Here is a 288,358-nt window from a genome sequence, read left to right as displayed (position 1 = left end):
CACTCAGACTTATAAAACTAGAGTGGACTTGACAATGTATGTGCACTCAGACTTATAAAACTAGAGTGGACTTTGACAGTGTATGTGTACTCAGACTTATAAAACTAGAGTGGACTTGACAATGTATGTGTACTCAGACTTATAAAACTAGAGTGGACTTGACAATGTATTTGTTTGCGAATTTGAAAACCTAGAGTGGAACTTGACAATGTATGTGTTTGCAAAGTTGAAAAACTAGAGTGGGCTTTCACAATTGATGATTTGACTCTGCTACCTTGACTGGACTTGAGCGATTTGTGTATGTACCTTTGCACAGTGTTTGAATAATACTCCATTCAGAAACGTTAAAACTTCTGCAGGTATGATTCTGTTGAAGCTTAAAATCAGGGATGTAAATACTTTCTTTATCAAATGTATGTTTTATTGTAACAGTGCATAGTTCTTCTGTTCTTCAAATGGTAGGGGTCAAATCTTCACTAAGAAATGCATAGCTCTGACCTTGAGATCTTCAAATGTTTGATTATTTGCACATCTTAGTCACATTCAGATCAACCAAATCTATTTATACCACACCATTTCATTGCAAATTTGCCTTCTGTTCTAGGGAGTGGCAGCACTGATCCCCTGGAGACACTTGCAGCCATCACTCTTCTGGAGATGGGATATCCACGAGACACAGTCCGCAACTCCATTCTCATCCTCCGTAGACAGAAAGGTTAGAATATATGTTTCCTGCGGGACATGAAATTGCATGAATCCCAGCCAAAAAAGGTTTTCTCTCTAATATGAGGAAGTGTGTGAAAATCACACACTGATAATTTTCTGTGTGCCTAAAGAAGCCCAGTACCATTGGTTGCACTCTACATTTTCGTACTTTGGATAAGATTTTCAAAGAAAGAAAATTTTCCAAGGTTTTTGTTACTGGTTATCCTGGTTATTTAGCTGTTTACTCCAAGATGACACCTTTTGACGCCAACCCCTTTACTGCATGGTCACTCCTTTTGACACCTTTCATGACAAATTCTATTAAGATACCCAGTACTACCAAAATGAAGACTGTTTATGCATTATCACATATACGGCTTCAAGAATGAATCTATAAAATTTCTCAAAAATGACGATTTTCTATATTTAAATAGCATTTACTCACCAATTGCAATACTATTCAGCACAAAATATATACAGATGAAGTCCTTGAATATTCTTCTATTTTTAGAAACAAGGAAAAACCATTACTCGCATGGCATGGCAAATTTCGATCAACTCCAGTAAACGAAAGTACTTGTTTATTGTGTTAAAATTTAGGATTTGCTTGTAAAGAGATGAGTTTCATTAATTTTAAATCTTTATTTAATGTCAAACATCATTTTTAAATCACTGAAGTTAATTTTTTTAAAATTTCACAGGAAAGTTGATACACGATAGCAAGGTCTTCATTCATGACTTAAGGGAGTCCCGCATTTCGTAAATTGAAAACCATTATAATTGTGAAATATACTAAATATTGCACATCAGTACTGATTTCGTGTTCGAGTGCCACCAACCCCTAAACCCATCTTGTTTAATAAAACCTGTTTTAATCAGCAGTATAATTATTGCCCCCAAGAACACATTTCTAGTTGCTTCTGTGAATGAAAGTCAGGGTTTCTGACCATGAAAAGTCTTGAATTTTGCAAATATTGATGAAAATCGGGGAAAAATCCAGGAATTTTCTGCCACCACATAACACTGAAATAATCACGTAATTGAGTCGTAACTAAACTGATCGTGAGTTAAATTTATTGAGTTCTAACCAGAATATTCGGAAGGTGCAGTATGGATCATTTGGGTGCTTGCAATAAACATGTATGCTGAGTCAGTCCAAACACTCGGTGAAATAGATTTGTCTAGTGGACTTTTATTTTCAAAGTCAACTCGATATCCGTATCTTTCCTGACATGGAAGGTATGAAAACCAGTCTAACATCACAAGAGGCCAACATGATGGTGGCAAAGTGTAGCCACTTACGGGATGGCCTGGTGAACTTTAAACATTGTTAGATTGAGTGATACATGCATGAAATTGATATGAAAATTACTTATTTTCTCAGAAATTGTGAGTATTAAAATTGTTATGTCTTTAATCTGCTAAAAGTCAAGATAAAACTACAGCGTTGATGAAATGTGACCTAGTACTCGTGATGTGCATTGCTAGTTGCATGAGTACACAAATCTAACAACCCACATTTTCAAATGTTGTAGAATGTGTATATATATATATATATATATATATATATATATATATATATATATATATATATATATATATATATATATATTAAATGTAAGTTGTATACTGGTTGTAATAAAAATACAAAAATGAAAGAACATAAAATTTTCCATATTTATATATTCCAAGAGCATACTTCTGGAGTTTTGTTGTATCGTGTGACTACCACATTGACATGTGCTCTCTGCTTGATAAATCACTGGCCAGATTGCTGGTTTTTACAAAAAGTATCTGACTTTCATTTAACATAATTGAATTTCTGTACAACAACATTAAAAAGGAGTTTGTTATTGATATCATGTGATTATTGGAATTCTGATGTCATCGTTTGAGATTTGTGAAGTCATGTGACTAGTAGTGCAGAAGGTGAGTACTGGATCAAGTTTCATCTATGCCTTAGTTTTGTCTAGTCTGTTAGCGGATTAAAGACATAACAATTATAACACTTGCCATTTCTAAGAAAATAAATCGTTTTCCTATCGATTTCATGCAGTTATATGTCGATATGACATAAGTTTAAATTTTCTAGACCCACTGGGTCCTCGTCTGTTGGTTACAGTGATTTGTCTGGAAGTGAAAACAATTTTTATATATTGTTACCACATGGTGGTGGCAAATTCCAAATTTTCTATATGCAATTGCAATGACCCCACACCCCAACCTAAATATCCAAATATGAAAAATGGGGTTGAATATTCAGAAGAAACCACAGTTAGAAGATGGACAGCTATTCGTTTATACCAAATTTGTAGTCCAAATTGTTGAATCTCGGAGCTGAAATGTGAAATTATTATCCCTTGTATTATATATTAAAAAACTATACAAGCCCCTTTATCGATACAGGTTTGGCGACTGGTTTAACGAATTACAAAACAAGTTGATTTTACAGAAAATTCAGTCATTGTTTATAGAGTAGTATATTATTTTGAAGGTCTTTGTCAAAATTTAAATCAACCCTTTTGAAAATGTTTTTTAAATGATGGATATTTAATCGATCATCTTAAGGAGATTAGGTTCTTTGAAAAATATTGTTTGGGATCTTTTTGGCACAGATAAATTCACAGTTAACTCTTTTTGTTGCAAGACAAGGTTCTAATTATTCGCATTTATAAAATTTTTTTATACATTAACAGGAAATGTTTACTTTCTATAAGATGCTCTCTCTCTCTCTCTCTCTCTCTCTCCATATATATATATATAGCTTTAGAATTCCTTAGAATTAAAGGTTTGAAAGGAAACAACTAATTTGTGTTCATTATGTTGTTCCCACTTAGCAATATAGTGCAGGTCAGCAAAATAAAGTTAGAACTTTTATTCTGTACATTGAAATGACTACCTGCCAATTTACAGAAATATAATCAAACTTGTTTCATGTGATACATTTTGTGGATTTGTGCATGATTATCTTTTCTGGCTTAGATGTTTTGGAGAGTCTTGGAGGAGAACCATCTTTAGATATAAAAAATGCATGTTTTATAATATAATATGTTCTTTAATTCCATTCAGTAATGGTCATATGTGAACCTTGAAAAAATTAATTTCATCTTGGAATTGACCTGGAAATTTACCTTTAGAAAGGCGTGTAACTATGGCAAGTGTAGAATGGTGGGTTTTGAAAATTTCATCATAGAAAATTCATAGAAGTATACAACTAAGCTAATATCATACTTTTTCATTTTTTCATTAATGTGGGATACAGAGAAGGGATAAATTAAATTCATATTGGTGTCTAAATAACTTGTTCGACAACAACATTGATCATAGTACATGAGATAAAAATATAGTGAGGTATATATGACACAACACTTAAATTTCAGTTTCATGATTTTAACAGCAAATGTGTCTGATTTTAAATGTACAAAATACAGTGCATGTAATATAATAAAATACATAATACAGAATATAATTTTTAAAAATCCAATTAGGGAGGCTTGAGAATTGAAAAATACATTAGACTTGTTTGTGTAGTCAAGAGATATCGTTTTGGCAGCAGGCATAACATAATGTTGTCAGTAAATTTAAATTTTAGTGAAAGGGGAAAGATTAAAGTAATGATTTTCTATCTGTCACAGGCACTAAAAGGTACATACAACCTGGTATCAATTTAAATAGAGTAAGGCAATTACAATAATTTATACACCCATTATTTGGCTTCATTTTATATAGTTATTTTTGTTCGTGGTTATTTCAAGATACATGTATCATTATTATATCCTATTTATTCAAGCTTTACTTTGCAGAATTTATAATACTTTTTACCTCAGCAAGCCTGCTTTCTGTGAAATGTAATTTGTGGGAAAATTTTGCACATTTGTTAAATGCCTATTTCAAGGCATCCAATTATGCATTTTTTGTCATCCTTTTCAAAGATGGGACAAGTTAGCAAAATTAGTGGCACAGTTACAAACTGAATGCATTTCATATGGCTATTAAATTAGTTAAATATGTTCCACACCTTTTTGGCTGTAAAGATTTCAGAGACCTATGACTGATGGTCTCCAGATAAGATATTCTTCATCTTAATTACTGTTCATCTGATTGAAAATTATTTACTGGTGTTGATACATTGATACGTGTGTCAGTATTGATAGTATTCATCCTTTTTATTATTTACTCATAATAAAATGGTCATCGATTCCCAAAAAGCCAAACATCTTGTATGCCAGATTAATTGTATGATAACTGCATGTGTTATTTTAAATCATCAATGACTGTACCGTCTTTGATACTTTCTTTAGTTATGATTGGTGTGATTCAGAAATTGATCTTTAGAACTATTTATTGATTTGTGAAGATTCTTTTGGGGGATGGGTTTGCACTGTTTATTTGAAATCATCAGGAGAACCAACAGTATAGAGGGATTTCATCAGGATTTTAACACTCAAGGGGAATTCCAAACTAGCATTTTCATTATATGATAAGGTGGGGGGGGTAGATTTTAAGGAGTGGAGATTTTTTAATAAGAGAACAGTATCAAAGAAGTATGTTTCATATGTCTGCATCTGTCAACCATATGTATATACATATATAATGTCCACACAAATCTAACAAGAATAAAATCAGGTTCTCTGTTTCATAGTATGCCAGCTGCAGATCAGGAAATTTGAGATTGCCTGTTGAACCAACATGCTGGATCCTGATCTGCATGCGCTTATCTTGGTCAGTAGAGTTCACGGGATGCACATTATATACTGTTGAAGTTGCTGGCATCTCATCCATAGAGCAGGTGGAAGGGGAATTGGAGCTTGAGAGAAAAAAGGAACCAAAATTCCAAGAGAAGTGGTTGAGTGCCTACAACTGGTTAAGGAAATAACCAAAAGGAGGAATGTTATGTGTTTCATGTCTTTAATATAAGAAAGATAAACTATTTACCAACAAAATTGGTTGTACAAATTTTCGAACATCATATTTTAGATGGCATATGGAATTGTCAGGTCATATCCAAGCGATTAGGGAAAGTATTATGCAGAAAGAATTCCTGTCAGCAGCAGTAAATGCAGTTTAATAAATGGTGAAAAAAGTGATGCTGTCGTTTGTGCCACACAAACAGCATATTCTATTGCCTCTGAGAGCCTGCCAGTTGCAAAATATTCTAGTTTGTCTGAATTGCAGAAATGGAATGGATGTGAAACTGTACAGTCCTTAAGATCAGGGGATGAATCTTGCAATACAGGGAAAGAATTCATTGATGCCTTTGCAAATTTAATCATGACAGCTCTCTTACAATAGATCAAAGCAGTGACATTATCGATTAAAAGCTTGTCATATATGCAAAAGTGGTTAGTGATGATTTCAATGCACTAACTCCTTTTCCTTGGAAACATGCATGCAAATGAAGTATGTGTGACAGCAAATGTTTTCTTCAGTTAGCTGGAGAATTCTTTGAAGAAAAGAGGTGCATGTTTTAATATATTAGGGCTTGGCAGTGATAGGGCCTCCATTATGACTGGCCAAAAATACTGGTTTTGCAATCAGTTCAAAGAAAAGAATCCACATCTTGTGTCATTACACTTGATGGCGCATAGGTTAAACATGTTCTTCAAGGGCTGCAGAAGAAGCAACTTAAATGAAACCCTTAAAGATGGTTCGAAGTAATTGTTCAGGTATTTTAAGTTTTTCTTCAAGTGGAACTGAACTGAAACAAATTCAAAATGTACTGGAGATGAATAAATATTCTATGAAAGAAGTACTTGAAATTCGTTAGATGGCATTCTATTCTACAGTGCATTATATGCAGTTTACAATTCATGGAAGACCTACCCCAAGGGTAATGATCCAGTTTGTGTGTGTGTGTTTTTTTTTTGAAAGTAACCAGGTGTAAAGTATAAGTAGCCAGGTAAATCACCTGGCTCCTAGCTGTTAAGGAAAACCTTGGTTTTTGCATAACTTGAACCTGTATTACTGTCATAATATAATGTTATGTTTTGCATAACTTGAACCTGTATTACTGTCATAATATAATGTTATGAAAAGCTTTGGTAATGCTGTAAGAAAACACTTGCTGAATGACTATTTTGTTTGCGTTTGTGATGCTTTGTCATTATAACGCTGCAGGATCACTTAATTGTATTGCCATCATCCTATACAGATAGATTGGGCTGCAGTTGATATGACAGGTGGTTGTTAATGGGAGGTGAAAATTGTGGGTAGTACTGCATCATAAACTAATGAGATGCACAGTGTTTTTACTAATGTAAATGACAGCAGCTTTGCAGAATAACCATAAGAAAGTCAAGTACATTTTTACTTGGAATGAACAGAGATCAGTGATATATTGTATGGTTACTGTAATGTAATGATCTCCCTCACATTATCAGGTGCTGAAATCACTGCACAGGAAGTCCTTGATTTCATCTGGAAAGAGGAAGACATTGAGCGGCAGCGACAAGAAGAAGAAGCAAGCCGACCCCGTCGTCCTGGTGATCCGCAACCACCAGCACTACCTACTTTAATGGAGCGTCTTAACTTAGGTGGATCACCTGCAGTTACCCAGACTATTGTGATGCAGTCAGCATCAATTACTACTACAACATCTTCACTCACAACAGCTGCCATGACAGTGACATCAGATACCATGGCAAACAGTTCTACATTAGTGAGTATTTCTGCTGCCATATCCCCCTCTCTATCTCTCTCTCTCTCTCTCTCAGCCAAAGATATTATTGACTGTATTATTTATGTACACTGCCATTGAGTTCATTGCTTAAGTCATGAATTAAAACTGAAATTACGAGAGTGACATTTGGGATTTTTAATTTTGCCCGAGTTTATCTCCTTATAATAGAATTTGGAGCACTGATGATTTGCCCATATTGATTCTTTCAGAGATGATTATTGCTTTGAATCAAGACTTGGAGAATATCAATTTTGGAGGGTGCCTCATTTTTATATAAACATATAAGAAAGTAGATTATTGTTTTATATCAGTGTTGGTGGGGCATGTGTGATTTTTTATGGCAGTTTAGTTGCCTAAGAAGCTGTTGTTGCAGACCGAATCAAACTGATACAGGAGACACCTGATTTACACCAATTTCATTTATTTGCTTTCATTTTAATGTTATTTATAAAGAAGAAATAGCATTCAGATTGCACCACTCTGCTTGTTTTTACGCCATCACTGGTGCCATCTGTTGTTTCTCATGCTCATGTACGTTCATTTACTATATACTTTCAATTTATGTCAGTACCACAGGAATGCATTTATAGCGTAATTCAAGTGCCACCTCAACATGTCTTTTTTTTTTGTGTACAATAAATAAGGCTTATCTACTGGCATGCATATTTACAAGACTTACATCAATTATCTGCAGGCATGCATATTTAGAAGACTGTTGCATCAATTATATGCAGGTCTGCATATTTACAAGACTGTTACATCAATTATATGCAGGCATGCATATTTACAAGACTGTTACATCAATTATCTGCAGGCATGCATATTTACAAGACTGTTGCATCAATTATATGCAGGTCTGCATATTTACAAGACTGTTACATCACTTATCTGCAGGCATGCATATTTACAAGACTGTTACATCAATTATCTGCAGGCATGCATATTTACAAGACTGTTACATCAATTATCTGCAGGCATGCATATTTACAAGACTGTTGTATCAATTATATGCAGGTCTGCATATTTACAAGACTGTTACATCACTTATCTGCAGGCATGCATATTTACAAGACTGTTACATCAATTATCTGCAGGCATGCATATTTACAAGACTGTTACATCAATTATCTGCAGGCATGCATCCAGTGCCTTACCAATTGTACACTGACGACACCCAAATTTACAAATCTAGCCACCCAACTGAAGTTGATGCTACCATCCAAGGTGTAGAGAGGCGCATTTCTGATGTGAAATCATGGATGACGTGTAACAAGCTGCAGATAAATGATGATAAAACTGAGGCCATTCTGATCACAACACAAAGACTTTCTCATTTACATCCTTTACCTCAAACAATAAATATCAGCAACACCAACTTAAATTCACACAGTCAGTACGAAACGTAGGTGTTACTCTGGACAGTACTCTCACATTGCACCAACATGTCATGAACATATGCAAGGCTGCATATCTTGAGCTGAGATGCATCAGCTCAATTTGCAAATATCTTTCAGGTGCTGCCACTAAAACATTTGTGTGTTCATTGGTAATTTCAAGACGGGACTATTGTAACTCAATTCTGTCTGATTTATCTCAATATCTACTCCAGAAACTTCGAAAAGTTCAAAACACAGCTGCTCAGATCATCCTTAGAGTACCACGATAAGAGCACACCTCCCCGCAGCTCTGTACCCTACACTGGCTATCCATTCGATCCAGAATCAAACACAAAATTTGTTCTCTGTGCTACATTTCACTGACGGACTCCAGTCCAACATACCTATTCAACCTCACCCATGTGTACACACCAGCAAGATACTTACACTCATCTTCTGACAATCGTATAATTATACTCATTATTCCCACTATGAAAACGAAGTCATATGGACAATGTTCTTTTGCATGCCAGGACCCAGCAACATGGAATGAATTGCCCACTGAACTTAGACACAAAGACACAGTGATCAAATTCAAGAGTGCTCTTAACTCTCACTTATTTTGACTGCAAGAACAAACTTATAAAACCTAATAATGTTTCCTACCTTAAATATTTTCAGCATGTTTTTTATATTTTCAAATTTCATGGTGTTTGTTTTTTGTAATCATGTCATTATTTTTTTATTATGTTATAGGTGTTGTCTAATGTTGTAAAGCGCTTAGAGCTTCTAAAGATTAGGCCCTATACAAAGTCCTCATTATTATTATTATTATTATGCATATTTACAAGACTATTACATCAATTATCTGCAGGCATGCATATTTACAAGACTGTGTTATATCAGTTGCAATCTGCAATTTCCAAACTTTCTTTGTTTCTTGGTTTTTTATTGTTTTAAAGCCACAAGACTGCATTGGGGAAACTTGCAGGGGGAAAATATCACCAACTTTATGTATCTGTGACTTGAGTCAGCTTACTAGTCTTTAAAGAATCTGTGGATGTATGAGCATGCTGTTGAGAGGATTCTCTTTATTCATGTAATAAACAATACTGGGCAGTCTTGGGCAGAAAATGACTTTATCACTTGAGTGTGTGCATGTGTTTTGGATTTTTATTGTAGCTGTAACAATTGTTAAGTCATATTGTTATAATGTCTGCAGTGTGACAGTTTATAGTGATGTCTAGCACTGTGGCATCATGCAATAGACATGTAATATTATGTCCAACCCAGTCACATCATCCTGATACCAGGCCAACCAGTCCTAACACTAACCTCTTAATGCTGAGCACCAAGTGAGGCAGCTGTTAGTACCATTTGTATAAGTCTTTAGTTTGACTTGGTTGGGGTTTGATCCCATGACCTCCCACATCTGAGTTGGATGCCTAAACCAATTAGGCTTCCAGAGTGGTCTTTATCATTTGAAATTCTTTTTGTTAATGTTGACTGAAGTTAGTAGGACAGCATTTGATCAGCAGAGACAACTTATCCTATGACTGTTTCCAATACAGAAGAGTTTTGTCCCTTGTACAGCCTCCTAAACTACTTGGACTTGGTGCAGTAGCTGAAGTAAAATTATGGTAGCCTGATGAATGACTAGAAGTTCATCCGATTGAGAGTTGAAGTCTAAGAAAGTGTGATATTTGAAGAGAAATATATGCATTCATTCATCACGTGTACATTTTATAGAATGGAATAGGTGTGATACAAGGAGAAAATTATTCTCATCCCAATGATCACAATTTGAAGTAGTAAAAGTGTGATATCTGAAGAGAAAATAGACTCAATCAATGGCCCCACATAAATTATAAGGCATTATGTGATGAGAAAATATCACCAATGATCACCCAAACAAAAGTTGTATAACAGCAATGTATCCCAATATTAAGGCGAATTCATTGACGTTTATACAACTGAAAATTGCCAACAAATCTTTCCAGAGGATGGGAACTTAGTGCTGAATATATAACTATTTCAAACTCATGAAAATGGTTTCTAGATGAAATACAGAAGTAAAGAAATTACTAATGTTACAATAATATGAAAAGTTGAAGTTATAAATTTAAATACCAAAATTAGTGTATTAGTTATATGTATCTTAGATGTTGTTAAGTAGTGAAATTGTTAATGTAATAAATATAATTCCAGACTAAAAACTACAAAAATAACAGTAGTAACTGAAAGATAAACTTAAGTAGAAAGCCATGTCCAACTATATTGACTTGTAAGCCTAGCTGTTACATGCTTCTTTACATACCCAAAGAATATGAGTGTCAGACACTCTATAGTCTTGTTGCTTGTGCACTGGCTGGCTGGCTGGCTACTGATTCAAACTTTCCTGGGCCTTAAATACTATGTAGCTGGAAAACCAATATGAAAAGTGTTGGATATTGTAGAACTATAAAGAATAATATTTTACAATTAATCAAATATATTTGGTGAAATTAATTTCAGGGGAAAATACTTTCCTGAAAATTTATCCAAAATCCATTGCTGAACTACAGGTTGGTAACTCATATCGCCTTCCATACAAGTGTACTATACTGGACCTATTCTGCACGTGCTCATTAAGCTATAAATAGCAATGACTGAACTACAAAGTCTGCATGCAGTCGTGTATCAAATGAAACCAAGTATTTTCTATAAGAAGAGGTGACTTATATTAAATATCCTTTTTGGTAACCAAAAATCATCTTCAGTCCTTAGAACTTATCCCGATCATGTCAAACTTGCAAATGCATCCTTTGAAATTGTCATTAGGTTACATGTACAGGTACGCATTGTTTGTAATCCACTGATAGTTCCAGCAACCCTTATTAGTCTTGACTGTAACTTTTTTCTTCCTATCAGAAAAATCGGCATGCAAAAAAAACATTTGTACTTAGTGTAGTAATCGTGGTGATCTTGTATGTCAAAGTTTACACTGCATGATGAACTGTCATCAGTTACAGTAGAGACTAGATAAATTCCATCTGTTACAGCTTTTAGGCTGATCATATACCTTTTTGTATTGATTAAGTGTTTATTTCCTCAATGCTTGCTTTATTTGGGTGTTTTCTGTGTTCTTTTGTTAAATTTGAAGGGTTTTTGCACCTTGCTTACCCAGCAGTGCTAAAGTAAATTATAATCTCTGTCATAGTTCCAGTGGTTGGATGAGTATCACAAAGTTTGTTTGAGTTCCTGAATTTTGTACTTTGTGTGTTTTTCACACTTTCAGAGCTTTACATGTCACAGGGTGTATGTGAGTGTTGACACAGGAAGGCCCTGTGTCACGTGTCATGTGCCCCACCTTCCTATCGAGCACTGATAGTTACACATAGAAAGATGTTCCACTATTTGCAGCACCCAAGTTTCTCCTACTTTTCCTACTTGTTTGGTCAGACTCCCTATTGTTCCCTACTTTTTTTCCCAAATTACCCAGCAATTCTGACTTTTATCAGTTTTCTGTTGAAAGTATAAATAGCCATTGCAACACAAATCATGTATCGTCTCTGTCATGTGGAGCATGGTATTTAAGGTTGATATGCTTGTTTTGGTGATTACACCATGAATTTGGTCCATGTGATGTAAAAATGAGCATGACAGAAACTATACATTAATTAAAACTAAAAGGAATACCTAGATTACATCATCATAATTATGAATAGGTACAAGTATTTAATTAAGTACCACTAAAACAAGCATTCAGGTTTTTGTTTTGCTTCTTAAACATCAGTAAAAGTTTTACATGATTGCACATGCACAGATGTCTTTGCACCATTGTGATAACATATTTAAACCATAATATTATTAGTGAGTAACCTCAACTTTACAAATACATATTTAAGGGGACAATTCAAAACTGAATGTAAAAGAATCTTTTGGTCTTCATCAATTTTGGTGAAGCTTATTTGAAGTCTGATGGTGAGAATGTATGCCGTCACTACCAAAAAGGGCACACACAGCTTAGAACATAGAATCAACCTCTACTAAAGTGACAGTATTTGAGTAAGGGCATGCTATTGTTCAGGATTGCAAAGGTAAATAAAGTACAGTTTTTATCTTTTATCAGGAATTTACATCAATTTCATACTGTTTTCTTTATAAAACAATCATTTTTTTCCCCTCCTTTTTGCCTGCTCTTTATAAAACAGTAGCTCTATTTTATCCCTACTTTTTCAAAAAGTGTTGTTGGAAGACTGGTGTCTGAGTTGTCTCTTCACAGCTCAATCGTGGGACTTCATAGAAAGTTATGCAGAGGAAAGAAAAAGGGTCCCTCTTTTCCTAATCACAGGATGACCCCATCCCCCACCCCATTCCCTGGAGGGGGCTGGATCTCTTCCTGTTTTTGCAGGCAACTCCCCATGAGGGACAGGAATGTACTGTGACCTTGGAGGTTCAGAGTTTGCCCAAAGGTCAAGGATTCCATACACTTGTTATGAAGCTGTTGGTGCCTGTGAGGAATCAGTCTTTGGTAGGGAAAATACCTGAGAGTGTGTAGCCCCACCCAGTTATTGACAATTAAACATCCTGTCAAGGATGGTGACCAGGTGACAGATGGGTGAACCACACCTTTCGGAGAGGAAAGAGCAGCAATCGCGCTTCGATATATTTAAAATGGGCTGTCTGTCAGATCTCCAATCACCAGGCATCAAGCACTGGTTGCATCCCCTCAACCCTATGTTACCTTTAATCCCTGTTGGTGTGAGGTGTAGTCACCTAGTTAGGGATGTGACTTGGACACACCATCACCCATTCCCTGTGTTACTGTTTAATCCCAGCAGGATGTGGGGACCCTACTGACTGGGAAGTAATGTCTTCCTTAACCTCCATGATGTCATGAATGTTGCTGCCTTGGTTTGAAGGTATGGCAGACATGATATTTGATGGACTTGCTGTGTTGTATATGGTCGTGTCCTGCAAAAAGATGGGTAAAAGTACCAGTCTCCAAGATGGTCAAGAAGCTATGACCAGTCTCATTCACATAGGAGGACAGCTAACAGTGTAAGTCCTATCATCTCTCATCAGCAGTTAGAGAATGATGGAAACCTCAGTTCATTGTCTTCCTCAGTGGCGAGAGATATACAGAAAGTAGAGTCCTGTCTCAGCTCAGTACAATGATGGCCTCCCCATCATGGTGTACTTGAATAAGTTCTTAGAGGAACTGGTGTAACAGTTCCTCTCCCTCCATTGGTGTTGCCTGCTGCTTGCCACCTGTTGGGTCTGATGTTGGAGTAGGGGGAAGTTGAGATATTGGATCAGGTGGTGAAGAAGGGGTGATCTGTGCCTCCAGCTACTAAATTCAATCTCCAGCATTCTCCAGCTTGGCCCATCTTTCCACTGGACTCTTGGGTGACCAGTGGGGATAATGTATGGGTCCTAGACTTACCTCCTGGTATAAACCTTGGAGGCCTTGGAGCTTTAGGCCTGCACCCCTGAGACAATTGCCTCACATGCTGATCTCCTTTGATGCCATTCAGTATTTTAAAGGAGGAATTGTGGTCTCCAGTTTTGCTTCTGTGCTTGCTGGAGACAGTGCTCAGGGAGTTGATTGGTCTAAGGTGCATGCCTTAGTTATCTCTGACATGTCCCCCTGATCATGTGGAGTAAGAGTCTCAGTTCAGCCAATGTGAGTATGTTAGAAAGTGTGCCAATAGCTTCATGAGGGTTGATGGTTCTTCCCAAGATTTTCCCAAGTTCTTCCTGGACTAAATGTACTGGCCACCATGTATAGCCTGTCATGTGCTGAAAAATGGTGTTAAAGACCTCTTGATAACTGGGACCCTCCTTGTGGATTTTTCAAAGAGCAAGAAAAGTCAGTATCTTCCAAAGCTGGAAAAGAAAGATTAAGTAATCTGAGAAACACCGTCTCTTCACCAACAAATTGCCTTTGTGTCTCTTCTTAGTAGATGCTCCAAAACCATTTGGTGTGGTGATTATAGAGTTACAGTGCGATGCAGTATTAATACATGTGCTAAAATGTTGTCTTGAAAAGCTTCTTAAAAACGACTCTTTTCAAGTTTGTGAGGCCTTCTACTATGCTTTATTAGTTTGAAGTTAAGCACCATCAGAAAGAGGATAAAGATCCTTTGATTGGAAAGCCTGCAACAGACTCTTGCTAGAAAAGATAAAATCCACCTGGGAAAACAGAGGGTGCAAGACTTTTATGATGGGGCAAGGTTGTTTTTTTTAAACATCAGCAAAATACAAGTTGCCCCTTAAAGATGGTATATTAAAGAATGCTGAATATATATTGTAAACATGCATTGCTGGTGTTTAGAATTGTTTTACAACATATTTATGCCCATCATTTGCAAGCTGTATCTTAGTTTTGGTGGTGGTGTCCCTCAAAAATGTTTTCTTGGGTTAGGCATGTCAAATAAACAAGTCATGGTGAATCATGGGATCAGCACTTTTATTACCCCTGTCCATATGTCCATTTACTTCTTGGTTAGATTTTGCAGTTAGGTCATTTCAGGCAGTGGTGAGGAACCATGAACATTTTGTCAGTCCATATTAAAAAAATCTTTGGTTGATTCTGTCCGCAAGGAGGTAAAATAATTATATTGTACCTCTGCTACACAGGGAGCTGCAAGCGTAACGTCCATGTCCACCTCGGCCTCCAGACCAAAACAGAATTCCCGTGCATCAGACCAAGAACAGAAGCAAGATGAGGGCCAAGGATATAAAACTAATGTTGGAGGAGCTGGAAATAAGAGAGGAGGATCAATGACAAGAGATGGTTAGACTTCAAGCCACTTTAAAAACACATTGTGATGATTTTTGTTGTCCCACCTTTGTAGCCATATTGAGATATAAGTTTCACTTTTCTGTTATCAATTGTCAACATCATGCCTTCTAGCTATTCCTGACTTTCATAAAATATCTATTTTATTATCACTATATTTTTCCATATGTTTCCTGACTCACTATTATCTCTTGCAGAAATGGAAAGTTTAAGGCAGGGATGTGGCACACAAATCAGTGTGCCAGAATTGCACAGGAGTATGTCACTAGCAGTTTACTTTTAACCCACTTTTGGCACACAGACTACTACATTATACTTGTAACCCACTTCTGGCACACAGACTACCACATTGTACTTGTAACCCACTTTTGGCTGGCACACAGACTACCACATTGTACTTGTAACCCACTTTTGGCACACAGACTACCACAGTATACTTGTAACCCACTTTGGCATACAGACTCTTGTTGCCTGAAGTTGCCAGAAATTGGCAGCTATTTGCCGTAATTGTGCCAGAAAATACTTTTGGTCCTATTTGTATAACATTTTATGCCAAAACCAAAACTTAACCTGACAGGTTAACCAAGTAAATGCCACAAATGTGCCAGAATAAAATCATACAGAAATATATGTTCCAAAAACATACCACACCAATATCATTGATTTGTTAGAGTTTATTTCATTGGAATTATAGTCTCAAGGTTTGGTGTTGGTCAAAACTAACTTGGCATCCAAAAGAAAAAATTGCAAAATAAAACTTTTCAAGGCAGATAGAGAACATTCATTGCTTTGAGGCTGATGATTTATTGTTTTACTAGAAGGACCAGAAGAGCTTATGGGATGGTCTGTTGACATAAGTTTGCTGTTGCTACTTTTCCTAAGCTACTTGGAGGATTGCCATGAAACTTTTCACACGTTCATCTCATGGTCTAGTTCAGAGGTGGGCAAACTTTCCAGTGCAAGTGCCGCATACGCAAATTTACACCTTGTCGCGGGCCGCATAGTTCGTTAAGTAAAAAAATTAATATTTGAAATAGCATAAACAAAAGGTTTTTCTAAATAACATCATAATTAATTTTCAGTTGTTAATATGTTGTTAATATTTGAAAACTTAAAACTAAACTTCAAAAGAAGCACATTTATTTGATAAACAGAGTAACATAAACAGAGTCAGTGCTAATGATGACTTGTTCCTAGGCCGCATGAAAACCCTTGGCTGGCCGCATGCGGCCCATGGGCCGTAGTTTTCCCACCTCTTGTCTAGTTGGTCATAAATGAAAATGTTGCTACTCAGAATCTGATATGGCTGCCACAACAGCCACCTTCAAAACTCGTGCTGCTACTTCTGAGTGGATGGTCATATCATTATGGGTATTTCAGTATAAAAAAAAACTTCCTATGATGTCTGATTGGTCCTAAAATGAAAATGGTGCTATGTGGTAACAATCTGTGAGAGGCACATGATTTTTGTTCATGTTTCTAGTGGTCATCGAAATTGGGTCATATGTCAAATAACAAGTATGAGGATTGGTCATGGTGAATCATGGAATCAGCCTTTTTGTTGCCCTTTTCCACCTGTCCATTCACATCTTGGTTAAAAAAAAAAATATATAAACAGTATACCAGTCTGATAACCACTATGGCCACTATTGCAGCCATCTTGACAGTCTTATTATCATTACTCCTGAGTTAAAAATCATATTGACATGGGATTTGCATAGACTTCTTATAATGTCTTGTTGGTCATAAAGAAAATGGTTCAGCTGAGGCATCCAGTATGGTCACGGCAGTGGCCATCTTTGAAACATTTTTATTGCTACTTCTTCAGAATGGATGATGATATCAACATGAGGGTTTCACTGAAAGACTTCTTATTATGTCAAGCTGGTCCTAAATGAAAATTGTGCTAATCTGACATCATGTATAACCACCAAAGTAGCCAGCCTGACAGTCTTTTATTGTTTCAATTCCTTGACAGAAATTCATAATGGCACTTACGATGAATTGTTGGTCCCAAATGAAAATATTTCTGCACAGAAAACCAATATGGCCAGCAGTGACTGTCTAGAAAATCTTGTTATAGCTACTCCACCTGAATGGATGGTCATATTAACATGGGGATTTAGCAGCAAGACTTCTTTTATATCTGGTTTGTTTAAATGGAAATGGCACCAGTCTGATATCTAATTTGGCCACCATTGCAACCATTTTGGTAATCTTGTTATTGCTATTCTTCCTCGGTGGAAAGTCATATAAAGATGGGGTGTTCACCAGATGTCTTATAATGTCTAGTTGATCCTGAAAGAAAATATTCTGCTCAGATAGTCAACATGACCAACAGTAGCCATCATGAAAAAAAATCATGTTATCACAGTTCCATCTAAATAGATGATCATATCAACATGAGGTTTTTACTAAAAGACTTCTTATGATGTCTAGTTGGTGGATATCCAGCATGACCACCAAAGCAGCCTTCTTAAAAATCCTGTTATTATTACACCTTCAGAACAGAAAGCCATATTTGTATAGGATTTTCACTGGAAGACTTCTTGCGTCTAGTTGGTCTTGAGTAAAAATTGTACAAAACTGATATCCAATATGGCCACTACAGTTGCCATCTTGAAAATATTGTTACTACTCATCCTTAAAGGAAATTCATATCAACATTGATTTTTCACTTCTTGTGGTGTCTAGTTTGTCCTAAATGAAGAAGGTGCTGATCTGATACACATTGTGGCCACCACGGTAACGAATTTGAATATCAGTAATTGCTGTTGTTGTTGTTGTGGGGTTTAACGCCATTTTTCAGCACACGATAGGCTATACATGGTGGCCAGTATTAATGGTGGAGGAAGAACCCGGGAAAACCCCGGAAAGAACCACTGACCCACGAGAAGCTACTGGCAAGCTTTCTCACATACCCACGTTGGCTGAATTCTAGACTCGAACCGATGCAGATAGAAGTGAGATGGCAGTGATCCATAACGGAGAGCCCTTTAGACCACTCGGGACCCCCAGTAATTGCTACTTCTCCTCAATGGAATGATAGGGCTTTCACAAGAAGACTTCAATGGGCCTTTCCTAGAATTTGGTTGGTTAGAATTATGACTGTGAAGGCTTCAGTAAGCCATGTACAAGTTCCAGTATTGATGTCAGCAAGACTGATTTTGATAATTTATCAAATTTGGATGATTTAGTGCTACATGTGGGTTTTCTTGAGAAAGCTGCCAGTAGCTTCTTGTGGGTCTGTGGTTTTTGCCATCGTTTTCCAGAGTTCTTCCTCCACTAATTATACAAGCTGCCATGTATAGCCTGTCTTGCGCTGAGAAATGGTGCTAAACCCAAAACAATAACAACACTGCTCTTAATTTTGGAGGCAAGCTTAAATGCATGGCATCATTTAGGTAAAAATATGTTGTGTTCATAGCACACTGTACTTAGTGGTATTGGTAGATATATAGCGACAGCCTAAAAGCAAAAGTTGCATTGAGGTATATGGTTAACAGATAAGCTGAAATATATTTTTTGTACAAAATTTGGATATAGTCCTATTGATTGTGATATTTGAAAATCTCAATTTACAAACCAGAGCTGGAAAAGATTGCCATGATGATGATATTTGGTGAGTTGCCTTGATTCCAGGTTCACAGTTGTTTTCTATGCTGAGAGTAAATAGACCCAAACTTCAAATAAAGAAACTGGCACCTTTTGTGTTCCACCAACATTTGCTTGTGACTTCTCTCATCTAATTTCCAATCAGATTTTTATCATATTTGTTTTGTAAGCTTATATCATCAAGACCTCGGATAAGGTCAGTTATGAGTGGCATCCGTGTGTTTTAATGAGGTGATCTTGCATATGATTGGCTCAGCTTGTGAACACTCAAGAGGTTTTATTTCTGAATAGATTTTACTGATCAGAGCTTCTATTATCCATGCCTTGGATGAGTTCTATTATGAGTGCCATCCACATTTGTTGATGAGATGCTCTTGCATCCGATTGGCTGATCTTTTAAACACTCTAAGGCAATATTTCTGGTCAATGTCTGGTCAGATTTGGTTTGTAAGCTTATATCACCAAGATGTTAGGAGTTCGATTATGAGGAATATCCACACCATTACTAAAGTCATCTTTTATCAGACTGGCAGAGTTTATGGACACTCCAGAAGTCATATTTCTGATAAGGTCTTGATTAGATTTGGTGTGTAAATTTGAATCATGAAGATCTTTGGTGATTTTTATGATGAGAGAATCCATGTATATTAATCATGTGAACTTGCATCAGATTGGCAGTGCTCATGAGCACTCAGTAGGCCATATTTCTTATCAGATTTGGTACATAAGCTTTATATCATCAAGATCTCATACAAGTTTGAGTGTGAGTGCCATCCATGCCTATCAATGAGGTGATCTTGCATCTTACTGGCTGATGAACACTTGGAGGTCATATTTTTTTACAAAATTAGTTATACAAGGTTATATCATCAGTGTCTTTTAGATGTCAATACAGCATCTTATCTGTCATCTTGCTGAGTTATTACAGTAAGAAAAAGGTCAATTTAAAGTTAAAACTAAACCAGAAGTTTGCCAGAAAGTAGCCATGACCCAACTACTTTTATGCAGTAATGTGCCACATGTCTGCCAAAACTGTACCAGAAGTTTGCCAGAACTGTTTGCTGCAACCTTTCTACAAAGAGTTAGCAGGAAAACAAATTCGCATACAAAATTTTGGGAAATATAGACTGCAGGTGTGCTAGAGGCTTGATTTTTGTTGTTAATAGATATCCCTATATGTTTGACAGCAAATGGCATACCAGTCTATTTTCATCATGATGGATACATTCAACACATAAGTGTTAGGTCCTTTTGTTTCATTTTTTATCATTCCCAATTTGTTATTATTTCCCTTTATTTGCCCCATATATTTTTAGGCCCATTACCCTATAAAATACCTATATATTTGTAAAATATGGCTGGAAGGCCTGCAATATTAAAGCATTGCACTGAAGCTTTTGCAAGGCAGATGGTTGGAGGGGAGATACATTGTTGCATGAAAGTGCATGAGACAGCATGTTCCATCCAGCATTTGCTCTATCTGATACTAGGACATGAAAGATGTCAGAGGTTTGTTCAGAGTCAGTTCTGTAGTGTCTTTCAGTTCAGTTTGCTGTGAAGTGTCTTGCTTTGATTCAGTTGCTGCTGCTTTGCTTTGATTCAGTCAGTTGCCTGGTGTCTTGCTTTGTTTCAGTCAGTTGCCTGGTGTCTTGCTCTAATTTAGACAGTTGTCTAGTGTCTTGCTTTGATTCAGTTAGTTGTATAGTGTCTTGATTTGATTCAGTTGTCTACTGTCTTGTTTTAATCCATTTAGTTGTCTAGTGTCTTGCTTTGTTTCAGTTAGTTGTCTAGTATCATGCTTTGATTCAGTTAGTTGTCCAGTGTCTTGCTTTGATTCAGGTGTCTAGTGTCTTGCTTTAATTTAGTTGACTATTGGCTTGCATTGATCCAAAGTAGGATAATTAAAATTGCAATACGTTATGCTTATTATAAGGTTCACATTTATTAGTGTAATGTCTTACAATAATCTTTTGTACTGTAATATACCACACTGACATAAATTGTAATGTGACATAACTTACAGCAATGTCAATGAGTAGCACAAAGTTCTTGTGAGCATGTGACACACAGAATATCTAAATAACATTGAATAAATACAATAAATCATTGCTGTGAGGATCATGTAGCATATAATATAATTAACACTGTTTCATTAATTTCATATCTTGTAATTAATATATGTAAAAAAAAATTCTGTTGTGGAATGCATTTTTATTTACTGTAATTAACCTAAATATTCTGACACGATAATTTCTGGACACTATGCGATAAGTTCCAGTTGTACAAAACAATGTCTTAACACCGGTACATTTTTTTAAGCCAGCGAGTAATATAATATTGAAATTAGAACTTAAACTAAAGAATGTTTTTCCTTACTCAACAACAGGTGTTTCAATAAATGACTGTTGGACTGTGAAACTGCTTTGGTTATCCATATTATTGCCTGGATTAACTGAAGATGTTGCCAGTATGCAGCAGTAAAAACAGCTGACACGCTTCACAACTCGTGAATTCTCTAAATTATACAGAGATGGCAACATCTCGGATTTGATCAAGCAGCTTCAAGAATTAGTCCATCCTTCCAAGAAAAATCCAAGCTTTGATCAAAATGTGAAAAAATCTGATATTTCTGCCATTCAGAAATGTGTGGAAGTGTTCGGCCTTTTCTTAACCATCAAGCAGATGTCCTTTCTTCATAATGTGTCCACCATTTTGGAAAAAATCATCCATTGAGAGCAAACAGAAAGCCATCAATTCTGTTGGTTGAATTTTGAATTTTTGTTGGTTACAATTATATGTAGCTTTTGGTTAGCCTTTATTTTGTTTTCTTCCCCTGTTTGAGTCTAGCAGACACCAGTTGGCCATGAACTGTTGGATTTTTCAAAAATGGGTGGGATTTGTAATCAAGACAAAAAAGAAGAAAGCATGAACAGAAATTTTGTGAGAAGTTCGCTGAAGATTTTCATGGCACAACAAAATCTAGACTTGATGATGAGTTTGCATTTTGCACTTGGTGTAGAACAGACATTAATTGCGGTGGACAAACAAATTATGAGAAACATGTGAAAATGTCAAAGCACATAGCTATACACTTTCTTCAGACAATCATGGCAGTGGCTCTATTCCTTGCACCAAATTCTTTCAGAGCTGGAAATGATGTCAGTAATAAATGTAGAAATGCAGTCATGATGAAGCCAGGCATATGTTTTACATGATGGTTGCAGATTTGGTTATTGCCAAGAAATACAGTTGTATCAGAACAAAAACCAGTGCAGTTATTAAAGTCTTGGCAAAGGAGGGTGTGGTTTGTTTGGCCAGGTGTTTTCATGATGATCCTTCTAGCATTTGAGCAGATGGCATTACAGATTTGAGTGACATAAAGCTGTCATATATACATTTGTAAAAGAGATAGCATTTCCTGCTGATGGTATGTCATGTGTGCTTGTGACACTACTGTTGGATTTGTTCTTATGAGGGTAAGTAAAAAAGAAATTTTAAAACATGCATTTCCAATACAGATTTGTATCCATCCCCAAAATATAAAAGAATTGTGCCAGATTTTTTCATTTTCCAAAAGTCTCTACTCTTGGCTTTGTTCTCTTCATTCTATGCATTCAGCCACTCTCGTTTTCCATTGCATCACCGTCCGGTGTCTCATTAATTGTATGCTGATGACACTCAAATATATCAGTTTAGCTGCCCAACTGAAGTTGAGGCCACCATCCAAGGCATAGAGAGGTGCAATTCCAGTGTGAAGTCATGGATGACTTGTAACAAGTTGCAGATGAATGTTGATAAATCTGAAGCCATCCTGATCCAGAATCAGAGACAAAATATGTTGACTATGCTACATTGCAATGACTAGCTAGAATCCATTATACCTGTCTGACATCACCTATGTGTATACACCATCAGGAAACTTAATGCTCCTCTTCCAATACTTGCATTATCATTATTCCCACTGTCATACGGACAACATTTATTTGCATACCAGGGCCCAGCTGTGTGGAATGAATTGCCCATTGATCTTAGACACAGGAACACTGTGATTTCATTCAAGAGCACTTTTAAAACTCATCTATTTCCACTAGACTTTACTTTCTTAATTATTGTCAACATGTTTTTGTTTTTTAATTTCATGGTGTTTATTTTTGTAATCTTCTTGCTGTGTATGTATTTCAGTGTTATCTAATATTGCAAAGCACTTTGAGCTTCTAAAGATTAGGTGTTGTACTAAGTCCACATTATGATTAATATTATTATAATCTGGATCATGTTTATAGACAAGTTTACAGTGATGATTCTCACTTGTTGGGGTTTATAAGTTTATTTTTTAATTCCTTGCTAAATAGATTAAGCAACATATCTTCTGAGGTTAATGAACTTTCACAGAGTTTAAGTAAATTAAAATAGGTACAGCCAGTTCACATTTGTTGCCAATGGTATTTCGTATACATGATTAATCGACTGATATAGCTTTACAAACAAAAAAAACCACACAAAAAATTTAACCAGAAATCTTTATTTGTAAAAGTAATCACTGAAACATTGTCATAAAGTGTTTTTATTTATTTATTGGAAAGCAATGATAGAATGCAACCATGTATACCTAGAGCAGTTCTATCATTGAACTTGGGTGTGTTTTTAGGCAAGGCACTTGACTCTTATTGCTTTAGCACTAAATAACCTACTTGTGTTGCTGTGCCTTAAAATTCCAAACCAAATTGAACTTTCTGGGTTCATCAATACACAATCCTGGAATAAAGACAAAATATTTTTGGAAAATTTATAATTTTCGTTAATTCACAAATCATTTTGACAGAGAAAAGTAATTATTTCTAAATGTCCGGATATTCACTGCAGGACAAAGAAGATTTTATGTGATCCTTAGGCAGAAAAGCAGGTGACTGTGTATCTGTTTCCATTGACCCATCCTTTATTCTGCCCATCCATGGCCAATATTTTCTATTTTCATAACACTTTCTATTCTGCTCAACAAGTTTACAGATTTTTTAGATTAAGGGACAAAACTTTGTATATTTATGCATCATCATTAAAAACTGTCTTGTATGCCACATTGTGGGTACTATCTTCAAGGTCAAAATTGTCTTGTATGCCACATTGTGGGTACTATCTTCAGGGTCAAAGTTTAGCTCATATGTATTGTTTCCATAACTCTTTACTGTCTGCTGTATAATTTTTGAGCTGTTTGAGATTAAGGAATGAAACTTAACATTTAGATATCGCTAGAATGTGTTGCATACCAGATTGAGGGTGTTATCTTAATGGTCAAGGTTAGGTTCAGTATTGTACAAATTCACCACACTTCCCCTTTCTTGCTATAATTAGCTCAAGACCAGAACACCTTAATGGGATATCCTTTTTCTAAATTCTATCAGCTGAACTACTGTGACTCCATTGGTCTAGTTGGTCCTAAATGAAAATGGTGCTGCTCAGACATCCAATATGGCCACCACATCAGCCATCTTGAAGACCTTTTCATCATTACACCTCCAGAATGGAGAGACATATTAGTGTGAGATTTTCACAAAAACACGGGACATTTAGTTAGCTTAATTGAACATGGTGTTGGTCTGTCTTTCAGTATGGCCACCACTGGAACCATCTTGAAAATCTTGTTATTGATACTTCTGCTGAATGGAAAGTCATATTTGCATGGGGTTTTCATCAGAAGTCTTGTAACCAAAAATAGCAATACTCTTACAACAACTGATATGGCTGCCACAGACACTACCCTGAAAGTCTTGCTGCTCTAGAATATTAGAGGGGGTTTCCACACTAAGCAGTTAAAAACAATACATTTTCTTATTTTGAATTCTTGGAAATTGTTTTCAAACAGTAGTATCAGACCCGTTGACTCTTGCTTATACTAAAAATTGACTAGTTTTCATAGAATATCAATTTTTGTCTGGTTCGTGAATGTTACAAGCCAAGAATTTGAAGTCCCAACAAACTGGTTCTTTAGTGGATGGAAAGGATTCCCTTCTCAAATCCACCAATTTATGTATGATTGAAAATGTCTTTTTTGCAAAGCCACAAATATTTGTTCCCACAAAAATAAATTAATTACAGTATTATATAATTTTGTGAAAAAAATGGCAAAAAGAGGAAAATGGCATCATGCGTGTTTGCTTGTGACTTGGGCCTTGGTCTTTGAGGTGCTTGGGAGTATGTATGAGAGAGAGAAAGACATTCTCATTCCCTTCTCATTCATTTGCAAAATGTTTAGAATGTTCGTGTTCTTCTCATTCATTTGCTAAATGATTTACATTCATTCCTCAGGGGTGTCATTAGAGGCCAGGGACCAGGGAATTTCCCTCTACTGGTTTGACTCTTGTCCCTGTCAGCTCTAATGGTAACTGCTGCTTTTGGTTGGACCTCAAAGGTCCCTTCCTACTTTCATCAAATCACTTCCATCTTATTAAAATGAATAATAACACTTCTAATGTTTGCTACGATATTTATAGATAGAATATGTGAACTGTTTTTCAAAGAAAGTTGTCTGAATTTGTGTACATTGTTATTTGGATTCTAAGCATGCTTTTCAGTATTGGGTAAGGGAAATAATGAGATTATAATCATGCATTTCAGTATTGGGTAAGGGAAATAATGAGATTATAATCATGCTTTCCAGTATTGGGTAAGGGAAATAATGAGATTCTAATCATGCCTTTCAGTATTGGGTAAGGGAAATAATGGGATTCTAATCATGCTTTTCAGTATTGGGTAAGGGAAATAATTGGATTCTAATCATGCTTTCCAATATTGGGTAAGGGAAATAATGAGATTCTAATCATGCCTTTCAGTATTGGGTAAAGGAGATAATGGGATTCTAATCATGCTTTTCAGTATTGGGTAAGGGAAATAATGGGATTCTAATCATGCTTTCCAGTATTGGGTAAGGGAAATAATGGGATTCTAATCATGCCTTTCAATATTGGGAAAAGAAATAATGGGATTTTAATCATGCCTTTCAGTACTGGGTAAGGGAAATAATGGGATTCTAATCATGCTTTCCAGTATTGGGTAAGGGAAATAATGGGATTATAATGATGCTTTTCAGTATTGGGTAAAGGAGATAATGGGATTTGATGAGGAGTATTTATACTGAGGAAAACTATAGGATATACTTCATTTTAGAGGGCTAATTATTATATGCTCCTATTTTGTGTAAGAACACAGTTGCAGTGAAGAACTCTTTTGCATTTTCTCATCAGGAGCATCAGAAACCAATGTGAATGCAGACAGCCATGCACAAAATCATGAGCTGTCCAAGCAAGAAAAGCAGAGACCTATTGGGGCTGTTGGTGGTCACCCAGAGGAACCAGGCTCCAATGCTCGTGCCATTGCTGAAGCCATTGAAGATGAAGAATTTCACTCCTTAGACTCTGAAGAGATAGAAAATAAAGGTAATTCATATTCCTAATGTTGAGAAAGTTCTCATTCTGTTTATTCATGTGCAGAAAGTTTAGAAAGTTCATGTTCTGTTTATTCATTTGCCAAATGTTTAGAATTCTTGTTCTTCTCATTCATTTGCAAAATGATTAGAATTCTTGTTCTTCTCATACATTTGCTAAACAATTAGACAGTTCATGTGCTGTTTATTCATGTACTGAATGTTTAGAAAGATCTTGTCCTCAAGATCTTGGACAAGTTCAATAATGAGTGAGATCTATGCATGTTAATGAGGTGATATTGCACTTGTTACCACTCTGGAGCTTATTATCAACTGAATTTAGATTGTATTTTTCTCACTTTTGGTAAGTAAGCTTTGATCAGAATGGTCTTAGGGTCTATAACATATGAGACATGTGCATATGAATGGAGTATCTTGCATCTGTTTGGTTAAACTTGTTTCTTTTCTAGAGGGAGGCCTTGGGTAGCCAAATGGTCGAAAGTGTTTGCTTTTACCAATCACTGCCATCTCACCTCCATGTGGGTTCGAGTTCCAGCTTGGCCTATGTGAGAAAGCTTGCCAGCAGCTTCCCATAGGTCAGTGGTTCTTCCCAGAGTTTTTCTGTGTTCTTCCTCCAGCAGTTATACTGGCCACCATGTATAACCTATTATGTGCCGATAAATGGCATTAAACCCACATCAGCAACAGCTTCTGTGGAGGCTATATTTCTTATCCTGGTAAATGGGTGTATGTCATCAAGATCTTGGATGAGTTTTATTGGGATGCATAAGGTTTATGCCTTTAACTTTGGCAAGAAAAAAATTTCAGATTGGAAGAAATAGGTAAAATCAATAAGATCTAGAGGTTGGAAGATTGTTCAAATCTTGGGTTATGTTCTTACAAAATTACAAAGGCCTGCTTAGTGTAATGGTCAATGGTTATATTACGTTAGCAAGGTGAGTAATATCAGGACCACTTGGCTTATTACTTTGGATTAATGTCAGTTATGAAAAGTAGGCTACAGTGACAGACCTAAGCATATGGTATAAATGGTATTCATTGTAAAAAGAATCTCGGGGAAATGATTCGTAAATAGTACAGGTTTTATGTAAATATAGTTCTGTTTCTAAAATGAAAACTTCTTCACCTAGCCAAATATTTCAGTTCTGCTGTTATTAACTTAGCACTCTTCCTGTGATAATGGCAGTAGGCAGAGTGAAGTCACAAAAAACAGTTTTTATGGATGTTATTCATTTACTTGCATTTTTGTCAGCTGATTTGTTTATTTCATCATTACAAGTTCTGTAGGTGTTACATATTACAAAAGTAATTTCCATTCCCCATATCTTGATTTCTAGCAGTTATGTTTCTAATGTGGTGTTTTATATTTTACCAAAAAAAATGTGAAGATGTCTAAACATTGCACATTTGCATCATACCATACAAATTTGTAGTCAGAATTGATCATTGCTATTTTCCTGGAATTTCCGGTTTTAAGCTTGTCACAATTTTTATTAAGCCTACCTTTCATGAAGCTCAGCAGCATTCATTCTGGTGTTTGTATGCATATCCGTACATGTGTGTCCATCCCTTCCCTTGATTAGGTTCAATATTCAAAGCTTTTTAGATTAAGCTAATGTTGAAGTTTTTTATGTTAAGCAGTGCTATGGTTCTGAGCTCTACTGGCCATTGACCAGGTGAGCTGATGAGATGGTCTTCAGTTGTCTGTCCTTCCATGTTAATCTCCTGATCTGTCCTGGGTTTGCCTCTTGGTTCTGTCACATGTATACTAAATAGAAAGTCATACTGACAAGAGGTCAGGTTTTATCCTAAATGAAAATGGAGTAGGTCTGATATCTAATATGGACACTACAGTGACCATCTTGAAAATCGTGTTATCAGTATTTTTCCAGAATGAATGATGTCTTGCTGATTATAAATGAATATGATGTCTATCTGATCTCCATTATGTCCACCACAATTGCCCACCACAATTGCCATCTTAAAAATCATACTGTCACTGCTCCTAGATAGCTGGTCATATCCACATTGTGCTTTCCCCATAAAACGTCTTTTGCTGTATGGTTATCCATTAGATATTTTATATGGCTGCTGTGGCAGCTGGAGTTGGGTATCATGAAAAAGTTTGTGCCATGGTATTTTTTAACATGCTGTGATACATATCAGTCATAATGGGGACCTACAATTTTAATTTTCTTTGTCAGGGTTATGGAATTATTTTTAAGAGATCTAGCTCGGATAGCTTAAAAAGTATTTTGCTCTGGTTTATAACAAAAATATCACCATGCTATATACTATATTCATTATATTATTTGAAGAACAACAAATTTCTTGATAAAAAGAAAATTATCTTTGCTCCCCAAAAAGTCATTGCCCTCTCCACTATAAAATGAATTGGTCAGTACCATGTAGTAGATGAATTTGCTATGTGTAAATTAATTATTATACAAGTTATTACCTAAACTCTGTAAGTTAGAGTGGAATTATTACACTTGCACTATAGCTGGCACATTGTATAAGACATTGTGCTGACATCAGAGAGCTTGTTGATGGAAATGGGAAGTGTTGACACCGAGGCCCGCAATTTACTAGCTACACTGTTGATGGAATAGACAGGTTATCTTTGATGTGGATGACTAAGGGCCACTAAGCATAAAGCACACTAACTAAATAAACAAGAAAATATATAATGAATTAGAAAGATTACTTAAAGTTGAAACAAAACATTTGCTGTCTTGAAAGTCTTTGGATGATTCATGGTCCTACAAAGTAATACATGTCCTGAACACGTTAACATAGGTTAGTAAATAACTAAACAAATGATTTTTTTAAATTCTTTCTTGTTTTAATCTGAATGTTTTCTAAAAGTTGGATTTGGCCCAAAACTCTTTCACAAATATCCCACTCCGCCACCATCTTTGCATATATTAAAGGTTCATAAATGCAATCATATTTATAATATTCAACATTTAATTTGTAACAAAAACAACCATTTTGTAAAAAAAAATTGAATTACATTATGAGAAATGAAACTGTGCTTTTAACATCAATACATTAGTAAAATAAATTACTGGGGAATTTCTGTACATTTATTTCTGGTAGAAACTATCAAGTACTGGTGTAGTGAAAGAGTACCATGGTACCACCAGAAAAGAGGTGGAAACTATAAAAGTACCATGGTACCACAAGAAAAGATACGGTAAGCTAGTATACCAGTAATACTGCAAACTTCTAATGGCAGCTAAGTTAAAAATCTTATTTTTGTTACCCATTCATAATGGAAAGTCATAAATGAAATGGGATTTTCATCAGTCAAGTTCTTAAAGTATCTCGTTTGTTTTAAATTAAAATGGCTCTCAAGATGGGCATCATAGTGGCAATCTTGAAAATATCTCAGCTCCTTACAAATGGATGGTTATATCAAGATGGCATTTTCACCAGTATGAAACCTAATTGGTCCTAAACGAAGGTGGTACCAATCGTACATCTAGTATAGCTGGTAAAATGGATGTCTTGGAAATCTTGCTGTCACTAATTCACCTGAATGGATGGTCCTCTTGACGTGGTTTTAAATGTAAGACTCCTGTGATGTCTACTTGGTCCTAAATGAAAATTGTGCCAATCTAATATCCTATATGTCCATTACAGCAGCTAATTTGAAACTCTTGTTATTGCTGAAGAATATCTGAGATGGTTTCAACCTCAGCAGTTAAGAGTAAGAAATGGTCTTATCTTAAATTCCTGGAATTTTGTGTGCCCAGTAGAGCTTCAGTCCCTTTGAGGGCCACTTCATTAGATTAAGTTCAATTTCAGATGTTCAAGATTGAGCTCAGTGTTACATTTTTTTTATTATGGTAAATTTTATAGGCTTTTACTTTCTAGATGAATAAAAGTTGGGCTCAACAAAAAGTGGGTCTCTTGTTTTTCAGACCCAGTAGAGTTGGAAGAGGAAAATAAAAGATTGAAGGAGCAAACAACATGTAAAATCTGCATGGAGAATCCAGTCAGAGTAATTTTTATTCCATGTGGTCATTTAGTCTGTTGTGAGAAATGTGCACCTGCCTTCCGAAAATGTCCAATATGCCGCAAACGAATTCAGCAAGCTATCAAAACATTTGTATAACTCGACAGAAATTTTTAATGTACAATGACAATCCAGGCAGTTTGTGATGCGGTTGTACCTTTAGAAAATAACAGGAAATTTTAATTTGAATAAAAAAATTAAATTTTTTCTTTGAAGCATTTGATACACTTTCACAACAATTATCATATAGTTTTAGTTTTGTTAGATATCATCACACACACACACACATACACACACACACACGCACACACACATATAAACCATACAAACATGACACCAGGTTTCTGTTTAAAATCCATTGGACAGTTCTAGCCTCCACCTCAAATTGAGTGGTCTTATCTTTGCATGCCTAAGAGACCAACCATCACATTCTTGAGAAGGCTGAATTTTTTTCAAACCAGGATATTTCTCTTCTACACCTTCCGATAAAATGAAATGGTCCTTCACAAAGATAACGGATAGTACTTTTGTTCTTCCCAGAAGAGATTGTCAAATTTTTCTCAGCAAAGGAAATGATCGTTCTGCATCTTCGTTGCTCTGAGAGAGTATCAAACATGCAGTGATCTAACCAATTGGAATGTTCAAATTTTTTATTTATATTTGGGTTAAAGTGCTGCATTCATTGTGTGTGGTGTTACTGTGCTGACAGATGTCATACACTGCAGGGTAACTAATGTTGATATGGTACAGATTGGTACACAGAAATGTAAAACTTTGGAGAAGAATAATTTAAAAGAAATGAAGAACTGGAGAGAATGAGTATCTATTAAGGAGAGGTAATGAAAAAGCTAGCATAATTAGAGTAGCACAACAGATTGGTGACTGTATAAAGAGAGGTATGGTAACATGTCTAAAGCAACACAGTAACTGCAGACTGTAAGACAAAATAGTGGAATGACAACCATTTGACAGCACTTGAAGCCAATTCCAGAAGAAATAACCAAAACTTGGAGATGAATACATCGAAGAGTGACGTTGATCAAATAAACAATGGAACAGGTACAACATAAGTTCAGCTTCGAAATTAACAATGAACATATTAAAAATTGTGAAGAGATTAAAATGCTAATTAATGATTATAACACAAAATATGACTGATAGAATTGCAAAAGAAGAATGATTTAACTGAAACAACCAAAATGTTAGAGCAGGGGTCACAAACTCAGACCACCCTGAGGGCTGCAAGTGGGCATTTTTGATGGCCTAAGGTCCGCACCACCTTGTTATCTCTTATGACATCTTGTGATGCCAATCATTTGAGACCCCTGGGTTAGAGGATAGCCAGAGCAAAATAAGTAATAATAAAAGTGAGATAAGGTCAATGAAAATAGTATGATTTACCTATTGCTATTTAATTTTCTTTGAAAAATCTGAATATTAAATGACAAGACTCTACCAACTCACAAAAATTAGATTTTACCTCCAATAGAAAAATCAAACGTGTGAAAGAACATACTGATCAACATTGGATAAAAAGAAAGTGAGGTAAAAGATAATGTTTATTTAGAGGAAAGGATCATATTAGGAAAGAATTAATGATGTGGAAGAAAGTTGTGCTAAAAAAATTTGCAGTCAAAACTGAAGCAGATAAAAATACTCTTGCTTAATATGGTAGCACTGATACAGCTTAAATTAAAGTTAATGAAAAATGACATTAAAAACTAAATTAACACAGAAAAGTTTATAAAGAGTCTTGAATTTAATGCTACAATTAAAAAACAAAAATTATAACAAATATGAATTAATAGGGTTGGGAAATCTAATTTGTGTATGAATGTAATGCTTTGTGAATTTCACATAATGTCATGTAAGGAGTATCCAGATGGAATCAGATTTGATACGAGAACGATATAGTTATGATACTATAAAATAGGTAATAATGGTTTAGTAACATTATTGTGTGAGTAATAATATAGTAACAATAAAGTATGAGTTAAAATATAGTAATGATCTTAAAATTAGTAATGATATTGAGTGATAATGATAGAGTAATGATTTAATTTGCATATAAATTTGAATCCAATTTTAAAAGTGCAGTAAAAGAAGGGATTGTTAGATAATTTAAAACTGATTTAAATTGGAATTTTGAACAATTATTATTAACTTGGATATTAAATAAACCTTGTATACAATTTTTCAATGACATTTACAATATGTTACAGATATGCAACTTTCTGTCTAGAAAAAGATCTTGAAATTATAGACTAAAGAAAAAGAAAACAGTAGTAGCTGGTGTACCACTGTGAAATAAATTGAAGGTACAGTAGCTAAAACTTACAGGAATAACTACCCACATAAATCCGATGAAAGAATTACTTTTGATGAAGTTCAGAATAATTCAAAATAACAATGTTACAAATAAAGTATACATATTAAATGCTAGTCTACCCAAGTCAAAGGTTGAGTGAACAATGTATGGCTGCTAAGCACTTCATTCATTTGGATGATGCATTCAGGCTTCCACTCACCCAGGTGTCTACTTCTTCTAACCCTTTTGTTTCTCCTGATAATTCCCATAACACAGAAAATAATGTAAATCTTAAGCCTCGTCTTAAGCCTGACTACTTGTTCATTCCACATGTGCTGATGTCAATATGTTTATTGCAAAAAGGATTTTATTGGTTTTTAACTCAATAAATGGCAATGGCTGAATGCAAAATGTATAAATCCTTCAAGAATCTCAAAGCAGCAAAAACTAAGTATCACATACAATCCTAGTAAGGCTTGTATGCATACAAATTCTAAGTGTTCAATCTATAATTCATTTGTTTGGCTTTTGTGTACTTGTTTTTGTAATGCACTAACGAGGTTCTTAATTTTCTTTCCATACTCTTCCTGGGTCCATTATACTCTAATAAATCTGTTCCCAAACTGTGTTGATGCTGATGGATGGGACGGGTTTGCAGGTCTTTTACATTTTCCACTCTTCTGTTAATCAGCCATTTTTATTTTTCAGTAGAAATTACAATTATTACTATGTGATTTCTACCCCACCTGCTACACAGAGATGATGTTGCCATTCTTTTTGGTCATGTTGACTTTCTATTGCAGTTTTTACCTTAGTAGTTTCAAATAAGGCAGCCTCTGCCTCTAAAGCATTTTCTGATTTATTTAACAGTTGATTGATTGATCAGGGTAAAACGTATCTCTTTATACATGACTTCAGCTTTATACATGACTTTATACATGACTTCAGCTTATATGTTAGTAAATTAAATGAGTTAATTGGCTTTAACTATTAATAAAAATGCATAATGTTACAGACCTTGCTACTTTAAACAGGAAAACAGATAATAATTTCTAAATTAACTTATAAAATATTGATAATGCTGGTATATTCATTGCATTATCTAACATTGGGGTAGGGGCGAACCATTTAGGTTGAATGCTTGTGAAAGACAACCATATCCTATGGAAACGATGTTCTTTTTAAGTTGAATGACAACATCTTTATGATGTACAATGATTTGTACTTGCCTGTACAGATTGGGATAACAAGGTATAAATGTGTGCATGTGATTTGGAATTTTAATGTAGCTTTAAAAAAAAATTCAGTCATTAAGCTATAAAGTATGCAGTGTGGCAGTTTATAGTGATATCTAGCACTGGGGCATCATGCCACACATATGTTGTATCATGTCCCTTCCAGTCACATTATCCTGATACCAGGCTGACCAGTCCTAACACTAACTTCTTAATGCTGAGCACCAAGCAAGGCAGATGCAAGTACCATTTTTTTTTACAAGTCTTTGGTATGATTTTGCTGGGGTTCAAACCTGTCACCTCCCATGTCTGAGGAGGATACTCTAAAGCCACCAAAGTGGTCCAAGGTATAAGTAATTAATGAAATATTAAGTTGTAAACAGAGACTGGTAATATGCAAAATAGTGAAACTATACTGTTTGTTTTGTATGAAAGCCATGTTTAGAGTACTATAACACCAGGGATGTCATTCGGGGGGAGGGGGCAGGTGGGCATTCTCCCCCTCCCGAATTTGCAAGTGCTGTAAAATGTAAAATTGCTGTTGCCTATATACAAAAATTAACAAGCCCGTCAAGTTTTGCCACCCCCACCCCGCCCCCGGCCCGAAAAAAGTTGAAATGATGTCCCTGTATAACACTCCAAGATACTAGAATTGAGACTTACATTGGCGAAACGCAGTGAAGTACAGTAAAAGGAAAACATCTGTTTAAAAGCAGTAATACAATGTCTGTCACTAGTACTTGCTTATTTCTTACCCTGTCTGAAACTCATAATTCCAACCTCCCATTATATAGAACATTCCGGAACAGCCAGTTGGACTAATGTAATTAGTTCATGCTGGATACATTTCTTTTCCTTAGATGCTTGCAAATTGTGAAAACATTTTCAATTCGCTTGCAGAAATTGCCTTTGTTTTCATGTTTAAAGAAGTGTTTCTGCAGATTGTTCTAATTTTCAGTTTTACTTGAGTGGTTATCCTCTCAGTCCTTGTAAAGTTTGATTGTGATATTAGCTCTCTTTTTAGTTATGTTGACTTTATTATGCCATGTTAAATTAGCAGTGCTCTTGTATAGTCTATCCCTTTCCCTTACCCATTGTTTAGGTGTTTCCACATGAGTTGTAGTTCCTGAATTTTATTTAAATGCTTATTTTGGTAGTACTCAGTTATAATTTTTGCACTGGGTAAGTATCACTACCCAACTGTAATCTGAATTCCTTTGTTCATTAATTGTGGAACTGAATAATTAATAAAGACATACTTAGGCAGTAAGCTTAATAGTTGCATTGTTACGACTCGTTGGTCAACTGCTCCGGTGGCCTAGTGGTTAGAGTGTCTGCCTCGGATGTGGGAGGTCATGGGTCCGATCCCCAGGCGAGTCATACCAGAGACTTACAAAAATGATACTAATAGCTGCCTCGATTGGCGCTCAGCATTAAGAGGTTACTGTTAGGACTGGTCGGCCATGTGTCAGGATAATGTGACTGGGTGGGACATCATGCTACATGTCTGTGGCATGATGCCCCAGTGCTAGACATCACTATAAGCTGTCACACTGCAGACATCGTAGCGATATGACTGAAAAATTGTTAAAGCTACGTTAAAAATCCAAATCACACTCACACAACTCATTGGTGACAAACTAGGTAACAGAAAGATGCAAACCTGATAAGTTTTGTCAAACCTAACAAATAATTTAATTCTCTAAGTTAAAAAATTGAAAATTTAAGAGGAACTTACAGTATTTTGAATTAAATCTAAAATAAACCTATAAAATTCTGCACAAGTCCATAAGAATGGAGTGTTCCAAATAAATTCCAGACCCACGAATGTACTGGTCTGCCGACAGTCTTGATGTAATAATACAGCATTGTCTAGAACACCTTTGAATAAATTCACAATGATCTCAGAGTAACATTTTAGTCTAATGAGCACTTTGTAATTCCAGTGAATAATCCAAACAAATGTTTCCCCTCAAATGACATCTAAACACAATATTAAACACTTCTCCAGACTTACATTAAAGCAAGAACATAGGAAATAAGAATGAAATAATTGTCCAGCTCTTCCTACTTGTAAACATTCATTTAGCCCTAAAATGCAATTTTGTTTTGCAAATACAATACCCCATGTCATATAAGAACTGACATGACTGACCCATCCAATGGGAAATAACAATTCTTCTAAGAACGGACCTGACCACACTGGCCAGTGAGAAAGCTTGTCAGCAGGTTCAACATATAGGTTGAAATTAACTGGTAAGTACCTGTTTATAGTTCAGTATATTTAAAATAGAACCTACACCCATGCACAATAAAATTACCAATATATCTTGTTTATAAATGATCACTAAAATGCATGCTCATGAACAAAACTTACATAGAATATAGATACAGTCATGTACCAAAGGTTGCACAGAATATAGTTATGTAACACTTCCCCTAATACAGAGAAAGATTTATATAATAAGGCTTTCTTTTACATGTTAAACACACATATAATGATTTTTAAAAAAGTACACATGAAGATGTCTTGTGTCTATGTATTCTTACATCAAACTTCATCTCAGCAATTTTTTATTTTTGTTTTTCATTTTGGTGATGAAAGTAAGGGGGTTGCGATAACTGAATATAATGATCAGAGCTTGTATTGAATTAATATACTTAAAAGTCTGTAAAACCAAAATTAAAGCCAAGCATTCCTTGATAATTTCTCATGCTTATTTAATTTTTAAAGAGAGCACACTGGATGATCCACACAATTTTTGCCTTCTTGAATTAATAAATCGGCAACCCTTGCATCAGCAGACTTTTTAAATGATTGGTTGAAGTGTGGAGCCAAATGAACTGTGCACTGTTTAGTATTGCCTTTAAATTATTGAATGCCTCCTGACATTTGTCAGACCAACAGAACTTGGTTTCCTTCGACAAATTGGTCAGGGGTTAGCAATTGTGGAAAAAATTCAAGCAAAATTTCCAATAATATCCAGCCATTCCCAAAATCTGCATCAGCTGCATTTTTATTGATAGGCACTGGGAATTCAGAGATGGCTTTAACTTTGACTTCTACAGGTTTAACTTGAGCATGTCCCACAGTATGTCCTAAAATGTAATACAAGCTCAGCAAAAGTCACGTTTACTGAAATAATTGTTAGATTTGCCTCACTCATTCAAACAAAGTATTTCTGGATAATTCTCAGGTGATCTTTCCAGGTGTCACTGTATATTATTGCATCATGATATATGTATCACAGCCATCTATACCAGATGCTACTATGTTCAATAAATGCTGGAATGTTGAATAAGAATTTTTCATACCAAATGGTATAATTTTATTTTGTTAGAGTCCGTATGAAGTTGCAATGGCCAAAATTTCTTGTGCTCTCTGTATAAGTGGAATTTGTGAAAATCCTTTTAGCAGATCACAGCTGGTGACATAGTTTGCATTTCCAATTATGTCAGTACAGTCATCGATTCTTGTATTGGAAATGAATCTGGATTGGTGAAACTGTTCACTTTCCTATAATCAGTACACATGGAAATCATCTGGTTTTGGCACTAGAATACATGGTGAGCTCCAGTTATTTTTACTTGGTTCAATAAAATCATTCTCCAACAAATATTTAGTTTCCTTTTTCTAAAACATTTCTGCTTGAAATGATTCATCCTGTAAAGATACTGTTTCAAGTTGTAAAATCTTCAATTTCAACATCATAGATTTTTTCAGGTTGGAACATCTGGAAACAAGTGCTCATATTCACACAAGAGCTGTCTTAATGTATTCTTTTTGTGTGGCTGTAGATTGGAAAAGTTTCTGGTCCAGATTGCTCAGTATATCTAAATTCTGAAGACTGGTTACACCAAAGTCACTCACTACAAACTGATTGCATGCCTTTGGTTAAATTCTCAATGTGTGGGACAGGTACAACTAAATTTATTGATTAATGGGGTTTTCTCTATCAATCTACTCATTTAACTTGTATGTGGTAAAGCTGTTTCGGTTTACACCTGCCAAGAATGTTAATGGTAGAATTTATGTCGTTTTCATTTTAACTTTATAAGGACCATAATATTTAGCCTGAAGAGGATTGTGAGGTATAGGCAAGAGACCGAGAACTTTATCACCAGATTGAAAAGTTCTTTGTAGTTTTGTCATAACTTAATTTCATTTTTGACTGGCTAGAGTTAAGATTGTTTGTTGCTACTACTTTACAAACCTTTGACAGCTTATATTTAAAATCAGAGAAATAAGAAGATTAATCTCTGAATCTTATTTTGAAAGAAGTTTCCTTTTCAACAAGAACGGTCATGGAAAGTTTGTCCAAAAACTAAGTTCAGAAGGACTAAAACTTAAAGATTCTTGAACTGATTCCTTAACAGCAATCAATAGCAAATGAACAACCTTGTACCAATCTTTTCTATTATCAAAATAATATGGCCGAATCATATTCTTCAAAATTCTGATGAAATTTTCCAGTGCGTCTTGACATTCAGGGTGATATGCAGAAGATTTAAATTGTCGGATTCCTAATTCATACATAACTCATTGGCAAATTCCAGACATAAATTTTGACCCTTGATCAGATTGGACAGTTTTAGGAAGGCCAAAAAGTGTTCAAAAATACTTTATCAAAGCTTTTACTATGGTTTTAGTCTTTGTATCCCTACAAAGGAATTGCCTCTGGAAACCTTGTCAGTGCTCAGTTGGTCAACAAGTACTGGCTGCCTGATTTGGTCTTCGGTAAACACAATCTGTCATTATTCTACTAAATGGTTTGTCAAAGGCAGGAAAAGGTTGCAGATGAGCCTTATGTATCTTCTGATCGAGTTTCTTGCCATTTGACGAGTGTGACAAGATATACAGTATTTAGAAACATCGCTTTTAAATTTCGGCTAATAAAAACTATTTAAGATCTTGTGATAGCCTTATTCCCTCCAAAATGACAAGCCAAGCAAGTGCCATTGGCTAGACTAAGAATTTCCTGTCTATACGACTTGGGAACAATAATTTGATAGCTCACTGACCACTCATCACTAGCAGGTATCTTAGGTGGTCTCCATTTTCTTGTAAGGACCCCTTTTTTACAAAATAAAAAATTGGGACCAGTGTGGCTTCAGTTGTGCTAATAGGTCTCTGAAACAAAAAGGAGATCTCTGTCTTTATCTTATTTGACAATAAGTAATTGTTCTTTGTCACCCTGATTAGAATTGAGAGAATGAGTAGCAAGAAAGAGGATCACTTTGATCAATACCTTTCGATTGATCAGTACTAGGACTAAACATGAATTCATCATAATACTGAACAATAAATGTATTGGCTCAAGAAATAAATTGCTGATCAACATCATTCTTAAGAGCTCTTTTTGCCATAGCTCAAGTAACTGTACAAGCAGTGTTAAATCAGTGATTTCGTTTTCTGTAGGATCTACTTTGTTATACAAACAAAGCTTGTCAGTTACAAGTTGATTATCCACAACCTTATCTCCTGCTAAGTCAGTGCCTAGCAATAAACGAACACCCTCGATGAGCAAAGAAGATACTGCTAAACTTTAACAGATCCTAAAACTGAGTCTGATGATAAATTTACACAATGGAGATGAACATTAACATTGCCCCACTCTAGATCCTGAGTAAGAACACTTTCAAAAGAAGACTTCTCAAATAAAGGCAAAGTACCTGATGATAAAAGACCAGGAGAAGCTCTCGTGTCCCTTAATATTTTAATAGGGATAGGATTGGCAGAATCGCTAATAAGTGATATAGAACCTTTGGACATAAATGGTTCTTAATTATCCATAATAAAATTAGACTGGGGTTTGATTGAGTCAAGACTGTGACCTTGACCTCTTAGAAAGATCAGTTGGAATAGCTTTATCATTCTTCTTGTGCTTATTTTTAACTTTGTGACAATCAGAGATAACGTGTCCTATTTTCTTGCAATAATTACACATAGAAAGAGATAAGGGTTTCTTATCAGTCTTTGCGCGAGACTGAAATTCTTTCTTACTAAACCTTTGCTGAGAGGAAAACTTACTGACAAACGAAATTGTGTGAATCAATGAATAATCGTCAGCTGTACTGGCAGCATTTTCCAAAGTTCGACCTTTTGCTCATAAAGATGGGTCTTAACATCACTACGGATGCAATTCTTGAACTCGTCCAATAATACGAGTTGCCTAAGGTTATAATCTTTATCAAAGACTATTCATTCGCCAAAATGCTCGCTTACCCATTTTACCTTGGGATAGAAGTCTCAGTAACAGGGAATTTGCATTAAGGTTCTGGTTAGCTTTTCATTGACTTGTATTGACTAAGTGACCTCTTAATAGATCATACGTGAAGCTAAAACAGTTCATTCCATTACATGCTTGTTCACCCTTTCGACCTTGTGGACAAATCACTTTGATGCTGCAATATTTGTTAAGAGTTGTTGCCATTTTTTGTATTGTATCTCATTGCAGGTTATGACAATCTTGTTAGCGTAGTTAGTTTCACAGTTTATAATGGATTGTCACGAAACTCGTAAATATTATGAATATCACCTGAAAATGCACGTCATTAAATCACTTTGCTGCTGCAATATCTTTTAAAACTTTGTTGCACTTTTTGTTTTGTAGCTTATTGCAGTTTATGCACAATCTCACTAGTGCACCTAGTCGCTCAGTTTTTAATCGATTGCCAGGAAATTTGGTGAATAATATGGTTATCAACAAAGCGCTTTGCAATTTATGTTAGAATTGTGTCCTTTTTTGTCATATAGCTTGACGAAGTGTGACACAGTCTTGTTAGTACACATATTATGCTCATCACCTGACGATGCACATATCGGCAAGTCATTTTGCTTTCGCAATATTTGTTTGTCATTGTCGTTTATGCCCTGCAGCTGAATGAAGCACAAGACAGAATTGTAAGAACACAACATAACCGTAACACTAAGCTTGTGGTATGACCCTGGATTATCATTCTTGTCAACAATTGTTTGTTACCACTCTGAAGTCCATATTTCTGATCCAGTTTGAATCAGATTTGGAATATGAATTAATATCACCAACATCTCGGGCGAATTTGGTAATGAATGAGATCCATGCTTATTAATGAGTTGATCTTGTGCCTGATTGGCTAACGTTATTTCCACTCAGGTGTCCATATTTTTGATCTGATTTTATTCAGACTTGGAATACGTGCTTATATAGTTAAGGTTTCTGATGAGTTCAATATTGAGCAAAATCCATAAATATTGGCTGAGCTTTTCATCATTCTGCAAGCCATATTGCTGATCCAATTTTGATGAAATTTGCAATGCTTGCATAAGATGTTGGTTGGATTTGATAATCAGTGACATCCACATATGTTTATGATATAGTATTGCAGCTGATTGGCTGAGCTTGTTAGTTATATTTGTGATTTAAGTTTTATCAAACCTGAAATATCATCACGATCTTATTAGGTGAGCTCCATTCATATTAATGAGGTAATATTACATGTGATAGCTGACCTTGTGGGGACATGTTGATGCGTTATGGCTAAGATTTATTCCGCACGGTAATTTTCTCGACATCCCTTTTTGAAAAAGCCCAAAGGGATCTCATCCTCTCTAGGATTTTAATTTCTGTTTTTAATATTCATTGGCCATTTTGTTTTGTGTTTTGGTTTGTGAAACTAGATTCAACTGAAAGCTAATACATAATAATTTTGAACTGTTAAAGACAAATTGTATTGAAGAATTACACAGTATCAAAATTTCCCATCTATAGACTTTTTATCTTATTCAATTACAGTTCTACCTCATTCTGAAAGTAATACAAAACTTCATTGTTTCTTCTGCAAAATCTCTAATCACTTAAGTCTATTATTATATATCTCAAACTTTTCTCCATTTTTATTTTTTTATTTTTTGTTATCAGTCCTTTAAATTCCTTTTTTTTATAGCTGGAAGATGTATTAAATGTCAGTCTCATTTTCATTTTCATTTATGAGTCTTTGGTTTTGGTGAATCAATAAACGGCTCCATGTGTTATACTGCTATTATTTTGCCATTTCTTTTACAATACCAGCTTAATTTCATCATTTTTACATACATCTTACACCATGTTTACATGCATTTTGTATCAGTGGTACTTAGTGTTTATTTCGTTTTTATGTTTGATCATTTGATATGTCAATATTGCACTTATAACGTCTAATAGTAATAATATGTATTGCCGCTAGTCCAACAAAAGATCGCGAGTTCATCACAATTTTTTATTTCTTTTTTACTTTATTTTTATATTTAAACTTTCTTTTTTTACTTCCGTCCTAGGATGTGCAATTAAGCTAGTATAGATATATAGCGATATTTACCATGATCCTTGATCAGCATTCTCTGATAAATGTCCTTCATACTTTCTAGGTTAAAGTTGTAAACGGATACACATTGTACGGAAAAATAGATAAAAATGCCATTGTAACGATAAAGAATAAAATAAAACAAGTATATGCTCTGTGCCAAAGTTTTAAAAAACAGTACAATACTGTAATAAGTTTTGGGGTATGCGTCATTTGTATATAGTTCCTCATTTTAAGGTTTAGATTTTCTGATTACATGTTTGAATTAGGAAGTCTGTGTTGTGGAAATAGTCTTCAGCCCGAATAATTAACCACTTGCTAGGGGCAAACGTCAGCGTGTTTATGAGATTTCATGATGACATGGTTTGATTTCGTGGTGAGTTCAGTCCAGAGCCCTATAAGTGTCCCTAGTAGCCAAGTAGTCCCTATTAAAATCTAATTGTGTGGATTGATTATGTGACTCCATGTGCAGTATTTGTTATGGGGACTGGTAAATTGTACAATGGAATCAATGAGATGGACTGTCCGTCATCTGAAGACGCCATTTATTGTTGCTATGATGGTAAATATGGTGTAGAGTTACAGAAGAAATGAAGCTTAAAATCACGGTTTGACTGACCTTGGGTAGCGTAGGGAAAGTAGTTTCCTGTATTTGGTGTTTGAGTTGTATATTTTCACGGCGTGAAATACTGGCGCTACGTTACGGAAATAAAGCAAACTGAAAAACCAATAAATGTATTATCTTGCAAAATAAAATTGCAAAAAATACATTGCACTAATATATGCAATACTTACGGGGATGGTCATAACAATATCGAAATTCTCAGCAGGTTTCACTGCATTGAGTATGCATGCAGCCATTGAAAGCTGTGATCTAAGGTAGACAACCCGCTATTTCTGCAGCTACAACTTGTGCATCACAGTCTCGTGAAGGTTATATTACTACCATCGCTTGTATGGTAGGAATTCATATCATCTTTTACCTTATTTCATTCATTTGCAGACACTCTTGTCAAGTGTTGTCCGTAAAGAGTAATATGTCCATTTTAATTTCCCGCCGTAGATTTCCTAAATTACCATAATTGCCATAAGCAAAAGCCTGCTGATGTCCTTTATGTCCACGATAATCTCCTGTTTGTGAGTTTTAAGGCGTAGTCAGCCAAAATAACGAAGTCCTTGCTACATCAAAATGTATAAAAATTTCATTCAAAGGTAATGATTCAGGTGGTTGGTTAATTAGTTCCAAAACGTGAAAGCTATGTGTCTTTCTGAAAAACACTCTGAGACTGCCGACCCAGGGAGGCCTGGGCAGGTATCGAAACCACCCTCTCCGACGTTCTCCCAACTGAGCTACCGCGGCCCTCAAGACTTGGTACATACATACATACATACATATAGAGAATCACTGAATTTATTTTTATACGCCAGCCATAGCGCGAAATGCATTATGTTATGAATCTTATGATGTTCTTTCAAACGTTTGTCACCAATGTGACCGTAACAATATCTAGAGTTCTCAATCATTTACAGTTCTGAAAGTTTGTGAAAGGCCTGAACTTGAGGTAGAGAAGAAGCGTGTCTATTCAGGCCCGGCCCTAGGATGTGCAGGGCCCAAGGCAGCATGCGGGGCCCGAGGCAGCAAGCGATGAGCGCGGGACCCCAAGCAAAACAACTGCATTGGAGTTAGCGCGGGGCCCAAGGTGGTTGCCTCGTTCGCCTTGCCCTAGGGCTGGGCCTGTATCTATTTCAGGACACAATGATTAAAGGTCAAAGTCAATGTGACTTAAAGAGACAAGCAAACAAAAAAAATATTTAAGAACAAAAACATTAGTTTTACGTTACATACATGAACATTATGGATGGCTTGCACGTGGAGTACGGAAGAAGCATGTCTATTTCAAGGTCAAAGGGTCGAATGTCATTATCACTGTAACTGATAAAAGACATATTATTTTTGCATTGTTTTGCACAGTTCGTTAGTCCGGATACCTTCACCAAATGCTTAGGGCTTATGGGACAATAATTTATGGTCATTGAGGTCAAAGATCTCCATATTCAATTATACCGTAGTAGTAAAGGGGGGCACCCTACGGACAATGGGAATTAGCATTAAAAACACCCCTGGGGCACTCTACGGACAATGGAAATTTAACATGGCGAAAAATCGTGGGTCACTCTACGGACAAGGGGAATTTAACATGGGAATAAATCGTGGGTCACTCTACGGACAAGGGGAATTTAACATGGCAATAAATCGTGGGTCACTCTACGGACAAGGGGAATTTAACATGGGATTTTTTTTAAAATTTAAAAAAAATTTTTTTTAAAAAAAGGGGTAGGCAATGGAAAGGCTATCTCTTTTCGAGAAATATGGCTGGCCCTGAAAAGGGCCTTTGGGTTTTATGTTAATGTATTCATTAACATAAATGGCACCGCATTGGTCTTCTTCTTGTCCTTAGGCTGCGTCTTACTGTTGGTCCGTACATCAGCACTCTTTTCAGGCATCCTTGTCTTTCGACGTAGATCCTACGTATCCACAGGCTGGTGTTTGTCCTGTGGACAACGGTCCACTTCGATCGGACATACATGAGCAAGTCTGTCCGAAACATCATGGAAGACACAAGGGTGGATGACTCAACTGTAGTCCACATCTTGAAGCGACGAGAACAGGTGAATCAATGCATTGAACGGCGCTTATTTATAGGCGGAGGAAGGATTGAAACGGATTGAGTTCATTTACCAATCCGAACACGCGTTACAGAATTCAGTCAGCTCGCATCCAATCCGAAGAGAGCAGTCTGTGACGTCACGTAGTCAATATAGATTCGCTAGCGCTTGTGTGCAGTCAATCTATGCGACAGTGATTCAACATGACGGAAACTCAGAAAACGATCCAGTGGGGTGCACCAGCAGGGGAGACTGCCCAAGGGAACCCGGACTTACTTTCAGAAGAGGTGAATTGGGATTTTGTGGATTTTCTCTCCTCGCAAGAATTTGTTCCGGAACCTTCGTTACTTTCTTCATTACCGCAAGTGGAGAATTTTAGACAGAGACAGAAAGAAGAATTGGAGAAATTTATACAACGACAAAAGGAAGCGGAACAGGCTTTTCTCCTACAGCAACAGCAACAAGAAGAAGAGGTAAGAAAAAAACAACAGCAACAACAGCAAGAAGAAGTAGCAGCAAAGAAACAAGAGGGTGAAAATCAAACGGTCACGGTACTGTTGGACATTTTAGCGGAGTTAAGAAGTCTGAAACAAATGTATCAGACTTCTTTATCACGACCGAAGAGAATACGACCTTCCCGAGCCAAACATGTCAACCCTGTGACTAAGCCTACCGTACCACCCTTAGTGATTTCAACCCAATCATTATCATCATCAACATTACGCAGTCCAGAAGTAGGCCTTGGCCGTGGCAAAGGCTTAAGGCAGTTAAAATTGATTGCTTAAACTCACCCCTACACCATGAAGAAAAAAGGTCCTTTTCAGGGCCACCCACATTTCTCGAAAAGAAATACAATTTCAATTTGCCAATAACTCAAAAAAAACTCACCCATGTTACCCTTTTAGTACGTGTCTGTGTATGAGTGCGTGAGTGTAGCTTCTTATTTTAAAATCACAACTCAAAGACACTTACCTTATATCATTCATTTATTCTTTTCTCCATTTTTTACAATCCAATTCACAATTTTTAACACAACACTTTAATAAAAAGTTCATTAATTTCTTCTTTTCTCCTTTTTTAGTCTCTCTGTTTTTTGAATTTCTTCACCGTCACACTCTTTTCCTCTTTTTCCTCCTCGCTTTCTTCCCTTCTTCTTTTTTTCTCCTGTTTCTTTTTCTTCACCTGTCTTCTTTCTTCCTCAGAAGAATCCCTCTCTTCCTCAGAAGAATCCCTCTCTTCCTCTGAAGAATCCCTCTCTTCTTCTGAAGAATTCCTCTTTTCTTCTGACTCCTCTTGTTTCTTTTTTGGGCAATCTGGAGACCAATGTCCTTTTTCTTTACAATAATAACAGGTATCTTGACTTTTGTCTTTTTTATCCCCTGTTTTTTTTCTTTTTTGACGGTCTGGACACTCTGAAGACCAATGCCCTTTCTTCTGACAGATATAGCAAGTATCTTGACTTTTATCTCTAAAGGAAGGAGAGTAGTCCGTAGGCTGGTCTGAAGAGAATTTTCTAATGACCCCTCGCAAAGCTCTGACGAAACGTTTCATCTGGTTAGTCTCTTCCATCGTTGTGCTCGGCTTGAGAGTGAAATGAATAGTGAAAGGACAAGACACACACCCTTTTATATACGCCGGTCTGCTATGACTATAAAGTAGTTTATGGTGTTTGAACTTGAGTCATTTGACTTTTTGCTTTCAAGATGAAACGATCCCATTCATTCGAGAAGAAAGAAGAAGAAAGTAAGAGGCAGAAACGTGATCTATCGCCTCGTACCAGGGCTGAAATCTTGGCACAAATTCATGCCAGTGATTTTGAAGAGGACATGAGTGAACTAGAATCCGAACCCTCTAAACCAAGTTCATCACCCTTAGTTAACCCTGAAAATTACTATTCCATTCGAGAGACGGAAAAGCGCTCCTCTAGAAAATTTAGAACCACGGCTTACAAATACACGGTGAAGTTTAAAGATTTCAAGGCTGAAGTGCCGTTAGAGAAAGCAGAAGTGTTCATCACTGAGGTGTGGGATTCTTTGCTCACTGCACTCAAGCGACAATGTCAACCCAAAGAAGACGATCGCTTGAGACTTTCCATACAACACGACGGTTTGAAATCCCCTGTTTGGATCGAGTTTAGCACCCCTGCAGAATTAACTGCTTCCAAAGTCATGGACAAGATTCAACACGTACAACAATCTAATGATCAGTTTGACATCACCGATGGTAAAGCCACACTGGACATGACCCACGTCTCTCCTCCTCAAGGGACTGGACGCAAAAAGATGTTATTGGTGGACGACCTTCGCAACACCAAAACAAGTCTCGTCCGAATTAAGAACCTTCATGACCAGATGTGTTTAGCCCGTGCCATCGTGGTGGGACGAACCTATGCCAACAAGAACGACACGGTAGAATGGAAAAGAACCTGGGACACTATTCAACGTTCCGACCGAGCCAAACAACGAAACGAAGCAGAACTCCTGTTACAACAAGCTGGCCTGTCCAAAGACGCACCCTGTGGCATTCCTGAGATGCAAAAATTGCAAGATACCCTAGCTCCACGCTACACCTTGAAAGTGCACCCTCAAGAAGTGCGCGGACCTCTGTTGTTTCGAGGCCAAGACTTTAAGGACGGAAAATACATTCACCTTTATCATCACGATGAACATTTCGATACCATTACCAGTATCACCGGATTCCTGAAATACAGTTATTACTGTGAGAAATGTGACCATGGTTATAACAATCGAGAGCAACACAAGCATTGTGGATCGAAATGCACAGGATGTTTGGCCTCTTCACCCTGTCTGAGCGAAGAACCAGTGCCTTGTTCAACTTGTCTGCGCACGTTTGTCAGCCCTACCTGTTACCAACAACATCTGAAAACGCAAGGTTCACAGAAGAAATGCGCTTGTCAACTGCTGAGATTGTGCTCTACGTGTGAACAAGTCATACGTACCAATAATACCAAGGCACACGTATGTTCAGGAAAGAAAAAATGTCACATTTGTCACCACATCGTGGACTTGGAACACCAATGTTACGTGCAAAAATACCAACCCCCACCAGAGAAAGAGGACGGTCACAAGAAGAAAGGCAATTTCATCTTTTTCGATTTCGAATGCATGCAAGAAACCGGCATTCACATTCCTAATTTCTGCGTGGCTCATCGAGCGTGCGAGAAGTGCATTCAAGAACCTATCTTCAGTCATTGCCCTCACTGCAGCAAGATACCCGGAGGGCGTGAAAAAATCTTTCGGGGACCAAACACGTTAGCCGATTTTGCCCAATGGGTCTTAGACCCCGTCGACAAGACGTGGAGCCAAGAGGACATCGAACGTTACGGAGATTGTCATCGTCATGCCACGGTGATGGCTCACAATTTCTCCGGATACGATGGACAGTTTCTTTTGAGGTACTATACGGAACAAGGCACCGAGTGTCCTAAAGTGACTTTGAACGGAGCCAAAATCATTTTCATGCAAGTGGGACAAGTACAGTTTAAAGATTCGATCAGCTATTTGGCCATGCCTTTGAGTCGAATGCCTAAAACGTTTGGAATGACAGAAATGGCTAAAGGGTACTTTCCACACTTTTTCAATACGGAAGCCAATCAACACGCCGTTCTACCCCATTTACCTGAGGCTCACTATTACGACGCGACAACATGCGTACCGAACAACGAGAAGCTTTCTACGCTTGGTATCAGGCTCACGCCTCTGACCCCTTCGACTTTCAGGAAGAAATGTTAAAGTATTGTCGTTCCGACGTGGACATTTTACGGCGTTGCTGTGGAAAATTTCGAGAACTGTTCATGGAACACGGAGGGGTCGATCCTTTGAAAGAAGCTTGCACCATTGCCAAAGCGTGTTCCTTAGTGTATCGACAACGATTCATGCCTCAAAACACCGTGGCTGTCATCAGTTCTCAAACGACCCACTTTGTCAAACGTCAATACTCGGTCAAAGCCCTACGTTGGTTACATTACTTGTGCGACAAGGAAGACAAGTGGATTCAGCATGCCCGCAACGGAGGAGGCGAAAAGACCATCGGAACGTATTCGGTCGATGGTTGGGACTTAGAAAACCCCAAGATCGTGTACGAGTTTAACGGTTGCTTATTTCACGGATGTCCCGTCTGTTACCCTGACCGTGACACTAAAAATCAGTTTTTGCAACGAACCATGGAAGACTTGTACCAGGACACTTGTCAGCGACGCCTAAAGTTAGAACAGCAAGGATACCAAGTGGTGGAAATGTGGGAACACGAGTACGATCACCGTATGAAAACCGATCCCGAGTTTAAACGCCTCGTGGAAAGTTACCAGTTCATGGACCCGCTGAACCCGAGGGATAGTTTGTACGGAGGAAGGACCAATGCCACCTGTTTGCTGTACCAAGCCGACGAAGAGAAAGGAGAAGAAATCAAATACTTGGACGTGTGTTCGCTGTATCCCTACGTGTGTAAATATTGTCGCTTTCCTGTAGGGCACCCGCAATTGCTGACGGAACACATCGACCTGAAAAACATTCGACAATACGAAGGCTTGATCAAGTGCAAAGTTTTGCCTCCCACGAACCTATACCATCCCGTCTTACCTCACCATTGTCAAGGCAAACTGATGTTTCCCTTGTGCCGTACTTGTGCCGAAACGTGCAACCAAGACCAGCCTTGTCATCACAGCCAGGAAGAACGGGCATTGACGGGAACCTGGGTCAGCGTAGAATTGTTCAAAGCTCTGGACATGGGATACCAACTGTTAGAAGTGTACGAAATTTGCCACTTTCCCAAGACACAACAGTACCGCAAGGGTGACCCCACGCAGAAAGGCATTTTCGCCGACTACGTGGATGCCTTTTTGAAACTGAAGCAAGAAGCCAGCGGCTATCCTTCCTGGTGTCACACTCCCGAAGACCAAATACAATTCAAAGAGAAATATTACGAACAAGAAGGCATCACTTTAGACCACATCGACAAAAACGAAGGCAGGCGATCGTTTGCCAAAGTGATGTTAAATTGCTTGTGGGGTAAAATGGCACAACGACCGTGTTTACCCAAGACGGAATATTTGACAGAACCTTCCCGCTACTTCCAGATGATTCACGACAAAACCAAATACATGAAACACGTGGACGTCGTTCGAGAGAATTTGATCTTGGTCAATTACGAAGAAGATCTGGACTTTGTACAAGACGACCCTTTTGGAAATGTCATCATTGCGGCTTACGTGACAGCCCATGCTCGCTTAAAATTGTACGAAGCTTTAGAACTGTTAGAAGAACGCGTCCTGTACTTTGACACGGACAGTTGCATTTACATCCATCACCCGATTCAACATCACCCTAACATCGAAGGAGACCGTTTAGGAGCCTGGACAGACGAGCATCCCGACGACAAGATTCTAAGTTTCGTCAGTGGCGGTCCCAAAAATTACGGCTACGAATACCGGGACAAACAAGGAGAAGTGCACACGACGTGCAAAGTGAAAGGACTGACTCTGAATCATCGTACCAGTCGAGTGGTCAACTTTGGGGTATTGAAAGAAGCCTTGCAATCCGGAGAGGATGGAAACTTTAAAGTGACCACCTATCAACCGAACAAGATTGTACGTTTACCTACTCACCACATCGTCAGTCGACCCTTGGAAAAAGTCTATCAAATTGTATACCAGAAGCGAGTGCGACTTCCCAATCATTTCACCTTACCGTATGGACATGTTGGTATAAAACATTGGTTGTAAGAGGATAGTTACGAGAAAGATGACTTCGCCACAGCAAGAATCGAGTGAGAAACCCGATGAGAACTCCAAGTTCAAGCCCTACCATTTTCCAGTCTTCTTACCTGACTATTGTGATTGTGCCCGTCGATTGGACACGTTTCAGAAATGGCCTACGGATAGGGAAGGATTACCTTCTTCGCATGTTTTAGCTAGAACAGGATTTGTCTACTTGGGACCTGAGTCAGGATTGGGATACGAGGTACAGTGTTTTGCTTGCGGACTGAAGTTACGAATGGATCTATGTATCTATAAAGATTCAGCTATTCTGGAACATACTCGATGGTCTCCGCACTGCCCTTACCTTTCTATGGCCTTTCCACCCATCACACTACGGTACAATGTTGACGGTACCTTAGAGACGGTACCTTCCAGAACAAGACATAAAAAAGGAAAGATGTACAAGCTGGAGACTGCATTGAGACTAGTATAAAAAGGGGGCTATGGTCAAGATCGATAGTTCATTGTGACTACCAAGACCGAGCAAACAAGATGAATACTTTGAAAGAGGCATCGTTCCAGTTTGGGGATTGTAAAAAAGTTGTATCTTCCTCTAGTGTGACTAATATTGGATGGATAAGACCCAGGCATTGCGACGGAAAATGTCCGGAAGGAAACTGCGATTGTCCATGTGGTTACCATTGTAATTGCGTAACGGAGTTTGCAGACGAGTGCGATTGTGAGCCTTGCGATGGATACGATGTTGTACCTTGTGACCTGAGCGATGCCGTAAAGCATCATGGGAACTTTGTTCTCACTGCCCCTATCATGGAAAGTGATGCTGTGCGTGTCAAACCTGAGGGATGCGAAAGCGATGCCGCTCGTCCTCTTAGACATTTTACCGGGTTTAAAGGGGAATGTTCACCTTCACGTCTACCCCCCTACGGATGTCATCCAGCCCTGAGCAAACTCCTGTTCCTGTCACCCAACCCTCATCGAAACGAACCTGTGAAAAACGAATATTCGTTTCCTGTGCGTTTGTCGGAATACTGCGACTTTGAAAATCGTCTTCAATCGTTCAAAGGAAAATGGCCAAAGTATCTGGGAGGACCGACCCCCGAAGAATTAGCCAGAGCCGGATTTTTCTACTTGGGCGAAGGAGATAAAGTCAGGTGCTTCAGTTGCGATGTGACACTTCACCACTGGGAACCGCAAGATTCGGCCTACGTAGAACATGCTCGATGGTCACCGAATTGTCATTACTTACCCTTAGTGGGACCGAGACATTGAAGTAACTTTTTACCATAATAATCTGTTCATGGATACTTTACAAGAGAACATTCGTGCTTTGCCTGTGGAGTTGAGAGAACGCATTTACCGAGAGCTGGTCAAAATACAAGTGAAACGTAAAGAACAATTGCATCCGTTACGTCACCGGTGTTTGAACCACTGGTACCTGAAGGCTATACAAGGATTGATTCAATTGAAAGTGTTCCATCGGACAGACATTGATCAACGATCCTCTAGTTTTAAAAAGGATTGGTTTGGTATGGACGATTCTACCTACATCATTGTAAACGTACTGCATCGAATTCCAGAGGAAGAGTTAACGAATTACCAACATCTTGAACACAATGTCAACTTAGTGAAAGAGGAAACTTCTGAACGAATTGTAATGTGTAGATTAGTGACTCAACGATTTAAATTCGACACTGAAGTGAAACCATATTTGTGCAAAGAGTACATTTCTTGTGTCAGACCAAAGAGGATTTAGTATGACCTATTCATGGATACTTTGCTAGAGAACATTCGTGCTTTGCCTGTGGAGTTGAGAGAACGCATTTACCGAGAGCTGGTGAAAATACAAGTGAAACGTAAAGAACAATTGCATCCGTTACGTCACCAGATCTTTAACCACTGGTACCTGAATGGTATAAGAGAACTGATTCGTCAGAAATTGTTTCAGTGGTCAGACCTTGTTCAACACTTTGAGTTAGTGAATGATCGAAATGTTCATTATTTTGGTTACTTCGAGATTCACCTACAGCAATACATTGAGGAAGACAAGTTAAAGGATTATCAACATATTTTACGTGGAATCTACTTAGAGGAAGAGGAAACTTCTAAACGAACTCTGAAGTTTCGGTTACAGTATGCAAGATTTAGATTCCCTACTGGAGAACGAAGATCTCTGGCTAGAAAGTACGTGTATTGTTTCCGAAACAAAGAGACTTTAAAAACAGGCTGCCATGCCACGACTTATGTCACATGTCATCCAACAGATTCCGTGGAAGGAACTCAATGACCATATTCAAACCGTGGATCATTACCATCGATTATTACAAGAACTGTATCCATTCAATTTGGGACGACAAGTGGTGTGTGTCTTAGTGACTTGTTTTTTGGGATTTCGTTCACCAGCCGATTCTTTGTGGACTCTTTACGATCAGTACTTACCACCTCCATGGCCTTAAATGGTCACGAAAAACTCCTTTTGCTCAAAGCCTTGCGTTTTCATCTGGATACTTCTCGACCTCTACGGGAAAAAAAGATTCGTCAACTTTTAGCTACCCAAGACGTGTATGACGATGTGTGTGTAGCTTGTGACTTACATCCCCATTGGACAGATGTCCGTGCCTGGAAAGAATGGGATTTTGAGGCTTGGACCCAAGAAGTGGCCCAGTATGCACGAGAGTTGTTCAAGGAAAAAAGTTACTTTTCAACCCGTGTTAGTGACGGTGCCAGAAGAACCCGTCACCCAGGACAGGACTGTCGTGGACAGACCTGAAAGACCCTTTCGGGAGGACACTTGTGTGACCTTACCCCCTGTTGAACTGGTTAGAACATTACCCAAAACATGTGGTTGTTGTACAGACACTTGTGTTTATTCCACGTTCATCGTTATCATGTGCCTTTTATCCTTGTACTTAAGCCTTTGGCTTTTATGTATTTTTGTCTTTCGTATTCATGTTTGAAAGAAAACATTCAATAAACGTGTTCTGAAAAAGTATATAAACTCTTGTCTTGTTTGTTTTCGTGTCACAAGTGACATTTCTCACACCATGGCTACCTCTGCTGTCTCTGCTCCCTCTTCCTCTACTGTCAAAGTCATCGACGAACACTTAGATCGTGCCAGTTGGGAGGCTTTGTATCTTCGCCATCCCTTTAACATGCTCATTGCTGGACCTAGCGGTTCAGGCAAAACCGAATTCGTCAAACGTTTGATCGAACATAAACATCATTTGATCGATCGGCCACCTCAACGGATCGTGTGGTGTTACAAAGAGTGGCAATCGGCGTACAGCCTCTTGCGAGAAAGTCAAGGCGATTCCATCGTGTTTGTGGAAGGCATTCCTAAAGAAGACGACGGCATCGTCTCTGACTCCCGTCTAACCCATTTGGTCATTTTCGACGACATGTTAGGAGAAGACGAAGAAGAAATTAAATTGTGGTTCACGCGCAAAGGGCATCACCGTAATGCCAGTGTCGTTTACATCACCCAAAATTTGTTTCAACAAAGTAAAGCCCATCGCACCATCAGTCTCAATGCGCATTACGTGGTCTTGTTTAAAAGCCCTCGAGATAAATCGCAAGTGCAAGTCTTAGCCAAACAGTTAGGAACGCCTTGGCTGACTCAGGCGTACGACGATGCCACTCAAACGCCACACGCCTATTTACTCGTCGATTTGAAACCTACGACCCCCGAGGATTTGCGATTTCGTACCCACTTGTTTCACCACTGGTGCCAAGACGGAGGGCCTGTCCTGTACACGTCTCCGTCCTCGACTTCATTTCACTCCCCATGAAAAAAATCTATAAAAACCTCAGACCCTTTTTCGTCTGTCTCACACAGTGTGAACATGACGTCCCTTCAGTCGCATCTTCCCGTCAAATTGATTCGTGCCTTGTATGGCATCAGTCGAGAAAAAGATCCACAAACACGAGCCCGTGTCTTAGAAGCTAGTCTCAAAGAAGTCTTACGATGGTTCACGGTGACGGCACGTCAATTACTCCAAGGAATCATTCAGATTCCTCATCAGACCCAACGCTTTTTCGATCGAAACAAAGTCGCTTTGGTCCAACTGGCCGATCCCCGCATCGACACTCAAACCAAAAAACAAATCATTTTGAAACCTGGAGGGAGCGGTACTCTAGGAGGGGTCATCATTCGCTCACTCTTAAGATGGGATCCTAATGCCCCCAAAGTTATCCCCAAGACAAAAGTTCAACGAAGCCCCAAGAAGAAAAAGAAAAAGACCAGGTCCCCAAGAAGAATAACTTCTCCAGTGGCAGGACCCTCCTCTTACCAGACACCACCCCGGAAAAAGAAAAGAAGCCCCAAGAAAAAGAAACAGAGAAAAAGTCCCCAGAAAAAGAAAAGTCCACAGAAGAAGAAAACTAGTCGCAAGAGAGGCACTTCGGCCAGGACGCAACCTTACACTCGCAAGCCACGACCTGCCACAGCGTCTCCGGCAGCCTCACGTTTGTCCACTTCTCCGTTGATGTCACCAGGAACTGAAGAGTACTTGGAGACGTTGATCACACCAAGAACTTCTCCGTTGATGACCCCCAAAAGAACTTCCCCAGTGGCAGGACCTTCCAATTTAGCGGCAGTGGCTGCTGCTCACAAAGTACCTTCTCCCAAAATCAAAGTCCATGAAAGATCGGGCATGTTACAAAGTTTACTGGATTTGTCCAAGCAAGAACTGGCTCGATTTAGTCCGTTACGTACCCCTGCACGACGTGTCATGCCTGTCCTCAAACTGATAAAACGTAAAGACAATCAGTGGCGACGCGTTCCAGTATAAAAAAGGCCTGTGACCGAGTAGGGTATCAGTGTTTTTAGGTGCTCCTAAAGACTCAAAGATGTCACCCTCCAGAAAACCCCAAGGAAAGAAAAGAAAAGGACTACCACCACGTTTAGCCAAACATGGGGACCTGTTATCTGTCCTGTCCAAAGCTTCTCCACCCCTACGAAAAAAACTCATTCAAACGGCCTCCAAAGAGGTCATCGATACCGTGTGCGAATGTTGTTTGAACGTTTTGAAAGGCACGATCCCTTTGTCCAAACACCAGAAACAATGCTTAGGCAAACATCGTCACGTTCTTCGGAAAATGGTTCAAAAGAAAATTCCCATTCGTCAAAAAAAGAAGATGTTGGTCCAACGTGGAGGCATTTTACCTCTCTTGTTAGGCCCCATACTGAAAGGAGTCTTGGGAACCATGTTGGGAGGACTGATGGGAGCAAGATAAAAAGGCCTTCGGAAGTCCCAAGATCTCAGAATCGACCGCTGACAACCCCATGGAAGGACGAAAACTAGCTTTAGTGCCTTACAAACGATGGATGGAATACCATCGGTGGCAAGAACAACGCACCCCGCATTTACCTCCCAATCCCAATTTGAGCGAGATGTCCCAGTTACAACACGAATTGCAATCCTTGATGGATCGCCAAGATTTGTCCGAAACAGAAAAATCGCAAAAGTACGGTCAACTCTTGCAAAGACTGCAACTCTTTCACCAGAAAGCTTTAGACGAAACAGCTTTACCCACTCTAAAAGATTTTAAGACCTTGATGAAAAGTCCAGCACCATCATCACCATTACCCCCACCACCACTACCATCCCCAAGGGTCACCAGAGATGCTACCCCACAAAGACCTGAGGAAGAAGAGATGCGCGAAGTGTTTCAAACACCGTCAGCAGCTCCCATTTCGAGTAAGATTGCAGCATCCTTGTTGACCCCGTCCCCCACACCCCAACGAGAAGAAATGAAAGCTTGGGTTAAAAAGATGATGTCCACGCCTCCTTCGACAGAAGTGAAAAAGAAAGAAGGGAAACCAGAAGCGAAAAAAGAAAAGAAAACCAAAGCCATTCCATTGCCACCTCCACCACCACCACTACCTTCTACTTCTACTCCCGTAGCCCATCGGACACGTAAATCCGTTTCCAAACCACCCTTTCGACCCACCCAAAGTAGCATCACCGAAGAGTGGGTGACTTATTAAGACACCAATCAACACAAAAAAATGGAAAAAGTCTTAGCCAGCATTTACTACGATCCCTCGCATCCTGCAGGTTACGCAGGAGTTCAAAAATTGTATCGTGCTGCCAAAACGCGACTGAAAAGTCTCCGTTTACCTCAAGTGCAACGATGGTTACAAGAACAAGCTACCTACACTTTACACAAACCCATTCGACGCAAGTTTGCCAGAAGTCGTACCCGAGTGGAAGGCATCGATCATCAATGGCAAGCCGATTTAGCCGATGTCTCTCATTTGGCCAGCTACAATCGTGGTTACAAATATTTGTTTTGTGTCATCGACGTCTTTTCCAAATTTGCCTGGGTCGTGCCCTTGACTTCCAAATCGAGCAGCGAGTTAGTGCGAGCCCTGCAACGGGTGTTGAAACAAAGCGGTCGTCGCCCTCTTCGATGGCAAACGGACAAAGGCACCGAATTTCTGAACCAAGCTTTCCAAAAAGAATTAAAGAAACGTGACATTCATTTTTTTACCACCGAGAATCCCGAAACCAAAGCCAGCATCGTGGAACGTTTTCAACGCACTTTGAAAGAACGCATGTGGAAATATTTTACGCATCACCACACTCTGAAGTACATCGACATCTTACCGCACCTGGTGCAAGCGTACAACCAATCTTACCATCGAAGCATCGGACGTGCCCCGCAAGACGTGACTCCCGACAACGAAGTGCTGGTGTTTGAGCGCCTGTTCGGTACGTCCCCGACGAGGGCTGTCCCCAAGAAAAGTGGAGAGTTGACCGTAGGAGATTGGGTGCGCATTGGCAAAACCAAACGCACTTTCGACAAAGGTTACTTACCTAACTGGACGACCGAATTGTTTCGCGTCACTGGACGAGTACATGGCCGTCATCCTGCCGTCTATAAATTGGAAGACATGAACGGAGAAGTACTCAAAGGAACGTTTTATTTGCCCGAGTTACAACGTGTCACCAAAAAAGAAGACGACGTGTACGACATCGAAAGCATTCTCGAACGCAGAACCCGTAAAGTTGGCAAACGACGTGTCAAAGAAGTCAAAGTACGTTGGAAAGGATATCCACCCAGTTTCGATTCTTGGATCGACGCTTCGCAAGTCATCGACTATAAAAAGAAGAAGTGACCATCATGCCCTTTCACACATCAGACGCAGCTACGTCGACCACTCCTTCTTCCCCTAGTTCTTCTGTGCAAGATTTACAAAAACAACCCTTGTGGGTGTGGTGTGGAGAACGTGTGCCTAAAACGCAAATCGTCTTTTTCTGCCAAATCTTCGTGGTGTATTGTGTCATCGGGGCAGCCATCGCCAATTTGAGTTTGCAACAAGGAGACAAACAATTGTGGACCATTTTATTGAGCAGTTGCATCGGTTACCTGCTTCCCAATCCCTCCCTGAAATTCTCCTCAAACGGGAACGTTGTGTCCAGTGCCAGTCACCACTCCAACAACCACAACCAGAACCCCATTTTGGGCGGAGACACGCCTCTGACATCCAGTAATATCCCCTCGGACAGCCACAGAACTCTGGAATTATGAGTCACCAAAACCAATTTTACTTAACCTTACCCAGTGACAGTTCCATGGAGGTGTTTCCCAACAACACGTTGTGCTGTTACACGGCCAAATTACCTCAAGCCATCCAGTTAGATCACGAAGCCCATTGGGAAGTGGCTTTAGTAGAAATGATTCACCCGACCCAAGTCCACAATATCACTGCCCAGCAAAATTGGTTTAAGGTGGAAGTTCATGACCAACAATTGCAAGTGGAGTTGGATAAGATTGGCACATCTACCAATAAAACCTATGATGACAAAACTAAAACGACCACCTACAACTTGTTCATTCTCCCAGGCTATTATTTCAGTGGTCATCATTTGGTCAGCGCCATAGCCTCCAGGTTTAATGGCGTGTTCCATAAAGCTTTGAGTAATGTCCAAAAAAGTGTCACCCTGGAATACCACAAAATAGCTCGTCGCTTTCTGATGAAATTTTCTGAGGGGTCCAAAAAATTCATGTCTTTCTTATTTTGTCCTGAATTGTTTGACATATTGGGCGGTGACACGGAGATGAGAATGACCATGATGAAGAAAAACGAATTGCCAGTCATTTCCGACAACGATATTTTTGCGAGGTATTTTCGTTTCCCGGTAGAACTGAACCAAGGACTGAATTTGATCTTTGTGTATTCCGATGTGGTGGAATACAACGTGGTGGGACACACCTCCGTGCCGTTACTGCGTGTCATTCCTTTCAAAGTGGATTCTGCCACAAACGCTGACGAGGAAGGTGGAAACACTTATCACGTTCACCGCGAATTTGTCCATCCTCACTATTTGCCGGTCAGCAAGTCGTATTTGGACACGGTCAACATTACTATAAAAGGAGATTTGGGACAAAATATTCCATTCACCAAAGGAAAAGTCACGGTGAAACTCCATTTTCGAAAACGGTTCTCTCACGACTCGTAAGTCATGTATCCAGTGTACCAAGGGGTGGCTCGACAGCGAGGACACGGTTTAGGAGACATGTTAAAATCGGCCTTTCGTTCGGTGGCCCCGGTGTTGAAACCGATGGTAACACGAGGATTGCACGCCTTGAAAGATGCGGCACTGACACAAGGCAAAGAATTTCTCCAAAATGTCATCATCGACAAACAAAACCCTAAAGAAGCCTTCATGAGGGCAGGCAAAAATGTCTTGCTGCAAACGGGTAAAGACATTTTAGGCCGACGAGACACACCTATAAATGCCCTGCACGCTACCGAATCAGGCATTCAGCAAGGACAAGGCAGAAAGAGACGACGACGAAGAAAACACCCTTTCACCAGACTTCAAGCGAGAAAGGCCAAGAAAAGAAGAACCGTTCGAGACTTAGACGTTTTCGATTATTGAGGAAGAACAAAAAAATGATGCACCGAGAGTCTTGTGCTTGTTCCAAGACGGAACTGGATCTGTTTGCCATGCCCCCCACCATGATGACCATGCAAGAATCCCAATGGGTGGAATTTCTTCCTATCTCCTCATTGACCGATTCCGCTCCCATCGAGTTTGAAATCAAAGGACAGCCCGAAGATTACATCGATCTGAATAGCAGTTACCTGTATTTGAAAGTGAAAGTGTTGGAACCACCCAACACTGACCTAGGCGATGATGATGTAGTAGCTCCCGTCAATAATTTCATGCATTCCTTGTTCAGTGAAGTGGACTTGTACTTGAATAACAAACTGGTCAGCAGCAGCATGGATACTTACCCTTATCGAGCCTACCTGGAAAATCTCTTGACGTATGGAAAAGAAGCCAAGAACACTCATCTGGATGCTTGCGTGGTATGGAAACCTGACCAAGCGAATAGGTTCAACAGCATTACAGTTGCTGGGGATGCTCAAAATTTATCGGGATTTATAGAACGACGAAAGAAAATTCGTCTAAGTCGTAGTTTAGAACTGATGGATCGCTTGCATTTGGACATGTGGTTGCAAGAAAAGTATTTGCTGAACGGGGTGGATATCCGCTTGAGACTGAATCGTAGCAGTGTCGCTTTCCTTTTGATGGCTGCTGAAAATTCCACTTACAAAACCAAAATCGAAGAAGCCAGACTCTACGTGCGTCGCGTAGAAGTGTTACCTAAAGTAGGTAACGACATCAGTCAAACATTGAGCAGAACAACCGCCAAGTATCCAATCCGACGCGTGGAAGTGAAAACCTTCACCATTCCTGCTGGACAGCGATCCATGATCCAAGATCATCTATTCCAAGGACAGTTACCCAAACGTTTGATTGTTGGTATCGTCAAGAATTCAGCCTTCAACGGAGCCTACCACGAAAATCCTTTCAACTTTCATCATTACAATGTATCCAAGATCGAAGTCAGTCGCGATGGCAAGGCCTTGTGTACCCGACCTTTCGAGCCGAAGTTTGTTGACAAGAATTACTTGAGATCGTACTTGTCCCTGTACGAAGCCACCGGACAGTTAGGGACCAACACCAGTCATGGTATTTCGTACGACGATTATCCAGAAGGCTATGCTTTGTGGGCGTTTGATTTCACTCCAGACCAAGGCAGCGACGAGGGACATTTCCACCCTATAAAATCTGGCCAGATTCGTGTGGAAATTCAGTTTGCGAGTGTACTGGAAGCAGGGAACACAGTGAACGTCATCCTGTATGCAGAATTCGATAATACGATAGAAATCAACAGTTTGAGAGAAGTCATTCTAGATTACTAGAAGTCATGGAAGACTGTTATCCCTCTTTACCTAGTGGAGAAACTTTGGACGTGAAATGTGAGGAGACTGTGGAAGAAGAAGTGATCATAATGAAGTCGAGATGGCCAGAACAAGAAGCCCATTTAGTCTGCTGTTTTGCCAAACACTTGGTTGACAAAATGACGGAATTGATCAAGAAAAATTGCTATGGATGTCAAAACGATCATCCCAGTCAAATTCAACACGATAAATGCCTGATGTTAAGTCAAGAAGAAAAATTGGACGAGTATCTGGACGAAGCTTGGAGTCTCATCTCGAACAAAGACGTGTTGCACCAGTGGTATAAAGACTTGCGTGAACATTCTTGTCCACCATTAACCACTCAAGAGATCCATCGTATCGAAGCTCTCCTGAATCAGAGTGAGGAAACAGAACGAATAACCGTTTATTCGTCAGACATTTTCAAGCAAAAAGTCAGGATCGAATTGACGACTTATTATTACCTGTGAAGAAGAAAAACACACAAACACAAATGGATACCTGGGAACTTTATTACCTTTTGAACCACAGTTCGTATACGGCTTCTTGGAATCCCGTCGTCTGTGCTAAAGATGAACTCCCTCATCGCAAACCTAAAGACCATCAAGCTTACGTGATCAACACGGATGACAGTCATCTCCCAGGAACCCACTGGGTAGCCGTTTACTTTCCTCAAGAAGGCTGTGTGGAATATTTCGATTCGTACGGATTGCCCCCTTTGGAAGACGATATCATCGACTTTATGAGAAGAAATGCTCAGACCACCCGATTCAATAACGTGAAATTACAAGGCACAGATTCCTTGGTGTGTGGACAGTACTGTGTGTATTTTCTGCATCATCGCAGCCTGGGCTATTCCTTAGAACATTTAGTGACTCATTTTGATGCTCGTTCTTCTGCTAGAAACGATGTGAAAGTAGATCGATGGTTTTGTGACCAGTATGCTTATCTTTTGTCTCAAGCTAGGAAACGTAGTGTCCATCAATGGCCTAATGATTTCCAACAGTGGAAATCACAATTTCATTCACAACGTTGTCAGCCTTGTTTAAAGTAGATTGTATTTGAAGAAAAAATGTTTGTGATTTGAAAAAAAATTGTTTGATGTTATAGTGTTGGATTATTGTTAAAAATGTTGTTGTTTAGTGTTAAGTGATTTTTGAATAAAAAAATGTTGTGTTTAGAAAAAAATGCCTTTTTCGTTTGTTTAGCTAGAAGAATGTTGGATTGATGCTCTTTCATTTCTTACTATCCCTCTCATGAACGTTGCGGCTCGAAAACCGTGTGGGGGATGTTTTCCTTCACGTCCGCGCTTTAACTTTAAGAACCAGGTTGTTCCCAGTCTAGCCATCCATTGTCGACTCATCCTCCTAAGAAGATGTGCTCCAAACTAGCTAAGCTCAACGAAGCCTACGTGAATTTGCATAGGGTCAGACACAGTCTGATACCGAAGCCAGAAGAAATAGAGAATGTGAGAATGTTAAAAATCACTGAAGACCTGATAGAAGAGCTCTTCAGAGAAGAAATGAACAGGGAGAAAGAAGAATGGACAGAGAAGTACAGACTTCAGAGACAGCAGCAACAGCAGCAACAACAGCAACAGCAGCAGCAGCAACCTGAAGCTGACAGAGGCTTTGTGGATTGTCGTATCGACACCAAAGAATTCTTCTTCTCTTTCCGAAGAAGCAGACCTATCGCCAGAAAGTCTATCCTCAGAGGACATCGCATTCTTAGAAACTAAAAAGAATGCCATAACAAACAAAAAAACAAAAAAACAGCCCTTTTCAGGGCTACCCAATACTCTAGAAAAGAAATAACGATCGATTTGCCAATGTGTGAAGGTAGAGTAGTGTGAAAATAAACACTAACTCTTTCTTAAAAATTTTGAGGGTATGAGTTTGTGTGATTGTGTTTGTAAGTGATAAAGTAGGTTGGTGTGGATAGTAGATTAAAATGATGTTTGTTTTTTTGGGCTGTTTGAGGTGTATATTTGGGGTTAGATTGGATTGCTTTGCGTATGTGGATAGTCTATTGAAGTGATGGGTAGCATAAAAAAGTGAGCGAGTGTTTCTTTTAGGTCCGCGCGTTGTTGTTTTTTTTTGGTCATGATCTAGGTAAGATGAATTTTATGTTATTAGGGGGATGTTTTCCTTCACGTCCGCGCTTTCAGTATAAATTGAAACTCGTTCGGCAGTCCAGCTACCCTTGTTGATTGATCAACACAGCCAGAAAAATGACTAGCAGAATAGTGAAACTGTTAGAACTCCAGATGTACCTGGAATATGCCAGGCGGATAGTAAACGAACTATCAGCGGAGGCTATAGTAGAAGAAGCAAGAATAAAGAAGGAAGAAGAGGAGAAAAGACAGAGGGAAGAGGAGGAAAAGAAAAGAGAAGAGATGATGTCGTTTAATATTCCTGAAACAGAGGATTGGGGTGCTGAAGCGAATCATCCTCCCTCTGCGCTCCCCAGAAGAAAGGTGAAAGAAGACTGGGGAAGAAGATGCGTGTGCGGCGCCAGGCCAGGAAGGTGCAACCATTAGATAGGTGCATCTGGAGTTTAAAAAAAACAGCCCTTTTCAGGGCTACCCAATAGTCTAGAAAAGAAATAACGATAGATTTGCCAATGTGTGTAGGTAGAGTAGTGTGTATATAAACACTAACTCTTTTTTAAGATAGTGTGAGGGTATGAGTTTGTGTGTTTGTGTGTTTGTGTTTGTAAGAGCTAAGGTATGTTTGTGTGAATAGTAGATTATGGGTTTCTTAGCGTATGTGAAGAGTAAAGTTAGGGTTTTATTACATGAAATGAGAAATTAGGGGGATGTTTTCCTTCACGTCCGCGCGTTGTTGGGTCATGATCTAGGTAAGATCAATTTTATGTTTTTAGGGGATGTTTTCCTTCACGTTCGCGCTTTGAGTATAAAACTAACAGTGTTGGCCATTGGAACCCATTCTACGGAATAAGCAAACAAGAAGATGCCAGCAGCTTCAGCTTTATACAACGATCTTATGGGAAGTTGGTATTGGATGGTAGATGGATTGAGTGTAGTAGAAAGGGTTGAACAGGAATGGAGGTATGCAGTGACAAAAGACTTCGTCTCAAGACAAGTAACCAGCCTCCACTTATCCGTAAATATTGTAAAAGAAATGATACAGGATGAGGAGAAGAGAATCAGAGGTTTAATTAACCCACCGTATGTCAAAGTGGGTAAGTTAAAAGAAGCGATAGATCATGTGACGAGTGCAAGGTGCTTTCTAGAAGACATCGTAGAATGGACAGATTGGTGTTTCGCGAAGTGGGGGTTAGAAAAACTTAAGAAAGCTGAAGAACTAATGAGGAATGTGCTGACCGAAGAGGTCAAGAAGATCAAAGAAAAGTGGTTAAAGGAAAGAAAAGAAGAAGAAAATAGAAAAAAAAGGGATGAATTCGAAAAACTGAACACAAACTGGATGAAAATCCAAGAGAAGTTCCGGGCCATGGGCCACCCGGACTGGTTGCCGGAAACAGAAAAGAAAAAGAAGAAAGGAATGATGGACAAAATAAGAGGATGGTGGAAGAAGTTAAGAAGTTAAAAGAAGAAGAAAAAACCCAAAGGCCCTTTTCAGGGCCCCCATATTTCTCGAAAAGAGATAGCCTTTTGAATTGCCTACCCCTTTTTTAAAAAAAAATTTTTTTAAATTTAAAAAAAAATCCCATGTTAAATTCCCCTTGTCCGTAGAGTGACCCACGATTTATTGCCATGTTAAATTCCCCTTGTCCGTAGAGTGACCCACGATTTATTCCCATGTTAAATTCCCCTTGTCCGTAGAGTGACCCACGATTTTTCGCCATGTTAAATTTCCATTGTCCGTAGAGTGCCCCAGGGATGTTTTTAATGCTAATTCCCATTGTCCGTAGGGTGCCCCCCTTTACTACTTACCGTACTATTACCTTTCTAAAGAGCTATTAAGCACGGGGAGGGAATATACTACGTTGTAGACGTTACTCTTTTTAATCTTGGGCATGTTACCAGAAAATTAAGGGCTATACAAACATTGATCCAGTTGTGATGACCCTTAAAAGTTCCATGAATTTAAGTACTAAAATGTCTTGGAAAACCTTGACATTAATACACATTATTGATTTCTAGGCCAACCAACTCACTGTTGACAGATGTGTTCTGGAATGTTCGGCTCTCTGCGTTGGAATTGATCCAGAAAATGTGACGTATGAACAAAAGGAAGAGTAAATTTCATGACCCTGATTTAGGAAGATTAGAAGAAACTATTTAATATTTACTGATGGCAGAAAGAGGAAGGCATAAGGAAAAAGAAGAAAGAAATCGTAATATATATTCTCGTTCTTATGGCACTGTGAGTCAGATTTATTCTTAGTGCTCTTACGAAATATGCTAATGATCTCTGTGTATCGTCCGTTTCGAGACAGGTAAGCTACAATTTTAGGTATCTACTTCTGTTCTTCCGTGTACTATTTCATCTCTTTTAGTTGTTTTTTCGTTCGTAAAACAATGCTTTTAGTCTGTCTTAGTGTACTCACGCATGAAATATTTAAAGTAATCACAGATATTTCTTTGACAGGCGTGTGTTTGGAAATAAAGGGCACTCGTCTCTAATGATTAAATATCAGGATGATTTCCTTCAAATTGTGATTGCTTTTAGGAAAATGTAGCACCAAAAGGCGGCGTTTATGATATTTTGTTTACGTTATAAGTACAGGAGACGCGATACATTCTGCTTGGCAATCGATTAAGTGTACAAAAATAAGTGTTCTCAAATCATTCTCATAAGTCGGATTTGCAAATATTTTGATGCATAACACCAATTTGAAGGTAACTAATTTGATTATTGTTAAGTAAATGGATAAAAGAAGTGTTCACAAATCCTTGAGTTGTGAATATTAAAAAATCATTAAAACAGTCTAGCCGTAACTGTAACTCTCTCTCTCTCTCTCTCTCTCAGAAATGTAGCTATTTCCAAAATCTTTTCCACCCATCCTTTTATCTATCTCTACAGAGGAATATTCAATGTTAAAATCCCAAATATTTCCTTAGATCCCCATCGGGTCATACTTACAGAGCATTATTTAATATTGAATTCCCCTATATTCCCATAGTTCTACACTTAATATTACATTCCTATTGATCCGCATGGGGTAATACTTAATCTTTAATTCCTGTTGATCTTCATAATGTCCTACTTATTGTTAACTTCAAATTGATCCCGACAGGGTTATACACAATGTTGAATTTCACTAGATTCCTATAGGGTCATACTTATTGCTACATCCAAATTGATCTCCATACGGTTATACCTAATCTTAAATTCCCACTGATCCCCATATGGTCAGACATAATGTAAAATTCCCATTAAGTGATCTCCAAAATTTCAAATTTCATATTAAATTCCTATTGATCACCATAGGATCATGCCTTATCTTAAATTCGCTTGATCCCCATAATGTCATACTTAATATTAAATTCATATTTAACAAGTAGGGTCATATTCCCATAGATCCCAAAAGGGTAATATTTAATGTTAAATTCCTCCAGACTCCCATAGGTTAAAAGACTATTCATCACCATAAAGACATACTTAATGTTAAAGTCCTACTGATGCCCATAAGGTCAGATGTATTGTAAAATTTCCATAGATCCCCATAGGGTAACACTCGTAGGGTCATATGTATGGTTAAATTCCCCTAAATTCTTTTTGGATCATATTTAATGTGAAATTTTTATTGTTCCCCATATGGTCACACTTAATGTTAAGTTTCCAAAAATCTTTAAAGGGTCATATTTCATGTCAAATTGGTTTAGATTCCTACATGGTCATAAATAATGTTAATTTTCTATCGATTCAAATTGGATCGTTTAAGGTCAAATTCTTCGGGATTCCCATCGGGGCATACCGAATCTTACTCTTTCATTAACCCTTAAAGGGTCGTACTTAATGTTAAGTTCATATTGATCATCATATGGTCAGACTGAACGTTAAATTCCCATCGGCCACCACATTCATACTTGCGGGGTCATATTTAATGTTAATTTCCACTAGATTATCGTAGGATACTATTAAATGTTAAATTACCATCGGTCCCCAAAGTCTAACATTTCATGTTGCATTTTTATATATCCCCATAGGGTCATACTTATTAGGGTCATTGTTAATGTTTAATTCCCATAGATTCCCAAAGGTTTCTATACAGTGTTGCATTTCCGTTGGTAACTAAAGGGACCTACTTAATGTTAAATTCCCCTTGATCCCCACAGGGTCATATTTAGTGTAAGCATCCCATAAATCAATATAAAATCATACCAATAGTTAAGTTCCTATATTCCAAAATACCACAGTTAGTGTTAAATTCCCATTGATCCCCACAGGGGTATACTTAACGTTACATTCCCATTTACCGCCATAGGCTGATACTTAATGGTAAATTCTGATCCTCATTCCACCAAACCTTATGTTAAATTCCGATAGATCCCCATAGTGTGATACTTGCTCTTAAATTCTCACTGATCCCCAAAGGGTCATCTTTAATGTTAAATTTCCATAGATCCAAATTGCGGCATCATCGCTCGACGGAGTGGTTCAGGAAAGAATTTTAATCGTATTTCCCGACATGAATATCACTCCCGTCATAGTTCCCCCTTACGTGGATAATGTAGTGTTTCCAAACGAGTTGAGTTGGAAATACGAGATCACTTGAGTATTATCGGTGATCGGCCACATGGTGGGAAGTCCGTATAATTTTTTGTCCTTGCACATGCGTGGTTCTGTACAAACTAATTTGACAATCATTGATATCCACCAAAAGTATTAATTCGAGTTGTTCACCCGATATCCTTGAACCGTAATTAGTGAGTAATTTTCACATGTCCTCTTTATCGATCCAGATGGAACGATCTGAAATTACAAAGTGATAAACCACGGTCGCTCTCGTGTACACTTCCACACGCCTAGGATTCTGAGAAGTGGTTCCAGAAGTCGAAGAGGACATCATCATATCGTTTGTGACCTGCCCTTCCACGGAAAACGTTCAAGTGACAGTGACTTTTCCACTCACAGTTCCACCCATTTGACTGTATTTTCCAGCTAAGGGAACCTCGAGATCGGATGTCGTCACTGGTTGAGAAGATTCAGCAGCCGCCAAAAGAAGTCTTTCCACCCATGTTGAGATTTCCTGTCATCCTTCCACCGGCCAACGCTAATTTGGTCTGCGTGAGTAGGTTCATAAGGAAGCAGAATGCAGCATTAGCGAGACTGTAACGGCTCATATTGAGATTACCCTGCATGGAATCCCCAGAGCGGTTCACTTTTTGCGAAACAACTCCTGACGAAGATAGACGAGGCCAAGAAGACGTACGATGCCAAGCAAGATCATTTGCTGAACACGCTCATATCGACTCAACAACATCATCAGCGATTGCTGCAGGAGCTGGTGCAGCCTAGGAAAGCTGAGTCTCCAGAAAGTGATGTTACCGCGATGATGAAACGAGCCGAAGCTGAACTAAAACAAAAGACCAGAAAGGAAAAGGCCAAACTGGGGAAACTCAAGCGGGAAGAAAAAGGTACGAGAGAACATTTAGCAGAGATGAGACGAGAACTGGGACCAGGAGACAGAGTACAAGAGGAGAAAGTGATTTGAAAAAGAGAACAAGAAAAAAATTCTCCTGTATGAGCTTGAAAACGAAAACGAAGCTTATGAACTTCTAGTGAATAGGATTCAATTTAGAAATCGACCTCAAAAACCATATCCAGAATGGCTCGAAAAGTTATGGTTCTTTTGCTATGATGAAAATTGACGAAGCTGAAAGGAGGCGTATGATGAGTCTCGTCAGCAAGATTGGACAGTACAATAAATCACATAAGGAGAAGGAAAAACTCAGAAAAAGGCTTACCAGACAGAAACAAGAACCCCAGTCTTTTACACGCCATCCATTTACTTAGGATTACTCTTCTCTGATAAAGAGCAAGCGCCGGCATACAAAGCCCCTGAAACAAATGCTTGAGGAAAATCCAGTTTTAAAAAAAAAGCCAACGAAAGAGCAGATCGAAAAATTTGCAGAAGCGGAAAGAAAGAAGTACTACCAAGAGATGATGGCTACTCACCCTAAGCCTCACAACAATGAGATGAATGAGCAGTGGAGAAAAGAGGCAGAACAGCTGAATCATGCTCAACAGATGATGAGAGCAATTTGTAGCGAGGAGATACTGAAAATACGTTGTAAAAAAGATAACGAGAGGCAGCAAGAATCTTAAATACATGGGGAAGAGAAAATGCCAGAGACTCTAATAAAAGAACTTCGTCGAGGAAAAGGTGTCCGCTACTACCACAATCCAACTGAAATCCGTCTCGAGTCTCAAATTGCTGATCGCTTCTAAACAAGAGGGTAATGTCGGCGTGGAGTTCGATAACCAGATAGTGAGTTGTCAATAATCTTCTGGATCAGAACCTGGTTTAGAAGCAATACGTTTACATAAAAAAACGCTGTTTTCCGACATGGCTTCCTCTGTCACTGCCACGGTGAGCTATAATCATCCGTTGAAATTAGACCAGTGGTCGTAGTACGGACTCGCGTTGATCTCCGCCGAAATATGGAACAGCTTCTTTAACGTTACCACAAACAAAATTCGATTTCGAATTTGGCCTCAGCTCAACGACAAACGACCACGATATGTCCAGGCGGGTACAACATCACCGACATCGCCACACAAATCTCACGACTGATCACCGACAACGGACGCCTCTGCCAACACCAAAATCGAGACCAATTGCTCCACGCTATGAACGAGGATCACGATGTCGGTGGGATTTGACATCTCTCAGTCGATCGGATCCATTCTGGGTTTAAGCGCGAGGACTGTCTTAGATTAAAATGGAGTACACGAAGGAGATCTTTCCGTCAACATCACCGATGTGAACAGCATTCTCATCAACTGCTCGATTGTTCAGGGATCTTTGCCCTCGGTTGACTCAGCTTCGAACATGATTTATTCCATGTCGATTAACGTTCTCCCAGACTCACTCATGCAGATTTGTCATGATCTTTTCATTTACTATCCCATCCTGAACACGTACGAGATCTCGGAAATCACCATGTGGCTCGCCGATCAGTCCGGAAATGACGTCGATACTAAGCAGGAAATAATCACCTATTACCCGCATGTGCGGAGAAAAGTCGTATGACGCAAGGTCTGATAACGGAAGACGACATAAATGTGTCAGATCTTCATAGACGTCCCAAAAAATGTTCACAGATACAATAACTGCAATGAGACGAGTACAACAACGTAAAATCGTAGGTGGATTTGTATCCACGCTGTTTTCTTCAGTGCAAGCAGCACTTCCAGGCATTGCCTCCAGAGCAGCTCCAATTTGCCGTTAAACCAGCCGAAGCGGAAGCCACCGGATCAGCCTCATTCGCTGAAACGTCCGTGAGACAAACGTATGCCCACTCTTTGCGAGCTACACTGTTGCAGTCGACTGAGTCATCGCCTGAAATGACAACCCATTTGTCCTGGCATGTTAAAGAGGCTCTTCAGAAAACCGCAGTAGTCCTCAGCGATCGATCCGAAATAATTCTACAGGACCTGGAGAGAAAGATCGGTGTACAATGTACATCCTCTCTTGGTGCTATCGTGTCAGGTTATGGATTAAAAAGATTATGGTATTTTTATAACACTATTATAGCATAGCTTCATGTATTTTAGGTTTGCTCCGATTACGTCCGACTCAACGATGACACTCCTGTGGATGACTCATGACCGAATACGAGTACATCGAGTACCAGGACACGAACATAACTAACCTCAACGCGAACACGCATCGTAAAATAGATACGTATGATGAAGATATGTACTGGCTGCCCCATAAGATCTTTCTGGAAGGCCGAGAAAAAAATATTGCGAGTGCACAATGGTTTTGCTTACGATGATCTATCGCTGATCACGCTCCAACACAATGGATGGTCGTTATTCAAGTCAATGCAGTACCAGCTGAACAACCAGACCGTGGAAGAAATTAATGGCTACTTACCCCAAGCCATCACGATACTGAATTTGGTCTTCGAGGTGATGTTGTCAATATGTACCACTGTATTATTCACTAGGAAGTACTCTGTAGTCGCGTCATGAAATCTGACAACGTAATGAAATATGTTTTCACTGCTATTAACTTCATCTGTTCCAGAGGCCCTAATCATCGTCAATTTAGATCCTTTCTAGAAAGAGATTCAAGCTGATTACCAAGATGTTCCTTATCACACAAAGTCCGATTGTTGAGCAGAAGAAAGGTTTTGAAAAGATTTGTTGAACTGCGTTCAGAAATTCGCGAGTTTCTAACTACGAAGGGTAAAGAAACAGCTGTGTTTGACGATACGACATGGCTGTCTGACTTGGCCTTTCTTACAGATATCACAGGTCATTTAAATAATGTCAATCAACGCCTCCAAAGTAAAGATCACTTTATCTTTGACATGTTTCAAGATCTGCAAGCTTTTCAATTAAAACTACAACTCTTTCAGTCACATCTGCAGTCTGGGAATCTTATTCATTTTGAGACATGCTTAATTTTCCAAGTGGAGTACCAGTGTGATTTTTCGGGATAGCATGAGTCTTGTGAAACCTTAAAGAATGAATTTAATAATAGGTTTCAAGACTTTAAAGAAAAGAGAGATTTGTTTAATTTCATGTCTGATCCCTTTCCATGTACAGTGGAAGTCATTCCTGCTGAATATCAGTTGGAGGTAATCGACCTTCAGTGTTCAGCTGAACTGAAAATGGCCTTTAAGAAAAATAACATTTTAACATTTTTCAGGAATCTTTGTCCACATAGGTATGGCATAATTAAGGACTTGACTTAACAGTTGTTTTCGCTGTTTGGAAGTATATATTTATGTGAGCAAACACTCTCAATCATGAACCTCAATAAGAATAAACAGAGATCAAACTTGACTGATAGGAGCCTCAGTTCCATTTTGCAACAACTGAATTACAACCAAACATTGATAAAATAGTTCAAAACATTCAGTCACAACCATCGCATTAGATTAGGTGCAAACAACAAATGAGGAATTATACGTTGGACTTGAGCTTAGTAAGTAAAAACTGACTCTTGAGTTTTCGCTTTTTACCTGTAAAACATTTTTTTTTATAAAACCTTCATGTCAAGCACTAGTTTATTACAACATTTATTAACGTTAATTTCGTTTACCAAATCGCTGTTTTATAGAACATGTAGCGTCGTGTTTGTGGCCCTCGCGTGGTCTTAGAAAACGCAATCTGGCCCTTGGCCGAAAAAGGTTGTGTACCTCTGGCATAATGACAATTAAATCATTAGGTCAACTCATACACTCACATCTTAATATTCCACACACGCTTGTTTTATAATAAAGGCTACAACCCACCCAAAAGTTGAATATCTTAGTTCTGACTGGATAACGGTGGTCTCTTTGAAAACTGTCTGGGGTAGTATCACTGACATGTTATAATGTCGGGTTTTCCGGTTTCTAAGCCAAAGCAGACCGCTGATGACAATGGCTGATTGCAAAAGAGAGTTTCTCACCACCGAGGCAAGGTTCTTTGAATTAACCGCGAACACGACTGTGAAGCAATGGCTAAGTCACGAACAGGTAGTTTCTTTGTTTCAGAATCGGTCTAAAGTCGTAATATTATATAACAAGTATTGACATCACCCGAAGTACATTCAATTAAGAATTCTATCAGAAGACATTTATAAACATGAGGCAGGAATTATTAGCAAATTTTCTCACACGACATGCCATCCCCATAGGGTCATACTTGAAGTTTAATTCCCATAGAAGCCAAGAGGTTCATATTTATAGGGTCGTATGAAATTTTGTATTACCCTTGATTGCCATTGGGTGATAATTAAGGTTAAATGCCTACTGAGTTCCACAGGGTTATGTCTAATGTTACAGGGGCCAAGATTCTGATACGGTCAGTTCTGAGACATATTCCCATAATTCCCAGTGATCTCGAAGGGTTATACTTAATGTTAATTAGCCACCGATCCCAATAGGGTTATATTTATTATTCAATTCCCTTATATCACAGTAGAGACATTCTTAGAGGGTCATATTTAATGTTGAATTACGCTATATTCCCACAAGAGCATACTTAATGCGATATTTCCATAGGGTCAGAACAACAGCGTAAACTTAAATGTTAAATACCCCAGTATTCACATGTGGTATAATAAATAAGAAATTCCCATAGAAACCCATAGGGTCATTTTATAGGATTATATCTGGTGTCAAATCCACTTAGATTCCCTTAGGGTCATACGTATTTTTAAATTAACATTCATCAAATAGAATCAGCCTAAATGTGACATTCACATTGAGCCCTCAAGAGTCAAACTTAGTGTTCGATTCCTTTTGACCCCATGGTGTCATCCTAAATATTAAATTTCACATTGATCCCCAAACGGTCAAACTTAATGTTACATTTTTCATCGATCCCCATAACATTATACTTGTGGAGTCATATTTAATGCTAAATTCCCCTATATTCGTATAGGGTCATACTTAATGCTAAGTCCTATTGATCGCCATAGGGTCATACCCAACGTTAAATTATATATGATCCCCATAAAGACATATTTAATGTCAAATTCCCAATGAGTCCCATACGGCCAGATCACCACGGGGTCATATTTAAGGTGAAATTCCCATTGATCTGCATTGGGTCATCGTTGATGCTAGATTTCTATTGATCCCTATAGGATCATATTTAACTTTAATTTCCCATTTATCATTTTTAATGTCATATTCTCCTCGATTCCCATAGCGTCAAACATAATGTCAAATTCGTTTTTATTCACATAGTGTCGTGTCTAATATCGTGCTAGCCGTGATACCCATGAGTCACACTTTGTGTTAGGTTCCAATTGATGCCCATAGGTTTAGACTTTTTGTTATTGTTACAACAGATTTCTACAGGATCATTCTCAATGTTAACGTCGCAGTGATCCCAATAGGGTCATGCTTAATGTGGAATGTACAAAGATCCCAATAGTGTCATACTTGTGGGGTAATATTTAATGTTAATTTACACTAGATTCCCACTGAGTCATATTTAGTGCTGAAGTCCAATTGATCATTGTGGGGTCATCCTTAAAGTAAAATTCAATTCGATACCCATATAGACGAATTTAAAGTTAAACTCCCACAGATTACCACAGGGTCATGTTTAATGTTACATTCTCACTGATCCTCATCGGATCAAACGTATAAGGTCATATATGACGTTAAATTGCCCGAGATTCCAATAGGGTAACACTTCACGTTAAATTTCATTGATTCCATTTAGGTCATGTCTAATATCAGCTTCGTCGAGATTTCGATTGGGTCAGTACTGAATCTTACATTCCCACCATCTCCATAGAGTTCCAAAGAGTCATAATTAATACCCACTGGTCCCAATAGGGCTAGTCTTATAGGGTTATTGCAGTACAGTCTCATAGGGTCATACTTTATTTGTGGCAGTATGCAAGATCCAGAGTTCCACAATAAACAACTCCCAAGATGTGGTAGGATACTGATCTTTCTTCAAATGATACGGCTCATCGTCAGTAACCCATCTAATTGTGACTGCCTTGTTTGCAATGAGACGGATATCATTTATATAATTAAGCAACATGCTTGCCATAAGAGCGGGCCTCTCTAAAAACAAACTAAATGTCCACAAGGAATGCTTAAGTCCAGGTGTAAAGAGAAGTAATAAACGCGGTGGTGTTTTTTCCACCACAAAGCAACCTGATTTTAGAACAACCTCACTCAAACTTCCTTGCAATGTTTGATTTATTTCCCGTGTAGATTTTAGCATTAGAGCAAGAACAGTAAAAACAATTTTAAATGCATTGATACGTGACACCCCAACGAAGCAAAGAGACTATTAGTTATTGAGCATCAAGTACAGATATAATGTCAACTTGGCTAGGAGAATGAAAATGTTGTGGACAGAGGAAAAGACTTTAATGAGAAAATTGAGAATTATTTTTGCATGTCCGTAACAGAAAGCACCACCAGCCCCACCACAGTTCTAGTTTCCTGCATGAGCTGACCCCTTAAAATTGGGGACCTCCACTACCCGGCACTGAGTCCTCTCCCCCAATATTACCTATATTTTTTCCTTGGTTCCAAGGTATGTCATAGCTAAGGGTAGTTATTCTCTTCCTATATAATCGAGAAGGGATTTTGGATTACACCTCCCAAAAAATTAGATCGAAGGGTTAAGTCCGCTCCCTCCCCATGAGCGGTCACTAGATTTCCCAAATCCCATTTTAACCTTTTTCTTGCGAGATGGAGATCATGAATTATATTATTGCCTTGCCTTGAGAGCTCGGTCAGGATGACGATGCCATTTTAATTAAGGAGGACTCGGATGAGTCTCTAGAAGAGAAGATTGCGGCTGGTCCTTCCCTTCCTTAAGGGTCCCTTCCTTCGTCCCCCACCAATGTTGCATATGAAGTATAAGGAAGAAGTCTGAACCTTCCTCAGACATGTGTCCAAAGCATTTGGGCACTATCATTTTCTCCAGTTGGGAGAATCTTTCTGAGACCCATTCTCGTTTATACTTACATGCTACTATTGCACTGCATCCATTTTCGGGTCGCCGAGTTCGATACGGCTAAGGCACCAGACTGGGATCGTGTTCTATTCTCGGTGCCCCTTACATTACTAGTTGGAAGAGGAACTACTAAGTTTGGAAAGGGTTCTTAGCGCCCCAGAAAAGGGTAGCAATGCAACAGTAACAGGTAAGTATTGCATAATTAAAATAGGTGTCCCGTAAATAAATGAATAAATAAATAAATCAATATTTACAAAGAAAGATTGTTACAGAACTTGGAAACGTAACTGACGATTTTGAAAATAAAAGATAGTAATTGTTAGTGATTGAAATTTAGTATTAGACCTAGATCAAGATGTTGCAAACAAAAGCAAACAAAAAGCATTATGTGCAAGTCAACAACTGAAAACTGTCGTTATCTGATTGATAATAACAATATTTATCTTTAGAGAAACCGTCTTTAAGGTGAAAGGTTCTATACATTCAGAGGAAGCAAATCCTAAACAGCCAGAAAAATTGGACTATTTTCTTGATATCTGGTAATCCAATACATTACCTCAGGGACGCATTAATGTGATAGAATGTAAACGTGATCATTCTGAAATTGTTTTAAAACTTAAATTACATGAAAAGGAAAGGATTAGATGTTAAAAGAAATGTAATAATTGGAGTTTAAGAGACAAATAACACATCAGCCAAGTCAAAACAACCATAAAACATGTGATTATTACATATAGACAGCTAGATGATAATAAAAACGACGTAGTTACTTACTGATTCAATTTCGTTTAAAGATCTAAAACTAATATTGATGATTTGCTATTTCTGGAAACTTATTTTGTTTTTCACACCACTAAGAGTTGACGCGATACAAACTAGAGTAAATAGGAAAACAATATCATTATTGGTGGAGGGGCAATGCAGTATGGGTACAAATGGAATTATGGAACGGTCTGGGTACAACGTGAAATATCATGTTAAAAATGTCCATAGTAATAACATGATGGGACTGAATGGATAGAAGTGGAAACGTAATGTTAAAAATTTCAATAGTAATATGACCGGACTGTCTGTGTACAAAGGGGAACTGTAATGTTGAAATTGGTTAATATATATATATATATATATATATATATATATATATATATATATATATATATATATAGGAGTAACATGATGCGATTGTCTTGATACAAATTAAAATGTAATGTTAAAACTACACGTACTACTTAATACGCCGTTTCGACTGACCAGTACCCAGCCGTCTAGTAACCAGTATCCACACGTTTATTACTAACGAAATGAGTTGGGATAAACACACACGCTATACACACAAATACCTTTATATATGATCACACAAAGTGTAGGATGCAAAGTAAGGGGAATTCAATAGAAGTGAAATCACTCATAAACAAAACTAAAATTTCCCATATTACCTCTATCTGCTTTAATTCCAAACTATCTCCTTAAAAAACAAAAGTTGCACTCTACCACCCTAATAATCCCCAAAATCATATCATTAAAAGTTTAAGAGATAAAAGGGTAAGAATCTGTAAACAAAATACACTCAAACATGCTTAAATTCTATCATGATGGAGCTAAGGAGAGAAAATGGTAGGAGCGCTAACACATATATTTGCTATAACCCCTGAAAAGAGCAGGAACTCTCCCTCTCCCTGCCCCCCCCCCCTCTCTCTCTCTCTCTCTCTCGCAGTCATACACATCAGTCACACACATATAACAGGTACACACAACACATATCCATGAAAAGGGTCACAAGCATAAATATAAACATGCTTATGTACCGTCAAACGCAATAGACAATAATGGAATTGGGATTTAAGTTTCAATTGTGAAAGATAAAACATGGATAAAGATATATACACACATAAAGCATACAATACTATGGTAATGTTTGAATTGTATCCTTTTTCTAATAAACCTTTCTAACATATACAACACGACTTAGCTGTTCTTGGATGCAAGTTCCTCCACACAGCTGGCCATTACACGAAGACTCTGGTCGGACACCTTTACATTTGCGCATATACTCTTGTCTTGATACAAATTAAAATGTAATGTTAAAACTATATATATATATATATATATATATATATATATATATATATATATATATATATATATATATATATATATATAGTTAAAACACTCGAAAATAGTCTATGAAAATCGTTTAGCGAAACCTAAGAGAGAGAAGCCTCCATGAGTACATCGATGGCCACTACTGAGACGCCAGCAGCGGCAGCAGTCACTATTACCTCTACAGCGGCAGGATGATGACTTTAACGTAAACAAAGTTTAAGACAGCTACATCCTATGTTGTCAAGTCAATAAAGTCTTATTCAAAATCGGAGAGTCCATTCCAGGACCACCCATATATCTAGTTAAAAGAGATAACACTCAAGCGATTTCCAAATGAAACAAAAACGAAATTCCATTGCTTAAATAGGATAGGAGAAAGTAGATGCAGAAAAAAAAAAACATTTTATGTATACATGTTATCACTGTCAGTAAAAAGGACACTGGTCTTCAGAGCTTTCATCATCCAAACAAGAAAATAAAGGGCGAAAGTTCAGAAACAAAAGAAGAAACTGAACAATAAAATATTGGAAGAAATTGGAAGAAAGACAACCAAAAGAAATAGCAGAAGAAACATTTCCTATGAGAACACTAACATATACTAAAAGGAGAAAGGTTTGGGCTTTTGTGATATTTTTTAAATATATCCATATCTTGACCTCTGATAGTATTGATAAGATAATCAACACCAAACATATGTCCCGAATAAATGAAAATAGAACAACTAGAAGCTATCTTCGCTACAAGCCCACTCTCCAAACCGTTTTGATTTTCAAAAAATATGTTTAAATATCCTCAATCCGTTGTGAACGTTTTACTACGTTGTTATGGAAATTTCGACGCTTATTTATGGATCACGAAATAAACGATTACTTGAAGGAAATGTCTCGAATTGACAAAACGTGTGTATTAGTTCATGAGAACAAAACTAACCACTTTAATCCTATCAATCAATCAAGACTTTGCGTTGGTTACATTATTTGTGTCAAATTCAAGACAAGTGGTTAAAACATGCTAGAAACGGAGAAAAGTCGATCGGATTGTATTCTATATATGGTTGGGATTTCGAAAATCCACAAATAGCTTACTAATTTTGAGGGATGTTTATTTCATAGATGTCCCACCTGCTATCCTGATCGAGGCCTGAAATATCTTTCTGTAGAATCCAGCATGGATGAGTTGTACGCCGAAAGTTACCAGTGACGCCAGAGTTTAGAAAGCCAAGGATACCAAGTGGTAAAACTGCAGGAACAATCACGACTGAGATTTCAAAGCAGATCTAAAATTTCGTCACATCGTTGAAGACTACCATGTGGCGAACAATGATCCGCTGAATTTACCCAACAGTTTGATTGGACGAATTTCAAAGAGAACAAATCTGATATAACGACGTGTGTTCATTGTATCCTTGGGTGTGTAAATATACTCTATTTCCTAATGGTCACCCTGAACATTTGACAGCATATCGACGTGTAATACATTCGCCAATACGAAACGTTTGGTCAAAAATATATTCTTCCACCAACGAACATCTACCATCACATCATCATTGCCACGAAAACCTGAAGCATGTAATCAGCACCAACCATGTCGCCACGTAGACGAAGAACGCGTCCTGACATGAACGCATGTGAATTTCCAGTTGGTTGATGTTCTCGATCTGGGATGCAAAATTGTTAAAAATGCATGATATTGAGAACTTTCCTATCATATAATAATACCAACTGGACGAGGACAAAAGTCCATGGATTTGTTCAGACTACGTCAACACGTTTTTGAGCGTGAAACAATAAGCCAGCGAATAATTATTTCTGATGCAACACTCCATAAGAGAAACATCAATTAAAACAACGGTATCAAACCTTAGATGACATCCTCCTGGAATACAGAGAACAGAACCAAAGAAGACGATAATTTGCTAAAGCTATGCATAATTGTTTCTGTGCTAATCTGGCCTAGCATCCGACATTCCTGAAGACCGATTACTTTAGTACGTCCAAATCAATTCGTGCAGCTCATTGGCGAATCAAGAAATCTCATTTAACACGTAGAAATCAATCGTGAAGGTTTGATCTGGGTAAATTACAAAAGTCACGTATTTGTTCGGCACAGACACTAGTGTTGCTTACTTCCAATGTCCATTTAAAACTGGACTTGGTATTGAAACCTTTAGGAGTTCTCGTCCATTAATTTTAGACCGATGGTTGCATGAACATCGATCGACCTACAGACTAACATCCATGCATCAAAGACTAATGTTTGGAACATGGATCGACGAACATCCGAAGAACCATTTACCTTGTTGTTTGTCGAGACTTCAAGTTTATGGGTACCAGTACCGACATAAAAAGGAGAACTTCAGTGAAAGGACTGACACTAAATTATCTATCCAGTTAAGTGGTGAATTTTAACGTAATTAAAGAATCCTAAAAACCAGATCAAGGTCAAGATTCCACGTCGAAATTGTCAGATGATCAATTAGTCAGTTGACATTTGGAAAAAGTGTATCAGATTGTCTACGGGAAACAACTGTGACTTCCCGATCACAACACCGGGTGCGGTCTTCCAGAAAAAGCGCTCTAAGAAAGGTTATTGTGACCAGAGACTTCAACCGAGAATGATGAATTTCACACTGAAGCTGTGTAATGGCGGCAACGATACCAGATTCAATGAAGTCGATTGCGTTGCTGTGCCATGCGACCACTGATGCTGAATATTGCGACTTGAGCGATGCAGCGCGACCTTGCCTTTCTTCTAAGGAAGGATATGCCGACCGTGTATCCATCTATATATCTAATACATATACTCACAAATCACTCTGGTTGCAGTATGTTCATCGAGAATCACAAATCATAGACAAATACACGTTTCCCGTGGTTGTATGGGGCTAGGGTAATTTTCCAGTCGATTCCAGATGTTAAAGGTAAAATGGCCAAAGATCTTGATGTCCCCAAGTCAAAAGTTTTAGCGAGTGCAGGATTTATCTCATTGGGACGAGGGGGCCAAATAGTGTTTCAGTTGTGGTGTGAAGATTCATTTGGACCTGATAGATTCAGATTCCGTTGATCAGGTTAAAAATGGTATATTTGCTAACACTATCTCTTATTGGTCCGTTCACCAATGGCAACACGGTATCGTAAGAGTACAGGCTCTCTATATGAAAAAAATATGTAAGTTCAAAGACAGAGATATCATTGTGAACATATTCTCCCAACGAGGACGATGAATTTCAGACAGAAACAATGTGATGGATCTATTGATTCCACGTTCATTGACGACAAGTCCGATGCTGTTTCTTGCAACAGAAGTGATGTTGTACCTGCGATATTAGCGATGCACCACGACTTTGCCGCTCTACTATTGAAAATTATGAGTTCGTATGCCCATCTATGGGTGTCACCAAGCACTCACAAACTACATAGATACCACACCCCCATTAAGATTCCCAAATCAAAGAAGAATCCACGTTTTCTGTGACGTTGCCTGGCTATTGTGATGTTGACTGTCAACTATAGACTTTCAGAGGGAAATGGACTAAAGATCTAGAAGGACATATTATCGAAACTGTAGCGAGAGCAGTATATGTCTACTTGGGAAAAGGAGATCATACATTGTTTCAGTTGTAGTTCGAAACTTAGCGAATGGGAGTATAACGATTCAGCTTACACTGAACATTCCAGATGGTCTCTGTGCTGTCACTCTCTTCCCTTGGTGGGTCCAATCCCGTGGACACGTTAGAAAAGAAACATTTATCCCTGAGCAGCAAGAACGCATTTACAGTGATTAAATACATATTCAGGTGAAACTCAAAGAACAATTGCATCCGAACTGACATAGATCGTATCTGAATGCAATACAGCTATTGATTTCTGATAAAATGTTCAAAAGGTCAGAAGCTGATAAACTGTATACATGTTACAAGACCTTCCACGCCACGACTTTTGTCATCAGTGTTACATCGAATTCCGTGGGAGGATATCAACGACACCGTTCAAGACTCAGTGGATTGCCAACTACTTAAAAACGAAAACCACATTATTGGACAGGACGCTATTATAACCTTGAATTTTGGACGTGTTTTGTTAGGGTTCGTGACTGAGTTTCTAGCGTGTTGAATAGTGGTTCGATTACGGATGAAAACGACTTCTCTACCTCCGTGTGAAGAAACCGTTCATTACACTTATCTGGTATTCATACAGAGCAATAATTATGCATATCTAGTTGAATAAACTAACAGGTCTACGGCTGAAGAATTATGTGACTGGAAACGGCTTAAAGTCAAGAGTTGGGAACTTGAGATAGCTGATAATGCCAAAGATCGTTTATGAATTTAATGGATGCTTTTTTCACGGATGCCCGACAGTTACACTCAACGTGACACAAAACGAATTCTTACAGTGTACCATGGAAGAATTGTACTAGAACCCTTACCAAAGTCGCCTAAAGTTAGAGCAAGAGGCATACCAAGCACTAGTACGATCGACATTTGAAAACCAATCCCACATTTAGACGCATCGTAGAATGTTACAACCATGTAGACCCTCTATACCCACGCGACAGTTTATACAGAGGACAAAGGAATGCCATATACTTGCTGCACCACGCAGACAAAGAAGAAAAGAGAAGAAATACAATACCTGGCCATGTCTTCCTTGGGTGTGTAAAATATTATCACTTTCAATCAGGGTATTCACAATTGCTGACGGAATACATAAAGGTGAAAAACGTTAATCAGTATGAAGGCTTGATCAAATGCAAAGCCTTGCATCTCACCGACTTGTACCATTCCGTCTTACCCTATCACTGTCAAGTAAAATTGGTATTTCCGTTGCGCCGTACCTGTAACCAACTCAACATGTCATCAACCAGGAAGAACGAACTTTGATAGGAACGTGGGTCAGCTTGGAATTGTTTCATGCTTTGGAACTTGGATATCAACAGTTAGAAGTGTACTACATTTACCATTTTCCCACGACATAAAAGTACCAAAAGAACGACGACACCCAGAAAGGCATTATCTCACACGAGGTCGATGCCTTTTTCAAACTCAAACAAGAAGCAAGCGGCTGTCCTTCCTGGTCCCAGACTCCCGAAGACCAATAAAATTCGAAGAGGAGTACCGTTCCAAGGAAGGCATCACTTTTACACCACATGGAAAAAACGAAAGTAAAACGCTTGCTTGCCAAAGTCATGTTGAATTGCCGGTAGGGAAAAATGGCACAACGTCCGTGTTTACCGAAGACAGCGTACTTGGCAGAGACCTCTCGCAACGACGACATGATTTACGATAAAACAAAATATATGCAACATGTGGATGTAGTTCGTGAAGACTGAATCCTGGTGAATTACAAAGAAGAACCGAGTTTGTACTGGTCGAATCTGGAAATGTCATCATTGTGACCTACGTGACAGCTCACGCTCGCTTAAAATTGTGCGAAGCCTTACACCAGTTAGGAGATCGAGTCCTGTACTTTGACACGGACAGTTGCGTCTACATTGATCGTCATGATTATCCTCACCCAACCATCGAAGAAGACCGTTTAGGGGCATGGATCACCCCGAGAAAAGACCCTGAGTTTGAGTTTTGCTAGCGGAAGTACTAAAATTACGGCTACCGATACCGAACCAAACGACGTGTATTTCACACCAACTGCAACGTTAAAGGATTGACGCTGAATCGTCAAATGAGTCAGCCGGTGAATATTGGTGTGATGAAAGAAGCTTTGCAATCTGGGGAGGATTAACAATTTAGCCACTCATTGTCGTCCTCCTTGCCTCATTTGTGATTTTCATAGTCCACGTAATACAGTGCGCCTACTACTGATCTCATCCAAACAAATCAGAATCTGACCGCCACCTCAGCGACATGCACCCTTCAAATAAGAGTATACGTTGCCTGTCACTTCGCCTGGTTAATGAGACTTTGAAAATCGAGTCTATACATTCAAGGGAAAGTGGTCTAAATATCTGGGATAACCTACACCATATCTAAAGGAAGTTTGGATCGGACTTGCAAGATTAAAATCTCGATTGTGAGTGTAGAGCGTTTGTGGCAAGAGGAAAGTAAAGGAAGCGAAGAACGTAATTAGATTTCTCTAGACCGTTTACATTAGAAGATTTCGTTGTCATTCTTGAGAGGTACCCTCATCGACAGTGGCCAGGAATTATCCTCTACATCGAGGTCTTCAAGTCTGCTACAAGAATGTGAATAACTAAGGATTTTCAAAAGTTGCCTAACATCGGTATGAAAGCTTACCACCATGTCACAACCTTTATCAATAGCGTTGCAACAGACTCTGTGGAAGGAAGCCATTGACGATACTCACACCTTGTCTGATTACCCTAACCAATTAAAAGAACTGTTTCCTTTTAATTTTGGTCGCCATGTGGTGTGTTTGTTAGTGACTTCGTTCTGGGGCTTTCAAATGCCAGCAGAGTCTTTGCTAACTATTTACGATCAGTTCCTGCTAAGACATCATGACCACTACACCTTTAAATGTCCACGACAGACTCATTCTGTTAAAAGCGTTTCCCTTTCATATCGATACTTCTCTACCTGTATGTGAAGAAAAGATTGATGAATCTTTCTTGAGATTGGATGCTTACTAAGATGTGCGTGTAGCTTGTGACCTAGGCCTCAAATGGAAATATCTGCGTGACTTAAAAAGTGTTGGCTTCGATACTAGGACGGAAAAAGTGACTGACTATGCCAATTACTTGTGTTAATGACTTAAAACTTCAAGTGGACAATGTGACTTGATTGCAGCACTTTGATCCTTTTGATTTGCATTTTAGCGATGTACTTAACCGTTTGACCCTTATGTGTTTTTGTATATCAGGTCAAGTTTCAACTTTGCATAAACGTCTATGAAAAGTATAAAATCTCTTGTCTCACCTATGTCATTCTCAAAATTCTGAACACCTTTGCTATGACTAAAGCTTTCTCCTCTACCTCTTCCATTGCTCTTAAAGTCGTTGATGAAAAGTTAGATCGTTGAAATTGGAAGGCACTGTATCTTCGCCATGCCTTTAACATGTTGATTGTTGGACCTGGTGGTTCAGGCTAAACCGAATTTGTCAAACGTTTGATAGATCACACAACCCATTTGATCAATCGTTTATCCCAAATCATCATGTGGTGTTACCAAGAGTGGTAACCGGCTTATAACCTCCTTCAAGAACGTCAAGAGAATCCATCGTCTTTGTGGAAGGCATTCCTCGCGAAGACGACGGGATCGTGTCTGACACGAGTCAAACACATCGCGTCATCTTCGACTTGACAGAAGAAGACAAAGAAGGCATCAAACTTCCACGCAAAGGGCATCATCGCAATGCCAGTATCAGTTACATCACCCAATTTTGTTTTCCAACAAAGTAAAGCCCATCGTAACATCAGTCTCAATGCCCACTAAGTGCACTTGTTAAAATGCTCCAGAGATAAATTTCAAGTGCAAGTGTAGGCCAAACAGTAAGGAATTCTTTGACTGACTTATGTTTTTGATGATACCACTCCAACACCTCACGCCTATTTATTAGTCGATTTAAAACCCACCACACCTGATTTTCACGACTTCGCACCCATTTGTTTCACGACTGGTACCAAGAAGAAGGGCCAGTCATTTATGCTTCCCCTATTTTGAAAATCATAAAGTGACCTTGTCAAAACTGGCAGATCTCAGATTCGACCCTCAACCCAAAAATCAAATAAATTTGAAACCTGGAGGATGCGGGTCACTAGGAGATATCATCATTCATTCCCTCTTAAAATGGGATCCAACTGCCACAATAGACACACACAAGAAATAAAAAAATCCTTCACGCCAAAGACATCCAAAGAAGAAGAAGAGTGGCACGACCAGGTCACCACCACCACCACCACCACCCAAAAAAATAAAAGTAAAAAAGGCCCCAAAGAAAAGGAAAAGTCCCAAGAAAACAGCTTCTAGCCGAAAGAGAAGCAGTACTGCTTGGACACAAATCTACTCCCCAAACCACAACCCTCGGTGACAGTGTCTCCAGGAGCATCTTCTACTTTGCCGTTGCTTGTGCTGCCAGCCAAACCCGATTTAAAACGCGTCTTTCCCAATTTGATGTAAAAATAGAAACCCTTTTCTAAAGAACCTTCTACAGCGGCGACAACACTGTCTTCTTTAGCGGCAGCTGCGTGCGCTAAAAAGTATACTCACCTCACGACTAAGTTCAAGAGAGATCGGGAATGTTACAACGTTTATTTGATTTATCCAAGCAAGAATTGTCACGATTTAGTCCATTGCAAACGCCTCAACGGCGAGTGATTACCATCATGAAGATGATACGAGATACCGACAATCAGGGGAGGCGAGTTCAGGATAAAAACGACGTGTGTTAGGCGATTCGATTCAGTGGGGTGGGAGTTGCTCCTGAAAGACTAAAGATGTCAACTCAAAGAATTGCACACCATCGCTTTTAACCCAAAAAAGGAAAATGAAAGGGAATATCTCCTCGTTTGGCCAAACATTGTGACGTGTTGACGGTACTAACGAACGCCCATCCACACATGCGAAAACTCATTCAAAACGCCCACCCACCCACCCAACACCCACTCCCCCCACAAAAAAACATTGATACCGTATATGAATGTAGTTTGAATGTCTTAAAAGGAATGGCATCTGGTCCAAGCACCAGAAAGAACACTTAGGAAAACATTGGAACGTTCTTCGCCAAATGATCAAAATGAAGAAAACAAAAACTATCAGTAAAAAAGTATGTTGGTGCAAAGTGGAGAAATTCTACCCATGCTGATAGGACCCTTGCTCAAACAATTGGTTGCTCGTTTGTTTGGGGTCAAGAAATAAGGAGGAGGAAGAAGATAAAAAGGAACCATTTTCTGGAAACGTGTTATAGTTGTATTTCGGAAAGCTGACTCTAGAGAACTAAGAACAACAGACCCTTTAATTACCTCCCAATCCTAATCTGACCGATATGTCACAGTTACAACAAGAATGACAATCATTGATGGGTCTCACCGATTTGTAAGAAACGGAAAAATCAAAACGGCACGGTCAAATCTTGCAACGTCTTCAGCTCTTTCACCAGAAAGCGATAGACGAAACAGATAAACCAACTCTGAAAGATTTCAAGACCATGATAAAAAGCCAAGCATTACAATCACCCATACACCAAACTAGACGAAGACACACGGATGCAGCAAGAAGACGAGGCACGAGAGCTCTTTCAAACACCGTAAACTACCATCTCTAGTATGATTGCAGCGTCCTTGTTGACCTCTTGTATCGCTTCCAAAAGAAAAGAACTCAAAGCTTGGGTTAAAAAGATGATGTCGACTCCAGAAGTCCAAAGAAAGTGAAACCAGAAGTGAAAACAGAAAGCATGAAAAAGTGATCCGTTTGCCAACAGACAAAGGCACCGAGTTTCTGAACCAAGCGTTACAAAAAGAATTGAAGAAAAGAATCATTTTTTTTTCACTACCGAGAATTCCACATTGAAAACCAGCATCGCAGAACGTTTTCAACGCACTTTAACAAAACACGTGTGGAAATATTTTACGCATCAAACCTTCAAGTACATTGCATTTGGTCAAAGTTTACAATCAATCGTACCATCAGAGCATCGGTTGCGTTCCCGAAGAAGTGAACCCTGACAAGGAAGTAACCGTGTTTGAGCGCTTTTTTGGAACGTACCCTACTACCTCCCAAGAAACGTGCTTGTTAACGACGAGATATTGGGTTTGCATTGGAAAAACAAACCACACAAAGGCTATTTAACGAACTATACCATCGAATTGTTTCGTGCCACTGGACGATCGCGTTGTCGCCATCCTAGCCATCAATAAATTGAAAGACATAAACGGCGAAGTGTTAAAAGGAGCTTTCTACTTGTCCAAGTTACGACGAGTGACCAAAAAAAGAAGTGTACAACATCACAATCGTTATCTATCGAAGAACCCGTAAAGTTGGCAAACGTGGAGTCAAAGTAGTGAAAATGCGCTGGAAGGGATATCCCCCAAATTTTGACTCTGTTGGATCTACGCTTCGCAAGTCATGGCTATAAAAAGAAGTGATCATCACGCCGTTCAGTACAGCAGTGACCGCTCTTTCTCATAGTTATTGTCTTCAACATCTACAAAAATAGCCCCTGTGGTTGTGGTGTGGAAAACGTGTGCCTAAAACACAATTCTTCTTTTTCTGCCAAATCTTTCTGGTGTACATGCACCTTCACAATCACCGTGGGACATTATTTTAATGCTCAATATTTGGTCCAAACGATTGTTTGCATGTTCGACGAACAGCTTAGCAAAGCTTTGAACAAACATAACAAACTTGTCAAGATCGAGTACCATAAAAATTTCTCTCGTCGGGACAAGTATATTGCTGATGGTATAATCCTTGCCATTATTTTTATTCCGACTTCTATGATATTTTGGGTGGAATCAATATTTAGGCCGTCAAGAACGACATCAACAGCAACAAGGAACTCTTTAATTAATTTTTATACCCTATCAAACTAAACGCAGGAATGAACTTGATGTTTGTGTATTTAGATGTGGTGGGGTATAACGTAGTGGGAAACACAGCCGGGTCATTACTGAGAGTCATTCCTTTCAAAGTGTATTATGCCGTCACGGCTTACGAGGAAGCGGAAACACGTATCACCTTCACAGTGAATTTGTACATACTCACTATTTGCCTGTCATTAAGTCGTGTTTCGACACTGTCGATATTTTTATAAAATAGAATCTGGGACAAAAATATTTTTTCTCGAAAGGAAAAGTTACGGTGAAACTACATTTTCGAAAAAGATTCTCTAGCGACCGAAAAAGTGACTCCTGACATGTATCTTGTGTACCGCAGAGTCGCTCGACAACGACGACATGATTTAAGAGATATGCTCAGATCTGCTTTTCATTCTGTGGACCCGTCTTTGACACGAGGATTGCACGCTTTGAAAGATGCCGGTTTGAAGCAAGGAAAAGAATTGCACCCACACGTCAGCATTGATAAACAAACTTCCGTAGAAGCCTTCTTGAGAGCGGCCAAAAATGTCTTGCTTCAAACTGGAAATGACCTATTGGCTCTCCAAGAGGTCTCTTTGAATGCGCTGCACACTGCTGATCACAACATTCTTGCTTCATTCACGCCAAAGCAAGGAAAAGGCCGAACGGGACGCCGGCGCCCATCCAGAGCTCATAAACACTTTGCGAGAAAGACTAAAAAAAAAAAAACAACAAAATAATTAGACGTCTTTGATTACTAAAGAAAATGATGCACTGAGATTCTAGCGAATGTCCCATGTCAGAGTTGGATATGTTTAGGATGCAGCCCACTATGATGACGATGCAAAAATCCCAATGGGTAGACTTCATCCCGTATTGTATTTGACCTCAGTTCTCATCGAATTCGAAACCAAAGGACAGACTGAAGATTACATCGATCTAAATAGCAGTCAATTGTACCTGAAAGTCAAAGTTCTCGAAGTGGACATCAGTGATCCATGTGCCGAAGACAGAGTAGCTGCCGTCAACAATTTCATGCATTCCTTGTTCAGCGAAGTGGATTTGTACTTGAATAACATACTAGTCAGCACGGACACATACCCTTGCTTACTGAGCGTGCCTATAAACTCTCTTGACGTACGGAAGATAAGCCAAGAATAACGATCTGTTTTCTTGCGTGGTATGGAAACCTAACACGTTGGACAAGTTCAACGAGACTTTGACTGATGAGGATAACCAAAATTTGGGATTAACCGACTGTCTAAACAAAATCAGACAATAACGCATTTTAGAATTGATGGGCCGTTAGCATTTGGATCCATGGTTACAAAGCATGTATTTGTTAAACGGAGTGGATGTCGGTCTGAGACTGTATCGAAGTGGTACTGTTTTTTATTTGATGGCCAATGCGAACGAGTAAACGACCATCATAAAAGAAGCCAGATTCTATGTGCGCCGTGTGGAAGTGTTACCTAAAGTGGGAAACAACATCAGTTACACTTTAAGCGTTCTGACCGCCAAGTAACTGGTACGACGAGTGGAAGTGAAAACCTTCACCATTGCCCGCTGAACTCTGAACCAAGACCGAATATCATATTTTCCAAGGACAGTCATCTCAACGTTTAATTATTGGCATCGTTAGCAATACAGCCCTTAACCGAGCCCACAATCAAAATCCTTTCGAGTTTCAATACTTTAGTGTCTCCAAGATCAAAGTCTGACGAAATGGCCTGACCTGGTGTAACAGGCCCTTCGAACCTAACTTTGCCCAGAAGAGGTACATGAGATATTACTTGTCGTTGTAAGAAGCCAAAGGATAGTTAGGTGCCAACACCAACCACGGCATTTCGTACGACAATTATACAGGAGATAACGCTTTGTGTGCTTAACATTTCACTCCTGACCATAGCAGCGACAGGTGTCATTTCCACCCTATAAAATCTGGCCATCTTCTTGTGATAATTCAGTTTGCTACATCTCTAGTCAACACGGTGAACGTGACTTTGTTTGCAGAATTCGACAATACTCAAGAAATCAACAACTTCAGAGAAGTGATTCTAGACTAGTATAAGCTATGGAAGAATACCTCCCCTCCTTGGATTGTGGAGCCTCTTTGGAGGGGGGGGGGGGGAATGAGGATCTCTTTGAGCCAGAACAAGAAGAAGAAAAAGAAACAACAAAAGAAAAAGACAAAGAGGCCGTCATTATGTCGAGATGGCCAGAACAAGAAATACATTTGGTCTCCTGTTTTGCTAAGCATCTGGCCGTAAAAATAACAGATCTTACAAACAAACATTGTTATGCATTTCAGAACGATTATCACAGTCATATTCAACACGATAAATGATGATGAGCAAAGAAGAAAAACTGGAATAGTATCTGGATAACGCCTGGGGTCTCATTTTTGAAGAGAAAATATTGCACTAATGGTAAAAAGACTTGCGTGACTATTCCCCTCATCCACTAACTTATCTGGAGATCCAAAGCATCGAGGTTATCTTTCCACAGAGTAAGGAGACGAAGAGTAGAGCTACTTACTTGACAGAGATTTTAAAACACAAAGTTAGGATTTAATTTATGGCTTATTACAACTTGTGAAAACAAAACAAAAATGAATGGATACCTGGGAACTTCATAGCCTTCTGGCGCACAGTTCGTACACAGCTTCTTGGAATCCAGTCGTGTGTGCTAAAGATGAACCTTCTCGTCGCAAAACTAGAGACAATCAAGCCTATGTCATCACTACTGACGATAACCATCAACCAGGAGCCCACTGGGTCGCTGTCTAGTTTCCCAATAATCACGTTGTGGCCGATTTTGATTATTATGGATCCCCACCTTGGAAGACGATATCATTGTTTTTATGAGAAGAAATGCAAAATCGATTCGATTCAATAATGTGAAATTACAAGGAGCAGATTCAGTAATGTATGGACAATATTGTGTGCATTTTCTTCACCAATGCAGACTTGGATATTCCTTAGAACACTCCGTCTCTTAATTCGATTGTGAATATTCTAGAAACAATGACAAAGTGGAAAGATTGTTTTGCGCACATGATGATTATCATTTGTTTTGACCTAGTAAACTTAGTGTACATCTATGGCCCAATTACCTAGACCAGTATAAACTGAGCTTCACTGTACAACGTTGTCAACCTTGTAAATATGTTCATGTTTAAAAAATATTGGCTTGCTGATTTGTATTGGAGAAATTTCTCGTTATAAATAAAAATGTTGTATTTTAGAAACACTGGTGCATGATTTTTATTGACACGTTATGAATGTATGCTCTGTCCCTTTCGGTCATGATGACTATTGCGTTCCCGAAATTACAGGATGTTTTCCATCGCGTGTGCGCTTGAAATATATACAGTGGTACGCTCGCCTTCTGCCCACCAAGGACGACATTTAGGACAGTACCCTGGAGTCTAGGAGTTCCGACTTGTGCCAAGAAATTCGCCTCCACCCGATCAACTGCTCGTCCCTTGCCTCGTCCTGACATCAAAACACATGCGTGCAGTGCACGAAAAATATAGACTAAGTCGTATGAGTGTATGCTGGGTCCAATCCCACTTGTATACACTTGTAATATATAGCAGCTGAAACAATGAGTGTGCGTGGATCTATTCCCCCTCATGTAATAGCCTTACATTCAGGTTGTTAGGGACTCTAATAGTCCTACAATCTGACGGCTAAAATTAATAAGTGTTTCTTGAACACATATAGGTGTGGGGGATGTGGCTCTTTTTCCGTTCCCCAGGAGCAATTAATAATCTTACCGTGTAGGAATAAAGCAGAGATACATGCCCAGTTGAGCGCACATCTATATAATTCAAAAAGTTAGTTACTTCTGTGCACCCATCGTTGACTCGTCAACCAGTAGCATGCCTTCAAAAATAGCTAAGCTGAACGAAGCCCACGTTAATATGCATAATTTCAGGCACAATTTGATTTAGAAGCCTGAAGAAATAGAGAATACAAGTATGCTAAAAGGGGCGCAAGACAGGATAGAGGTGAAGCGAGAAGAGGAAAAGTGGACAGAGAAATGTAGGCTGAAGAAACAACAGCAGCAGCAAGAGTGGGAGGAAAACGCGGATTTGGATTGTCCGGTAGACAACAAAAAGCTTCCCTTCTCCTTTCGCAGAAGCAGGCATTATCCCGTGGGAAATCCTGCAGCGCGACGAGACTATCCTCGCAGTACCTAAAAAATTGTCAAAAACAAAACCAAAACAGTCCATATTAGGGCTCAACAGATCTCGAGAAAAGAGAATGATCAACTGCCAAAAACATTGTATGTTTGTGCGTTGGTGTTTGTATGCCTGTATGATTGTGTATGTCTTTTGCCTAATAAAAACCCCTCTCCCTACTCAAGTATGTGAGATTTTAGTGGTATGTCTATAGACAATTAATACCATTGCTTTTATAATAGTGTGTTTAATAAGTTTGGTGATTCTATGGGATTGTTTGAGTTTGTGTGTGCCTTTGAAAGAAAGAAAAAACCGTTTCCTTTTTAAATATATGTTGGTATGGAGTATAGTGTGTTTAGTTTGTAATGTCTTGGTTTCTACAAATAAAAGAAAAAGATAATTTCTTTTAGGTACGCGCATTCCTACCTCTTTATGGTAGGGCCTTGTATGCAGTGTGTAGTTTGTGTGAGGAGGATGTTTTCCATCAGGTCGGTGCTTCGAGTTTATAAAGCGGAGCGCTTGCTAGTCTGGCTATCATTGTTGACCCGTCAACAGATAATAAAATTACTTCTGTATATGATTAGAAACAACAGCTTGGGTTTGGATGGTGGATGTTGAGTATATTCTAGAAAAGAAAGCGGCCTATTAGGGATACAAAGCCAGTCTAGACTTCGTGACAAAGCAAGTGGCAGCCGTAAACAAATCAATGGAACTGGTCAAAGAGGTAATTGATGAGGAAGAGATCAAGATGAAAGGGTTCTTCACCTTTCATCATTGTAGAGTGGGTAAATTGAGGGAGCCGCAGATCTGATGGCAGTGGATGAGTATTTATTTAAATGAGATAGAGGCCTGCACATGTTGGTCTTTCCCACGTATAAGAAGTGTGAGAATGGGAATAACTGTATTAAAGAGAATTGTAATGGAAGCGGAAGTGGACAAGATCAAAACTGCTTGGGCAAAGGAAAAGAGGAAATAAAAAGGAACGGAAAATAAGACGAAAAAAGTAAGACTTTGACAAAATGAATAAAAATTGGATGAAGGTGCAGGAAAAGTTCAGAGCTATGGACCATCCAGACTGGATGCTCAGAATGAAGAAAAGAAGACAGTGAAGTTGGTTGACAAAGTATAGTATTATTGGATAACATGGAGATCAGGGAGGAAATACAGAAAAAGAACCTAACGTCCATTTTCAGGCCCACCCGCTTGCCTCGAAAAGATATATTCCTCTACTCTTGCCAAACAATTTTTTGTCTTTGTTCTGTATAAGTCATTGTTTGTTTGTGAATGTTGACCCCATAAACACTTTTAATCTCCATTTGACATTATGGTCTTTTGACCCAATAAAACCCTTCTGTCCCTATGAACCCAATGGTCACATTTAACTCAGCATTTTCCAAACCTACTTACAGTAGCACGTATTGAGGTCAACCTCGAACACAGTTATTAAGTTGCCACCCGATTGATGTCAGTCAATTGTAGCACTGCTCCCATATTTCCCCATTGTCCAGAACTGTGACGTCACCCAAATTCATTTTCCATTGACCCCCAAGCGCCAGTTCCATGTGAAATTCCCATTGACCCAGTCTCATTCGTACTTTCGACCAGTGGAAATCCCATCGACCCTCAGTCTTCCCCTATTTATATGACCCAGACAAGGCTTTGTCTCTATTCAGATGCATATGATGATATTAAGAAAACAGAAGATTATAATATATTCATATGTGGAGATTTCTATGCACATCGTGAACCACGGAGAAGAAACCACTTGGATAAGAACGGGAGAAACATCAAAAAATGGGTCAAACAGAATAACTTCGTAGTACTTAACAATGGCGGTCGTACTATATTTAATTCAAAAAACGGAAACCTTTCACCATCGAATTAACCATATGTTCTACCAAATTGGCTGAAATTGCTGATTGGGAAGTTGACCAAACCAGTACCCTTGGAACTGATCACTTCCCCATCATGATCATCCTCAATTTAACAAGGCATATAAGTAACTTAACCAATATTCCAAGATGGAGATACAACAAGGCGAATCGGGAGCTATTTCCATCCGTCTAAGGGGTATCACTGAATACTAGCCATACAACAAAATAATATAGAAATATTCAATCAAAATGTGGCTGAAGCACTGTACTTGGCGGCTGAAATAAGCATACCCTAAACAGAGGAAAAATGCAAAGCAACCTATCCCATGGTGGAATGACAAATGCAAACAGGCAATTAAGGAGAAAAAAGCACTTAGTTCATTCAAACACTCTAAACAAAACAAACAATATACAAAGAAATGGAAAGAAATGCTAAAAATGACATTTTCGCCGCCAAACAATAATCATGGAAGAAATTCTGCTCATCATTAAGTTTCTAAACAAATGCCAGACAAGTATGGCCTAAAATGATAGCAATTAAAGGAAATTCTTATTCTACTACCCCAAAAAGCTCATTAGTAATAATGGAGTGAGGTAGAACAAATTACCTCCATTTGCTCGCAGATAAAGGTACAAAACTAACCCATTAAATGTAGATTTCACCGTTGACGAATGGAGAAAGACGTTTAGCCAGATTAAGACGACTTTACTTGAGGAGGATAAATTAAAATACAAACATAACAGAAATCTCCTTGAAAAATACAGAACTGGTGATTTTGGATCTGCTGAATGCGATCTGGAAATCGGGAGGAATTCCATCACACTGGACGCAGGCTATAGTTATTCATGATCCCGAAACCCGGAGAGGAACCAGCTGATGTAAACTCATTCATAAAAATATATGTTACCGATAATATATGCAAAATTATCGAGACAATGATAAATAACTGACAAAAGTATTATTTATAAAATAATACATTACTATAAAAAAAAATCAAAGCGGCTTCCACAATAAAGGTCCATCTTGAATCAGCTAAGCGGATTAGAGTCAAACACACAACTAGCATTCAGTGCAAAGATGAAATGTGTCCGCAACCTAATCGCGGTTTTCCTCGATCTTGAAAAAAACATATAATCTGATATGGACTAAGGGCCTTATTGCGAAATTAAATCATTATGATTTAAAAGACCACATTCTTAAGTGAACATCAAACTTTCTGTCAGGTCGTAAAATCAGAGCAAGGCCGGGAGGCCAAATCTCCGACACATAGAAACTTGAAAATGAAACACCCCAGATACGTTTACTGAGCCCCATATTGTTCAAAATCATGATAAACGAACATTCGGTAGTCCAGTCACGAATAGACCAGTCGCAGTTCGCAGACAACAGTGTAGTCTGGAGAGCTGGAATCCGTTCCATCAAAACTGGTAGGCGAGATGCAGGTAGGATGGAATAGGATTGGTCAATGACTGATAAATGGGGCTTTAGACTAGCTCCTGAAAAAACCAGAGGGATATTATTCTCATCCAAACAAAACATACATAGATAATACCCAACTATATACTTCTACAGCATAAAAATTAAATTTGATAAAATAACCAAATTACCAGAAAGCTATTAGATGAGCACCTAACATGCAACAAACACATCGAAGAGTTGGTGAGAAGATCTAAAATCTCCAAAGCAACCTGAAGGAAACCGATTGGGGTGCGGATCAGGACACACTCCTCACCAAAACAGACTACGGTTGTCAGGTCCATGCCTCGACAAATCCGAGTCTCAAAAGAAAATTGGTTCGTATTCTATACCAAGCTGTAGCTATATGCATCGGTGCACTAAGGAGCACATCTGGCGAAGAGCTACAAGTCATAGTAGGGGAATCGCCACTTAAACGTAGGCCAGAGGAACTCCAGCTGCCAATAACACTCTCAATAAATGGGAGGTACAGAGGATTTACGAAAACATATACATACGGTCCTCTGACCCGGCTCGCACAGCAGCATTGGTGATTTCGAGAAAGAACACCACACTTGGAGCGAGACTCCCTGATCACTGCTCCATGTATACTGTAGAATTTTGTGCAATTCATGAAGCCCTGAAATGGATTTTAAAAAAAAACAACAAAAAAGGAAAATAAACAACAAAAAAATACTAAAAATAAAAAAGTACACAAGCAGTTATCATCAGTGACTCTCTCAGTGTGTTTCGATCCTGGGAATCCGGAAACAACTCAAGTAGGGAAAACCACTTAAAAGAAGTTAACCTTTCCATCAGAAACTTGGAATTAAATAATTGTACTGTGGAATTCACGTGGGTCACTTCCCATATTGACATTATTGGAAATGAAAGGGCTGACAAAGAAGCTAAAGCAAAACTTAACGAGCCCAATGACATTCTACGGGAGTACAGCAATCAGGAAATATATAGTACTATAAGAAAAAATAGACAACAAATGGACAAGGGAATCGGGTGGGAGTCAGAAAGGTCGCAAAGATCGTAAATTATACAATATCCGAAAACAAATAGGCAGAAATACAAAAGCCCCCAAACTGCTAAGCCTCTAGAAAACTAATGTAATAACAAGATTGAAACCTGGGAAAACGATAGTATTGGGTAGTTTCTTAGGTTTCTAGCAAGTAATAGAACTATCGGCACTAAGTCTCCACACTGTCCCTGCCCTGAAACCCAGCAGCACGTCATCAGTGAATGTACTAAGTACAAAACCCAAAAGGAGAAAATTCCAACACAGTAAAATAATTACAAGCCCCATTAACCTACACAGAATTCATGCAGCCAGGAAGTACTAATATCGAATATTTACCAATGTCCTAAGCTACACTGTCTGAAATAGGAAAGAGGGGCAAAATATAAACACTCAAAGACAACAACAAAATGTAAAGAACGCAATTTTTTATAAAAAAATTCAAACATAGCTAAAAAATAAAACGTGTTATTTAATAATAATAAACTGACTAAACAAACCAAATAGACATATCCAGAAAACTGAATTAACATAAAAAGCATCCCAAAACCAAAAGTAAAGCAAACTAACAAATAATAAATAGAGACATTTCCCTCTGGTTTAAGTGGGGCGAGAAAGCGCGTATCCGCCCGGGAAGAGAACGACGGTCTGACCACTAGGGTTACAGGCGTAACATAGGCATAGCCTAGGCGTGCTGGCCTAACCTCGGCGACGTAAGATAACCCTGAGACCTCTAAAGTAGCCTACGAGGAAAAGCCTCTCAAATTTGCATAATATAAAAACCTCTATATGTAAAATCAAATCTTAATAAAAATTAATAAAATAATACAATATTATATATACAAATATACATCCTAAACATAGCTATATAACATACAAGTGTATCTAGCTAACTTTGTATACGAAAATAAATTAATAACAACTCCATCTCTCTTATCTAAAACATACTTTTCCTCTTACTAATTCTCTTATAACATTTTTATTTTGGTTGTTGTTAATAAAAGAAATGGTTGAAAGTTATAGACTTTAACTCAATACCCCTTAGAACTTAGTTCATATACAAGATGGTTCTAAGTCTAAACCATCGGGCCAGGCGACACATGGTGGCAATGATTGATCACAATTATATATTGTAGAATTATACAAACTGAGTTACAAAATCTACAAACAATAAGGTGGTCCTAAAACCCACGACCAGCAGTACCCTCTGCACATGGTGGAATAAATGAAAGCTTGAGAAACGTTGAACCCATCTGATTATATCAACAACAACAACAACAACAACAAACATACAAAAACAAACCAAAAAAATACCCAGACCCATAAAATCTTGTACTTATAAGGTGGTTACAACTAAAAACCATCAGATCCAGCAGAAAAAGGTGGCAAAATTTATATCAAATTCAAACTCAGAATCTATGGTCAACTTCTCCATAATTAATGAACATAAGTCTACTACGTGCCCATATAAAAGAAAAAGAAAAATATCTCACTTTTTCTCTCTATACTAAATACTAACCAAATAGCACACAGATATTCACACTCCAGATTGATGTCAAGATGACACCTCAGTTCGGACAGGGAATCGAAAACAAACCGTACGAATAAAAGATGCCTTCAGGTGATGTCGAGGCGGCTTTCCTGTCCACTTTCCCTCCTCGGCCACGGTAGAAGATGCAAGTAAGAAGTGAGCGGTGCACATTACAGTGGCGGGTGGTGGCTCTCATTCCCACTCGACCATAAATTAAGAAGCCAGCGGTGCTGGCATTAATCTGTCGCACGAGGCCTTATGGTCAAACGCGACGTAAATATGTGAACAGTCAGTCGGTCAATCTTGCCAAGTCTGCAGCGAGCATAGGAACAAGCTACAAATTAGTAACATGACGCTAGAAATGGAAATGACCTTTCAGGCACTCAGCGCGTTGGATGGCATAGACCTAAAAATTGTATCAGACTGGAGCCTGAGAGCTCAAGAGAAGGAAACTACTCTTTTCTTGCTTCTCCTAGTAAGAGAAATAACTTCAAGAGATAAGGTAGAGAAGCCCCCTTCCCCCCGAGGAGGGCGATGAGGAAGAATGCAGCACCAGAGGGAGCAGAACAAGCAACCACAAGCGACGATCACCCTGGCCGGGACGTCCCAAGAGTTAACTACAGAACAGAGACCACCATTGCCATCGTCACTATCACCAATTACCACCTCAACATTGTGAGAATAAACAAGAGGCAAGGCAGCAGGGACGGGATACTGGGGACAAAACCGATAAGCAGCCAGTTCAAAAGCAAGAGGCAGCAACATGCGAGCAACCCCCACCCGTTGCAACATCAACTCCCCAAAGAGCGGCTAGAAAACCAACAACAAAAGCCGAAACAGATGTCCGCGTGTGGAAACAGACGCTGGAGATGAGAATAAAACAAAATCTGGAACGACCCAGTAACAGCTCAAAATTCCATTAAGGACTTCTGTACAGTTCTAATAAATAAGACGAACTCACTACTAGCAGGGCACCAGAGACCAGCCAAACAACGGTTAAAGGAAAGTGGTATATAATATCAAATAACATCAAGCAGAAGGGTGAGAAATATATTGATTGCCTGGTACCCCTTGCAGGATTAATTAGCCAAGTGTTAATAGAACATCACCTACTTCGAACACGGCACATCTCGTACCGAGGGTCGCAGAGCAGGTTAATCGTAGCAGACCTCATTGATCCGAGCCCTCCAAAGGAACGCTACAGAAGAATGGCCGCACACATCATTAACATAAAATCATCATCATCATCATCATCATCATCATCATCATCATCAGTCTTGCAATTAATTTTCGATTATATTTAGTGAGGGTTGGCCACCTCCTGAGCCGGGTAGAGAAGGCGAAACCTAAATGCAAATAAGAGATTGATGAAAAGAAGTCAAATTTAATTTCGGCGTGGGCAAACGAATCTTGACAGAAAGTGCTAAAGAAAGAAAATTTAGAAAAAGAAAATAGTACAGGAAAAAGAGAAAATTATAAAGTTGGAGTAGCAATAGCGTGAGCTGCATGAAGCAACGAAGGAACAGTGGAGGGGAAAGGGGAAAATGACAGTCTGTGGATCCTGGCCTGGAAGATGTGTTAATTAATAAAGGTATATTTGGAAGAAGAAAAAAACAAAAAGAACAAATAAATAAACGGCTTTTTGTATGCCCGTCCAGTTCTCTTAGAAAAGAAATACTACTAAACCTTGCCATACTAGTGTGCTTGTTATGTACGTATTTGTCTTTGTTTTGTCTTTCACCAACCAGAACTAAAACCCGCTCTACTCAGTCTTTCTTATGTGTGATAGTACGATTTTATGTAGGAACTCATAATCTCGTGTGTCATAGTATATTAGTATGTTTGTGTTTACGAGTGAGCACTCCTACCATTTTCATGGACGTGTATATACGTGTGTCTGAACACGGTAATGAAATTACTAGCACTAATGATATTATAAAAGAACAAAACTGAATAAAGAGAAACTTTATTGTGGAAGACAATAACTGGGTGATAGTTCAATTATAAATACATTAGGAACAAAATCAAGACAACTCAAGTTGTAATATATCTATACCTAAAGAATATAAACAATCACCTGAATAACGATATAAAAACGATCACATGTATGAAACAATACACCTGAACTGGATGGCTTTACGGTTAAATTTTTCAAATTTTGTGTAGAAATATTTTCGGCAGCTTTTTAAGGTCAATAAATAATGGATACAGGATATGTTCAAATTCTATAACAGAAAAGCGATGTGTAATTACCTGCATCCCTAAAGCAGAAAAAAAAATGGTTAATGTTGAGAAACTGGAGTCCTATCTCTCTTGTGAGAATTGTATATAAGCTGGCGTCGCTTTGTATATAACGTAAATTGAAGAAGGTATGGGTGACATTATCCATAAAGCTCAAAAGTTTGTATAAGTCGCACATTTATTGTTGAAAGAATTAGGATTGTTTACCATAATTTATTTGAAACAAACAAGCATTAACCTCCCCGCGAAATTCTAACAGTCTACGTTCAAAAAGGTTTCGGTACCTATTTGAATAATGCTTAGTTCACACTAATTTTGGTAATTCGTTACACAAGTGGACCAATTGTTTTACATTGGAGCCGACTCTTGTATTTTAAAAATTGGATATTTGCCTGGTTTTTTTTAACTCGATAGAGATTGCAGGCATGGGGATCTAGTTTCACACTATTTATTTCTGTTATTCCTGAAATGTTTGGAAAAAAAATATGAAGCAATAAAATTATAAAAGAAATATTGATTAATGAAAGAATATAGACTGACTCAGTGTACTTATGACGATCAGATATTTTTGTAAGAATAATCACTTAAACATGTTCTGAAACCACCTGATTAGTTCTAAAAAATATGTGCTTTAAAATTCAATGTTTAAAAATCAACGTCAACATGGATATGGTTATTATCAGAATCGAATATGAATATATATAAAAATGTTAAATTTTGATTGGGAAAAAGCCCATTTAAAATACTATGCATGACTTTCTCCAGAAATGTTTCTGCTATGTCGGAACTTAATTTTCGAGAAAATTGAATTGAAAATATATTTAGGAAGTGGATTAGAATTAAAGCGAACTTTGTTAAATTATTAGCAATAAAATCTGTAGGTTTCACTAGATTTAGTATTTTTTATTATTTCTCTACCTTATTTGCCATCAAATATGAATAAAACATAAAATAATGATTGAAAGTATGTACATATTTCTTTGGAATGATACACAAGATAAACTAAAATGTAGGATACTCCTATGAAAGTATAAGAGCATGAGGATTACAAAACACTGAACTCAGCAATTTATAAAATCACTGAAAATTATTTGGCTGCCACGAGTGATTAGAAAAGAGCAGAAATGGAGCCATCTTACAAACTTGGTGTCACAAATATATTTTCTTTAGGTAAAAATACAATTCTTATAATAGTCATACAATAAAAAAATCCATTTTGTGTAGATGTTTTAAACGCTTGGTTATCTATTGTTAATAAGGTTAAAAAATAATGTATTCCCTACGTGAGATTTATTTTATCTATTATGGCTACAAAAGAAATACCTACATATAGAGTATTATTTTTTTATTATAAAAAAAAACTGGTAATTAAAAGGTGTTCGTAGTATTTATAAATGGTATGTTATCCAATGGCTTAAAAAAAATACATAGTGAAATAAACCGTTTCGATTACTTCGTTCTTTTATGGAAAATACCGGATTATTGAAAACAAATAATCGAATGAAATAAACAAAACGTTATTTAATATAAATATAATTTTTAACACTAATCAATACACATGTCAATTCTAAAAATAAATAAAAACGTAGTAAACTCTTCTATGACATTTTTATCGATGTATATCCAATATCAGAAATCATAAGGGGGGATATCAATATATCTAATTTACCTTCTGCAGTGTGAAAATGATCCATTCTTGTCTAGTGGTTAGAGCGTCCGCCTCGATGCGGGAGGTGGCAGGATCGAATCCCGGCTGAGTCATACCAAAGACTTATAAAAATGGCATCAACAGCTGCCTCTCTAGGAGCTCAGCATTAAGAGGTTAGTGTTATGACTGGTAGGCCTGGTGTCAGGATAATGTGACTGGGTGATGCCTGCGGCATGATGACCCAATGTTAGAAATCAATATAATCTAAACTGCCACACTGCAGACATCGTAGCGATATGACTGCACAATTTTTAAAACTACGTTAAAAATCTAAATCATTCACACACACACACACACACACACACTTGCAAAAAATGAAGATAAAAGACTTTCAATTCAAAATTTGACAGCGTATTCGTCACAAGCAATTTCTTACAAATAATAGGTAAAAATGACAATGATAAGTATGTCAGTTGTAAGCAAGAAAAGGAATCTTAATTCATCTAATGTTCGAGTGCAACAGGATGAAACCTTTTGGGGGGGATATGGGAGTTATGCAATTGGATCCTCCTCAGTTTAAACTAACAAATTGGAATAAATTTAAAGAAAATTATCCAATGCAGCGAGGGAGTAATACTATTATTATTATTAAGCTCCTGATAATCATTGCAAACTACTGTAGTGAAAAAAATTCATTTGGATATCAAAGAATATAACCCTTTCTATCGAAGCAAAGAAAAATATTTCAAACATAATATTATCTGGCAAAGTAAATGGGACAATGAAATATTTTCTAAGAAGATAATTCTCTCACCTTTACAAAAAATTTCATAATATAGGGTTGGTATCCCAAGCCTCTGATTAAATTAATGCTTGTATGAATGTTTGAAATCAATGCAATGGCTAGTGAATCCCAAAAATCTTTTCAAACTGCCACTTTATCTCTATTTCGGTATACTTCAGAGGATATTATCTATTTATGTCTTACGTAATATAAACAGACAAAACTACGTGTGTTTTGTTCCGAGCAGGCGGAAAGAAAAAAGTTGGATACAGCGCCGGAATGTCGAGACCATCAAGCCGAGACTATGTTCCTATGCCGGATCAAACGAGTTGTTTACCCCGACTCGGAACAAAACACTAAAGCGGTTTTGTATTTTTATTACATATCCCCTTTTTTATTCACATTCTTTTAAACAAATTTCAATGCATACGTTTTCAAAAAAAATATGAACTAGTCATTTGGCGCTTTATGAAAAAGTATGTACAACCCATCCCCATGTACGTATCCGGGGCTACGCCAAAATCTGTACTGTGAAGTTGCGTCATGTGTGTGTCGAAATTGGAAATATGGTGATTAGCTTTGATTTTTACAAATGTTGTATGGGACGTATCAACGGATTTTATATGCAGTGACATGCAAGTGGAATTTTTTCCTTACATCTTAAATGGAACATAGGTTATGGATCCTTTTCTTACAATCAGATTACTGAATAGACACCAGTAGTATATGTGATAAAAGAGTGGTCTAGTGTCCCCACGGATTTATACTACTGGGGTATGAGGGTTCTGGACCACTTCAAAAAAAATTCTTTTTGCTCCAACTTTTTAGTGGGATGGGGTTTCTGGCTCACATTAGAGGCGTGCTTGTGGGAAAGTGAAGATGTCTCTTCCGTGTTATCTCTGGAGTGCGGAGAAGTTGCGTCTAAGTGAGGAAAGTCCTGATCTAGGGTTGGAATTAAGTGAAGAGGAGTTTTAGGAATGGTTCAAGCGGGTGAAGGAGTTGATAGCGTACGCGAAGAAGAATCTGAGTTATGTGCCTGAGATGATTTGTTGTGAAGAGAGTGAAAAGGAGGAGGCGGAAACGTGGGTGATGCGTAGCCACAGTCATCAGCAGTATTACATCAGGAATAAATTGAAGCCTGTTCATTTGTCGGAGCCACATTGAGATGAGTTTTATTACAGGTTGAATAAGGTGACTCAAGTTTAGTTGGTGCATAGTGCGAAATTCATAAAGTGTGAGTGTGTTGAAGCGTACCTTTGAGAAGATAGGTCTTCAAGAGCATGCTTTGAAATGTAAGACCGTCTCTGGGAAAAGCTTGATGGAGGAGTATGACAAGATTATTTCGAAGGAGCTATCGTATTCATGGAAGCGGTGGAAGTTGAATTGTTCAGGATAGCCAAACCACTTGACGAGTGATTTTTTTCTCTTTGGTAGAGAGGACTTTTTCAACTCTGAAGACATTTTGTTCTGTTTTTTGTAATTCCTGTTCGTAAAAAGACCCTTGGATGGATTCTCCTGAGGAATCCTGTAGGGTGTAGGTAATGAGTATGGTTTTTGAACGGTATCGACGACGAAGACTTCTTCAGTCAAGTGATGAGTTCATCCTTTTTCGAACTTGGATTTTTGTCTGCTGATTCTGACGTGATCCCCTACTTTGAATTTGGATCTAAAAATAAGGCCTCTGCGACCTGTTGTTTTGTGGTTTAGGAGGAGGGTTCTGCTGCAGTCATTCGAATGCTTCGATGCCAGGCATTAATGTAATGGTCAACGAGGTCTGGGAGGAAATCTAAATATCGGTTGGTATTATCGGTGGTGAATCTTTTCCAAATGCGATTTTTTTAGAGTTCTGCTAAATCGTTCGATGACAGAGGCCTTGAGAGAATTATGAGTGCTGAACAAAGTGATGTTATTTATTTGAAGCGATTCTGAGAAGGTTTGTTATAAAATTCACTCCAATGATCTGCACAGAATTTATGAGGCTTTCGCGAGCCTATGAGGCTATCCAGCGCCTCCATGATAGAAGTTCCCTTTTTGTTTTTTAAAAGGAATGACCCAAGCACATTTGCTGAAGACATCGATGACAGTCATGAGATAACAGAAACGATCGTTGTACGCATTATAATCTCTCGTATCAACAAGATCTGCTGACCATGTCTCGTCTACGTCTACAACGATGACTCCACGTCGTGTAAAACGCTTGCGTGCGGGAAAGATGGCAGTGGCAATGGAGCCTCCGTCACGTCTGCGTCAAGATGGCCTTTTCCTGGATATAATTTTCTACACAATGATATTTATTTTTCCATTCAGTATGTCCAGGGTAATGAATCTGTATGAGGTTACTCACGCGTAGCAGACGTAATTGGGATCATCAACTAAATTATTGATAGTCTATCGCATTTTGATGCTGGCAGGGGAGTCTTTGAGACGTTCGGAATGTTTGGAGACATCTAAGTGGAAGATGGGATGCAAATTAACAAAATTGTCCAGCGAGATATGCATGCCTGTATCCAGGTCTTGATACTTCTGCATGGCTTCCATCAGCATCATGTAGGCGCGAGAATAATTTAGGGTAGCAACGGCGAAGTTGCATTCGAGCTCTCACTCGGTGTATTGTTTGGAGTTGATGCGAACGTGAATGCGAGTAAGTCCCATATTCTAAAACACATATTTGTTTCGAGTTTGGTCATCGCGTTGATCTGCCTGTTGAAATGTCAGGAAGACATGCCTAGGAAGTTCGCTGCCTGGATTGGTGACACCTCTCCACGACGTGGTCTTTTCTGCGTACCTATAAATTTCTGCATGTAGATGATGTGTTTTCCGAAGTACAGTTTCTTAGTGAATCGGGCCAACGTGGTTTCCAGGTCAAACATGTGCGTGGTGGAGGGTTTGATTTTGGGCGTACACATTGATAAGCACGTCATGTTGGATTATCCATCATTGACTCCTGGTGCTTTGTGCATGCATTGAGCGAGTAAGTCTCTTTTCAGCACCATTGTATTCTTGACACCTTTGAACACGATACGGATATCCCGACATACGCCAAAGATGCTGCTGAGAGAAAGCATCATGTAGATCTCCTGACTGGAATCGGTTAGAGCGTGTCGATCAGCGAATCCCACTTTGTAGGTGGCTGTACGTGCCTGTGCTCAGGCGGAGGCGACAGCGGTTCTCACCACGGTCGATCCTGCAGCGTTGGAGGTCATATCGGCTTAAAGATACGCATCTGCTCCTAAAGCGGCTCTGTACACGATATTGTTAGCTCCTTCTGTCGGAGTCAGATCAGAGGCATTACCTGGGGGGGGGGGTACCTGTGCCAAATTCGTTGCTGACCGCATCTTCCTGGTTTTTATCTTTGACCCACCACATGTTCGTAGCGCACGATCGCATGTAGTCATGACTGTACATGATCAGGTTCAGTATGTTACTTGCTTGATATAAGTATCCATAGATTTCTTCTACAACTTGATTGTTCAGTTGATGTTGAGTCGACCTGAATAAAGACCATCCGTTATTTTGGAGCGTGATCTGCGCATTGTCCAGATAGTTCGCGGGTGGGTTGGCGTTAGTTTGTATTTTCCGGCGAATTTCCAGAAAGGCCTTGTCGGGAAGCAGGTACATATCTTCGTCACGCGTCTCTATTTTTAGGTGGGTTCTCGCGTTGAGATTGGTGTTGTTGTCCTGATACTCCACATACTCGTATTCTGTGGTGGGGTCATCCACGGGAGTATCATCGTTGAGACAAAGATAATCGGCGTTGAATCTTGAATACATGTTGCTTTGCTATATGACTGTTATAAAAAAGGAGGCTGTTGACATCGGTGATATTGACGGGCAGATCTCCTTCGTACACTCCATTTTGAATCAGAGAAGTTTCCCCGCTAAACCCCAGGAGACATCCAATCGAGAGAGCGATGTCAAATCGCATGATGTAATTTCCCGCGATGGTGATACGAGTACGAAGCGTGGAATAGTTAGGTTCGATTTTAATGTTGGCCGAGACATCTCCGTTGGCGGTGATCAGTCGGGAGATTTCCATGGCGATGTCCGTGATGTTGAATCCACCAGGAGAAATCGTGATCGTATTTTGTTGCAATACGACGATTTACGAAAACCAGTTGTTGTTGACGTTGAGATTAAGGCGATTTCGTAACGAAGATTGGTGGTCCAGCGTGGTATCACTGACAGCCAAACTACATCAAGTCCTCGTACAAAATGCAATACTGATCTGAGGTCACCAGCTTTTGATCCAGAAGGTAATTCAGGATTTCTATTATTTCGTTATCGACTTTGATATACACATTTTCCGCTTGTTTAGAAGCGATCAGTAACTTGAGACGCGACACGATTTCGTAGAGAGTGTAACTGTAGCAGATGCTACCTCCACGACAGAGTCCTGTCCTTCTGGGGGAGGTAGTGTATGTTCCACTTGAGACATTTTCGATTTTGATTCACGATGCTTCAGATCTTTTTTCATACATCGAGCTTTTCTTGTTACTGATGTCATAAATCGGTGTTTCATCTCCCCTCTCTCATAAATATAAGGGATCTGAGCACCCCCTCGTTAATTTCCAGGGATATTCTTTCACTGTCCTTTTCAGTTTATCCATATACTCCCTATTCATTTGTGTTAGTTTTTCCTTTCTCTCGGTCTTGAAAATTGCTATTTCTTTTGGCTTTAGTTTGATGTGTCCACTCGTATGTTCGAAAGATTTAGTTATAAGTTCCTATTCTTTCTTTTCTGTGAGAGGTTTCTTGGCTCCTTCCTCTGGCTCTGCTGGCGCTTGTTCTTTGAATCGAGAAGCCTCTAATCCTGAGGGAATGGAGGGGGAATAAAAAGACGGTGCTCGAGCTTCTCCGTGATACGCATTTTTCTGATCTTTTCCTCCTCCACCAGAGATTTATTGTAGTCTCTGATGGTGTTGACGAGACTACATGTATCCTTTTCGTCCTCTTCCGCTTTATGCCTCGCCGAAGTACCATAACTTTGGGTGATGTTGGTGATGACCTCACGTGCCTTTTTGAGTGCGAGGTAATCATTGTTTATGGACTTGGGGATCTGATAATGTCTTCGATGATGGGAAGATCGCGTTTCACAAATTGCTCGAGCCATTGTGGATCGGATTTATCCGGTCGTTCATCAAGCTTAATTTTCTCTCGGAGAAGTTCATAAGCCTCGTTTTCCTTGACTAATTCATACTTGCGCATTCTACTTTCTCTTTCTACGATGATTTTCTCTTGTTCTCGGTCTCCTGCTCTTGGTTCCCTTCTCATCTCCGATAAATCTTCCCTCTTGCTTTTTTCTTCTTGCTTGAGTTGTCGCAGTTTGGCTTTCTCCTTTTTGGTCTTTTCTTTGAGATCCGCCTGGGCTTGGGATATCATTACAGGAACGCCAGTTTCCAGCGCCGCCCTGCTTAACTCCTCCAGCAAGTCTTGCTGTTTTCGTTGAGTCTTTTTGAGCTCATCCAGTAACTGATCTTGCTTGACATCGTACGTCGTTTTGGCCATGTCGAGTTTCGTCAGAATGGGCTTGAACAATTCTCCAGACACATCACGTTGAAAGGAGTGCTGTCCTACTTTGTCTTTGAGCACGTGTTGACGTAAAGCCTCCCGTTGCTAGATAAACTTCTTGAGGACATCCTCGCGCTGACTACGTGGGGTAACTTTTTCGAACGACATGTCGACAGAAAACTGTAGCATACTAATCGGGCAGGTAAAACTCGTCAAAGTCTATGCAATTGTGTTCCGGGACTGTGTTCGCATCGCGATGAAAAGTCATGAAATCGTGTCTGGATCTCGACGTCGCTGCGAAAGGTCTTTGAATTGTTGGGCAGAGATTCCACGGCAGTGGTCTCTCGCGATCGCGTCGATATGTCTGTTATCCAGTCCTGAAAAAAGTACGAAGCATACCGTGTTCCGTTTAGATGTATTTAGGTACATTGTAGTACCACTGAGAACGATAAATCTTACAACGCTTTTGTCGCGACAACGAAAAATACTCGCAGCTCTTAATCATATTCTCTCCTTCGATTTTAATGTCGTGAAACACGATGATCTTGTGCAGGTCTGAATCCAGTTCTTCCCCATGCTTAATCTCGTCTGGATCATTGATCGTGAAGACGTCACTTGTTCCTGCAATCGAGTCTCCAAACTCATGGAGCGTGTGGTATTTGTCCTGATGAGGATTGAGCGTGTCAATGACGACTCGATCGTATTGGAGCATGTTATTGAGTAGCTTGTTCATGAGGAGATTGGTTTTTCCATCGCTGGTGGGACCCACCATCGTGTAGTGACAGTCTAACATCAAAAAAAGATGCGGATGCTCTGGGGTGTTTTCTTTTGTGTCGAAGTTAATGATGTTCATGGTTTATATAAAAACGTACACCTCCTTTGGGACGCTGATCAGATCGTGAAGTAGCTCTTTGAATTAGGACAAAGTCAATTGCTCCGGGGATGCCATGGCGGGTCATCTCAACGTGATCGGTCAGTCTGACAGTCTGGAAGACGTGAGTTATCCGCCTCCGGATGCCAACGTCGCGCGATGATCTCACGTGAACAGACTCGCGCAGATCAAATTGTCATTGACGGGTGGAACGATGACTGGAAATCTCAACATGGGTGGCATAAACTTATACTGACTTCCTTCGGCGGCAGAAGGGTCTTCTCAACTCGTGAGAGCCTCGGATCTGGAGGTATCGCTTGCTGAAAAAATACGATTCAAAGGAGGTGGATTCGTCTCTGGCAATATACACGTGGCTGGCACATTCTCCGTGGCTACTCAAGTTACGAGCGATCTGGTCATGACCTCTCCGATATCTGGAACCTCATCTCAGAATCCACGACGTGTAAGAGTGTACGGTAGACTCAACACGAGAGCGACCATGGTCTATCACTTTGGAACTTACGATCGACCTAGAGGCGAGTGGCTATTACACGCCCATCACCATGCAAATGGTCGAAGGATTTCGCATCAGCAACTCCAGTTACTACGATCAGATTGATGTCAATGATAGTAAAAGTGTTCTGTACCGAAAGACCACGAATCAAAACCAGCAGTTGTTCGGGCTTCTTACTTCCTGGCCAATCACGGATAACACTCAGGCGATCTCGTATGCTCAGTTAAAGTCGCTCAGAGACACGCTCGCTATGTCAGGAAACAGTATCAAAGGTCTTCCTACGAGCAGGAGCCTTCTCGTGATAGCGCAGTCAGTTACAAGCAAGTGACGAACTGTGCGTTGACACGAATGGGTGGATCCATGAAGGGCGATCTCACAATGGTCTACAAAAAAAACTGTCATGCAATCGACACCCATCAATGACATAAACGTCGTCAACAAACTATGTGGATGCGTGACGTGTAAAGAATAACATGTGCGTGATTCAATCGTTGACCTCCAACACTGGAAGTAGGACTGGATTTGTGACCAGTGCTACCTCGGAATATTGCACGCCCACGCAGGCTTATTTTGCTTTTGCAGGTGAATCCCTCCAGTGGCATCGGTGAGTGGATTACTATGGGGGCGTAGAGTAATTTTTGGTTGCAGATCACCACTCCATTCGAGTTTTCTGTGTTGAGATGCCATTTACGAGGCCGTACCAGCAATACGGAAAGAGTGACAAGCTGAAGATTAGAGGGGAAAAAGCGGCCTATGTCTCGTGGACAACTTTGTACGTGAGTACCACTATCCTCAAAAATACTGTTCAGGAATTCACGTTGGCATCACCTTCCCTTAAATAGAGCATGTACAGGATATACTGTGTCAATGCTGAACCCTCCAATCCTGGAATGAGTTATTTTCAATTGTTTTGGGCGGACAATATGGTGTGAGTCATGACGTTCATAGCCACCATTGCCAGAGGGCGTGTCGAACCATACACGATATCAGACCTACGTCATCATAGAAAATCAGAAAGATCTCGAGAACGCCAACGCGTTCCATCTCAGCATCGATAAAAGCGTGGATCCAACGCTCACCAAAGTCGTGGGCATTAGACACGATCTAGTATTGCTCACTTCGGCAGAGCATAAACAGCTCTGCGACAGTGGCACGCTCAACATTTCCTACTATAAATAACTCCTTTTCAAGCACTGTATCCCCTGCATGCATCGAGAAGAACTTATCAAGTTGCTGTAAAGATCAGTAGAATAACATAAAAAAAGGAGTAAAAACATGATTTTTGCAATATCTGTCTGCTATCCACCAGGTCTTATGCCTAAATTTCACAGTCGATTATCTGATTTGTCTCCGTTGAGATGAAAGACAGACTATTCGATGGAAACGACTTCCCGATTAGCTTCAAACACAAAACGACGACGGTACATCGCGCCCTCACTCCATGGACAAACACATGAACGATGGAATAACCGCTTGCGCGTAAGCTACACACCTCTCCTTCCGCGTTAGCTTTGTATCGATTAAACACGTTATGCACTTTCTGTGTGGGAAACGCTGTTTCCTGCGTCATGCTTAGTCTTATGCAGAAACTCGTCGAACAACGCTGAGTGATTTGGGGTTTCTGGTTACTTCTCGCTTTTTCGTAGTAATATTTAATCGCCTGGATGCTTCGTCTTCCACAGCACTGACACAGTTGACCTCGAACTCCTTAATGACATCCCAAACAGGACCTTCACACCTAATCAGAACACAGCGCTGAGCGCAGTACTCTCTCGTACAGGACTTATTGCATTTTTCCGTACTGCACTGAGGTAGCCACACACACTTCAGTCTACCACGCAGAAGTATTGTGCTATATAATTGATATTAAATTTTTGCTATGCAATTAAATAAATGACAAAATGAACAAACAATTAAAGACATGAAAAATAAAGGGCTATATTATATAGAATCTCTATCAGTACAATGATAGACTAAACTCTTGACAATGGAATCAGAACCAGGAAGAGAGTTCATCCTTTGTCATGATCTTGCTCGGCGTCTCAGGAGCATCGCTCATTGGTTACATTGTACTCCGGTACCGCATGCTAGATCGAATGCCGCTCTGTACGAGCTCATCGAACGAGTCCGAGGAGACCTCAAGGCGATGCACAGAGACAAAGTCTATCCAAAACATCCTGAAAGGAAAGCTTTCTGTCGTAACCTAGACAATGAGTAAAAGACGATAGCAGGAAGAGACATCCTTACTACGAAGCAGTATCTTCAGCAGCTGCAAAACAAATACAAAGCACTCACTGGAAAAACCGCTCAGGCGGCCGAACTTCTTCGAATTCAGCACAACATCCTCAGTCAATCAGGTCGAGCTGGTATCGAGACAAAACTAACCAAAATCGATCCATAAACCCCTCAACGAAAACTCGATAAGATTGCACGTCTTCCACCCCCTCGACGCGTTGAAACATCGTACGGAGGAGCTGACAAAGGATTCATTTACGATCATTCCCATGTCCTTCAGCGCGGAGTGGTCCTACCACTCCACACCATACTGTCCAGGCAGAACTGCGCACTCACACAGCCGTCAAACTAGGCGTCGCTCTCAACGTTAATCTGGTCAAGGAACACAAAAGCATCGACGTGTGGATCAGAGCCAAATCCCTCATCGTGTATCGCAGTGACGATTTCAGTCAGATTGTCGGAATCGTCTGGTCGTTTATCCAACGTCGCCTTGAACATTATCAGGAGTCAGGATCGGCTTCGATCATCGCCAGAGTCAATTCTATCTCGTTTCAAATTTCTAAATTCACACCTTTACGCGGAAGTAAGTACTTACCACTACCCAAGCAAATCCTAGCTACCAAAGCCTGTATCAATGTCAAAAACACCGATGACTAATGCCTCGTATGGGCTGTCGTCTCAGCGTTACATCCAGCACAAAATTACGTCGATCTCATCTGTCACTACAAGCCACATTCTGATACCCTTAACAACACCGGCATCATTTTTCAGCCTCAGTCAAAGACGTTCCTAAATTGGAAGCGCTCAACGAGGAACTCTGCATTAACGTGTTTGGACTAGATGACTTGATGACTAGAAAGCGGGCGATAAGCAGTTCGTCGTCTATCCCATGCTGATCCCCAAAACAGCTTCATAACGCAGAATCAATTTGCTGTATTATCAAAACCATTTTGTGTACATCTAAAACTTCAACCGGTTATGCCGATCTCAGTACACGCAGCATAAAAATGGTGGATATTTCTGCTGTCGCTGATTACAATACTTTCCTCAACCCGAAAAACTCAAACAACGTATTGATGCACGATACTGTCAAGCAGTACAGGCCGTACAGATGCCACGCGAGAGAACATTGAAATCCGAATATCACGGAAAAAAGAAACGCTCACGCGTTGTATATCCTCTTTGACTACAAGTCATCATGGAAAACGTAGAAGGGCCCTCCCCAGATCCTAGCCATGTTTTTCACTCAGGTGGAACATAAACAAATCCCCTGCTCGGTCGGGTTTAATGTATGCTGTTCCGTCGATGAATCCCTGTCGTCGCAGTATCGTCAGTATCGTGGTGAGGATTGCGTTCATCGGCTCTTTGAACAACTCTCAGCAGAGATGAAACGCTTCCGGTAGATCCGAAAACATCCAGCGCAGATTATTTTACTCACCCAGCAACAGCTACGGCAACACAACGCAGTTCAGCAGTGCCACATCTACGAAGAGTACTTCAAGCCGCACAATCTCAAAGTTAGAGACCACTGCGACATTACTGGACACTATCGAGGAGCTGCTCGCGTGGATTGCAACTGCTTCAAGGATCCAGACTTCCTTCCAGATATTGCCCATAATCCAAGAGGATATGATAGGCATTTCATGATGGTAGCCCTCAATCATACACGCGTCAAACCTATTCTTGCTAAAGTGTGAAATCAGATCAAATGCATCCATAACAGATTCGAAAAGTATATGTCAGTGACCATTGGACCTTTCCGATTCATCGATTTGTTTCAGTTTATATCGACATCGCTCGAAGAACTCTCTAAACACTGTCCTCAATTTACCCACCTCGACTAGGAACTGGGTGATGTTCAAGCCGATATTCTCAAACAAAAAGGACTTTATCCCTACGAATACTTCGATTGCTCCTCACGCTTCGTCGACACCTCGCTACCACCCCAAAGACTTTTGTTCTCACCTAAGTCTGGCAGAAATTACCGACACGTGTGCAAGATATAGACTAAATTCGGATGCACAACACCCGGGGATTATTACGATGTTTATCTCAAAACAGATGTGCTGCTGCTTGCAGACGTCTTTGAAAATTTCAGACGCACATGCTTAAGCCATTATCAACTCGATCCCCTCTGGTATTTCTCCTCACCAGGACTCTCCTTGGACGCTATGCTTAAACACACCGGTGTGATCCTAAAACTCGTCACCGATCCAGACTTGTTCATGTTCACCGAACAAATGGTACGAGGAGGTATCTCCATCATCAGCAAAAAACATGCCATCGTGAGCCACAAATACATGAAACACTACGACCCCACCAAACCTCCCGTGCACATCCCATACCTCGACGCAAACAATATTGATGAATGGTCCATGTCAATACTCCTTCCTGTGGGAGCTTTTCACTGGATCAGAGAAGAACAATTCCTCCAAGAAAGACAGGCAGGATATCTCAACGAATGGGGATATTTCGTCGAAGTCGAACTCAGCTATCCACTCTGTCTCCACGACGCTCATATGGATTATCCCTTCTGCGCTGAACAAATTCTTGTCGACAATTTGATTTTCTTTCCTGAACAGTTCAAAGAAAAGAAGCAGTTTGAACTCGGAAAAGCTAAGGTAAAAATGTCATACCCAATCTCCACCACAAAACCACTGAAAAATGCATTAGCGACTGCTCGAACAAGCTCTCCAGCACAAACTCGTTCTCGAAAAAGTTCAAAGAATACTCAAGTTTTGGCAATCTCTGTGGATGAAACCCTACATTGATCTCAACATGGCACAACGTGTCAAAGCCACCACGGACTTCGAAAATGACTTCTTCAAACTCATGAACAATATCGTCTTCGGAAAAACCATGGAAAACATCAGATCTGGCAAGAACATCGAAATCGTCAATAACCCACGTGGATGAGATAAGCTCGTCGCCAACGGTGTCTTTGTCAATATGAAAATCTTTGACGACGAACTCATCGCCATCGAATCCAGAAAAGCTAATCTCTTGCTGGACAAACCCATCTACGTTGGAGCAGACGTCCTCGATCTCTCCAAAATTCTCATGCTGAAGTTTCATTACGACTTCATCAAGCATGAGAACGGTCATAAAGCCACAATGCTCATCACTGATACCAGTTCGCTCGTGTACGAGATTCACCACGCGGGCATGTATCAGCATCGTAAACTCTTCGATCTCAGCGATTATCCACGAGACCATCCCTTCCACTGCGATTACAATAAAGAAAGTGCTCGGAAAGTTCAAAGATGAAACTTGCGGCATACCCAGCAAGGAATTTATAGGATTTCGATCCAAAATGTACTGCATTACCCGTGACGATGGCATGCTCATGAAAAAAAGCCAAAGGAGTAAAAAAAATTATAACAAAAGAATGTCACTGCCAAAGTAGCCACCCATCGGCATTACATACGGTGACTGCATGGACATCTCCCGTACTACTTCATGAGAACTTTCGGTTCACAACGACACCAGCTATCCACCACACTCATTAACAAAAATGGTGTATGCCCCTTTGATGATAAACAATACTCCGCCGATGGCATTCACACACTCGCTCATGGGCAAAACTATATCAGAAAAACAAATTCAGACAGGTGAACCAGAATCCAAGTGAGACAGAAACCACATCCCACAGAAAGGTCGGAGCAGAAAGAAGAAAGAAAAAACATTTTTTTAAAGTAGTCCAGAGTCCCCATACCCTAGTAGTATAAATCCATGGGGGCATTCGACCATTCTTTTATCACGTAGTGATAAAAGTGGTCCAGAATCCCCATTTTCTTATATTACTGATATCCTACCTCAATCAAATTTCAGGGAAAATTTTACAGACTAGCAATAATTAAATATATTCAAGTTTATACAGAAAGCTCATGTATTTATACTCAAACTTTCTATTTGTATATTTTCATTTAATAAAAGATGAACTTAAAGTGATAATTTAAGCACATCTTTTTAAGAATCTAAGATTCTGTCTCTTTCTAACATTTATGTCCTAAGTAATATACATTATGAAAAACTCATTCTGGCGTATTAGACACACACACACACACACACACACACACACACACACATTATAAAATGTAAGTGTGAGATTGGCTCTTCGCTTTGTTACAAATGTATTGTTTGCATTTTTTTTCAACCAAGTTTTAATAAGTTTAGTGGCCTGCTTTCTGTGCTCAATAGTAATGCCCGAATACTCGAACAATGAAAATTACTTGCAGAAAATGCTAGTTGAGATTTCAAGCTCATGCATTATATTAACTTTGTTAAAAGAAGCTATGAAGAAAGAAAAACGTGCAGAACTGCAACATTAGTTGAGGTATGAAATGTAAATTAATTACTCGATCAACTGGACGAGAAAGGTTATAATTATTTAAGATCAATAAATTCTTAGAGTAGATTACGAATTTTATGATAAGCGAAACTTCTAGTAATCCTTATCGAACCTTAAGGCTTCTTTGTAATCTTATAGTCTGACTTATTGAAAATCATGTATACATGTATATACTATTGTATAAATACATGTACAGTTTGTTTTTAAAAAAAAGCCATTCTTTTACCTATGTATATTACAGTAATACTTACCCAAAAGAGAATAAAATTGACATGGTTCTACTTCTGCATAACGTTGCAGCGGATCAGAATTTGTTATTTTAGTTTATCTGGCCAGTATTGATGTGTCGGTTATACTTTGTTAACCTGAGTTTTGATGTTTTTCTTAAGGAATGATGATAATTGCGTTTGGTAACTATAAATCGGTGTGAGCTCGGGCAACGCACTTTGGAGTGCACTATAGGAGTGTTGTATTTTGTCTGTTGGGGGGTGGGGGGATTATTAACTAATTATCATTTTAAGCTTATAATTTGAAACTTATTTGTTTGTAATGGCTGTATAAAGGATTTACAAGATCCCGTCGATGGTTAAAGGTTATTAGTTGAAGGCTGATGTTTATTGACATATCGTCTTAATTCGATCATTATTCAATGGGGTTATCGGTTATGTCTAGAAAAGTGTTAAACTCAAGGTGAGCCATCGTCTAGCTCACTTGTTCACGAAGTTTAAATGTTTGGTTTCCATTTTGGAGAGAAAGACCCCGGGTGACAAATGCGTGAGCAGCACTAGCTTGCATATTTCTGAGATATACTTTCTACAGAAATTATGGGTTGTGGTTCGATGGGGAAAGGGTGTTTATTTTTGACATGTATTTTTGTCTCGTGGTAGTTTTGTGCAGGGTGTTGATTTAAAAAAAAAAAAAAAAACACGGCGGCTGAACTAGAACGCAAACTGACAGCAAAATTTCCAGAGGGTCCACATTCTTATGATTGCGGTTTATCATGTATGGTATTGATGTGATCCCTCTCAGACTTGCGTCATAGAGAGGACCCCCTAGTGCCTGATTTTGTTGTTGTTGTAGGGTTTAACGCAATTTTTCAGCACGCGATAGGCTATACATGGCGGCCAGTATTAATGGTGGAGGAAGAACCCAGGAAAACCCCGGAAAGAACCACCGACCCACGAGAAGCTACTGGCAAGCTTTCTCACATATCGACATTAGCCGAATCCGAGACTCGAACCCACGCAGAGAGAGGAGAGATGGCAGTGATCCGTAACGAAGAGCGCTTTAGACCACTCGGCCACTCGGAGCCCCCCAGTGCCTGAAGTTGAATGGGTGTATGTATGTATGTATATGTTTCCCCCATCATGCATGTGTTGTTTGTGACAAGTTCAGTAAATCTGAATTTTAATAATTTTGATCTAGGGTTTATACACCGCTCTATTCTAGTGTTTAAATGCTCTTTGACCCCGGCTGGTCTTAGAGCTTTATTTACGAGAGTGATCCTTGCCAGGGATCAGTGTTGTCCAGTGTATGCTATAGGTATGTGCTATATGTTTTGTATGTTATCCCTGTATTTTTATATGGACTGGCTAAATGGTCAAATTCCTTTGAGTTGTTATATAATTCTGTAGGATCCACTATGGCTAGGGAGATTCGACAGTGGCATGTGGCGGTGGCATGCGACTTTATGTGTTCGCCTGCTTCCGTGACAGAGGCCGGTACCGTCATTCCAAGCTTCTGTATCCTATCTTGTTTAATTTATGTGTGTACTTTGTATAGAAAGGAGAAACATTTATAAATAAGTATTAGTAAGAGACACATGTTGTACATTCTATACCTCGTATTTTCAGTATAGTTTCTGTGTTCCCCGTATTTTTTTTATTTATTTATTTTTTTTGTCGTAATATTCTTGTTATTAACATTGCCTTTGGGGAGATCCGGTAGGACCCGTACTACCTCGCGTGAGCCTTGTAGCTTAGTCGTATTAACATCATATGCTCCTTAATCAGTAAGGCCAATTGCCCTGTCCCATTGTATATGTACTTTTTGTTCCTGCTATTGTTAAGCATCGTGTTAGTTATACTAGATATCAGTGTTCTTATTAGTATATTAATTAGATACAGTTTAACTCGGGCTCTGCTTAACAAGGAGGGGTCGGCTTAAAAAAAAAAAAAAAAAACATTAATTCTGAGGACCTCTAGATTTGATATTATTTCCTTTGATAGCGGTCACAGGCAGAGAACATCGGTTCCTTAGGGTAGGATGTTGGTCGTTATTAGTATAGTATTATCTCGTAAGGGTGGGTGGTAGGGTATTGGTTTTTGAAAAATGAAAATAAAGTCTATACTACTCCTACCTATTCCCGGTGTAACTGTTTGTACTGTGTGACTTAGCACTACTAATTTTAACATAGGATGGACCATCCTATATCCTTGTACTTTACACATACTCTCAAAATAGATAGGATGGACGCAGAGTAATGATACATTCTTGTACTTTATAAATAGAATCAAAATTATATAGGATGGTTCATGACGAAAAATATATCCTTGTACTTTATTTACATACTTTGAAATGCAGATTACTTCTAAGAAGGACACTTGAAAATCATGTAATTGTAGCATATTATGTTCGCAAAGCAATCTTCACTAGTCTAAGAGAGATAACTCTCTCTATAACTCGGGTGGCTCTCAACAGTATCGTATTTTAAAGAAAACGAATTTCCCTGGGTTTCTTCACTGGTTATACTGGCTATTTAAAAAAAAAGACCTTGTATGTCTTATGTATTGCTCAAAGAACCTTTAATTCCCTTTATTTTGGTATATGATTGATGACTGGAATATGGGTTATAAATTATACAGCTTGGCCTTACTCTAGATGTGCACCTTTCAAAAAAGTGCTAGCTCCACTAGGTCATTTTCACGTCCTGAACTCCAGAGGTAAATGGTAAAATAAAAGAGCCGATAACTTTTTTCTACATTCGATATATTTGGTAATTTATTCATTGCACTTTCAGAAGGTGGTATTGTCTAGTCTGGCAAAAATCATTTCCCCTATTTGAATAGCTGCTAAGAATAGTGACTTTAGACAAATTCAGGCTGATCTTTGGAGCACAAGGGATCAGTTATTTTAGTTAGCAGTGTGCTAAGATCATTTCCAATTTCCAATAGTACAATATTCACAAAATGTCAGCCATATTACATTAAAGTAGCATAGAGGTATGCCAACATTCTCTTCACTGTGCATGTTTTAAATGCAAACAACTTCACCTTACATACGTCACTCTCTCAAAAGTACATAATAACAGGTGAGCACACCCTCAGACGATATTATGTCTCGTGTCATGTAAATGGTGAATTTTGAGTTGGAGTTCAGCTGAGCACCTTTTTCCAGAGAAAACGGCATAATGTTCAGAGTAAACTCACCTTTAATGTAAAATTTGCAACCATTTACAAATGAGACTGTCTCAAACCACAACCACCACATAAACTTCCCCTAACTTTTGTTGGACAGAATATAAATATACATGTAAAAGCAAAGCAAAATGGAGAACTTAAAACATGGGAAACTGTTTCATAAAGGTCAGTATTAGTATTATGAGTTGGTTCGTTCTGGAATATTTATATGGTTGTTGTTGTCATGACGACAGGCTGCCCTGATCAATAGATATTTTACGCTATAAAAAGTCAGCTGTCAATTTTATAATATGTCAGCATATACTGTATGAGTTTGATACGTTTTGTAGAATCATGTCAGCGTAAATTGTTTTCTTTTCTTTCTTTGTTCTTGGCTTTAATAGCACTTTCAAGACATTATTGGCCATATCATGCGGAGGACACGGGAGTTAATTGCCTTTCGCAAGGAAATGCCGAGACAGCTGACCCCCAGGGGCTCGTATCACTGCATACAATTTAACTATCAGTCATACATTTTATACCATATGTATGACTGATAGTTAAATTGTAAGCAACGATAAAAGCCCCTGTAGGCTGACCTGGGTGGGTATCAAACCCGCGACCTTGGATTACGAGTCAAACGCTTTACCGCCTAAGGTGCCGCGGCTCTCGTGAAATATGTTGGCGTATCCTGTCTTACTAAACATGACGACCACCTTTGTTTTGACCATAACAAAATAAAAAGCAGCAAAACAATCACCAATCGTATGATAATTAAATATTTTACGCAGACATGCGGAACTTATCCTCCAAATCCTCATGAACTGGGCTTGACATTATTGATGAATGACTCTAATCACGAATGAGACTTACAAAAACCTCACGACTGTCATATCACGTGACTATATGACCTCTCATATCAGTGACATGTAGGTTCCAAGACTCGGAATGCACATGTACATATGCAGGTCAAATTTCAGCAACGGATTAAGGACATGACGAATATAGCTCACGATTTTTGAGAAAATAGATCATATTCCTATCGATTTCATGCCGGTGTATCTCGATGAAAGGTCGTTCAAGTGTGCTGGGTCGACAAGAAAGTGGCTACCCCATGCCGACACCAAATGGTGTCGGCGAATTCCATCTTTTCGATAGGGAATGCGCTCTGACCCTACACCCCAGCATAAATCTCCAAATATTAAAAAAAATGGGGTGGCAATGGTCAGAGGAAACTAGGACTACAGTTTAGTACGCAAACACAGTCAAATGGTAAAAAATTAAAGCTTTAGATCCGGGAACCACTTCTTTTTAAATGGTCGACATGTAAGCCAATGAAAGGATGACACGTGGTTACAGTTCAGTATCCTTTTAAATATATGGGTATTCTGTTCTAACAGGGAATAATACTAAAAAGTGAGTGTTCTAATAGATTTATGGTCACAGATCAACATAAGAGAGATTATGAGTACCGTCTGGTTACAAAGGTCAGTAGAAATTGTTATTTATATCAAGCGGCCCGAAAAACCGGTGTTCTATACTAAAAAACACATACAGGAATGGTATAATAACTATCCTTCTGTCTGCCTATGTCTGTCTCTGTCTCTCACGCACACAATATATATATATATATATATATATATATATATATATATATATATATATATATATATATAATCGAGCCAATATCTTCACATAAAAAAATAATTTGCAATATGTGATATATACAAATTTATTTGATTTATGATATCAAAGATTTTATGTCATGAACTTTGCTTTTGATGTAAAACAAAGTTATGAAAATTGTACAACGGTGCCAAATTAGATTATTGGTACACATGTATTTAATATTGATTTATGTTTTTATATTTCAGAAAAAAAGTACTCCGAACCTTGATAAAGAAATTAGAGATTGTAACTTGATCTGCTTGGCGACTGAAGAAACGGAGTGATGTAATAATTTGCAAACTGCAGAGTGAATGCAAGGTCCGAAACTTCCTTCTTGACCTTGCATACAACGCATTAAACCTTGGTCCATTCTGCTCCATTTTTATATACATGTCATTGGTAATACTTTATTTCTTTTCAATATTTGTGTTTTTGTATTGGCTACATAGCTGAAACACCTGTCTTTTGTTACTGGAGCTGGCACAGTCTTGTAACAAAAATAAAGCAAAAAAGCATTTGAGAGAGAGGGAGAGAGAATGATGGTGGTGAGGGGTAATGCTGCAACTTAAATATTTACTTTGCATGTCTGTTATCTCACTTTTTCGACCGTCGACGTACAAGACAGTTACGAACAACTTTTTTTGATGAATTTTTGAAATTGGAACGTTTTTGCATGGATTCGATATACTTTACGTTAGAATAAAGATCCATTAATGCGCACTGAGAAACAATCCCGGTACAGAACGAAAATATGGCTACTCAGAATTTTAACTTTTTTTTTACAATTGTAACTATTTAATAATCGAAAAAGTATCAAATATAACAGTACTGTCAAAATATTTTCCTCTTTACAAGTGTTTACGTATAAAATTTTAACTTGTTTTCAGTTTAAGCAATTTTAACAAGCAGTAGTGGTGTTTTAACAAGCAGTAGTGGTGTTTAACAAGCAATAGTGGTGTTTAACAAGTAAAAAAAAGTACTCAAATCTGTATTTTGGGGGAAGGTCTGGAGGAAAGAATTTTAATTTGAAAATTTCTTTATCTATAAGCAAGCCGTCAGTGTATAATTTTGCGTTAAATTGTTTAAATATTTCAACAAAAGCAGGAGGTATGAAATCTTTTGGTAACAATGATCAATTATGTCGCAAAAATAAAACTACAATACAGTAAAACATACATGTTGATTAAAAAAGGCAATACATTAAACAGCGCGATTTATGGGGGGGGGCTATATTTTTCTGAATATAAAAATGGCTTTATGTATGCGAAAAAGATGTCAAAAATCTAAGTGGCATATGAAATATTTTCAATAGCAGATGTTTAGCAAATGCAAATATCTATATAATGATAAATCAATCTGACTTCCCTTCAGCATCTCGTCCAATACAGGTTTTTCAAGACAGCATAGAACTGTACAATTAAAATCTACAATGTACTGCATAATAACCTAATAATAACCAGTCACGTGTTTAACTGAAATATTATGATTATGAATATTATCATTTATTCATGACGATAGCAATGTATGACTGATAGTTAATTGTATTTAACTGTCAGTCATACATATGGTATAAAATAATAGTATATTTTATACTATATGTATGATAGATAAATTGTAAGTAACGATACGAGCCCGTGATAATATATACACACACACACACACACTGATAATGGCACAACTTAAATCTAACATACTATACTTCTACATGACTGAATGACAGGGGGATTCTATAAAAAGTATAACAGTGAAATAGTAGAAAGAAGCGGTTTATTTTAAATTAAAAACAAATACATTAAGTTAAAATATGTAAACTAAATTTATGTTACTATTTCTATTATTATTTTCTTGTTTTTTTTTTTTTTTTTTTTTTTTTTTTTTTGCTGTCATTCGAGCAAAGTTGTATAACACAAGATAAGTACCCAATTCAACACCACAGGGGCTCGTATCGTTGCTTACAATTGACCTGTCATACAAGTACTATATAATAACTACAAGAGAGGACACTTGTCTCCTCGCTCGCGCGACCTATTTAAGAATAAACGCTGATATTTCAAGCTACGCTTTGCGTAGCTTAGTAAATTTGCTACCGATATTTAGCTCAGGCATTCGACTGTGTATTCCTATCAAAAGTTTAACTTAATATCATAAATTTAAGGAATGCCAAGTCATTTTCCCACGCTACCGCTCGACATGGCCCTGATCGCGCCTGCTTAATATACAAAAACAACGCCCTGAATGGAATACTGTCCTCTCATTGGTTAAAAGTAAATGACGTCCTGTATTTATTTATAACTTATTTTCAGCATTTATTCTTAAATAGGTCGCGCGAGCGAGGAGAAAAGTGTCCTCTCTTGTAGTTATTATATAGTACATCTATGACATGTCAATTTTAAGCAACGATACGAGCCCCTGTGTTCAAGATTGGGAAGAAAAAAAATTGACCGAAACCATGCGTGGCAAAATATTATTGCTATCTACATTCGCATACACGTCAGCACAGGGGTTCGTATCATTGCTTAAAATTGACCTGTCATACATGTCCTATATAATAACTATTATATATAACGTTAGTACATATATGACAGGTCAATTTTAAACAACGATACGATCCCCTGTGCACGCCAGTAGTCTGGCACTTACTTACTAGCTGGCCGGTTTTCAACTACAACAACGGTTTTACGGACTTTTTTGTTAGATGCGTTCTAAATCACTTTCATTGAATCATATTCCTATCTGTGTACAGATTAAGGTGGCAGCCATATTGGCAGTAACTTGTAAGCAAGAGGCCGCTGCTCCGAACGCACAGGTCCTACTGCATTGAAAGACGTACGTTTTCTCCACAGCACAAATGAATGAAAGCATAAGTGTTCCACATGTTATAGAATTTCACATTAATCGCATTTCCTTGCCAAAACTCCATTAGATGGACAAAATTTAAAACCGAAACATTCACACGTGCTTGTCACACTTCCGTAGACGAGTATAAGAATCTATTTATAAATGTTTATATCTCTATATACATACAAAATGAATTTTCTCGTTTGAAATCAGCTGACTAACGATACTATGATGTAGACTTTATTTTAGATATTAGGCTAAACTTGGGAGTCCTGCGCACCAGGTTAATCACTCGTAGTATACAAATAGTCAAAAAATAGTTGTCCAAGGGTTTTATTTCGTTCTGTCATCTAGACTATTTCATCATTTATTTTTAAAAAAAAAAAAAATCAGCCCCCCACTCAATAAATAACTGCATAAAGGTCACAAGCATCCCAAATATTAAATTTATGGATGAATTTTATTCCTTAACATGAAAAGCATCAGCTGGAAAAGGACAAAAATTGTCATTATAAAGGACTCGTGGTATTAATTCAGTTCCCATAGTAAACCTATGCAAACACCATGATATTAAAAATTCAATAACTTAAAATTTTTGAGTGCTCATGATCAAACCTATATTTATCAGTATAGATGAAACCTGGATGTCATTTTCTGTGTAGAGGAAAGATATGAGCCACAGCATTTTCTGGACTGAAATTACATCAATAAAACAATGGTTAGAGCATCTGCCTCTGATGCAGGAGGTCGTGGGTTTGATCCCTGGCCTAGTCATACCAAAGACTTAAAAAATGGTACTAACAGCTGCCTCCCTTGGTGCTCAGCATTAAGAGGTTAGTGTTAGGACTGGTCAGCCTGATGTCGGGATACTGTGACTGGGTGGGACATCATGCTACATGTCTGCGGCATGATGCCCCAGTGCTAGACATCACTATAAACTGTCTCACTGCAGACATCATAGCGATATGACTGAAAAATTGTTAAAGCTACGTTCAAAATCCAAATCACACACACACACAATAAAACAATGTTTCAATTTTTTTTCACTTACAACTAGGATAAGCTCTCAAAAGATTCTTTTTCCTAAAACATAACTTACATTATTAACCAATCCTGGTCAGCCAAACCCATATATACTCAATTTTATATTCACCCATTTCCAGGCTGGTTCCCATTTTTCCATATCATTAGAACCATGTGTCCTGAAGCATAGAGCTAAGAACAAATTTTTGATCTCCAGAGGGGAAGGAAAACCTTTTAAATTGATGTTAACATCAATGCCAGGCAAGCTGAAAATGTGCACACTCAATAAAATGAGAGATTCATCATTTAATATATTTACATTAAATATATACCTGCTAAAAGGATTGTAGGAAATGTTTTTCTATTTAGCAAATGATTTTAAGACTCAAAGGGATCAGAAACAAAGAACGTTAAATACCAATGACCAATGATACAACAGCTATGAAAAAGAGAGGAACAAATTGAAAATGATGAAACCCATACTACCCAATACTGTAGAAAAAAATATTCCACCAAATAAGCAAAATAATACCAACAATCCCATGGATCACAAGCAAAATAAAAAGATTGGCTCACAGAAGAAAAAATGCATGCAAAGGGTAAATGTGCAAGAAGTGAAAGAAAAAGTGGAAGCATCTTTGAAACGAAATCAAAGATGAAGTAACTTTATATTTCTGCTCTCAGATTTGCACATCATCTTATCTATCTATTCTACCTTTATCATGTCCCTGATGACTGGAAATAGATTTTTAATGTAAAGAACCTTGAAGAAATTCCTATTTCTCTTGACTGTTATTTTACCTCCAATTACATTGCATTAATGTTTTACTGGATGCATTGCTACTTTTGTTTTCATGATGTCAAATAATGGTCACATGATGTCATATAATGGTATACATTTTGGCTTTAAGCAATACTTTATCTTCAGGTAGAAAATTCACTTTTTGCAGATTAGTAACCTGAACTTCAGAACTACATGTTTATGGACTTAATTCATATTAAATGTGAATCTTTTGGTGAAGTTTTGAAAATATGAAAAATTAAATTGCCTGTTCTAATGGCAGCTGATTAACTATTTTTGCCTATTTGTAATTACATTAATGTAATCCATATACTATTGGTTTGAATTAATTACAGTATATAGTTTCTAATAATGAAGTCATATGATGAAAATACATTGTGCAGAGACCAAGGAGGGCAAATAAACATTAACTAAAGAAATGACTATTTAATGATATGAAAGCTTTGATATTTGATTTGATTGTTGCTGATAAAACATGATGTTAGCTATGCATTGATGATGAACTAAAAGCATTAAAATTTATATAAGAATAAACTAAATCCTTCTTTCCAACTGAATCAGCTCACAGCCAAGATCAAATTTGATATTTGGCACCAAACATGCCATGTTTGTGCATCTAATTTTAGAAACAGGCATTTTCTTAATATGACCACTTGTACTTAATAGCTTCAATTCAACAGTCCATAAATAGGATCGCAAATTTATGATTTTAATATTTAAGTACATGTACATGTAATGGCATGCATAGGTTAGATATATATTTTCTTATTTGTATTTTTCATGTTTTCACAAAAATGATTGATAGAAGAAAGCAACCTTGACTTTGATCTTTGTTTTGAGCCTTTTTTATGCACACATAAACTTACTCCTCACTGTACAGTCATGGTTATTCTGATTTGCCATGAAACATATAAGAATGCAAACATACATACATACATACATACATACATACATGTACATAGATATTTGCCTTTATATTTCAGAAAATGCAATCAAGGCAGCGGGATTTTAAAAAAATCTAAGAACCCATCTTAACCCTTGGGTAGGTCACTGAAGACATGGATTGAATACAGAAAACAGCGGGAAGAAGGCAAGGTCCGAAATAAACTTCTTGACCTTGCATCCAAAGGGTTTAACATTGCTGCTTTTTATCTCAGATTTAGTGGTGACTGGAGAAATAGGTAATACATGTTTTTATCTCATCTGGCTGTAAGGCCAAGTGAGCTTATTGTATGTTCGTGTGTTCAGCATGTATCATCCTTCTGCCAACAAAGGAGCCATGGTAGCTTAGTGGGTAGAGCATCAGACTTGTAATCCAAGGGTTGTGGGTTCAGTACTCACCCAGTCCAGTCCAGGTCAACTGACATTGTGTGTGTCCTTGGAAAAGACACCTAGCTTCCATTTCCTCTGCATTATAAATGTTTTAAATGGGATATGCATCCTCCATCAACATTTACTGATTACCACACTGGAGGCCATATTTCTAATCCAGTTTCAATCAAACTTGGAATGTGGGTTTATATCATCAGAATTTTGGATGAGATAATGTGCAAGATCCATGCATATAAATGAGGTGATCTCACTTCTGATTGGCTAACCTTGTTTACCACTCCTGATGCCATATTGCTGATCTGATTTTTATCAAATTTAGAATATATACTTAAATCATTTAAGAGCTTCAGAGTTCCTTAATGAACTTGATCCATGCATACTAATGATGCGATTTTAATAGCAGCAATTACTTTTCCTGCTGCTATTGAAAAGCTAACCTATTTTCATGCTGAAAAATAACCATTTGATGTGAATACATCCTTTCAGAGTGGAGAAAGAGTCAGAATGACCGATTGCACTCCACTCTCTTATTTTGCACTATATATGTCACGTGGTTCTATGCAGAAGGTCAACTTTTTCACTGACGCCATACTGTGTAGATGTCTGCCGAAACCGTCACCAGAGAAATTAATCTGTAGCACTTACCACAAACAGCGGTCTTCTGCAGTTTTTAATTAGTCTCGGTGTTACAACTGTCTGTTCCTTTTTCTAGAAAACGGTATTGTAGCATTTTCCCCTTTAGAACTTCATTCTTTTTAGGGCTTCAGAGGCTACCTCATGTTCTGTCTTTAAAATTGGTGGACACATGTTCCTTACATATATACAAATCACTGTGGTATTTGTAAGTCCTTGTGTTCTAAGGTAAAGAACAATGGGACCTGCCTCACGTTGAGGACATCATTTTCCTTGCATATTTGAAAACACTGTGGTATGGGTAAGTCCATGTGTTATAAGGAAAACAAAAACAATAGGCCTGCTTAACATTGTGGACATGTTTCTTCTGTCTTCAAATTCACATTGTATTCTTTTTGTTTGCGCTACACGTTGACATCGCATGTATTTGAATGTTGCTTTAATAAACAAATTCACAGGTGAATTATCTTGTTTTTCAATTGGGAAAACTACTGGTAATTTTTCATGAGGTCAGCTTGATTGTTTATTTCATGTATGCAGTGTTTGTAGTGCATACACAGAAGTTTACTCTGTACAACCCTGCATACAATCTGGTGAGTTTTGCAGCAACATCACACAGTGCTCTTAGCTCGTACATAAACAATGCGATATGACACTGCATACAACCAGGTGAGTTTCAAAGCAAGAAATGATTTAATTATTTCTTTATTACAGGATAAGTTCAGAGCAGAAAAAGGGCCCTTGGGATACTTGCACAGATTGCACTAGTGCTCAAAGTGCATGCAGAAAAACCATTACAATTCTTGCAAATTTGGTCTTGTATCAAGGCCAGGGAAACCTTCCCTCCCCAATTTGTTCAGAATTTTCTGAAAAAGAATCTCTTCCAGGTCTCACATATTGAGACAAACATCTTTGGTGGCTGGTGAAGCCCCTTCCATAGGAGGGTCTAGATGTATGAGAAGTCAATCGACTTACCCATGTAGGGAGACGATGAACATTTTTCATGTCTCTAGCAGAGTGCATGCCTTAGGTTGTGGATTTCTTCCTCCAATTAGGGAGGTAGAGCACCGTGATAGCAGGTGATAAATCAGTTGAAGACGAGGTCTTTCCCATCTATCACTCATCGGTCTCTTGGTAGGGAGACAGGACAAGGACTGAGCTTCCCCCTTTCCCCTCCTTTTAACATCCCACCCTGTGCAGGATTCACAGCCTATACACAGGACTTTGGCTAGGGACAGGGACCACATCAGTGTTCCCCTGTTCCCAGTTATACCTATGAACCCTTATGGAATGTGGGCCTTCCACCTCAGGGCCTTTGGTTCATTATGTACCCATGGACTAGTGGACCGTGCCCTCGCAGCTGAAGTGATGCTGCTGCACATGTCCCACCATCACCTCATCACCAGCTGGCTTCCTTTTGGAAGGTTAAGGTGATACATCATCTAGGGAAGACAGACGTTCTTGTCTCCCCTTTCTAACCATATTGAACCAGGGACCATGGCACAGAGTGCTCCTGTGCCCTTTCCATCAAGAGACATGGCAATGCCCAGCCACTCTCCAACTCGGAGCATCCTTGTCAATGATGATGATGATAGAATCCTCATTGCCTCGGGCAAGTTCTCAACAGAAGTTGTGGCAATCATAACTTTTCTCTAGGCCAACCCTTTCAGCTCATATGGATGAGGAAGAGGAAGTCTGATCCATTTGTAATGCAGTAAGCAAGGTTTACCATATGTTACCCCCAGAACTGTGCCCTGACCTGGCACACAGTCCATAAAGATCCTTTCCATTTTGGGAAAGATTTTCGGGGACCAGCTCAATAAGACCTCTTACTTCTCCCACATTCATCTATGATTGAGGTAATATCTTGAGGTATTCACAAGGCCAATGTAGGTCAGCAACATAGAGGATGGTCTGTTCCTCCCTTAGCACTGAGACCCACTATTTCTTCTTTCAGCTACTGGGTACTTTCCCCCAAAGTGGCCTATCAACCTCCTTTATATATAGATGTGGCCAAAATGGGTATTTCTAGCCTGGGCACACCTTCCCATCAAAACAATTGATGCCATGGAGCAGGAAACTGGTTCCTTTAAATCATAGTTTTACATGCCATCCTATTCTTAGCTACTTCCTTTAGTATGCTGAGAGAGGCCACTTTGAATCCAGCCACATTACTATGTGTGCAGGATGCTGTGGCCAGGCATCTCGGCATGCTCTCTATTGCCATTGCATTATTGGTGGATTTATGCACATCCACCGTGACATTGCATTGGACTCCTCAGAAGTCTTGGTTTGCCGTAGTAAAGACCTTCAGAGGGCCAGAGATGCTTCCAGGGCACGCGATTCATGCAAAATTTGTATGAGTTTGCGCACTTGGAAAGCAGTGAGGCGTGAGAACTCCAGCAAATTAATTTCAAATTGTGCATATGAAAATGTATTCTACGCAGTATACAACTTAATTCAGCCATTCACCCTTAAAGTTCTTTTAGAAATGGTAAAAATATTTAAGCACTTTTTGCGACATGTCTTTTGTCATAACTGTTTACATATCTGGTTTCTTCAGCTTAACATGAATGGTTGTTTTTCTAAATTTGATTGGCACATTGGGCCCCACAACAAGCATTGTGTCGAAGTTTGAACCTTGCATAAAGGAAGTTTTACAGAATGTGTGTTTATAATACGGGCTATCTAGAAGACCCAAAATGGCTGATTCCCAGCATTGTTAATCTATAGATGATGATTTGGCTCGGCAATTGCTGGCTGATCATTGTAATGAAGGCGATTTATTTTTTAAGTCAGGAAGTATATCAGATTATATGAGCGGGAAAAGTATTAAAGGAGATGCCAGTGAGTGATTTTGAACCAAATAATGGCGTTAATTTCAAATCTGATGTACATGTTTGATGGACCAAAACATACGGCAACCCCTCATTTCAGCAGTATTTCAATTTCAAATGTAGAAAACAAACAAGCCAAATTAAAATACTAACAATTCAAAAGTAGAGTGCACTTTTCTTTTCTAGTCACAATTTATCCCAGCAGGATCTTGTTCTACAAAACTATATAGCCCTAATATAAAGGTTACGATAAATCTAATAAATAAGAATCAAAAAAGGAAATTCAAAAGTAAAGATATTTATTTGATCAACATATCTCTGTTTTGAACAAGTAGACTATAGCATTAATGGACTTAAAATCATAATACAGCATTATGAAATAGTAAATCTAGCATAGTAATCTAGTCATTAGGGTGCTAATTGAAGAAAGTTAGACTATGGCAGAGCTTATGTTAGTGAAAAATTAATGTGAGCTGTGAAGGGTGTTCTCAGTACAGAACAGTATTCATACACAGATATGAAACCAATTAATCTGAGAAACAATGAACAGATTAATACTTATACAACTAGAGGCAACATCTTTAAAGATTTTGATTTTAATAGGGGTCTTACAGAGTGGATAAGGAAAAAAGAGAGATGGATATTGAAGTGTTTTGTAAATAATGAAGTATGGCCATTTCCTCTTTTCCTTCAATTTTGTTCTACTCCCCCGCCCATTTTTGGGACAAGGGGGGAAGTCCCCCATTATGATAAAATCCTGAGAGCATCTCTGAAGGGTTGCTCCAGGACCTCCAGATGCCAAGACCCTCTTGGGGGCATCATTTCTACCCTGGCTTGCTGGATCATCAACATTGATTTTTCTCTCTGCTTTTGGCCCAGTGTGCTCAGGTCACTGCAGATTGGTAAGGAAGTTCTCTGTCCCTCCTTCCTTTCCTACCAGCAGAAAAGGGGGGGCAGCCCAAACAATTAACCCCTCTCCTGCCGTGCATCCCCTTCATGCATCCCATTAGGTGCTCTTAGGGGCTTGGTCAAGCATTATGAGACATTGGGTGGGTCCTCTCCATTGTTAATGAGGGTTATTGTCTCCAGTGTCATGAACAACGCCCACTCTCAAGGACCCCCAATTTCTGTCCCCAGTCCAATCTTTTGGAATTTAGGAAAGAGCTGGACACCCTTCTGCAGAAAGGGGCAGTCAAGAGGGTCTTGATTGATCCATCTCCCACGTTCTACTCCTGAATTTTCATGGTCACCAAGAAAAGTGGGAAATTTAGAATCGTTATCGATCTTTCCCTGCTCAACCAGTTTCTGCCAGAGGAAACCTTCAAGATGGATAAAACCTCCTCAATCCAGAATGCTCTTCATCTGTTCAATTGGGCCATCTCCACTGACCTTCAGGATGCCTATTTACACATCCCCATATTTCCTCCACACCATGAATATCTTCATTTTTGCCTAGACCAGGAAGTTTTTCAGTTCGGGTTCTGTTGTTTGGAATCCCTTCTGCACCCAGGGTCTTCACCCTGGTGATGGGAGTAGTAGTGGCCTACCTCCAAATACAGGGAACATTGATTCTCCAGTATTTTTTATTCACCATGTCCAAGTTTCCTTCATCAGGATCTGTTCCGTTGTTGTTCCACTGTAACTAAGTTGGGTCTCCTACCCAACATCGTGAGATAAGAACTTGTTCCATCACAGGACTTTGTTTACATGGGGATGAACTTTCTCACAAACCAAAGCTTAGTTCGGGTTCCCCTGGATCGGGTAGATCGATTCCTGGCTGTGCTAGAGATGCTATGAGCAGAAACTGTGTTGACTGCTTGCCTTTATCTTTCCTAACTCGAAACCTTGAAAACCTCTGCCGATTTGTTTCCTTGAGGATGTCTCCACATGCATCCTCTACAGTTTCTCCATCTTGCAAGGTGGAAACCTCAGAGATTCTCTATCAACCCAGATCCCTCTAGGACCAGTATTTCACCACCATTTGCTTTGGTGGATGAATCATTAGAGACTCCTGATAGGGGGCCCCATACATGCACCTGACCCCCATTCCTATCTGTTTGCTGATGTGTCAGATTTGGGCTTGAGAGCTCATATAGAAACAGGTTGAATTGTCCCTCAACATCAACAACTTAGAAATGAAAGCAGTATTTCTAGCATTGCAAGAGTGTGTCGATACGACAAAGGACCGATGTGTCATGGTCTGCTCAGACAACACATCCATCATAGCATATGTACGATGTCAAGTTGGCACACATGCCACTTCTCTTTGTGTGGAGGTCTGGAACCTCTTCATTTGGCAGCCTCAGAGAATGTCATAATCTGAGTTCGCCATATTCCGGACAAGATAACATATCTGCAGACAGCCAAACCAGGAAAAAAATGTCTTACTCAACTGAATGCTCTCCTCACCACTCAGTAAGAGAGTCTCTGTTTTCTCTCTGGGGAAGACCTCTAGTGGACCTGTTCACTATGAAGCTCAACAACTTCCCTTATTCTATCTTAAGGCATCCAAAGAAAAAGAAAGGGTTAGGAAGCATCTTTTCCTCCCTCTCAAGGTCTCCATAGACATTTCAGCTGGCACTATTTGAAAGAGCATACCAGTCTCTTACTGATCGAGACCTTTCCTTTATGAACTTAGAGCCCATGATGTTTGAGCCATTGCTACCTCCTGGGCCTACCTTAATCACAGCTCTTTGGAGGACATCATGAAGGCAGCATTTTGGTGTTCCCATACTACCTTTTCCTCCTTTTATCTCTACTCATTATCACAACAAAGTGAAGACATTTTTTTTTTCTGGGTCCCATTGTTTGCACAACATGTGGTCCCAAGAAATACCAATATTCCATAACGTAGTCCTATCCACCATGGTGAGCACTTTCCATTTCTCTGATTTTTTTATCAGTTTGACAGCATCAGCCAACCCCCTGACTGTCAAATTCAGCTAAACAATAGATATGGGTAAACTATTGCTCCTTTTAAAATGTATTTGGGAGAGTAAACTAATTTTAATTATGTTATACTTACCCATAGCTATTGTTGAATTCCCTCCTCCCACCTGATGTAATAATAGTCCTCTATGAAAAAAGACAAACTATCTGTGCCAGTCTTGCACATAACATACCAAGGACAAGGCAAGTTGTATAAAGAATTACATTGTATTAACAAATCCTCACTCTATGGGAGGATGCATGCACATCAAACGGACAGTGCATTTTTTTTCGGCACAAAAAGAAAGCTAAACAATAGTATAGGTATGTAATGCATAATTAAAATTAGTTTTACCCCCCCCCAAAAAAAAAACTACATGGTTCACAATCTGCACTAATCTGGAGTACTGCTAATAAACAGTGGTGTACTCTACATAATGCAGCAAATAAAACAGACTTCAAAGAGAAGAGGTGGTTCAGACATCCTGTCAGAGATTTTTTTTAAAAGTCCTATAATAGTTTGCTTTACCTCATCTGCTTTTGTGCTGAATAATGACTGCATCTTATTTGAACCTTATTTGAATTAATACTTATATCTTCTTTCCTTACAAATAAATATTAGCTCTAGGCACTGTAGCAGCTGTGTTTGGTCTTTTTCCCAGTTGCAAATTTGCACCTAGATTTTTTGGTGCTGCACTTAGCTCAACTTTTTATAAATAGTGGGTACATTGACAGCCTGTATTGTTTTTCTCCTTAAAACTGAAATAGGTACAGGAAGAGATGGGGGGGCGGGGTGATTGATGTGGAAAGCTTTTTATCCTCCTCCCTGCCTTTGCTGAGACTTGTAAAAAATGAGGAATGTTGTATGTGCATCTATACACTGCTTCTTCATTTTAGCATTTCCAGACAACTGCCAAACCTGTTTACAGGCTCAGAGGACTTTGGAGGCAGCTGTGGATTTAAGTTTCTAAATTTTTTCTTACAGAAAAAGCACAAAATAGGCTTTTACTTAACCATTAAGAAAAACCCATCAACATTTTTTCAATTAAAGCTTGATTTATTACTTGTTTTCTTGTTGAGAATATCAGTGCATGGTAATTTGGAATGTACATAATGAAATTTGCAGATACAGTATCAAGAAAATACTTTTATATATTTTTTAAGATTTCTTTAACAAAAATATTTTCACAAAAATAAAACACGATATGATGAACTATCACTGAAATGAAAATGTTGGGAAATGCTTACTGTTTGCAACACTAAGAAATAAATAGCTATACAAAAAAATGCTCAAGTGAAATTTATGTTTTATGATTCAGTTTCAGTTTAATCAACATAATGTGATAAGCCCTCTATTGCTTAAATGTGAAAAGAAAAGAGCCATTGACTGTCATGGCAGTATACTGATTACAATACATGAAAGGTGCAGACATCACAGTAGAATTATTGTCTCATAATTTATCTCTACCTTTTAAACCAGTTTCTTTTGGAGGCACCTTTCATGATGGAAAGTCTCAGTCTGCAATGCAATACATATGTTAGATTGGGTTGTCTCCATCAACATTCAGCATGCTAACTTGTACATCGTATTATTTCCTCCACATTGCAAATATATCCGGTTTTGCTTGGATCAGAAAGTCATCCAGTTCTGGTTTCAGCCTTTCAGAGTTTCACCTGAGCTATGGGAGTTATATTGGCATACATCTGATTACTGGGAACTCCAATTCTCCATTACTTTGAGGACAGGCTAATCCACAATGTTCAGGTACAGTCCTTCCAACAGGATCTGTTCCATTGCTAGTGTGTAGTAGCTTTGTTGGGCCTTTTGTCCAACCTTGAAATGTCGAGCTCATTTCATCCCAGGATTTAGTTTATGTGGGTGTGAATCTCCTCATGAACCAGAACTTAGTTCAAACCGGATCTAGAGGTGCTACCAGCAAGACATCACTGTTGGCTTGCTCTTAAATATACGTATTGAGAACCTTGAATGCAGCTGTGCACTTTCTTGTTTTTCCTTCTTGCAAGGTGGAAACCAGAGAGATTCATTTTCAGCTGATTCCGTTAGACTAGATTTTTTATCACCTGCATTGGTGGATGAATCTTGACAAGTTTCTGACTGGGGACCCCATGCATGCACCTGACCCCCACTACTGTCTGCTTGCTAATCTGTGTCAGATTTATTTTGGGGCACCCAGAGGGTTTGTACAGCAAGAGTCATTGGACAATGGACAAATCGTTGCTTCACATCAACAATCTGGAAAAAAGGCTGTATTTATCATGCTGTAGGGGTGCATTGACAAAGTAAAGGGTTGATGTGTTTTGGACTCCTGTGAGAACATGTCCATCATGGGGTATCTCTGACATCAAGGAGGCATACATGCTCATTCTCTTAGCATGGAGACCTGGAATCTCTTTCACTGGGCAGTCTTGGTGGACATTACACTGAAGAGTTCTCCAGATGCTGGTGATGAAGAATGTATTAGCAGGCAGTCTATCCAAGACAGGCAAAACAGGCCTCACTGAATGGTCTTAACACTGCTTTGTAGCAGAGTCCCTTTTCACAGTTGGGGGAAAACCTCAGTTGGACTTGTTTGTGATCAGGCTCAACAACATACTTCCCTTTTACATTTCTCCAGTCCCAGACTGAAGAATATGGACAGTGGGTGCATTCGGCTTCCAATGGGATCATCTATATACCTTTCCACCATTACAACTGATAACTAAAAAATTCTAGAAACGTTGGTACTTCCATTGTTTATATCATTCTCGTATCCAACTATAGCCACATTGATTGTGGCTATAGTTGGATATGACCAGTTCATCAAGACAGGTCTAAAAAAATTGAAAACTGCTAAGTGCTGAGCATTGATTAAAAGAACTTGTTTCAAACATGACAAATAAACAGTGATAATGAAAGATATTGTGTTCCTTGAATTTAGTGAAGTGGCCTTGGAAAGGTTTTGGAAAAGTCATGGAATTTATATTTCTTAAGTCTGCAGGAACCCTGAGTTACACTCAAGACTATTTATCCATGTCATGGCATCAGTGAGAAGATGGAGTGAGATTCATGACTTGTTTATCAATGCTGTCTGGCTCCATTTAATGTGAATTACAAAAATGTTTCTCTCTTTTGTCAGGCATGATTTTTATGCAGAAACTCAGTTACCTTAATAGCTCCAAGACATAGAGATGCCCAGTCTCAGTCAAATCTGTGCTGGGGATGAGTAAGATAGGCATTTATGTCCTGTTAGGGCATTATGTTTCTATCTTAATGCCTCAAACGGGAAATGGAATGGTGGGAAACATCATTTTTTGCCTCTTAAGGGGTCCTGTGATATTTGGCTTACAGCATTTCACATTGGATTGTCACTACAATCAAAAGTACATAGCAGTCCATTACTGATAGAGACCTTTCTTTTATGAAACTAAAAGCCCACAAGGTTGAAACTGTCATGGGTGTGTTTTAATCATTCTTTCTTGAAGGATGTCATGAAAGCAGCTTTTTGGCGATCTCATACTACCTTCTTCTCCCTCTATCGCTACTTTGTAATATAACAGTGCAGGTATTTGTTCTCTGGGAATTGCAGCACAGCATGTAGTCCAGATAGACACCAACATTAAGTAAAGTGATATCTTCATCACTGTTGAATACATTCCATTTTTCTCCATTTTTTTATATGTTTTATCTTGATCATTCTCCACTCTGTGTGAGGATGTATTCACATCAAATGGATGATGTTTTTTGGCATGAAAAGTAATAGATTTGCAATATGAAAAAGTGATAACAATGCAGTAACGATGGGTACAAATTGCATAATTAAAATTAGTTTTACCTTTCCAATCAACTACATATTAATGGGACAAGGTACATCAACTTCTACAAAAGGCTAAAGTTGAGAGGGTAATGACATATCAAATTCTGACTTGTTATTTCTGGATTTTTCTGGTCTTAAGAAAGGCATGAAGTTTCAGCTATGAATTTGACCATTCCGTCTTAAACAGTTTTCTTTGGGAAGAATGTTTCAAATGGAGACTGAGGAGAAATTCTTAATTGGAGAATACTACATTGGTCAGGCATGCCCTAAGGTCTTCTTGATTGGGCAGTCTCCATTGACTTTTGGGATGCATATATTCAAATCCCTCTATCCTCTCCATGCAGGAAATAACACCGGTTTTACTTGGGTCAGTATGTATTCTAATTTAGAGCTCTTCTGTTTGGACATTGGTAATGAGAGTGATTGGAGTGAAATGATTTTCCTCAAGGAACGTCTGTCTACATGGATCTCCATGGGATCCACTCTTAACATCCAAAGTTAGTGGCTCTGCCTGAACCTTTTTTTAAAAATTGGAGTCCCAATCCACACACCCAGTCACCACTTTCTTCTGAATGCTGCTGTGTAAGATTGTGGCTGGGGCACTCACCTGGAGCCAGACTGTGTAGGTCTTAAGGGACCTTGATCCTAGGCAGAAGCATTCCTTTGTTTAAACAACTTGGGAATGTGGGCAGTGTTCTAGCCTTTAAGGGGGGTGTCAGCCTCATGTCAGAGTGTGTTTTTTTCCTCAGACAGCTTGTCAGGGTTATTAGGAGATATTTGTCCCCCATTTGCTTTATGTGTAAATTTGGACCCTCTTATGTTAGGCAGCTGTGGAGGAGGTCATGCTCCGAGTCCATAATATTCCTAACAAGAGCAATATCTTGGCACAAGGTGTGTCCAGAGAGGGCTGTGGGTCCTTTGGGAATATTTTCTGCACCTGGAGGTAGTAGTCACTTTTCCAACTGTGCAGGAAACATAGCAGTTGGATCTGTTTGCAGCATAACAGAACACCCGTTTCCTCTTGAATCTCACCAATCCAGTTCTTAGGGTCTGGGCAGTGAACATCTTCAGTCTAATTGGTATTGTCTGTATATGCCCTCACCTTTCGAATTGTTCTGGCAAGTGCTTATTTTGGTAGCTCTCCTGTGGCTTCTACAGTTGTGGTTCAGTAATCTCCTTGACCTGTTGGTACACAAGTCCAGTAGGCTACCACAGAGGAGGGTCTCTGCTTAACAGGAGCCCCAAGTCCTTCTTCACACTTGGCCAATCATAAGTGAATTGCATCTACCAGGATAATTACAGAGCTAGGCTACTAAGCACATCACCCTGGATAAGACCATTTCCAAGAATTCACTGTTCCAGAAAGCCAGGTTCAAAAGTTGAAGTTTTAGACATTCAGTGTGACCGTTACCAGTGATATTATTGTCTTTGTATCAATAAAAATGAGAAATTGATCAAAAGCCCTCTCTGTGGTTCTTACATAGGTATACCATTATATTGTTCCTAGTGCATTGGAAACATTGGCAGTTATTATGATTGACCATGTGAAGAGGAGTGATATTTTTCAGTCACAAATATTAGGGCATAAGCGATTAGCATTTTTCTACTGATTTCCGATTCCGGATTTTGGGCATGAAATTTTTCCGATTCCGGATATGATTCAATTAATCGGAAATGCTAAATTAAAAGGTTTTTCAAATTAACTTTTTAAACCGTGTTACACACGTTTTGCATATCACACCGATGTCACAAGGGGAAGGATATGGCAGGACTATAGCAAAATGCAACGAAGTTCAAAACCACAGTGCCGACCCATTCTTTGTTCAACAATTAGTTGATCTTGCCGCCAGGCTTTAATTTTCCCGCCTTAATCTTTTATGTCGGCAAGCGGCCAGTTCCATCCTGTACTTTATTCAACAATTAGTTGATCTTGCCGCCATGCTTTAATGTCGCGGTCAAATAAAAATAAAACAGGCTTTTGTTTGGTCCTATAAAGTTGGCCTCTTGCGGCGACTTAAATAAAAGCAATGAAATCTGATCGATTCTTGCATTTTCCAAAGGGATCGGTGATTGAAACAAGTTTATTGTGCTGTGAAAGTTTCCTTATTAACTTTATTTATATTTACGATTGTAAGAATCATTTTCTTTTAATTCCTTATTAGCATGTGTCAATGTATTCAATATTATGCCTTCATTATTGAGGATGTTGACATAAACGGGTAGGACTGTATTATATATTTTAATAAATTTAAATCTTTCGGTCTAACTCAAGTATTATCGTTTCACCCCATTGTGTTGACCATATTGGACTTTTCTGACTTCTTATTTAACTTTATTAACGCACTATCGAATGACACGCAGTGTTAGACACAGTGCTATAGAAATTCAACTTTATTATTTTTATTATCCGAATCGGTCATTCTTGCCTTGTCCGACTCCTATTAATCGGAAGTTCATACTATCCGGTGGAATCCAATTTCCGGATCAAAAGTCGGTTATGCCCTAACAAATAGATCACTTTACATTGAGTCTTTACGTTCCTAGTAATGGACCTTGATAGAATGCACAAAACTATTTGTCATAACAAGGTTATCTTCATCAATACAAATACAAGATCTGATAAATTTAAGAAGAGAATGCAGTAGTGCATGTTCAATGAAGTCACCCAGAGAATATTTTTAAAACTCATTACCTGGTAACCCCTGGTGCCACTTGTATGCCTCATAAGGTTGTACCTTACTTCCGAGCTCTATAGCATCAAGGTCATTTAAGATAAATTAAAGTGGATGGTATTACAGACAAGTGGACAGATGTGTTTCTACAATAATATCAAATAGTCTCGACTTTCCACTCGCATTACATGCTACAGTGGGGAAAAAAAAAATTTATCTGATTTTTTTTATGTCAAAAATTAGCCCGTTGATGGAGTGATATTTTATGTCTGGATTTGAGACTTTTTGGCCTGAGACATAAGGCAGATCAATCTGAACTGCACACAGACAGGAACACCTATGCAAAATGTAGGATAACCTGGGGATTTGGAGTAAAACGTGACCACGACACAAAAATGATGTGTCCAATAAGCAACAAAAAAAAAAATGTTTCTAGCGCAACTAGGCATGTGGCTTAACAAAATCTCCTGGAAGCAGTTGTATTTGGATGTATTCAGAAGTAACTCCCAAAATGCATTTTTACTCCCATTTAAGGTGAAAATGACAAAAATCTCCAGAGGTTAATAAGTTAATGAAACCATATAAATATCTGCTTTTCATTTAAATGTTTTTGTAGTGATATTTTGAAAAATGGAGAACAAGTCAAAATCTTTTAGTAATCCACTGCTTGGCTACCTGAATCCATCATGTATAGTTATTTTGGTAGTCCACACCAGAATTGTGATAGTCTAGTTTGTCTGACCATGCATTGAGCATGAACAACAAGTTACTGTTTTTCCCATGTCATATGACACTACCTGTACCTTGGAAAGTGCTAAGAATTACTCCGATTGTTGGCATAAGTTATTTATAATCCTGGTAAATGAGCTTTTTTATTCAGAGTTTTCTGGTTTCTTTCAGAGGTATGTCGACACAATTCATGTTAGAAGTTCAACAGGTTTTGGAGAGAATGAAGAATATGGAGTGGAACAGTTGGATCATTAAAATAATGCCTAAAAGATGTCCTGATATCAGGATAAATTTGAGACAGAAAAGTAAGAAAAAATCAAAATATTTTTCAAGAGCTAAGACACACACTAATGATTCTTACAAAAGTCATCAGACTTACATTAAGAAAAATCATTGCCACAACTGCAGTTGTTTGCCACTTATACGTAGTGAGATGGATTGGGACCTGACAGTTGATGATAATTCAAATAATTCACAGGATTCGCAATTAAAAATGAAGTTGTCAAAAGCAAAACTTTCACAAACTAACTATGAACATCTAGAGGATGATACATTGGTAAAGCAAGATGTCAAGTCAGATCTAAAGATTGAAGTGCCCAGAAATTGCATTCCAGAACATAAAGATGTTCAGCATATTTCAGGTGATGATGATTTAGATCTTGATTTCTTAGACAACAGCTTGGATATGCACCGACAAGACTTTGAGGAAAAATGTTTCTATGAAATGTTAGCTAGTACTACATCAGACAAAGATAATTCTGCCAATGAGCCAAGTAATGTGTTCATTGATATGACTTCAAAGTTTGGCAGACCTGTAGATTCCAATATGGTTAATTTTGTAAGTGTTGATAAAGGTTCTGTTTCAGAAGAAAGTAGCTTGGAATTGTCATGTTACATGGAATTAGTAGAGGAAAGTTCAGGTAGTGACTTGAGTGAAGCTGTGTATGCATTTTCAAATAGGATTGCAACCAAACCTGAACCCTTCATTGAGTCATCAGCAGATGTAATTTGGTCCATAAATGGATCTTCATGGAACATTGAAGAAGATAGTGTATCAGAAGATAAAAGTGATGCAAAAATGTTACAGAAATGCCACTCATTGCCTGATTTATGTTTTTCTGACAGAGATACCAGATTAGATCTAGGGTGGCTATATCCTAAAGGAGTTAAAAATATAGGTAGAGATATGTCCAGAAAACAAAGCAAGGATAGCAATGAAACTGAAAGGTTACATACTCAAAGTGTGCAACCACGAGCAAATGAATTTCCTTTGATTGAATTAGGTGTTGCTGACAGAAATATTGGCTATGCATCTGAGTGGGCTTTGAATTTGGTCAGAAGAGAAGATTTGCAAAGAGGACATTATATACAACAAGCCTTATCTAGATTATCTTCATTTACTTCAGATACAGAAAACCTCTTCAAGCAGAATATGACTTTAAGAACGTTGTTTGATTGGCGTTTTATCTCGCTGAAATATATTGAGAGATTGCAACAAATTCGAAATCATTTTTATCCTGCTAGTCTAAATCAATATTGGAAGCATGCTAGCACTGAGTCACCACCCAGTGTGGAGGAAAGCATGTCTGTGGAATGGATGCGATTGCAGACATTCCAGAACTATCCTCCTTCTGCCCATGGAAGCCCCAATCGTCTTTCACGAGAAGGATTCTATTATACAGGACAGGGAAGTCAGACCAGATGCTATTCCTGTGGGTTCATGCATGATGAATGGAATTATCTTGACAACCCACGGGAAGTACACTGGAGAATGTCTCCGAATTGCCCTTTTTTGAATGGGACACAGGAAAGATATCCAAATATCCCTATGACTTATGATAGAAGTAGGAATATTGGTGGTGCAGGTAGTGACTCAATACCACCTCCATCTCTCCCAGTTACCCCATCTAGTGTATCTGGCACAAGGATAGGTGAAGTTCAGGCTGAAGGAAATAGGTTTGAATCCAGAGAAGGTTCCAATACTGCCCAGGAGGACAGCATTTCAGTGGTAAGTTTAAACAGCTCCTCCCACCTGAATATAATTATCCGAATGCATTATTGAGGAATATTGTGATAGCCTTTGTGTATCTGGCCATCTGTCCATAACCACAAGTCTCCTAAGCAGCTTGATGGACATAACCAAACTAGGTATATACGTTGCTCATATGATGACCATCTGGGATTCCCAGAAGGGTTTCAAGGTCAAATATAAGATAAAATGAAGTTAAATTAACAGTGTGAAATATTTTCTGACAAAATTGTAACATGCGGTCATAACAAGAGGACACAGTAACCCTTACAGTACAGTTCGTGCACTTTTTTTAATTCCCCATGCTTTGTAGTTGCAGTGGAGAGAGTAGAGAGGATTAAGAGAAAAACCTAAATTTTTTGTGCATTCTGCTGGGTTTGCCATTGTGTCTTGTGGAGAATAGTTTTGAATACCACACATCTTTGTGGTGTTGCAACCGATGACAGCCATAGAGTGGATGTGGTTTCTATAAAATGGTTGTGATTTACTGCCTATGATCCCTGCATGCAATCATATAACAAGTTTAGAGAGAGAGTGCGCCGATTTATTTAAATCATTTTCTTTTTCTGGGGCAATTTGTGTACTTATACTGAAAAATACTGCAACAAGTAATCATTCTATAAATTATAAACATTTGCTAGTTCTGATGAAGATAATATCTAATACAACATGTCAAACCAAATTTTAGATAATATTATAATATTGACATATTGACAGTGCCTTACAAACTATTATTATGCAGAATGAATCAAACTTTTTATATAAAAAAAAATTAAATATGTTATTGGAGTCTACAGATACATTCCTGTACTTATTTCTGTTGCAGTTCATGATACTTTTTTATTGATCACATCAAAGTTAGTGATATCGTACTCCCTGCAGAAAAACAAAATCTTGAGTTAGATTGTTACCCTATGCATAAGTTCTCAGTAACTTATGTACAGTTTCTTCCAATCGCAGAATTATAGAGGGGAAATGAAAACTTGAGAAAGCATAGTTCTGGCAGTTGCTACATGAACATACAAAACAAAATTTGTTCTAAAAGCTAAATGACCATATACTGTTATGAAAATACAAAATTGTTGATAAAGTTAAGTTTGTTCTCAACCTGGATTTATATATGTTGTGAAGAAAAGAAGATGCATTCTTACATAGCATATCTTTGTGTATGGGCAGGTGCACTACATGTATATTAGTCTTGGATATATATGACAAAAAGAGACAGAGAGAGAGCATTATCAAGATTTTGTATCTTTGACTTAAATAGTATTATTTTACACTAATTATCAAAGGAGCATATTTTTTCACAAATGATCACAAGAAGTCACCCTTGATACATGTACATATAGGTTCACACATACACATTTTGAAGATAGATCATTATGTGCAAACTAATAACCTAGCACAACAGATGTCATCAACATGGTTAGTTTTCTGTGTCATTGTCGTGTTAGTTTTCTGTGTCATTGTCGTGTTAATGTCATCAATATGGTTAGTTTTCTGTGTCATTGTCGTGTTAATGTCATCAACATGGTTAGTATTCTGTGTCATTGTCGTGTTAATGTCATCAACATGGTTAGTTTTCTGTGTCATTGTCGTGTTAATGTCATCAACTTGGTTAGTTTTCTGTGTCATTGTCGTGTTAATTTTATGTGAGAACTGATAATCTAACAGCACAACAGCAGCTATTCTGCGAGATTGTTTTCTTTGTGATGATGTTGACGATAAACAATGTACTTCTTCGTAATGATGTTGACGATAAACAATGTACTTAGGGATAAGTGGACATGCTTATTTTATCTAATTGTTAAATTATACTGTATAACCACAGTGGCTATACCACTGTTTGATTCTCATAAAACAAATATTAGAGATAGAATTTGAGAACTAATTAAAACAACTGATATCAAATTTTTGCATTTATCTGTTTTATGTCTTCCATTTCATGCATTGTTAAGATCAGCTAAGTAAAGGTTATTTGTTATTAAGGAGGGACTGCTGAAAATAATATTTTTTTAAAATGGACAATGATCTTGATCCAAACTACTTGCAAAGATGTATTTCAACTTTTTGTTATTAACAATGAGACCTACAGTTTGATCATTCAGTTCCCTTGCTTTAGAACTACCTTATATAAAACTTAATTCCCACATTTTACAATTTAGCAGTGGAACATTATAAATTATGAATAACACATCTCTACAAACTCTCAAAAGAGACTTAACTGAACCAGGATAAACATATTACTCCTATGTATTATATCAATGATGATCAGGTAGACCATGTCCAGCATACCCCCCTAGGAACCAAATGTATTTGTTTAAAGTACGACTTATTCATCAGTCATGTTACCACAGTAGGTGCTGTACATCCAGTCATATTGAAGGGGGCCCCGAGTGGTCTAAAGCGCTCTCCGTTACAGATCACTGCCATCTCACGAGTCTGTCTGCGTGGGTTTGAGACCAGGATTCGGAAAATATGGATATGTGAGAAAGCATGCCAGCAGCTTCTCGTGGGTCAGTGGTTCTTCCTGGGGTTTTGCCGGGTTCTTTCTCAACCATTAATACTGGCCGCCATGCATAGCCTATCGTGTGCTGAAAAATGGCGTTAAGCCTCACAACAACAACAACCAATCATATTGAAACAGCTGAACCCTTTCAGTTAGAATGTCAGCAATATACATCTCTGAAACATCATTTTTTTCACATTTCCATTTTAACCTACAATTAGAACATTATTATTTAGCAATTCCTTTTCTCTGGTAAAATTAATGTGTTATATTTATATTTGGTTACATGATATCTACTTTATACAGTAGGCAAATATTGATTGTTAGAATGCTGTTGTGATGGAGTTTTTAATCAACTTCCAGCTTTCTTCTGAATCCCCAAATATTGCATTGTTATGATTTGTTTTCTTGAAAAAATATTGTATAGAAATTCTACTTCGAGAGAGTTTAAACTTAGTTTTAGTTCCCAAAGATTCAACAGTATTTGGGGTGATTATGGGCATAATCTCAGTAATTTCACACTGTTGGCTTAACTGCTAAACCATGTCAAAATTTACATTTAGTATGTGTTCTGTGGCAACAAAATTGTTCTGTGTGTTCATACCAACTTCATAAAAAAGATAATCGGAATGAAATGTAACAAGTTAGTAATTAAACTGAATGCAAAGAAATATTCGCTTAACATTTGGAAACAGTTTTGCAGTATTTTCATGTGGATTGAACAAATATACTGTATCAAACGTGAAGCACCTAAATATTCTCACAGGATTCTTTGCTTGGAAATGCAATACAGTATAGGTAATCGAATGCATTTTAAGCTGCATGTGGATTTTTTGTAATCTTCAATGCATGTACGCAACGTTACGACATTTTTCAGCTGCATCGTTCAGTCTGCTGAAGGAGGGCAGTGTTTCACCAGCCACACTTCAGTTCTTCCTACAAGCCTTGTCCATGCCCATGGCATCATCATTGGGGCTTTCATGTTGCATTGGATGCCCTATAGGTATTGCAGGAGCACAGTAAGAACCTTCTGTGGACTGCTCCTCCACCGAAAAACACTCTTATTTGAGGTTTCATTCCATTGACCTTAGGTAAGAGCACATTTGTTTCTGGCCCATTGAAAAACAAGCAAAGAAATAAATATGGTCACCTTAACCATTCAAAAGGGCCATCAGTGAATTCTTTAAAGTCATGTAACCTGAATTCAAAAAGCAGCCCCAGTTTAGACCTCCCCCTAAGTAGATGAACCCATAGCAGGGGTTTGTAAGAGAGGCCAAGGAGGAGATTTTTAGTCCCTTCTTTCTTTCTTAAGGAGGTGTGGGAGAATTCATACAGACTCAAGTTCTTTCCTGCAGTGTGTCCCTTTTCCTTGGATCTCCTTAGATGCCTTTTTCTCAGGCTTGGTCAAACATAGCAAATGGATTGTCATCTTAATCATTAATGAAAGATGCCAGATTCAGCAAATACAAGTGCTTCTTAGCCATTGTACGTGTAGATACATGTACAAGGAAGTGGAGTAGTCTGCATCTCAAGATTCAGCAAGTGTTGCAGGTTCACTTAAAATAATTTTCACATGTTCACCACTAACATGGCCATGGCTGTTGCACTTGGATCTGAGCAAAGAATTCCTTTGCTGCATTACGAACAAAATATAAGGTGTGGGTTCATGCTAGAAATATATTGCAACCAGGCTTTTGTGGAGTGATTTAACTGTACACTTATGGAATGATTTTCCAGATATCTGTACATGCAGGAATTGTTAATGAAGTGTTTGGTTGCGTAGCAGTCTTGTGAGTGGGCAACACAGGTACCGTCAGTCATAGAAGGGATGAACAAGGAAATCACACATTCAACTGGATATAAAACCTGCTGAGGCATTTCAACAGAAGACTGTCACCATTACCTACAAAATGGTTTCAAAACCATCACCGTTAAGCCCACTCTGAACAATTTTGTTTGGTAACTGTATGCTCCTGGGGAGCTAGAAGGCGGACAATGTCATGCTACTGACCTGGTATGGATTGATATTCCAAGGCAAACAACACATTATCATTTGATGCCATCAGTGAGTAGACCAAAGTCACCAAGTAGAGCATTTTTATGAGAAGAAGAAGAAGTCATTACCATAAACATGGAAGTACCACCAAGGTTTATTTTAGGCACAAATAGTGATGTCTTGTGGAAATATCCACTGTTCGATGTTAGGTGGGGACAAACTTAACCTTTCCGCAATGTTTCTTTGACAGGATAAGATTTTTTGCTGTGTGTTTGAATTCACATCTCTTGAAAAGACATTCTAAATAATATCATGCTGGAGATCGTTTTGCACAATCATGCATGGAACTGTCTTAGTCTTTTTAATGTTTTTTGACCCACCAGCCTTGACTGACTTTAGTTTGGGGCACATTCTCAGGTATTCCTTGATGTGTTTACCTGAGCATTCATTCTTGAATTTTCCTATGATTTTCTTTGTTGGTGTTACCAAAACAGTGGACGGTCATTCAGATATTTGCTGGTGTCAGATTCATTTACCAGCGACAGTCACCCATATCCATGTATGCATCAACAAGTCTACATCTGTGTACAGTATCTTGATGTTGTAAGTGCACCCTGATTTGATCTTATCAAAATAAAACTTGTACATGTGCAGTTTGGATAAATCTATTGACACACCAATGTAAATAGGCTTTGTTATCTTCAGTTTTGATTTCTTACTGTGTACAGCAGCACATCCATCATTAAAGATCTTCCCAGACTCTATTGTGGGATCAGCAGTAAGCCTGCGAAGTTTATTTTGCTCACTATTCTAAACAAAGTCAACACTGATACATCTGTCCTGGTGATGGAAAGTAATGTACAGGATTAAGTTTATAAACACGCATGACAGAATCATGGTCATGATCATGTCTACAGGCAAGGAGAGCTGTTGTTGGATGCATTTCACTGTAAGCTTGAGCGATTTTAAGATTACCTTTACTGTATCTGTGCTGCAGTGCAACGTTGGTGTCTCAGTTTGCCAATCAGATCTAACAACAGTATAATGAAACCCATATGGGATTTGTTTGCAACTTTGATTGTGAGCGTTAGAATCTAAGGAGCATCCACTTGAATATTAATCCATTCATGATATGGGACTTTAATTTTCAGACCTTGTTTCAATTCAGGTTATCATTTCTTTGACTTTGTAAAAAAAAAATTAAATAAGATGGTCAGATTTTTTCATAGTAATTACATATGAATTGTTGTTGCATTAAAGAATATTTACCTGTGTGTATGATAATACAATTGTACTCGCAAACAGATCCAAATGGTTGACAAAGCTGATTATATAACTTTATTCCAATGCCACATTTAAGGCATTGTTTTGAACATTTAATGTAATTTAATTTCTGTTAGTTTTTAATATTTTTTTTAATTATTATTTGCATTATTTGTTATGGGTAATGAAACATCGTTTATAGTAGCTGACCTTGCTCCAAAATCAGTGACAGTTTTGGTAAACAACTTTTTTATTTATTTTATCTTTCTCAGAGTAAAAATTAGTAAATTTAGTAAAGGTCATCCCTAGACTATGTGATATTTATCATGTGCCAATTGGTACCAGACTTCTTTTTTTCCAGAAGAATGAACTTTTGGCCCTCACCTAGGAATCTGTTTTAAGTTTTAATTAGTCATATAACTGATAGTTTGATAAAGGATTGTCTGGTGGGCTTAAAACATTTGACACATTAAGTTGTATTATGTTTTGTCTAGTTTGGGCTGAATTTTGTCTTAAAAAATTATTGAATTCAAGTGATTCTTTTCTTTGGAAATACAAAAGTGCTCTGACAAAATTCTTGGATAAAGACATTCACTGGAATTATACTGAATTCAAAACTGGAATGATATTTTCTATGATTCATCAAGTGACTGTTGACACATCTGCACTTCGTATGATATTACAGACATTACCTTCAATATTGGATCTCTTCGGGACTTGAACTGAGTTTCATTCAAGACTTTTTATTCCTAGGACTTATGTTTTTAAATCTTGGATTACAATTTAGATTTAATTTGCAATACCGTAAGTTCTTTTTTTCTCATTTTTCACTTTGTATTCTTGGGAAATAAATTATTTGTTAAATTTTACAAAGGTTGTTGTCTTCACTCTTTTCTGTTACTTATTTTAAGAGCATATACTTGTAAAAGCTTTGTGTTTACTGAGACCGACACATAACGACAGCATATGCATTTTACAGTATTCCAGATTGCATATTCTGCTGGATAGTTAATATTTTCCAAGCAATACACCTTTGGAATGATTGCATTCCAGTACCATTGAACATTTTAAACGTCTGTGTAAACTTTATCTAATTGATTAATTTTTCCAGTACCCACTGTTTTCTCTCATGTGGTGGTGGCTGAGTCAGGATAATAAAATCTAATAAGCAACCAATCATATTTTGGAGTTATGGTAATATAAATTTGTAAATCAGGCCTTTGCAAATAAGCCGGTTTTTTATTCTTTAAAGGATTATGAAATGGGTTTGCAAGCTTAAATAAAATATCTTCCAACATGGTATCAGCCCAAATAAGCTTGTATGACCCATTATAAAGAACTTCACCATCTTGAGCAACCACATCAGACTTGGTGGACTGCTCGTAAATTACAGCAATTGTGTTTGCTTCATTGTATTTGGCTAATGCTTCTGAGGATTTCTCCCAGAGCTTGTGCTCCTCCAATTCAGAAGTGTTGTACATTTTATAGTCGATTGTTATATGCCATTGTTATATGAATACTGCAAGTATTTCTCTGATTGAGTGGCTCATTACTACATTCTTTATCACTGGTGACATATTCAGTACACATTTCAATGTCTTCATCAATGGATATGCTGACTGATCACTTGTCTAACATCAGCAACATGACGTTTTCTTGGACTCTGTAACACATTGACTTTTCATGCCTTTTATTATGAGCTTAAGTGAGTCTATGTCATTGTTCATCCAAAAGAATCCAGAACACAATTTGTTTTATGAAGATGCTTTGGCTATGTATTTGAAAAATCATACCTCTTTTGAGGCTCAGTGACAGATCTATATGATACTCTTAAGCAAAATGACAATATAATCTTTTCTTTGACATGATAAATACTGCATTTTTTTAGCAGTGTACTTTTCCACATTAGATATGCTCATAAATCCTTTCAAATTACTGCATTGGGTTACTGCATTGTGAGTCAGTGTTTCTTAGAGATTAAAAACATCGGCTGATTCTAAGCTGTTTCTTAGGGTCAACAGTCATGTGAAGTCAGTGTCAGCTATGGCGGTTTGAATTTCCTAGCATGCCAATCCACAGATTGAAAGGCTCAGAGGTTGTTTAAAACCAAATTATGTCTAAGAGAATTATGTGTGACTCAGTTATAATTGACAGTAACCTTACATCATCAAATTAACTTTCATTTTCATGTACAACCATTTTTCTAAGCTTGACATTTCTTCAGTTATTAAAGAAAAATATTTTTTTTCTGTGATTCAAACCAAGAATGTCTTGATCAGGAGTATGACATGGTAACTGATTAGTCCATATAGAACTCTTTAATGAGTAAATGAAAAGCTCTTTAATGAGTAAATGAAAAGCTGTTGAACTTAACCAAAACCAAATGTACATGTGTACCACTTCTATTGTAGTCAATGTGAAAAACTGTCCAATTTTTAATTCCGGTCACTGCCATCTCTCTTCTGTCTATGTGGGTTCAAGTCTTGGGTTCGATCAGTGTGGGTATGTGAAAAAGCTTGCCAGTATCTTCCCGTGGGTCAGCGGATCTTACCTGGGTTTTTCTTTTTCTTCTTCCACCAGTTATATTGGCTGCCATGAATATCCTATCATGTGCTGAGAAATAGTGTTAAACCCACAACAACAAGAACAACAACTATGCCATGGCTTATTATATACATGTATCCATACATGGTCCTTTGCAATCATAAGCAAATACTTTTTGGTCTCGAATATTGATAGCACTTCTGCTGACAATAATTTGATGTGTTTTTTTTTCACATTGATGGTTACCAATTTGACCGGCTCTTGTATAAACAAAAGTAATGTTAAATTCTGCTTTGAAAATAATAGGCATGTTGGAATACTCTATTTCATGGTTAAGTCAAGAAATCACTATTCCTTCCTTGAGAATATAAAGGCATACAGAAATGAATACAACTTTATACAAGAGCTGGTACTGCCTCACTGACATATAACACAGAGCAAGAGATGCTTTTATCTAGCTCTATTGATTGGGCTGCTAGCAGTCTGCCAGTGTCTAGCAGAGGCTGTACTGACAAAATAGACTTATGGGTCTACACTGATTATGTGTGTAATACAATTACAATATTAGTGGTTGGTGTGTTGATCATGTGGACATTATGCAAATCTTGATCATGGACGAGGACGTGAACATGTATATGGATGTACTTGTGCATTTATTTGTTGAGGTTCTCCTTTCATACTCATGTCCGTACTTGTGTATATACTTGTCACATCGACAGAGCTTGTGCTACAATCGCAGAGACATATATAGTAGTATGATAATAGCTATTTGATTTAGGAAGCCCTCATGGCTTTATTCTCAATGAGACACCCTTGCACATGCATGTGCAAAAATTTTCAAGGTGAGAAAATATAGAAGGCTTTGACATAGATAAGTACCAGTAGTCCCAAAATAATCCAAATCCCTTTTTTTTTACACTACTCAAGGTCACAGTGAACACAAGGACTAACTCCAGTTTTCCATGACATACTTTTATCAGCGTTTCCCTATCAGAGACCTCCAAATTTTTTATTTGCCCTCCAGTTCTTACAACAAGGTTTTTTTTTTTACTCAGTCTGACCCTGAGTTCTGACATCAAGGTAACTCACAGTATTGCACCCCCAGGGGAATCACTGTTTTATCATACTTTATAGGGCAGGTTGCCCTTGGGAATAATATGAAGCTGGTTAATTGCAGAACCTGAAGGGGATGGTTTGGGTAATTGTGATGCAAGGATGATAGGCACTTTGTCTATCACTTGTAGTGTTCTTGTTTAATTACTTTAAAAATCTTTTTGTCATGGCTCTAGAATTTTCCAGGTAGTCACCAATTTTACACTTGCAAAAACATTTGACAATTTTTTTTTTTGTATTTGACCTAAAATCTGGATTTCTACACTCCTGGTCTTGATCATATTTAGCTCTAATCTTAACCATGAATTACAAGAATATTATTGTATTATTCCCTCTTTCTTGTAACTGCTTTTCTTTACAAATATTCATTCATCAATTTTGATACTAAATTGCATATTGCTGCGAGATTCTTCTGTCAGGTATTTAATCAATTTTGTTATTAATTCTAAAAAAAATGTTATATTATTGGTCATGATTCATTTTGCACCAAAACTTGGTAGACAAACCTTGAATATTTAAATTGTAAGATTTCTTGGTCTAATTATTGAAATGATTTAACATATAAAAGTTTTGACAGCCTTTGTGCAATTTTACCTGTGCCTTGTGCCAACACATATTTTAGAAAGTACCTGGCACATTCTGTTTCCTTAAGATTTCACATAGGCTAGATATTTATGAGTCAGAAAGTACATGACAGACTATCTGTGTGTGTGTCTGGTTTGGCTTCTCTTTTTGGGCGAGTTTTGAAACCACTGTTATCTGAGGGATTCACATTATCTCAGTTGGTACAGCATCTTACTCATAATCCAATGGTCAGCTGCTTCTTTGTATCCTTGGGAAAGGCATTTGGCTCCCATTTCCTTGGCATGATATATTCAGTAAGCCATTAAAACCAACTTCAACCAACATATTTATCGATTGCTCAAGTAATTATCATGATTTGGGAAACTCAAGGAAGATTTCTTTTAGCAGAAAGAAAATATGTTGAAGATTTTGAAAGTCACTGCCATACTTATATCAGTGGCTCTGTTTACCTGCAGATTTGGTGGAACACATTATCTGAAGTCAGATCTCTGATAATGACTAGGTGTCTCAGCCTTGCCAGCCTAAAGAGGATCATAACAGTCAAGACATTGAAGAACATAATAAACATTCATTAGCTTTCTTATTATTTTTATGTCGTATCAAAATAATTTATTGTAATAATTACAAAAAAGTAGTGAAAATTTGCTGTTGTTTGTTTAGGTGACCATTATAATTAGATTATATAAATATTCACGGTGAGGTGGTACTTAATACTATACAAATTTAGAGTTTTTAAAATTACTACTAATTTTGAATTAATTGACTGCTGTTGATATTCCTTGTAGCAGAAACAGAATTCAGGATCAGATGAGACCAGTCCCAGAATTCAGTCCCATCCTGTGGAAGAGTCTGCACAATCTGAAGCAGACAACAGGCCCAAGTTTCCAGAACATGTCTCATTGCCTAATCGGATTGCAACTTTTAGTCATGGCTGGCCTCCATATCTGGATCAGACTCCACAGCAAATGGCAGAAGCTGGATTTTTTTTCACAGGTGATTTAAATTTGCTTTCCTGTAATAGATTTTGACTGCATACCGTAATGGAGATAATAGCAATTTTTTTATGTTACTGGTATTCTGGCCAAGTCCATGTTATTGAGAAGCAAGACATAGCGTCATTGTCAACAGCTTGTGAAGCTTTTGGCTAAAGTTTTTTTGTTGCCTTTATTCCCTAAACTTATGGGAGGAATCATTATGAAGCCAAGTTAATTGATTCTGCAAAATGCACAGTTGCTCCTTTTACCTAGGGTCAAGACTACAGTCATAAGAACTTTTTATGTTAAGGTTTTCTTTCAGGTGTTGTTATTTTTGTTTATATTTCCTAAACCCTGTGATCAATTTCACATCATACTTTGTTTGAATCATTATGTAGCTGAGACAGTCATTCTTTGTTGCGCTAGCTCATCCATATGACTTTAGAGTTAAGGATATAGAGAAAATTTACATAGAAGTTTTGGGCAATGTTAATTATATTTCCTAAACTCCTTGATGGATTTTCTTCATACCTGGGATGAATTATTGTGAAGCTAAGATAAATCCTTGCTTGACATAGTTGTTTTTTACCTTTGACCTTGGGTTCAGGGTCAAGGTATTAAAACAATTGTTCAGTGTGGATGTGATTAAAGTTTTATCATTTACTTATATTTCCAAAATGCTTGATTATGCTTGTTTATACACAAGATATATCATTATGAAGTTAAAACAATTCATTCTATATCACACACACTCAGTCTTTTAATCTTGGGGTCAAGAGTGCACATTTTACATTAGTGGTTTAATCATGGGGTCAGCATGCAGTTCCTGGCCATTTTGTTATTGTTTTTGTGGTACAGCATTGCATGGAGAAATGTAAAACTGATTGGTACATTTGTCTTGATCCAAGGGTTTTGCTAGCAAAAAATAGGTCATGGTGACACTCTTTTTACACTTGAATGATTACACCGAGTTCAGCATTTAGCTCTATTTCTTTGATACTGTTGCTTTTCCAGTCATGAAAGTTAATATGAATTTTTCTTTTCAAAAAGTAATATTTATTATGCCTTTTAAAACTAGATCATGGTGACCACATTTCTTGCACATATGACTGTAAGATGACTGGGAATGATACCTGAAAACTAAAATTTGACTAATTTTACAGTATGTAGTGTTTGCATTTTGTTTCATTTGCACTGTTGGTACCTTAGTCTCGAATATGTATAAAGAAATTTTCTGCTGCAGTCGACAATCTTCATATCAGTATTGTATTCAAAATATTAAGAAGAAACAACAGTAAATATATTTTAATCAGTCTTCTTACATGCTTTATGCTTTATAACTTTTAACTTACCTTGTGCACATGTTTCAACCTTTGGAGAAGCATTTGATTTGAGAAAAAAGCTAACAGAAACTAAGAGATAAAAGTATTAAGTAAAATTTTATTGTTTAACATGCCTGAACATTGCTAAGTTATCAAATAAAGGATGTCGTAACTAATATCAAAATAAGTAGATGTATTGATCTTTACAAGTAAAGTATAACAAGGATTTAACATTTTATTTTTGGTTATGTTACAATAGAATTCATCATGTAGGAAAAATAAAGCATACAATTGAATCTACAAGTAAACATACAACAGAGTCTATGTGTAGTGCATTTCTTTGCACATGCACACACTTTATATAACTCGTATTATTGATAAAATAAGCTGAAGGCCGAAATATATTTAAGATTTAGTGCAGTCATCTTTCCTACAGTTTAAACAATATTAACTTCAATAGAGAAAATATTGGCCTGTACTGTACCATACTTCTGTGGAGTACACAAGAAAAGGATTGTTTTCAAATGTCCTATAAAATATACACTGTGTATGTCATATAAGTAATGTGTATATGATACTTCATTTTCTCCCATACTATTGTTTTAAAAAAATATAGATTGTTTGCAGCATTGATGACTGTTAAAGTTGTAAAAATAATCTTTAATAATAATCCTTTTTAATCCTTTTTTCTGTGAACCTTGTTTTCACTATATTTGCATTTAATACTTTGTGTATGTATACACAAGTGAGAATGAAATGATATGGTGGAATTTATGTTTCATTTTCCTATGCAGTTACACATAGTAGATCAGATGTATTAACACAAATGACCAATTTTATTAATATTGAAACCTCTTTACATTCATCACAATTTTAATTTTTGTTTTCTTTCCTATATCATTTCCACTGATGATCTGTGAATAAAACAGTACTTATTTAGTCAGTGTTAACCAGGGCTGAATTATTTAAAAAATGACTTAGATGAAAAATATGTGTGTACACGTGTGTGTCTGTGGCTGTGTGTGCACATTTGCATATTTGATGTAGATTTTGAAAGTGTTATAGAATGTTTCAGTATATTATGTATCACCTGTTCGAGTGAGTATTCTGTTGAAATCAAAATGAAGTGCCTGCAGAATGAATCACATGAGGAATATATATATATATATATATATATATATATAAACTTTTTCAGTGCCACGAGTATATTTGTCTGATGTGGCTTTGAAGTTGTTACAGGTAACATCTACATCTTAGCATATGTGTGTATTTGCAAGAGGGGGGAAGGGAGATACATTATACATCACATTTATGATGCCATTATATATTTTTCTGATTAACCACATCCCATGGCTATAAATTTCCCGTTGTTTTTAGTTATTATTTTAGGCTGGGCCAGAGTTAAATTCTATATAATTTACTGCAATATAATAGTTTATCAAATATTGGGAGGTCTAACAATGAATTCTGCAACCAGAATTTTAAAAAAAAATGAAACATGATGTGAAATAAAATAAGAAATGAAAATGAGAATTTGTGACTAAGTGAATGAATTATGAAGTTATGGAGTGGGTATTTTAAATATTTAAACTTAATGTTCTGTTTTTACTAATTTAAGCAAAAATCACTAGTCTGCAGTAACAACAAATATTACATTTGCTTTGGTTTCAGATTCATATACCAATACATTTACTTTTGTTACGTCAGAGATTTTTTTAAAACAACAAGTGAATATTGGCATTCATTTTCAGATCTAGGAGTCCCAGCATCGTTGGTTCTTTTTAAAAAACATTTCTATTGAGATAAAGCTGGAAGATACATGCATGTCATACATATATCACAATGCAATATTTTGATCATAAGACAGCATATTTAAAGTTATATGTAAAATGTAAGGATGTAAGGAGAAGATGAACAAAAGGAAGGTAGTGAAGAAGAGAAAAAATGGAAAATAGAAATATAATTATTGTATACATATATATTGTTAGATAACATATCCATGCAAATGGAAAATATTAGCATTTCTAAAGAAACAAATACAAAAGCAGTCTTCCTGAGTGGAGCAGAAAGAAAGAGATGGATATTGAAGTGTTATGTAAATATTGAACTTTGGCTGTTTCCTCCTCCCCTCATTTTCGTTGTACTCCCCCCTTATTTTTATGAAAAGGGGTGGGGGGAATCTCCCCTTATGGTAACATCCTGAGAGCATCTCTGTATAAAGCACCAGCAAGATTATTGTAAGTTATGTTCATGATTGTAATTAACCTGACCAGATATGCTTTTCTCATTGTATATTCCTCATATTCACACTCATTTGGTACACCTTTCCGGTGGCCTAGTGGTTAGAGCGTCCACTTCGAATGCAGGAGGTCGTGGGTTTGAACCCCGGCTGAATCATAACAAAGATTTTTAAAAATGTTACTAACAGCTGCCTTGCTAGGCACTCAGCATTAAGGCTAGGCACTCAGCTTTAAGAGGTTAGTGTTAGGACTGGTCTGACAGGTGTCAGGATAAAGTGACTGGGTGGGATATGATGCCACATGTCTGTGGCATGTTGGCCCAGTGCTTGACATCACTATAAACTATCACATTGCAGACATCGTATTGATGTGACTGACAAATTGTTAAAGCTACATTGAAGATCCAAATCATACATATTCATTTGGTACTATTTGTAGAAATTGGTCCTTAAAGTATTTAATTCAGCTGGCATCTTAAAGTACCCAACATGCTTCTCAAAATAAGAATTTAGGAAGAATTGAAATACATGTGAAGAAAGTGTTCAAAGAGTTGAAATACATTTGTGTAAGTATCCTTTACAGATACATAAAGAAGAAATAATTTAACTCCTTTACACAATTTATTTGCTAACAATAAAATTTCTGGTTAATTAAAAATTTATGATCAACAAGATGTATATTCTTCAGACGTTTATGAATATGTGTGTATGTCTGCATTGCCAAGAAATTAAGGATAAATATTGTAAAAAGGGCATCTTTCATTTTGAGGGACAAACAGTAACACCAATATTTTTAGTGAATACGAAACCCAGAATCATATTGGCCAATAATGTTAAGTAATATTTAAAATACACAGTTTTTATTTTATCAGAGATTGTGACATTTCGCACTTTTTTCAGCATTCATTCTTTCATTGGCAATTTGTAATTCTTACAAAAGATGCAAAGCATTTACAAAGGAAGTGTGCTGGTCTTTTGATTGACTGGTTTCAATTTTGCGATATAATTTTTTTTTTAAATCTGACCTTACTCCCTTAGTTTGTAAAGGCAAACTTGGCATTGTTCACAATATTTTGATGAGTTGCCAATTTGAAAAATACGACCTTATTCCTTTAACATGTAGTTGTTGTTGTTGTTGTTTTTATTATAGGGTTTAATGCCATTTTTTAGCACAAGGTAGGGTATACATGGTGACCAGTATAAATGGTGGCGGAAGAACCCGGGTAAACTCAAGAAAGAACCACTGACCCACGAGACCTTGAGCATGTAAAACAGCACTGGTTTGTTTTCCCCAGTGTCTGGCTGTACATGTTATGAGGTTTCCTGGGAAACCTTGGACAGATGTTCCTAGGAAAACCCTCAGAGTATTGGTTGCTGACTTTCCAAGGTAATAGTCCAAGGACAAATTTTTTTTATACCAATGTCCAAGGTTTTTATTCTCAAATGTCTGAGGTTGACCTTGGACTTCCAAGGTTTTTTATAACCAATACTCATAGGTTTCCTAGGAATCCTCGGACATGTCCATGGTTTCCAAGCATTCTGAGAATTCCTCGGACATATGGATTTTTAACATAGCTTTAACAATTTTTCAGTCACATCACTATGATGTCTGCAGTGTGGCAGTTTATAGTGATGTCTAGCACTGGGGTATCATGCCAAAGACATGGAGCATGATGTCCCACCCAGACACATTATCCAGACACCAGGCCAACCAGTCCTAACACTAACCTCTTAATGCTGCGTCCTAGCGAGGCAGCTGTTAGTACCGTATTTTACAAGTCTTTGGTAAGACTCGGCCTGGGTTCAAACCTGCGACCACCTGTATCCAAGGCAGACACTCTAACCACTAGGCCACCTGAGCGGTTTATGATTATGCTATTGATAACAAAATTCACTGTATAGTAGTCCCAAAATTGAGTCATAATCTTCACATACTTTTTATATGAAGAAAAGTAGCTCATTTTACATTTCAAGCAAAAACAGTGTGCTTCTACTATGTTGTTTCGATCTTTATTTAATCCCTTGCTTTGTCCTTATCTGCTGCAAAAATGAAAGGTATTTTTATCATTATATCTGATATTTCATACTAATTTCATTTCAAACTATAAACAAATATTTAGGTAACAAAATGTATAAGTTGTTCTCACCTGTGCCACATGTCCTGTGTTGCCATCGATGGCAACAGTCACATTCCACAGCTTGTTGACGAGTTGTCACCTCCTTGGTGCAGGGAATACATGGATAATGCATTGTTGAAATATACGAGATACAGACACACAGTATAACACTATAAATCTACAACATTATAACTCATAAATGATAAATGTGCATTCGTTTGGTTCTTTATGTATATATAGGCCTGTGCTAAACACACATTACTCTAACAATGAATTCGAAGGAAGAATCAATTAAAAGATGTAGAAACAATTACTATAGCCCCTTTGAAGTACATCCATGAAGCCTGAGTGAAACACATGTCACAGTATTAAGGGTCCTTGATTTTCTACTCTATTTGCTGATTAATAAAATACCAAACAGATCGTCTAACAAAACAAGTAAGTATCAAAATCAAGTAGAAAATCAAGGACCCTGATACCGTGACCTGGTAATACTCCCCACCTGATATCCATGTCTACTAAACAGTATAAAATTCCCAAACCAAATAAGGAGTTATTTAAAAACAGTTTCCAGTACTCTGGAACTCTGCTCTGGAATAGTATTCCAGTTGAGATTAGAAATGCCCACTCTATTTCCTTCTTCCATACCCAATATATCCAGTGGCTTCAGAGTTGCAGCTAAAATAAAAAAAAATTCCTTTGTATGAGGGCCTCAAGGTAGATTAGTTCTTAGCTAATTGTGTTACCCTCTTTAAATAAGGTCATTATTATTATTATTATTATTATTATTATAAAGCGGACATTATCAGTGTTTTTAAGACAAGCAAGGTCAAGAAGCAGAATTCATTTACAAGTACATTTGAAGAAAGAAAGAAATTGGAGAAGTAGTTCAGAGATACCTCCTCCACAGATAAGCTTGCCATGTATTTGCAGTTGGGAAACTATTTGTGTCCAAAGGAAATATAGAGGGAAGAGTTTGTCTTCAGGTGTTAGAATTTAGGTGTATAAATTAAAATCTTTATGAACTACAAGTACACTAACACAAGCATGTGTTTTCTACTTGATCTTTTACTCAAAGTGAAAAAATTTCAAATTTATGTCATCAGTAACTTTGGAAGTCATTTTTCTTGTTATTTAAACATCAAAAGCCTAATTTCTTTGTAAAGTTTAATATTTTTAAAATCCCCATAAAATGGATTATATATATTTCAGATATGGAATCAATGTTGTTCAAGCAGAGTACAACCCCTTTTTGTTGTCAGAAAACATAATCAAGTGTTTGGTGCATTCTTCCCAAATCATTTTAAAAGGGATTAACTTCCATGTAACTGTGCTATTATCAGCTGTCATATTCACAATGATAATTAAAAATAGTGCCATGCCAATCATGCATGCAATTTTTTTCCAGACACATTTGTATATTTATAATTATTATTATTGTAACTAATGTCACAAATAAACAGTGCCATGCAATTTTTCAGAAATTATTTTTACACTAATACTGTAATAGTTTATGATCCTTCTAAACTGGTACTTTAAATTATTATTCCTGTAACTAACACACAAACACAAATTTTAATAAAGATGTCATGTGACCCATTAAACATTGAAGACTTTACTTTATATTCAGTTGTTAGAAAATATATTTTTACAGTTGTCCTGTGTGGTTACAGGGCATTAGAACTGGGACCACTGTGTTACACTAAGATGAATGTATGAAGTTGTTAAAAGTGTATGAATACCAAGAATTTTTCTAACGGGGGGATTCCAGCATGTATATAGGTTTTGGTTCTTCACCTCATATTTTTATCTTAATGTAAATAAGATGTGAAACCAAAATATGCGATCCTGTTTGGCACCATGTTGCCTGAAATGAAAGGGGATACTGTAAAATCCATATCAGTCAATCAGCATTGATTAAGTCAATTTTTTAATTCAAATCCTAGACTTGTTAGTTGTTTTGGTAATGATAAACTTTATTCATTTTTATAAACTGTAAAAATACATTCTGAATAAATATATAGAAATCTCTAAGTGCACAGTTAAAACAGACCATGTCCATTTCCTAGCTAAATATTTTCTAGGTCTACATTTCTGAGTTGTGTCAAAACTAAAAAATTCTCATGTCCAAGGTTTTGTCCAAGGTATTTCCTACAAATCTTTTAATGTCTGAGATAATGTCAGAGGTGTGCTTACAGAACCTTGGACAAAATAACAGCATTGTCCGAGGTTTCCCAGGTTTTCGTAGAAAAACCATGGAAAAACATTGGATGTCAAAGGTTTTAGGTCAAGATTTCAAGTATAACCTAGGAAAATGTACAGCTGGGTGGACAGTCTGCAGCACTATTGCTGTTTTTCTTTGCAAAGTCTATAACTAGTGGGCCATTAGTTTGATACTTGTTCAATGCCATGTTGAGTCCCATTGTTCATACTGCGCAACTGACACCTGTTCAGTTACAGCAATCCTTTGATGTGATTTCAAAGACTGTATGATAAAAAGTGTCTCTTACCAACCCCAAGTTCAACCGCTACATTAATAATGGCCCAAGTTTATGAATAGTCAGTTTTCTATCAATTACAGTGTACTTGTCACTTACATATCATACATCATGAATTGCTTAACTTGGTTACTTTCACCAATATGGGAAAGAGAAAATGTAATGCATTTGATGGAACATTTAAGTTAAAGGTTATAGACTTTGCAGTGAAAAACAATATTAGTGCTGCAGAACATGAATTTTGGTGTGTCAGAGAAACAGGTGACTGGCACAAGAAAAAGTCAGTTCTAGTTGATAGTGCCTGACGTCTGAAAAAAGTTTGGATAATGGAAAGTCCTTAAGCAGATTGGGAGTTTGATTTCAATGAATGGATTCTAAAGCAGTGTGTTTTGGGCATATTTTTGATGCAGTCTTTGAAACAGACATTGTGGTGACATCAAAGATACCAAGCTGTGATCCCTGGTGGCACCATGTCGATACTACATCTATTGAATGTTTTCCTAAATTCACTTGAGCTACAGTCTCAAATATTATTTGCAATGCTGAGCTGAATGAATATAGGACAGCATTATCATGGTCTTAGCATGCATTCTGTTATGGCATCCTAAGTGTAATCCAACTATTGTTTTTATTTGATAGTGTCATATCCCATTTAAATTGTTCTTATTTTTATAGCTGTGTTTGCTATTTTTTGAAGCCTCTGGCATCCAGGCATCCAAATTCTTGAATATGATGGTGTTGGGGAATCAGAAGTAGCCATTGTCATCAGACATCATATACAGTCTTTTTATTTTTAGTTATATGCATCCAGTGAACAGGGATTAAATCTGAGTTATTTATCTTTTCACATCACTCTGATTTTTGAGTAGGCATCAGAAACAATCCACTGTTATTGATTGTTCATTTGGTTTTTAATGTTTTTGTCGATTAAATTTACTTTGTGTACCTAAAAATCCAACTGGCCAACAGACTGTATACTCATATTTTGCCCCAGTCCACCTTGAAATATAATTTGGCTGGCATTAGGCTGGTGGTAATGTCACATGTTGATTATGGGCCAGTGTGAGCAAGTATATGGAATGCAAAATGTGCATTCCATATATTTATTTTCCCTTGCAGTAAATATTGTCAAAAGGAAGAAAGTGCTCTATCTGTCCTTCGTTCAATATCAGCTGTACTTTTTTTAAGCTGTAATAATCATAAATCAGAAGAGCCTATGAGATGGTCTGCTATCTGTCCATCATTCATCTGTATTACTTAGAGGATTACATGAAACTTTATGAACACATTTATGCTATGGTATATTTGGTCCTCATTGAAAATGAGGCTGCTCAGACATCCAACGCCATCTTGAAAATTTTGTTGCTACTTTTTACAATGGAAGGAAATATTGAAATAGGGTTTTCTTCTAATGATGTCAAGTTGGTCCCCAATAAAATTGGTACTGATCTTACATCCAAGTTTGGACACCACAACAGCTAATTTGAAAATCTCATCTTAGCTTCAGAATATAAGAGATGGTTTAAAAACTTGGAAGTTAAAATTAAGAAATGGTCTCATCGTGATGTCTTAAAAATTTCTTTTTGGCAAGTAGAATGTCAGCCTCTTTGAACAACTTGCATTTCAAAATCTTTTGAAATGTCTGTATTTCCTCTTTGAACAACTTGCATTTCAAAATCTTTTGAAATGTCTGTATTTCCTCTTTGAACAACTTGCATTTCAAAATCTTTTGAAATGTCTGTATTTCCTCTTTGCATAGGTATAAGTAGACTTGTTTCATAATTTAGCAAATGACATTGAGTATATGCATCTTGATTGTTGCCTTGGTTTAAAGTCAAAAGTTCAGAGAAGTTATTTAGAAACACTTTTATGTAATGTATGATTAACGTTTCGGAAATTGCTCTATCTCTTGTTGATGTGCATTTTCACTAAGGACATATAGTGTTGCATTTATGTCACCGTTGGGAGGTATTCATGTACCTTTGAATACATTTCATGTATATCAGTTTTCATGAAACATCAGTCCACCCATTGTTAAGATAAATTTCAAGTGATGATTTGAGTTACAAGTGAAAACTTAGGGACAAAGTAAATTAATATATATTATCACAATGTCCATGTGCCTAATCATTACATTTGTCTTCATTGAGGTATAAGCAACATTTTATTAAATTTGTATGCAACTTGGGAACTTCACATGTCAGTGTCTTTGAAGTTTTGTCATAAATAGAATCTTGAATCTATGTTCAGTAGACACTGAATTTATAAACCACATTGTGTTATGTATGTTTCTATTGTGTGTTTAACTTTTGTCCATGATTGTAGATAGCAAGGGTCATTTGTAAGCAACATGTTACATTGCTAACCTTTATCTGTGATTGTGGATTATACTTAAAGATAATTATTATTTTGTAAACAAGATGTTTACATTTATTTGAGTTCAGGACATTGTTTTTTCCTTTGGAAATTCAATTGTCAACCTGCTTTTTTTGTCTTGTTTGAATTTTAAAAATGACTTGTTTACTAATAATGGAGTTTAAGGTCTAGCCTTATTTACAAAATTTACCATGTTCTAGAAGTGAGCTTGTTTACAAATTTGTCTTATTTTTTTATATATGTTTATGATCAGCAAAATTATTCATTCCTATTGTAATACATCTTTGTGGTATCACTTTTATTTGTGCTCAGATATAATTTGAGGGGAAGTATTTAAATCATTCATTGGAATTACTACAGTGCTCATTGACTGGATTACCCCATTTTGAGATTATTGAGAAATCATTCCAAGACATTCTGGATTAGATCATTGTGATACATCAAGTCTATTGGTACATCAGCACATTAAAGATTCTTGGAGTTCGTTCTGAACATTCTATTCTTTTGGATTTGTGATTGAATATTTTGGATTATTTGGGATTTAATTTACAGTACTGTTAAGTTCCTCTAAAATTTTCATTTTATAAATAAGAGAATTTAATTATTTGTTGATTTACTAAGCTTGTTGGTTTTGCTTCTTTCTGTTACTTAAGTCCATAGAGTTGTAACATTTTAACAATAAAATGCATTACAGGTTGTAGGCAGCATACATAGTGACCCCTCACCATAGTTTGCCTCTGTACATGTATTTGTGTTGCTTATTTTAAATAATTATCAGTATAACATGGATCCTTTTGTAAAGCAGGTATGGTAAAGGATCCATTATGGTGTTTGTTGGTAATAATATGAATAATGTACTCCAGTACAATGTGATATCAGCGATGGTGTACATCAGTGTGGTCATGTAGGCATGTTTAGTAATTTTCTAATAAAATAATAATTGTCGTTATGCAATTTAATATAAATATAATTTTACCAAAATCTGTCCATTCCCGATTGTTGCACCTTAGCTGTCCTCACAAAACTTCCACATGAATATTACCAATCACTGAAGTTTTACGGTACCAACCTGGCACTAAACTGACTTATGAAAAGAGGTTGTATAAACATTCTTCTTTATGTGGCACTTCCACTTCATTGTGACATCATACATGTAGCATGTGACATGTAAACCAGTTTACACTGGATCACACCTCTTGATTTAAAACTGACTATTACTTTTTAGTTGGAAAAGTTTATCTAAATGAAGTTTATGCATTTCTTCATTTTAACATTTTTCAAACTACTTTTTATTGGCACTGTATAGCCATTTATGTGCTGAGGGTCATTAAATTCTAATGCATATGCATACTGATTTTGTCAAATATGTTTCCATAAAGGTTTGTATAATCAAATTCTCAAGAAAGGCACCTATTCAGGGGTCCCTCAAGGCTCAGTTTTGGGCCCTCTCCTCTTCCTTATCTATATCAATGATCTGCCATTAAATAATGAATCCACAAATACAGATTTGTTTGCAGATGATGCAACCTTGTATACATCTAGTTCTGATACTGAAGTTATCCAAATGAGATTAAACTCAGATCTTGTTAGAGTCCAAAACTGGGCACAACAAAATAGGATGGTAATAAATGAAGGTAAAACAAAATGTATGATTTTCGGGACATCACATAAGCTACACAAGTCAGGGAACCCAGAACTATCTCTTGCAATAAATAATCATCCATTAGAAAATGTCAAACATGAAAAGCTTGTAGGTTTTACCGTAGATAATAATTTCTTATGGAATGACTATATTGATAAGCTTTGTAAAACACTGTCATCCAAAATTGCCCTACTCAGCAGAATCAAGAAATATTTACCTATGGGAACTTGAAATCTATACTACAATTCATATATTCTTCCAACAATGGATTATTGTTCAAATGTATGGGGAAACTGTGCTAAATCTGAGCTTGACAGGATTTATAAACTTCAGAAACGAGCAGCACACATAATTTTAGATGCATCTATTGATCATCCCTCAAAAGCATTATTTACAGAACTCAAATGGTTCACAATATATGACAGGATAGATTTTCACAAGACAGTTCTTTTATATAAATGTCTACATGGAACTGCACCAGAGTATCTTCAGGACTTGTTCAGGCCTTTTTCAACACAATACCAGTTGAGATCAATATCACATGGAAACCTAGCACCAAAACCAAAAACAGAGCAATTTAAAAAGAGCTTCCAATACTCTGGTACAGTTCTGTGGAACAAGCTTCCACTACATGTAAAATCTGCTGAAAATATTAGAGTATTTAAGAAGAGATATCATGAGCATGTATGTGCTTCTAATAGATAATGTAATTTAGTATTTTAATACTAAACATGTTAAAATAAACAGTAATTATTGCTATCTTCATATAATGTGCATTGTTATATTCTGCTTAAGAGCGCCTCAAAGGAGAATAGTCCTTGACTAATGAGTCACCCTCTATAAATAAAGCATTATTATTATTATTATTATTATTATTATTATTATTATAGCTGAAATAATCAGTACTGCATGCCTGCATAACCTGTATTATTGTATTTTCTGGCCCTTGTCTATGTGGAGTATAAGAAAAATTTGCAGATTTTGTCAATTTTCCATTTTTCGTCTGCACATAAGTCAATACTGAGCATAAGACGAGGCCAGATCAATACCTCTGCTTTTGCCTTTCTACAGTTAATTCCGTTCAGCATCACAAATTGTTTCCTATCTGCAACTCAGTAAATTTTCGGTCAATATCATCAAATATAAGTAAATGTACCCAATTCCTGTCACGCCAATTTAAATGAATTAGGTACTTTACTTACAGTTAAGGATGCTGACCTGAAAATTTACCTAGTTACAGTCAGGATAAACTTTGCTTTGCCATGTTGAATGAAACTATAGTAACTTCCAGTCTCATGGGTATTACTAATGGTATTACTGTCCGCTGTTTCAGATTATCATCAGTAAGGAAGTTGCATCACTGATGCTAAAATGCATTTTCCAGTTTCTTTTAAAGACAGAGAGAGAGTGAAGCATTATTCTTCTTGAACTTTATGATCGAAATAAAATTTGCCCCGATATGAGAAAGAGAGAGGACCTTCTTCTTGCTATTTTCTACCTTACTGCCTGTTTAGATGAAGCCTTTCTCAAAGAGAGAAAACAGTAAATTAAATAGTAAATGGAAACTATTAAAATACATACCATACTCATTCAGTTTCAAAGTTTAAATAGTCACAATATTTCTATCCATACAGACTCCATATAGGTTAAATCCCAAGAATGACCATTTAGCATGCTGCATAATTTTCTTTGCAAGTACAATGACCTCTCCATTCACAGCAAACAAGATTCTTCATTGAGTGAGACTCTGTGCATATACACCTCCTGTACTTAGACAGCATTTGGCTTTGATCTTTGCTCATGTTTGTTGTTGGTTTAAGTGGCTCTGACAGTTCTGTCAGCAAGTACAAAAGGTGTCACTAGTTGAGTAAGCACCTAACATTTTCTGGCATTACATGGTACCATATTCACAGTACCCTATGGGTAGCCTCTATTCCCTATTGGTAACCACACTAATTTGATCTGGTCTTCTGAATCTTGCTCTCATACCGGTGTTATCTGGAAATGACCTGATCACAGCTGTAGCACATTCCAGACATGTTTGCAAATTTCTTCCGTGACAAAGTACAAACCATTAGAGATAAGCTTGACACCACAATTTCAGTTGACTCGTCGTCACCATACAGTTGGGATACAGAATTTCAGCAGCAACCATTAGCAGCATTTGAACCTGTCTCTATGGATTTCATACGTACAATCCTGATGAAGAGTGCACCAAAGTCATGCGAACTTGATCCAATCCCAACATCACTGCAGCTTGAGTGCTTAGATCCAGTATTGCCTTCACTAACTGATGTTATTAATACCTCTCTCTCATCCAGGGAATTCCCATCATTTTTCAAGACTGCCATTGTAAAGCCTCTGCTGAAGAAACCAACACTAGACCATAACGATCTAAAGAACTACCGCCCAGTTTCTAGTCTCCCATTCATATCAAAAATCTTAATAAAGTTGTTCTATCCCAGCTTGTATCTCATCTGAATTCAAACAGTCTTTTTAGCAATGTACAATCTGCATATCGCCCTTGCTACAGTACTGAAACTACTCTTCTAAAAGTAGTTAATGACATTCTCTCTGCTTTGGATAGTGCAAGGATTACAGGCCTCACCCTCCTTGATTTGTCTGCAGCATTTGACACAATAGACCATGATATATTACTTCACTGTCTCCAGCATGTATTTGGCATTCATGATACATCCTTACTGTGGTTAAAGTCATACTTGGTCAACAGGACACAAATTGTGTCTGCAAATGGAATACACTCCAGCCCAGTTGATCTATGTTGTGGTGTTCCACAGGGGTCTGTTCTTGGGCCTGTTCTATTCATTCTATACACTCAGCTGCTCTCAAGTGTAATAGATCATCATCCAGTGTCTCACCAATTGTACACTGATGACACCCAAATATACAAATCTAGCCACCCAACTGAGTTGATGCTACCATCCAAGGTGTAGAGAGGTGCATTTCTGATGTGAAATCATGGATGACATGTAACAGGCTGCAGATGAATGATGATAAAACTGAGGCCATTCTGATCACAACACAAAGACTTTCTCATTCACATCCTTTACCTCAAACAATAAATATCAGCAACACCAACATTAAATTCACACAATCAGTTCAAAACCTAGGTGTTACTCTGGACAGTACTCTCACATTGCACCAACATGTCATGAACATATGCAAGGCTGCATATCTTGAGCTGAGAAGCATCAGCTCAGTTCGCAAATATCTTTCAGCTGATGCCATTAAAACACTTGTGTGTTCATTAGTACTTTCAAGACTGGACTATTGTAACTCAATTCTGTCTGGTTCATCTCAATATCTATTCCAGAAACTTCAAAAAAGTTCAAAACACAGCTGCTCAGTTCATACTTAGAGTACCATGATCAGAGCACACTCCCTGCTGCTCTGTACCCATACTGGCTATCCATTTGATCCAGAATCAAACACAAATTTGTTCTCCGTGCTATGTTTCACTGACGGACTCCAGTCCAACATACCTCTCCGACCTCACCCATGCGTACACACCAGCAAGATACTTACACTTCTCTTGTGACAATAGTATACTCATTATTCCCACTATGAAAACAAAGTCATATGGACAACGTTCTTTTGCATACCAGGGCCCAGCAATGTGGAATGAATTGCCCACTGAACTTAGACACAAAGACACAGTGATCCCATTCAAGAGTGCTCTTAAAACTCACTTATTTCGACTGCAAGAACAAACTTAAAGACCTAATAATGTTCCCTACTTCAAATATTTTCAGCATGTTTTTTATGTTCTCTAATTTCATGGTGGCTTTTTTTGTAATCATTTCATTATATATGTTTTTTATGTTATAGGTGTTGTCTAATGTTTAAAAGCGCTTAGAGCTTCTAAAGATTAGGCGCTATACAAAGTCCTCACTATTATTATTATTCATATTATTATATAAATAACACTGCAAAAGCCATGTGGTTTGACAATGGATACCATAACTAAAACTATAAGGAATCATTTACTCAGTAGTATTAATTGATAATGGATTATAGTATAGCCGTTGTACATGAGTAAGATCAGAATCATCAGGTAACTAAACAATACAGATTACAATTGTCCTAAAACATCTCTCTCCCTGGGCATATTTTATTTGATCACAAGGTGCAAGAGGAAAATTGCAATGGAATATCTGTCTTTGTCATGGTTATTAATTTTCTAGCTTGTATGTTCTAATACACATATGTAATCAGATTTAAAGCAAGTATATTATTTGGTGCATGCTGCTTTAGTGCAATTCCATCTGATGTAAGTGAAGTTAATGTTCATGACAGTGTAAATATTTTAAATCGATCTCAATGTCAGGTCCTATTTTTTTTTTCATATGCAATCTCTTTCTCCAAATGATAATTATTTTTATACATAAGTTTGGAGAAAAAACATTTTATGTATGAAAAATTACATGACATATGGTAAAGCAATTTAAATGACATTATCCATATATAGGATAAAGCTGAGACTTTCTGGTAAAAAAGTATTGACTTATAGGCCAGCAAGGGCGGTACTTGTACTCCAAGCACAATACATTTTAACAACTACTTTGAATAGTATTATAGTGAGTGATCAGACTTAATGAACACTTTTGCAAGGTCCTCTGTATAAACACATTGCTGTGGACTTAGTTGTACATGTACAATTATTTATTTACAGGTAATCAGGACTACACTAGATGTTACCAATGTGGTGGTGGTCTTCGAAATTGGGAGCCTGGAGATAACCCCTGGATTGAACACTGTAGATGGTATCCTACATGTCCTCATGTTGAAAAAGGCAAAGGCCAGAGATTTATCAATGCTGTATTAAAAAAACAGGCTGAATTGGTATGAAAGCACATGTAAAGGCAGTCAAATGTATTAGAGTATGCAACAGAGTTACATTTTAGCTATTCCAGAATTAAATTGGGTTGGTGGTTCTAGGCAGACATTTAAGCAATGAGTTTACCACCCATTTTAACTGGACTGATCAGCCTAGATCAGAGCAGCCTGAATTATTTCTACCATCTATATTTTTAAAACAAAAAAAGAAGTGCTTTCCAAACTGAATAGCACTTTGTATTTTGCTTATTTTTTGTGATAAAAGGAAACTTTCTGATATAAACTTTGTCATTTGTTGTGAATTTTGAGCAGCAAAATATTGCAGGCAGTAATGGTGAAAGTTTTAATTTTGTTTCTATTTTATAAATAATGATCTTGTATGTATATGGCATCAGATAATAAAAACAGTTTGTCATTTAAAAGATTGAGAAGTCAATCATAAATAAAAACTGAAGATGAAATCTAATGCAAGTCCAGGTTGGAGAAAGTAGGGGCATTTGACGTCTGCTGCTGTACATCAATACGTCTGTTACAAATTCATTTTAGGATGAAAGCACAAAACTATTACAGCAATGAAATATTTTACATTGTTATGGTTAATATCTGATTAGATTTTCTCATAAATAAGGCTATTATAATGAATTTATCTCCCTTTGTAACTTACAACACTTTAAGCTTAAGGCTATTTATAATGAATTTATCTCCCTTTGTAACTTACAAAACTTAAATCTTAAGGCTATTTATAATGAATTTATGTAACTTACAAAACTTTAAGCTTAAGGCTATTTATAATGAATTTATGGCCCTTTGTGACTTACAAAACTTTAAGCCTGACTGCACAAAGTACTTAAATCACAAAAATTTGAAGGCAGAGTTATTAAAGTTGATACCCCTTTTAAAAGTCATATGTTAACCTAGTTAGATTTTCAAATGAAAGCACTATTTTGAACATTTTTTAAGTTATGACCCTTTAAGGCTTAGAATTTTCCATGTTTAAACAGGACCCATTTCAGTATGAATGAACAAAAGCGGTTTCATGTTAGAGTCATGAAATTTTTCATACTCTTGATTGTCTTATTTAGATGACCCGATTACATTTCAAATTTGTAGTAGTATTTTTTACAAATGCAAGACTTCGAGACTTAGGATGAGATTTTTATTTGGGACCACTCGAGAGCTTTCTAATGCCTAATTTCCAGAATCTTCCTACATCCAGGAGTGGGTACATTTACATACATAGATCTGACAAATTGTTCTCTTTTTCTGCTTTGGAATATGATTGGAAGGTTGCTGATGACTTTTAAAGCAGTGAGCACATTCCAATCTCTCTACAGAACATTAATTCTACCATTGATGAGCCAATTAAAGAATGATGACTGGGCCAAGTTTGAAACACTTTGCAAAACTTGACTTAACAGAGATACCTTTTTAAACATCAATGATCCTATTCAACATTTTATGTCTCGTTTATTTGAGATTGCACAAGAATCCATCCCAGAGTCTTCATCTAACTCTAAAAGAACCCCAAAACCATGGTTCACTAAAAAATGTAATGAAGCCATTAGATAACATTGAGAAACGTTAACAATCATCTGACGCCTGAAAACTTAAGTAGGTACAACATATTCTGGGCTAAAGCTTGCCTTACAATTAAAGAATATAAAAGAGCTTCATGGAAAAACTATGTTTCTATTTTGTACTTTAAAGAAAGTATGGGACACAATCTGCAAAATAAATGGTAAGGGAAACGACTTTTTTCAACGTCTAAAATTAAACCAACAAAAAAAAATTAAACTCTGAACATGATATAGTAAATTTTAAGGTTTTCTAAAAATTAATCATCATCTAGTTATTCAGCATGATTTCAAAGGCAAAAGTCAAAAAGAGAAGATAACATTTAAAATTAGCATCAAATAACTGTATTCACTTCTGGAACTTATGTAAGCCTTGAACAAAACCCATGATACATCCACTGGGCCTGATGAGATACACTACCAGATTTTGAAACACCTACTGGAACTCTAGTTAATTGCTCTTTTGGAAATTTCAGTGATTTATGGACCACTGTCAATAGGCTACAGTAATACCTGTTCCCAAACCAGGTAAATATAGCAGAGTCCTGTCAACTACCTTCCCATTGACTTGACAAGCTGTGTCTGTAAAATGATGGAACAAATAATTGGAGACTAAAAGTTGAATATCCCCTTTCCAAAATGGCTTAAAATATGGTTGTAGTTAATCATTGGGTTAGACTTGAAATGTTCATTTGTGATGCAGTTGTCAAGAAAGACCATTAGTAGCTGTTGTCATCGATTTTGAAAAGGTGCATGATACAATATGGAAGTATGGACTATTGAATGACCTACACAATATGGCTCTAAAAGGCAATCTATCCACTTTTATATTGAACTTTTCTTTCAATAGCAAATTCAAGGCATCATTAGGCTCCAATCTCTATGATATATTTGAACAAGAGATGGGTATGACCCTGGATAGTATTTCATCTGTTACACTTTTAAATATCAAAATTAAAAATGTTACAAAGTGTTTCGCTTCTGGTGTGGATTTTCCCTATATGTTGATGATTTACTAATATTTTATCAATCAAAAAACATGCATACAATTGAAAAACTATTGCAACCCCATTCACCATCAGGCAATATGACTCACTTTGGGAGCATTTAGGATATCCCCATTTGAAGCCTTTTGGCTGAAGCGAATGAACCACCTCTATCACATTTCAGAGGACTATTATCTGTTCAATATGCGTAAAATTAAGACTGAGCCCTGTAAACCCTGCTTTTGCATCTGTTTTCAAACCCAAATACAAAACATTATACCAAAATAAAACAAATGCCATACCTACCTTTGGCATTAGAATATCATCCAGTCTTCACAGTACAAATATTAACCCTTCAAAAATCCAAAAGTCTTTTGTTTCTGTAACACCTTCCAGCCTTTGTAAACAACCAAAAGTACTTTTTACACTGCATGAAGAAAAAAATAATCCTTCCATTTTTCATAACGCGTATAAGAAGGTTCCCTTCAAATTTAAGAACTACACAAGCATTTACACTGATTGCTCGAAGAATGATGAAATGGCTGCTGCAGACTTCATTAATGGAAATCACTACAAAAGTTCGTTTACGAGATGGTGCATCCATATTAGCAACCAAAATCAGGGCAACAGACCATACCCTGACATATATCAAAACCAAACATATTTTAAACTCTATTATTTTCTCTGATTATTTATCAGTATTTCAGTCACTTCAAAGTAGGAAGTTGGAGACCAATGATCTCGGCAAACAAACTGAACTGTGTACCTCTCACAATATTGTCTACTGTTGGTTACCCAGCCATGTCAGTATTAGACCGCTCCAGTGGCCTAGTGGTTAGAGCATCCACCTCAGATGCGGGAGGTCATGGATATGATCCCCAGCTGAGTCATACCAAAGACATACAAATGGTACTAATAGTTGCCTCGCTTGGTGATCAGCATTAAGAGGTTAGTGTTAGGACTGGTTGGCCTGCTGTCAGGCTAATGTGACTGGGTGGGACATCATGCTACATGTCTGCGGCATGATCCCAGTGCTAGATTTCACTATAAACTGCCACACTGCAGATATCATAGCGATATGACTGAAAAATTGTTAAAGCTACATTAAAAATCCAAATCACTCACTCATGTCTGTATTAAAGGTAATGAAAAAGCAAAAATAGCCCAATCTCTCCGACCATCTGATTTTCAAATGCCATACAGTGATTTTAAACCTGGCTTAAAAAGTCCTTATTTAGTAAGTGGCAGCCATAATGCTGTCAGTAACAAGTTCCATGTGAGAAAACCTAGCTTAGGAGAATAGACTCTGTCCTATAGAACCATCTATAGGGATGAGGTAGTTATTGCAAGAATTAGAATTGGTCATAATTATAGAACCCACTCCTACATATTAAAGGGCAAAGACCCACCTGAGTGCATTTCTCTCACTGAGCCCTTCACTATGAAGCACTTTATGGTAGATTGCTTCGATCTCCAACCTACACGCCATCGTTACTACAATGTTCAGCACATGAAGGAACTTTCTGATATGGCAAATGGCTTGTTTTTTTAAAATGTTTTGAAGGAAGTTAACAATTATTCTAAAATATAGATTGTGTGCAAACCTATATCCTTTGAGTATTTTTAACCAACATTTGTTCTGTTAATCACCCGAATTTATCTTTTATTATCTATTTTACACTTTATACACACCATTTGCACATCTCCTTGATCAGGAACCTTCATATATTTTCACCATATCATTGTTGTTTTTGTACTTTCATTGTTTGTTGGCAATAAACCTCACTGATATGTACTTTCTTATCATGTAACTGATTTGTGGTGTTTTATAGCCTTAAAGTACTGGTGCCCCATAAAATCCATGATAACCAGCCAACCAGAATCTTCTAACACATATGGATTACTTACTATTACTCCTGTTGTGTTTAATTGTGCACACCAGTTTAATAATAGTGCTTCATTGATCTGGTTATAGAACCTGGACTACACATCAGAAACTGCATGCAAACTTGTTGACCACAATGAAGAACAATGAACATCAGTTTTTATGTCTTGATACATTCTAGTCCTCTAAATAGATTTAAGTGTGTGAGTGTGCATTCGTATAATGTTATAACTCTTGGTCTTAAAAATTGTCACAGTAAGGAAGTGAAACCAACAGTTTAATTACAATTCACCAATTTATTTCTGTAAAATACAATGTAGTATTATAACGACTCTTTAAGTATTTCGAATTAATTTCCAAATAATCCTAAATGTCATGTCACATTGTATAAGAATATAGAATGTTCCAAATAATCCTAAATGTCATGTCACATTGTATAAGAATATAGAATGTTCCAAATGAATTCCAGTTGTCTTGAATATCCTGATATACCATTAATGCAGTCTGGAATGGCTTTGAATGAATTCTCAAATGTCCACAGTAATGTATTATTTCGAAGTCAGTGAGCTCTTTAGTAATTCCTATAAATGATTTAAATAAATAATTATTCTCAAATTATTCGTGAAATCAGCAGCACAACTGTAAACTCAATAGTTTCCCAGAGACTGATCTTAAACAGGAGTGAATCTGTTTACCTGTGTCACTATCTAGACATATCTTACTTGAACTACAACATACAATAATGAATTGTTCCAATGGGAAAATCCATTTAATTGTAAGCAAGTCTAGGCCTTGAATTTAAAATCTTGTTTACAACCTACAATCATGGATAAGTCAGGTATTCAAAAAAATCCACAACCCTCCATCACAGACAAAAGTCAAGCACATAAAAATAGATTATAGAATAAATTGATAAGTTTTGTTTCAAGCTAATTTTTACAGCTCAAGGGAGGCAACTCAAATTTAAGTAACTGATTAGGCCTATAGTAGTTATTCCCCTTGGAAATTGTTCCCCAAATGGCAATATTTTAAATCAAAGTAGAAAATGCTAGGTATCAGTGTCAATATAAATTGTCTAGCAACATAATAAAGTAATAAAAGCTTGGAATAAAATTATAAAGGTTATTTAAATCAGCATGTTAATGATATTAAAATGGACCATGAATACCAGCATCTTTTGAGTTAAGTATTTCCATTTGATCTTGTGTAGCTTAGTATCATATAACCTCCAAATCCTGTGCTTTCATTAATTGGATTGATTGATTGATACTGACAAATAGACTTACTCTTGCAATTTGTAGCCCTACTGTTCAAGGACAACAAGATCTTATGGATGGCCTGTTGTCCATCATCAATCTGTCAGCACAAGTTTGATATCACTTGTTCTCATAAACTTAGATGGTTGCCATCAAACTTTACATTCTCCTTCATCCAAAGGACTACTTGGTTCTAGTTGCAAATAGTGGCACTAAGACCTCCAGTCCATCTTGCAAATCTTGTTATCACTACTCTTTTGATGGTTTACATAAGATATTTAATTTTACAAAATTCTTATTTTGTCTTGTGGGTTTTAAATGAAAATGGAGCTTATCTGAAGTCTAGGATGGTCACCATTGCAGCTGTCTGGAAAAAATTATTATCAATACTAAATGGAAAGGCATATCATTATGGGGTTTTTCACCAGAAGACTTTTGTTTACTTTATTCTGAATGTTCAATATGACCATCACTCTGTTTATTTTGTTAACTTTAAGTGATAATGTTAGATTCCTTTTAGCTACTCTCAAGTCAGAGTTGGATTTTTAATTTTGAAGTATCAAAATGGGGGAATTAGATAAATTATTGAGTTAAAATTAATGGCATTTTTTTGTGCTGAGAGATTATAAATGTAAATTTTATTCATGTTGTTTCCAAACAGATATTTTCAGTGGTTTCCAAAAAATATGGTGATGAGTTTGTTTTCTTATCCAATATTCATCTTTTATGTATGATTTGTTTTTTTTTTAAATTGTGCTTAAAGTGTACAAATAAATTATAACAATGCATATTCACATCTTTGGCCAATAAAAGGATATCATTATTTCTTATATTAATAATAAAATTTGGGAGCTTGTGACTTGCCTATATGAATGATGCAAATCAGACAAATAGATAAATTTATAGATTTTTCTGTCTATGAATAGATTTATTAAATTTACAAAATGCCTACATCTGATTGCCTGGCAACAGGTTTTTTATGTATAATGACATACAAGTCTGAAATCCCTGCTAATCATTGATCAATTTATGGTATGTTGCAAAATGGCTCGCCTAAGTTAAAACCACATTGGATTGAGGTAAAATACTAAACTGATTATTAAGTTTCTATGTGTAATTACTTTCTATTAGCAGTGTTTCATCTATATCATTGATTTGTTGTGTTGACAAAGATGGAAGTCTTACTACTTGATGGTTAGATTTCCTCAGTCCTCTATCCTGCTCACACACGCATGCATGGAAACATTTTTCTTGCCCATTACTCCTTACATACTGACAAACAGCATTACTGACAGTGAAAAGTCTGTGTACATCTAGCTTGTAGCAGTAATTTTTATGTCATAATGATAATTGGTTCTTAATTTTGACGATGTTGGGTAAATGATGTCAATCAGTGCACATGATCTGAAATATCCATAGAGTAATACAGATTTATCTTGTCCAGAGTAAATTTAGGAATCTTCCTGTAGGAGAGAAATGGATTAGACTTATTACAGTAGAGATTGTTTATTGCAGTCTTGGATACAGTATATTTCAATGGCTTTGTTATAATGTTCCTTTGTTTCGTTTAATTGTTGAAAGCATTTGATTTGTTTGGTCCATCAGAGAAAATTAGCTCAGTTATAACATTTAAAGCATGAAAGCCAGGTAAACAATTAGCAGTCATTTTGAATAACAAAGCACCATGTAACAAAGGTGTGATAATCACTTCATTAATAATTTCCAAATAACAAAGGTATAATAAAGGAACCAGGTTAAAAAATGCATGATAATCTTCATTCCTATTCAGTAATATAGAATCATGGGTTGCTGGTTTAGTGCCATTAACTCATTAAGCCCCTGTGTCACCTTTGGGCATGATGAGTTTGTACTCTTCTTCCAAGCTCTGTAGCATCAAGGTCATTTAAGATACACCAAAGTGGATTTTATTACTGACAAACAGACAGATGTAGCTCTACAATGATACCAAATAATCTGGAATTTCTACTTGCATTACAAAATACAATGGGAAAAACAAAATCTTTTAGACCAGATTATTTTTTACACCAAACATTTGCCAGTTGTCACAACGGAATTTTTGTCTGGATTTAAGACCTTCTGGCCTAAGATCTTAGACCCATTTGAACTGCACACAGGGAGGTGAACCTTTGCAAAAAGTAGGATAATTTTGAGATTATGGGTAAAAGTGGCCAGGACACGAAAATCTCTTTTACCCTTTAGCAAATACACAAGCAAAATAGCCAATGAAAAATGATATTTGTAACACCACACGGCATACAGCTAAATGAAACACTCTTGGAAGCAGAAGTATTTGGATGTATTCAGAAGAAAACCACAAAATATGTTTCCTACTCCCTTTCAGGCAAAAATAACAAATCTCCAGGGCTGAATGACTTAAAGCTTGAAAGGAAATTCTTTTATATTGTACTTTTATGTCCCAATAATTTAGAAATATCCTTGATATTATTCTATACTTGCAGGTTGAATATTTGACTTGAGCTTGAAGTAAGTCTCTCTTCAGTTACAAGGAGGTGTCTTTAATTTGAGGTCAAAATACTGATGTGCTCTAATCCAAAGATACCTCGTGAACCTTGACAAAAAAATGAGTGTGAAATAAATTTATTGTCTTCAATCAATATGATTTACCATGCATGACGTGATGTTTTAAGAAATTGTGTTGCATCTGTTTTGTTAAGGCAGGGTTTTAGTGAGCAAACAGATGTGACGCCAACAATAGAAGATATTGTTTTGTAAAACAGAGATTTCTGGTGGAGAGGGTGACAGTGACTTGGTGCCAATTGTTGCACCTGAAGCCAGCAAAGTTGTAGATAGCACATCAGACTTTTAGACTGCCTACAAGTTCTGAGTGACACCTGTAATATTCTGTATGAGCATTTGCATGTCATTGAAAACACTCCAGCCAAAAGTCCAAGAGTAATTAAAAACCCATGACTATTGACAATTTCTTTTTGGCTTGTACTTGTACATGTAAGTTGACACCTTTAGTCATTAACATGTACACTTGTATTAAAAAATTTTAAATGGTAAATTTTGGTTTGATGTTTCTCAGTTCTGATGTTATGAAAATCCCAATCACACTGTGAAACATTATAAAACAAATTTTACTGGATTTGTTTTCATTTCTTTTCCAGCTGGCAATCCAGAGAGCAGAGAGCAGAAGGAAAGCACAATACGGTATGAATAAGATGTTTTGACCTCCTCCATAAAGATTGTTTATGTGCTGTCATGTTGTGGGCTATTTTTTAAATACTTTGGTGATATCAATGGATGGAATATGCTCCACTTGTCTCTTCATCTCTCCTGTCACCTCTTAGCATATTTCATTTCCACTCAGTAACCTTAGAGGGATCTAATGGATTTAAACCAAATTTAGTACAAGGCTTTACATTACGAAGATATGGATCATAATTGGTTTTCAAATTTTTCTGAAAAATATAATGCAAACCTTCCAACCCTTATGATTTTCCCGTAAGACTTACAAAAATGACCCTTAAAATATGAACTTCTTGTTGCTAAAAAATCCAGATAACTGGTTCATCTGTGTTTGATTTGGATTTGGGTTTCATATTAGAACTAGTGGAATTAGTCAGGAAACCAGACTAACTTTAATGCAGTACCTAAGACGCTTTAAACTGCACATATTTTTTCATGTAAAGTATCTGCATGATCAAACTGTTTATTGCAGAATTTTTAAAATTGTGTCCAGCAAGCAGTACTTGTTTAAGATGAAATGGAAATTACGCATCTTAAAATGTGTTAATAATCAGCACAGAAGAATAAAAAGGAATATTCAGATGCTTGTGAATAAAAGCAGGAAGGGACTCGGTCACATTTATTGGACATCACGTGTGAATCTGAGTATGTCTCATGGCGAGAGATATGCTTGCCATCGTCATGTGAAATGGAAAAAGAACTCCAAGACTTATGTCAAGTTGAGAAATAGCAGCAAGTCATTGAACTGCATAGAATTTGGAACTGAAGTTTGTGCAACTGTACTAGTGGTTAATAAGGCCTATGTGTACTTTACAAACTTTTCAGTTGAACATAATGTCTACTGTTGCTGCATGTTTCAAATATCGAACTTCTAAATAGTTACATTTTCCAGTTTTACAGTAGCAGCTTATGATATTTTGTTACACTTTGCAGAAAACTGGTCAAACTTCTGCAAAAAAATCAACTACTTTACTGAGATGGTCTCATCAGGGTTGGCAGGTCTGATAATGGAATTCTGCCCATGTCTGACTTTAAATAGAACTTTGCCATTGGAGTAGAACATATTTGCAGTAGATAATATCTGTGTTGTATGGACCTATTGCTAGTTGTTTGAATAGTTTTATCTTTAGTTTGCACCAGACTCTAAACAAAAGGGGTCATGAAAAATTAGTAATTAATGGCAGAGGTACAATATATTATTTAGGCAAAAGGCAAAACATGTAATTGCATATATTTTTCACATTAAAATTTTTTTTAAGTGCTGAAATTTCCTGGTTTGTCAGGAATTTTGTTTCCGGTTATTAAGTGATGGACCTAATTGATTTAATCACACCAAAATTGTCTTGAAGTTTTAAAATTAAAAAAGCTATATAAGTTTGATTTTCACATTTTTGCAAAAAGTGGGGGCATAGTATTCATGTTTCGATCCATCTGTCCTTACTGTTGGGTAACTCAGTGACTAGTGTGCACAATATGAGTCTGGAAAGGTGCCATTTCAGATCCTACAAGTGGATCAACATGGGACTGATACCATAGTCTGTCATGGACAAGGCACTTTACTTTAAACACATCAGCACAGAGGTCGACAACCTCTTTTGCATAGCATGCCACTTTTTTTCCGGATTAATTAAAAAATGAATGAGCATGTGCCACCAGTAAGAGAGCAACACTGTTAAAATCGAGATTTTTGGCTGACCTTTGTGTGCCACACAAAACCTTTTGAATTGCCACCTCGTGGCATGTGTGCCGTAGGTTGCCAACCCCTGCATTAGCACAGTATTAATGTTCACATATTGCTCTGCTGTGAAACATCAAACCATTCCTCTCATTTTCATTACCACTTTGTAACTTTCTAGCTGCTTGGGATTAAGGGATGAAACTTGGTTTACTTGTACATCACAGTTGGAGCTGTTCTGTTTATGCATATATGGTACCAAGGGAGGGCAGGTTTTTTTAAAATATATGCCAGGGAACTTTGATTTCACAGAGTTCATATTAAAATGGTAAGAAATTTCTAAATTGCATCTATGGGTGCGTACCCCACTTTAAAAGTGCCTTCCCTGGATCCCATGTATGTTTTAATGGAGCTACCTTTAGAAGGTGTGTCAAGGTCAGAGCTCAGTATTTTAAATTTTTCAATCACTTTCCATAAAGCTGTATAACTCTCACACCTGCTGAGATTATGAGGTAAAATCTGTTATATGTCTGCATTATTATTACATCATCTGTAACAGTTTATCACATATTACCCTATACTGGGTCCTATCTTCAAAGTCAAGTTCACAGGTCAATATTTTAAGTTTTTCATAACACTTTCCTTTCTCCTCTGCAGTGATAGAGCATTTGAGGTTAAAGGATAAAATTTGGTATGCTTCTATATCATCACCAGGTGTGTTGCATACCGCATTTGAGGTCCTTTCCTTAAGGTCAAGGTCACATGTTAATAAATTAGGTTTCAGTCACATTTAAGTTTGTGCTTTTGAGCTTAAGAGCATTTGAAAATGAGAAACTTGGTATACTTACATGTTGTCACTAGAAGATATGTCACATTCCACAGATTGGGGTCCCATCTTAAGACCTGTTCCAAAATTCAATATTTCAACATGGCACTTTTCTTTTCTGTTCATTGACTTTACTTTTGTTTGATGTTAGGGGGTGAAACTTATCAAATATGTGCTTTTAAAATGCCATTTAACTGTTCAATACTGTACACAGACTGACCAGCTTTTCTAAACAAAGCAGTATACAGTGGAACTCGTGTATCTGCCACATGCTACTGGGAAATGCTGTCTTCAAGGTCATAGCTTATTTTGCCTCTGATTTGTTGAGCTTGGAAAAACTTAAGTCACTATATTTCTGATATATTTTTGTCAGACTTTGTAAATAGGCCTAACTATAGGTATATAATGTGATTTATTATTTCAAGATCTACTCATATTAATAAGGTGACAATACATATGACTGTCTTGGCATTTTATCACTTGAGAGACCATTTCTGACCTGATTTTAATAAACCTTGGACAATAGGATAAGACTGTGATAATATTGTTTTATTATGAACAAGCTCTATCGATATTTGTGTGACCCAGCATCTAATGATTAATGTTTTTTACACTAGAGACATTATTTTTGATAGGTTTTGCACATTAATGAGGTAATTTTGTATTTGATAGACTTGTTACCACTCAAGGAACTGAATGAGTTAGATTTTGCTTCATCCAAAGCATATAGTATAACTCTTCATTAGAACCATGATAAATGCATTCAGCACGTATTAGGTAACTTGTATCCGATTGACTGGTTTGTTACCAATCTTGATCTTGAGACTTATTTGTCAAGTTTCTTTAAAACTTTATGTCCCAGTAATGTCCTTGCCAATGTTGAACGACTAGAAATTCTGAGTGGCGGAAAACGAGCCAGTAATAATTCCACAAAAATCGTTAATGAAGCACCTGATATTTGTCAACGGTTATTTACAGGCGGTATCATGGACATTAATGTTTATCAGTCTCTTATTGATGAAATTATTGATGATTATCAAAGTGATGCAGGGTATACAATTAAATCAGTGACAAGAAAATAAGATGATTATACATAATTATCAGCTTAGACCTAGATTGGTCAGGGTGATAAATTTGCAATTACAAACATACGAAGCATTCTACAGTGATGGACTCGGTGATATTTTTCAGGGTCTGTTTAAAAGGATAGCCCCAAAAGCAATACCAATTACAAATCAACTGGGAATGAAAGCTATTGTCGTTGTTCGTGATAAAGGTATTGGTGCTGTTGGTGATGATGCTAGTAAAGCATTCTCAGTAATCAAGGATACACTAGCAAGATTAATACAACAAAAACCACAGCCAGTAAAATTGCCCAGTACTGAAGTTCTGCCTTCAAATGTTAGTAAAATCAAGCTGCAAATCAAAAACTAGCAGAGTTGGCTGGTGAACCAGAAAAAAATATAACTGCTAGTCTGATAGCAGGAAGTGGTCTTCGTTTTAGACAATAACAATTATAATAAAATGTTCAAGTGTCTGTCAGATACAGCATTTGACATGGATGCGCCAGTTCTCACAGCTGAATCTGTGTGCGATTATCAATATTATTCTTATGATGCTTGAGAACCAGATCTGCATGGGAAAATCGAACTACAAGTTCAGGATATTAGTAGATATTTTTTAACCGCTGAAGCATTTAATGAAGTAGAAGGTGAAATTATAAAAACAGATAATGATGAATATGGAGCTAATGATAGAGTTGGTTTTGTTAATAATGGTATTATGGCATTGTTTGACACCGCCACATATGTCATCAGTGGAAGAAATATTGAATCAATTCAGAAAGACATTGATGTTGCCACGATGATAATAGGTCTAGCAAGATATTTAGATGATTATTCAAGATAAGCTAGTCAATCAATGTTGTTTGTTAATGCATTAACCCCTAGCAATGAGTTAACATGGCAGGAGGTAGTAGCCATCTGCCAAGCTCTGTAGCATCACAGTCATGCATGATGCACTAAAGTGGGTGGTATTATAGAAAGGTAGACAGATGTAGTTCTACAATGATACCAAATAATCTGGAATATCTAGTTGCACTACAAAATACAGATTAAAAAAACTCATTTTTGGACCCGACTTTTTCTACCCAAAATTTGCCCAAGGTCGGAATCCGATTTTGTGTCTGGATTTTAGACTTTTTGGTCTCAAATCTAAGACAAACCAGTATGAACTGCAAACAGACAGATGAACCTTTGCAAAAAGCAGGATAAGTTGGGCATTTGAAATAAAGAGTGGTCTCGATTAAAAATAGTGGCTCTGTTTAGCAAAAAAAAAAAGAACTCCAACTTTTACCCTTCTGCTCATGCGCGAGCCAAATAACCAATGAAAAACAATGTTTCTAACACAACTAGGCAGTATGTTATTGAAAGATCACCTGGGATTTGGTGTTTTCGGATCTATTCAGAAATTGCTTTCAAAATGTGTTTCCTACTCGATTTTCAGGCGAAAATGACAAAAACCTCCAGGGGTTAATGTGTTAAGGATACTTCTGACTTTTCTGATTACAAACAGTATGAAATAAGATGACCAAGAAACAATGCAGGTGCTTCTGACACCGATGTGGAAAACATGATTATTAGTGTTAATCCAAATTTTAACTTGGGATTTGCAGTACATGTATATCAATCTATGTTAAAACATGATCGTAGAAGATTTTCAGGTGCAATTCCATTATCTCATATTTTTGGATTTTTAGAGATATTAAAAAAAGTTATTTTTGGAGCTAAACATACTGTTGCACTTGTAAGAAAAGCTACAGACAATGATGCAATTTGGTGTTCAGTTGATGAAGGTAAAGTAATATTGACAAAACTTTCATTGTGGATGCCAGTGATGACTCCATCAATCGACGAAGAACAGGGATTGTTAACTTTCATGGGTCAAGGTGGTAAATCAACATTGTCATGGTTGACAATGACTACAGATAGCATTCAAAGTACAGAAAATAGTTTATTCATTGTATATAGCATCACAGGAAGGTGTTTCTGCTCCAAGACATATATTCGTTGCATTTGAAGATATTACATGAATAAATGATCAAAATAGTAGCATAACAATATTTGACAAACTCTGTGTTAGTGAAGTTTCTTTAAGGATAAATGGACATCAAGAACGATCTGAAGATATATTGTTAAGTTTTTATCAAAATCATGTAGCGCATGTATATCATTGTTTGATGAAGTTTATGGGGCGTGATCAGAATATTTATTCTGGTTTAAAGATATCACAGTTAGATTTTACAATGCTTTGTCCAATATATTACTTTTCTCTGGAACATTTAGATTTACTTAGACAATCTGTTGTTGATATACAATTTCGAGCTCATGTAAATAGAGATGATGCTTGCTATTCCTAATTATAGAGCAATTGCTGTTATACTTAACGATAAAACGTTACTTGAAGGTGTTGGTGGACGAATGAGAGTTATTGATGCCCCAGTATAAAACATGTAATTAAATTGCTCATGATATTATAATGTCATGTCATCATGTTAGCGGGGCCCCGAGTGGTCTAAAGCGCTCTCTGTTACGGATCACTGCCATCTCAGCTCTATCTGCGCTGGTTCGAGTCTCAGATTCAGCCAGTGTGGGTATGTGAGAAAGCTTGCCAGTAGCTTCTCGTGGGTCAGTGGTTCTTTCCAGGGTTTTCCCGGGTTCTTTCTCCACCATTAATACTGGCCGCAATGTATAGCCTATCATGTGCTGAAAAATGCATTAAACCCCACAACAACAACATCATGTTAGCGTCAGTCTGACTCCTGATCAGATTACAAAACTTCAATCAAAATCAGTAAATAAATGCAGAACAAAAATATCACTGAAAAAGATCAGGTCAAAATAAACTAACACTGACTGAACGTAAACTCAGGCATTTCAATGATGCCAAACAATCAACACAGGTGTTAAACTCCATCTTTCTGCAGGTGCTATTAAAGACGCAGTCAAGACGGATGGTATATTTTCACTTCTTGCACCTATACCAGCTTTAATAGCCGCTGCAGTCCCAGCTGTTGCAAAAGCACTTGCACTTGGTGCTGTTGGAACTGCTGCTGGAATAGCATATAGGAAAGCAACAGAAAGGGATTAAAAACTTCTAAATAAAAGGAAAAGGGTCTATGATTACCAGGAACCCCTCATTGGTACAGAAAAGGTCTGAGACTTCCAGGAACTCGTCGCTGATTCTTCCAATGTCCAATTTTGATTTACTCAATGCTGCTTCAAAATTAAATATAAAAAACTTCAGAGATGTATTTATGCATGATCAATTACTAAAACAACCAAATAATATTGAAACAGGCATTTTTAATCTCGATAAAAGTTCTGGTCCAGGTACTCATTGTGTTGCATACGCAATTGATCCACGTGGAATTGTTTATTTTGACTTGTATGGGTTGGCTCCATCAAAAAATTTTTAAATTATGTAAAACAATAAAAACTTCAGTCTGGTATTCAACATTACCAACACAAAAAATAACAGATCTGCCAATATGCAGGTGTGAAGTAATTGCTGTACTCAACGCCGTGTCATCATCAACAATACCACCTCATAAAGTTGTGCATGAGTATACAAGTAGACGGTTCATCATTTTAAACAGATCTTAAGGTATAATGGTTGATATTTACAGAAGATCTTCTTCTAAACAAAAACAACAAAAAAAGCGATGAAATAACTCATGAAAATGTGCATAAACAAATTAGTGATGAAATATCTGAATTGTTAAATCTTGCAACAGTAGATTCCAATGAAGTTTTATTTCAGGGTAAGCAAGGAAAATTAAAAACAAGTAATCTTTCATTGCAAGATATTATCATTAGAATTAACTGAGTGACTGAAAATAGCATAGCTATAATGGAAAATATAAACCTGGTGTTACTACATCAATGAAATCAGATAATATTCGTGGTCGAGTACAAAAATCAGGTGATACAATGACTGGTTCTCACAATATGTCTAATAAAAAAATTACTTTTCTTAGAAAGCCAGAATCAGACAGTGATGCTGAAATGAAGAAATACATCGATAATAAGAACCTTCCAATGATGAACTCATTAGTTTCAATCAATGATGGAATTACAACATTTAAATCTGAGTATTCTAATCATGTACAAGCATTTACTAGTTTTTGTAGAAACACAAATAAATCCATTAATGTATTTTTGGGAAATCCACCAGCCATCGATATTAAACTCTCTGACATAAAAAGAATTACCAACAGTTCAGTGTATACAGTAGCATCTGACCAAGTATTATGATCACCAGTGCTCAGGTTACCAGTATATACAGGCTCTCAGTACTTAGCGTTCCAACATTTATGATATCTACCACAATTTCACGGCGTTATCCACTCCCGACTCCGTCAGGAGGATCTCCTGGATATATGTTAGTGATGTTGGAGAAAAACAAGGAAACATTTGTAGCGGAACCCGAAGAAAAAAACTCGGCTTGATTTATTATTGGTGTCTTGAATTAGTTGCTAAATTCCCACCTAATTAAAATATAATGAGTATTCCAATCAACATTCAGTGTTTTAGATACAATCAGGCACATGAGTGGCAAACCAAACTGAAAAATATCGTTGATAAGAATACAATAAAAGTTTTAAAAAATATCGCAGACGTGTAATTGTTGTTGACATAATTGTGTATTCGGTGTCTGCTGTTATCACTGGAACAGGTGTATTGCTATCAGCAATAACAATGACATTGCCAGCAGTTGTAACAATTTGTTTATCAGCTGCAACAACAATTGCTGGTCTTCTTAACATCATCGCAAAAAGTATATTTACATTTACAAATACAAAATTGCATGAGTATATAATAAAATTACACGCATTGAGTCTCAGCGATGGAATAATATCAGATTTTGAATTTACACAGATGGTTGGAATTTACAAAGATGTAATGAGTGTGACGGAATCCATGTCTCATTTAAATAACAATAATAATAATAATAATTGATTTAGAAGTTACAGCAAATGAATAATGTCAACCCCGAACGAGTTATTACAGCAGATTGTCATTAATACAACTCTGTCAAAAACGATGATACCAGTAAGCTCCACCAATCCAGAATTTAGTGTTAATTTTCCAACTGTAATTCCAGCAAAAGAAATAGCACTAGCACAATTGTGTTTTATATTACAGCTGGCCTAATATCAGATCAAAATCATTCAGTGGATTACCAGCAAATAATTCGCTTGTATTTGCAAATAACAATAAAAATGATGGATCTCCCAATTGGCAAGTTGTCAGAATTCCCACAGTCAATTATCAAATTGAACAAATAAGCGCAGAATTAAATCTGTCACTGGAAGGAATCTAAAGTAGATATCACCGTTCACGAACCAACTTTATCGGCTATGATAGAAATTTATTCACCGGATTATGTTGTAGATATTTATCAATCGTCAATCTGATCGGTGTTAGGATGGCCTGAAAGTCTACCAGATTTTGAAAGACCACCTGAACCAAAGTTAGATGATTTCCTTACAAATAAAAAAATATTTATAATGACTCCTGAATATTGAACAAACAAATTATGGTTAAATCCGACCGATGATTATATTGGGTCTGATGGTACAAAACTTCCTGTAATAGGTTTTTGCTATATATATATTGTTAAACCAGAAAGTATGTTTGTCAACGAAAAAGAGTTAAAAAATATATCATTCCTGATCAGATACGATCATATACTATCAACAAAAAAAATTGCAAGATTTATTTTCTAGTATTACACTTTATTACAGTGATGATATACATCAGCACATTATTAGCATATTACATCATTTAAACTAGCTCGTATCAGAACTTGATTATCATAATAAAATTATAGTTGAAGGTATCGCCTGGCATAATAAACTTCTTGGTCAAGTGAATTTATTTAAACCAATATTTCTTGATCATTATAAAATAACCAAGGCAGATTTATTCAAATTTGTAATACCAGAATTTAGAGACGACGAACTAAAAAAATAAAAGATCTTATCAATGAAAACTTTCCTAAGTTACTTGAGTCATGGAGAAAAACAGCCACACCTGCAAGTATTCTCAAACATAACAATGATCCATATGGCGAATGTCATCATATTTCACCAGGAATTGTTAATATTACCGATTCCACTTAATCTTTTATGTGATACAATTGATGGCAGTTATCAAATACATGTAGAGCTTGAAAAATCTAGTCATGCTCAGCACAGATATATTTTATTTACATTTTTGTCACAAGTACCACCTGGTTATTTAATCGTTCAAGAACTGATAAATCCAGTTTATCTGAGATGTCATAATCCTCTATTATGAAGGATACGTTTTAAGCTTACTGATCAAAATGGACATTTACTTGATTTATGGAATGAAATTCTGAATTTGAATCTGTATGTAAGATTATACATCTTCACGTTCATGACTGATTTTTAATCAGGGAAAATGAAATATATTTTAACAAAATTTGTTTTTTATTTATTCTCAATCAGATTTCATATAAATAATAATAAAAATAACAAAAATTAGTTAGATTTTATAATTTGATGGAGTATATGGTACTCAAAATTGTTAAAATCCTACCGAAAACAGAAAGAAAAAAAATTACATAATAAACACCAAGGAATTTTTTTTAATAATGGTGCATCTCATGTGTGGTCAATATTCAAAATCATTTGTAACACCAATGGTGTTATCGATGCTACAATGAACAACCAATGAACGGCGATGATTATTAATTATCTCGATGATCAAAGATATTTTTTAAAGTAAAATTTATTGTATTAGCATAAACGGACAATGATACTTGGATTATCCGTGACAAACATGACCCTGTCCTTCATAATGAAAAATCACCGTATTGAGTAAAAGTTCCAAACCAGGAATGTTGACTGGTATTGACAAACTGTATTATGAATGAGCATATCCTGTAAACACAGTTATATATGCAATATATTCGATGAATAATAAATCCAGCGTTCATGATCTAAAACCAATGAAAGCTTAGTTTGTATGGACTAATGGTGAAATATATTGTAAAGAATCTCTTCTTACAAAATTGAAAAATCTTGCGATGAAATATACCAACAACAATGTTGAACAGTTAATGATTAATCGTTTTACCGTTCCGTCAGTCGAGATTCATTTTGCTCAAAAGAAAAATTCATGGAAACCAACACAATTAGAATTTCTTGAAGAAATACATCGTAGTTGTATAGAATATCGAAATGGTGGATCGAGGGATAGTAATACTATCATAAAGGTGTTATCTCTATTGATATGGTTGCATGTTATCCTGGATGTTTTCTTGGAATGGGTGAATGTTCTGAATATTTTAGGAGATTTGGACATCCAACACACGAAATGACCAGAGTTGCAATAAACGGACCTTTACCGGATTTTGACTTGACTGGTTTCGATTGTATCGAGTCATTCGAGTTTGCTAAAGGTCTTCATCCAATTTGTTATGCCTGGTTTGGTAAACACTTTTCAGAAAAAAGTTTGGTACCATTAGTATTATTACTATATATGATTGATGTAAAAATAATATTTCTGACAGTAACTGAATCAATTATATCATATCGTCCGCAGAAAGAAGTTTGGTTACCACAACAAAAGAAATATTCTGATGACGAAAATCCTGATATGACTGATTTTGAGAATAAAATCGCAACAAGATCTTGGCAGAAAAATAAACAGAAAATTCACCCAAGGAGGATCCTATGATCATAAACAACATTGTACAGTATTAATTATAGATGATGCTGAACTCGATTTTATAACTGCTGATACAACAAATAGAAACACATTTATAAGTCGAAGTAATGTTAATTTATCAGATGGAATTAAATTAGGTACAGTTGTGAGTTATATTGATGGTGAGTCACTGCAGTTTACTCATTTAAGATCTTTAATGCTCACTTACGTTTCGATAAATCTATTATCGATGATAAGTAGAGTTTCTGAGTTTACTGTCAGAGTCGCTCCAGATTCATTTTGTATCAATAAAAAAATACAGGATTGCTAGAACAACTACATATCAGCATTGATGCATCATGGGGTGAATGGAGAATAAAACGAGAAAATATTCTTAATTATTCTGAATCTGCCGACATTTAAATTAAGGAAACATATTACAAAAAAAAATAAAATATTAAGATTGTCATCAGCACCATCGGTATATGATCCTGTGACCAGAAATAAGACATTTATCTCAATGGACCTGGATAGTTCTGGTCAAACAACTTGTTATTGAATCATTTTGGAATTTTGATATGGTTGTATTAACAGCAACATGCAGACTAGCAAGAGAAATGATAGAAAGAAATTTAAGTTCATGCACTTATCACAAATTCTTTCAGCGGAAGGGAGATAAATGGACTCATGAACGAATGGGCAAGAAATATATTCCAATAATTATTGTTTGGGATGAAATATGCACCGTTTCATTAGAAATGTTAGAAATATTTATTGATTCATTATTGACAAAAATACTGCTGCAATAATGTGTGGTGATCATGTCAGCCACCGCCTTTGGCTGGATTGTCTCCACATAAATGGCTGAAAAACTTGTGGATTATTATGAAGAAGTAACTGATGATCATAAAGCGCTTGACCCAGAATTAAGAGGGTTTAAGAAATTAATCAGACATAACTGAATAAAGTTCAGTCTGAAATAATGCACGAGATAATTTCAGAAACTCATATAAACAACTTTTGGAATTTATGGATACCAAATGATTTGATAGTGGCAAGTAGAAAGATAGTTCATGATACACTTCAACAACAATTAATTTTGTTATATAAAGAAAAAATTTAAAATCTACCTGTACCATTGTGTTATTGACCAACAGGTACGCGATGACAAAATATCAGCATTGATATACCAGGCATCTTGACAGAGCCAAGGAAACAAAATCTTGTATTAAATGATATTGTTTTAGTTTCTGTCAGTGTTGTTGAGAGCACGTTAACTTTGGACAAAACTCCATGTAGGCTAGGATACGCAATGATGATTCATTCATCACAAGGATTAATCATCTCTGATACAAATGTTTGGATCATTGATGATCGTATCAAATGGTCTAACTTAGTTTATCTTGCAGTGTCTCAAGACAGAAGAATATCTCAGCTGCGAAGAATTGTCATAGACTTCACAGAAAATGTAATCAAACTGCTGCTGACAATAGTGATGATTTAGTAAGAAAAAAAATTGGTTAGTTATAAACAGTGTGACAAAATAAATAAACGTGAATTTAATCTCGATGTTGAATTTATCATGATGCTGAAACAACAGCAAAATAATCATTGTGCAAGCTGTAACAGTATGATGTGGCATTATTCAAATAATAATCCAAGACAGTTTACTGTAGATAGAATTAATAGTAATTTTGGTCATACAGTGAAATTGTGATGATGACCTGTCTTGAATGTAATCGACATTGAGGTGCTAGTCCAAGAATGAACTGGGTGGTAATTGTGTGTCTTCAGGAATCACTTGTAATTGTTGACATACAAATCCACGTTGAGGAGCAGTTTAATCTAGTCTGTAGATTGCAGGTCTACCTATGGATCTTACCACACTTGAAATTTTATGGGTTGTCACACTCCAAATAGGATCAGTTGCTCTTTTTTTGCCACCTTCAAGTTCACCAGGTTCATATAAATATCTTACAATCACATTACCTGGTTATTTTGAAAAGTCATGTCATTGTATTGGTATATGTTTCGTTGTAATTGCATTAATGGGTTTTAAAGAAATTGCACAAGCAATTTCATTATTTAACGCAGCTATTACACTTGGTATTCTTGCAACCCATTCACAAGATCTCTTATCTTTCTGAATTATTTCCATTGCATATTGATATCCAAATAAACGCTCAGCAAGTGTTCAATTGAATCTTTCAACATTTGCCTGATCGCAATGAATTGCAGTATGTCCTCGTCTGATTTTGATGTTATGTTTTTGTTGTCAGAGATGATACTGCACCAAGAAATTCCTTGCCAGGATCAACCTGTAGTAAATGTGGCCATCGCAAGGGTTCTCATTGATAAATTCATTCAAAAGCAGATACACCTTCAGCTGCTGTTTAAGTTGTTCGTGGTTCTGCTTCTTTATACCTACTTGCAACATCAACGATGGTTGACACATATTTGTATGTATGTGATTGATGTCTACCAGTTTTAATAGTAATGTGTGGTAAAAATAAAATATCTGCTTGATGAACTTCATTAGGAGAGCTGACATCAAAATGTGCATGCTGAATTTGTTTAGGTGGTGGTAGATAAAATTTGCCATATTGCCTGCTGTGCTAACCAATTTGCAGCAACAAAATGTGTAACATTTGCTGCATCAGCGAGTTTACTAATCGCTGCTCTACCCCTCCAATATCCTCTTGGGCTATAATAAATCAATTCCATTATAATAACAATAATTGGTTGATCAATTACCAGACTCTAATACTATTTTACCTTTCATCACAGATCTTACCAACCAATTAGCTAATGATTTCTGAAAGATCTATTTTTTGTGGAATTTAATGAGTCAATCAACTTCGCATCTGCAATATGTCATTGTTGTAAATCCTTATTGTTATATGCTACATCATGGATGTGACATGGTTGATCAATCACATTTACTGGATACTCTCCAGGTCTTGGTTGATCTCACTCGTCAAGTCGGATATGAAGTCAAGTTCCAGGACCACAATAATTATATCCAGGAAGATGTTTTTCTCCTGGATACTTGGCCCATGGAGCTCCTGGTAATTTTCCTAATCAAGCAGTGATATCACCCCCTGTTTTCCTTGACTTGTCGAGAGAGATAAATTTACATCTTTTTCTACCACATTTTACACATTTACCTGTAAGTGCATGCTTTTTTTTTTTCTTCTGTTATTGTTGTTGTTATTCCAATGGTGGGTGTGGATGCTCTACATCAGACACAATATAAATCCATATTATTTATTATATTTGTATAACAGGGCATCATAGATTTCTCAGCAACACGAAAGCAAGAGCCAGTAAAACATCATCCAGCACTACCAAATTCTATCAGAGCAATTATCATAGGTCCATCTGAGTCTGGTAAGATGCAGTTATTACCTAATCTGATAATGAGATGGCTCAAGTGGGATAAGTTGTATCTAGTAGCTCTGTCAGTTGATGATCCAAAATGTTATGATGTACTTAAAGATTTTAATGAAAATGCAAAATTGTTGGAAGAGGACAGCAATGATATTATTGATTTTATCACTGATACTGATGAAGCCCCATTTGTAGATAACCTCGATGGATTTATTAATAATCTTGTAGTATATGATGATGTGATGCTGGACAGACAATCAAATCCAGCTCGGATATTTTCTTGACTCATGCATAAAAACACAGACGTGATTTATGTTACTCAGCGATGTACACAAATACCTAATGTGAGATTCAGAGATAACTGCATTATTTTAGTTGTATTTAATGGAGTCAATATACATACTCTGCGAAACATTCTTCAGACTTGGTGTTCAGGAGACATGGACATGATTAAGTTCAAGAACTTCTTTTCAAAAGTACAATCTACCCCAAACAAATTTATAGCAATAAAAAATTTACATGATCCTCGATCGCGATATCGTATAGGTCTTGATAAAATATTTGGTTGAGAGAATGATATAATAATGATTTGATTACTCACACATTACAGTAGCAGAGAGGGTGCAACCACAAATGAGTGTCTGAAAGATAAACAAAACGTGCAAATTTTGATAAACACGAACGACAGAGATTGAGTAACAAAAGAAACTAACCCAATTAGAGAAACTTTTGGTCAGTTAGAAGCTTCAGTTTGACGTTATTGACGTCATTTTCATAGGAAACTTTGTTTTTTAAAAATGGACCTCTCAGCAAGTGGTCTGTTCACCCTCTCTGCTGCTATTGCTGCCAAAGTAAAAATATTGTTATTGCTGCCCTTCCTGAATGAATTGCCATATCAGCATAGCTTTGGGTTTTCACCAAGAGACTTGTCATGATAACTAGTTGGTCATAATGAAAATGGTGCCCATCTTGCTTCCACAATGGCTGCCATGTAACTTGGCCCATCTTGAAAATATTGCTACTGCTACTTCTCTTGAATGGATGGTAATACTGACATACTGTTTCCACCAGAAGACTTATAATGTCCAGTTCTAAGGTAAAATGGTGGTAATCTAATATCCAATATGGCCACTACTGTGGCCAGTTTAAAAATCTTGTTAAAACTTAGGATTGTCAGATGGTTTCAACAATCAGCATTTGAAGAGAAGTAATGGTCTTGTCATGGATTCCTGGAAATTCTTTGTGGCCCAGAGAGCATCAGACTTACACTCGAAGACCAATTCAGCCAAACTAGAAAGATGTGGGCAGCAAGATTTTATCATGGTGACTATCGATGAACCAGTAATGTTACAACAATGCTGAAGGACCAGCTTGTCAGCGACAGCCATTACAGTGCCTTCCATTGAAACCTTTAAGATCTACATCGGTGCTGCAAGCACCATGTCTTAGCATGTACACCGTGTGTTATATTAACCTGTTTTTAACTTGTACAAAAGAGCCTTCTGTCCCAAATGTACATAGTTTACCACAGTGTGACTATGCCTGCATATGGGCCAAGCACTTAATTGGAAGATGAAGATGATAGAGAGACTCACGTTTTTGTAAAACCCTATCACAGTGTGTATGTACATGTATATGGTTTGACAATATGTCATCACAATGTTGGCTATATAATGCTGATTAAATGTTAAATTCTAACATGAGAAGATGACAATTACAAAATAGCCTTTTGTTATAAAAGTGGCATCACTTAGTCTTAATTGTTTTTCTGCATGATAATTAATGTTTATAATGGCTGTTGAAGTGTTGTAAACTACTTAAAGCTTCATAGAGTCGAGGTATGTAATCAATGTTTACATTCTAGTGGGGCTGGAAATTACCATGCATCATGAATATTGTTTCCATGTTTCGACTTTTGAAGGATGCTTGGGATTAAAATCAAATTTTGTATAATGCTTATTATTGATAAGACAGTTTTATTTTGTCCATTTCAAATTTGGCCCATGTTTGACTGGTACATTGCCGATTCATAGTGAACCAAATTTCTTCAATATATAAATACACACTTTGTGTCATTAGTCCTGTTGAAAATATTGTATGCCATAACACCTCATTACATGAATGAACTGGTTGTGTGAATTTTTACTTATTTAATAAATGGAATTTCACACATGTTTGTTATTCATGAAATTTATAAAACATTTGTGAAACTACAGCATATCGATGCCAAAATCAGCTAAAACTATGCACAGCTTTTCAGAGCTGCCATTATTTTTATTAATCATTCATTTTATCTGTGTTGTAATGTCCTGTAATCAACTGTCTTGTACCTCTACCTTTTTCATAACATATGACTTCTGTTACAGGGAGTACTAGCACAGATCCATTGGACACCCTTGCAGCTATCACACTCCTGGAGATGGGATATCCACGAGACACAGTCCGCAACTCGATTCTTATCCTCCGTCGACAAAGAGGTTAGAATATGTTATGGGTGAAACCAGTGTTTTTTCAAGGATATGCAATTTCATCAGTTCTTAGCAAAACTTGGTTAATTGCCTGTTCTAGGTTGTAAAGAAAAAAAGAAAAAAACAATTAAAAGATTGGGATTATTGAGTTTGAAAGAAAGTTTGAACATAAAATTACAAAAAGGTATTTAAAAAAACCAGAAGTAAAAAATGGCATGTGTTGGTTGATGCATCAAGTATGCATAGCACATGGAGCAGTAGGCTTGAGGTATAAACAGACTTGTTGCAAATTAACTTGAATTTAAGGGGTTGCCTTGAAAACTCCTTGTATTTTTAAAAAGTTGGTTTTTTCTGTGAAAAGTTATTGAAATTATCAGTGGGACTACAAAAGACTCACTCTGGATAAAATATCTCACTTTTAAATTCTGAATTTGTGTTATTTACATATTCTAAATTTTTTAAAAATAAAACAGGATAAAATTGGGTCAGTCAAATAACACAGGACACGAATAGTTATCAAATGGATTGGCATCCCTTTGATATATTGGTATGCTAATTAGTTGCATGTTTTATTTTTTTTTGTGCAGTGATAAACAAGATAACATATAGACAAAATTTCAGTAAGGAAACAAACTCTTTGAAAAATGTTAGATGATCTTAAAAACTTGGCAAGTCCTTGAAAAACAACTCTCATGGACTGCAACCCAGATTCAGAATGCATTGTTGAGGCAAAATGTTCACATGTTCCAGTAGGGTGGCATCAAATGACACTTGACTTAATTAGTTACCAGATGGACTTGTTCCCTAATTAGTTGTGCATTTTGTTCTTATACTTTTGTACCTGTTTAGCTTGGGGTTATACAAACCTTGATGTAATACGAAAAACAACTGGCCATGATGGGATTTGTCTTGCATAATATTGGACTGTGACCCAATTATGGAAAGTATTGTTGCTGCAGAATATTTATACACCCCAGTCAATGCTGTGAAGTAAGTTACTTAAGTTATATAAGGCAAATGCCAGAACAGTTGTCAGAGAAGCGCATGAGGAAAACTCTTTACTGTCAAGCAGACGACATATAATCACTGCGACATGTCACTGAAACTACTTCCATCACTGACTTGCAAGAACAAATCTTGAATTGATTGAAGATGTTATGTCACCTATAATACATGAATTGATAACCTCACGCGATATGCTATTGTCCTCTACTGGCCATGAATAGTAGCAAGCAATGGACCATTTGGAAATAGCTAGGTGACTTCTAAAAACGGTAGTGCCAGCAGATTTGGTCACAGGTATGGACATAGTCACCAAAGTCACCAGCAGATCATCAGAGGTGAGGATGTTATTCTTGCTGCTCTGCTTATTAGGAATAAAAAGAAGCACTTTGAATTTGTTGGCTGTTAGTTGTTCATTAAACACTGTTAGAAGTATGTACAGCCCAAGCATTCTGCAGTCAAAATGTATCTCGACAAGAATATGGCATGACTGGTACCCTAACCCTGTAAGAATTGCTTGTGGACTTTCCAAACAAGTTGCAAGTAAGCAGTGCCAGAATCAAACAACATATTACCTCCAGTGTTTTATATGCTACCAACAGTTTCTTGTCTAAAATAGTATTTTCCATCAAATATGAGTGTGGTCTGTAGCATTCTTGGGCTTTTCCTTTAAAATTAAAAGTAGACATGGATAGAAAATTGGTGAATAGGTCAACTTTGATAAACTAAAAGCAAATTCAGGAAAAAATTACCTCTCAGTTAATCTTCTGTGTTTAATACATTTAGTATGGTCATCATTGCAGAGATGCTCATAAGGCACTAGAATGCATGTTTTGTGCACTTGCAAAGCAATGATGAGCGAGAACTCCTGTGAATTAGTTTCAAGTCATGAAATGTACTCTGTACAGTATACAACTTTATTGAGCAGTTCACCCTTAAAGTAATTTTATGTACTGCAAACATCTAGAATTTCCAACATTATCCCTACATATATCAAATTTATTTGTATGTCATGCTTATAAGATGATCCTACTCAAAAGGAATTGAATTTTAAGTAAAAAGAACAGACTTATATGCAAGTATATATGGTAAGTAACATAAAACATGCCTTTATTAAAACAATGCCTTAATTGGGTAAACAAATACTTCATGTGCATAATCAGTAAAATGCATGTGAATGTTTAAGCCACTATTTGATTAGGAAAAACCTGTAAACTTTCATAGAGGAAATTTCACTGTGGAAAATAGATTTGACCGTTGAGACCTGGTGACCATTAGATAAACATTACTGTTGTGACAGGTTTGACTGTACCATGACCATTCAGTTTGAACTGGAGCAGCTACTGTGGCCACTTTACACAATTTCAGACAACAAGATATAAGGCACTGAAAATAACTGTTGTCCAATATCCGGGACTAGGTACTTTCAGATGTGGATTTATCCAGTCTGTATTTCATCAGACAGTTTGTTACAGTTTCTAGCGAAAATCATCCGGTGTATCCCTATTCCAAAACTGTTATGATGTACACTTTCAGAGTTTGGATAAATTGATTATTGTTGGAAACTATATACGTTGTCACATGTTGAATGGATGCAAAGTAGACTGGTTACCAGATGGATCAATGTTTCATAGTACTGTAATATCTAAGCAGTCATCTTGTGCAACCCATTATGCAATGAGAGGTATGGGAAACGTGAAGGTCACCAGGTGAATGACTTGTTATAAGCTCAAACATTCTTGCCATATTCTCAGACAGCGTTGGGTGCCTTTGGGGACTCAGAAAGTGTATGCTTGAGGTCCCAAGGGGATTTGGTGCACTTGACCTAAAAAAAGCAAAACTGAGCAATTAACAATAAGTTATATTATGACATTAACCTATATAAAACTAGAGGAACATCAAATTCAATCATTTTCACTTCCTGGACATTAGAGGTAAATTGTTAAGAAAAAGAGTCAGTGCAATTATTAAGATAAGGAAAACAAACTTTGCCAGACTAGAAAATACCAGCTCCTGAAAATGCAATGAATGAATTACAAAATATATATAAAGGAAAAAAGTTATGGGCTCTTTTTTTATACAATTTACCTCTAAGTCCAAGAAGTGAAAATGACCTAGCAGAGCTAGCAGTTTTTTGATAGGTGCATGTAATCCAAGCTGTATACTCTGTGATCCAGATTACACTATGAATTATACACTAAAGTAAAGGGAATTAAAAGTTCTTATAATACTACATAACTTCTTCAAGGTGTTTTTTAGAATGCCAGGATAACCAAAGAGGAAATCCTGGGAAGTTAAAAAAATCTAACACTTTGCACAATACAGAAATTTAGAGTGCAACCAATAAGCTTCAGAAACAATGGCTTAAACATTCTAAGCAATAATGTGTAATAACTTGAGTTCTTCAGCATGCATCTCTATGATTGTACCTAATTCAAATGAAGTGGGTTGTTCCACTTCATGTAGTATACCCATGCAAATTAGCCCATGGGCTCTCCCACAGTAGTGTTTGTCACCTTACATTTTAATTTATTCCGTGATAATCAGCTGTATAAATTGCCCCAAGAATAGTTTTAAATGGGCTCTAAGCAGGTCTATTTATACAGACTACAGGCTTTGGACATTTATATTGGTGGTCAAAAATGTCTGAGTTATTTTCTTTTTTCCTATTATTATTTAAAATTGTGTTTATTGCATGATAGTCTTGAGTTATTTTCTTTTCTCCTATTATTATTGAAAATTGTGTATTTTGCATGGCACATGTTATGAGAAATTCCAAAATCAGTCAACCTCTGAGAGTAAATAATTTTTATGTTGAGAAGCAGAGACGTCATCAAAGACAGTGACTTGCAGTAAAATTCATAAAAGATAGGTTGGTGTTTTTTTATATTAGTTCACCTCTACTGCCCCTGACATTAACATTGGCATATAGATATGTACACCCTGTCTGAATGTCAAGGTCTTTTTTCCTAAATCTTAGGCACCAGTTTTGAGTGGGTTTCATTGCACCTACCCCCAGGGGAGTGTGGTTGAGAGGGCTAACTTTGTACATATTCATTAATTGTGTTTCCATGATTAAGTTTTTTTAGGTCAGGTTGTTTGGAACTGTATAAATACTATTATGACTGGAATCTTGAAATTCTCTGAGAGACTGCATCTTGATGAGTACTGCTTTTACATCCCCTCACGCTTCACTGACTTGGTCAAATGTTGTGACTTCAGAATATTTCTCAAGTTCTGTTCATGATAGAATCATCAAACTATATTAATGATGCATCACTATTATTATTACCACACCCTTACAACAATAAATGATCATAGCGCCCTACATTCCATGTAGTGGCTTGGGTTAAGTTTTAGCATATAACTGAGAACTAAGTAGGTTTTTGGTACCCATTATATAATCTGTTATACCAGAATTCCTGGAAGTCGGGGAGGAGGTGTATATTGTTGAGTACTACATCCTTATCACAAATCAGGTCACAGTGATCCAAATTTTCATGCATCTCAGACTTGCACTAAAAAAAAGATTACATGCAGTTACTTTAAAGTATTTATTTTACTTAAAATTAGTTAAATCTTAGTAAAATGTTTGTCAAATGGATGAGTAATTACAAGTAATGGATGAGTAATTGCGAGTAGTTGCAAGTGATGATAAGTAAAGCAAATTAAGAAATTGCAAGTAAACGACAACAAAAGTAAATAGTTTACCTATTGATTACTTTGCTAAGTAAAATATTACTACTTAGTAATAATTTTACTCAGTAATTTTAATTAAACCCAGAGTTAAATAATTTTGAGTAAATGGGTAAAAGTATGCATGTTCATGTCAACTGACAGATTAATGAGTAAATAATTCCCAGTTTAAAAAAGTAAATGTTTTACTTAACCTGGGTATGGTCACAAGTGTACATTCAGTCGAGTCTGTTCTTACAGCAGATTGAAATGTATTATTATTGACAAGAATATATGTCAACAGTACGCAACAGTATTTGGAAATGAGAATGATGTAGCCAGAGGAATAATTAGATTTAGAAATTTCCCAGTCCAGCTGAATCTTCATTAGTCCTTCCCCAAGAATAATGAGAGACACATACTGAGATTTACTTGCCATAAGATTCTAGAAATTATAAAAAGTACTAGTCTGACTGGAAATTTGCTTGGCTTGGGCTGTCATACTACAGCTAATTTCAAGCCTTGTTTTATATTCATAATTATAGGACGTTTACAGATTTAAATGTTGTCCCCATACATTAATTGGAGATAGATATAAGGTGTCATTGCTTCTGAGAATTATCTTAAAACTAGTTAATGATGAATATTGTGCATTGTTTATGTTTGTAAAATTACCAGGGTCTTAGAGAAAAATGTTTAGATAAACTTTGGATGCCAGACAATCTTTAAACAATTATAGAGGTTAAATATGCTATCACTAAGATTATTTATTATTCATTATTGCATTCTTCATATTCAGATTGTCGTACAAATCATTTAGGTATACAAAAAAAATGTACTTAATGCCATTTAAATTATGCTTCATTTACCCTGTAATCAATTTGTAGCCCACTAACAGAATAATCTATGAATAAATCAAAGAAAACATGTGGAAGGAATGAATGCACATTCATAATTGTTTATAACATATCATAATTGCTTGAAGCAGTGTTGATCAAAGTTAAACATTCTTTCATACAGTTTACAATACATAAGTAGTTCCTATCATAACAAGATAAACATTTGTTCAGATGAAACCACTAAGTAGAGTACTGGTATTATCATGTAACGTCTAATAAAATATATTTTGTGTATGAAGATAATAAGCTGAAAAAAAGAACTCCAATTTTTACCCATCAGTACATGCATGAGCGAAATAGCCAATAAAAACCATGTTTCTAACACATCTAGGCATCTGGCTAAACAAAAGCCTCCTGAAACCCAGTGTATTTGGATGTATTCAGAAGTAACCCCAAAATGCATTTCCAACTTGCATTTCAGGCGGAAATGACAAAAATCTCCAGGGGTTAATGAGTTAAACATTATTTCCATAAATTTATGAGTTTTTTTATACCCCTTCAACAAAACCAAGATAAGAAAATGAACCACATGTACGTTACCTTGAAACTGGAGATTTCAACTGTTTAGATGAATATACGCACACTTTTTACACGCTTTAGGCACTGTTTGTTACAAAAAAATTGTTTCCCAAATCATTTGCTTACATACACACACTGTAGAGCATAATTTCTTTCAAGTATGTCATAGGGGCAATCCTTTTCACAAGATAATTGCAATGATAAGGGTTTACTGTTAATTAGTCATACTGGCTTTCTTGCTTGTTTACTTAAGTCTAATCTTTAGCTGTTGTGCAGTTTGGCCGCAGCTAACCAGAATATGAAAAGAGACACATTTGGGGGAAAATAAGGTGCATCACAGGAAGAAATGGCATGACTTTTGAAATTTCACATGTACTGGACCTGGAAGATTGGTCAATATTTAGTAGGGGTGAAACGATACACCTGTGCCGCATATTGATATGATTCATGATATGCAGCTTGCGATATGATACTTATTGATACAAGTATGAGCTTGATGGTCTTGCCATCTTTGGTAAAAACACCTCCCCCTCGATAACTCGCACACATTGGGGTCCAAAAACATATACCACACTATAAGCTAGAGCATGAATTACCGAGGGACCTCCAAAAATCCACTAGACATCCAGAGAACTGCTGGGTTTAGGGGAGGGGAAACTGGGCTGTTGTTGTTGTTGTGGGGTTTAACGCCATTTTTCAGCACGATAGGCTATACATGGCAGCCAGTATTAATGGTGGAGGAAGAACCCGGAAAACCCCGGAAAGAACCACCAACCCACGAGAAGCTACTGGCAAGCTTTCTCACATGACAACATTGGCTGAATCTTAGACTCGAACCGCCGCAGACAGAGGTGAGATGGCAGTGATCCGTAATGAAGAACGCTTTAGACCACTCAGCCACTCGGGGCCCCAAACTGGGCTGTTTAATGACTGAATCCTCGTTTTACAATTGCATCAAGAATAATTGTCAATAAAGCGCTTTTTCTGATGAAGTTTTTTGTTATTCTTTATAAATTACATTTATTTTTAAACTGTCCAACATCTGAAAGATTGATAACATGATTCCAACTGGTTTCAACATCCAACATGGTGAGCAAAAACATTCTTGTATTACATCACGGCTTTTAGTTTTGTTGATTAGTCTGGTTCCAGGAGTGTTATGGATAGTATTTTCAAAAAAAGGATCTTCCAAGCAATAAACCAGACTAACTGTATACGCTACCAAACAAGATTCTTATTTATCAAAAATCACAACATTTCATGAAACCATCATCTACGTCAAAACTAAACTTTTTAATTGTTCAATTAGTAACTTAAAGATATTGATGCAGTGATTTCATTGCAGGTAACAGTGAAACTTCTTATCATCCTTGAAGATATCTCTACGTGTGAATTCAAGAATTCTCTGAAACTCATTTTGCCCACAGTTGTCCGTATCTGTGAAACAAAGCTCTTTATTTTATGAAGTACTCATTTTGCTTGATTGCCCTGCTATTTTTAATCAATTATGATTGAGTAGGTTAATTCAAGGTAGTTTAATTAGATTACATACACAATAACATTTATAACAGTATTCGATTGATCGACTGAAATGAGTTACCCAACATATGACCGGGGCCACTGGTTCTTAAGCATGTAGGATTTTTATGCCTTTTAACCTTTTTGTTAATTCCATCTCCTTCGATTCATAAGATGTAATTAACATGATAATAGAAAAGGATGCCCACTTTTTATTTAGTGCAACAATACAACAAACGCTTCAGCTAGTCCGATATTAAATCACGGTCAGCTCTTAATTAGGTTCTCAGAGAAATGTTAGCATGCATAGCTGTTATGTTAGATTGACACATTTTACATTTAATTACATGAGGATACATTGCACTTATGATGATTACACTTAAAAGGAACTAAAAGATAGAACTAGAACACAAATTTCAGTTAATAAAAAAATATTTAATTGCTATTTATGTATTAAAGTACTGCCTCCACTAGGTGTGACATTTTCATTGATCGAAATTTCCTTGAATATCGTTAATTACAGTGTACTAAGAATGTCGTTTGGAAAGAAAATGTAGCAAATTTTATGACTTTTTTAAAGTTGATCTTTCATAATGTTGATTTAAATTTCCAGGTCCTGTCTACCGTTTTTGATGATAAAACAAGCGATATATCAAAGTTTCTGTTACCAATTTTGATTGAGATTTTCTTCAAGTTCAACAAGTAGAGATCAGGTGTGGGGTATTTTCTGATTTTAAAATGGGATCCACACCTGACCCCGCATTATAAGCGGGTTCATGAGTTATCAGGGTGCTAGTTATCAAGAGAGTGGTGTAGGTGGTGCCCTTTCATGTATGTTGAAATTCTTGGTTGTATTTGTAATGGTGGCTCCATTTAACTCCCTTTGTTTTGTACAACATGAATGATTTGAAAACATTATTATTAATTTCATGTCTCAGTTACACTTGGCAGACATTACGATGTATGTGTGTGTGATTTGGTTTATAACGTAGCTTTAACGTTTCGGTCATATTGCTATGATGTCTGCAGCATGGCAGTTTATAGTGATTTCTAGCACTAGCTCATGTAGCATGATGTCCCATCCAGTCACTTTATCCTGACACCAGGCTGACAAGTCCTAGCACTAACCTCTTAATGCTGAGCGCCTAACGAGGCAGCTATTAGTACCATTTTTATAAGTCTTTGATATGACTCAGCTGGGGTTGGAACCCACAACCTCCCACATCCAAGGCAGAGGCTCTATCCACAAAGCCACCGGAGCAGTCCATTATGATGTTATCTTCAAAACAGAAGAATTTCCTCATGCAAAGAAAATCTCATCTAGAACAAATCATGGCATGCGAATAAGGCTGAATATCAACAAAATCTATCACATTTTATTTCCTGCAGATGCAAAAGACTGCTGCAGGGACAGGTACTTGTATTTGTTAGTCCTATTCTACAATTTTCTTGTAACTTATACAAGGTGAAAAACTTGAGCAGTTTGAAATCTGTGCCATTGCTCATTCTATGCTAATTTCATTTATTGCATGAGTACCTTCGTTCACTTGTTAAATATCTCTACATAAAAAACAGAAATTCCAAATTTGTTTCCCAAGTACAGTTTAAGGAGAGATGATGACAGGATTGTATCTTAAGAGAGACCTCCCCCTTTATCAAAGAAAAAAAGGAGGGGAGGAAGAAATGATCATAGGTCAACATTTATCTAAACCTCAGTATCAGTTTTTCTTCCTGCTCCACATTCTTATAGCTCTACTGAAACCAACATCATTGGCAGATGTCACCTCTAGTTGTATAAGCATTAATTTGCTAATTAATTCTGAGCATACTCTGCTCCTTTTCTTTGTATCAGTATTGTTCTGTGCTTCTTTCTGAAGGGGCATATATATAGCTAGTTTGTCAGCTTGATTATGTTGGGAAATTGATCTTTGTGACTGTTTTGTACAATTTTCCAGGTTCACAGATATTTTCTTTTGGATACATCCGCTCCAAAATAGGATTTTTCACTAGCATAAACTTCCTTCTTTAAATCAGTCTTCTGCTGACTACTATGCCAAATTTCTTATCTGTTCGATAATGCTGTAATAGGGTATTTAGTCCATCAATGTTTGTGTAGACAGAGGTATTAAAATAAATATCTTTTCTTCTTAATTGCATTTTTTAACCCTTATTTTATTCAGTTTATCTTAACCCTGATATGGATACATGTATATTGTTTTGTAGCATATGATCTGCAGGGCGAATTTGATTAATTAAAAAAAATGAAAATTGCATTATACTTTTAAATTGTCTGTATTTTAATTCGGTTCAGTATTTTGCCCTTTGTACATTTAATTTCAAAATACCACTGAAAGCGTCATGCCGTCTATTTTTTTTCCATCCAGCATGTACTGACTCATATTTAACACCATTTTTGGCTCAAAATCACTCACTGGTGTTGCCATTATCACTTCCCAGCTCCAATAATGTGATATACTTTATAACTTTAAAAATTATTGTCATCATCATCATCAACAGCAAGTATTTGCCAAACAAAATCGTAATGAACTACACTGGGAATCAGACATTTTAGGTTTTCTAGGTAGCCCATATTTTAAGCACGCATTTATAAAACTTTCTTCATGAATGGTTCAAAGTACACCATAATTTTTATTCATGGGCACGATGTTTTAATCAAATTTAGTTTCACAACCATTCATATTGTGCTTAAAGAACCCAGATATAAAACAGTTGCTACTCAAAAAACAGATGTTGCGACAAGAACAGTTAAATAAAAATTTTATACTTCGCCAAGCACATTTTCATATGTGGGACTTTCAATGAATTTGTGGTAAATCTTCGCATTTCACTGTTCTCCAAGCACATGAATTCTTAAAAATTTTGCATGATTCATGCAATGGCACACCTTGACAGCATCTCCGCTTAAGTACTTGACATATCTAATGACTTTCCTGCTAAGTCTCTCTTTTGCTCTGCCAATACTTCCTGCTTTTCACACAGAGAATAAGCTACATTGATTTCTGATTGGTGGTTATTGTTGAACCTGTACCGGAACAAACAATAACCACAAATGAGAATTCAATGTGACATATTTCAACACACAACACACTGGTAGCATAGCTTTCAAATCGACCAAAGGAGTCAAAATACAATTCAAAGTAGAAACTCTGCGTGAAAGTGATTAAATGACAAGTAAAGTACTTCATTAAACATGTGGAACACATTTGGAATAGTATAGTATATGCTGTACATACTTCTGGGTTAAGGTAATTAGCATGAAATTGTCCAGTGTGGGGCAGGGGGGCAGATTACAAACCATGTCACTTTGTGTTAACTTGTAGACAGTGAGTGGGTATTCTCAAATAATCTTTTTCATTTTTACTAATAAACATGATTGGCTGTGACTGCTAAAGCTGTTTCCAATGGACTATAATTTTACTGAATAACAAGGTAACTAATAATAATTATTCATGACCTCTGAAGATTAAATAACATGCATACATTAATTATCATTTTGTATTGATTCTCCGTCTCTTGTATTGATATGTGTATCATTTCAGCAAAAGTATCGATGCATCAATATATTGATGAATCGTTTCACCCCTAATATTGAGTGAAAATGATGCTTTAAAAATGCCATGAAAAAAACTCAAATTTTAGGTCCTAATCTCCATATTTTTTTAATTCAACTTTATTTGACTTTTGAAAAGTTGACAGCTATGTCAATAATGGTTGTCAACATCAAACAACTAGTGTGCTTTACAAAGGACAGTAGAACTACTATTTTTATTCATATGTGCTGAAATATTGTTTATGTCACTACCATTATGATGCGTTAAGGATCAGATAATGGTTTCAAGTCCTGCCGATCACATCTTGCTTTCGGTTTATATATCGTATCAGTACATAATGTGCTGTCTCATATGGAACTCACTGTTGCCATTGTAGGTTGCTAGGTTAGGTGCATATGCATCATGGACAGTTTTTTTTCAGTGCAAGATTCATCGAGATTACTCATTGTAGATTAGTTCTATTCAACAGGAATTCATTATCATCCATGGATGTGATCAGTTTTTCTATATGTGGTCTACCGAGGATGAGGAAATAAATCTGTTGTGTCATTCTTTGGAATCAACTTCTGATGTTCTATTTCATTTTGTGTGTAGATTTTGCCTTTATGATTCCTCTCAAATTCATGTAAGGAATAGCGTGTGTTTTATTAACAAATAATGTTTCAAATCAGTCAACAAATGTGTTTCCAATATTTTTTGCAAATATGTTCAATATTGAGCAAAAAAATGCATGTCCTGCATTTACATTAAGTCTGTGTGTACATGTATTTGACCTATTCAGGTGGATTCCTCAGTGTCTTGTTAAGTTTTCATTGTTTTTTTTCCTTTTTTTTATACAGATTCATTTTGTTTTGTTATTCATGGCATGGCATGTGCAGCAACCTATTTCATTTGTTTTCTTCAACATCAATAACTTATAAAATACCTCCAGTGGTGCATGTGTCAAAATAGGAAGTTGCACAAGACAGCGCATGATTAGGCTTTTACGCCCCACCCCTATCAAAAGGAAATACTAGAGGAGGGGAATTCACCCTAATGTGGAAGTCACAGAGGAAAACAAGCATATGGTTTCTGGGAAGAAATATTCAATCATATCAGTGGACTTTCCACCCATTTGATTCATATACATGTCATGTGATGCCATCGTACCATATGTGGCTGTTGATGCAATGTGTTCACTGCTGGAACTTTATGCATAAAGACTTTATTTAGAGAAGGTAACTCAGTTACAGAAGTAATCTACCCTGAGGCCTTCGATCTGTGATGTACAATATATACAGCATATACAACATGATGTGAAGAATCTGGCTTGACACTAAATAATTATGTAATTTTAAAAAAAATCAAAGTATCAAGCCTGGAACATATGTGCAGACATCTGTGAACACATAAACATATATAAAATATAAAATAGCATACTGCATTGAAAAATTCAACTGAAATTGATGCAAAATTACAGAAAAGGAGGCGGTATTTATTTTACTAGAACTGTTCAATTGTCTAAAGATTTCATCCATTTGAGACATTGATTATGAAAAGAAGAAATGCTAGGAGCCTGCCTCATGTTACTGGAATGTTGTTGCGTACCAGTGGACCAGTATATTCACACAGTAGTAAGTATTATGATGATGTGTCTCATACAATTTACATGAATCCACATAATATCACATGTTACAAATAATGAAATTTGACTGTAAAAATCTGTGTAAAAAATCCACAAACTCTTTCCAATTAGGTATGAAATATACAGTATGATAACTCATTTCATAACTTTTATGTATGACACAAGTCAGTTTATTAACATCACAGTGTCATGCCATGAAAATCTTTTGCTATGCTATAACATAGCAGTTTTCAGTATAAAATGCTATTTATATACATGATAAGGAAAGGGTAATGAAAAGTCATTAAGATTGTATGATAAACAGAATCTTAAGTTCTTGTTCATTTGATGTAAAATTAATGAAACATTTTTGAATGATACAATATGACTCATTATTATATGCTCATTTTTTCCCCCATTAACTTTACATTGTCAGAATCATGCAGTATTACCCGATATTGAACCCACGCGCCAATACACATATAGCATTCACGTGCATAAAGGAACTACTTTCTATTGTAAACAAACACTGGACACAGACGCCAGCACATTTGATTTGTAAACAATCATGTACACTCGTGTAAGAGGTGCTTTACGTTGTGGTTGTTTAAACTTGTTTCTGAATGAACTCAAACAGATGTTTCATGGACTGCCACATACCAGCTGCTTTGGCACATTCCAAGTTAATACAGTGTTACAGATTTAGGCTAGCTACAGTATATAACAGATGCAAGAAAATGTCCTTACAAATAACATACAAGTGACAAGTCATATACTGTCTTCTTTAGCTGGTGATAAGAATGGCAAAAAAAATATACTTACAGTTTTACATCCTGAATTTCCTCAAAATGTACTTTTTGAGTTCTGCAAATCCGAATTACATAAGCCGTGTGATGGGTTCTCAATCTTCATTACACATTTCGAAATTGTACTGTAATTTCGATGACAAGTGCAATTACATCCTCCTTACTGCACTCAAAATGAAATAAGCATTAAATTCCATAGCATCTTTTTGATAATTGCAATTGAAAGACTTCATATTTTTCCCACATTATGATTTCAAACATTCAATGACAGACGCAGAAACACATTTGCAGATGTCAGCATGCTTCTCCCTAGCTTATTCAATCCCATGTATTTCATGTGGAATTGTCAGATACAAATCCAGTCCATAATCACAAAATTTCATAGAATCAAAAAAAATACCAAATTCTATTCATTCCAGTCAAATGGAAAAGTTGTTGCAATGCACATTCATTCACAATATGACTCCAAATTTCAATTTTAACTAGACATGTTATTTTTTGAAAGTTATGTCGAGCGTGCGACTAAGTTCAAATTTATCTGGACAGAGTTATGTGCGCAATAATAATGTTTTTGTTGTGTAATGATAAATATGCGCTTGTGTATTTAGTTTGGAATATGGCATACATTCATTTACGTTGTTTCTTGTAGTGTATTTTGTTTATATAATTAAACCTTAGGTAGAATAAGAAAATGAGCATATAATAAAAAGGTTACTGCATTTGTATGGGAAAATATGTACTCATTTTGTCAGCTGGATATACTGCACTCCCAAGTTCATGCAGTATTCCATCCAAAAAGCTTGTTCATATTTTCCCATACAAATGCAGTAACCTATAATTACAAGCAGCTCATGTAAATAAATATTATTAAACCTCAGATGACTTGCATACAGTTTTCTACATTTGGTAACTGTCATCTGAGTTCTGTCTGTTTTTTTTAAATGAATCTTGCTGTTGAAGCTAAATGCATTCATTATTCAGATTATTGTTAAGTGCAGCAATTATATTTAGCTTGTTTATTCAGAAGTGAATGCCATTATAGGTACGCTGTGTAGTCCATTTATTTTCGTCTCCTTCATTGATTTGAGGATGGCACAGTTTTGATTATAAGAGACAGTTACCTCCAATATCTCTGATGCATAGTGCAGTGCTATATTCAATAAATCCATGATTAGGGACCATGTAGACTATGCATCATTGGGGCACAAATGCATCAGCCATATTCATGGAGTGTTACCCATGTCCACTGATCACATCTTGTTGCTTCTCAGATGTCATGATTTTTGTTTCCAGTCAGTATTATTTACAGAACTTCATGGATTAAAATTGAATTTGATTTGAGCCTTGACATAAAGAAAAACGTCTAGGTCAGGTTCCCATCATTATCAGAAAAATTGAATTGAGATTGCCTTAAGTTTTTGACCAAAGTGAGTTGTATGAAAGAAAAGTGAATTTTTTTTACCATACTTTGCTCATTGTTGCATTTGATCAAAATAGCACAAGTTGATAGCATCCTGTAACATAGATATCAAGTTTGTGAGCATAATAATATAAACAAGTATGACTGTTTTTGTCTTGGATTTTTTCTGGGGTTTTTTCTCAGTCAGATTTGGTTTTTTACTGTATCTCAGAAATACCCTGACATAGTGCCGGTTCTATCATCGTATCAGTCTTTGGATTTTGAACTATAATTGAGTATGACAAAGTAAGTAAAGAGTAAGTATTGACTTGAATGAACAATTGAACACATGGGTATATCTTGGCAACTTCTGTGATGAGTTCAAAGATCTGTCCATGACACAAGGTTCAAGGTCCAAGTCATGACTAATAATTTTTTAGTGCCCTTATATTTTGTGAACATATTAACTTGATCATATGACGACGTAAGTCAGTGTGATCATCTTAAATATTAATTGTTGTTCCAAAATTTAATATTGATTAACCAAGTCTAATTATTGAATGCAGTGTACTGCACCTCATCAGTCATCAAGAAACTTCGAGACAACACTTTTAATTGATATGGACCTTAGCACTGGTTGCCATGTACTAAATTGGGTCAAGAAAAGAGCATGTCAGGTCTAATTATCACAATATAGAGTAGTATGGGTTGTTTTTTTTTCAACTTGCTTAGCTTGTATTTTAACATCACAGTGTGTGACATTGAATCCCAATTGTACTGGATCACAGCATAGGTTGACTTTATCCAAAAGTGTCCACATACTTTCACATCTTGATTTCCTCTATGTGTTTGTCAGGACGTGTAAATAATGACCTTCCAGAAGAATATGGATGAATGAGGATCCCAAGCAAAGTGAATAATCACAAGTTAAAAGTATGTATCATGAAATTCTAACCGATACATGACCTGTATGACGTTTACTTTAAAATGGATTGGTTGGGGTGTCAGAGGAATGTACAAGTTGGTTTCAGTACTCAGCAGTTGAAAAGAATAAAAAGAGGGAAGAAACAAACAGCTTGTGGGTTTCTGCAAATTATTTTTAATCAAAAAAATATAGAACATCAATCATGCTTGTCAAAACTTGCATCAGAATGAATCCGTATTTTGCAGACAAGTCAATATTTTGTTCAGAGCTGAGATTCCTCCTGAGGATGATTCATGCAAGGTCCATCTCAGCTTTATCAACAAAGCATTGTATTATGCATTCAAGAGATGTGTTACCATTGATATTAGAGATAGCTATGAGTGGTAGATGACTATTCATGAAATCAGACACCATACCACACCATATACTAATGGAATTTTCATTATTTTCTTAACATAAATGGAGACTGCTTTACAGAAAGAACAACATTAGAAGGTATGATGATTAATTTTCAACTCATGGAGATAATTTTTGTCAAGTATGGTAATATAATGTCTCCCTTTCAGAACCTAGTGCTGAGATTACTGCACTGGAAGTCCTTGATTTCATCTGGAAAGAGGAAGATATAGAGAGGCATCGACAAGAAGAAGAAGCGAGCCGACCTCGTCGTCCTGGTGATCCGCAGCCACCAGCACTACCTACTTTAATGGAGCGTCTTAACTTAGGTGGATCACCTGCAGTTACCCAGGCTGTTGTGCAGCCATCAGGATCAGTTACCACTACAAAATCCTTTCTTGCAACAGCTGCCACTACAACAACCTCAGTTGCTATGGCAATCTCTTCTACTTCTGTTAGTATTTCTCTTGCTTCTCTCTCTCTCTCTCTCTCTCTCTCTCTCTCTCTCTCTCAAATATTGTTGACACTATTTTTTTAATACATCTCCAGTTTATTGCTTAAGTCATGAGTTAAACTGACAGCTTGCAGAGATAGTTGGGATTTAGAATTTGCTTGGTCAATAAAAATTACCTCCATAAAATTAAATTTGATACACAGGTGATTGTACACATCAATCTTCTCAGAAGATTTATTTACAATCTTAAATTCTTAATTTGTAAGTGATATATTCATAATGTTTACTGTAAACTCATCTAGGTGTGAATATATAACATATCCTTCAAAATACATTTTCACTGTGTATGACAACTTGTTCACAGCTTTTGTTCCCATTATGAAAACTTGCTGGATGATAAGGAATTGGTTTGGGCTATTGCATTAAAATATATTTGGGAACCCAGGGAATGTACTTTAATATGTAGGAACCATCAATAAATGCAGGTTAGAATTATATGTCTTTTTACATGAACTCTCTGGGTAATCAAAGTACCATGGTGTATATTTTTTAAAAAGTGCCTTCCCTGGGAACCATCTATGTTTAAATGGAACAACCTGGAGCAGATACCGAGATGTGAATAATCCAAGAACACATGAACATTGGGGATCTTATTACCCTTTGGCCATACAAACATCCATCAGTCTGTCTGTAAGTCTATCTCCATCTAACTGCTATGAGCAAATTCACCAGATGTGTGAGATAAATTGCTGAGACAAAGTTCCAATATGATAATAACACTGGACAACAAATTTTTACAAAAGTCATGTTACTGAAATAAAATTAGTCAATTCTTATCAATTTTTATGTGCTGAACACGAATATGACAGTCAAATTGCAAAATTGGCTCTAGTTTTTTTGTAATCTGCAAGAAATTAATGTTTACATAACGAAATGCATTCCAATAGTAAAAGGTCAACTGTAATAGCCTACCTATAAAAAATCAAGTCATTGACTACATCTTAGATTTCTTCGCCTGTCTCTTGTACAGCTGTTCGGGAGCATCTCTGAGGAGTGTCCAGCAGTAGTCAGCCAGCATTGTAGTGGACCATTTTCCCTGGTATCTTTGTTCCATTGTTGCGATATCTTGATGAAAACGTTCGCCGTGTTCATCACTAACAATACCACAGTTGCTAGGAAAGAAATCCAAATGGGAATGAAGGAAGTGAATCTTTAGAGACATATTGCAGCCAAGTTTCTTATACTTCATCAACATGTCTTCTACTAGTTCCTTATAGTTTTCTGCCCTAACATTTCCGAGGAAGTTTGTAGAAACTAGGCGAAAAGCATTCCATGCTTGTTTCGCGTCACCTTCCAGCAAGTTGTTGAACCGGTCATCTTTGAAAAGCTCTCGAATCTGAGGACCCACAAAAACTCCCTCTTTAATCTTTGCTTCGCTGAGTCGAGGGAATTTTTCATGCAGGTATCGGAATGCTGGCAAAGTCCGGTCAATGGCTTTCACGAAGTTCTTCATCAAACCTAGTTTGATGTGAAGGGGTGGTAGCAAGATTTTCTGAGCCTCAACCAGAGCTGGGTGTTGGATATTCTTCTCTCCAATGGCTACATTCTGCCTGTGAGTCCATTCCTTCCTCATGTAGTGCATTTCCCTTGCTCGGCTATCCCACTCGCATAAGAAACACATGTATTTTGTATATCCTTGCTGCAGTCCCATTAAAAGGGCAACTACCTTCAAATCACCACAGAGGTTCCAGCTGTACTTGTTATACTCAATGGAATTCAGTAGCTGCCTTAAGTTATCGTATGTCTCTTTCATGTGGACAGCATACGCTACTGGAATAGATGGAAGAATGTTTCCATTGTGCAAAAGCACAGCCTTGAGACTCAGTTTCGAAGAGTCCACAAATAGTCTCCATTCTTGTGGGTCATGAGTGATTTTTAAAGCATTCATGAGGCCCTCAATATCGGAACAGAATATCAGATTACTTTCCTTTCTGAAGAAAGGCTCCAATTGCTGGTGGCGCTTTCGATATGCAGTAATTGTGACATCTTCTTCTAGAAGATTCCATTGTTGGTGTCTCGATCCTAGCAATTCTGCCTTGTTCATTGATAAGTCCAAATCACGAATCAGGTCATTTAGTTCTTCCTGTGTTATTCTGTGTGGGGTTGATGATGCACCACAGTGAAAATCTGGATCACTGCATGCTGATGGACCAGGAGAAGAACAGGTCGACTCACCTTTGTCTTCGTCAGATGAATCAAGAGAATATTCTGCTGGAGGTTCTGGAATAGGAAGTCCCTCACCATGTGGAACTGGTCTCAATGCAGACGGAATGTTTGGGTAGACTATTCTCGACTTCTTTCGCTTCGTTATTCCGCCGGAAAGAGGAGGAACCAAGCAGAAGTAACAGTCATTTAGGTGGTTGCTTGGCTCTCTCCACACCATTGGGACTGCAAACGGCATTGATGACCTTTTGCAATTCAACCACTGTGGAAGCTGTGTTGTACATGTAGCACAGCATATATGCGGAGCCCAAGGCTTGTCTTGGTCACCAACCTTGCATCCGAAGTAAAGATGATATGCCTTCTTCACTTGAGAATTGATACTTTTCTTCTGGTTGGCAAATGTCACTTCCCCACAAATATAGCAAAAATTGTCCGCGGTATTAACACACTTTCGAGGCATTACTGTTCTTTATTGTACGTAAATGGATAAAATAATAAGTTTTATGTAACAGTAGCTTGAACTGTCTCGCACAACGTCTAAAATATTTTAAATGCTGAACCTATCTGATTGGGCTTTATATAGTACACTGCTTACGTCAGCTTCAGCAGCCGCCTGGCATTAGTATAATAGGCCTACACATGTATAGTACACTGCTGACGTCAACTTACTTCAGCAGCCGCATGGCATTAGTATTGCATTGCATCAGAAAATGATGCAATCAACTGTGGATGATGTGAGCATGATGGTATTATGCAATGTTACATCATTATTCCGGATGTTGCTGCAGTCCTACTGGAGAAATTTACACAGTGAAACATAGAAAATGAGGTATATGAATATCTTCAAAACGAGAGCCAATACAAATTTTTCACGGTTATATTCGTGTTCGGCACACCAAAATACTACAGATTAGGGCCTTTTCAAGTCAGTAATGATTTCACTGTTGACCAGTGTAATCTGTGAGAGGCACTATAATTTTAACATTCTCTTTTTGGGTCCCTGGGATGGGTGAGGGTGTCAAAGGTCGAATATAAAATAAATAGTAATTACTGTAACATTATTGTATGTTATAGTTGGTTTGGTTTTTATTTTTATTTTAATGGCACTTTTAGCATGTTATTGGCTATATCATGTCATGGAAATGGGAGCTAAATGCCAAGGACAGCCCAGAATGACCTTGGTGGGTAAAGAATCTGTGACCCATGGATTCTAAAGATCTACCAACTGAGCTACCATGGCTATCCAGATTTTACACATGGTATCAGAGTAAGAGGACATAACATAATATGTAATTGATTTGCCATTAATACCCCTGGGTCGTCATCCAGCGTGAGAGACTAAATGTGGGGTTTTGTTTAAGGTCAGCCATGAAATTTAGTTTTTCTTTGCATTGATTTGATTTTGATTTTAGTTTCTTCTGGCAATGGATTGGGCACAGACCCGTACAACTTAATTCCTCTTTTCCATTCCAGAAATAGGATATTGTATACAGAATATCAAGCACCATATTATGGCAATGTGTACCACTGGTATGTTTTATCATGTATAATGTTAAGAAGAGCAAGAAATAAAAAGGTAGGTGTATGAAATGTTAAAAAAGAAGCACAACAAAAAACCAAACAAAAGAGCAGAAAAACATAATGTAATGTACTTATAAAATATTGATATTTGTGCAGGTATATGTGTCTCCTTGCTTTTTAGCTAACCTGTACAACATAGAGGGGAGCTATTATACTATCCCCAATGTTGCCATTGGTATCTGAAATCAACACAGATAAAAACAATATCCAGATCTACAGCCTCATTGAATCATGTCCAGTCTTTCATCCTAGGTTCTAGTCAGTTGTTGGAATTGGATTTGGCAGCACCTATGTATGGAGGAGTGGGTGAACTTTGTACAGACTTGCTCTTTAGTCATACAGTCTTAGTTAAATTTTATATTTTGATCTGGTATTTTGCATACTGTACAATTCCAGTACTGCTGTATATGGAATCATGGATCTTGGTGAGAGGAATCATCTTGATGAATAACATAACCTGATCACAAAAGTAGGTCACTGTGACCCATATTTCATGCTACACCAACTTTGGTTAAAGCTATTATCACAAGTTTGATCATGCTAGAATCATTAAAGTCAATGATAATATGCATCTCAGTTATTACCACACTCTTACAGCAAAAGTTAAGTCATGGTTGATACAAACTTCTTACAGAGTTCTAATATTTCTGTTTGGCCAATAGAATGTCAGTCCTGTTGATGGACTCTCCATGGGTAATTATATCCACCAGCAGAATATTTAATTGTATTTGTATCTCTGTCTTGCAGGGGACAGCAAACTCCACATCTGTGTCAACCTCAACCGTAACATCTGCACCAACACAGAGTGCCACAAGTGAAGGGGAGAAGCAAGATGGTGGTCAAGGACACAGTAATGGAAAAAATGGTAAGATTTTCCAGACAAAAATGTTTGAAATTTCCAAACCTTGTGATTTATTTTGTCTGCTGTCTTGAATATGAGCAAGGGGAGACATTCTTGTTTGTTTCTTGTGTAGCTTTAATTCATAGAAGATTTTTTTAGTATACTTGATTTGAAATTGTTGTATCTTCAAAATATCAGATTGGTTCACATTTATTAGTATCATAATAAGATGTGCTTAACATATCATGTCACAGATTGGCAAGACCATGTCTCATTGCAATTTCATTGAATACTACAAAGTCCTTGCAGCCACAGTCAGACCTGCCTTAAAGGTTCCCTGAATTGAGCAATTACCTGTCTTCAACAACCACTTTTTGATGAATGTATAAACATAATTAGAATAAAAATGAATCTCTGATAAGTAGTTCCCTGTATTTTGGGGCTACTTTTAGGCTTCCAAAAGGCTGCTTATGACGGGTTTCACTGCATGTTATAAATAGTATATAGTTTTGTTCAGAACACTGATTTTGCCCCTACTGCAGATCACTCAATGTTATTTGACCAAATTTGACAGAAAGCATCCTGTCATTAAGAGCTTTCAGTTTTGTGTAAATGATGCCAACCCACCATTATTCATAATGGTAACCATTGCAGAAAATCATTAAATTGACTTCTTTTCAATTCACTCCAACACAGCTTGACCATGTTTGTAGGGTCTTAACTGGGTTGCACAATTGCAGGATTCACTTTAATTTCTAAATGATCACACCAAAAGATTAGTTGAATGCATGAAAATAATGCATTATATTTGCAAGCCCTTTATCTGTTGAATATGTGGGATTTTCTCCCTGATTTTCAGCTCTAGAATCTTACAGAAAGCATCCTGGTATAAAGGTCTTTAAAGCCAAAACCACATATGAAGAACATACAGTAAAATAGGCAGCTCAAGCAAGGTGAGTTTCAGATCACTGCTGACACCTTGAACAAAGCTTCAACTGAATATGTGCAATAAGGTAACAGCATGCCTGTGAAAGTCACAGACAGAATTTTATGGATAACTTTTGAGTAAAGTTTTTCAGCAGCAATTGTCCAACATAAGTTGGGGATAGGGGAGGTGGCTGACTTTGTGGACCTCACTCAATGGGTTTAGTTTGAAGGTGCAGTATAGTACTGACAAGAGATTCTTGGGTGGATAAAACAAATTGGAATGGAGTGAATGCCCAGTAGTGATCAATTTTGTTTCATTATGTCAGTGAATGGATTCTGCAGCAACTGAACCAACACCACAGGATTGTGCAAAGGTCACAACAGGGCTGTGAAAGTCCCTGACAGAATGTTCTGGATAACCACTGAGTAAAGTTTCTTCAACTACAACTGAAGGATCCCAGTGAAGACTGGGCTGTCCAATGCAAGTTAGGGATGCCAGCGGCAACTATGTGGACTTAATGGTTTTAGTTTGAATATGTAATATACTGCTAACATTAGATTCTTAGGTAAATAACTTGAATGGAATGAATTAAATGCCCAAGAGAACAGATGCATAGTAGCTGTGTTCCACCAGAAATTTAATAAAGTGGGAATGTCTACAGCGTTCATTGACATAATTAACAGGTCATATTAACAATACTCAAATAAGAATGTGCATACCCAAGTATCAACATATTGTCCTGGGCCAAAAACTGCATGCAGATTTTGCACAGATGAATTCACTAGTTTAAAGATGAAATGAACATGGTACACCTGAGGCAAATCTCTTCATGGCCAGCTGGTAAGCCAAGCTCTGAATTAGTATATGTGAAAAACTTCAGGAGATACTTGTGGAGTTAGTAGGATTGTATGGAATATTCAATACCTGCATTTGGCACAATAAGGGGTTGACACAAGGCATTTATGGACACCGATAAAACCATAGCTCGAGGAGTCCAACTCTGAGGATTGCCTGGATGAAAATAGCTGATACACCATACATGCACTGATGGCAGCTGCAATAATGTATATGGGTATGCTAGCTTGAAATAATAAAGTTCCGAGAGAAAAAAGAAAGTGGGATGGAAAGGCATAGTTGTGAATGCTTGAAAATGGCAATGGGACAGAAAGCTGACATAGCAAACTGCACAAGAAATGTCCAGAATATGACAATGGTGAAGGGTGGAGAAGTTGGTGGTATTTTTTTGTTTTCAGAATTGCACAAAGTTAAACACAACATCACCCTCACTAAACACCTCTCTATCACTACATCAAGAATAATGGCATGAATGTTAATAGTACAGAAGTTGGTATAGAGCTTGTGTGCATAATAGCTGAATACCTTTAAGTGACAACATCTGGGGGAAAAAGCAGAATTGTGAATGCTTCTGTCCAAAAACAGCTGTCACGTTGTTCATTGACATGAACATTGAGAAACAAATTCTGTTTGGTTGTGCTCAAAGGTTTGAATATGTTACATGACTGAGACTGGATCCAACAAAATCGCAAACAAGAGGGAAATAATCAACTGATATCTTGAAGACAACTGTCATTCACGCATGACATGGTGTTGGGTGCAAAATAATCAAGATTGAATTATATCCAGGTCTACTGTATGACAGTATCTCACAAATAAAAATCATTATTTGAAAACACATTCACTTAAGTGCATGTGGCAATCTTTTCACCAGCATGGTTACAAACGTATCATTACCCACAGACATCAGTGCTTCTTTGTATTAATTATAACTACAGATGCCAAGCACATAAAAGCCTTGGTGGTGAATAAACACAACTCGCAGCGAGCACTAAACTCCTTCTTTGAACTTACTAACAGGACATCAAAGACAAAGGTTATTTTTATCACAAAGCAATTAACCTGGGACGCCGACTGTGGATGCTCTGAAGCTGTTTGTTTTTTTAAAAGATATGAATACATATGTTGTTTTATTGCAAAGTAAGCTGACCTTGGAAGCTAGTTCTTGTAAGTGTGCCGATTTTATTTTTTTTTGAATATACAAAGACAGCCAAAATATGGAAGCTAACATTGGGTCCTTTTCACTGGTATTCAGAGGAATTTTGAAAATAAATTGAAACAATGGAACAATTTTTAAAGTGACACAATATAATGCTTTGTTCATGGACATTGATGACCAGCTTTGCCCAGAAGATTTGGAGAAAATAAAATGATGTGATGAATTTGTGAAGGTCAGAAGAGGCCAACAATATGATCATTAACATGGATGAAATTCTAGTGTACTTTGATCGCATTCCTGGATGGACTGACGATAAGATGAGGCTCAAAAGTGTGGAAATTTTAGCAAGACTGGTGCAGATTTGAAAAAAATCTGACTTTAGTCCTTACAGTTTCTGCTTAAGGTCATGTGCTGCCTCTTAAAATTTTTCATGGCATGAGAAAGCTAAAAAAAAATATTTATGCACCGAAAGAATGGATTGTACATGTGCAGGAAGAGGGTTTTGATGATGAGATGCTGCTGCAGTGGATTAAAGAGTTTTATCTCAAGTACACAGTTTTATGTTTTTTTAATAAAACTTCAGCTGGAGTGCATTTTCCAACATGTAATTATTGTCCCACAACTTATTACTTGAAGAAAATAATGTGTCCCAGAACATACAGTGCATCAAAAAAATTATTTTTAAAATTAAGTTATGGTATTGCAACACATACGGTGTCCCAACATATACAGTAAATACAGTAATCTGCTGTGCATAAAAATGAGATATATTTAATTCATAAACAATATGAATTCATATATCCACTAACAGATGATACATCTGAAAATCTAGTCTGGCATGGGAAGTGGGAAATGAAATGTGTGTGTGTGTGTGTGTGTGTGTGTGTTGTTGTTGTTGTAGGGTTTAACGCCATTTTTCAGCACACGATGTGTGTGTGTGTGTGATTTGGATTTTTAATGTAGCTTTAAAAAATTTTCAGTCATATCGCTACGATGTCTGCAGTTTGGCAGTATGTAGTGATGCCTAGCACTGGGGCATCATGTCGCAGACATGTAGCATGATGTCCCACTTAGTCACATTATCCTGACACCAAGCCAACCAGTCCTAGCACTAACCGCTTAATGCTGAGTGCCAAGTGAGGCAGCTGTTAGTACCATTTTTGTAAGTCTTTGGTGTGACTCAGCCTGGAATCGAACCCATGACCTCCCACATCCAAGACGGACACTCTAACCACTAGGCCACCTGAGCAGTCACGGAAATAAAATGCTAAGTATCTACTGGATTCATACAAATGATATAATGATATTATCAGTGTAGGAAAAGAACAGAAAAATTATATATGCATTGTTAATATATGGTCAACCACAGGCCGTAAAGGGAATTTCTGTTCATCTACAAGTCAGTGGAGTGCACCTTAATGCTTCTCTGGTCTCTCTCAGTCTATATAGTTTTGAGCATTTGAAAATACACATCTGTATTGGGAAGCTCCAAAGAAAGTCCTGATGGTCTGGAAGCCTGTTGAATAAGCAGATCAGATGCTTGTAGGTAAGAAAGAAGCAGCAGGGGGGGCGAATCGGACATTTTGTCCAATCGTTATTTTGCTTAATTATTACTTTCTGCAACTCAACGATCTAGTGTCGTCAGCGCCTGGTAAAAAAAAAACGACGACGTCGTTGGGGGATCGTCCAAACGTCATTTGGTTTAATTAACACCTTCTGCGCGCCGATCCCCAGCGTCGTCAGCGTCCGGTAAGCACATCGACGACCGCGTCGATGTCATCGCCCCCCCTGCTGCTTACAATGAAAATTATTTACAACTAACCGAATATTTGGTCAAGTCCGATACGATATCGTGTCCGAGGATCATGTAAATTTATCGTTACGAATCCATGTGGGGTCGACTGAGCATGACTAAAAAAGTTTCGAAAAACATTAAAGTCCATGTCACCGCCGCACCATGTCTGCCAAATATTTCGTAGCGTGTGTGTATCAACGCCGTTGAATACAGCAAGAATATTACAGTTGTCTCTAATTACTTTTGGAATCTGAGTGTATCGTTGAGTGACATATATCACGTCGGTGTTTTTATGCCTGCCTCTGGAAAATATCCTAGCTGGGTTTTTTTGATTGTCTAACATAACATCATCGTACACGACTAGATTGTTAACGTCGCCATCAATATCATCAATACCTGGTGCATCATTGATATCCGTAATAAACTCAATAACATTTTTTTTAGCGATCGCTGATGCATTCTCGTTGAAATCTTTCAACACCTCGTAGCATCGTTGATCATCCACGCTAGGAGCAACCAAATACAACTTATCCCACTTCATCCATCTCATTATTAAATTGAGTAACAATTGCGTCTTGCCGGATCCAGATGGTCCGATGATAATCATCCGGATCGAGTTTGGTAACGCTGCAACATGCTTAACTGGTTCTCTTGTTTTAGTCGCCGAAAAATCAATTATATTCATATCTCTATACATAAATTATGGATCTATATTGTGTGAAGTGTAGAGTACGTACTGGCACAAATGATATGACAACCGCTACAACAAGAAATAACAGATCGGCCCTTACTGGCAAGTGTGTACAATGCGGTACAAAGAAATTTAGATTTATTTCTATTAGACCCGGAGATGTTTTAAAAAAAAGCGAGGAGGTGACATCGCAGCCAAATTGGCAAAACTCCCCGGAACACCGTGGGCAAAGTATCCAGGAGAAAAACACCTCCCAGGATATAACTACTGTGGCCCCGGAACACGATTAGATATTAGACTCGATGATCAAAATCAGCCCAAACCCGGTGAGTATCCAATAAACGCTATCGATAAGGCGTGTCATGCTCATGATGTTGCTTACAAAAGTAGCGATCTGCAACAGCGTCATATCGCGGATGTAAAATTAATTCACGCGCTAAATGCTATTCCTGATAAATCCGTCAAAGAAAAATTGGCCTCATGGTTGGTAAAATCGGCTATGAAAGGTAAATTAATGATTGGCGCTGGTAATTAATAACAATCATCCAAGAAAAACGATGGAATCCATCTATTATTCTCCGAGAGGATACTGGAAGGGGAAGACCGCAATTGGTAAGCTTGCAAACGCTGCAAAGGTAACAAAGACCACTGCGGCTAATTGGTTATCCAAACAGGCTATATGGCAAATCTATCTACCACCGCCTAAACAAATCAACTTCTCGCGCTTTGATGTCAGCGTACCTAATGAAGTTCATCAGGCTGATATACTATTTCTGCCGCATGACAACGGTTACAAATACGCGCTAACCGTAGTTGATGTTGCGAGTCGATACAAACAAGCGGAGCCGTTAAAAACAAAGTCAGCAACTGAAGTAGCCGGTGCGTTTGAAAGAATTTATCGAAGAGGCCCTCTGCGCTGGCCAAATCTATTACAAGTTGATCCTGGTAGTGAATTTCGCGGCGCTGTTTTATCAACGCTAAAACATCATAGCGTCGCGATACGACGAGGTCATACTGCGCTACATCGTGATCAGGCAATTGTTGAACGATTCAATCGGACTCTCGCTGAACGGTTATTTGGATATCAATACGCGAAGGAATTCATCCAAGAAAAACGATCTCGTGAATGGGTCAAAAGGTTGCCAGGTGTAATTGCAGCGTTAAATAACGAGATTACCCGAGCAATCAACATGAAGCCCAGCGACGCGATTAAATACGAGTATATACCCGGAAGATCAAAAATAGATAGTGTTTCCAAGCCGATTCTCGGCGATGTCACTGTTAGATATCTGTATGAACCAGGAGAGCTTGAAGGCGGTAAAAAAAGAGCTACTGATCCTATTTGGAGTGTTACCACACATAACATATCAACGATAACACGATCAACTGGTAGACCACCGATCTATAGACTGGATTCAACTGCTCCTCAGCGCGGGTTTACACGCGAGCAACTACAAGTGATACCTAACGATACTCAATTACCCCCGCGTGGTCTTAACTAGCGCCGTTGCGTCTATTGCACTCAAGACAGGTCAACCTCACATTGTTTTTGACATGACCGAGACTGTTATCGATCCTATCCACGGTAAATTGGCGAGTGTCTTTATCCGAATAACGCCAACTCATTATACAATTGCAACTCGCGCAGTGATTATTCTGTTGTTGTCGTAGCGAGATTATTAATTCGGCATCAATATCAAAACGCCGCTGTTTTTTTTTATCCTGTTGGCGGTAACCCGAGAGTTTTCTATCAATGACGCTTGCATCGATGGTGACTTTGTCGCCGGCTTCGTCAGTGACTCCGTCACCGGCTCCGTCAACAACAATTCTTCGAAGCTGATTTATCCTTCGTACTCTGGACACTGCAAGATAGACTAGATTCGACCATTCGATGCGATTATCAACCATCCAAACAATTGTGTCCGTGATGGTTAGTCCCTGCGAGGAATGTATTGTTGTTGCGTATCCTAGCGTCCACGGGGATTTATCAGCACGTAGCGCGTCCTCGACGACGCTGATATCAACGAGCACGATATCATTCAGCACGAGAATTTGTTTTTCTGTCCGGCCTGGAATTTCAACTTCAATGTTCTGCCGCCTTGTGTCCGCGGGTCTATAACATAACGGCACTGGACGCGTTGGAAACTTTTCCTTATGCAACGTAAACAACCTCCGCTGAAGTGTGTCTCTGACTATCTTTCTGCTCGCTACAATTAAATCGTTTGGTCTCCATGTTTCCCAGAATTCATTTAACGGCGTTTCCGGAATCACCTCGCGAATTATTTCACACTGAACTCTATCCGGCTGTAATCTGATTAATTTCTTAACCTCGCGCAGTTGTTCATCAAGTGCTCGGTAATCAGTATCGGTTTCTTCATAATAGTCCACAAAACCCCTTAACCAATCATGTGGACCCTCGCCGACAAATGGTGGTGGTTGGCCATGGTCGCCACACATGATTACCGCTGTATTCGCGCGCAGCAACCACTCAAGAAACATTTGTAAAGTATCTAACGAAACAGTACATATCTCATCCCAGATGATAATATCGGGAATAAATTTTTCACCCATTCGATCAGGAGTCCACTCACCGCCGCTGTATCGAAAAAAGCTGTGATAAGTAACGGCGTCAACATTTCGTTGTTTTATCTCTCGCGCTAGTCTGTGGGTCGGTGTAAGCACGATTATACTTGCCCGCGTTCGAAATAATTCAATTGCCCGAGTCGTCTTTCCTGACCCGCCACAGCCGCTTAAATAAACCGTCTTGTGTCTACAAATTGGATCAGAACACGATGGTGCATTAGACCATTCTGACAATTTATCACCGCGTAAGTAGTTGTTCTCAACGGTGACATCTGCTGACGGGGAATAATCGCGTCGTATTTCATTTTTAATTCTCCATGTACCCCAACTCTCGTCCGGACTAGTAAACTCGGCTACGTTTCCCTTATACGCTACGTCAATATAAAACGAATCAACTGCTACTCTAACCGCGGTATCGGGGAATCTATTTATCATCGAGAATAAATTGATAGCGGCATAACCCAGCATAGACGCCCTCAAATGCGGGTATGCTGGGCTGTCTCCATCGCTGTAGGTAACAACTGTACCCAACCTCGTTCCATTGGACAAGAAAGCTGTTTTGCAGTTCACGTATCTATTTTTTGCCACTGCGTCCTTGATTACGAAATCATATTCTGCGTCATCTATAATCAGCCGTGAGCAATATCGTTTGTAGTCGCAGTTTCTTCCACCTTGTGTGAACTTACCAATTATTCTTCTACCGAGATCTTTTGCCTCGCGGTTTCGTTGGTTAAATATCCTCCTGGACCATTCGATGATATATTCCTCGTCGGCATCAATGTTTTTTCTGGACTCGTCAATTATGCTATCTAGACGCTCCGGTTCTGGTAACCAGACTTCAGTCTGTGCCCGGTATGATATAATCGCGTCACTGACAATCAACGAAACTAGCATTTTACGATCAATCATATACCGTAGCAGCGCTATTGGCAGCCACTTCTTTTCAGCCATGTGTCTACCGATCCAAATATAGCAACAGCGATGGAGTCCTGCCGCGAATTCAAATGATACTATGCGAGCGAATCCGGTTAAATCAAAATCAGGCAGTGGTCCATTAATAGCAACACGAGTCATTTCATGTCTGGGGTGTCCAAATCGTTTGAAATACTCAGCGGCGGATCCATACCCGAGAAAACTCGCTGGATAACAGGCAACCATATCAACCGAGATCATAGCGTCGCGGTTGTATCCAGTGTTCCATAATCCACCGTGATAATACTCCAAACAACTGGATTGTACATCCGGTAGAAATTCCTTGCGCGTTGGTCTCCACGCATTTTTCCTTGCTGCAACATGAGCCGCAACCGATGGAATCGTAAAACAATTTGTTAGCAGTTGTTCATCATGCTCCTCAAATTCTATGGCGGTTTTTTTCATCCTGTTGTGAAATGCTTCAGTGCGATATAATTCACCGTTTGGCCTTACAAACTGATCAAAGGTATCCGCATCGTTTTCAGCGCTGCGAAGTAACCACACTGATACAGGGTCGTTTTTACACAAGTAGGCAATAGCATCAAATAGTTTCCTCTCCGCGAGAAAACCGTCCTTGGAGAATTGTTCTCCCAGGAATTCTTCGGGTATATACTTTACTGTTCTATTCCGTGGAAATATTGTGATCACGGGCGTCCATGCGTGTTCGTTATGATCGATAATTTTGATTGGGGCTCCCTTTGATTTGTACTTTGATTCGTGTAATACTTCACCGGTTATCGTTGTAACGGTTATTGGAAATCTCAGCGATGTTTCTAATCTCGCTATGTCGCTGATGGTCGCTCCACGCTCTTTTACGGTTAGTTCCCACTGGTTGATTTTGCTACGTCGTAAATCAGTCAATTTGTTTCCTCGACATGCATTTGTAAAATGCTCTATTATTCGTTCTGCTACACAATTTATCCCCGTTGACTGTTTCATCGGTTTCAGTTTTCCGATATCAGGTTTCTTATTTAACGGGTATATTCCATAAACAACTGCTGTTTCAGGATACGCTCGTTCATAGTATGGTCTGTCAATTCCGGTTAACAACCCCGGCTTGGAGTCGCGGCTGACAGTGACTGTTTTCTTGTCGCTGAAAACTGGTTCAAATTTATCACGTATGATCCAATCGCCTGATTCCACCCGGACAATGAATTTTACTCTGAAGAAATACCTTTTACTGTCAAGTTGTGATATTATCATTGCTGCGCGGTTGTCGTTCATGGTATCATCAACAACACCATCAATTCGAAATGTTGACCAACTATGAGATGCACCATCACGTTTGAATTCATTGATACAATCGCGTATTTTATTCAACAGGGTTTTATCGTTTATTAACGCTTTTGGTGTGTCCTTGAGGACTCTATCGAGATTGAACTTAATATTTTTCCAGGGCTTAATTACTGCTAATCTCTCAAACTCATCCATATAATTAAAACAAGTATTTAAATGAAAGAATATAGTATAATGAATCACTGCAAATGGTTGATGATTGGGTCGACAACCCCGTGCAATAAATCATGTAGAGGTGAATTCTGCGGGTATCATTTACAAAGCGTTCGTAATGGTTCTCTTGGCCCCCTCCCGTGCTTGGTTTGTCACGTCGGTGTAAGAGGAAAATCGCAGTTGTGTATTAATTGTGGCGGAAAGCGATACAGGGAACTAAAACGCTATTATGACAAGCGAATTAAAAACGCCGTCATTGACCCCACCGCCGATTTCGTCATTAAAACCCCCCAAGACTACGTTGAAAGATTCATAATTAAACCAAATAATAAATTAGACAAGTAGTATTATTATACAAATGGACCAAGAATTTCAGCCGCATCCCCTGGTCGTCAATTACGAGGCATCTCGCGACGGCATTGTTAGAAATCGTAGACTGAAGAAGCCGGTTGGATGGAAAAATAATCAGGGGTATTTGATGTTTGGTGCCGGAAAAAAGAAGTATTATGTTCACAGGATTGTATTTGAAGCATTCAACGGATTAATCGAAAATGGGCTTGTGATTGATCATATTAATAATAATAAGACTGATAATTCTCTTACAAACTTGCAAGCTATCTCGCAAAGTCAGAATACCAAAAAAGGCCAAACCGGTAAATACCCAAAGAAAGCAAAACCCGTAAAGTCATTTGATACAACAACTCATGAGGAAAAAATATTTCAGTCGATGAATGAGGCAGGAAAATATTTTGACATTTATATCGCCTCAATACGATTTGTTGCAGAAGGAATACAGAATTCAGCGATCTCAAAAAAGACCGGGCATAGAATTCGATTTTCATATATAACAGAAATCAGCGAGTGATGAAGTCACCGGCGCCTATGGCGCTGACGAGGTCACGTCTAACGAATTATTAAACACCTTCGGAATTGATACACGGGGTTTCATTTTTCTTTTTATTTAAAAACAAGATGTTTTATAAGAATAATGAATATCGAGACCATCAGATAATTCAATTCCTTGATTTTTTAATTTTGAAATCTCGGCTAATATATTATTGATGTCTTCGATATTCATTATTCTTATAAAACATCTTGTTTTTAAATAAAAAGAAAAATGAAACCCCGTGTATCAATTCCGAAGGTGTTTAATAATTCGTTAGACGTGACCTCGTCAGCGCCATAGGCGCCGGTGACTTCATCACTCGCTGATTTCTGTTATATATGAAAATCGAATTCTATGCCCGGTCTTTTTTGAGATCGCTGAATTCTGTATTCCTTCTGCAACAAATCGTATTGAGGCGATATAAATGTCAAAATATTTTCCTGCCTCATTCATCGACTGAAATATTTTTTCCTCGTGAGTTGTTGTATCAAATGACTTTACGGGTTTTGCTTTCTTTGGGTATTTACCGGTTTGGCCTTTTTTGGTATTCTGACTTTGCGAGATAGCTTGCAAGTTTGTAAGAGAATTATCAGTCTTATTATTATTAATATGATCAATCACAAGCCCATTTTCGATTAATCCGTTGAATGCTTCAAATACAATCCTGTGAACATAATACTTCTTTTTTCCGGCACCAAACATCAAATACCCCTGATTATTTTTCCATCCAACCGGCTTCTTCAGTCTACGATTTCTAACAATGCCGTCGCGAGATGCCTCGTAATTGACGACCAGGGGATGCGGCTGAAATTCTTGGTCCATTTGTATAATAATACTACTTGTCTAATTTATTATTTGGTTTAATTATGAATCTTTCAACGTAGTCTTGGGGGGTTTTAATGACGAAATCGGCGGTGGGGTCAATGACGGCGTTTTTAATTCGCTTGTCATAATAGCGTTTTAGTTCCCTGTATCGCTTTCCGCCACAATTAATACACAACTGCGATTTTCCTCTTACACCGACGTGACAAACCAAGCACGGGAGGGGGCCAAGAGAACCATTACGAACGCTTTGTAAATGATACCCGCAGAATTCACCTCTACATGATTTATTGCACGGGGTTGTCGACCCAATCATCAACCATTTGCAGTGATTCATTATACTATATTCTTTCATTTAAATACTTGTTTTAATTATATGGATGAGTTTGAGAGATTAGCAGTAATTAAGCCCTGGAAAAATATTAAGTTCAATCTCGATAGAGTCCTCAAGGACACACCAAAAGCGTTAATAAACGATAAAACCCTGTTGAATAAAATACGCGATTGTATCAATGAATTCAAACGTGATGGTGCATCTCATAGTTGGTCAACATTTCGAATTGATGGTGTTGTTGATGATACCATGAACGACAACCGCGCAGCAATGATAATATCACAACTTGACAGTAAAAGGTATTTCTTCAGAGTAAAATTCATTGTCCGGGTGGAATCAGGCGATTGGATCATACGTGATAAATTTGAACCAGTTTTCAGCGACAAGAAAACAGTCACTGTCAGCCGCGACTCCAAGCCGGGGTTGTTAACCGGAATTGACAGACCATACTATGAACGAGCGTATCCTGAAACAGCAGTTGTTTATGGAATATACCCGTTAAATAAGAAACCTGATATCGGAAAACTGAAACCGATGAAACAGTCAACGGGGATAAATTGTGTAGCAGAACGAATAATAGAGCATTTTACAAATGCATGTCGAGGAAACAAATTGACTGATTTACGACGTAGCAAAATCAACCAGTGGGAACTAACCGTAAAAGAGCGTGGAGCGACCATCAGCGACATAGCGAGATTAGAAACATCGCTGAGATTTCCAATAACCGTTACAACGATAACCGGTGAAGTATTACACGAATCAAAGTACAAATCAAAGGGAGCCCCAATCAAAATTATCGATCATAACGAACACGCATGGACGCCCGTGATCACAATATTTCCACGGAATAGAACAGTAAAGTATATACCCGAAGAATTCCTGGGAGAACAATTCTCCAAGGACGGTTTTCTCGCGGAGAGGAAACTATTTGATGCTATTGCCTACTTGTGTAAAAACGACCCTGTATCAGTGTGGTTACTTCGCAGCGCTGAAAACGATGCGGATACCTTTGATCAGTTTGTAAGGCCAAACGGTGAATTATATCGCACTGAAGCATTTCACAACAGGATGAAAAAAACCGCCATAGAATTTGAGGAGCATGATGAACAACTGCTAACAAATTGTTTTACGATTCCATCGGTTGCGGCTCATGTTGCAGCAAGGAAAAATGCGTGGAGACCAACGCGCAAGGAATTTCTACCGGATGTACAATCCAGTTGTTTGGAGTATTATCACGGTGGATTATGGAACACTGGATACAACCGCGACGCTATGATCTCGGTTGATATGGTTGCCTGTTATCCAGCGAGTTTTCTCGGGTATGGATCCGCCGCTGAGTATTTCAAACGATTTGGACACCCCAGACATGAAATGACTCGTGTTGCTATTAATGGACCACTGCCTGATTTTGATTTAACCGGATTCGCTCGCATAGTATCATTTGAATTCGCGGCAGGACTCCATCGCTGTTGCTATATTTGGATCGGTAGACACATGGCTGAAAAGAAGTGGCTGCCAATAGCGCTGCTACGGTATATGATTGATCGTAAAATGCTAGTTTCGTTGATTGTCAGTGACGCGATTATATCATACCGGGCACAGACTGAAGTCTGGTTACCAGAACCGGAGCGTCTAGATAGCATAATTGACGAGTCCAGAAAAAACATTGATGCCGACGAGGAATATATCATCGAATGGTCCAGGAGGATATTTAACCAACGAAACCGCGAGGCAAAAGATCTCGGTAGAAGAATAATTGGTAAGTTCACACAAGGTGGAAGAAACTGCGACTACAAACGATATTGCTCACGGCTGATTATAGATGACGCAGAATATGATTTCGTAATCAAGGACGCAGTGGCAAAAAATAGATACGTGAACTGCAAAACAGCTTTCTTGTCCAATGGAACGAGGTTGGGTACAGTTGTTACCTACAGCGATGGAGACAGCCCAGCATACCCGCATTTGAGGGCGTCTATGCTGGGTTATGCCGCTATCAATTTATTCTCGATGATAAATAGATTCCCCGATACCGCGGTTAGAGTAGCAGTTGATTCGTTTTATATTGACGTAGCGTATAAGGGAAACGTAGCCGAGTTTACTAGTCCGGACGAGAGTTGGGGTACATGGAGAATTAAAAATGAAATACGACGCGATTATTCCCCGTCAGCAGATGTCACCGTTGAGAACAACTACTTACGCGGTGATAAATTGTCAGAATGGTCTAATGCACCATCGTGTTCTGATCCAATTTGTAGACACAAGACGGTTTATTTAAGCGGCTGTGGCGGGTCAGGAAAGACGACTCGGGCAATTGAATTATTTCGAACGCGGGCAAGTATAATCGTGCTTACACCGACCCACAGACTAGCGCGAGAGATAAAACAACGAAATGTTGACGCCGTTACTTATCACAGCTTTTTTCGATACAGCGGCGGTGAGTGGACTCCTGATCGAATGGGTGAAAAATTTATTCCCGATATTATCATCTGGGATGAGATATGTACTGTTTCGTTAGATACTTTACAAATGTTTCTTGAGTGGTTGCTGCGCGCGAATACAGCGGTAATCATGTGTGGCGACCATGGCCAACCACCACCATTTGTCGGCGAGGGTCCACATGATTGGTTAAGGGGTTTTGTGGACTATTATGAAGAAACCGATACTGATTACCGAGCACTTGATGAACAACTGCGCGAGGTTAAGAAATTAATCAGATTACAGCCGGATAGAGTTCAGTGTGAAATAATTCGCGAGGTGATTCCGGAAACGCCGTTAAATGAATTCTGGGAAACATGGAGACCAAACGATTTAATTGTAGCGAGCAGAAAGATAGTCAGAGACACACTTCAGCGGAGGTTGTTTACGTTGCATAAGGAAAAGTTTCCAACGCGTCCAGTGCCGTTATGTTATAGACCCGCGGACACAAGGCGGCAGAACATTGAAGTTGAAATTCCAGGCCGGACAGAAAAACAAATTCTCGTGCTGAATGATATCGTGCTCGTTGATATCAGCGTCGTCGAGGACGCGCTACGTGCTGATAAATCCCCGTGGACGCTAGGATACGCAACAACAATACATTCCTCGCAGGGACTAACCATCACGGACACAATTGTTTGGATGGTTGATAATCGCATCGAATGGTCGAATCTAGTCTATCTTGCAGTGTCCAGAGTACGAAGGATAAATCAGCTTCGAAGAATTGTTGTTGACGGAGCCGGTGACGGAGTCACTGACGAAGCCGGCGACAAAGTCACCATCGATGCAAGCGTCATTGATAGAAAACTCTCGGGTTACCGCCAACAGGATAAAAAAAAACAGCGGCGTTTTGATATTGATGCCGAATTAATAATCTCGCTACGACAACAACAGAATAATCACTGCGCGAGTTGCAATTGTATAATGAGTTGGCGTTATTCGGATAAAGACACTCGCCAATTTACCGTGGATAGGATCGATAACAGTCTCGGTCATGTCAAAAACAATGTGAGGTTGACCTGTCTTGAGTGCAATAGACGCAACGGCGCTAGTTAAGACCACGCGGGGGTAATTGAGTATCGTTAGGTATCACTTGTAGTTGCTCGCGTGTAAACCCGCGCTGAGGAGCAGTTGAATCCAGTCTATAGATCGGTGGTCTACCAGTTGATCGTGTTATCGTTGATATGTTATGTGTGGTAACACTCCAAATAGGATCAGTAGCTCTTTTTTTACCGCCTTCAAGCTCTCCTGGTTCATACAGATATCTAACAGTGACATCGCCGAGAATCGGCTTGGAAACACTATCTATTTTTGATCTTCCGGGTATATACTCGTATTTAATCGCGTCGCTGGGCTTCATGTTGATTGCTCGGGTAATCTCGTTATTTAACGCTGCAATTACACCTGGCAACCTTTTGACCCATTCACGAGATCGTTTTTCTTGGATGAATTCCTTCGCGTATTGATATCCAAATAACCGTTCAGCGAGAGTCCGATTGAATCGTTCAACAATTGCCTGATCACGATGTAGCGCAGTATGACCTCGTCGTATCGCGACGCTATGATGTTTTAGCGTTGATAAAACAGCGCCGCGAAATTCACTACCAGGATCAACTTGTAATAGATTTGGCCAGCGCAGAGGGCCTCTTCGATAAATTCTTTCAAACGCACCGGCTACTTCAGTTGCTGACTTTGTTTTTAACGGCTCCGCTTGTTTGTATCGACTCGCAACATCAACTACGGTTAGCGCGTATTTGTAACCGTTGTCATGCGGCAGAAATAGTATATCAGCCTGATGAACTTCATTAGGTACGCTGACATCAAAGCGCGAGAAGTTGATTTGTTTAGGCGGTGGTAGATAGATTTGCCATATAGCCTGTTTGGATAACCAATTAGCCGCAGTGGTCTTTGTTACCTTTGCAGCGTTTGCAAGCTTACCAATTGCGGCCTTCCCCTTCCAGTATCCTCTCGGAGAATAATAGATGGATTCCATCGTTTTTCTTGGATGATTGTTATTAATTACCAGCGCCAATCATTAATTTACCTTTCATAGCCGATTTTACCAACCATGAGGCCAATTTTTCTTTGACGGATTTATCAGGAATAGCATTTAGCGCGTGAATTAATTTTACATCCGCGATATGACGCTGTTGCAGATCGCTACTTTTGTAAGCAACATCATGAGCATGACACGCCTTATCGATAGCGTTTATTGGATACTCACCGGGTTTGGGCTGATTTTGATCATCGAGTCTAATATCTAATCGTGTTCCGGGGCCACAGTAGTTATATCCTGGGAGGTGTTTTTCTCCTGGATACTTTGCCCACGGTGTTCCGGGGAGTTTTGCCAATTTGGCTGCGATGTCACCTCCTCGCTTTTTTTTAAAACATCTCCGGGTCTAATAGAAATAAATCTAAATTTCTTTGTACCGCATTGTACACACTTGCCAGTAAGGGCCGATCTGTTATTTCTTGTTGTAGCGGTTGTCATATCATTTGTGCCAGTACGTACTCTACACTTCACACAATATAGATCCATAATTTATGTATAGAGATATGAATATAATTGATTTTTCGGCGACTAAAACAAGAGAACCAGTTAAGCATGTTGCAGCGTTACCAAACTCGATCCGGATGATTATCATCGGACCATCTGGATCCGGCAAGACGCAATTGTTACTCAATTTAATAATGAGATGGATGAAGTGGGATAAGTTGTATTTGGTTGCTCCTAGCGTGGATGATCAACGATGCTACGAGGTGTTGAAAGATTTCAACGAGAATGCATCAGCGATCGCTAAAAAAAATGTTATTGAGTTTATTACGGATATCAATGATGCACCAGGTATTGATGATATTGATGGCGACGTTAACAATCTAGTCGTGTACGATGATGTTATGTTAGACAATCAAAAAAACCCAGCTAGGATATTTTCCAGAGGCAGGCATAAAAACACCGACGTGATATATGTCACTCAACGATACACTCAGATTCCAAAAGTAATTAGAGACAACTGTAATATTCTTGCTGTATTCAACGGCGTTGATACACACACGCTACGAAATATTTGGCAGACATGGTGCGGCGGTGACATGGACTTTAATGTTTTTCGAAACTTTTTTAGTCATGCTCAGTCGACCCCACATGGATTCGTAACGATAAATTTACATGATCCTCGGACACGATATCGTATCGGACTTGACCAAATATTCGGTTAGTTGTAAATAATTTTCATTGTAAGCAGCAGGGGGGGCGATGACATCGACGCGGTCGTCGATGTGCTTACCGGACGCTGACGACGCTGGGGATCGGCGCGCAGAAGGTGTTAATTAAACCAAATGACGTTTGGACGATCCCCCAACGACGTCGTCGTTTTTTTTTTACCAGGCGCTGACGACACTAGATCGTTGAGTTGCAGAAAGTAATAATTAAGCAAAATAACGATTGGACAAAATGTCCGATTCGCCCCCCCTGCTGCTAAAGAAACTGAGTATAATTTACTAGTATTGTATAGATGAGAAGTAAACTCTCCTCGGGGGGGGGGGGGGGTCAGGGCACTTGCAGTGTTGCTTCTCCATTCTGGGTACCAGCAGCTAAAATAGAGCTCCACATGTTCCCTATTTAGGATCATGTCTATATGCAGTGTGTGTAAAATGAGCTGCAAGCCACTCTGTATTTGATCATATAATAGGTAGAAACGAAGAATGTTATGAAATTAAGAACATGAATGTCACAAAGTGCAACTGTGTGGCCATGAACAAAAGTCACTGAATAAAATGTACAGTTTAGATATGCAAGACTATATCCTAAAGTGCACAGAGCAAAAATACCATTATCCATACACAAGGCTGACAGGAGTAATGAGTACCTAAATTTACATGAAACGTAATGTGAAAAAGGGGAACATGCACCACTGGTAGATAGAACCTACATAATGCAAAGGAAACTGATGAGATCACTGCTGCATAGGAAAAAATCTACAATGCCCAAGGAACACTAAGACTTGGCACTATAGAGAATGTCCCCCAAAGGAAACACCTTAGAATAAATGTGAATGCTCACGTCTAAGAGGAATACATCAATAGACAAAATATTAATGATCATATCTAAGAGGAATCTATCAATAGAAAGAATGTGAATGATCACATCTAAGAGGAATACATCAATAGAAATGAATGTGAGTGATCACAGCTAAGAGGAATACATCAATAGACAGAATATGAATGATCATATCTAAGAGGAATACATCAATAGACAAAATATGAATGATCATATCTAAGAGGAATACATCAGTGGAAAGAATGTGAATGATCATATCTAAGAGGATTACATCAGTGGAAAGAATGTGAATGATCATATCTAAGAGGAATATATCAGTGGAAAGAATGTGAACGATCATATCTAAGAGGAATACATCAGTGGAAAGAATGTGAATGATCACATCTAAGAGGAATACAAGATTCAATAGAAAGTATGTGAATGATCATATCTAATAGGAATACATCAGTGCAAAGAATGTGAATGATCATATCTAAGAGGAAGATTCAATAGAAAGTATGTGAATGATCATATCTAAGACGAATACATCAGTGGAAAGAATGTGAACGATCATATCTAAGAGGAATACGTCAGTGGAAAGAATGTGAATGATCACATCTAAGAGGAATACAAGATTCAATAGAAAGAATGTGAATGATCATATCTAAGAGGAATACATCAGTGGAAAGAATGTGAATGATCACATCTAAGAGGAATACAAGATTCAATAGAAAGAATGTGAATGATCATATCTAAGAGGAATACATCAGTGGAAAGAATGTGAATGATCACATCTAAGAGGAATACAAGATTCAATAGAAAGTATGTGAATGATCATATCTAAGAGGAATTCATCAGTGGAAAGAATGTGAATGATCATATCTAAGAGGAATACATCAGTGGAAAGAATGTGAATGATCATATCTAAGAGGAAGATTCAATAGAAAGTATGTGAATGATCATATCTAAGAGGAATACATCAGTGGAAAGAATGTGAATGATCACATCTAAGAGGAATACAAGATTCAATAGAAAGTATGTGAATGATCATATCTAAGAGGAATACATCAGTGGAAAGAATGTGAATGATCATATCTAAGAGGAAGATTCAATAGAAAGTATGTGAATGATCATATCTAAGAGGAATACATCAGTGGAAAGAATGTGAATGATCACATCTAAGAGGAATACAAGATTCAATAGAAAGAATGTGAATGATCATATCTAAGAGGAATACATCAGTGGAAAGAATGTGAATGATCACATCTAAGAGGAATACATCAGTGGAAAGAATGTGAATGATCACATCTAAGAGGAAAACAATAGAAAGAATGTGAATGATTACAGCTAATAGGAATACATCACTAGAAAGAATGTGAATGATCACATTGAAGAGAAATACATCAATAGACAAAATATGAATGATCATATCTAAGAGGAATCTATCAATAGAAAGAATGTGAATGATCATATTTAAGAGGAATACGTCAATAGAAATGAATGTGAATGATCACAGCTAAGAGGAATACATCAATAGACAGTTCAAGCAATGCATCTGAACCCCCCACTTGTCAAAATCAACAACATAGTTAAAGACAGATCTCTTCTCATAGGATCATCAACAATCAAAGGAGTAAGAACAAGAGGGTTATATAAAACTGACGTAAAAACTCATAGAGGTGCAACTATTAACACAATTACAGAAAAAATATTGGAAATGGATATGTCACCATATCATACTGTAATTCTTCTCATTGGTGGCAATGATTTCAGTAATGGCCAATCTTTGAAGGGCATTAGGATGATTATGAAAGCTTGTTGTATGCCATCAGGTCCAGAAACGCAGAGTGTGAAATAATCATCTCAGGTCTACCACCAAGAAGGGATACACTTATGACTCAACTAAATGACACCCTAAGTATGTTGTGTGAAAATTTCCAAATACTCTTTGTTCCGCAATACTGGACCTTCTTCAAAGACAATCGAGTGAACCAGCAATTATACTAGCAAGACCAAATCCACTTGTCCAACAGAGGTACTGCCATGCTCCTTAGGAATATAGACCAGTACATAAGACATATAAAAGGGGTTAGGCATGAGTCAGACAACTGCTTGTATTGTGGAGAACACGGTCATGTAACACAGCGGTGTCTGCATGGAAAACAGATTCGCTGCCATCTTTGTAATGAACTAGGACGTAAGCAAAAGTTGTGCACATACCAATAGGTGGAAGGCTATGATGTACAGGTCTATGCAACACATATCCAGCAACAAAATGCATTAGAATATGTGTATACTTTTCAATGTAATAATTATATTTCTATAAACAGGCTTCAGGCGCTATCTGATTTGTGTACAAAGTGCAACTTGTTAGCTTGTAAACAACTATGTGATACTGTTCAAGTTACTTCTCCCTCTGAGGCTCCCCCAAGTGTCTAATATGACAATGTCTTCTTGTATGTATGTAAATCAGTCTCATATTGAACATTCTCATATATCCACTACATGTGGTCATGGTGCAACAGATGGATCTTGTATGTTATCTTCTTCATGTGTTTATGTAAATAATCAAGGCAATGTAAAGAAATCTGTCAAGTCTAAAAACAATACATTGCATACTACCTTGTCTGAAAATCAATCCTCTGATCAAAATTGTCATGTATTTGGCCTCCTCAAAAGAGGTCTGCAGGTAATCAACCTAAATATTCAACACATCCTCCCTAAACTGAATGAGATAAAGTTAATATTACAGCAAACTAGATCAGTCAATATTCTAGGTCTATGTGAAACTTTTCTTTCTGATGATCCTGACGATTTGGCTCTCTAAATACAGGGGTTCAACTTTGAAAGAAAAGACAGAGAATCCATAAGGGGTGGGGGTAATCTTCTCTATATAGACAGTTCCATTAGTTATAACAGACGTGTTGATCTAGAGACTACTGGGGTAGAGAGTATCTGGATCGAAGTAAGTCATGCCCAATCAAAGCCAGTGCTCTTATGTTCGGTTTACAGGCCATCTAGTTTCACAGCTGATTGGATTGATAGATTTGAGGTTCAAATTCAAAAAGCATTACTAAAGGAAGATTTAGAAATTATCATATTAGGTGATTTTAACATTGACTACATGAAAACTCCACCATTAACATGGATAAGTAGCTTTGAAACTTACAACTTTACTCAATTAATTAACACCCCAACTAGAGTAACAGATAAAAGTGCTACTATCATTGATCATGTCTATACTAATAAACCTGAAAACATAAGTGAGATTAAGGTACCAGTGTATGCACTGAGTGACCACTACCCAGTCTGTATAACTAGACATGTTCCGAAATCATCTAAAAATGGCCAACACATTGAAATACAATACAGGGACTTCAAACAGTTTGATGAGGAAATGTTCTTAAATGATATAGTTTGCAAACCCTTCCAATCAGTCTGCAATACAGCTGATGTCAACACTGCCTTGGACAAATGGTATCAGATGTTCAATGCAGCCTTAGACAAGCATGCCCCAATTAAAACAAAAGGGTTAAACACCAAATTACACCCAGTTGGATTACCCCTGAGATCAATGAGGCTAGGCACCTGAGAGATAATTTCCACAAGAAAAAAGACATGAAAAGCTATAGAAAGTAGAGGAATAAAGCTAAGCCCCTAATAGATAAGGCATAAGATAACTACTATAAACAGGCTATTAATGAAAGTAAGAATACCAAGACATTGTGGAAGCATGTAAAAGAGCTTAATCCACCCAATTGTCTTCCCCCCTAAACATAAGCAAAATGATGATTTAGCAACATCTGTACAAGACATTGTGGAAATGTTCAACAATTTCTTCATAGGCATCTCCAGTAAGAGTATTCAGAACCAGACTAACATCCCAATTGAACTTGATGCTTTTCTATTATTTATAAGAGCTAAAATTCCTGATGATTATTTTTCAATAGCTAATGTTAGTGAAGTGGATGTTTTTGATATGCTAATTAAGGTTAATATTAATAAATCCTCTGGATTGGATGGTATTGGTCCATGAATTCTTAAAATTGCTGCACCAGTAATAACAAAGTCACTAATGCATATCATAAATTTAAGTATAATGAGTGGTAATTTTCCAGAAACACTGAAATGTGCAAAGGTTACACCTATCTTTAAGAAAGGAGAAAAGGAAGATCCAGGAAATTACAGACCAATATCAATTCTACCTGTATTGTCAAAACTATTTGAAAAGCATGTAGCCATTCAGGTCTACAAATTTTTCGAAATATACTCTCTACTTTCATAAAGCTCAATCAGGATTTAGAAAGTACCACTCATTCCAAACAGAACTTACCAAATTAATTGATCTTTGGCTGAAGGAAATGGATAATGGACATATGACTGGGATTGTTTTCCTTGACTTCAAGAAAGCCTTTGATCATGAAATTCTGCTGCAAAAGTTGAACTGTTACAGGTTTGACATTCCTTCTTTAAACTGGTTTAGATCATACCTAAACCAAAGGTCTCAACAAGTAAGCATTGGCAATATTAGCTCTCAAACTCGCACTATCCATTCAGGAGTCCCTCAAGGCTCAGTTTTGGGCCCTCTCCTCTTCCTTATCTACATTAATGGTCTACCATTAAATAATGAATCCACAAGCACAGATTTGTTTACAGATGATGCAACCTTGTATACATCTAGTTCTGATACTGAAGTTATCCAAATGAGATTAAACTCAGACCTTATTAGAGTCCAAAACTGGGCACAACAAAATAGGATGGTAATTAATGAAGGTAAAACAGAATGTATGATTTTGGGGACATCACAAAAGCTACACAAAGTCAGGGAACCCAAAACTATCTCTTGCAATAAATAATCATCCATTAGAAAATGTCTAACATGAAAGGCTTGTAGGTGTGTCTGTAGATAATAATTTATTATGGAATGACCATATTGATAAGCTTTGTAAAACACTGTCATCCAAAATTGCCCTTCTCAGCAGAATCAAGAAATATTTACCTATGGAAACTCGCAATCTATACTACAAGTCATATATTCTTCCAACAATGGATTATTGTTCTAATGTATGGGGAAACTGTGTTAAATCTGAGCTTGACAGGATTTATAAACTTCAGAAACGAGCAGCACATGTAATTTTAGATGCATCTGTTGATCATCCCTCAAAAGCATTATTTACAGAACTCAAATGGTTCACAATATATGACAGGATAGATTTTCACAAGGCAGTTCTTTTATATAAATGTCTACATGGAACTGCACCAGAGTATCTTCAGGACTTATTAAGGCCTTTTTCAACACAATACCAGTTGAGATCAATATCACATGGAAACCTAATACCAAAACCAAGAACAGAGCAATTTAAAAAGAGTTTTCAATACTCTGGTACAGTTCTGTGGAATAGGCTTCCACTACATGTAAAATCTGATGAAAATATTAGAGTATTTAAGAAAAGATGTCACATCAAAGAGGAATACATCAATAGAAAGAATGTGAATGATCGCATTCAATGGAAGTACATGAACTATACACTTCTATGGGACAAGTGGTCACATCTGACAGGAATGCAATGATGCTATATTCTATCGCAAATGAATGCACAAACACTTCCACATAATGAAAATTGAATACAGTATATTAGGTGAAGCTGCAAATGAAGTGATACTTGGCTTAGAATGATTCAATCCACCCATGTAGAATGACATTGAGATCCTGATATAAGAAACACATGAATTATGGTCCAACATTGCAGCAGCTTAATCAGGTTGTCCTCAACCCCTGTATTTCCTGCAGAAGTGGCAGCAACTCTCCTGAATGAGCAGGTTTTGAATTGTGATGATTGTTGTTGTTGTTGTGGGGTTTAACGCCATTTTTCAGCACATGATAGGCTATACATGGCGGCCAGCATTAATGGTGGAGGAAGAACCCAGGAAAACCCCAGGAAGAACCACCGACCCACGAGAAGCTACTGGCAAGCTTTCTCACATACCCACATTAGCTGAATCCTAGACTCGAACTCATGCAGACAGAGGTGAGATGGCAGTGATCCGTAACGGAGAGCGCTTTAGACCACTCGGCCACTCGGGGCCCCGAATTGTGATGAAAAAAAGCAGATGTCTTGATCTTGATTAATTTGGTAATTCACTGTACACCACTCACTCATTAACTCATTCCCTGATAACTTGATAACCGTGTTTAACCTGCACATATAATGCATGTTCAGTTGTGGATTCCATTTTTCAATAGAAAATACACCAAACCTTAACCCTCTTTGTTCAATATGAAGAAAATCACAATCAAAATTGGTAACTAGAACCTTGATATATCTATTTTTTATCCTGGGAAATGATGGATAGTATGCTAAAATTTGAATCAACATCAGGAAATTCTCATCTTTAAATAAAAAGTGATATAAATTGTTAAATTTTCTTTCCAAATGACATTCTCAGTACACCATAAATAATAATATTTTGAAATGTCACTAATGCCTACTAGTGATAATAACAATCGCATAAAAAAGTTATGAATTAAAGAAAAGTTGAAAGACATTAAAATCCTATCTGTGAAAAAGCTAGCGGTCATGGTCATTTGAGAGGTCAACTCATTTCAATTCATCAATTGATCACTGTTATAAATATTATTGTGCAAGTAATACAATCAAACTACCTTACTGTCTACAGTAATGATGATAGGTTGACCTTGGATGAGCACTAGTCCCTTATTTCACTCAATTTCTGCTTTAAGTGTTGAGATAGCGATTAAATGGATTGTTGAAAGGATTATGTAAAATATTCTGTTCATGAGAAGTGTGATGCCATTGTTTACAAAATAAAGACATGCATAAAGTCCTGATAAATGCGCAGATGGCACAGATCCAAAATGCAGATGTTCTGATGCAAAGATAAGGAATCATGCCCAAAGCAAAGATGGTGAAGCATCAACCTGTAGATAAATAAAAATGTATCATTTACTGTCACTCTCATTGTTCCAATGAAGACCTGAACAATGACACTGCACATGACTGCTAAAAAATCTTCTGATTGACTGCCGAGTGCTGTATTAATATATAGCTCAACCTTATTTGGTGTAGACTATTATATGTAGGATGGTAGTGCATGGGGTGTCACTTGTTGCAGTGTATTAGCATAGCATAAGCAACAACAGTACAACAGTTGCAGCATGATGCACATCATTCTTTTAAAATACTGCACAAGAATATACAGTGTGACTCCGCTATAACACGGTAGTTGGGGTCCATAGAACCTGACCTTGTTATGGACTGAACCGTGTTATAACCAACCAAGTCATTTAGCTGAAGAAAATGATGCATTTACCTAAAATATGGGGGTCAGAGAGGGATAATAAAACATGGCACAAAACCTAGTCTGAAAAACAATTGTATATTGACAATTTACATTTGTGTATTACAATCCATTATCTGATAAGTATTGTAGATGTATATAATAAATCCATGAATTTGAGTATAGATCACATGTTATAGATTTCATGTATGACTTGTATCCCATTAGAAAACACCAATAACACATATATTAAAAAAATGGCAGTCCTCATTTTGATTGATATCCAATTGTCATTTAACAATTCACTACAATTGTTGCAAGTAGCACAAGGCTATAGCTGTTTACATCCTACATGTACATGTACTTAAATTGGCCTAGATGCTGGTCAGCTGGAGAGAGCAACATCTTGTTGAGGCTACCCAGGTGATGAGGCTGTTGATAGGGAAATGAAAATGCAACAATCTATCAGATTCCATTGCTTTTATTTAAGTTTGGTGCTGACTTCCTTTGATGAAAGGTTATTTGTTTTTATTGAAGATTGAAGTTGGCTTTCTTTAATGATGGGTGCATGTATTATTGAAGTTACTGCTAAAGGACATCTTTGGAGGACCAAGCAGATGTATGTTTCATATTGCAGCAACATCAAATAACTGAACATTGATTGAGACTGATTTTTTTGTATTTGCTTAGTATTTATATAAAACAATCGGTGCTTCAGCGGTAATCAGTTTTCTTTGAAGTTTCAGCAAAACTTTTGGAGGGGATACATTTTAAAAACAAAAGGAATTAGTCATCATTTGGGTGATTGGAGCAATTACTTTTCCTGACTTCAAAAGTTGGTCGAGTTTAGCTTGTTGCGGTAGCATAGACAGACCAACAAGTACATCTCTGGGGTTCTTTTGTGGTATTGGGGGGGGGGTGACATTTATGGTGACTGCCTGCCACGCATGCGTCAGAATTTTCAACCAGAAAAAAGGCCAACAGACAATGAATACACAGATGTTCTGTTCTGACGGTGATTAATACCGAAAATATGAGTATTCCAAAGGATTTAATTCTATGAGCGAAAAAGAAGAGAAAGTTTACTTACCATCTACATACAGAAGTCAGTCAAAATAAATATATTAATTAGTAGTGAGCAGCCGATAATCCAATGCTCTTTCATCTGAAAGATCTGTTATGAGATAGGGACACATCTGGTTGATCTCCGCTGCCAGAAATGTTTAAAATTAATTGCAGAGATCTCACATCATACATTACTCAAGCCAGATGTCAGAATAATCGGATTATGATATAACAATGCACTGTTAAGATGGTTTGTCAACATGAACAAAGAATTTGTTTATCTAGCAATAGATAATAAATTCCAGTGCATTTTTATCTCATTTACGACTTCCTTCATGATGCCTTGAATTTCTTCACTCCAAACCCATGGTTGTATATACAAGTTTAAACAGTATATAATGTCAGGAAAACAATTGCCAAATGGTATATTTTGTTGCCAGTAAGGAATATAAATCAAAATTTGTGACATTGGTGAAGTCCAGTGTGATCCCTGAATAAACTTTTTCATACTTTTAAGAAGAAAAGACTTTTTTGGAGTTTGAGAAAAATGCATGTACCGGTATATGAAATTGCATGAGCTATGCGATGATTGTCTTATATTAGAACTGATACATGATCTCTTCCCAAAAATGATAATAAACATTTTACACGTTACTTTTTATACTTTTTAAGAGAGAAAAAAAATTTGTATATGAGAAAAGAACTTGTATATGAAATTTTGGGGACCATACCACAACTGATATATCCAAATCTTATAATGCATGCTATAGCGGGGTCACACTGTACAATGTGGAATTGTCTTTCTATGAAAATAATTTTCTGGCTGACATTGCTAAGACAAAATGGTGAAAAAATGGAAAAACACTGAATCACTAGTTTGGCCATCACAAACCCGAACCTTAGTATAAAGCAGCTTTCCATTAAGCATGCACCAGTAGGAGGGTAGAATTTTGGCTGGCTGCATAAGGGAGGTGAAAAATATAGATAGAACTAAGAGAAAGGAACATCAGATTTTTGTTTAATATGAGGGGTATTTTATGTTAAGGGAGATGACTATTATGGGAGATCACACAGTAATTTTGAAAACATATGGCAGACAATGAAATCTTAGCTTGAAAGGAGACTGCAGAACATATATATCTCAGTTGTTTCTTGACACTAAATCAGTTTTATGCTAATTTGTGACTCCATATATAAGGGCTGTTCCATTTAAACATACATTAAACCTAGGAAAGCACTTTTAAAATGTATATGCCAGGTTACTCTGATCAATTCAAGAGTTAATGAAAATGATACAAAAAATTCTAAATTGCATCTGCTAAACGTAAGAAACAGCACAAATGTGTCAAAGGGATTACAAGTTTTGATAAGAACCAAAAGTTTAATTACCAAGAATTAGAATTTAGATGTGCAAGTACTATTTTCTTTAATATTTTTGTCAGCTTCAGACTTGGTAATGAACTTTACTTAAGAAGACCAGTTACTCATATTTCTTGTGATAAAGAAATGCTAACCATCGATATTTAGGCACACACCAACCAGAAGTGTTAGAAAGTGGTGTGGAGAGAGACAGTACTGCTCAAGATGTTGAAACCAGTGGAGCTGAGGGAGGTCATTCTGAGAGACCAGGGGCCAATGCTCAAGCCATTGGTGCAGCCATTGATGATGAAGAATTTCACTCTTTAGACTCAGAAGAGATTGAAAATAAAGGTCGCATATTCATTTTATGTGATCAATTTTTGGACAGTTCTTGTATAATAGCACAAAAAAAGGCAACTTAATTATATCAGTTATCTAAGATATCTCTAGACCCTTTGGATGTAAATAATTCAGTTCATTTAGATATTTTGTGATCTTTAACCAACCTTCCTTACCTTAATGCAAACTCTATTGTATCTGTTTCTGTGCAAAGTTACAGCCTTTACTAATGTCAATCCTACCTCATCTTAGTCCTGAAGATGTTTGTTGAATATCGTAATACTTCTTGCAGTCAGATCTTGATTTGGCTTGCTTTGGATACCTCCCCAGGTGAAAGTTAAACTGATTAGGTTTTTCCGATACTGTTCACCCCTATTCCAAAATAGATTCTTCTAGCATCCCAGCATGCATTTAACTTGAAGTATTCTTGTATTCTTGACAGGAATGGAATATTACTGTATATACTTGCCTATGAACCCATTCGTGTATAATCTGATCCCCCAAACTAAACACTAAAAAGTGCATGACCCACATATAAGCCAACTCAAAAGTCCAAGATGACATCACAAGATGCACACGGTAAGCTCTAAATGCATTTTTTTATAGGCAAACTTATATTAGCAAAATTTACCCATATAACTCTTTCAGGCCTGGCATGTACAATTATTACATAGAAATGGTATAAAAATTGTTTGAAAAGTCAAGAAATTTATTCAATTTTCTGTTTTCTTATTGTTTTTGCCTAATTCAGATTTGTGTATAACTTGATCGGATGATGACAAGAATTGAGCATTCACAGGTTGATGTAACACTGCCCTTCCCTTTTGACACGATTGTTGTTTGTTTATGCGTTATTGCATTATTCTTTTTATATCAGTCCACCAGTAATTACGTTTTTATTTTGCCTTGAAATTGTAAATACATAACTCAGTAAAACAATATCCCAGTATGACAACAATGAACAACAATAGGGTTTGATTCAACACTCGCAATTAGGCTAGTGAGTGTATTTACATAATGGTACCACCGCAAGTACATTGTAGGTTTGAAGACATACTTAATGAAGTACGTTCCACTGAATGAAGTACATCCATTGGACTCGAATCATGGGCACCACTGCACTAAACTTTAATGATAAATCCAAAATACAATAATGAAGTTTCATAAATGATGCTTCAAAAATTATGCAAATACCAAAAAAACTGAGTTCTAGTTTGCTTTGATGTAAATGACCTTACACCCTGTTTTACAAAACTACGGTAATCATGCCAATATTACAGAGTGAAAGGAAAGTATACATCAAAGTACTGGAATAGTTGTCGGTCAAAATTCCCTCTTAACCCAAGACAGTTTCAGTGTTTTAATGATGAACTGGCCTGTATTGCTGTCATAATACAAAAGACAAATTTTCCAATTATAAAGAAAGGAGACGTCAAAACATCCAGCTTTCCATTGTGTGGAAAATTATGATTTTGCTCAGCCAAAACATAAAAGTAAAATAGATTGATGATGATCTTTGTTGATTTATATTCAGAATTTTAGCCTATATTATTACCATTCTTTCATGAACATGTAACAGTTACCATATGCTGGTTGTACCTTGCATAATTGAACGTGTGTACATTTTCATAAAGATTACCTGAGTTGGTGGCAACGCTTATATCACTGAAAAAGAGTAACTCTTGAGCGTGTTGATAAACCTAAATGAAACAGCTATTACTGGCTAGCTGAAGTTTTATATGGAAGAATGTGATTTGGTCAAAAAATGAATAAAGCATTATCTGCATCTAATATGTTTGGGAATAAACAAGGATGTTGAGCATGATTGGCACTGTGTAAGTACTGTACATTATAGTACAGCCTGGTCTCAGAGGTAAACTCGAACCAGCCAGTGAATTATGAATTCTTTACTTACCTTTATTTAATTTCTTCTTGGAGAAATCAGAAAATATGCACATGCAAAATAATAACAAAGCAATCATCGTAGTTTATAACAGTTTAGTAAGTGTTGTGACAATGAGGTTATTTTTTCCACATGCATGTCCGTCTTTGGACATGGAAAAAATATATCCCCCTCCAAAAAGAACTATTAATTTGTTTTCTCATTTTTATTTACATCCCATTAATCCCACAGACCGTATTCTAGAAAAGACGGCTTCTATGTAACTACGACATAAGAGTACACTTGTCCATAGACTTGTGTGCACTTTCCTAACAGTATTATGTTCTGTTTATAGCAGCTGCCATATTTCCAAGAAACATGCTGGTTCTGCTTTCAAACTTTTGACCTCAGTTTCTATTTATAGCAGCTGTATGGCTTAGTTAGGAGAGATCAGACTGGTTTTCTAACTTGTAATCTTTGCTTGCAGATTCTTTGTTTAAATTCATATCTGGTACAGAACCAGTCTGTATGTATTTGGCGCTAAAAGTCAAGTCAAATTTATTATAGTCAATGCATGTGTTAGAGTCAAAATGTTTTTCAAATAATTTCACAGATGGATTAGGAAAAGACAAAAAATCGATTTAGAGATGAATACATGAATTACACAATACAGCGTTTTATTCTAGGGCAGTGTCCTGCCCCTTGCAGGCTGTGTGGCTGTGTGGAAGCTGTGCACAGGCTGTGTGGAAAGGATTTTAATATTGGTCATGGTGGTAAAACAAAGAAACCTTGAATCAGCTCATTTTACCTACTCCAATACAAAGGTTACTTCTTTTTTACAGTAGAACTAAATTGTGGACATGAATTTTATAAATGCAAAGGCATTATGTACTGAGTTTTTTATAGAACACGGACCACCCCTAGCAGTAGAAGACTACATTGGTCCTTTGTTCAAATGGATGTTTCCTGATTCCAAAATTCTGGAAAATATGCATGTGCAAGAACAATTATCTAATATTTTTAGGTGTTTAGCAGAAGATACTTCACTTAAAATTACAGAAGCCATTGAAATTGGACCATTTAGTATTGCAACAGACAGGAGTAGTGATTATGATGACAAAACATTGTACCCAGTCTGTGTAAGAGACTTTGACAGTGAAAAGGGAAAAGTCAGAGTGCTCTTCTTTCATTACCAGAATTAACAGTAGATTCCACTGGAGAAAACATTTTTTTATTTGCTTGATAATGCTTTGAATAAATATAAGTTGGCAGAACTGTATGGGGTTTTCAGCTGATACTGCATCAGTGATGACTGGAATTCATAAAGGAGTTGCTTTCTATATTTTGAAAAATGTCATTGTTCATATCAGGTTGTCTCTGTCATATGATGCACCATGCTGCAGGAAAGGCTGCTGATAAATTAGAAGGAACTCCTGAAGTATCATGTAGGCCTCTACCTGACAATGTACTTCATGCGGACATTGTTGATTTTTTTCATCTTATTTTTTTCATCTTATTTCCCAACTAGAAGACCCAATAACTGGAAGATATAAATTTCCTCTTCTTTGTCAGGTTATGAAAGGAATATTGGTTCTTTACCATTCTAATGCTGACTGTGAGAGATTGTTCAGTATTGTTAACAAAAGCAAAACTGAACTCAGATCCAGGCTCTGTAACCCAGCACTTAGTGCTCAACTGGTGTGCAAAACATTCATTGTGTCAGCTGGTACAAAGTGTTTTGAAATGCAGTATGAGAGTCCGTTGCTTTTTAAAGCTAAAAGTGCTATATATGAAGACTTGAAGCAGTAATTGATGTTAAAAGTCCAGAGGGATAAATAAATCATTTTGTACATATGCTCATTGAACTTTTATCATGTTACATGTGGATTACTCTTTTTCTGCTCGGATTACTCTTTTTGTCCACTTGGATTACACTTTTTCCTCACCAGGGGTTGGCATGTATGCTATGACCAGTGCTCTCTAGAGTCTATAAAAATAACATAAAAAAGTATATTGAAGCCAAGGAATGTCACATATCTATCAGAGACATACCATTTTACAAGTCGGACATAACCCTAAATTTGTGAAAAAAATGCATCTGAAGGCTTTGGAAGAAAACTTAGAGCATCAGAACTAATGACAAACAAGACTTTCATACATCAATTCTTTGCAGTTTTCCCCATTTAACTATTTTCATAACATTTTAGGCTAGCCTTTATTAATGTTAATCCTACATCATAGTGATTGGAGCCATACAGGTCATTGCTGGAGACCGTCCAAGAGCAAGCATGCAAGTGACAGGGCATAAACATGGGTCGTTAGCTGACAATAAGAATGGCATTAACTATACCTAATTTATGCATTGGGAATTTCTTCAAAATGTACTTCGTTTGTTAGTTCTGTAAATCTGAATGACAGTACTCATGTCATGGGTTCCAAAACTTGATACACACCATGAAATTTTATGTAATTTCCAGCTGCAATCACATTCTCCTTACTGCACTCAAAATGAAACAATGTGATGTTCCATAGTGTTATGATTCCCCACATTAGGATTCCAAACAATGACAAAACAGATTCAACTGCTCAAATCACATTTACATTGAAATATAATTGTCTCAATAAATTTAGTCCATCACAAGCAGAGAACCATGATTTAGTTGAATCAACAGAAAAACAAATCCATCCATTCCAGACCAACTATAAAAGTTGTTTCCAGGTGCATTCATTTGCAATATGACTCTAAATTTCTATTTTAAGTAGAACACAGCAAGAATTTTTATAAATCTAATGTCAAGCATTCAGTGAAGTTAAAGGTGCTGGGTGGTGCTATTTGCACATTAATATTGTTACTGTGTATTGATGAATCTACGGTTGTCAGGGTTCATATGGTCTTTAAAGGTCTTTGACAGTTTGGGAAAAATGAGGTAGCATCTTCAAGGCCTTGAAAGTTTGGGAAAATTGAGCAGATTACCCTGAGGTCTTTAAAAGTCTTTGAAAATTGAAATAAACCCAAACATTTTAATTTCTTTCCATAGTCACAAATAAGGTTGTTAGATTCAGATGTAATCGAGTTTTCCTGGTTTCTATCTTTTGATGACCCATTCAGTTTCATTTCATCATTGTTTTCTCATATAACATAGCTTGTATACAAAATGTTAGCAAAAATAGGTCTTGGAAATCTATGTTTGTGGTCTTTGAAAGTTTGGGAAAAGTCTTTGAATTTATCATTCAGAATTCGGTATGAACCCAGTATTTATTTTGGAATACAGCAAAAATTAAATTACTTTGTTTCTTGTAGTGTATTTTTTTATTATTAAACCTTAGGTAGAAAAACAAAATGAACCTGAAATTTCAAAATATAATTTCACTTCTAACCCCAATATTAATGTCTTCTTGGTCCTAAATAAAAGTCATGCTGATCTGAGGTCTAATGTGGCCGCCACAGTGGCCAGCTTGCAAATCTTGTTATCACAAGTTCGCCTGAATGAATGATCATACTTATACCAATAGACTTCTTATAATGTTTTGTTGATCTTAAATTAAAATAGAGCAGATCTGGCATCCAGTGTGTAGCAATCATGAGAATCTTGTTTTAGCTAAAGTTTTTTGACACTGGGTTTTCAAAAGAAGAGTTCTTATGGTGTCTACTTGGTTATAAATGAAAATGACTAACCCTCAATTTGGCCACCATGGTGGCTATCTTGAAAATATTGTTATCTCCCCTCACAAATGAATGGTCCTAAATGAAAATGGTACCAGTTGTATGTCCCAGATTCCTGTCATGAAAATCTTGTTGTCACTTCTCCCCCTGAATGAATGATAAATATGACATGGGGTTTTGACCTAAATGAAACTGGTGCCAGTCTGGTATCAAATATGTCCACCATGGTAGCAAATTTGAAAATTTTGTTATTGCTAGAGAATATCAGAGATGGTTTGAACACTTAGCAGTTAAAAGAAATGAAATGGTCTTGCCTTGAATTCTTTGAATTTCTTTTTGCCCAATAGGGCATCAGTCTCATCAAGGGACACTTGTTTAAATGCACTTAATTTCAGAAATTCCATTAAACTGTGTTTTTCGGAGATGACCTAGGATTTGCAGACTTAAGGTTTATACTCAGTTGAATAGTCCCAAATATAAGTGTAAGAATGGATATGAAATGTATACATGTAGTTGCATATATCATACGGTTAACAGGATATCAGACACTTCATAACACACAGTGTAAAGTCACTCTACTTATGACGTTACATTGCAGGCTTATTCTACCTATGCAATGTTAGGTCTTCCATTACAAAATGGCTATTTTGGGGAATTTTTAACACATAGACCTATGATTTCTATCCTCTTAAATCTAATCAATCATAATTTTTTTTGTACTCTGTTTGTCCATTTTGTAGCCAATAAAAAATAGGTAATATTATAAACAAAAATTGACAGAAATTAAATAATTTTATTCTTGTTTTATGGAGAAGTCCTTTTTTTAAACATATTTCTTTATAACAAATCCTTAATACAAAACAAATTTATCTATTCATCTAACATCCTATAAATAGAGACTGTATTTTACCAATTCAGTTTGTGTTTTAAGGGTGTTGTTCGAATAAATTGACCTAGATCATATGGTACAGTTGGTTTATTTCACATCAAATTCAAGTTGTGTTTTAAAGGATAGGAATCTAGAAAATAGAACTTTATTTACAATTGTATTCCATTATCAATAAAAAAGCATGAAATAAATGTCACAGATAAACATGGTTTAGTTTCATTAGAAGTATAGTAGTCAAAAAGTTGTTTAGCGTTTCATGCTAAACCAAGCTTACAATGGCAGATGAATCTTGGGCCATGTTTTAAATATTAGCAATTCAAAGCACACAGTATGTGTATCGACCATTACCAATATATTCTGTCAATTAGCCAACCAAAATTCTTATTATGGAAGGAATACATGTCCCATATTATGAAAATGGGGAGCTGACTGCTTTTAAGTCAGCTTTTTTGAAAATGTGCATATGTTGGAGAATCCCAATATTTACAAGGATAATGTCAGGGAGTAGGGTGGATTCAGGCAAAATAGTCATCACAGAGTCTGTCATTTCACTGGAACAGACCCAAAAGGCAAAGGTCACTTGCCTTGCATTGATTTCATGATGTTATGTTACCCCCACCCCATTTAGTTTCAATACTGAATATTAATAATGAAAGTTAAATTTCAACTTTTTTTTTTTTTTTTCATCCAAGAGAAAGAATGATAGAAAATAGAAAAAGAAATGTTCTGTAGCCAGTTTTGGTGCAAATTTGATGATCATAATGATCAGAACATTGTAGAATTGTTGAAACTTCACAAAGTAACCTTAAAATATAAATGAAAATTTTTAACTTTTGTTGCCCAATCTAAAGTAAATTATGATTCACTGGATATTTCCAGGTCCATTACTAATAAAATGAATCATTGTCTCCAATATTTCATCATATATACAGATGAAAAGAGAGCTTCTAGGAAAGGTTCTACAGATCTTTTACTGCAAGGTGCTTTTGTTGTTGATGATTTTTGTTAACAACTGTGATGAAGCAAAATAAGAGAAGTTTTAACATTTGTATAAACTTCTAATAATATTTCATCACTATTTTAATAATCTGACATGAAAATATGCAAAAACATTAGTCAGAAGTGACTATTTTAAACTTACTACACCCAGTTTTACTAATTTACACCAGCTTCTAGCTAGCCAGGAAATGTCAAGCTATTAGGGTCCAGCTTTAACTTATGATTACCTGCAGTGAACAAGTTTTTGTATGATTAAGGTGTCTTCTGGTAAGGAAACTAGTAAATTACAGTTCCAGTCAAACAAAATTTACAAACTTTTCATTGGGACATTACACAATAAAAAATGTTAAGCCACCAACAGAAATTGGGGCCACCAGGTAGTACTAATTAATGTAGCAGAATCATTCCTTAGTTGTGTTGGAAAGGTAATTTGCTAGCAGCCTGTCATGCACTTGCCCACCCTTTTAATTATGGAATAAGGGTCATAGACAAAGAAAATGCAATTAAAGATTTTAGTTAACATTCTTAATTTGCTTTACTTCTTGACCCATCAGTAAGTTGGGTTTATAAATTGATTTTTTACACTCAAGAAAATGAATTAATTCTGTGACATTCTTGCTCTTCCCTTTTGTCCTTCAGGTCGAATTCCCAGAAAGTTCTTTTGAGGTCTTAGTTACAAGTTTTCATGTGCTTGTGTTTCCTTAATTGTCTTATCCCCATAAACATGGAAAGACATACGTTTAATTTTTTTTATTGGGAAGACTTTGACAGTAACATTGTAATTAGTGTTATGCTTCTGTGATTAAGTTTTGTTTAAATATTTGTGCAAGTCAGATATAAAGGTGGGGGAACTGGGTTCTGTAAAACCCTGGTGGTTCATGTTTGATATGAGGCATTAAAGAGCAGAGAAAATTCATTAATTTGCCAGTATCTCTGACCTTATGTTCAAGGTCACAGGCACAGAAGATGACATTTGAATATATGTAGGTTTATACTTAAGGTGTTGATTTGACATACAGACTATGGCCTTCTGTTTCAGTTAATTTTGAGTCAAAAGGAGGACATCCATGCATCTGTATTCTACTATTAACATTTAATATTATAATAGAATTCAGACATTTCAACTTGCCCAATATTTGTTTTCCAGATTATGGAGAGCTTGAGGAGGAAAACCAAAAACTTAAGGAGCAGACAACTTGTAAAATCTGCATGGAGAATCCAGTCAGAGTAATTTTTCTTCCCTGTGGCCATCTAGTCTGTTGTGAGACCTGTGCTCCTGCCTTTCGAAAATGTCCAATTTGTCGCAAGCATATCCAACAATCTGTTAAAACTTATCTCTAAATGTGAAAATTTCACAGAAATCTTTTGTTAAAGGCGAAAAATTTGTGCAAAATGAGAAACCAGAGTAAAATATAATATATACTGTTGCATCATTTTTGTGGGGCTCAATTTTCATGGTTTTGTATAAAAAAAGTATAATTCATTACCACTTTCCACATTTTTAAAGAAGAATATGAGAGTGATGCAATACAGCACTTAGCACATCATCATTTCCATTGCAGAATTAGTGGATGATGACTCAGCAAAAGTTAGACATGCAGACTAGTTAAAGTGAGTGTTCAGTATAAATAATTTTTTATTATGTTTTTTTTTAAAATTCTGGTTTTAATCCACATGCATTTTGCCCGTTTTTGCCAAGTACTTTGACTTGCAGATCCAGCTTAGTAGTAAGAATAAATGTACATTTTTTCATACAGTGTACTATAATTATGGCATGTAATATATTAGCTATGATGTTGTAGACTCAACAAAGTATGGGTACTAATATTAGTACTAATAATATAGATTACACTTTCTATACTCAGATTACACTTTTTTTGCCACTTATATTAGCAAAGTTCCACTTATATCTAACGGGGTTGGCATGTATGAAACAGTATTACCACCTCTATGAGCGCAACAAAATATCTGACAAGATCAATCACTTAAATCATTTTTACTCTGAGTGCTCAACATCAGAGGATGCCAACACCACCAAGGCAAAGATGCTAACTAAACTGAAAGACAGTGAAATCACTCCTTTGTTGGAACTTGAACCACTGGACTTTACAATAAATAAAGAGTACAAAGAGTTGAAATCACACTTTGACAACTGGTATGCTAAACAGGTTATGGAGTCTATTACAGAAAATGAAGATGCAACTGCAGATCTGCCAGCCCTTATGATTTTGCCGTAAGTCTTATGAAAGTGACCCTTAAAATACAGGCTTACAGAATACTATGAAAACTATGGAAAAATGATTGCTTTCAAAAAATCCGGATAGTTGGCTCATCTTTGTTTGATTGGATCTGGGTTTCATATTAGAATTAGTGGAATTAGTCAGGGAACCAGATGAACTCTACAGCCTTACCTCACATGCTTTAAACTGCACATATTTTTTCACGCAAATCGTCTGCATGATTAAACTGTTGATTATATAAAAAATTTTAAATGGCATCCAGCAAATGATGCATGTTGCATACAAAACGAAAATTTAGCCTTTTAAAAAGTGTTAATAGTCAGCACAGAAGAATAAAAAGTAATATTTAGATTCTTGTGAATATAAGCAGAAAGGGACACATTTACATTTTTTGAACATCACATGTCAATTTTAGTATGTCTCTTTGAGGGAGATATGATTGCCATCATGTGAAATGGAAAAATTTCCAAGACTTGTGTCAGGTTGAGAAATAGCAACAAGCCATTGAGCTGCATATTGGTTCAGCTGAAGTTTGTGCAACTGTAAATAAGGTCTAAGTGTACTTTACAAACTTTTCAGTTGAACATAAGTGCCACACCAGAATTCTGTGATAGATAAAACTTGATTGGCCAGCTGTTTCCTGCATTGGTCATTACTCTCTAGCTGGTCCAGTTACTGTTTGGCATGAAACTGCACTCCAACCTGGATCTTGCAGCACCAGTTTTTGCCAGTATCTCCCGTTCATTTATATCTGTGTTGAATCTCTTGTGTCATGCTTGTGGACATATCTGCTGGTCTCTGGGTATTTGGACCTCGGCTGTAAAGCATATTTTTTTGATTTGTCCATCTTGCATCCTGTGCATGTGTCTGATCCAGCATAGTTATCTCTGTTTAAGTAGGGCCAGGAGGGCCTTCCTTGGAAATATTTTTCTTTACGCCATGAAATTCACCAAATTAAAAAATTGGGAGCCACTTTTAAGGCATAGGAGCCATTATATGCCATGATGCAGGGACTTAATCATGCGTAATATTATATTGGCCCTATTTTTAATCTATATAAGCATGACATTAAAACAGTTTTTACATGTTTATATTACATTTCAAAGCACAAGAATAATTATAATAAATATGACTACCATTCTATATACGTGAAATTCATTGTAAAGCATATGAAAAGCAAGAATGAATAAAAATGTTGTTTCTTTATAACTGATAATACAAAATACTGCTTAGTCTTTATGAACAATGTCACCGACACTTCATCAATATCTGCCTCATTTTTTTCCCAGACCATTTCTTAAATACCCTCCTGAAATCAAAATTCTCAACTCTTTGCCTATCAATAGAAATTCTCATTAAATTCTTCTGAGTAGATATACCCATAGAATTTCCTAAGTTTGTTTTGATGATATATTCAGGTGACTGAATCTCGCCTCACAGTCTGCAGTAGAAATAGGGACAACAAGTAACCTGGTAGCTGCCTCAGATGCAGCTGGATATAAATCTGTGTTTTTCAGAGCTAGATTAGCCATATTCTTTGTGCCTGATCAGACTCGTTTTGTAAAGTAAATTTTTATTTTTTCATTGATATAAGAGACTGGCCCTTTACAGTTGACAACTGGCATCCTTTTAGAAGCATCCTGTGTTACTTGGTTAAATTCAGACCACAAAAACGTTATCTAAGGGGGCACTCACCAGTTAACATGTACTTTTGAGAGAGTGATGTATGTAAGGTGAAGTAGTTTGCATTTAAAACATGCACAGTGGAGAGAATGTTGGCATACCTCTATGCTACATTAATGTAATGTGGATGATATTTGTTTTGGATATTGTACTTTTGGAAATTGTACATGATTTAAGCACACTGCTAACTAAAATGACTGCTTCCTTGTGTTAAAAATTCAGCCTGAATTAGTCTAAAGTACACTATACATAGCAGCTATTAAAATAGGGAAAATGAATTTTGCCAGACTAGACAATACCAGCTTCTGAAAGTGCTATGAATGAATTACCAAATATATAAAATGTAAAAAAAAGTTATTGGCTCTTTTTTATACAATTTACCTTTGAAGTTCAGGAAGTGAAAATGACCAAGTAGAGCTAGCACATTTTTGAAAGGTGCACATCTGAAGTAAGGCCAAGCTGTTAACTCTATAACCCTTATTACACCCATCAATCATACACCAAAATAAAGGGAATTAAAGGTTCTTTGAATTATACCTAAGATATACAAGGTCTTTTTTAAATTGGCAGTATAACCAGTGAGGAAAGACGGGGAAATTCTTTTTCTTTAAAATCCTAACACTATGCAAAATATGAAACTGTAGAGTGCCACCTAAGTAAATAAGCCCTAAAACACTAAGCAGTCCCAAGTGCATCTCACACTCACAGTTTGCAATAAACATAACTTAGCAACACGTGCAAATGACACCCAATCATATTGCCGACCTGTGCAACAATAGGGTATATCCCTTAGTCATTTCTTATTTCCTACTAATCACATTTAATTACTTTTCAAAACTGACGTACAGTTTGCAGTTAGCTGAAGTCATGTTCAAATAATGTCTTATTCATCATCTACCGACATGATCCACTGACTGCTGCAGATAGTAAAATGGGTATTAAGTGGCTCGAGTCACTTATATCAATGAAAAATGAAAAATTAACTTTATAAAAATGTGTTGCCAGCAACTTTTTCTGGTTAGTAAAAAATAGCACCACTTAAAAAATTCTTTAGCATTTGGCAACAAATGCAAATCTAGCGGAGGCCCTAGGACAGGATGCTTAGCAGATTGGCTTGAGCAAGAATTTTGGCATTGGTGACCATGTTTTGCCATGTAATGCCAAGTATGTCATCTAAAGTGCAGAGATAAATGCTGTTGAGTTTCTTCTCTTGACTGCTGTAGTTAGGCCCTGCATGGCTACCATACAGCAAGATACTGAGGACACTGTTTGTCCTCTTGGATGTCACTGGAAGAGTCATAGTATCAGACTTTCGCATGGGTGTAGAGGACTGTAATAAAGGCCTCCAGCATATGACATGTTGAATGATATAATACACTCAGATGTTGTTGTTTTTTTGCTACTGGTTTCTTGATCTTCTGCGTTAGTGCATTGGTTACTGCAGAACTTGCACCATGTTTACATTGTTTATCAGCACTCTTGCTTTGTCAGCAAAATTTCCTGAGATGTCTAGTTTATGGGATGGAGAGCAAATTGCATATAGTGATCTATGACAAGTGCTAGATCCAAAATTTGAGAGGGAGAAGGTCACCAATAACGTCAAGAGCTGGGCATATGTGCGCTCTTCTTGGGTGCACTGAGGAATTACAAAACAAGACAATAGTTACCTGTTAACGGAAATGAATAAACCATTGCTATAGCTGCAGGATGCAGCAAGCGAATGAGCAGCAAAATGTTCAGAGGTGCCAGGTGAATTTAGTAATGTGACTATACATAACCTAAAATATATACTGGCAATCCCAGCATGCAATGTGCATGCCTCCAGTGCATATGCTGATGACCATGGAAGTGGACAGTTGTGGATTGCTGTGTTATAAGAAGCTGCTCAAAGATTTTAGCCTAGATTATCAATGCTCTGAAATATGAACCATTTCAATCTTTGTAATAATACAGTTTATGTGCCAGTAATTAGTGTCCCTAAACTCGGGTGCCTCTTGACTTTATTTTGAAGGAAAATTATTTATTGCCAGATTTCATATATTTTCACAAGCAAGGGCAAAGTTATATGTAGCATATACTGTGTACATACAGTTTGTATTTTTTGTCTAAGAGATCGCTGATGGAAGATTTCCAAAATGTTGCTGATTAGTATTGTGCAGGAAATATACATGAGAAAAAATCCGCTCTATTGCTTCATTCATCAATTGTAGTTTGCCTTTTATGAGAGTCTTTGGTCTTTTTAGGCTCCTACACAAATTTGAGACCATCTCTATCACCACTCTACTACCAGGAGTTTTTGTCACAATATGTTTATGTATATATTTCTTTTGTAATAAATACGACTTTTTCCCCATAATGAGTTTCATTTGTAGATAATAATTTGCAACAGAGCTATTGAGAAATATGTAACAGAGGCACTGGTTTTTATACTGTGATATACTATAGTATCTCAGCTAGGTAGGCCTTCTGTGAATCCTCACACCACCCATGACTCAATCTCTTTGGCATTTTTTATGCTTTAGTGTAATGCAAGCAAAATGAAAGATGTTAACATTGCACATTTTGGGATGCACTTACTCTGCTGGCTGAATATTTCATTGATCCCCAAGGGACCTCTTTAGGGTTCACAGTGAGACAGTTGTTGGATGTGGTGACATATTGCCCATATTGGAATTCTTTTCTGTTGAAGCCAATGGTTCTCTACACATGGTCATTATATTTTTGGACCTATCCTTTGTCTATAACAATGAACGACATCCTAATATCTCCACTATTTGATAACAGGAAGGTTTTAAATACTACTAGAGATAAGTCTCTTGGAATTGAGTTTAGCTAGTTTCCCGATCTGGTTGGTTTTTTGGACTTCTTAATGTAATGGTATTCAACTGCACCTGCCAATTCATAAATTTTTAAAACATTTTTCACTTCTGAAAAAGGTTGGCCTGCTTAGCCCATGTACTGGTGATAAAAGTGACAAAATGAAAAATGAAACAAAAGAGATATGGAATATCTGGAGTCCTAGATTTGTATGAAAAGCTTTATGTCTGGAAAAAGGATTCCTGCCATGAAATATATAACTTATTGGTATAGGTTTGTTTTGATCCATTGCCTGACTGATTTGATTCATTTTAATGTCTTCACAAATTATTTGTATTACTTTATTTTGTTGAAACAATGTAAACTTCTTTCAAAGCCTTTGCCCCATCAATCCTGTACATAATGAATAGGGACAGAATCACCAATCATGTACATAATGAATAGAGACAGAATCACCAATCATGTACATAATGAACAGAAATAGAATCATACAAGAAATAATGTGCTTAACTGTATATGACTTGCTGGTTTTGATGGGAAAAAATTATTTAAAAAAAATTGAAAAAATATATATAAAAAAACAAAATTATTTTAGAGTGCTTGTGCTCATGAATGTTGTAATTTTGTGTGCCTTTCTTGTATACATTTTACTTGTTGCAGTCACAAGTGTATTTGTTAATATTTTTTTCATTCAGTCATGATGTGTATTGTCTTTTGTATTGAGGTATTATAAAACAATAGTGGGCTTGCATGCCCACAATACCACCATGCAGCTAGTTTTTAAAGGAATGATCCTTAACTTTTATGTTATCTTGTATCTTATTATCATGTGGCAAAGGATTGTACATTTTTACTCACCTCATGCAATTATCATCATCATGATGTTTTGTTTGACATATTTTGCAACAAATGAATGAAACCATATATATGGAAAGTCTGTTATATTTATACAGTTTTAATGATTGTAACAAATACATCCACCAGGTGTTTGACCTGTTATCCAATATGGCCACCATAGTTGCCATTTTTGAAAATCTTGTTATTGCAATTCCTCCTGAATGAAAATGAATACTAACATGGTGTTTTTGCCAGAAGACTTTGTATGATGTCTAGGTGGTCATAAATGAAAATTAATACTACCATGGTGTTTTTGCCAGAAGACTTTGTATGGTGTCTAGGTGGTCATAAATGAAAATTAATACTACCATGGTGTTTTTGCAAGAAGACTTTGTATGGTGTCTCGGTGGTTATAAATGAAAATTAATACTAACATGGTGTTTTTGCCAGAAGGCTTTGTATGATGTCTAGGTGGTCATAAATGAAAATGGTGCTTATATGTTGCCTGACATGGCTGCGAGAGTGACAGTCTTACAAATCTTGCTATTGATAATGTAAAGTAATATTGCTGTGGTGTATATATTTGCTCTTATAATAATCATCAATGTGTCATGTTTGACATATTTGGCCATGAATGAGTGAATTGATTTACATGAAAAGTCTATTATATCTTTACATTTTATAAAGATTGTAGCAAATATAATCAGACATATGTAAACTAATATAAAGATGTGTGTCATCATCACGTTTGATAAGGATCGTATTTAAACCATGATTTGATTGACTTTGTTTTTAAAGATATCAGCATGGTGCTTTTAAATATGGTACAGTATTTAATTCCTACTCAAATTTTCTGACATGCATGTCGATACTATATTGCATTGTCTGTTGCAGTTTCACTACAAAAATTATGTATGCAGTCTCAGTATGTTACGTAAGTATATTAAATATTGTCTGACCTACTTAAGCATACTGGAAGTTTTTAGGGATTATTTGCATCTGTACCTGTTGCAGGAAGAGATCTTTGTTAATATATGCCATGGGCAATTAAGAGATTTTGTGTGGGTACTCAGGACAGTATTCGGATGCCTGGTGAAGTCTGGGTGATTCCACATCTTGTGTATATACCCTGAACAGTCACAAACTCTTAAAGGATTTTTGATGCAAGAACAGATCTGGATTTATAAAAACCTAGTACAGACACATGTTCTTGATCACAATTAATGACATTTTATGTGAATCTGTTCAGAAATTTGTAGGTTCTGGATAGTTAGGATATAGTGAAGAGTTCTATTATCCAAAGATCATGCTGAGTATCCAATGCTTTCCTGGACAATCATGGTTTATTCATCACTGGGAGTTGGACTTTCCAATGTCTCTGGAGAGATTACCAGGTGAGTCATTTTTACAGATTCTTACAACTTTACTACTTTGTATCATTTATGGATAACAGATTTACAGTTTTTGTTCAATAAATTATTTAACATAATTGAAAAAGTGAGGAAACTATCAGCATAGTTACATTTCTTTTTAAATTTTAATTTAAAACATTCCTGAAGTTTAATTTGTATGCCCCACTGCTTACAGTAAGGGCACCTTGGTTTTGTCCTGCCATCTAATAATCTGTCATGAAAAGTTTGTTAATATCTGATTGCACAAAAAAACAGTCAGTAAAGATGAATGAACTTGGGCTAGCATAGTGCATTCATATGTAAATGACCTAATTATAACCAAGGCCATTACTGTATAATAACAGTTTTTCCAGTTTTAGTTTACCCTGGTCATAAAGCCAACTGAATATCATGCATTTTGTATTTGACAACAATTGTTTGATTTTGATCAAACTTTCAGTATAGTGTTATATGATGGATAAGTTAAAGAGATTCCACATATCTTAAGCTTGTTACCATTCTGGGGACGATGATTTTGATAAATAATGAGATTCACTTCTGTTAATGAGATCTTTCAACAGGAAGCTATATTTTATGATCCAGTGATCAGTCTTGGGATATGGACTTATATCATGAACAATCCATTCAGCACTTGTTAAATCACTGCAATTTTTTTTATAGAGTTATTTGTTTGTGTGTTTTGTAGTTTCATTAGTGCAAATAATCCTGCAGCTGTAAATGAATTACCATGAAATCTGGTCAATATTATGGTCATAGACTAGAAGAGTTTATGGAATGGTCTGCTGTTCATTATCCCTTCCTTCATTAGCATAAGAATATTGCTAATTTTCCTAAACTCTTGCAGGATTACCATGAAGCTGTAGATATTCATCCCATAGTCTAGTTGGTCCCAAGTGAAAATGGTACTGATCCAATGTTTAAAATGTCTGTCACATCAGACGTCTTGAAATTCCAGCTATCACTACTCATCCTGAATGGAAAGTCTTCTTTACATGGGATTTCTAGGAGAAGTCTGCTTATGATGACTAGTTGATCATGGATGAACTGATGCCAATATTTTATCTAGTATGGCCACCACAGTCAACATCTTGAAAATCCTATCACTACTGTTCTTGAATGAAATAATATTGCCATGGGGTTCTCACCAAAAGACCTCTTATGATGTATAGTTGGTCCAGAATGAAAATGGTGTCAGTTTGATGTCCAGATGTTGAAAATATTGTCATCACTGCTTGTTCTGAATTCATGATCATACCAATGTGTGATTTTTGCTACTTTCTTGTAATGACAGTTTCTTCCTGATGGTGCTATTCAGACATTCAGTATGCCTGTCACACTGGTCATCAAAAACTCTTGTTAGCAATGTTTTCCAAAGTGCAACTCTGATCAAATGTCACCCCTTCAGATGGAACTGACTTGCAAAATACACCTTGACTTATATGAGGGTACAAGAGAAATTGTTTTTTTGTAGCCCTAAAAAGGGGTGTGCATTGACTTAAGGTAGAATTTACTTATTAGTACATATATACAGTATGTCTTTATCTTTGGAAATAATGTTTATCAGACTATCATAAAATCGATAAAATCTATTTGATAAAATCTTTTGGGAGATAGTTTACATAAATTATCTTAGTGTTATTCTTAAAATACTACATAACTCAGCCCTGTGAAATGGTCAAGTGTTAAATTATGTAAACCAGGTGTCCAATGTCTGCTTGGCCAAAGTGATAAGGTAACATTCTGGTACAACAGTAAATTACTGTCTCATGCAAGGGAATTTTGGCAAAAACTTTAATCATCATGCATTTGACATTTAAGATTAGCTTCAGTAAACATGGCAAGGGGATTGGGAAGATGTGATAATACTGAGGTGTTCAGCCTGGTACCTTTAATCAGGAGATATTGAAAAGTAGGCCCCTTTCATCAACTCTGCACCGCAGCAATTACAAAAAAGTCCTGATTTAAATAGATTGCTAACATACTTCTTGCCCACTGCTACATGTACTTTTATCTCTACAGGTTAAATACCATAAGAGCTTAAGCGATGGCTTTGTCTGGCATACAGTGTCCATCTGTCTGGCATACAGTGTCCATCTGTATGGCATACAGTGTCCATCTGTTCATCCATTAGCATAAGTTTGTAAATGTGGCTATTGTGCAATTGCTGTTTCTCCTGAAAGGATGATGGAATTCATGGGGGCTCTTAAGTAAAAGATTTCTTCAGGTATGTAGTTGGTCATAAATTAAATGGTACTGATCTGAGATTCAGTATGGCTGCTACATTAGCCATCTTCAAAATGATGTTACTGATGTTCCTGAATGTATCAGTATACAGTTTTCAATTCAAGATTTCTTTGATGTCTGGTTTATTCTATAGGAAAAGGGCTCTGGGTTGCCAAGTGGTCTAAGGCACTTGCATTTTCAGATCACACATCTTGCTTCTTTGGATCCTGGTTGAACCATTGTGAGTATATGGGAAGGTTTGCCATTAGGTTCTCATGGGTTCTTATCAGGGTCTTCCTGGGTACTTCCTCCGCCAAATATAATGGTTGCCATGGATAGCCTATCACTTGCTGAAAAATGGCATTAAATCCACAAAACCAAGCCTAATCTAAAGGAAACTTGTACTGATTTGACATCCAGTATGGCAATAATCATGTTATTGGTATACCATCTAAATGGCAGGTCATACTGACATGGGTCTTTCTCTAGAAGACTTCTTGCTATATCTGATTTGTCCTAACTGAAAATGGTGCTGAAAATGACTTACAATGTGTCCACCACATCAGCCATCTTGAAAATCTTAACGGTAGCTACCATATTGACATGGAGGTTGCCTCTGAAGGACTTTTTTAGATAGTGGTGATCTGACATCTAACATAGCTATCACATTGGCCATGTTGAAAGTCTTACTTGAAGCCAGTTATCCTCAGTGGATAATTGTATTGAATTGGGGTTTTAAAATAAAAAACTTCTTACAATGTTTTGTTGCTACTAAATGAAAATGGTGTTTCAGCAAGATCATTAAGGCAGCAAACTTGAACATCTTGTTAGTGCTAGTTCTCCTGAATGAATGGTCATATCAGTGTGGGATTTCTACTAAAAGTTGTTGTAGTTGTTATAGGGTTTAACGCCATTTTTCAGCACAAGATAGGCTATACATGGCGGCCAGTATTAATGGTGGAGGAAGAACCCGGAAAAAACCAGGAAAGAACCACCGACCCACGAGAAGCTACTGGCAAGCTTTCTCACATAACCACAATAGCTGAATCCAAGACTCAAACCGATGCAGACAGAAATGAGATGGCAGTGATCCGTAACGATGAACATATTAGACCACTCGGCCACTCGGGGCCCCTTCACTAAAAGACTTTGAATAAATCTTGTTTATCCAATTAATAAAACAATGCAGAGTTTACATCCAACATGGCCACCATCTTGAAAATCTTTTAACTGTTACTTCTGCACAACAGGTGGTTGTATCAGGGTTTCACTTCAATGGTTCTTGATATGGAGTGGATCCAGAATGAAAATTATACTGATCCGGCTTCTAATATTGACACCACAGCAGTCATCTTTAAATTCTTGTTACTACTTATTTTGAAGCAATTATCATATCAACACAGGTTTTTCACTAAAATACTTTTCACTAGATATCATTGGTTCTAAGTGAAAATGATGCTGATGCAACTAAGATGTGAACATTCTTATTAGAACAACTTCTCATGAACATATAGTGATTCCAACATTGTGTACTATATTAAAATAATGATGATCCCTCTCCCAAAATGTCTGTATTGCCTGGCATTCAAAAAATCTTGTTATGGCTTCTTTTCCTTAATGGATGGATAGCGACATTGGTTTTTATTTTAAAGGTATGGCATGATGCATTTAGTTTTGAAGGAAAATGGTGCTAAGCTGACCTCCAACATAGCACCATATTGGCCAACTTACAAGAACTCGTCACTGCTGCATGAATGGTGGCATAGACATAAAGCTTTCGTAGAACACATCTTGCTACTTGTAATTGGTTCTGACCACCAACATATCAGCACTTTTGTGAATGAGTTTGAATACTGGGCCTAACTGACCTTGGGGTCAAAGGTCTTTGCCTACATTTTTGTACTTTATTGAACTTGTAAACACAGTAACATGTATACTAGTATATAAAAATGAAGTTTTACCAGACTTTACATTTAGCTGTTACAGTATTACAGTAAACAAATTAATGTTCAGCACTCTCACATTGATTTTAAGGTCAGAGGTCAGTTTCTAGCTGTACTGTCTTGTGAGCATGATCCGACAAACAAGAATGAGTTTTTATCAAACTTAATTTGTGGAAATATCGGAAGAATATTGTGCATGCTGCCAGTCCGTTCACTTGGGGGTTTTTGCCAAAAATGTTACACCTAGCATGTTGGTATATCTTGAAATGTTAAGAAAAGTGATCTTCACTATATATCAAGTTCTGGGTAATCTGTTATTAATAAAAAAAGTCAAGGTCAAATCCCAAGGCAAGCGATTATTTAAAACTATCTCATGAACATATAAGAAAATATTTATCTTACCAAATATCATATGCTGGTGGTTGTCGATAATATCGGTAGTTTCAATACAGAACATTAAAAATGACTCAAAGGATAGTATAAAAAGGCTTATCATGGATTCCTGAACATTCTTTTCAGCCATTAGCATCATTCCTTTTCAAGGAATGTTTTTTTTAAAGTTTTTTTCTTTCCAAACCAGACAGTTACTTAAAAATGGAAGAGATTTTTATAAAGCTAAATGCTTTTGGAGTCAAATAACGTACAAATCAATTAAAATTCAAGAATCTTGGTCATGTGTCAACATCAAATGATGCAAGGTTTTTAAATGCTGTTAATGTATGGATTGACTTAACTCTAGTGCCACTGACATGATTGCAAGTGGATGATTTTACTTATTCTTTTATTTCAGTCAACTTTTGACTCAGCCTTGGAGACTGATGTGAGAGAAAAACATTTCGAATTTAGTCAGTGACATATCAAGAAGTTTCATTTGAATTGTATCCATGTCAGTCCTTGACAGATCTATGGCTTTCTATGCCTTTCCATAAATATAACAGAGGTATATAGTGTTACACTTGTACATTAATCCTTTTGTTCATACATCCTTGGTTCAATTATACTCTTAGGTCAGTTTTTAGGTACTAATCAAACATTTGAATTTATGACACATTGTTTTATGGGTGACATATCATAGTAACTGAAATCAATTACACTTTACCATAAAATAGCATGCAGTTTGCTTAATGTGCAGTATCCAGTACAAGCAAATATATAACTTGGAAACTGTTAAGATCCCCAATCAGTAGCCAGATCTACATTTAAGGGCATGAAGAGATAAACTATGCATCCAACACACGACATTGGGTCATATAATAGAGATGGGGACTTGCCTTTGCTTCTTAACTTTGAAACTATTGAAATCCCTACCTTATAGCAATACGTTCACTAACTAGAAATGAAGAGTCAAATAGACTTTTACTGTGTTGCAAGATTGGCCACCGAGTCAGGTCATGACCTGTCCCTTTTGCCATAATTGGAAAGGTCATCACCTGTCCCTTTTGCCACAATTGGAAACATGGTGATACTCAAGAATAACACCAATTTTGACAAATGCATATTGGCCACTTTGTTGTTATTCTTGAATTCAACCCGAAATTGGACTAAATCTTTATAATGAGATGATCTTGAATTAGATTGCTTTCTGGCATTAGATGACATCATTTACAGGAGTTTAGGCCACTGATTGCACTCTTTCCTGACTTTGTTTCTGCAACATTACCTTACCAAGGATTGATAGATTCCAAATAAATTTGCATACAGCTTATGGGTTGATTTCACAGACATCATACTTGTGTACACAAATACCCACAATGCAATGTGCACACAACTTACAGGGTTCATATGGTCTTTGAATTTCTTTGACAGTTTGGGAAAAATGAAGAAGCATTTTCAAGGCCTTGAAAGTTTGAGAAAATTGAGCAAATTACCCTGAAGTCTTTAAAAGTCGTTGAAAATTGAAATAAACCCAAACATTTTAGCAGTGCTGATGTCTGTTAAGAGAACAATTTATTTTGTATTAAATCTGATGCAAAAGATACATATTTCTAAAATAACAATGAATGTTAACCTATCTTCCAGATCATTATAATGCTAGTTCACTATCACTGTCATCATCATCATCATAGTTCTTTTTACTGATTTTGTTCTTCATCCTTTTATTACCCAGTACTCCTATCTGTTATTGTTGCCATTGTTGTTGCTGTTGCTAAGAATGGATTTCTTGCCTATTACGGTACATATATGGATGGAAAATGAAAGAAGTGTTTAAAAGACCCCATTTTCTTTCAATATAATCATTGCCATTCTTGTTACTATAGATGGTGTTCTTCCTACCATTATCACTTGTAATATTATCATTGTTATTAATATTAATAGTGCCAGTATTGCTGTCAAGAGTTAGTTCCTTGTCATTTACTAAAAAATACATATGGGAAATTCAGCTTTTGGTAAAAGTAATTCTAATGCCATGCATTTAACACACCAGTGGAGATCACTGAATCTGTATTTTCAAGTCAGTGCCAAAGAAAATTTACTGTAGTCTTTATCTAGTTCCACTGATCAAAAAGACCTCAGTTTTCCTCAATAATCTGTAATTTCATAAATTCTCACAATATGCGACTTCTGTAGATCTGAAGGCTAAAAAGCTAGTGAAACAGGCAACCGTTGATAATCTCAAGTCGCATTATGGTATCATCGATTGTCAGGCTCCATCAATAATGCTCTCCACTAGAGAGAGGCGCCAAAATGAAGTATTTTGAGTAATAAACCATACATTAGGGAAGTCTTGTAAATTCAACTCACTGAAAGTGAGTAAAATTGTCATTTTAGTTTCAGATTAGTGATGGATGAATAGAAAAATCATTTACTTTTATTCCTGTGTATTAAAAATGTGATTTTCTAGTCATACATTTATGTGTAGAATTATAAATTTTATTTTCTACTGACACATATACGTGTGTATTACAAATGTGATTTTCTTGAGACACATGTAATATAAATGTAATTTTCTAGAGATACACAAGTGTGTAATATAAATGTAATTTTCTAGTGATACACAAGTGTGTAATATAAATGTAATTTTCTAGTGATACACAAGTGTGTAATATAAATGTAATTTTCTAGTGATACACAAGTGTGTATTATAAATGTAATTTTCTAGTGATACATATATGTGTGTATTACAAATGTGATTTTCTTGAGACACGTGTAATATAAATGTAATTTTCTAGAGATACACAAGTGTTTATTATAAATGTAATTTTCTGGTGTTTCTGATACTTTGTAGGCCCAAATTCAGCCTACCTCATCTAAGAGAACCATATACACTAATATCTGTCCCAAATAACAACCATAAACCACTCTGGTGGCATATCTGCTGAGAGCATCTGCCTCAGATGCAGGAGGATGGGGATTTAACCCTGGTCGAGTCATACCAAAGACTTACAAAAATGGTACGAACAGCAACCTTGCTTGGCGCTCAGCATTAAGAGGTCAGCGTTAGGACTGGTCGGCCTGGTGTCAGGATAATGTAACTGGGTGGGACATCATGCTTCATGTCTGCGGCTTGATGCCCCAGTGCTAAACATCACTTTCAACTGCTACATTGCAGACACTGTAGTGATACAACTGAAACATTGTTAAATCTATGTTAAAAATCCAAATCACACACACAAACATCAGAATTTTAAAAAATGTATCATGTAGTCCTCACCAGAAGAAGCTCTAATATATTTATATATTTATCTTTCTTGTAACTTGTCTGGTTATAACATCTTCAAACAAATCAGTTGGCTTCATACTTGATGAATTTTCCTGTAAAACTGCTGCTTTCTTCTCACTGTCCCGACCAGCTGGTCTGCAAAATAAACACGAATCGTAGTGAAACTGAGGTTAAGAAAAGAATGGTAAAAGCAACCTTTAGCTTAACAGAAGAATTAAGTCGGCTGTGGAGAAAAATACAGTAGATCATGTTTACCCAGCATGACTTGTTTTCATTATCAATATGGAGTCTGTATAGTAAAAACTCACCATTTCCATTTGTTTGGGAGGGAGGAAGGAGGGCTGAAGTTGTGAAAATTGATTTAAAGAATATAAACACTTATCCAGTTCTTATGGGACAATTCCTACAATAGCAAACAAAGCGTTTTACAAGGGCGCTCACCAATATTCAAAGAAACAGTTCAACCACAATCAATAAAGTCCCAAAACCGGATGAAGCCTCCTCTGTGAGAAGTTTACTTTCAACATGTGGCTAGACAGGTAAAGAAAACAGTTTGGTAAGGTCTGCTGGTAGGACCATATATGACAGAAGCTACAAGATTATTCAGTTTGTGAATCCTAAACAAAGAGTGACAGATAGAAAATTCAAAATGTGTCCATTATCAAATTCTTGTACTTAATCAAAGGCTAAAAAAATGCAAAGTCAAGATAGTATAATGAATAGTATCCTTAAACTTATATTGATAGAATAAAATTAGAGCTAGTGACAGGCATGGTAAATCCTACATTTTTATACAATATATATTTTGCCCTCAATGCATCTATCTTCTTATAACTATATTTTTACAGACAGAATTTTTTTCTCTTTCATCAGCTTAAATAAAAACTTTCTGTCACCTTCTGCCATTATTTCCCCAATTAATTGATTTATGCTCACAATGTTTATGGTGACTGAATTATGAGGGCTTGGCAACCAAAAAATATGAATGGCCACTAATGTTTTCAAGTAGGATACAGCTACTAAAGTATTGTATGTCCATGCATTGCTGCAGGGGTTGAGCAAAAAGATAAATAAAACTATATCCATCATGCAGATGGTGTTCAAGTGTGACTTATGCACAAAGTTTGGTGATCTTCCACCCTGTAGTTCAGGAGATAGAGTTACAGACAGATGGATAGATATGTGATATATCAAGGGTACTGCTAACTCATCCGGATAAAGATGCAATATTAAAATATTTTTAATGTCCCTGATAAATAGATGTATCATATTAAACTTACATGAACACACTATCATTATCAACAATATATGCTGGCCTTGTTAAAGAGAAGTCGTATATTCTGTATTTGAAATCTTTGTGATCATTATTTCTATTCTTTTATGGAAGTATAACAATATCACCATCAGATGTCTTGTTAAGAATAAACATAACAAAATTTGAACAGGTGATCTTAGCTTTCTAAATATCTCTGAACTTTCGATGCATCTTCAGATATTACAAGGCAAACATTTTACTTTGGTTTAAAACTTTCTTTCCATGTTAAACACTTAGCTAGAGCTATTTCTAAGGGGTGTCTCATAAACAGCCCCCAAACACTAACTGTGCCAAAGGGTCTTAAGGAAAAGAAATTAATTTAGGAGATGGGCATTTAGCTATCAATCCTCTAAAATGATGACATGACTGCTAGAATTCTATAACTGTTATTGCATCCTGAAGATCATTGTCCAGAAATACTCTTTCAAGATGACAATCTAGGGGACATCAAACAAAATATTTTTTAAAAATCACCATATTTTTTGTTTATATATTGATAGAAAATGGGGTCTTTTACAAACTTCTTTCATTTTCCATCCATATATGTTCTGTAATAGTCAAGAAATCCATTCTTAGCAACAGCTACAACAATGGCAACAATAACAGATAGGAGTACCGGGTAATAAAAGGATGAAGAGCAAAATCACTAAAAAAAAAACAAGAATGATGATGATAATGACAATTATAGTGAACTAGCATTAGTATTACTCTTACAAATATTTCATTTTTTTCCAATCAATAATAGGTAAGGGACCTAACCATTACAAAAGCATGAACACCAACAATAATAATAATTATGATAATAGTAACAACAACAACAATTATAATGGCGATTAATTTTTTCGCATGGTTATTGGGTCTTGTGCTTATTGTAGGTTAGTGAGAGCCAAATGCAAAATTTCATATTTTGGCCTCGTGTTCATTTACATTTTTATGTGATAAAAGGTTCTGAACCCACGACTCATCAAGATGTATTACAAACACTGAAATGGTGCAAACTGTCAATGCCTCGCTTGGTCTGAATGTCCAAGTGCAGGCCGGTAGCTGCCATCTATTTACCATATGTTTGCACTGTGTTAGGCTTGTACTGCATTTGAGTTGTAGCATTTGAAACACTTGGTGGATAGATACATGCAGATAAATGTATATTTGCATTACACAAAATTAGCATGCAAACTTGTAAATGCTAGATATATCTTTAATAAAGCTGTCTCCATTGAAATTATAGCATATGTCTAAATTATCAACTCTCATTGTTTACCATATGATGCTAAATTACAACTCTGAAGAAGAAAAAAAAGTTGTTGAAACTGTCCTAACTGTTTTTAGTAAATAACACGCATTTCAACTATTAATAGTGCCATATACATGACAGAAAGTCTTGTGACAGAGTGAATTTGATCATTGTGAATGTATAATTATGACATGGCGGAGACCATTAATACAGGCTCCCATTCTCTCCAGTCAGTTATAACTGGACAGGCTGATCAACATAAGAAAGAAGAACTGAGACAAATAAAAAAAACAAAAGAGGAAGCTTTTAATAAAGTTTAAAAAAACTTCTAGGTACATATTCCAAGCTTATTTTGTCTTAACCTCTACCTCATAATTTGAGTCACTTGGGTAGGTTCCTAAGGATAAGTGCTACCTCAAGGCAAATGTCTGTTGGAGATCTGGATTTTTTGTGAAGCCCAGTAAGTGTATAGAGAGCAGACCACTAATTCATTTCCAACAGAACTTAATACAAATATATGGGGAAAAAAGTATTAGATTGGCATACAAACTATTTACATTTCCATTCATTAGAGTTAGGGGAATCTTTTTCAGCCTTGAAAAACAAGTGTTCCATTGCTATGTTTTGGCTTCCTGCTGTTAAACTGAGGAACAGCTTGTCTGCACCTAATATGATTGTTTGGTACCAAGAGATCCTTTTGATAATTCACTGTTAGGATATTAAATACAGGATGTCCAAAGAGAAACAATTATTTGTTGTCAGCTATATTACATTGATATCTGTCAATGGCTGCATCTCAACACATTACTCTTTTTCTTTATTCCTCCACCTGTAGACTGGTTAATTGGCTGTAAAATAATTAGTGGTCAGATAATTATATGTAAGTATAGTGTGAGAATAGTTTCCAAATTATGACCCAGGAGCTAATGTCATTTCCATGTATATTGTTGTATTTTCATGTTCATTAAGTGTATATCTGGTAATAGAAGTAGTGGTTTCAACAGTTTCTATGTTATGACCTAGGGGACTGTCTTCCTGAGGACATGGAAATACTTTAGGACATCACCCAGGTGTCCCAGTATTCTAACATATCTTAACACTTCGATCACTGATTATGTATGCCAGTTCTTGTACATGTGATACATTCAACTTGAGAGTTAATGGAAATTTGTGTAACCCATAACAGCTAGTCCCATCCACAGGGGATTAATCACAATTTCACATCCATTTAATACAAATACATTTTAAATAATAATAACTGAGACACGGCACATTTGTTTTAGCAGTATGTGAAGGAGATGATTGTGCATCTAACTGAGCCAGTTTTGCCTAGTACTTGAAGGAAATGAAAGTGTTGGTAAACGTAATCCTAATACCAAGCTGTTAACAGTTACATCAGTACTCCCCTTGTGTATTTTCAAATAAGTTCAAAGAAAATTTACTGCAATTTTTTCTAGTTCAAAATACTGTCCATGGATCAAAAATCGAGTTTTCTCAATATCTGTAATTTCATAACTTCTCACATTGCAAGACCTAATTAGATCTGAAAGCTAATAAGATTCAAATGCAAGTGAAATGCTCAAGTTTGATAGTCCCAAATCATGTGATGGCAGCATCTGCTGTTAGGCTTCACCAAGAGTGCTGAAATTTGATTACCTCCCCACCTGGTGAAAAAAATGAATATGGAGTATTTTGAGTCATAAACCATTGATTGGGGTGGGGGTGTCTTGGAAATGAAACTCGTTGAAGGTGAGTAAAATCGTTATCTTAGTATAAAATTAGTGATCAATGAATAATAGAATGACTTATCACTGTGTATTATGTGATTTTTGAGTGATGCATATGCGTAAGTACCTCAGACACTTTGTAGGGCCAACCTCACCAAACAGCCATGCATACCAGTATCTGTATCCAAGAATGACATGAGAATAAAATATTGATAAGAGACAGAATTATTGGTCTGCAAGTACATGTACTAACTTAGCAAAATTTGACAATGAGATTTAACTTTACTAAAAGAAATACTAAAATAGAACTGGTTGTAATTTCAAAGTCAATTGTGGTTCGCCAACGACTTATTGGGTTATTGGATTGATGATGATGATGATAACGAATAGAAATACTGACATGGGAGAATTTTGAACTCTGATTCTTATCCCTGTTATTCCAGATATTTAAAACTTATTTTCTGTTTAATTCCCTGTTTGAAAAGATTAATCCGAAACTTGATTGATAAGTTTTGACAGCATATAAACACATCAATAATTTTATTGTGTCAAACTAATTGAAGTAGTTGTCTTGCCCAGATTTTGTACTTTGGCAGCTTTCTCAGTCCGGTCAGGGCAAAATATGAACCCCAACCCTTCTGGTTGCCAATCTGGTATACTCCAACTTATTAAGAAGGACAAAGATTTTTCTTGTTTCAAAAATACATAATTTCTTTCTTTCACAGTATATGCAACTGAGTGTGGATTGACACTTAATACCATGAAATATCACTATCCAAAATCCTTGCCCAAACCAAGTCACAATGACCTACCAATACCCCTTATACTTCAGTGACTTTTCTTTTGTTTACTTTACTACCAGTCTGTCTTGACCTATAAAAAAATGACATCAGTCTGTGAGTGGACCAAATGATAATAAATTTTTTTATAACAAGCAAGCCATGAGATTACTATCAGAAATGTATAAAAGGGAAAACATTGATTGTCATCATCCTAATGGGAAATTTAACTTTCCACTTCTTTTTTGCCATTTACAGCTGATACAGAGAGATGCAGAAATTGCAGCTAAAGATGAGAACCTGCTCCTTATGGAGACAAAACTTGGCAAACAATAGCAAACTGAAGCTGCCATATTGAATGCCACATAGGATTAGCTATCTTGGTGTAGTCCTCGTTTGTCTCAATATAGTCCATATCTGCTTAGTATAGTCCAAAGCACTGTACTCTGTATGTCTGTTAACATCAACCTCATTATTGTGCTTTGTATGTCTGTCCATTTGTCCTGCACTGTACTGCATATCTTTGTCCACAGTTGTTTCAGTAACTAGCTCTATATTGTCATCATATGTCATAGAACTGCAACTTTTTGTCACCTGGTCATAAGGCCAGTAGAACTTGTAGTATGGTCCTGTGTCTGGTGTAAGTGATTTATTCACACCTATTTACAACTTTATGTCAAGAACCATTCCACTACTTGGTGTGAGTTCCGGCATCAAAGCCTTTAAAATTTGTTCATTGGGTGCTTATCTATCATCCAATATGGCCACCATGATTTAAAACAGAAAAACCTTTAATATATCAAAATCTCCTGAACAAAATTTTACCAAATTTGAAAGAAAGCATCCTGGCATAAAGGTCTTTCTAATATTTTATAGGATTGTTGAAAAGTCAGCAAAAAGAACCAGAGGTAGAAAGTAAAACCTCCTGCTGCATCTTCATAAATCAGGTATATAAACCACATAAATACATGTATGTAGTATCTAGCCTACAACATATAATTGAAAACCTCCAAGCAATGTGAGAGAAGAAACAATCACCACTTTTTCATGAATAGACAGACTGACGGATGAACAGATAGACTGACAAATGGTAAGCAACATGCCCATGCACTGTGCTGAAGTTCAGGGACAAAAAAAATTTCAGAGCACAAACCACATATCTAGCCTTAAACGTTTACAAAAATCTACCAAGTAATGTGAGGTAAAAAGTGTTGATGAACTTAATTCCCCAAATACACCCTTTATTTGATGACCAGATTAATTGCCCATCCTAGGATGGGAATTAAAAAAAGTTTTAAAAAAATATAAAACATTGGGATGAGCAAGCTTAAAAGAAAGTTTGAGCATGAAAATTACCCCCCCCCCAAAAAAAAAAAAAAAAAAAAATTCATTTGGGATGCTGCCACAAGTTTTGAACTTGCGGCTTCTTGTTTGGCAGCTGGATAAAAGAAAGTTTCAGCATAAAAATTAAGAAAAAGTATACCATAAAAACAAGATAACAAAATTTGGGATGAGTAAGTTTAAAAGAAAGTTTTAACATAAGCAGATAAAAATGCCCCAAAAATGTTTATAAAAAAATCTGGATTCCAACTTGAGTTTTTCATGTTTGTAATGTGGGATACACAGAAAGACGTGGGTGTTTATACACAAGATTTTTCATTAAATTTTGAAAGAATGGTCAGGAGGAAAAAAAAAGTCATTAAAAATGGGCCAGAAAAGTAAAACCTTATTGGGCACATGTACAAGAACCACCTACATACACTATAATCTTCCAAGCTGTGTGCAAAAAATAGCACTGATGGACTGAGTTCTTCAGATATGCCCTTTTTGATATTTTCTTCAAGTAAATTGTATTGTATATTAGGAAGATGTCAGGTGAGTGATCTCAGACCTGCCTGTACCTCAAGCTCTGGTTTGTTAAACACATTTTTGAGATTTAGAACATTCATATTTTACACAGACCTTGTTAACTTGATTAAGCATAAAGCACCAGAGTTAGATAATGTAAATTTGGTAGGTATATTTGTGTTTAGCTGTATATATGTGTACATGTACTTGATTAGATTTTCATGTCATAGCAGTTTTCAATTTTTACCATTTCTGTCTTTGTTACTTTACTCTTTACATTTGTTTTTGAAGGAAAAAACAATAAAAACTTGTTAGCTTCATTAAGTAAAAACTACTTCAGGGAAATTAATACCAATCAAATTTACAGGAATATCAATACATTGTATAACTTATAAACAGACACAAGGATAACAACAAATTGTATAACTTATAAACAGACACAAGGATAACAACAAATTGTATAACTTACAAACACACAAGGATAACAATACAAATTGTAAAACTTATAAACAGACACAAGAATAACAATACAAATAGTATAACTTATAAACAGACATAAGGATAACAATACAAATTGTATAACTTATAAACAGACAAGGATAACAATACAAATAGTATAACTTATAAACAGACATAAGGATAACAATACAAATTGTATAACTTATAAACAGACACAAGGATAACAATACAGAATTAAGATGAACAGCTCTTACTGGGCAAAATATCTTCTAGACATCTTTCGTTGCAGATTTTCTTTCTAAAAGAGTGAAAATGCTAGTAAAACTTAAAAGACATGATTAACATTTTGAAAATCAAATGTCTACACTACTTAATAAGGTAACATTTATTTGATAACAGTTGTTCAGCTTATTTATTTTTGGCACTTTCAAATTTTAAAAAATCAGCAACAATAATATAGATCTTGGAAAATGTAAAAAGGAAAGAGTTCAAGTAATAGGAAGGTAATTATTGTGCTGAGACTTGTTACAATTAAAGCTTTCTTGATGTGTTAATTTAAATATAAATAATTGTAGAGCTTGTGGGTAAAATTGTTGAAGTCATCAGACTTTTCTTTATGATGTACTGCAACACTATATATGTATTCAGTTGCTTGTTTGCTTATGATGACATGCTGTATAAAGAGTTCTGATGTTGGAAAATTTGTACGAGTCATATCACTAGGACATAATTAACATGGGTCATTTGGGTAATCATCTCTGATGAGTAGTACTCAAACATCTCGAGAGTATTGTATTCCTCTCAATAGACTTGATGTTTTTTAATGCCCGCATCATAATGCTGGAGTGGATATAGTTACTCTTTCATCATGTTTCATTCTGGATCCATAACTTTTGGAGGACTAATTGGACTGAAACCAAATTTTTTTATTTTGCTGCAGAGGACCTGGGTCAAGGTCAGTTTGCACAATTGTTTCCTGTACAGTTTGTATGGAGCTTTTAGTTTTTGTTCTTGTTTGACTTTTAACTTTGGTCTTACATTGCATTATGTAGTGTGGATAGAATTTATATTTTGCAATAAGAAATCTGTCTTTTAGCAGAATAAACTAAATCTGCTTAATCATATGAACTATCAGCTTGACTTGGTAAGTAAATATAAATATATATATATATATATATATATATATATATATATATGCACACATATTTTTTGTCAGATACAAAATGCTAAATTTTAGAGGTTTTTTTTCTGGTGGTAAGTATTAAGGTTTTTTAAGGAAATTCCCAAGTAATCTTGTTATAAATAAAAATCTTTTAGCAGAGTAGTTTTGCTTTATATGTCTAAACAAGTCCAAAATATTTTCTATTAATAAAACAGTTTGTATTTGTAACTAATTAATTTTGAAGTATTGCAGTACAGTTATATTTATCATTTTGTAATCACATGTTTGGCACATGTCATGTATGCCAAAGTGGTGGCCTATTGGGATGTTGTGAAAGATAGTCAGTGCAAATCCAGAGCTTTTGGAAACAGTTTAGATTATCAAAATAAATAAACTCATTTGATTTTGCCCTAATTTCTTCAGATTGTTCAGAGAGAATGCAAAATGTACAACTTGATTAAAATATTATGGATACTTTTTTAACAAAGAAATTTTCTCATTCAGGTAATTTCAGGAAAAAAAGATATAAATAAAATGGGAAAAAACAAGTGGATCAAAGATGGAGTAGCATCCCTCTGCTATAGTGGCATGTTAGTTATTTGCTTCTTGCTCACCTGGTCATAAGACCAAGCGGTCTGTAAGGTTAGGGTTCTGTCCTGGCGTGTGTCACCTGAATGTCAATAATTTCTTGTTATCACTCTTCCATCCATAATTTTTATTTAATTTCAGTTATTTGGGAATATGGGTTGTATCATCAAAACTGCTAATGAGTTTAATAATGAGTGAGATTTATGCTTATTAATTGGGTGATCTTGCGTCTGATTGCTGACTTTGCTACCACTTGGGAAGCCATATTTCTGGTCCAATTTCAAGCAGACATAGAATATAGACTTTTATTAACAAGATCTCATGAGTTTGAAAATGATCAAGATCCACACCTGTTAATGATGTGATCTTGCATCTGATTGAATGAGCTTGTTATCATTTTCGATGCTTGTATCCGTAGGGTTTCGGATGTTTTCGAGAATGGGCAAGATCCACAATTATTGATGAGGAAATCTTGCATTTGATTGAGTTTGTTACCACTCTGGAGGACATACTTGTGACTCAGTTTTTAGCAAATTTTAAATGTATGCTTATAAGGTTTCAGATGTTTTTGAAAATGGGCAATATTAGTTGTTATTAATACGGTGATTTTGAATCTGATTGCTCTAGTTTGTTACCTCCCTTAAGCTGTAAACCTGTGTAAGCCAGGTGGGCAATATCAGGTCCCGTTGAACCACTTGTTTCTTCTTCTGTTTTATTTAAATATGTAATGATAAACGTAGTAAATATGGAGAAAATTAATTTATGTAAGAAAAGACATTCCAAAACTTTTGGTAGTTTTTGAAAAGTCCATGAAAAAACTTGGGCTGTATTAAGTTTTTATGTTGTGTTTTAGTTTAGTTTATTTAACAGGTAAATTTGGAATAAATTAATGTAAAGCAAAAATATTATGTAAATTTTACACATGAATACATACATCTGCAGCACCATAATCATTGGAATTGATTCTTTTGCTTTAATTTGAACATTTTCAGTATTTATTATTAATAGTATTTTAAATGATTACATGGGTATTGGACTCCAGAGGCTCTTGTGAAGACGACTGTTTACTAATGGTAAAAATATTTTGGCCTTCCAATGCATACTTTGTCAAATTAATATGGAAATGAAGATTAGTTAAGACTTAAGATAAAACTGATGTTATTTATCTCTGTCAATCGCTTGTTTATAGAACAGGTAAGAGCAGAGGTTATATATATGTAGAGATTTTCAGTAGAGTTGCCTTATCTCAGCATTTGGCACTTGAAACTGGCTATGACATATCTCACTGGCCTTTTAGGAAAATAAAAATAACTGAATGTTCTAGGTGTTTCATTACTGAATATTGTTATGTCAACCAATTTGACTAATTTCATCTTTTACAAATTACACACAGCCTCACGGCTCTCAATGTTACATGTCTGTGATTTACTTTCAAGCACTGTTTTGCATATTTAGTCTATGCTAAATAAAATAAAAAATGAAAAACTTGTGTTCAGTTTCCTTTTTCTTAACGATATTATTAGAGGGCATTTTTATTCTGTCTTGATGAAGACAGCTTAAGTCAATGGACCTGCATGCATCGTTATCTGGTAAGCAGTTGTGGTTTTTTTTATTGATTCTCCTTTAAAACTACTAGGAGGAAAGTGATGAAACTTGGCACACCGTTGCACTTAAAGTTAACAGGTCTTGTTGGTCCTAAATGAAAATGGTACTTCTAGAACACCTGATATATTCATCAAGGTGGTCACCTTGAAAATCGACATGCAGTTTTGAGTAACGGCTTTTTATGACAGATAGATGGTTCTAAATCATATTGATGATAGTTTGACATCCGTATCGATGCCATGGTGTCATATAGGAAAATGTCACCACTCTTACTTAACAGATGGTTGTATAAAGATGGGTTTTCACCAAAAGCTCTTGTTACAACAAATAGATGAACCTAATTGAAAAGGGTATTGATCTGAAATCTAGTATGAATATCATCATAACCATCTTATAAATCTTGTTCTCTCTAATCCTCCATGCCATTTTGATAAAACCCTTGTAACTTGTATTATGTTCTCAAATGAAAATGTTGCCAATCTGACATCACAAATGAGTGTATTGGTAGCCATCTTAGATGGGTCTCACAAATCCATGCAATATGGTTTGGAAGTTTTCTACCTCAAAACAAGTTGGAGTGTCATCTTCAAAGGGAAGTTTACTAGATTATTTAAATTTACAACTTTTGTGTTCTTTTTATTGTCAACAACAAAGTTTCTGACTTTTTGGTTTTATCACTTTGCCATCTTGACACACTTAGGCATCCTTGGTACATACCTATTTGGGTCGCAATGTCGTCTCCACATACTGCTTAAGCCATATTAATCAGCGAAGGTCTGATGTGTGATATAGAAAACAAATTTAATATTGCTGCATAATTTCTGCTATGTCTTGATACATACAGGTAAGTATCCTTTACTGTCTTAGCATCCACTTCATAGTTATTTATATGATGTTTTTACTGATTTACCTGTATAGAATGCCATTGGTGCCTTCCTACATTTGCCAATGTCTCACAACGGATATATGAGTGCAATATATGCAGCATTTAGGTACATATTATATTAAAACATAAATATTTCAACTCTACAATTAATTACCGTTGATTCTATTTGCTGTATGAGTACTACCTGCGTATTGCCTTTAGAGGTAGAGAGATAAGAAAGGGATTTAACAATCGTGAATAAAGTCATGAAGCGAATTAACTTACTCTAAACACCACCACATCCACCCCAGTTAGACGAGTATTTCCGGAAAGATTTTGGAGGCAAACAACTTCCTTGCAAAATGTCTGTTAAAGCAGCAGAGAGGGCAAACAGACCATAGAATTCCGACAAACAAATAAACAAAATAAAATCATCTCGTAGAAAGGTCCAGATTTTCATAAATAAACGTTTCCTTGAGATGTTTTTATTTCTGTTGAAACCAACCCCATCAATAAAACCTTAGTTCGAAAAGGTAGCTGAAAAACAAAGTGCTCTACGTGTTTATTTATTTTTTTGTTTAATTTTTTGACGACCAACATTGGTAGGCACCCTCTCTGCTGCTCATCAGAAACGTTAAAAGATTTTATCAAGACCCACACGATATCTTGTTCTTGGATCATGTAAATTTATTGGTATAAATCCATGCGGAGTAGCTTGCGCTCGTGAGAAGAAATTTCTGAATTTAATTATATCCATGTCACCACCACACCAAGTTTGATGAATATTTCGCAGCGTGTGTGTGTCTACACCATGAAACACAACTAAAATATTGCAGTTGTCTCTAATCACTTTCGGAATTTGTGTATATCGTTGAGTAACATAGATCACATCTGTATTTTTATGTCTGCCGCGAGAAAATATTCTAGCTGGATTTGTTTGTTTATCCAGCATCACATCGTCGTATACAACTAAATTATTAATAAATCCGTCTAAAACATCTACGGACGGTGCTTCATCAATATCGGTTATAAACTCTATAACATCATTACCTTCGTCCAGTAATCTTGCATTTTCATTGAAATCTTTAAGTACATCATAACATCGTTGATCATCAGCGGATGGTGCTACTAAATATAATTTATCCCATTTTAACCATCTCATTATCAAATTAAGTAATAAATGCGTCTCACCCGATCCAGATGGTCCTATGATAATCATTCTGATGGAATTGGGTAACGCAGGGTGGTGTTTAACAGGTTCTCGTTTTCTTGTCGCTGAGAAATCAATTATATCCATATATAAATAATATGAGTTTATATTGCTTACGCTGTAGAGTTAAAACTCCAACTACTGATTTAGCCACGGTTACAACAAAAAATAAAAAAAATAGCGTATGGTGGAAAATGTTCTGTATGCGGTAGGAAGAAATTTCCGTTTTTACCTAATAGGCGCGGTGGTGATATTGCTAATTTGATGTCAAAGTTTCCAGGTACTCCATGGGCTAAATACAGCAGAGAAAAACATCTACCAGGATATAATTATTGCGGTCCTGGTACCAGACTTGATATCAGGCTCGATAATCAAGATCAACCAAAACCAGGCGAGGAACCAATAAACGCTATTGATCGAGCTTGTCACGCTCATGATGTAGCTTATAAAAGTAAAAATCTACAAGATAGACATATTGCGGATGTGAAATTAATTCACGCGCTAGATTCTATAAAAAATAAAAATATCAAAGAAAAATTAGCTAATTGGTTAGTAAGATCTGCGATGAAAAGTAAACTCGTATTAGGGTCTGGTAATATATAATGGAATTAATTTATTATTCACCAAGAGGATACTGGAGAGGCAAAGCAGCAATTAGTAAACTTGCTGATGCAGCAGCGGTTAAACATTCTACTGCTAAAACGTGGTTATCCAAACAAGCAATATGGCAAATTTATCTACCACCACCGAAACGAATTCAGTACGCTTATTTCGATGTCAGTGTTCCTAATGAAGTTCATCAAGCTGATATTCTGTTTTTACCACATGATACTGTACGCAGAAAAACGTACAAGTACGCGTTGACCGTTGTTGATGTTGCAAGTAGGTATAAAGAGGCAGAACCACTATCAACGAAAACATCATCTGAAGTAGCCGATGCGTTTGAACGAATTTATCAACGAGGTGGTCTGCGATGGCCACAATTATTACAGGTTGATCCTGGTAAGGAATTTCTTGGTCCACTATCATCGTTGATGAAACAACATAATACCAAAATACGACGAGGGCATACTGCAATTAATCGTGATCAGGCAATTGTTGAGCGATTTAATCGAACACTTGCTGAGCGGTTATTTGGATATCAATAGGCGAAGGAATTTATTCAAGGTAAAAGATCTCGCGAATGGGTTGCAAGATTATCAAGCGTGATAGCTGCATTAAATAATGAGATTACACGAACAACCAACATGAAACCCATTAATGCAATTACAAAAAAAAACACAACGAAAAGATATTGAAAAACAAAAAATATTGGGTGATGTTACAGTTAGATATTTATATGAGCCTGGTGAACTTGAAGGTGGTAAAAAAAAGAGCGACTGATCCTATTTGGAGTGTTACCACACACAAAATATCCACCGTGACAAGATCCTCAGGTAGACCTGCAATCTACAGATTAGATTCGGCTGCTCCTTAACGTGGATTTACACGTGAACAACTACAAATAATTCCCGAGGATACACAACTACTACCGCGATCACTTAACTAGCACCCAAGGCGCTGGCGCCTCTACGTCGATTACACTCGAGACAGGTCAACATGGTATTTTCTCGTGTATGACCGCGACTATTATCTTTTCTATCCACGGTAAATTGTCTTGAATCATTACTCGAATACCGCCATAACATTATACAATTGCAACTTGCGCAATGATTATTCTGCTGCTGTTTTAACTCGATAATAAATTCAACATCAAGATCAAAGTCACGTTTATTTTTTTTATCAGATTGTTTATATCCGATTAATTTTTTTCTTTTTATATCATCATCGATGATGTTAAATTTATCAACGATTTCAAGAATAACAATTCTCCGTAATTGAGATATTTTTCTGACCCTCGATACCGCTAAATAGACTAAATTTGACCACTCGATGCGATCGTCCACAATCCAAACTCGTGTATCAGAAATAGTTAATCCCTGAGACGAGTGGATCGTCATAGCGTTACCCAATACCCATGGAGATTTGTCAACGCGTAATGCATCTTCGACCACACTGATATCAACGGCGACAATATCATTTAATACGAGATTCTGTTTTTCAGTCTGTCCTGGAATATCAACATTAATATTCTGTTTTCTTGTATCTGATGGTCTATAACACAACGGTACGGTTAATTCTGAATATTTTTCTTTATGTAGCTGAAATAACTGCTGTTGTAAAGCGTCTCTGATTATTTTTCTGCTTGCTACTATCAAATCGTTGGGTCTCCATAAATTTAAAAAATTACTCATTGAGGTCTCTGAGATTACTCCGCGTATTATTTCACACTGAATTTTGTTTGATTGTAATCTGATTAATTTTTTTAATTCCTTTAAATTTGCATCGAGAGCTCTATGATCATCATCTATTTCTTCGTAATAATCGACGAAATTTTTTAACCAATCATGTGGAGATGGTCCAACAAAAGGCGGCGGTTGACCATGATCGCCACACATTATTTTAGCGGTATTTTTCGTCAACAACCAATCAAGAAACATTTTTAATGTATCTAATGACACCGTACATATCTCGTCCCAAATAATTATTTTAGATATATATTTTTTTTCACATTCGTTCAGGAGTCCATGTATCCCCACGCCATCGAAAGAAACTATGCTACGTGCACGATTGTACTTGCCGTTGTTTCATCTCTCATTGGAACATCTGCTGATTCTGTGTAATTGTGTAATATTTCCTTTTTTATTCTCCACGAACCCCATCGTTCATCATTACTTGTAAATTTCATAACAGACTCTAAATATTTACTTGAAATATAAAACGAATCTGTTGCGACTCTGACTGCGGTCTCAAGAAATCTATTAATCATCGATAATAAATTTATAGAAACATAAGCCAACATGGAAGATCTTAGATGAGTATACTGTGGGGAGATATCATTTATGTAACTAACGATCGTACCCAGTTTTGTTCCGTCGGATAAATAAACACTTTCTCGATTTACAAATATATTTCTCGCAGTTGTATCAGCGATTATAAAATCGTACTCGGCATCATCTAAAATTAACCGTGCGTGATGTCTTCTATGATCATATGCACCACCTTGAGTAAATTTACCTATAATTTTTCTACCTAGATCTTTTGCGGTTTTAAGTTTAATGTCGAGAATTTTAGGAGCTTCTTTGATAATATCATCTTCGAAAACATCAGGACATTTTTCCTTAAACTCGCTAATAACTTCATCAGCGCTGATAGAATCTGGCATGGGCAACCAAACTTCGGTCTGCGTATGATATGATGTAATCGCCTCACTGACAACCAACGATGTCAGTATCGCACAATCTAGCATATATCGTAATAAAACTATAGGCACCCAACGTTTTTCACAAAAATGTCCGCCAAACCATACATAACAAATCTTGTGAAGATTTTCGTTAAGCTCGAATGATTCAATACAGGTGAATCCAGTCAGATCAAAATCAGGTAATGGTCCATTAATTGCCACTCGCGTCATCTCGTTTGTAGGGTGAC

At 36.9% G+C, this 288,358-nt stretch overlaps 2 protein-coding genes and 1 long non-coding RNA gene across 6 annotated transcripts in view; 2 read left to right on the top strand and 1 right to left on the bottom strand.

Moving 5' to 3' along the window:
• The window catches only part of LOC149797206 (uncharacterized), a 35,958-nt gene extending 5,128 nt beyond the window's left edge, over positions 1-30,830 (top strand). The window contains exons 3-7 of the mRNA XM_089961895.1: positions 605-715; positions 7,086-7,363; positions 15,385-15,541; positions 26,401-26,592; positions 30,530-30,830. Of these exons, the coding sequence (XP_089818021.1) occupies positions 605-715; positions 7,086-7,363; positions 15,385-15,541; positions 26,401-26,592; positions 30,530-30,723 (932 nt within the window). The 3' untranslated portion in view covers positions 30,724-30,830. The remainder of the gene's footprint in view (positions 1-604; positions 716-7,085; positions 7,364-15,384; positions 15,542-26,400; positions 26,593-30,529) is intronic.
• An 89,023-nt stretch (positions 30,831-119,853) lies between these two features.
• On the top strand, positions 119,854-282,636 carry LOC149797204 (baculoviral IAP repeat-containing protein 2-like). 4 transcript variants are annotated; one of them, XM_089961892.1, is made up of 14 exons: positions 119,854-120,129; positions 121,818-122,010; positions 127,258-127,455; positions 141,392-143,228; positions 154,045-154,252; positions 171,121-171,290; positions 180,138-180,180; positions 197,218-197,328; positions 213,804-214,087; positions 218,639-218,756; positions 247,615-247,797; positions 256,367-264,190; positions 269,165-269,314; positions 277,349-282,636. In XM_089961892.1, exons 4-12 carry the CDS (start codon positions 141,396-141,398, stop codon positions 256,558-256,560), a joined length of 3,144 nt encoding a protein of 1,047 aa, XP_089818018.1. In that variant the 5' UTR covers positions 119,854-120,129; positions 121,818-122,010; positions 127,258-127,455; positions 141,392-141,395; the 3' UTR covers positions 256,561-264,190; positions 269,165-269,314; positions 277,349-282,636. The 4 variants fall into 4 exon arrangements, with proteins under 4 accessions (XP_089818018.1, XP_089818017.1, XP_089818020.1 ...); XM_089961891.1 differs by lacking the exon at positions 119,854-120,129 and adding an exon at positions 120,752-121,430; XM_089961894.1 differs by lacking the exons at positions 119,854-120,129; positions 127,258-127,455 and adding an exon at positions 120,752-121,430.
• On the bottom strand, positions 199,284-201,835 carry LOC149797205 (uncharacterized). The gene is made up of 2 exons (XR_016421784.1): positions 201,736-201,835; positions 199,284-200,146 (listed from the first exon to the last, which is right to left on the bottom strand). It is a non-coding gene; the product is annotated as an uncharacterized LOC149797205 (long non-coding RNA).
• Positions 282,637-288,358: the final 5,722 nt, after the last annotated feature.

The sequence above is a fragment of the Sinohyriopsis cumingii genome, chromosome 6, assembly GCF_028554795.1.
Source record: "Sinohyriopsis cumingii isolate HCF-2022 chromosome 6, ASM2855479v2, whole genome shotgun sequence".
In the NCBI taxonomy this organism is placed as follows: domain Eukaryota; kingdom Metazoa; phylum Mollusca; class Bivalvia; order Unionida; family Unionidae; genus Sinohyriopsis; species Sinohyriopsis cumingii.
The sequence above is the reverse complement of the archived record's forward strand: the minus strand, read 5'-3'. Positions and strand labels throughout refer to the sequence as shown.

Excerpts from the sequence above, each read along its gene's own strand:
- LOC149797204 (XM_089961892.1), top strand. The coding sequence starts at position 141,396 with ATGTCGACACAATTCATGTTAGAAGTTCAACAGGTTTTGGAGAGAATG. Across the intron at positions 154,253-171,120 it reads AGCTGGATTTTTTTTCACAG|GTAATCAGGACTACACTAGA; the intron begins GTGATTTAAATT and ends ATTTATTTACAG. Across the intron at positions 197,329-213,803 it reads TATCCTCCGTCGACAAAGAG|AACCTAGTGCTGAGATTACT; the intron begins GTTAGAATATGT and ends TCTCCCTTTCAG.